General features: G+C 37.0%; 1 protein-coding gene across 3 annotated transcripts; it reads right to left on the bottom strand.

Moving 5' to 3' along the window:
- Positions 1 to 109,510: 109,510 nt before the first annotated feature.
- On the bottom strand, positions 109,511 to 287,612 carry LOC149072912 (dachshund homolog 1-like). 3 transcript variants are annotated; one of them, XM_089246395.1, is made up of 11 exons: positions 286,145 to 287,465; positions 180,684 to 180,811; positions 173,108 to 173,468; positions 150,679 to 150,770; positions 149,474 to 149,692; positions 149,071 to 149,292; positions 142,725 to 142,808; positions 131,166 to 131,207; positions 122,344 to 122,484; positions 118,727 to 118,792; positions 109,965 to 110,278 (listed from the first exon to the last, which is right to left on the bottom strand). In XM_089246395.1, the coding sequence occupies exons 1-11, from the start codon at positions 286,987 to 286,989 to the stop codon at positions 110,259 to 110,261; spliced, it is 2,220 nt and encodes a 739-aa protein (XP_089102521.1). In that variant the 5' UTR covers positions 286,990 to 287,465; the 3' UTR covers positions 109,965 to 110,258. The 3 variants fall into 3 exon arrangements, with proteins under 3 accessions (XP_089102523.1, XP_089102521.1, XP_089102522.1); XM_089246396.1 differs by having other exon boundaries at positions 109,990 to 110,278; positions 149,474 to 149,671; positions 286,145 to 287,109; XM_089246397.1 differs by lacking the exon at positions 131,166 to 131,207 and having other exon boundaries at positions 109,511 to 110,278; positions 286,145 to 287,612.
- Positions 287,613 to 288,358: the final 746 nt, after the last annotated feature.

The following is a 288,358-nucleotide window of genomic DNA, read 5'->3' as shown; positions in this document are numbered from 1 at the left end:
AGCTCTTTATATGCCACTCGTGTCATTCATGTTTCAAGGAGTGGTATAGTTATCAAAATGTAAAAAAATTAAATTTTTATACATTCCCCGTGTGCCCCAAAACCCAATCAGAAAGTTGTTGCTGTGTCTCTATTCACTGAGAATTGTGAACTCTGAATTTATTGAACTCAGTGCAATATTCACCGAGATATTCGAATTCGGAGGAGATTAAAACGAAGAAAACCTTTTACCCGCATTTAATGCTTTTTTCCCAAAATTTCCTCCATTTTTCGAATTCGAATAACTCAGTGAATATTGCACTTAGATACGTGGAATATTTTTTATTAGCATCAGGAGAGACAGGGCAATAACTTTCTAATTGGGTTTTGGGGCACGTGGGAACTGTAGAAATTTTTTTTATTTTAATAACTATACAACCCCTTTGAAACATGAATGACATAGCTGAGCACTACACGTAATTTGGATACTTTTTCTAATTAGAAGTATGCCTCTAGGATCTACGATTCACCAGTAAAAGGTGGCAAGAAAATTTTTTGAAAGACCTGGGGGCACACATTTGCAGATTACTCAAGTGTCCTGGGTGCAAATTGTGCTATTTACAAACCAATTAAGGGATCTGGGGCACTGTTCCAGATCAATTAAGTGGCCCGTTGCACATTCTTACTTCAATTAAGTGGACTGGGGGACATTTCATGATCACTTAAGTAGCCCTTGGTACAAGTATAAAAAAAAACAGCTCTAAATGCGGAAAATAACGGTTTTACCCGCATTTAACGCTGTTTTTTTCCCAAATTTCCTCCGTTTTTCGAATTCAAATATGTCTCAATGAATATTGCACTTAGAAACATGGAATTTTTTTGTTGGCATCAAGAGAGACACAGCAACAACTTTCTAACTGGGTTTTGGGGCATACACGGGGACTGTATAAAAAGTTAATTCTTTGTCTTAATTACTATACCACCCCTTGCAACATGAATGGCATATCTGAGTACTGCACGTTATTTGGATACTTTTTCTAATTGGAAGCACACCTCTAGGATCAACGGTTTGCCAGTAAAATGTCATACCTCCTGTTTGCTATGCACACTCCGTATATGTCTCATTCTCTATGGCGGTGTTTCTCAACCTATGATCCGTGGACGACCACTGGTTCGCAATGATTGCATAGCTGGTCCGCTGGCAGATTAGATTATTTAATTGTAATTATATGGAAAAATATTCAATTATTGTGATTAACATTAGTAATATGCAGATGAGTTCAAATAAAAAAATCACATCTTCATATAATTAGAGTAACCATATCTCATTGAGAAAAAAATACGGAAAATGGCGATCTTAAATTCATTGCATGATATTGCTAATTTTGTTAAAAAGCAATTTTCGACAAATTTGCTGTGAAGGAGACGCTAAAAACCACGGTAAAAATTATGAGTAAAAATATATTCCTCGCAGGGCCCGATTTCCGCATGGGCAAAACAGTGCCGTATTTACAGGGGAGCTTAGCGGACTAGAGCCCAGGGCGGCTAATTTGAGGAGTGAGTGGCCAAGAAAATTAATAGAATGCGGAGAAGGGCGGCGAAATTTTTATATAGCATTCAATAAATCCACCTCTACCAAGACAGCAAGTGACTAGTTAAGTGAGTGACCTATAGAGTTTTCAAAAAAGAACGTGAGTGAACAAAAGAGTGACTTAAAGCACGAGTAATAGTATAAATGACCAAACAAGTGACCTACAGTGCGAGGGACCAGTTCAATGAGTGGCCTAGAGTCAGAGCCGTCTCAAGCACATCCTGGGCCTCCGAGCAAAGTGATTTTTCTCAGGCTCCTTACCTGGCGAGACATAGTTACTTTCGAAAACCAGGTTTCACGAGGTCCATGTCTGTACTTGAGGGGGGGGGGCATAGGTTGAGACGGCATTGCCTGTAACGTGTGCAAATAACCAAACAGTGTCAAACACGTGAGTGACCAAAGCTCTTCCACCATAGTCGAGGGACCCCTCTTTTGCCCAAGGTCCCATCAAGTCAAAGTGGGGGTCCCGCGTATTTCATACGCTTAGTAATTCAAATGTATTTGTGAAAAAAGTTCCGAAATAATTACTCGAGTAGCCTGAGATGAAAAAATAGCCAGTAAATCGGATTAAATGACGTCTCAAAAGTAAAATGAAAACACAGCCCTAAAAAAGTCCAGACTATAAAAGAGCGATCATATTAGAAATATAAACAAGATACTTTCAATACGTTACTTTCGATACTTTATACATATGAAAGATATTTCATGGAGCATTTTACATTAAATTTCTCATTTAAAATCGTGCATAATATCCTTTTTTTATGTGTTTACAAACAACATGTATTGTATTGCTGATGCACCAAATCTCTTCGACCACAGTCGAGGGGGGCCTAAGATACACTTTTGCCCAAGGCGCTCATCAAATCAAAATCCTCGAAAAAAAACAAAACAAACGCTCATCATGACACAGTTACTAAATTTCATTAAGAAAAATACTGAAAACTGAGATGTTAAATATTGCAAAATACGGAACATCCCCCCCCTATTGTCACCAAATACCCTGCCATACGTCGGCAAAATCATCAAATTCTTGCAGAAATAACTAAAAAATTATAAATGAATGGGAGAAATGCGGTACTGAAAACCGCAGTAAACTGAAATGTAGTTCACGGAAAAAACGATGAAATATGCTAAATTCGTATTTTTACAGGCATTATAACTATACTTATCTCATAATATAATTTATTAGTTTTAAGAATTATCTCTATTCACGATATCTGTGAAAATTATAGACTCAAAAGAGCGTAGTTGAATAAACGGGACATTGAAGTTGGGATAAAAAAACGCGAAAAAACAAGAATGAAAATGCAGGACATATAGTCACAATACCCAAGATGTGAACTAGGCTATCCTTTGAATTGTTTCCTTGGGTACAGAAAGGTTGAGAAACGCTACTCTAAAAGGGAATCAGCCCGTCAATTACTGACGTTATAACCGAGTTTGACTGCATATAAATTTCCGTAACGACTTGATACTTTTTTGTTTTTTTCCAGCTCCGTATAACACTTAAATTTGATTCCGCACGAGGTATATGCGTAAATATTTCAGTAGAGATATATTGTATAGAGAAAATATTTTTCGGATATTGATGATTGGAAATTATTGGCAGAGCTGCATGAGAAATAGTCAACAACTTCCCCCTCCGGTTTATGCTTCGTTTAAACCAGGTGTAATTTAACGTTGGGAGTTGCGCGTGCTAACGGCAGAAAGTGCTCTTGTTATTGGCATTTATGATTAAGATGCCGAGCTTCATGCTAATAGATCTTTCCAGAAGACCTCTTTCCTCTCTCTCTCTTTCTCTAGGCCCGATACGAGTTCACGAATTCACAGTTATAAAGGCATAATGAATGAAATTATTGACTGACTCCGGGTCGGGGTTGAAAAGCCTTTTAAAATTCTCCCCCCGTAAGATTATCATTATATTTAAATATCTACATAGAGAAAACGAAACTGAAGATTTCTTAAAAGGATTCTACACCTTCGAGGGTTTCTCGAAACCTTTTAAAACTATCTAAATAATGTGCGTATTCACCTGATATTATTCAGAAGAGAATTTAATATTGATAATATTTGGAAGCATTTTTCTCGTGATTGGGTAATTTAGTGTGTTCGGCATGTTGAAGGCTTTCTATTGATGTTTTGTATTCCGTCTTAGAAGGTAATTGAAGATTCTTTCGTGTATTGTACACGTCATCTTGTGTGTGGTTGGTTCATGGAATTGCATCGGAAAAATTTGAAGTAATTTCAATCTGATTGAGCGAGTCTTATTGACTAGATGGAGTTTCGTACAATAAAATGGTTGGTGGAGCAAGGTTGCCTTTACTATAAGCCGGGCCTCATTGCTAAAAATAATAGCGGGGCCAGAGGTGTCTTGATGATTTCGGAGCCACTTAGCAACGAATTTCATATATTCTGTAGGAGAATCGAAAATTCAGAAGATGAAACTCATGAAAATTCAAAATAAATGAAAAAAATAATTCTAGAGTTGATGAAAATTCAGAATAAATGAAAGAAATGATTTCAGAATGAATGAAAGAAATGATTTCAGAATAAATGAAAGAAATGATTTCAGAATGAATGAAAGAAATGATTTCAGAATGAATGAAAGAAATGATTTCAGAATGAATGAAAGAAATGATTTCAGAATGAATGAAAGAAATGATTTCAGAATGAATGAAAGAAATGATTTCAGAATAAATGAAAGAAATTATTTCAGAAATTGACGAAAAATCAGAATAAATACAGAAATACTTCTAAAACTGATGAAAATTCAGAATAAATGAAAAAAATAATTTCCAGAAATTGATGAAAATTCAGAATTTCCAGAAATTGATGAAAATTCAGAATTTCCAGAAATTGATGAAAATTCAAAATTTCCAGAAATTGATGAAAATTCAGAATTTCCAGAAATTGATGAAAATTCAGAATTTCCAGAAATTGATGAAAATTCAGAATTCCAAAAATGATGAAAGTTCAAAAAATTTTCAGAATTATTTCTTTCTAGATAAAAATCTAGAATTCCCGAATTATTTCTTTCCGGATCAAACCACAGAATTCCAGAATTTATGAAAAGAATTATTATTACTACACATGTGGGGCCTCCCAAAACACGGGACCCGGTGCAACCGCACCTGTCGCATACCCCTCCACCTGGCTCCTAGGTGGAGTGCATACATTTCCCCGCTTTACGCAATTAATTGGTTCATCAAATTACCGCATAACACGAAATCACGTAAACCAAGTTGAATTTAATATGGGCAGGATAGTGATAGGGAGATTTTCTTCAGAAACATAAAAAATAAACCCAAATTCCAACACCAAAATATTTTTTTTTTCCGATGAATTATTGCAACTTTTAAATGAATCTCGTGAATTCAAGCTATATGAAAATTAATTCAATTAATAAAATAAATTTTACTCCGGTCTTCACTATTTCTGATTGATTCTAGTGTGAATGTTTTCTGTCCTGAAGAATCTCGTATGATAATTGTCTGATAACTTATTTTAATGAAACAGTCGAAATTCAGGTGACAAGCAGCATTCTTCGTCTTTTTAATCAAACCTTCAGTACCAAGAGAATTGCAGTCGAATCTCGTTATAACGAACTCCAAGGGACCGGATAAATAGCTTCGTTATAAAGGAATTCTATGTTTTTTTCATTGTTCCTATGTAAACTTATCTGGGGGGATTAGAAAAGTGTTCGTTTTTTTCGCTATTCGACCGTACTAGAGAATTTTGAGTATCCCTAATTTCATGGGGATCTTTTCCTTTGGTTGAAATTCTGATAGCATTGTTAATGTTATCAAAAGATGTTGGTTAGCGAGATCCGTTGAATTGGTTTTGAGCTGGTTATTTGTGGAGATGAAGATTACAAGGAAGAAAATTCATCACTGCCCCCCACGGGGACTCGAACCCCGGTCTCCTGCTTGCCGGACGAGTGCTCTACAATCTAAGCTATGGAAGCAGGTAGAATATTTCAACTTTGGAGCGTATATATATGTTGAAAGGCACCGTACATGGACGGCGTCAACAATCAACTATAGCTTAGATGGTAGAGCAACTCGTCCGGCAAGCGAGAGACCGGGGTTCGAGTCCCCGTGGGGGCAGTGACGAATTTGCTTCCTTGTGTAATCTTCATCTCCACAAATAACCAGTCTTTCGATGAATCTTGTATTGACAAGTGGAGAGGACATTTCTATATGTTGGTTTTAAGCGTTTGATCCACATTTTTCTCATCTAAATCCTGAAATCCAACTAATTTTTTCATTTTAACAACCTCGTATTTTTAATTTGGAAGCCCATTTTTAGGTACAAATACACATACAAATACAGATACAAGGCCAGTAACAAGGCCAATGCTGTAGGATATGAACTTGAACTATGAAAGTACCTGTTGTGTCATAAGAAATGAGACAGAAGCTGATGAAAGACTTTGCACATTTACTAATTAATACGTCAGGCGTCCTGAACTCATCACAGCAATAAGCTCGAAAAACGGAGGAAATCTAGGAAAAAAAACCACACCGTTAAATGCGGGTAAAACGGTTTTTCCGCATTTAATGCTGTTTTTTTTTTTTTTTTTTTGCCAATTTCCTCCATTTTTTGAATTCGAATATCTCAGTGAATATTGCACTTAGAAACATGAATCTTTTTTTGTTGGCATCAGGAAAGACAGCGAAACAACTTTCCTAATTAGATTTCGGTTCACACGGGGTCTGTATAAAAACTTCACACGGGGAAGTACACCTGTAGGATCAACGGCTGCCAGTAAAATGCAATACCCCGTGCTTGCCATGCGCCCTGTATATTCCTAGGGGCCATATATGTAGCGAGATACAAAATTTAATTTTTTTATACCGTCACCCTGTTTTCAAACTTCCAATTAGAGAGTTGCTGTCCCGTTTCTTCTGAGCCAGACACACACACACACACACACACACACACACACACACACACACACACACACAAAACCCACACGATGTTTTAAGTGCAATATTAGCCGAGATACCTGAGTTTAAAAATTACTGAAAATGAGGGAAAAAGAACAACATATTTGAAGAGGGAAACTCTGAAAAAAATTCGGAAACATACTTTTGCAGTTGCAGTTCATGAAAATTTTTCTGAATTCTGATATATACCCTAGACCCTCTATGGTTCACCTCCATAAAAACGTATTGAAAACATTTTTTTTTTTTTACAAAAATGGATCTAAATTGGTTCTTTCAGCATATTTTTAACACAGCAATTTTATTAATTATAGTGAATTTTTTTTAACTAGGGTGAGTTGCTTGCTTTTCTCACTGTGGAGTTTTTCATTTGACCTCGGGATGTTAAGTCCTGACTTAGAGGATTGTGTAAGTTTCGATTTAGAAATATGGAGAATATGAAATTTTGGGTTTTCCATCAGAGGGCAGTATTTAAAGTTGAAATTTCAGGGGGTTTTAAGATGGCTTCGAAGAAAAGAAGCCTCTGAAAAAAAGTGCGATTTATAACAAAATTTAGCAATAAAATTCTAGAAAAAAAATGTATGTGTATATGAATATACCCTTCATCATCTTGGCTGAAAACATTTGAACGGAATGAATTATTTCTTCAAAAAAAGAGAAAAAATTAAAAAAAAAAATCAAGATTTGCTGCCATTTATGTTTTAAATGTATTTTTTCAGTATCAAAACACAAAAATATCCTTGAAAATGCCAAGACAATGAATGCTCTGGTCTAAATAGAGGAGGAGAGGTCTTGAAATAATGTGTATTTTGTGTGTTCTCTGTTGTTCAATCTTGACTATTATAGAGCAGGGACGAAAGATTACATTTGACTTTTGTAAATGTACTATTACGCCAAACTGCCAACACCAACTGCTAACATAAACTATGAAATTTTGTCTTTTTTATTACCATAAGGCAATTATTTAATTTTTTTTGGTTTTCGATCAATCTTAGAGTTCTTCATTTTGAACTCCCTATTTCATATGATCCTCCCGATAACAATTTTTCTAAATACCCTTTTCTCAGACATAATATTTATTTTTAAATACCATAAATTTGCCAATGCAACGACAAGAATCCAAATTTTATAAAAATATAGGCTTCAGGTATATATTATTTTTAAATTGGAACAATCACAAAAACAAAAGTGATATCTATATACATTCCATAACCCCATACTTCCTAAAAGTACAATGAAACTTAATTAAAATACACTGCTCAAAACAAGTAGGGGAGCAAGCAAAAAAGTGAAGAAAACCGTGCGAGACAGCCACGTATTGGCATACAATGGATAGTACACGCGTATCAATGCGCAATACAGAAAAAAGACGTAAAAAAATTTGGAATTAAGCTTTAATTCTTTGAAAATATGGAAAAAACGTGAAAAGATGATTTAGGGCAACAATTTGGTTACATGTAAACGATAAAAAAAAGTACTGTTTAGACATGATGCATGAGTTTTAATAGGGCGTGTGGTCTCCTCGAACAGCTAAGACTGCTGCACACCTGTTTGCCATGGATGCGATGAGGTTATCGATCAGACTTTGGGGAATACTGTTCCACTCCTCAAGAAGTGCAATCTGCAAGTCTCGGACAGTAACAGGCGGCCTTGGTCGCGCAGCAATGCGTCGTCCGAGCATGTCCCAAACATGCTCGATTGGATTCAGGTCAGGATAGAACGCTGGCCATTCTATACGCTGTATTGTTTCAGCTTCAAGCATGTTCTCCACCAGACGAGATCTATGCGGTCGGGCATTATCATCCTGGAAAACAAAGGAATCTCCAATGGCTCCAGCGTAAGGGATGACATGAGGTCGCAGTATCTCGTCTGCATACCTTCGGGCCGTCAAAGTGCCATTCCGAATGATATGCAGGTCCGTACGTCCGTCTATGCTGATTCCACCCCATACCATCCAACCAGCTCGTCTGTATTGTGACCTTTCACGAACGAATGCGGGGTTATTTCGAGTGCCCCTGTCCCTCCATACCAGAACACGTCGGGTGTCACTCTCCAGACTGAATCGGGACTCGTCTGTAAACAGCACTTGGCTCCAATCATGTTGCTCCCAATCTCGATGTTCAGCAGCCCATCCTCTTCGGGCCGCACGGTGGCGTGGGGTCAACGGAATGCAGACCATTGGCCTACGTGCATAGAGCCCTCCCTCATGAAGCCGATTACGTACTGTTTGGCTGGACACCCTTCGTCCAACTCTGTGTCCGACTCTTCGTCCAGTGTCTTTCGTACACTCTGCCAAGAGCAACCGTCTTTGCAGCTGCGTAGAATTCTCTGTTCTGTTTCGACGGGCTGTTAACCGTATATACCGGTCATCAGTTGCTGTAGTGGCGCGTGGCCGACCTTGCTCTGGTCGACGTCTAACATTTCCTGTTTCTTGGAATCGATTCCACAGCCTTGCAATAACACTTCTGGCGACTCCAACAGCGTCCGCGACACTACGTTGTGTTTGCCCGGATTCCAGTCTGCCTATAACACGCCATGCCATGGATTCCGGTAAATCACGTTGTTGAGACATCCTCAAGTCACCTTGTCTCAAAAAAAAAATACTGCGCAATCGAATTTCACAGTTACGGCAGTAAAACAGACGTTTCTGCAACATCCCGATTTCTGCCCTTATCTCCTTTTTCTGGTTTTTGACGTCATGAACTTTGATTTGCATATGTGGTTTTCTTCTTCCGTTTCCTGCTAGGCTTTAAATTATGGATGATTCATTTTATGTTACTTATCGGTATACATCTTTGCGTAATTTTGTTAAAACCATGTGCTCCCCTAATTGTTTTGAGCAGTGTACCTTGACCCCACATACCTAATATTGACTTCAACGCTTGACGAAGCTCTTATGTGACGAAATTCTATCAATTTATAGATTCATCATAAGAAAAATATGAGTCATACTGGGCCAGATATCTTAATGGGCAAGTGGGGGAATTTACTCAGGGCTCCAAAATGTAAAAAAATTCTGACTGCCCAAATATCTTTAGTTATACAGGGCGATTCTAAATTCAAGAGACAAACTTTAAGAAGCGATATAAGACAACTACACAAGCATTTTTGATCATCGAATGTGCAGTCGAATCGCAATAGTAAAGACAGTAGAGGGTGTTTTCAGAGAGTGTACACAGCAGCTCTTCATCAAAAACAAATATCATATTTTCCCGATGAATTTGTTGCGATATGTGCCATCAACCACTCGAGGGTGCATATGCACCTTCCAATTAGATTAGTGTTTGCATTTTATTAATGCCAGGACTATCAAGGTTATGCTGCGCCAAACAATGATCTAGCGGTACAATGTCATGGGGTAGAATTTGCGTTACCCAAGTTTCACCATTAGAAGGCCCACCACATTACAATACCACGCTCCCTCGAATGGTCGATTGCACTTATTGCAGCAAATCCGTCAGAAAAATATGATATTTACTTTTGGTGAAGTGCTGTTGTGCACTCTCTGAAAACACCCTCTACCGCCTTTGCTACTGTGATTCGACCGCATATTTCTATGACCAAAAATGCTTGTTTAGGAGTCTTATACCACCTCTTAAAAGATTGTTCCAAGAACCTAGAATCCCCTGTATTCGTGGAGATTTCCTAAAAGATGCCCCACCTAGAGCCCCACAAGTCAAGATAACAATTTATTAACGAGCACAATCTCATAAATATACAGACAAGTAGACCACGGTTTTTGACAGCCTTTAAATCCAAGATTTTTATCGGGCTTTACAATGTTAAGCCCGATACCTGCGTGCGTGTTTGATATATCGAATTGCATTGGAAAAACGGGAAGCAATTTCATTTCATTTGGCCGAGTCTTATGTAGTAGATATGGATTGCATGCAGCAAAATGGTATTGTTAAGTGATTCAATCCAGTGAACAGTTATGCTTGACCAACAGAAACCATTGCAATATAATTGAAATGACTCAATGAGACAAAACTATGAAATAAATTACTTGGGAAACAGAAGGACTCCCTAATGGCTACTTCAATTTCCCTCAGGCAATTCATTACAACCTGTTCAAGTTGGACATTTACGGTTCCATTACAAAATATCCAAATAAGAGAGGTGTCCAAGATATAAAAGTACAGTATTGTGGGCATTTGTGTTATAGGATTATAGTTGGTTCCATTTAAAACAGTAAAATGTAGGAAGGTGCCCAGTATACAGAGGTTTCCAAGTTGACAGTTTTTACTGTATATCCGTAAAATAAATCAACGGACAGTTCTGTGAACTTTGCTCGAGCGTTTCAATGCTGACCGATCTAATTTGGAACAATGTTTGTAGGTTAGTAGAGAGTTGGCCATCAACTAAAGCTCATATATTCACTTTATTCGTTGTAAATCGGAGATTCAATTGCGTATTATGGAAGCCATCAAATATCATTGAAAAAATGGTGGAATATTCATATTTTGTCATTGCTCGTTTGATTGTCGGGATTTGGTTCAGTACTGTTGAGTGATTGAATACGTGTGTGTAAACGTTGCTTTTAGTTTATTGAATTTATTCTAATAGGTACATCATCAAGTGCGAATTAATGCTTGATTTGACGGAAACCGAAGCAATATGATTGAAATGACCCAGTGAAAGGGAGAATAGGTAATATGACTCTTGGGAGACTTTCAAAGGAAAATTTCGTCTCTCGGAGAAACTTCCAAATGGTAACTTTAATTTTGCTCGACATAAGTCGAGATATTCATAGTAAAATTGAATGATCCTCAACTGATTTTCTTGAAAAAGCTTTATATTCAAATAAGAAATCAACGAACAGTTTTGTGACCCTTGCCCAAGATATCCCATGTCGATCAATCTAATTTGAATCCCTATTTCCTTGGTAAGAAGAGCTGATGGTCATTAACAAAGGCGTGACTTTGATCCATCTCAGTCAAGACACGATAATAATAAAAAAAGGAACGAATCCATTTGCACATGCCATTTAGTTTTCATCCATAATCGAAGACTTATTCCGTCAAGAATCTTTACAGTAGGTCTCGGACGGGAGTTTTACAGTCGATCTAACTCGAGTCAAAGAAGGGTCGAGTTGGTTATGCACCCTTGAATCGATTTTCATCCGAGGGTTTGAAGTCCAATCCACACAGGTGATGTGTGATTGAATCAACGATATTCCATCGGAGATTCTTGGGAAACGAAGAGACTTCGAATTGGCAAATTTAATTCGCCTGCAATTCATAGTAAAAGTGAATGATCCTCATTTGATTTCTTAAAAAAAAGGTAATATATTCAAATAAGAAATCAACGGACAGTTCCGTGAACCTTGCCCAAGATTTCCCATGTCGATCAATCTAATTTGAATCCCTGTTTGCATGGTAAGAAGAGATGATGGTCATTAACAAAGGCGTGTACACTCAATTTGATCCGTCCTAGTCCAGACACGATTATATAAAAAAAAGGGAACGAATCAATTTTGCATGCCATTTAGTTTTCATCCATCATCGAAGACTTATTCCGTCAAGAATCTTTAGAGTAAGTCTCGGACGGGACTTTTACAGTCGATCCAACTCGAATCAAAGAAGGGTCGGCCCTTGCTGAGTGAGACAATGATTATATTACCCAGCTAATGAATCTTTTCGAGAGAAAAGGCCACCTCCACCTATTTCCTTTCTGTTAATGCTAGCTAATTCAACATAACAGCCAACACTATATTTATCGTCACCTTTGTTATGGTGCGTGAATGCTTTTGTGGTGGAGGGGGCCCCAGCACATGCTTTTCTCATTGCAGATTTCAAGAGAGATTAGCGAAGAGCGCTGTTGGTAACATGCTGGAAAACGTCATAGCGGTTTACCTCTCGGAAAGAGAAGATCCCGTCTCCTATTACGCTTATTGTCTTCGAAACTGCGTTATATTGAGCATCTCCAAAAGCCTCTAGAGATGTTGCTGTTGGTGAGGGAGTGAGAGAGAGAGAAGCCGAGTATAAGGCCCCTCCACCCTCATACTACTTGTCATCTGGCCGAGCTCAATTGCATATCCTAATTGCTTTATAAAAGGAGGAAGCTATAGCATTTCATAAGCGCATGAGAATAAACACATTTTTAAAGGGGTTGGATGGTGGAAAAGCAAGAGGAGCGAGAGAGAGAGAGAGAGAGAGAGATCTCTGGCGCAAGAAGACCAAGGTTTGTTGCTGCAAGGGCTTTGGTGGTGTGGTGGTAGTTTGGTGTGGAAGACACGGTAGAGAAAAGAGGTGGGGTGGTCGGCTTACGGGCTTAGCTTGTTCATTATTCATTGTCAACGCCGCGGGCCATCTTGATTGACAGCCGCAGGCCCAGAGCCAGGGAATTTAAAACTATTACATTTACATATTTCTTAAAACCTGTCGGTTGATTAGAATTTTCGCCGTGGTTTTGACTCTCTGTGTATGTATATTCCTTTTCGGGAGCTATTTTCAAGCTTGCAAAAGGGTGATAAGACGGGGGCTGTCTAAGAATTTACGAATAGTCCTTGGAGTTTTGCTCCGCTGCGTAAAATAAGTAAGAGAATCTCATCCGATATGACTCGAAATCCTATAATACCATTATAGTTTTTCATTTCTGAGGCCACGAACACAAACAATGTTACAAGTGTGAAAAAGTTTTTTCTGAGTTATGATCAATATAATCTAAAGATTAATTTAGATAGAGAGTAGAATGACTTGATCTGACATCAATTGTGATAAAAATATCCTAAACTGATTGGTTTTTTCCCAGGAACAGTGCTAATGATAAAACAGAGAATGAGAGAAATAACTGCTCCACCAGAGAAAGCCCCTCTAATGTATTCATTTCTATAGTGGTTAGCTACCAATGAAAATAAAAATGAAAGTGAAGACTTTCAGTTACTCTTTCAACTCAGACTTTTCATATAGATCTCCGGATTCAGACTGTTGAGCTTTTATTTTCGAATTGAAGTCCATGCCTCTCTCTCTCTTATAGTCAATTCTAAATCACCAGAGATCTGTGCGAATATGTCACCTAATATGCCAAGCTTCTCAGCAGATTCAGCAAGGGTTTTAGCGTTCATTAGAATTAGAGATTTTAGTTCTAAAAGAGAGTTATACCACCTGCAGGACTCTTAACCACGTTATTTCTGATATCGCCAAAAAATAAAAAAACTGATTCCGACTGGTTTTGTTTGTGCAAACAAATATGACTCACTCCATGGATTAAATATTCAAAAAATATAAGAATTTCATCTGGTCAATTGCCATATTGTGATAATCTTCTGTGTGTGGAATGTCGACAGCAATTGTGAGAGCTTCTAGCAACGTCCATGTCCTAACCAGAAGAAAAGCATCCAGCTCAAATTATCACAATTTTGACCTACGAGAGTGCCAATCTAAACCTCACTAGTTACAAGCAAAAACATAAACACTCTTTGAGTCTTCAACGAGCACTGCAGTGCCGCTGCTGCTGATAATGCCCATTGTAAAAGAACCTAAATTCATCAGGGAATCATTAAACTGCAGTGAGATAACCTCCTCCTAACCAGATTATGGCTCGCCGCTCTGTCTCAATGAAGAGATATAAGCAACAGTGAGATAACCAGAATCCACACACACACACTTCACACCTTTCAAAGTCATCAGATAACTTCCATCGACATTATTCAAGGATATACGTTATTATAAACCTCAATTGATCGAAAGAACTTAGAATTATAATTCAACTCACACGGCATCGACAACCAACCATCAAAAAAAACATCAGATATCTCCAGAATGGTTCTCACACTCAACTCTCGAGAGATCGATAGCAATTTTTACTCTCTCTTTTTCCACATTTGTAACTCAAATAGTATTTATCTCAAGACATGATAGCTGTTGCGAGAACTTTTATTAGACATCTTTACAGTGATAAGGTACTTGAAGGTGTTCAGAGACCAACACCAATCCATCAATTTTATATATTTCTTACGCTTAGGATCGAAGTTGCGTCCATTTTAGTGTTGTATTTTCACATACAATAATCCGTGAATAAAAACTTTAAACGTTTTACGAAGAATGGCTATTTTTGACATTTTACTTGAGTTTGAAACATGATTTCTTATAATATATTCATTGTATCATTACGAAATTTTAATATGATATTCTGCTATATATTTTTGAAGGTTATGAATCAAAATCTAAAGTCTATTACACATATATTTGTATAATTATAGTGTTTTGTAGACGATATATAGGACGAAATTTATTTCAAAAAATTCACACGTACATTAATAAATTTGAATGTAACTTATGAGCATACCATAAAATCTTTTTAAGTTTTGATTCATAACCTGCACTATTACTACCTGAATATACTGTGGAAATAAAAAAGTTTCATTCATAGAGTTTTTTGCAATCGTGTTTCTAATAATACACGATTTTTTTGCTTAAAATTTGACATAAAATGACTTTTTCATAGCAAATGATACAGGTATATAGTCCAATATTTATTTATTTTTTCGCCATTTTGAGACACTTTCCATCGAAAAATGTTATATAAGTCCACTCGAGTACCATTTTACAGAAAAGCGCTCTCGAACATAGTTTCTTTTAAGACTTTCTTGTCGCTTTTCTTTGAAATGGTACCGGAGTGAACTTCAACAACTTTTTTTGATAGAAATTGTCTCAGCATGATGGAAACAATAATAAATTTTGGACTACCTACGCCATTTTTTATAAAAAAAAGTCATTTTTACGTGAAATTTTAAGCAAAGTTCACACGAATGTAAAAAAAAATTCTACGAATGTAATGTTTCGTTATTTCCACAGTACATTCAGCTAGTAATGGTGCAGGTCATATGAACTAAAATTGTATGATATGCTCATAAGCTACACTCAAATCTATTGATGTACGTGTGAAGTTTAGGAAATTTCATTCTACAATTTTGTCTATAAAACACTGTAATTAGACAAATATATGTGATAGACCTTAGGTTTTAGTTCATAACCTCCGCAATATATACATATAGCCGAACATCGTATTAAAATTTCATAATGATACAATGAATACATTCTTAAAAATCGTGTTTCAAACTCAAGTAAAACGTTAAAAATAGCATTCTTCGTGAAACGTTTAAAATTTTTATTCACGGATTATTGTATGTGAAAATACAACACTAGACGTAACTTCGATTCTAAGCGTCATATAAACAAAACAAGGCCTGTTTCGGAATCACAAAAAAACAAACATCGATATTTTCTTCCGAGAAACGACATCTCAAGACAGCCCGATACCTCAAGGTCCGCCAACCAAACCCTCCAACGCATTTTCATTACTTAAAAAAATAACAATAATGAAAAACAGTAAATATGTATATACATATTTTTTTCCAGTTTTGTTATGGGAATCGCCCCACACACACGGTGGTATCCAGAAGCAGGAGAGGAAAAGCATATCTATCTTATCACTGCAGTTCTCATACCGGCTAATGCCCTGAATATGAAGCAGTTCTGATATCAGAGTTGGTTGAGGAGGCACCATCGAGCTTCATTTTTTTTTTTTTTTTTTTTTAAAGAAATAAAAATCATGGAAAAATATAAAAAAAATGACGACATTCTCGTGTTCTCTAAGGGGCAATCCATCACAGAAGTGTCGCCTTTGCGGCTGTAACCAAAAGACGGCCAAGTGCATAGTTTGATCGATGTAGGATTAGCTAAATGTATGCAACTCGGAAAGAGAGAGAGAGAGAGAGATGGAAACCTTCAAGAGAGTTTCGCTACCCATAATTATCGATTTTTATTTATTTATTATTTTATTTTAGCCCTCCCCGGATTTGCCCTTTTTTTTGTTGCCCCCGCCCGTTTCGTTGCGTTCATTCTTGAATTTGCAATTAAAAATTATTCAATTTTTAGGAACCGGAATCCGATAAGAGTAAAGATATACGAGTACAACAGAGAGACGGAGAAATATTGAATGTGAGTGTATTGGGATTGTGATTTATATGTATACGGGGTGATTCACATCAAGACGTGTGCAGTTTTCTTACCGCTGGGAGCCCCCCCCCCCATCGAGGGGTTAGCGCACCAACCTCTCGATGAGTATAAAAAACAAGCCTGCCGTTCGGAATCGGCAATGAAGTGTAGGTCCCGGTCTAATTAGCCCTCGTGTGCGGAAAGTGACCGTGGTGCGACGAAAATGATCAAAGTATGCAGTTTTCAGATGTGAAATAGTAATAGTTGGAGGCGCTCGTGGGCCCGCCACAAGGGTGGGGCTGACAGGGATCCAGTAGAATTGCTGTTAAGGGTGGGCGGCAGGTGCGGTTGTATCGGGTCCAGTGTTTTAGGAGGACTCGCACTTACGATATACCTATATATATATATCTACTCTATAATATAAAATCACAAACTCGAAAAGTGCCTGTTGCTAAGCAACCGAGTGACGGAAATCTGTTACGTTTTTGTGTTACGGAAGTCGGTTACGATTTTGGGTCAAGTATTCATTAAACTTTAGCACATATTGAGACCCATTTGACCCATCGGGACCATGTTATTTGCATGTACTGAGAGGCTCCCATATCCTACAGCAGGGCCCTTAGGCTGGAATTTAGATGGCGAGCCCCCAAACCAGCTTTTCAGGGCCCTTCTGTGGTTAATTTATAGTGTGAAAAATCAAAAAGTGATAAGAATCGTTCTGGTCCTGCTGTCAGCCCTGCCCTTTTGGGGGGGGGGGTCATGCCGAGAGGTATGTATATGTATAATATACATATATACATATAACAACAGTGCTCCCAACACACAGGGTTGGGGTACCCGGGGAGGATTGTACGTATACCTTCATGGGAAAGTTAAAAGTTTTCATTTCCAGGGGCCCTTGATGGATCTCATTGTTTTCTTGGTGCTTTAACGTTGAAAAATTTGCGATAGCGGAAACACAAGATATATCCAGTCTGGGGGCTTCAAAAAATTTGCGAATTCGGTCACGGGTAGTTGCGTGGGTGGTCCTGGATTTTATTCGTTGGTAAAACGAATACAAATGGAAATTTTTCATGGCATTCGCACCGGGGGATGACCGACAAGCTTCCAAGTCGGGGGCCCCATGTTTACAGGTTTCATTTTGGGGGCTCTGGATGAATCTGATTCTTTCTGTTTTTTAACATTATACAATTTGCAACAGCTGAAGACCGAGATAAATCCAGTCTGGATTCCCCACTAAAAATCTGCGTATTGTGTTCCCGCTACTGAATGTGGGGCCCTGGATTTTATTCGTTGCAAAATTGAAAAAAATGAAAAATTTTCGTGGCCCCCCTTACAGGGGTGTGTCCGACAAGCTTCCAGGTCAGTGCTCCATGGGAATGTTGATAGGTTCTAATTCGGGGCGCCTGGATGTATCTCATTGACTTTTGTTGTTTAACATTGTAAAATTTGCAACACATCGGTAGCCCGAGATATATCCAGTGTGGGCCCCACTAAAATTCAGCGAATTGAATCTGGGGCCCCAGTTTCTGGGGGTGCTTGATGAATCTCATTTGTTTTTTGTTGCTTTATCATTATTTTTATTAAAATTCGTTTCTTCAGTAAGCTGGTGCTTTCACACGTCTCTTTCCATAGCACGCTGATGAAGTGGGACGAAATAAACAAGATATGTTGTGAAGAGAAGTGGGGGGGAGGGGTTTGGTCGCCAAAGGTGGAAGGGGGCAGAGCCCCCCTAGTATATATATATATAATATATATAAAATAATAATAATTTCTTTTATAAATTCTGAATTTTTTCTTCCATTCTGGAATTCTGAATTTTCTTCCATTCTGGAATTCTGAATTTTCTTCCATTCTGGAATTCTGAATTTTCATTCATTCTGGAATTCTAAATTTTCATCTATTCCGAAAATATGCATTTTCATCTAGGAAGAAATATTTCTTTCATTTTTTTCTCAATTTTTGTGGGAACTGAAATCTCACATCCCTGTCAATTATAATTATAATTTTTTTAATTGATGGATTTTGAGTTTTCAATACCTCTCATACACTCTCTTTCAATAGCTTCAAATTCTCAATAGTTCTGGGATTATTTCCTTCATCAATTTAAAATTTTCTTCAGTTGGAAATTTTCTAATTTGCATTTAACTGTACTTATATTTTTTGTATAGATATTTCTCAGCATACCTGTATATTTTGTAATAATGTATACATTTTTTTGGATGCCGATTTCCTCTCTCCCATAGTATAGATATATATGATATAGCTAAGGGCCCCTGAAAATATTAAGACACCTCTGACCCAGTGCCGTTTTAACGCATGGGCCTACCCGGGCACGGCCCGGGGGCCTCAAGAGAAGAGGAGCCTGACAAAAATGAGATTCGGTTGAAATTTTCTACGATTTACCAGGTAGGGCCTCCGAAAAATCACTTGGCCCGGGGGCCCCCTTGGGCTCTGACCCCACTATTATTTTCGCACTGGGCCCAGGGCAGGGAACGATTTTCATCATTTTTTTGCTTTTTCACTTTGTAAATTCATTATGGGGGAGGGGGCCTGCAAAAGATCCCAGCCTAGGGCTCCCCTCCCCCCCTCCAAGATGTGGGGATCATGACGCAGACTACAACTGTGATTGGAGGTAGATGTGTGCTCATAAAGTTTCTCCCCCGCTACCGAGGAAGTGGCGTAGGTGCTGGCACGTGTGTGATGTGACTAGTCAGTCGAAATGCAGCCGAATGGCCTGGCGGTAAGATGCTCGTCTACCACCGTGAAGGTTGCTGTCTCGGTCCCAGGTTCAAACTCGCGGAAAAATACAGATAAGATATTTTCCCCTAACGAGATTGAGGCGTCCACCGATAGATTGTGCCTTCGTACACACCTCGTTAACGGCAGTAAATTGCAATATAGCGATATGGTCAGAGTTGGTGGAGTAGTCAGTGGAAACGGTTACGGCTGCAGTAGAGGAATCATTTTGCTTTCTTGAAGTGAAAATAAACAGAATCCGTAACTGTTGCTATTGAAGTTGCCATATCGTCCTGCAACTGGTGGCATCAACAAAAAACTTAACGTATCCAGCAACAATTTGGAAAACCAAAAATAAGGGAAGTAAACCTTTTTCATGGACACACAGCTCTGGAACAGACTGATCATGTGTGACACACACCTTTCCACCTAAGCCACTTCCCTCAACATCGGGACACAAACTTTATGAGTGCATCCCCCTAATGCAGTGGTTCTTAAACTTTATGAGTGTATCCCCCTAATGCAGTGGTTCTCAAACTTTTGTCACCCGTGGCTCCCTTGCCTAGTTCATGTTTCGGCTGCGGCTCCCCATGATAGTTTACTGGATATGTTTCCATTTATAAAAAAAAACACTTCGAAGCATAAATAGGGACACAAATGAATATCGCGACGCCTCTGACAAAGATTGACGATGCCTCTGGGAGCCGCGACGCAAACTTTGAGAGACATCGACCTAATGTAAGGGTGCTCAACCTTTAGGACAGCGCGGGCCACTTTATTGGTTTCAAAACTCGTCGCGAGCCACTTAATTAAGTGATCTGGAACAGCATCGCAGGTTACTTAAGTGATCTCGAACCGCACTGCGCCACGGGCCGTTTAAGTGCTCTCTACTTTACCGCACATCAACTCTGGTCATGTATCGCCATACGGCAATTTCCAACCAGTGGAGTTGGGTGGGGAACGAAGGCGCCATCCATCGGTGGTCACTCCAGTCTCTAGGAATATGCCGCAGGTCAAACAAGAGATCTGTAAATTTCCACGGGTTATACTTGAGTGCTTTTAAATATACCGCGGGTCACTTAAGTGATCTGAAAATGTGCCACGGTTGACTTAAATACTGTGGAACCATACCGCAGTGATTTGTAAATATTCTGCGAGACAATTGAACTTGGAATGTGTCGCGGGCAACTTTGGTGATATTTGTAATTTTGCTGCGAACCACTTAAACATCTATTAATATGCCAAGGGCCACTCAAGTGATGTGGAATTGCACCGTGGGGGGGGGGGGGCACGGTAGCCCAGGTCGATAATATACTCGCCTAAAGTACCAAAAAATGTTTAAAGTTGACGCGAGTTCGATACCCGGTTCGTCCTTGTCAGAAAACTTTCCTGACACAGGGGTACAACAGAAACGGCGTCATGACGGCAGAAAAAATTGCTGCCGCAGGGAGTCCCACATCGAGGGGGTTAACGCACCAACCTCTCGATGAGTATAAAAAACAAGCCTGCCGTCCGGAATCGGCAATAAATTGTAGGTCCCGGTCTAATTAGCCCTCGTGTGCAGAAAATGACCCTGGTGCGACAAAAATGATCAAATGATTGCACCGTGGGCTATATAAGTGACCTGGAAATGTGACGCTTAGTTCACATTTGTAACAAAATTAGGTTTGAGGTCGCGGGCGAAATCAGGTCACTCTGAGGGCCACATTCGGCCCGCGGGGCCATGGGTTGAGCATGTATGACCTAATGGATCGCAGTTGTGATTCGTGTCTTCAACCGTTACTGTTTTACAGCGCCTGTGGAAACTGTATACTTCTGTATGAATCACCCCGTATTTGGTGTTGTGTCATTTTTATGATTGAACGGATGTTTTAGTACCTTTGTGTGAATAGGGTTAGAGCTTTTAGAGATTTTTTGTTCTCACAAAGGATTCCAAGACGTATTTTCTTGCTAGTTTTATAAAAATGAAGCCAGTAATTTAGTGCCAAGTCCGAATGACTGGATATAGATGTCCATGACTCAGATGGCTTTGAAATTATACTCAAAACTTGGCCCTATATAAATATCGACTGGGTACAAGTCTGGTTGGAGACAGTAACATTTGAGGACTTAACACCAATCGTAGATCAATTTTCACTCGGAGATTTGCAAATATCCTTCTAGTATCAACAATATCCCAACAGAAAGAAGGCGCGGATTCAAGATGATGCACCAGGGAATGACAACGATTTGGCGAGGATTAAAGGCAGTACAGTGCCAGCAAGTCCTGTGTTTTACGGGACAGGAGACGTCGATAATTTTCTCCCGTTATATGTTTTGATACCTTCGTGAATAAGATTCGAGAAGAGGGAATTTGTTTTCTAAACCAAGGGTTTCCAACGTAAAAGCTTTCGCGGAATCCTTGATGGGTATCAGGCTATTCCTCGTAACCCTTGGTGGCAGTTTCTCAAAGTGCGCATCGAGGCTCCTAGGGGCGTAGGCAACCCTTGCCAGGGATGTCACGGTAACCTGGGGACATAGATTTGTGTGCCTATTTATGCTTTGAAGTGGTTCTTTTATATGGGAAAGTATCTATCAAACTATTCTTCTTCCCTTCCACCCCTCCAGTTGTGGCCCTGTCCATGCCTACCCCAAGCATGAGTTGTGCCTACTCTGGGCTAGATTTCAATGAGCTTATTGTGGAGGTTTTATGCATGGCCGCCTCAACACTATGGGTTCCCTGGGCAAAGTGATGTTCTGTGGCCCCATACTTAGTTGGAAGTAACAGCTTACATATTTACATACTTGTACTCGATAATCTACTCGGGTCAGGAGAAAAAACTATTTCAATTACCGTGTTTACTGTTGTGTTTTGTCATCCAAATTGGTCTGAATTTGTTAAAATATGTACCACTTTTCCCTCAAAATAGAAAGTAAAGAAAAAGATCTGTAACAAGAATTTCTTTTTTTTATTTGCAAGCTCTCCGGATTCCAAAATTTTCTGGAGATCCGTGACGTTTGATTCCGTGGAAACCCAAAAAAGCTCTCACGGAACCCCAGGGTTCTGCGGAACACCCGTTGGAAATCTATGGTCTAAAGGATTCTGGAATGTACCTTTTTGGTTGAACGAAGTTCGAATAATATGGTTTTATTGTATCGAGGTAAATCCGGATATGACTACATTAAATACCACAAGATTCTCGGAAGACTGGTTATATCTGGAGATGATGATGATTTAGGAAAAAAATTCATCGCTGCCTCCACGAGACTCGAACCCCAGTCTCTTGTATGCCTGACGAGTGCTCTACTCCTAAGTGGTGGAACCGGATAGAATATTTCTTCCTTGGAGCGTGTATATGGCTCCGTGCAATGGACGGTGGCAGCAATCAACTAACAGCTCGTAAATGACATCAGGGCCACCAGATGGCGACAAGATTTCCGAAAGGCTGGTGATATCCGGAGATGATGATGAATACGAGTCCCCGTGGAGGCAGAGATGAATTTTCGTCCTAAATTATTATCATCTCCAGATATAACTAGTCTTCCGAAAATCTTGCATTAACAAGTGGGGAGGACATCTTTTTCTACATTAAATACTTTTATGATACAGATGGAACCCATCTTAGGTTCAAAAATTCCAAATATATTTACCTCGACTAGGAGCCTAAGACAGCTACAGTTTAAAATCGAACATCACTCATCGGTTGATTTTCACCAGAAGATTTGAAGCCCGATTCTGGGTTACTTTACGGTACAGAAGCATTATTTTATCAAATTATTTTTTGCTCCCTAGCTCCGTCTGGATCTGCACCTGCAATTAATAGGAGCAGCTGACACAGTTTAGACGTAAGGTTTGCCACGTTTCAACTAGCGAAGAACCATTGATGATTACGAGACTTCCACGGAAACCAAGCAAACATGAATATTTTTACGATATTGATATTGTCATTTCGCTACTAATGGAAACTGTTACAGGTGGGACGCCACGACTCCACAAGCCCAGTTGAAAACCTATGGTTTGGATATGGGTCAATTCTTTCACTGTGTGCGAAGTAATGCCCACACTTTGGCACTTAACTAGCCTTTCACAATTTACATTAATTTGTAATTAAAGACTATCCAAGAGGTTCTAAGGCACAATTCATATCTAATCAGTTGCAATCATCACACAAATACTGACCATAAAGTCTTTTCCTTAGGACAGTGGGAAAAAGAAAGGAACTAAATTAAATTTATTTTATTGACAAAAAGAACAACGATAACAAAAGCACTGAAAAGGAATTATGCGCATAAAATAACCACCTCTTCTTTATAACCCAAAAATGCTCAAAACCCAACCTGTTAATCGCGAGATTGAAACGAAAATGAAGGCAATAGCCAGGTGGGAGGTTCCGGGGTCAAGGTAAATATTCAGGTGACCGGTGCAGGGTGAAAGAGGTCAGTAAAGGTCAAGCTTGGTTCATCCTTTAAAAAAAGACGTTCACTCTCGCTCTCTCTAATAAGTAAGAGCAGCCGCTGCTAATTCTTGTTTTTGACGTTGTATAAAGTAGTCGAATGTCACAAAAGAAAGGTAAATAATAATTATCGGTAGCTGCTCTCCATTAAATAGGGTAAATATTGGAAAATAACACTTTTTATTCTTTCTTTTTCGAGGGTTATTCAACATCTATTTGAGTTGATTAGATTTGTGTCATACGCTTAAATTCAAACCATTTTATTTGAATTCTTGAATTTATTTTGTATGTTTGAGTGGTGTGTGATTAATGACTCGCGAGCATCAAATTGGGCCCAATCATCGAACACTCTTGGATGCTTTAGTGAGCACAAACTTGAAGATGCCTTATCTAGTTGTTCGAAATAAAAATTCAAACGGCTCAATTAGTCCATTACCATGAACAATAATGACAGTGGTGGTGCTAACATTAAAAAATGACTTTTGAGCTTCGACAGAGACTGCAGATGACCCTGAATGTCACAATCACGAATGCCACAATCATGAATGGCCACGCCATGCGACATTGCCGTTGTCTTTACTTCCATCTCAATGCAGTTATACTCGACTCATGGCAAAATTCCAACAGCTTCTATCTCTTGCTACTTGAACTTAACTGAAGAGTAGAGGCTTTAATTTAACCATCTACGAAGATCCCTACACTTCCCTGGATGTCATAATCTCTCTTATTCATACACAGAATCACTGTCTAAAGTGACATGTTCAAGTCTTTATGCCAGACTGATGAACGAATTCAAGCAGCTCCTGTCTAGAGCTTCTTGAACTTTACTGAAGAGTAGAGGTTTTAACTTCAACCATCCAAAGAAGAAGACCCAATTCATTTCCCTGGATGTTATAATTTCGCCTAACTACCGCATCTAACCGAATCACTACCTAAACTTCCATCACAAAGCTTTTATTCCAAATTACAGCGGTCCTTGTTTAATGCTACTTGAACTTGACTGAGGAGTTTCATAGCTCATTCGTTTAACCATCCATGATCTAGAGAGGAAGAATCCTTATATTTCCGTGAATGTCATAACTGCCCCAACCATGGCATGTGATAGAATTGCTGAATTAACTTTCACCTCATAGCCATCATCGCAGATTTATGACAAAAAATTTTAGCAGTTTCTGTCTAGAGCGCCTTGAACTTGACTGAAGAGTAGAAGCGTTTAATTCAACCATCTACACAGGAAGACTATTCATTTCCTTGAATGTTACAACTTCTCTTGACCACCGCAAGTAACAGAATTTCGGCCTAAATTTCCTTCTCAAAGCTTTTTACATACACCAATGACCAAATGACAGCAGGTTAAATCTAATGCTACTTCAACTTAACTGGAGAGAGTTTTAGAGTTCTTTTATGCAACCATCCCTTATTCAAGAACAAAGACCCTTATATTTCCCTGGATGTCGCAATCTCTTCTAACCCCGACATGTAACACACATGTAACAGAATCAGTGCCAAAAATTCCATCTCAAAGCCTTTATTTTAAAGTGATGATCAAATTCAGCAACTCGTATCAAGTGCTTTTTGGACTTGTACAAGCTGTACACGGCCCAGGCTTTATCGTCAGTCATCTTGAACTTGACTGAAGAGTAGAGGACTTTAATTTAACCACCATCTACACAAGAAGGCCTCATATATATACAAATTTCTTGAGATATGACAACCCCTAAATATCCCACGTGACGGAATCACTGCATTAACTCTTACCTCGTAGCTGTTATCCAGAGTTTAGACAAAATTTTATAAGCTCCTGACTAGTGCTATTTGAACTTCACTGAAGAATATAACGGCCTTTAAAACAACCATTTACAGACAAAGACACCCCACGGATATCACGATATCTCCTAACCACGGCATGTGACAGAATCACAGCCTAAATTTCCATCTCTGAAGCCTTTATTAGAGTAATGATCAAATTCAGAAAAATTGTATCAAGTGATTCTTGTGAACTTGACTTTCTTTTCTTTCAAACAATACACAGCCAAGGCTCTATCACCAGTTGTCTTGAACTTGACTGAAGAGTAGAGGCCTTTAATTCAACCAACCATCTATAGAGGAAGGCCCCCCATCCACACAACTTCCCTGGATGTCACAACCTCTCCTAACCACGTCATGCGACAGTATCTTCCAGCTCAAAGCCGTTAGACCAGACCGATGACCAAATTCCAGCAGCTGCTATCTAAATGCTACCTGCACATACTCCACACTTGGGTGCGGTCATAAGTACACACTAATCACATCCCGAATACGCTTATCGACGCATGGTATTTTTCACGTCGATGACAAGTTGTCTCGGATATGGTTATGGGTACTCCTCAGCTGTGAATTCATAAAAAAATGAGAGAACCGGATAAATACAAGAAAGATGATGTATATGAAAAGATATCGAATTCACATAAGTGGGTAAGGTAGCGGGTGAACCCGTAGGCCGATGGATGGGATTCTTCTGAAGAACACCAACCACCACACTGTGGAAACCGTCTCACAACAGGTCGGTAGGTCATTTGTTCTGCCCATTTATTTATGACTCGCTCCTCCCCATTAACGCTCACGATCTGACTGTTGTTGACCTGATTACTCGTTTTTTTTCCTCTTCTCTCTTTTACTTTATCAACGGATGGCAACGATGAGATTAAGAATCTCTAATTTCAAGTTCATAACCTGCGCTCTCAACTCCTAGAACAACAACAAGAAGAAGAAGGGCGGTTACAACTTCCAAGGTCGACTATTCCGATTGGTAGTTTGATAGAAAATATTTATAGTTTGATTTATTTATTATCATTATTATTACTTTTTTTTCTTCTTGGTTTTTCTCTCTGATCATATGGACGTTGGCTATTTCTTTTCTTCTTATTATTATTGTATTTATTATTTCTGTCCAGTTAAAAATGATGATTATTATTTTTTTTATGAGAAATAGGTATAAGGATATTATATTTTTCTTCTTGATGTTTTATTGATGTTGTAATGAATAGGATGGGAGATCCAAGTCCATGGCTGATACTCTCTTTTTCTTTGTGCCGGTTTGGATTTTTTCGAATGACGTGTAATTTGTCTTTTGCTTATCGCGTGTTTTTTTGCCATATATAGATATATGGATATGCACGTAGATGGTGCAAACCGACTGATTTATTGCATAAAGAGTAAGATGGATATCTCGTATGCGAACCTAGGGTGAAAGTGTCCAAGGTCTTTTTCCAATGTGGGAACTGTGAGAGACTCGGGACTGAAATAAAATCTCGTGGTTCACCTATTTTCAATATAGTTTGCCTTATTTCTATGTTGAGGAGTGATTTTTCATCGTGACTATTGAGTAGTTAGCTTACCATAAGGCATAGACTCCCCTCTCCCAAGAGCCTGGGATTAAAAATAATGGTTTTGTCAAGTGAATTAAGGGACTTATAGTCACTGTATAATTAATCTTCACTCTCACTGAATCACTCTTCCCTCCCCACAAGATCCACCTGGTTCGGAACTCGCTAAGAATTGTTAGTCCTGATCTAGTTATGATCCTTGTAAGTTGATCGAGTTGCGGTCAATATATTCGCCAATACTTGACGCTATCCAACTATGCTGTTATCATATTTACAGGGTGTTTAAAAAAGAATCACCCGATTTGAAATGCGTAAAAAAATTACGAAAAACTTAAGATTAATTTTATATTACATGGCTAATCCTAAAGTTTTTTACAAACCAAATTAAAGGCGTTCAATATGTCCACCATGCGATGCATGGCATATGTCTATACGGTAGTCAAATTCGTCCCACACTTTTGCGAGCATGTTTGCATCCACTGCGAGTGGATTTCTGTGGACTACGTGCGAAACTCTGTTGGATGCGCTCCACATTTTCGTCTGACATGCGGAAACGGCCAGGGGATTTCCCTTTACACAGACAACCCGTGTCTCCCAATTGTTTTTACCATCGCCTAATGCTCTGAGCGGTAGGAAGTTCAACACCAGGGTATTGTCGACGAAAAGCACGATGAACAGTTGTTACGGACTCACACTTCGCGAAGCTTAGAACGCAAAACGATTTCTGTTGTGCAGCCGCCATTTTGACAAACACCAAAGTGGCGGCCGAAGGAATAGCGTTAGCGATACCTGTCGGCAACTGCGTGAAACTCGAGATTTCCCTCTTTTTACCTATACATTATTCGATCAAAACGGATTAAAAGCTGAATAGTTATGATTTTTTTAAATCGGATGTTTCTTTTTGAAACACCCAGTGTATTTTAAATCTTTTTTGTTAAATAAAAGTTATTAAAGTTTCTCAAAATATTTATACACTATTTAATATTTATTTACCGCTGTAGATACACAAGATACATGAATGGCTCTAAATTCTATAGGCCTTTGATGAAGTCACTAACATTTCATAAAACGTATTACCAAGGAGGCAGAAGTCATCGTATGTCGCTAGCACTCCCTAATCTGTTGAGGTGCAAAAAAGAACGTTGTACAGAGTCTGACTAATGTCTACACCTATTCTGAAGAAAATGCTATAAAGTTGTTCCTGTATTGTATGTCGAAGTTTAAAGAAAGTATTTTGTGAGGCCTTAACGAAGTAAGTGCCTTAGCGAATTCTGGAATTCGCTAAGACAGTGATTCTCTTTTGTCTCCAGTGTCTACTTTCCTCAGTCAACATGTATCTGTGACTTCCCAGAATAATCTAAGAAAGAATCACTCCAAAGATCAGCCAAGCACATATCGATATCACCAGCTTGCCGCGATGCGTACTTTAAGAACTATTGTTCTAAGGGTAAAAGTTTTATAGAGATTTGAATCCGAAGTACGGGAGACAGTAGAATGTTTTCCAATATTAGAGATTGAACAATTCAGCTAAAAATTGGTGCTGCTCGTGCATTCATCAGCGTCTTCTTTCTTCACTCTACTTGTGGGCCACATTTTGCCCAAGATTTATCTTACGGGCTGTATAATAGCTGAAACAGTCCTTCGAGGGCCAAGTATAAATGGAAAACACAGATAAAATAGTTATGATTTTTATGTTATGTTATGATTATTATGACATTTTTTCTATAGCAGAAGTTATCATTAACACTTACAAAATATATCAGCACAACGGCCTTCATCAATGTTTCCCAAAGTGGGCAGTTGGGCGATGGAATGGCCCAGGATGGAGGTAGGGGTGCTACGGTCAAATTCCTATGGGCTGGCTTAACTGGAAGGGGGCGGGTGATGAGACCAAAAGAAATTCCGAAGAAGGGGGGGGGCGGCGATAGTACAAAAATGTTTGTTAAACTCTGTCCCACATTGCATTCTAGAGCAGCGTTTATCAACCCATGGCCCACGAAAGCTAGGCAGATTGCCCGCAAACAGATTTGAAAATTCTAATTAAATGCCAATTATTCAATTTCATGCAACTAATGCAGTATTAATGATATTCAAATAGAATGAAATAAGAATTAGATCCACAAAAAACACCAATAGTTGATGGCCCGTCAAATTGTTTCAGGAATTTCAGTGGTTTTTGGGTTCAGACAGATTAAGAAACACTGTTTTAAAGTAATAGAAGAGAAACTTTTAGAACTAACTTCGAAGGCCTCATAACATTCTCGAAGGTCTAGGTTGTCCATGGACAGTCAAAAACATCGCGATTGTACTGCGTTAGAGTGGTGAATACCCCCTCCGACCACTTTCTGACAATAGTCTTTGTTCTTGGCATCATTACGCACGCTTATGAATTAAAAAAAAATAAATAGAAAAGTCCATTTATACTGAGGCAAGATAAGGTTTATAAATCACACACGTGGTATTAACTGACATACAGTAGACAGGTGTTTCAATAGCAGTCTTACCACTATTTGAAACACAACCGTCGCTTTTACACAACCCTACAAAGCCACAATAACGACGACGCTATAGCGAAGACTCTCCGACTTATCTATCATACAAGGGGGAAAAGAAACAAAAATAAAAACGTAAGTAGACATCATTTTATCTCTAAAATTTCCATTCCAGATAACTGTCCAAAACCCTGGAAAAATTATAACAGCGGAAAATCGCGAAGCAAAAAAAAAAAACAATTAACATTTTTTTTTTAATTAGGTGATTCCGATGGAAAATTTTATTGTCCTCAAGTGAATTCGTTAAAATAGGGTGGTAAAAGAAAACAATATGGAGTCGATTGCAAATGCAAGAAAGGGTTGAGAGAGAAAGAGAAAGAGAGAGCGTGAGAGTTACAGGAGGAGGAGGCTGTTATTATGACTTTACTAAAAACATAAGCCAGTAATTAGTTTCTAAATAATTAAGCGTTATTAACCAGTTCGCAGCTTGTATTCAAATCGACATTTCTGCCTGAGCTATCGCCACGCGTGTAAAGTGAGATGGGAGGGGGGGGGGGGGTTATATCGGAAAAAGAAGATGGAGGAAGGGTTAGAGGTGTCGGAAATGCGTATCAAGCGAATTAATACAAGAAGTATGCGAATATGAGTGAGGTCTTTTCGCAGGAAAAAGCACAGTCACCACACTACTGTGAGTTTTAAGGCCTTTCTGGCAATCATAAAAAGTACATTTGCAACGTTTCGAGCGAGAAAAATATCATTTTTTTTTCTTCGGTTTTGCAACTTCTCGCTCACGTATATATCTCCTCTCTCTCTTTCTCTCTCTCTCTATACTTAATGACGAGGAGAAGAAATCGGGGATATTCCACGACTTTGCCATCCGTTATTTTTAGGTTTTAATCCACTACGCTAAAGCCAATTTAAACTGAAACTCGAGTCTGCTTCTGAAACATCTGGAATCCTACTCTGAATAACGGGTGGGTCCAGGTCGAAAGGCACCTCTCATAAAAGTCTGGGAGCAGAAGATGGCATGAAAAAGCTATGGTTCAGATCAGGGGCGCCGGAAGTTTTTTTGAAGGGGTGTTCGTCTTCAGTTTCATGTAGGAAATTCTGATTTCTGAATCAAATTCTTGGGGAGTTCAGACCCGTTCTGGTGTGGGTAGCACCCCCATGCTCCGACGCCATTGGCTCAGATAGATAGAAAACAGATTACTTTGGATTTCATCTGATTAATTGAACTCATGGTAGAACCGGCCCAATAGATTCGCTAATAATTCCGCAGTTGATGCATATGTAGCCGCTAAGCATTAAGGCATATCACTCTTTCAGCTTTGTAGAGTGAAATAGTCGAATAATTTGTGAATGGCGCAAACAGGTGGCAGCACATACGGTGTCAAGTTCAAAGACCGAGTATACATTGAAAATTGAAGGACCGGAGATACCCTGATTCACATCTCAGAGAGGTATGTATGATGTATATATCAGATGGGTGTATACCAGAATGTACACAAGCCAACCTCACACTCACACATTACAAGTTTTGAAGCACAGGATTCTTGCTGCGATCAGAAAAATCGCCAAAGGAACAACACTCCAACACATCACTGAGAATACGAAATATCGAGTGGCCACGTACGTTCAAGAAAACGGCACCGACCTTCAACACCTGCTCTAATCACAATGAATGGCACTCGAATGTACACTACAGCAATCCAAGGCCAATCACATAATTATATGTATGGTATCTTTTGTGATGTACCTCATTTTGTGGGGCCCGGTTCTATGTGAATCACCTTGTACCACAATAATTGCACAGTGATTCACTAATGGTGTACTCCGGCCCCTCCTAGAGTACCCAAGAATTTCCGGTTTTCCAACGAGACACCGATACGGTATTTAGGGATAAATCTGCACCTCAGTTAAAGGAAAGTGAGTTGAAACATTTGGTTTTTTGCCGGGAGTGCCTTTTTCGGCATTGAGTTCAGTATGAATTACTATTGCTTAACCTTTTCAGTGGCAAGGATTGCTGATATTTAGACTTGGAACTCGGTTGATAAAACACATTAAACAATCTATACTAATACAAAAAGTAAAGAACTCGAAAATTGGAGATACGTTGCTCTTTCTCTGAGATACAGAAATAAACGTGATATTAGAGCTGTGGTTTTCGATCAGTGATTCACGACATTTTAGGGAAGTTGCAGATCCTGAGGAAAACTAGAGGGGGGGGGGGAATCATCCCCCCGAAGAGTCCAAGAAAAAGAATAATGGCTTCGTCCTGTAAAATATGGGACACATTGTCACCGTATGACTTTTACTCCAATTAAGTAACCTTTTCTGACAACTTGCTAAAGATCCTCGCCTGCTTTAGGGTGATATCTAAGTTCCTTGGCAAAGGTGCCGCAAATTCTAATTTCATTGCTAAAGTGCTACAACCGTAAAAAAATTTGCTAACCATGCTCTAACGATTAGTTAATTACTATATTGTTAATTAATAACCTCTTATAATAGTGGACATAGGAAAGCAGGACATATATGCAAACTATCTTCAAGGCGGGGCCGGATATAGACAGGCCGTAAAAAAATAAAATACATTGACTACTTATTTGATTTTGACTTAAACTGCTTGACGAAAGCCCTAGATCCAATCAATTTGTAAGTAAATCATGCGAAAGTTTGAGGATTAAGACTTATTAATCCTGAACTAGGCCAGGCTCTAACTAGGCCAGAGTTTTCACTGCCTTTTTTCCAGCCATAGGCGGAGATAGACTTGGAAGTCTAGGGGGGGGGGCACGGTCATTATTGCTGGGGGCGGGCACGATGATGATGATGTCAATTCATATATACATATATGCATTAGATCAGTCGAATCCACCTTTGACGCTGGGGGGGGGGGCAATGCCCCCCGACGCCCCGCCCATGCTCCCAGCCAGATATTTTATTAGCAACTCAGAATTTTTCCTCTCATCAGAGAAAAAGAACAGCCATATATAAGCAACTCTGATGCTCAGACTGGAATCAGCATGATGCCTATCCTTGAACGCATGTTACCAGCTTCCGGTGTTGCTGGTTAAACCCTGAAGAATCAAATGTTGGTAAGGTAATTGAACAGACTTAGAATCAGTCCAGGCATCTTCAACCTGTTGCTCACGAGCACTACGGTGCTCCCTGATGCACCCACGGTGCTCGATACCCGACTCCGATTTCGTGCTCTCAAACACTTTGCACAAATTGCATTCAGGGATTAAAATAATCCTGATTCCGTGCATTCAGTATGTTAAACTTACCGAAAAGGTGCTCTCTCTCTTTTTCCGATGATGGGTCCAGGCAGTGCTCGCGACTAGAAAAAGGTTGAAGACCTTGCGTTAATCAAATGAAAGGAGAGACCATGGCGACAAACTATTGGACCGATCGAAAGTAATCACCTTGTACCGGAAGTCATTCTACAGTTTCGCAAATAGCTGCATAGCCTTCAATGTTCTTCATGACAGTATCAGTGGCTAACTCTCTTATGTTCTTTCATATATTTTATGAGGCGGGAAAAGGCAACCAACTGGAAGCCATAGAACCACAGGTTCGGAAAGTATGGTGAGTGTTCCCGTAGTTTCTTATTCTAATATTGGATGTTTATGGCCTACATGTGGGTGAGCATCATCTTGCAAAAACACAATACCAGCAGTTAACATTCCAGGACGTTTGTTGTTTATTGTACGATACAGACGTTGTAGATTATTACAGTACGCGTGAATGTCGATGGTGGCCAGAGTCTATAGAGTTCCATCAGCAACGATTCACGGTAAACAGGCCATCCAAAGAAAAAAAAAGACCAAACTGAAGCTTTGAAATTGATACATGTTGGACTTTCAAGAAGTGTTTCGGAATCTCCATCAGCAACGGCTTTGGTCATTTACTTCGCTGACCAAACTGAATCTGTGAGATTGAAAACAAGAGTGATGCATAAGGGACTTTTTAATCATGTTAAAGAATCTCCATCAGCACCGGTAAAGCTAAAGGTGTTAATCGCTTATATCTCTCTCTTGGGACAGAGTGGGAGCCATGTTCTGGTTTGGTGGTGGCGAAGCTAAAGGTGAGAGAATGAAAACAAGAGCGAAATATTACAGAATTCAAGGAATTTTTAAGAAACTCTATCAACAATAGTCCCTGGTCATCTTCTTCCATGACCAAACTGAAGCTGTGAGAGTAAAAACAAGAGTGATATACGTCAGACTTCCAAAGATTGCTTGAGAAACTCCATCAACAACGTCTTTGGTCATCCAGGAAAATGACCACGCTGAAACTGTGAGCGGGAAAAGCAAGAGAGATGCATAAGAGATTTTCAAGGATTTTTTTAGGACACATCAGCAACGGTCAATTGAAGCTGGGAAAATGAAAACAAGAGCGAGATACCACACAGCTTCAATGAGTGTTTAAGAAGCTCTATCGTCAAAAGTCCTTGGTCATCTTCTTTGATGACCAAACTGAAGCTGTGGGACTTAAAACGGGAAAACAAGATATGTGATAATTTTAAAGAGTGTTTATGGAGCTCCATCAGTAACGGCCAACTGAAATACGACAAACTTTTAAGGCAACTGACTATGCGCGCGGGGCACTTTTTTTCATTTTAAAAACACTGATTTTCACAAAAGAAGTTGGGTTTGAATCATAATACTGTATGTAATAAAGAAATCCAGTGTTATTTCTGAAATATCTCTAAAACTTTTTGGAATATTCTAAATTATTATGTCCTCAAAATTGGCTCATTTTCAGTACTTACGCCAGACATTGCACACTAAAAACCACAACATTTATTTGAATATTTTTGACACTTTATATTGCTAGCTATGATTGTTATCTATGCAATGAACTAAAATTTTTAAGATACACAGAATATATTCTCTGAGATATGGCAGTTTTTGTGGAACAGTACGTGATTTTTCACAAAAAATTCAATTTTTTTTTATTTAAACAACTGTAAAATATTAAATACTGAACTTACGGCCAGATCCTAATTCGTTGCACAGCTAACGTTATCTTGACGCAAAATAAAGTGTTCCAGACTCTGCCACGAAGAGATCTCAGCAACGGGATAAGTCCAATGGCAAATTTCTGGCGTTCATTCATTCATTCATTCAGCTAACGTTATCTAGAACACAGTTGAAAAATTTCATGAGAATACCTTGCATAGTTTCTGAGAAATTTGGTTTCGCGTGGAATAAAGAAACGTAAAAATGAATCTTCAAAAAAACGCGTTTGAAAATTTTTTGTTGCCTTTGAAACCATTGCTTCAGGTGATTAAAATCAACCATAACATTGTTTTTGCTTATTGCATGTATAAGAATAAAATAGTTTTTGTGTAAAACATTCTTTTTTCCAAATAAATTTATAAAACCATTTTCGAAAAAAATCATCATAACAGATGCTGAACATGCTGAAGATGCTGAACAACAGATGCTGAACATGCTGAACATGCTGAACAACAGATGCTGAACATGCTGAACAACAGATGCTGAACATGCTGAACAACAGATGCTGAACATGCTGAACAACAGATGCTGAACATGCTGAACAACAGATGCTGAACATGCTGAACAACAGATGCTGAACATGCTGAACAACAGATGCTGAACATGCTGAACAACAGATGCTGAACATGCTGAAGATGCTGAACAACAGATGCTGAACATGCTGAAGATGCTGAACAACAGATGCTGAACATGCTGAAGAGTGCTTGAAGAGCTCCATTAGTAACGGGCAACTTAAATAAGAAAGAACTTTAAGGATTGCTTCAGGAGCTCCATCAGCTCCAAGTCTTTTGTCATCTTCGTTGACCAAACTTAAGCTGTGAGAAAGAAAATAACAATGATATACGACAAGGAGTGAAAGGACAATTAGACTTTTAAATATTGTGCTGGGTCGCCAGCTGGAATTTTTCCCGACACAACCACGTCCTTCGGGATACTGTGCTAAAATAACTTCGGTGGCACAGCCTGGTTGTGTTCGGTTTACCCTGTTTTATATAAAGAGGGTTCAAGAAACTCCATCTGTAACTGTTAGAGATGACCAGGGTTAAGTCGTGCATGGCCCCCACAAGTGTGGGGCTGACAGAGTTCCAGCACCGGGGCTCGGGACGATTCTGATCATTCTTTTCTTTTTTTCACGCTATAAATTCACTATAAAAGGGCGCGTGAAAAGTCTGGTCCGGGGGCACGACAAGTCTTAAGGCATGGGTACACCCGGGCGCGGCCCGGGAGCCTCACAAAAATGGGATCTGGTTGAGATTTTCGAAAATTTGCCTGGTAGGGCCTCAGAAATATCATTTGGCGCGGCGGCCCATGATGCTCTTAAGACGGCCCTGCTCCAGGATGTGAGGGGGGGCCATGAAATCATGTGAGTGAAACAAGAGTGATGCGTGATAGACTTCTAAAGAGTGTTTAAGGAGATCCATCATCAACGGTCACGCCAAAGCTGGGAGAGTGAAAGCAAGAGTGAGATATCATAAACCTTTATAAGGAGTGTTCAAGAAACTCCATCAGCAACGGTCGAAGATGACCAAACTGAAGTCGTGTGAGTGGAAACTTTCAGTCGCGACAGACTTTCAAAAAAGCTACATCACGCAGCGGTCAAGTGGAGGTGTCCGACTAAAAACACAAGAGCGATACACACGATAGACTTTTGTGAACGGTCCCCGCAGACAAAAGAATACCGAGAATGTTCAATACTTGAAAGGGAAGTCGATCGTGAAGAACGACGTTTAATTACTTGTGAGGAAAATATGCAATGTGCACTGAATTTTTATTTTTATCATTTTTTTACCCCCCCCCCCCCGCCCTCCCTCTGACTCCACTCCTGAGAATTCTCCTAAAACAAAAGTATCACTATAAGAAACGAGAGAAGGGTTACAAAAATGGAAAAATATATTCTTAGACAAGTGAATGGCAACAGCCTGGAAGTTGCCCTCACGTCTCTTCCCGCGCCCGCTTTCCTCCCCCGTCATTTCATGAGATGTAGTTTTTTGTTGTTTTTTGCTTTTCTTCCTTTGCCCTTTACCCCGTTTTCACCCCTTTCATCATGGACATTCCTTTGCCAGATTCATAATGCTGTGCAATGATTTGAAAATAATGGACATCGAAATGTCGTTTCTTTCCTTTTCCTCTCTCTCTCTCTCTTTTGCATCTTCTCTTCACCTCCTGGAATTTTTTTGCTGTTGCCCTTTTTGCACCTTAAGTTTTATTGCTTTGATAACTCTAAATGTATATGCTTATTTGAAGTGTGAAGAGAGAGAGAGAGGATGATGTATTGCCACAGGGAAGTGACGCGTGTAATAAGAGAGGGAAGCCTGTGACATTTGTTTGCCCTTATACAACGTTGCCTTCCCATATTATCAGCGGCAGAGAAGCATTGACCTGAGAAACATGGTTAAGTCCTGCATTTTGTCATTATCAGTACGAGAGGGCTGACTTGGCTGAACTGTATAAAATTGGGTAGGGGAAGTTTAAGACCGTGGTTTCGAAAGATAAGTCAGAAATGATGATTCCTTAACGAAGAAAAAAATTTTTTACAGTTTAAAGTTAAACTGCATGAACCATTAGAAGTTCTAAACTTTATAACTATAAACTTCTTAAGAAAAAAAGTTTTGGATATGTATCTGAAAGAGACACGTGGAGCGAGTGGAAAGTGTTTTGGGTATTGTTTTTAACAACATGATAAGGAACCCAGAGAAAGTTCAGTCGCGGGTTCAGGACGATGTGTCGGGAGTGGCGAATTGTGTAGGTTCGTTTGATCGTCTCGTATTTTATGGGGCAGACAAATTTTTCCGTATTATTCGGCTATTGCGAGGGACCGCCATTCCCCCCACCCGGATCCGCACCTGAGTGAAGGCAGAAATTTCCAGATTTGTATGAAGCCGAGGCAGATACCTTCAGCTTCGAATGGAGTAGAGACGGGTATCTTCAGCTTCGAATGGAGTAGAGACAGGTATCTTCAGCTTCGAATGGAGTAGAGACGGGTATCTTCAGCTTCGAATGGAGTAGAGACGGGTATCTTCAGCTTCGAATGGAGTGGAGACGGGTATCTTCAGCTTCGAATGGAGTAGAGACGGGTATCTTCGACGGGTATCGAGCGAAGGCAGGTTTCTTTAGCTGTGAATGAAGCCGAGGCATACATCTTCAGCTGCGAATGAAGCCGAGGCATACATCTTCAGCTGCGAATGAAGCCGAGATAGATATCTTTAGCTTTGAATGGAGCAAAGGCAGGCAGCTTCAGCTGCGAATGGAACGGAGGTAGGCATTTTCATCTACGAATGGAGCGGATGCAGGCGGATTCATGGCAATGTGTTGAAGAAGCGACTTATTGTTAGGTGCATCGGATCATCCCGTACTTTATGGGACAAACAAATTTTCCTCAGATTATTCGGCTCTTGAGAGGGGACCCCATCGCTCTGAATACGCGCTTGAGAAAGTTTTGGATATAGTTCTGAACGGCACGCTAAGAAACCAAGAATAGTTTCTAGTCGCAAGCAACATACAAAAAAGTATTTGATACGTTTCTGAACGTCTTGACAACCAATCCAATGGAAACTTTGGATAATGTTCCCTAAAATTTACAATAAGCAAACTCAATTTTTCCGGTTTTAGATATGGTTCTGAAGCAAGTAACCCAGTTGGGGGGAGGGGGTTAGGAGATGGTGTTGGAACCCATACTATAAACCCAAAAAATACATAACTTGGTAAAAGATATGGTGCTGAAGTGTACACCAAGCCAATCTCACAAAAATTTGGATATTTATTCATTTACACAATACTGATATCCGTGTCTTACACCAGTGTAGGTTTTGGATATGATGGTGAAACCCTTACTAACCACATTGGTGAAAGACATGGTTATGAAGGGTACACGAAAAAACTCAATGAGGGTTTGGATATGGTTCTAAAAGGCCCAATAAGCAACTGAGATTATGGGCATGGTTTCAAAAGCACGAATAATGAGCAACCCTGTGGTAATTTTGGGTATGGTTCTGAATGACCCAACAAGCAACCCAGTGATAACTTATCCAAAAAAGAATAGCATATTATATGTATTTAAAAAAAAAGGTTTGGATAATATTCTGAAGAGCAATGTTAGCAATCAAGAAGAAGTATCTGTTATGGATCTCACAAAGCCATCTTTGAAGCACCATAGGCCCCCCGGGTAAAACAATTTATTCAGAAGAATAGAACGTTATCTAAAATGTTCGGATAATGTTTCTCAAGATCACTCTGAGCAACCAACATAATGTGTTTCTGAGCAACCAAGAAGTAGTTTCTATCATGGCTCTCATAGAGCCACGGCACCATAGGTTCCCGGGCAAATTGATGTTCTAGGGGGGGGGGGGCTCCCACCTAGCTGGAAGTACCTGTCTACTGATTTACATACTTACAATTGAGGCTCCCGGCTGGCAGTGTCCTGGTGGGCCCCTCTGACGGTCCTGGGTACTTGAGCGTTCTCCGAGCAGTCCAGTAAAAATTTAGAACACAGAAATTTTACATAACACAGTTGACATTTCAGATTTTAATACAGCGAATTCAGATATTTTAGAGAAAACACTAGAACGTTTTAGACATAATTTAAATTTAAAAACAAACAAACAAACCGGTATATATGTTACGGTAGATGCGATATTATGCATACTTACCAATCGCCTTGGTAAGTTTGATAAATTTATCACTTTTACCGGCGAATATGCACGATACCCAATCGTCGGTGGTGAATTTGATAAATACTAAAATTATCACTTTTACCAGAGATTATTAATAATAACCAAGTGGTAAATTTGATAAATACTTGAAATTTATCACCTTTATCTGTGATTGCCTACATATAATTTAGTATAATTGTGAATTTGATAGATATGAAAAAAATCCCAAATTAGTCTAATATGTGCGATAAATATAGTCGGATGCCGATATAATGGTAACAAATTTTACGATCGTTCCCCGGTATAATGATAACAAATTTCACGATCATACCCCCGATATAATGATACATGTATAAATTATCATAAATAGTATATTATATAGTACGATTTATCATGTTTACCAACTACGTGACGCTTGGGTATTATTCATAATCACTGGTAAAAGTGATAACTTTTTAGTACATCAATTTACCAACGACGCTTGTGTACTATGCATAATCGCCGGTAAAAGTGGAAGATTTAGGGAAATTTATCAAACTTACCAAAATGTAAGTATGCATAACAACCGGTTAATATGTAAGACAACCACATTTATATCACATTTACCGTGAGATTTATAAACATTAGCTAATAATTTTTCTTCAGAAATTTCCCTGAAATTTCACACGGAAAACAATATAGAATAAATCAAGAAACTACTTTTCCGACTTTATCTTTCCGTCGTTCTCCAATAGATGGCGCTACGACATCAAACGGAAGACAGAAATCCAGAACAGCTGTATTGCCTGTTATAAGACAAACAGAAAGGACTTAGTTCAAATTCCAATCACACTAAATAATTTTCAGAATAATTAATGCATTCAAAAACTCAAAAAATTGAATAAATTTCGAGATGAAAAAATTTCATTCACAAAACATCTCTTTTGAAAACGAGTAAAATGTCTGGAACAATTTGACGGATCACTTGTGTCCCGTATTACGGGACATTTATGTAATTTTAGTTCCGATTTTTTATAAGTCTGTCCTGTTTTTTTTTTTCTAACGATACTAATTTGAATTTTTAATATTTGCTGAAGTCAAATACACAGCGTTTTTATAACATAAATTCATTATGATAAATTTAAAGCAAAATTTATGTTTTATTTTAATTTATTCATCTCACATGTTTGTCAGGTTTAACGTTTCGTCCCACCGCAATTTTAATTATGATTGGTGATTGTGCTTACTTTTGGCAATGTTTTTTGTTGACAATTGGTGGTGTCCCGTATTTTACGGATTATTACCGTAAAACGGGGTAAATGGAAACGAAACTTTGTGAAAGCACAAACATATTCCCGTATTACATTCACAAAAGAATTTCTGTTCCCAATTTACTTTGCAGTTGCCTAACATGATAATCGGAAAAATTTTTGTGAATATAATACGGGAATATGTTTGTACTTTTACAAAGTTTCGTTTCCATTCACCCCGTTTTACGGTATTCAAGATCGAAGTTTACCGTATTTTTATCAATGAAATATGGTCATCAGATCACTAGAATATCTTTTTATCGGGAAATACTGTACAGTTTTGTTAACTGTGATTTGTAGCGGCCCTATATTCCCACACCCTTCAGAAATTTTATCAGTAATTAGCAAATTGCATTTAAGACAATAAATTTCAATTTTGGGCAAAGTTTAGTGATATCCCGTATTTCAGATCTCAAATTTCCAAAGCAAGACTTTCAATGATGTATTTTGAACCTAAGTATGAAGGTACAGTCGAATCTCGTTCTAACGAATACCGTTATAGCGAAAAAAATCTCGTTTTAGCGAACACTCTTCTAATCTCCCAGATAAGTTTACATAGGAACAATGCTAAAATCCGGAATTCCTTTATAACGAAACTTCATTATAACGGAGTGATTTCTCCGGTCTCTTGGAGTTCGTTATAACGGGATTCGACTGTATTACTAATATCAATTACAACGGGGTGAATAATTTTATCGAGTTTGCCTGCGGACCACCAGAGGTCTTACAACCTTTATCTAGTCGCGAGCACTGCCTGTACTGATCATCAAGAGAAGAGAGCACCCTTACAGCAAGTTTGACACACGAATGTGCATGAAATTGGGATGATTTCAATCCTCGAATGTAATGTGCACAATTATAGTTGGAATTGTTGGTCAAGTGCTCGCGAGCACAAAATCGGACACGAGCATCGAGAACCAGTGCCGTCTTAACGCATGGGCCCACCCGGGCACGGCCCGGGAGCCTCAAGGGAAGAGGGGCCTCACAGAAATTAGAATCGGTTGAAATTTTCGAAAATTTGTCAGGTAGGGCCTCAGAAAAAGCATCTGGCCCGGGGGCCCATGATGTCCTTAAGACGGCCTGTCGAGAACTCTGGGTGGTTCGGGGGGCATTGGCGTACGCAAAGGGAAGGGGGTTTGGGGTTCTAACACCCCCCCCCCTCCCCAAGCCGATATTATAGTGTGTTTTTGCCGGGAAAAACGTCAACCCCCCCACCCCCCGAGAAGAAAAAAAATTGAAATCCCCCCCCCCCGAGAAAATTCTCCGTACGCCTATATTCGGGGGTGGGGGGAAAGAGCACCACGGTGCTCGCGAGCAACGGGCTTGAAGATGCCCGACCTATGCATACCGTCACGTCCACCACCTCTGGCCCACGGACCATAGATCGAGAAACACCGAATCCATACCCAAAATCCATTACTCAACAAAACAATTTCCTTAAAGGAAAAGGACATAATGTCACAAACAATCGCCGAATAATAAATAAATAAAATAAATAAATGCACTTAATAATAACTCGAAACTGGTAAAGACAAACAACAATTTATCTTTTGCAAAAAAATGAAACAAAAATTTCCTGTTAGATTCGAATTTAATTTCCAAACGCATTCCAAAGGAAAATGAAATACGAAAAAACGGGAGCAAAAAAACGTCGTTTTCGCGTTTTTTTTGCATAAATAATATCTCGGAGAGAAACCCCATTAAAAAATAAGAAAAAGAGATAGAATTTTACCACGTATATGGAAGTAAAATGAGGAAGAAAATAACACAAAAAAACGTTAAAAGCTGAAGATTAAATTGACCGTAAAATATCCACCAGCATTTTCATTTCCTCTTTTTCTCCGGGAATTTAGTCCCTGAATTATATTTGGAAAGGGCCCTTTTTTAAAAACATTGAGTTAGTTCGTCGGTACCCAAAAATATTTTTCCTCCCCTTTTGCAACCAGAAAGGCAACCCCAGTTGCGGCAGCTACAGTGGAAACCTCGTTTATACGACGTTCGGGAAATCCGAGTCGAAACGTCGTATAAATGAATATAGTCGGACAACTGAGACAGTAGGACCTCTCGATAACGGAAGCTCATTGGATGGACCTAAAATTTAGTTCCGCTAACTGGGAGAGGTGCAATTCATAGTGGAATCTCGTTTATACGACTTTCATACTTATACGATGTTTGGTTTCGGTCGCAATTGGTGTTTCTATACATTAGAGGTCTTCAACCCCTTTTTCTAGTCGCGAGCACTGTCTTTACCCCATCACAAAAAAGAAGAGCACCCGCAAGGAAAATTTGACGTACGAGCGCATGAAATCAGGATGATTTCAATCCTCGAATGCAATTTGTACGAAGTGTTGGATTGGAACGTTGATCAAGTGCTCGCGAGCACCAAATCGGACACGAGCATCCTGCCCTCTGGGTGCTCCGGGGAGCACCACCTCGCGGGTTGAAGATGCCTGCTATACACTTTGATGTTAAAATGTATACGTTGCCGTAAAAGTGATGCATGGGGGGTTATGCATAATCACCGATCGTCTTGTGTGAAGAAAGTTTCATTAAAATCCACTACATTTATCATTTTGACCGGCGATTATGCATAAAGTTGGAAAGAATATTGAAGTACATTCCTTGGTTTTATCCAACCAAATTAATTATTTTTGCCCTTACGTGATACGTGCACTCAGGGCCGGAACTAGAAGGGGGCAGGAAGGGCAACTGCCCCGTGCGGCAAAATTTAGGGGGGGCGGCAATTTTAGGTGAGAACAAAGAAGACCGTTGTAAAATTATCGAATCACAAAGTTGTGGGGGTGGCAAAGTAATGTTTGCCCCGGGTGGCAAAAATCCTAGTTACGACCCTGTGTAATAAAATTAATTAATTAATTGATTTTAATTAAAATATCCAATAAAAATTAAATTTAAATAAATGTGAAAATTAAAAAAAAAACATTCATAATAACAATATCAGTCTTGTAATGTTGGCTTTCCACGCGTACTAACAAACAAAACCAACACATTATCATTCGAATTCACCATCCTGGACCATAGTTATGTTCAGTTAATTAAGTAATTAATTGACGATTTATCATTTATTTTCCAACACGAGCTTGAGATCAAACATAATCTTAGTTGAAAATGATAAATTCTCGGTTTATGACCAAAAATTAATAAATTAGAGTTTGGAGAAAACATTAGAATTTGCTTGATTTTACTGTCCGCTGTTGAGAGTGTCCGGTAATGGGGAGTGAAATACATTAAAAGCCCTATTCCGAGGATCAAAAAAGTGCCCTCTGACGGGAGGTATCCGCAAAATTGAATGTGTCCGTTAAGGGAGGTTCCACTGTACTTCTATCGCCAACAGACGTACGAAATATCATAAAATGCATCTCCAATTCTGTCGTATAAAACATATCATTTCAATCAGACTTGTGGGGAAAAAATTTAATTTGAAATTAAATTAATTAATTAAATGATTTTTATAGATCATTTTTGGCGCACCGGGGTCATTTTCTGCACACGAGGGCTAATTAGATCGGGGCCTACAATTTATTACTGATTCCGAACGGCAGCGTTGATATATTTTGTCACTTTTTTTTCATACACAACGAGAGGTTGGTGCTCTCACCCCTCGGTGTGGTGCTCCCTGCGGTAGCAATCTTTTCCTGTGGCCATGTCGCCGTTTCTATCGTACCCCTGTAGATCTAGAAATGCATCGTCGGTCACTTCAATTATCTGAAAATATACTGCGGGTAACTTGAATGATGTAGAACTACACCGCGGGACACTTAAGTGTTCTGGTACTTTGTCGCTAGTCACTCAAGTGATCTGTAAATGTGCCGCTCAGTACATTTTAACATAAGTTTTAGGTCGCGGGCCATGGGTTGAGCAAATTTTATGACTGAAAGAAATAGAATTTAGCAGAACATTACGTTTGGGATACAAGATCGGGTAAAAAATTGCAACAAAATCCTCTCGACTTGGGAAAATTTCCCATCGCGGACTATCATTTTTTTTTTTTGGCAGTAGATTTTACCAACCAGCAACTTTGATTTTGTTTCTCCGCTTTATAATCGTTAACAAAGTTGACACAGTTCAACTGTTTTTCGTCAAAGATCAACTTTTTCGTCATTAATACGCAAAGCAAGTAAACTCCACAGGAAATGCTCGAAAGTACGTACTGTGTGTGCTGTGTAACGTGTATTTCTCTGATCGGCAGACCTGTATCCTCCAAATGCTTACAATGGATTTTCTCGCCCTTTGAGGATAATACTGAAAACATTGGGAGAAATAACTCTGAAAGTACATATGACCGTCAAAACAATTGAAACCCGTTTCATTGAGGCTCGCCGCATCTGCGTATTCCCCGAAACGAGCGATAAACTAACCACGTAAGTGTCCGCTCTAAATGGCCATCATCCACTTGCTATTTCCGTATACGTCAGTAATCACTTTAAAATTTATTGCTTTTTCGGTGGCAATATGCAAGAAGAACTGTTGCAACGAAGAATTTCCACTGCATGCGAAAATTTTGCGCATTTGATGGATATAAATGACGTTTTTTTACAAAAGATTCGGAGTTCGAATCGAAGTGAAAACGTCGAATAATTGAGGAGTTTATTTTCGAAATTGGGACATTTCTCTAGTTTTTGCTAAATTTACAGTAGAAGTACTCCGAAATGGACTACTTTACAAAAGTAGAAATAGCCCAACAGGGGTAGCATGTTGGAATGGTAGAAAAATATTTAAACACTATGTTTCTCTTGATCAACATTCAAGGGAGTTATCTGCATTTGAATCTTAGAAATGTCTCGGAAAAATATTACGTTTTGAATAAAATTTGAGCTGGTCAAGTCTGAAGGATTGGAAATTTCTACGTCACCTGTTGATTCCAAAATGTTTTGACTAGCCCAGGAATGTACCTTTACACAGCCCTCTCGTCATTAACATAACAAGCACGATCATTCTACAGTGGAACCTCCCATAACGGGCACTCTCGTTAGAGGACACCTCCACTGACGGACACAATTATGAATTCCATCGACGGGACTCGATATATCTTACTATCCATTAACGGATACTTCTCGTTAGTGGACAAAGTCTTCGGTCCCAGGGGGTGTCCGTTATTGAGATATAAGAAATACCGAAGCTGTAGGGAACACCCAAGCTGTTAAATTCATTGAAAAATCCCGACATAAGGGGAGCAGAGTTTGTAAATGTATGCATTTTTTGATAATTTTTGTTGCACCACGGTCATTTTATACACAGGAGGGATAATTGGAACGGGACCTACAATTTATTGCCGATTCCAAACTGCAGCCTTTTTTTATACTCACCGAGAGGTTGGTGCGCTAACCCCTCGATGTGGGACTCCCTTTCGGTAGAAATCTTTTTCCGTGGTCATGTCGCCGTTTCTGTCGTACCCTTGTGTTAGGAAACTTTTTGCCACGGGCGAACCAGGTATCAAACTCGCGACACCACCAAACATCCTTTGGTCATTCAGGCGAGTATATTATCGACTTGGGCTACCTCGTCCTATACACGTGCATGTTAAGGCTATTATATTTTTCTATGGTATCTATAAATACAGTATCTATAAATTTTACGCTTTATGAGCAGTTGAAAATTCCCAAAGATTCATAAATTCGGGAAAAAAATGGAAAAATGTCACCTTTTTCAAAAATAAACTCAACTAAGATTTTTCATGGAATAAATGAATTATACTTTAACATTAAAAATGTATAGGAACCAATTGCGAACGAAGCTAAACGTCGTATAAACCTGAAAGTCGTATAACTGAGCGACGTATAAACGAGGTTCCACTGTACCAAGTTCTCCCCGCTATCCACTTGGCTGTTCTCTCCCCCTCCCCGCCCCCGTTACTCGGTCCCGTCCCTTCAATAATTGGTATTCAGCCCTTAAGTTTTTGGCTCCCTTTACCACACGCGCGCACACACACACACACATATTCCACATTAAAACGAAACTCAACGAATCCGGCCGTGAAATTTTCCATTACATCAAGAGGAGTAAAGAGTAAAAGTATTAGAAGGCAAAGAGAGGGTTGGATGGAAAAACCTCTCTCTTTGCATTTCATTTACTATATATAATCGAAGCGTTTTCAAGAGAAAATTCGCTTTATTACTTTTCGGTAAAATAATTTTGGTGTGTGTTTGGCTCTCTCTTATTTTCCCCGAGAGAGAAAATATTATTTTGTTGTTTTTTTTTTTTTTTCAAATTTTTACTCTTTTTCATTATTTTAAGGCTTCCCGACTATTTCATTAATAGTGACACGCCAGCTGTTCGAACATCTCGTACAAGAGAGAGAGAGAGAGTGAGAGAGTGAATTTTGGTTCGTTTTTAAAACTGGAAATATCAAGAGAGAGAGAGAACAAATCGAACTTTTCGGTTTGTTCAAGTGGCAACATTCTTCCGTCGATCTTAAAATGGTGATTTGGATGGTTGGTTGGATGTGGTGCCTTATAATTCGTATGAAACTGGATTAAGTGCAGCGTGAAAATCTTGGGGGGGTTTTGTTGTTGTTGTTGATTTGTTTTGGAAATGAAAATTAATAACGATTTGACTCGTGTAATCAAATTTCTGTGTCGAGATATTTCCGATATTTTTCTGTTTTTGTTCGTTTTTTAAAAAAAATTTTTTGTTTGGTTTTGATGTCTTCTTGATGTTCGGGAGTTTTCACCCCCCCCCCCCCCCCCCGATGGGTAACATTTGGAGGAATGTTTAGACTGTGTCTTTATTTGTTTTAATAAGTGTCTTTCGGCGGAAGGGAAATCAACAATTTTCTCTTTTCCGTGTTGGTTATTGAATTGGTTGATTTCACTGATATGTCACCGAATGATACGAAAAATTTTACGGTGAATATTATTATTATTATCTCTGAATACACAGCTGTGCTTTAAGTTTATCATTTTTTTTTTTTTAGGGTTTTAGATTTTTGGCATTCTTCGTTGCGTTTATTCTACGTGTTTCTGTGAGATTTGAGAGTGTTAGAAATGAAAATTGGACCCGGGATTTTGAACAGCGAAAATCTTGATACAATAATCACGTATTATGGAGTTATTATTGATTTGAAGAATATGGTGCCGGAATTTTTGTCTGTTTTGAATTACATATATTGCGTATTGTTTATATAATTACATGCTTTAAAACAAATCATCGAGAATAGATTTCATCATCCAAACTGATTTTACTATACTCAATTTGATCTGCGAAATGAATTTATATTTATTGAAGCATGATTAAAAAATTTAATACAAATCCAATTTAAGTCGCTTCGACTTGAGATTGGGTCTACCGTGAAATGTTTTTTGTTTTAAATTGCAAATAATGTCTTTAAATGATCCTTTCTTGGACTTATCTGTGACCACTTACTTCAAGATACATTTCGAGCATACCGCAATTTGCTTGTCACGATAAAATTTTACTTTCTCTCTATGATAACTGAGTCGAACACTCAACCACATTACTGATTTTTACGCTATTTTACAAATATTTATGAAAAGCTTACTTATATTAGGTCATCTCATAATTATTGGTCGACGCTGGCGAGGGTAGTTTGCAAAGCCGCTTTTAATGTACCATTATTATATTAAGAACAACTAAACGCTAATTTTGACGTAAATTAGATTCAGACAACTTGTTTAAAAATTGTTTAAGTCAGATCAAACAGTAGTTTATGACGCAAAGGAAGAACGCAACATGAACATAACGTGTCCCAAACTGATGGAATGCGAATAAAGCTCGGAGTATTATTGTCTTTTACCAGAGTTCGGTACCAGTGATGATAACGATAAGACAGAAGCCAATCGTCCGATCTTTTCCTACCGATCCTGAGTCAAATACCTCAATATGCTCTCGCTGGAATTCCCCTCTGTCCCACACGAGGGCAAAAGTATAGCACGACTTTCAATAGAGCAGTGGTTCTTAAAAATTTGAAGCACTTATTATTAATTAATTAATTAAATAATTAATGAAAATCTCGGGGTCCCAGGGCAGACTTTTAATTGAGGTCCCTGTTGAAAGGCTTATTATTACGCAAAACAAATATAAACTTTTGTGGGGGCCCCCATTCTGGTCCGAACCCAGGGGCAGTACCCTGGTTGCCACAGACTAGGTACGGCCCTGAGGGTGACCCCTTTTGACAAGAAATTCATCGGCGACCCCTTCTACATAAAGTGACCATATGTCCCGGATTTCTGGGATAATCACATTTTTTGCCAAGAAATGTGCTGTTTTCGGGACGCTTGTTTCGGTTTTAACTAGACGACATTTTGTTCTAACGATATTCATTAGTTTTTTAATATTACATAAATATTTCTCTTGCTTTTTGATGTACTTTGTGTTCCTTATGCAAGATGGAAGTGTAGCGAGGTGTATGCTCCTTGATTTTGGTGTACAGAGTGGTTAAGAGCCATCCGATTTCAAAATGATTTTACACTTGAAATAGACCATTAATAATATTGTTCATAAAAGATACACATATTTCTCCCCCCCCCCCCTTATATTCACATAATACTTGCCATTACTGTGTTTAAAATTTTAAAAAAATATATAAAATTTTAAAATTGGGTGAGTTTTAATTTTGAAATTCTCTTTGAGTCACCCGGTATAAGTATTAACTTGATATTATATTGATTATTGCACACAGGTAAAATTTAATAAAATTACACATTGTATGATACATGGTAAGTAGCTCAGATGAGTAAAGGATTTTTTTTAGTTTTTACATACTTTTAAAATAGTATTATTTTGGAGAATCTCTCGCGACCCACACTTTGGGAGCCACTGCTCTAGAGCAGTGTTTCTAAACCCGGTCCGGGGCTCTGCCAGTATTGAAACCGGGCCGAGAGTGATTCAATGTTCCATTTTTTTTTTCCATTTGTTGCTCATTAGTCGTGCGCATGACGGGGCCTTCCACTCGCAAAACAGAAATCCACCGGGCAGCGGGCTTCCAAAGGTTGAGAAGCACTGCTCCAGAGAGAAAGATTTCCGACCCAACTCAATCGGTAGTAAATTTCTGTATGGTGATATATGACCGGAGTTGCTGTGTGGTAAAGCAGTAAGTGCGTGTGCTGATACAATTAAGGTAATAAAGTAGAAGAAACCTCAACGTCCACATCTCGTACCAAACTTGTCGTATCCCCATGGACAGTTTCTAGACACCTGTAATGATGGATGAATTCCATCATTACAGGATGCAGAAATTTCACACAAACTCACCAAACGTAGCAGATATGATGTCTGAATCATTGCCCTCTAAACGCAACCACAAAAAACGGAAATTTAATAAAAGAAAACCACCAAGAAAATATCCAAACCCGACAAATACCGACAAAAATTCAAGATCTCGGTGAAGTGGACTGCAATAATGGTTTTTATCGCACGGTCAAACAATTAAAAATTGTTCGTACTTCCGAATGACATCAGACAAAATTGTCATCATTTAGGCTTATTGGAAGCGTATAAAATAACAATGTGTTCAGGGTACGAAGTCCTCATCACCCTGCATAATTCTCACAAGACTTTCTCTTACTAAACTTTTACACGGTTCGACATCCGTACCACTTCTTAACGGTTAAACGAATCATCAATGAGAATGCCACAATTCATGTCGTTAGTACAGCAGTCTCAAAAATCCGAGGTGTACGGGGCCAAGACTACCCAAAAACTTGGATTAACACGGCGGTCATTGTTCTCAATTCAATGGCTTACTTTGTTACGGATCAGGGCTGCTAAGAACCACGGCCTCTCTTCATAATAGGGGCTAGCTCTGGGTCCTCGATATGAATGTTATTATATGTTTATTTACGTCGATTTACTGCAAACTGTGTGTTTACTGCCTGCGGAAAATTTTGGCCCTGAGGTCCATCGAAGACACCAGTCTCTTGGACCGAAGTTCGGGGCCCTCGCTTTAATGTAATTCGGTACGATGATTTTCAATAGTATACAAAATTAATAGGTAGGTACATTCTGCTAAGTAAGGCCAAAATGTAATTTTTCCTGAGGGGCCCATGGTACTGTTAAGATGGTCTTGGCCAATTGGACAGTTCTGCTGGATTCAGAAATTAAACACGTTATCCAACCTAATTTCATTTCAAAGTTTCATATTTCCACACCGCATTTTTTTCACACTTTTCTGTGGCCCCCTTAACCATCTGTCATGGCTCTCTTTTTACTTTTTTGACCGTGGCCCCCATCAGAATATCCCAAGACCGCAAGGAGGGGCCATATGCATGGCCCCCACATCCTGAAGCAGGGCTCCTAGGCTGGGATCTTTTACGGGCTCCCTGACCAGACTTTCACGGTACCCCCTTTATGATGAATTTATAGCGTGAAAAAAACAAAAAAAAAAAAAATTAAAATCCTCCCGGACACCAGGGCTGGAGCCTTGTCAGCCCACCCCTTGTGGGGGCCATGACCATATGGACCCAGGTTGAAAACAACTGTCTTAGACCACTGTGATGCCAACTCCTACAAACACGACAGTTTCAAACTAAAAACTTATTGGGCACAGAATATATATTTCCACTAAGAGTTCTACTGCTCAATTACCGAATTACCTCGACTTACGCTACCCTGAGTTACACGATTTTCTGGGGAAAAGCACACTCCTCAAATTCAAGCATATTCATAAGATAATTGCAGAGATGTTGGAAATTATTGAGTGATAATCAACTAAGAACTGTTAAGTTGATCTAAATAGTACCATGTGTAATGAAACTTGCCAAAATCTGAGAGACAAATTGGTATTAGCCAGGAGAAGCTAGTGAAGATGCCAAATTTCTCCAAAGCTTTTTAGGTGCTCTGCCGTGATTTAAAAAAACATTCCTGGATAGATGTCTAATTGACATCTACCATTTTTGCAGACGGTAACGTTTCTCGTCTAGAGTTTAACGCTATAGCCAATCTGTAAAAAAATCATTTAATGTGATGCTCATTAATGGCAATTAAACTTTTAATTAGTTTTAACTCACGGGTGAAGTTGTTTTCTGGCTTTCCCACAAGCGACCTATTTTTAACTATGGACCAAGGTGTTATCAAAATATTTGAAGTATATTACAGATTACGTTCGTTTGCACAAATTCTTAAAACAGTCTTTTTTTAAAGACTGGATTGCAGTCACAAGGCAAGTTAGCTTTCATGAAGCCATTGGAAAGTATCAGTAATTAGTGCCAAAGTAAGAAGGGGAAAAAGGAAGAACAAATTATACTGAGAAATTGAATTTTCTGGATGTTATGCCGGAATTGATATTTGGGAAGAAAAGTGATTTGTCTCCTCCGGGAATCGAATCCTGGTCCCCTTGCATACCGGGCAAGTTCGCCAACCAATACACCAGAGACACACTTTTCAATTCCTTATAACACGCATTAGTAACGTGAAGCGCTGAGTGGACTCGTCAGCCTCCCTTAACTACAGCAATTTTCGCCCCAGTTGGCGTTTTTGTATGAAGAGATGGGATTTTTTCGGCCCGAATATACTGAGAAATTGAATTTTTTGTATGAAGAAAATAATTCGATTCAATTTCTCAGTATATTTCGGGCCGAAAAAATGTCATCGCTTCATACGAAGAACAAATTACTTGGTACAAATACGTAAGTCCAGAGAAAACAAGTTAGAACAGTTTCATCAGCTAAGAATAAGTTCCAAAAAGACCGGTGGTCAGGAATGGACCTTGTAGTATTTTTTCTTAATTTTTTATTATATACTATATACGGTATATTCACCGTGAAATAAATATAAAGAGGTTCCCGCGCCCCTCCTGAAAGTTGTTTTCTACTGCTTCTTGGATAATGCGCGTTTTCAGTAATCCCAGATAGCCTAGGCCCCGTTCATCTCGAATTATCCGACTCTTCTGTAAAAACTTAGCGGGCACAGAATGCATATTTCCGCCAGTAGTTCTCCTGCTCAATCTGTATCTAAATTCATCAATATTTAAAAAACAACCCACACATTCGAGACTAAATTGATTAAACCAGAAAGGTCATGAAAATGCAAATAAGCAACAATCGATGAAATCGATATCGTGATTAATATTTTCGCACCCAAAAACCAACCCATTTCTTTATTCAATAATTTGAGGAGTGGTAATTTTTCACTTTGATAAGTCATCGGTGTAGTAAATCTGACAAAATTTACCATGAAAATTTCTGATGAAATCATTAATTTTTCAGAAAAGAAACAAATAAGAAAAGCATGCATATTCACAAGATTTCTACACGTCTTGACATCCGAACCACTTCCTTACGGTCAAACTAATCACCCAACCAGAATGCTAGATTCGTGTCTCGCTCTTCGTCAGAGATTACTTAGATCATAATGATGTCGATTCCGGCTGCACACAACCACGACAGTTTCAAACTAAACATTTTTATTGGGCGCAGAATAAATATTTCCGCCAAAAGTTGCTTTTCCTGTAGAATTTCTTATTTTGTGACTTACATGCTTTTTCATGTCAACGCTTCAGTTATAAAGTAACCCACACTTTCCAGATTAAATTCATTCCACAAAAAGTAATGAAAAATGCAAATGCGCAACAATCGATGAAACTCTGGTTGCAAACACGACAGTTTCAAACTAAAAACTTATTGGGCACAGAATATACGTATTTCCACCAAGAGTTCTACTGCTCAATCTGTATCAAAATTCATCAATAATTATAAAACAACCCCACACGTTCGAGACTGAATTCATTCCACAAGAAAGGTCATAAAAAAATGCAAATACGCAACAATCGATGAAATCGATATCGTGATTAACACTTTCGCACTCAAAAACCAACCCATTTCTTTATTCAATAATTTGACGAGTGGCAATTTTTCACTTTGGTAAGTCATCGTCGGAGGAGGAGGAGTTGGTAGTAAATCTTGACAAGAAGTACCGTGAAAACTTCTGATAAAATCATTAACTTTTCAGACAAGAAACAAATAAGAACCTGTAGGATTTTCTGGAGCAAAAAGCCGCCTACTTTTACGGGAAGTTTTCAAACAGAAAAAAAAAACAACAACACCTTAGTCACTCCCCGTTGTCTGCCCCAATAGATATATTTTTCACTCTTCTCACCTTTAATACCCTTTTTCTTTTGTACGTCTGCAACAGCACCGAGCTGTGTTGCAAGTATTTCGGGGAGAAAGAGAAAGGGAACCCCAAGGATGGAGAGGTGTAATCATAGGTTCCAGAAACCCCCCCCCCCTCCAGGCTTGTTTAATGAATAGCTTCTTCACTATCAGTAATTATCTTAGTGAAGGCGCACTTTAGGATGTTTAGTAAGGTTGTTATTTAGATTGGGTATCAAGCTTTTCGAGGTGAAATAAATGAAAAAAAAAAAGATACCCAGCACACACAAAAAAATAAGAATGTAGGGCAAGAAAAGGATGAAGAGATGGGTATTGGGGAAGAGAAGGGAGAGTTTTTAGCCCCAAGAAAAGATTGATCGCATCTGCCATCGGACGTTTCACTATTTAAGATCCTGTTAATTACCCTATGGATTACAGGTGTTTAATTTTCGTAAATAATCTCGTCACTAGTATTGACGAGTGTGCAACAATGGGAGGTACACTCGTTTTTTGATGTTGGGGTTTCTGAGATGAGTCTTATAGTCGCGATGCTCTTCTACGGCAGTGTTTCCAAAAGTGGATTTTTGCCTCTTTAAGCGGCGATATGGAACGGGTTGGCGTAAAATTTACAGATGGATTTACGTGGGATCTTACGGGTTGACTTAACAGGTGGGGATTGACAAATTTGAATTCTGTGAAGGGTTGATGAGACAACAGGTTTGGAAGACTGTTCTACGGTCATATTGCCAGATTTGTAATGTGTTAGCTGTGAGAAAGAATGGCCACACACCGACACTAGTAGCCATAGATTTCTTGTCCTTTATCTTGACTTAGAGTACGAACACAATGGATGCTGGTTTACGAATATAGGGCACTATCCTATGTTCAACCAATTCCAAACGGTGCCGAATCGCAGAATCGGAAATCAGCGTGCACTATGTTCGTACCATTACGTGATACTGCACACAGATGTTTTAGAAATCTATTCAATCTTATATCAACAGCCCTCCCTCCCCCCTAAAAAAATATGTACATGCTGTCCCATAAAGTTGGACAGATTTTAAAAAATCGTAAAAATCGAAACAATTTGACTTACAAGATGTGGTTTTGCACCCCTTGACTTGTCAAAGAGTCTGATACTTTTGACACAACCAAACATTGATTGTTAAGAACTAAATAGTCTCATTTTCTGTTAATAAGCAAATTTGATCCTTTCAAAAGACGATGGGAATTATAACTCGTAAACATTCCTCTGAGGAACTTGAAGAATCAACAACTATCTTACATAGACAACAACGTGATTATTATTTGAAGATTATGCTAGATTACGTTGTGTGTCGTCTCTACGTAACAGACACTATTACATTTATGAAAGATGGAGCGCTTTCCGAGATAACAATGAGTGTATGGCAATCAGGGCCTCAACTAGATACTTAGTCACCTTGTTCAAAGTTGGATTTCTGCGCCACTTCTGGTCCAACGGCCAGGCACCAGACCCCCCCTCCCTGCTGCCCACTCCCTCGAGATGCGACCCTGATGGCAGTTTCTGCGCAGCATGTTTGGTCAAGAGCGATATAATAATAAGCCGTTTCTTCAATAATACACGACCAGACAATCTCAGGGCTTGACTCCTGCGGATTTTTGGTTATGGTGGAAACTAAAATTTCGGATGTATATTCGACGTCCATCTACCTTATCTGAAAGATAAAATAGAAAATTGCCATTTCCGCGTGTACGTGTAGTGAAACCTGACGTGAAGTTTTTTGTTTCTCTGTAATGCTTGTTATGTGTAGTGCTGCCATCTGCCACCAGTTTTCCCAACTATGAGTGAAGTGTTATGATTGAATGATTTATCGAGGTAGGACTGTTGCTCTCTGTGACGAGACTTTTTAACGGGGAGATCGGCTCGCATTTTCGCCTTGAAGTTGGGAACCACAGAAAACCAACTTCAGCCGAACAACACTGTGGGGTTCGAACCCGGATACGCGCATCGCGAGTCCGTCACTATAACCACTCGACCACCACAGCGGCCGTGTCGATACAATGTCGTTATGCATGGTTATCACTAAGGCCCGGATATTTTTTTGTTGCCCTAAAAAATCTTGAAAAATGCCCTAAAAATTGGAGGGAAAAAATGTCATCAAAATAGTAAAACAAAGTTCTCTTAAAAAACGGTTTATGTCGGAATGTCGAAAGAAAATGATTTGACAGCATAAAAATGACATGTAAATTTTTCTCTCTCTGGTTTAGATTTCATCAAAAATAACACTTTTTCCTTACAAACGAGTTATAATTAATGAATCGGTTAGGAACGCTGGCGTTATGGCCCCAACATGGGTGGGGCTGACAGGGCTCCGACTTGGGGGCCTGAGACGATTCTTATCATGTTTTGTTTTTTCACACACAAGATATTCACTATTGAGAGGCCCGTGAAGAATTTGGCCGGATGGCCCTGTTGCTAGATGTGCGAGCCATGACAGGCATGCAGGGGGGATAGGGTTTTTTTGCAGTAAAAAACAGAAAATGAACCCCCACCCCGAGAAAACCCAATGTATGCCTATGGTTAGAAGCCAAAAAGCATCTTTCATTTTATTTTCCAAGAAATTTAAACATATTTTCATAAGTGCTCGATGCAATCAGCATTTACTTGTCTGCAGCATCTTTTCTGTTGCTAAAAAAATTTTAAAAGTGGAAAAATATCGTGAAGATGCCAAAAAATGCCCCAAAACTAAAGAAAAATGCCCTAACAGTGAAAAAAAGCATAAAAATGCAAAGAAAGCAAAAAAAAAAAGCGAATGTCACCAAAACACCCGGGGTTATAGGGTATGGTTATCAGGGTATGTACCAGAATGCATCATAGGCTACACATGATGGGTGATGCTAAAAGTATTGATGATTGGAAGAGACTAAATTTTAATTTCTGGCCTAAGGAAGAGGCATGGCCCCACAAGGGTGGGGTTCACAGGGCCCGGAACGGTTGTGATAATTTTTTGTTTTTTCACGCTAAAAAAATCAACCATATGGGGGGGGGCCCGTGAAAAGGCTGGGGGGAAAGGGCGCCAAAGAGCCCAGCCTAGGGGCCCTTCTCCAGGATGTGGAGGCCATGGGGAGAGCTAATGCCTGTAACAAGGACGAGACTTTTTCGCAGACTCTCTACGTTGACTTTTTAGTAAATTTTTAGTGAAAAGAATTGAAAAAAAATATATTTAATACCGATTCTTTTATATATATATATAGATGCATTGGAGGCACGTCTGTATGGTAGTGAGTGGTAATCATAGAGGGCGCGCCAAATTTACTTTCGAACCGGTATCGGTATCGTTCGGGAATTTTTGAACAATCACATTCCTAAACGATGGATCGGCCGTACGGGACCTGACGAGATTCAGTTAAACATCACTGGCCTCCAGGATCGCCGCACCTCACAGTGTGCGATTTCTTTTTGTGGCGGTTTATAAAAGATTACGTTTATGTGCCTCCCTTTCCAGCTATATTAGTCGAACTGAAGATACGCATAACAGCAACCGTGAAAGCATAATTTAGCACCTTTAATTTGCATATAGAAATGTCCTTTCCACTTGTTAATACAAGATTCATTGAAAGACTGGTTATTTGTGGAGATGAAGATTACAAGAAAATTCCTCACTGCCCCCACGGGGACTCGAACACCGATCTCTCGCTTGCCGGACGAGAGCTCTACCATCTAAGCTATGGAGGAAGCTATGGAAGCAGATAGAATATGTCAACCTTGGAGCGTCAAGGTTGAAAGATTCTATCTGCTTCCATAGTTTAGATCATAATTTCCCAAAAACTTTTCATTCCATCGCCCCCTTCTTCAGAATTTTTTTTTATCTCATTGCCCCCCTCCCCCAACTCAAGCGAACCCATAGGATTTTATGTTAAATCCGTAGCTTCAATCACCCCCCAGGGGGCGATATTGCCCACTTTGGGAAAGGAGGCCATTCAAGTATTACGTAAGCAAATTTTTAGCCATTCTTGATCCCCCCCCCCCTTGTCAGCAAAAGTCAGCAGAAAGCTGACCCTCTCCCCCCCCCCCCTTGTCAGCAAAATTTCGTCATCAGCTCTGCCCCTCTGAATCCAACTCATATTTTCATAAAGGGTGGTTGATGACGTAAGGATTTTCCGAACCTCCCCTCCCCCCCTTGTCATCAAAAGTCAGCAAATCGGAAACCCCCTCGCCCCCCCCCCCCCCACCGATGATGACGTAATACTTGAACGGCCCCAAACACTGGCTTAGATGGTAGAGCACTCGTCCGGCAAGCGAGAGACCGGGCAGTCCAGTCCCCGTGGGGACAGTGATGAATTTTCTTCCTTGTAATCTTCATCTCCACAACTAACCAGTCTTTCAATGAATCGTGTACCTTTAATGCCACGTACTATACCTGCCATGTACTATAAAATTAATCTTAAGTGTCTATGCGTTCAATATTTTTTGTAATATACTCATTTCAAATCGGGTGATTATTTTTGAAACAGCCTGTATTATTATTTTGAGTACAATCAGTCAAAAACAAAAATTAGAAAAAGTAAATTTTGGTTTTAAAATGCATAGAATTGTAAGAACATAGAAAATGTTGTAATTATGTGTTAAAATGATTTTGAAATTGCCAAATGTGCTATTATTATTCATTCTTAACTTCTCATCGTGTGTGGATCTATATTTTTAATGTGGATCAAGAACAATTTTCAAAATGATATGCGCTAGTTTTTCGGAAAAATATTTTTACAGCTAAATTTGCTATATGGACCACTGTGCGCCGTGTCTGAAAGGTTGGAGACCCCTGCATTAGTGTGGCATTTGCCTTTTTTAGTGGTCAACTTTCTATTCGTGATTTATTTCGGTCAACTGACGGGCCACAGACGATGCTTGTATGCAGATATCACAATAATTTTGACTTGCTATATTTCTTATAATTAAGATTCATCTAATTACTATAAGAGTCATCTAATTACTAGGCATTATTGTGTTAGTATAGGCCTAGGAGATCAAGTTTCGTTTTTTTTTTTAACCTGCGAGTCCTCGTCGAAGGTAGTTAGTATTTTTCCTCTTTCCCGATACCTATTTGTGTGTGTTTTCTCCTTCACCTATGATATTTATCTTTTCTCCTCACCCTCTTAGGAAGAGCGGAAGACCCATCGGGTCAAACTTGTTGACCCCGTGCCAATTTTACGGGGATTAGCGGAGATGAAATAAGGGTGTTTGTGGCCAACCAGTCAAGAGGTTGCTTTTAAATCGCATGTTTTCCTTAACCATGATCGTGGAAGGTTTTTTTTTCTTTGAGGGGGGTTTTTTGTTCTTTGGTCACCGAAGTGAATTTTCTCACATTTTCTAGTAGGTGAATTTTATTTGTAAATTATATATTTTTAGGATAAATGCTTGAAAAAGAAACAGAAGTAAATGCTGATGTAAACATTATTCAGTGAGTAGTTGTTTGTGAGGCTGTTTTTACCAGAAAGAACATTTCTTGCGTTCCAAATACAGTAAAGTATGCCTATGGTCTTGTCAAAAGCCTCCAGTCTAGAAAAAAGTATACATTTAACTGAATATTACTGACGTTCCAAACCGTTCAATATAAGTCTAATTTGGCAGATTTTACTGCATAATATAGAATTTTGCGGCAATTCAGAGAGTGATTATAATTTAGATCACGTTAGAAAATACTGGTCTAAAAGAAAATGGATTTAAATACAGTGAAGGCTTTGTGATGGAATAACTGCTGGAGTCTCACGGAACCGATAGATTAAAAATTCTGAAATTTACCCTTTAAATACAGCGATCTCTCACTTAACGTTTCTTTCAGTTATAAGACGATTTTCTGGAACAGACTTTTGTCGTTGTGTCCTAGCTTGCAGCTGAAATTCCACTTAACACTTAATGTAAGAGTTCTTAATAAGATTTCCATCAGGGCTCTGAGCAGGCCATTTCAATTCTTGAGCATTCATTTCATGAAACCCTCTACACACGGCATGAATATTGAAACGGGCTCTCACCAAATTGTTGCCGGAGTGTGGGCAGAGCAAACTTGTCCAAAATGTTACAATATGACGCCATTGTCAAAAAGTGCCATAGAATTCAAAGGACTACTATTTGCACCAAGAGAATCAACCACATAGGAACTCCTTTCGATTTAAGGAGCGTTGAAATACTCATGATCGGATAGTGTACTAGTGTTTACTAAACTTTCTTCACCCATGTGATCCAATTTTAACCATATTTTCTTCTTATTGTCCCGGTCATAGAGATTCTATGCAGGGTAGTCTCAACAACATGGTCAACATCCCCCGGGCAAAGTTATGTTCTAGGACCCCGTTCTTAGCTGGAAGTAACAGCTTCGAAAATCATAGCACTACATCTGCTCGTGAAGGTCTCCTGTGCGCCCTTAACCACCTGTCACTGCTGCCCCCCCCTTCCAGTCGGTTTTTACATGTGTCTCCCTCGAAATATCCGAGGACCACATGGGAGTCATACTGTCCCAGCAAAAGGTGTACGCCACATCCAAGCTCGGGTCCAGCGGGAGGTCGATCGCCCCTCCTAAGAGCCGAATAATATGGGAAAATTTTGTCCCATAAAAAAAAAAAAAGGCTGGGTACACACTAGATCGATATATATTCGTAGTTGAAGGTATTTACCTCGGCTTCATTTGCAACTGAAGGTATCTGTCTTCGCTTTATTCGCAGTGTTGAAGATATCTGCCCCCCCCCCGCTTTATTCGCAGCTGAAGGTGCCTGCTTTCGCTCCATTCGCAGCTAAAGATGCCTGCTTTCGCGCCATTCGCAGCTGAAGATGCCTTCGCTCCATTCGCAGCTAAAGATGTCTGCCTTCGCTCAGACGTGGATCCAGAAGAGGGGTAATGGGAACGACTGTCCCTCCCACGAGCCGAATAAAATGAGAAAATTTGAAAAGTGTCTTGTAAAATGCGGGACGATCAAACGAACTTACACAATTCGCCCCTCCCGTCACATCCTCCTGGATCCGCGCCTGGCCACATCATGACTATCTTTGGCAGGCAGGATTCATCAGACAGAGACCTAGTTTAGATCCGATAAGAGCTGGATTCACATCCAGACTTGGTGCGCGCGTATCACTCAACATATATGGTTGCCGTTTTTTTCAATACCTTTTTCTCTTTCCCGCTATACTTTTCCGAACACGAAGCAATAAAAATATTTCAAAATTGTCGCTCCACGTGGAACAGGGATCCACGATTTTAAAAACTTCGGTCCCAGAAAATATCTGCGGGAAAAATTTCTAGTTTTTTAAATTTCTCGTCGCTCCTGCCGAGTATCACTATCTAGTTAACTCCAAAGCGGAATTCGAGAATGTTGAACGCGGTTGCACGTGGTTCGATGCGAGATTCGAACCGAACATCACGGTGGGGGGGGGAGGGGGTTTCACACACCACCTCTACCCCCTCCGCCTTCACGTTTCTAAGATAAGAGAACACACAACCACCAACAGTATACCACGCACTACCATCACCACCATCGAGCAAGCATTGGCGAAGTTGAACGCGTCGAACGAATCGAAGAGTAATACTAACACACACACACTCCTGTTGCCCACTAATTATATTGCCATAAATCATCCAAGAACTTAAGTAGGTAGGTAGGTAGGTAGGTAGGGGTGGTAAAAATAAAAATAAAATGAAATAAAGATAGAAAAAAGGAAGGAGAGAGAGAGAGGACTAGGCAAAGACTGATTAATGACTTAGGCCGATGGCTGTGACGTCACCTGGTTGTCATTCCTGGCAGCTCATTGGCTAAGAGCCTGATGTATTTTGTTTGGTTTTTCGAATAATTAGAGATTGTTTTGCATAAGTGAAAACGGAAACGAGGTTTCTCTTTATTGTTTACGGCAAGTTTTGAGCTCGTTCTTTGTTGGGAGAGGAAAAGATTTTACCATTGATTCTTGTGTTTGGAGTTTACATTTGAGACACATGCGTTGTCGTCTCCTTAAACTTTCATGAGTTGTTTCTTCTCTTTGTCTTGACTTCCTGGAAGTGATTTTTAAGCACTTTTTCGGATATTTTTGACGTAGTCTTTAATGTTGAAAAAAAAACATTGTGAAATTTTCTCTTTCACAGAATTTCCATGTTAATATAATGGAGAAATATTAGGGAGCCGTCGCGACTAAAGCGAGAGTGCTCGACCTTTTGGAGAGCGCGGGGCCCACTTCATTCGTTTGAAATGTGCCGTGTTCTGCTTAAGTGATCTGTGAAGGTGAGCACAGCCTGCGACACTTTTTCTGATCACTTCAATGATCCGCGTCACAAACGGATTTGGAAATGTGCCGCTAGTGATTGAAGTAACGTGTAAATGTGCCGCGGGCTGCTTAAGTTATCTAGAACCGTGTTGTCGTCACTTCAGCGAAGTGAGAATGTGCCGCGGGTCACCTAAGTGACCCGGAGAGCTGTTCCAGTTCACTTAACTGATCTGTAAATACGCCTCAAGTCGCTTGAGTGATCTGTAAATGTGCTCCAAGTCATTAGAGTGACATGGGTACAGTAAACATTCAAACGTCTTTTTCGACGTTTTGGAAATTTGCACATTCATGCTTCTGGTACAGGGGAGACGATATTGTAGTTCTTATCTACTAAAGATAATTTAGTGTTATATTTTCAATGTCTTCCTGCAGTCCTTGTCCGTCATAATAACAATAATAATAGATTCAGTCCTTATCCACGGACTATAGGTTGAGAAACACTGCTTTCCAATATCAAAGGTAATAAGAGATGCTATCTAGTATATGCGTAAAGAATCTATTCAAAAAATATCATGAATGTTAGGAAAGTTTCCCAACTTTTAAAGCTTTTGTTTGAAATAAACCAGATGTTGTTCGAAAAACAGCATGCAATTGCAATACAGGGTGGTTCTAAATTCATGGAACAAACTTTAAGAGGTGATATAAGACTCCTAAACAAGCATTTTTGGCCATAGAAATATGCGGTCGAATCGCAATAGCAAAGTCGGTAGAGGGTGTTTTCAGAGTGTGCACAACAGCACTTCACCAAAAGTAAATATCATATTTTTCTGATGGATTTGCTGCAATAAGTGCAATCAACCATTCCAGGGTACAGTGTATTGTAATGTGGTGGGCCTTCTTTCTTGGTGCAACCTGGGTAACGCAAATTCTACCACAAGTCATTATATCGCTTGGCCATTGTTTGGCACAACATAACCTTGATGGTCTTTGCACTAATAAAAAACCAACTCCAATCTGATTCGAAGGTGCATATGTATATGCACCTTCGAATGGTTGATAGCAAATATCGCAGCAAATCCTCGGAAAAGTGTGATATTTGTTTTTGGTGAAGTGATGTTGAAAAATTTCTAAAAACACCCTCTACCACCTTTGCTATTGCGATTCGACCACACATTCTGTGACGAAAAATGCTTGTTTAGGTGTCTTATATCACTTAAAGTTTGCCTCGTGAATTTAGAATCATCCTGTATATTTGTTCCTATCTCTTGCTTAATCAATGGGCCGTAAATGAATATAGCTTGCTTAAAATTCCAATCTACACTGCAACCAATTTTTACAGGTATCGGGGTTATTTAATTGATTTCAATGTGCAGATTGGAAGGTTTTTTTTGCACGTGCGTGTATATGCGCTGTAATGTTCCGCTTATTAGGTTTCGTCTCTGTATTTTGGCGCGGTTACTCCTATCTTCTCACGGAGCTACTTCAATCTCAGAGCCTCGGCGTGCGGCTTCTATTCGCCCCCATCCATTTCCGAGTTATTTTTGAATAAAACCAGTTTAGAGTCGTTTTTCTGCACAATACAAAGATGCTTTATGGCCTATCATTTATATGGGCTTTGGTCCTATCGGTGAAATTTCCCGCCTCGAAGAGGTTTGATGTATATGAAAGCCATCGATTTTGCGGCCAATAAAAGACCTTGATTTATGCCATTGTCGAGGCTACCATATTTTACATGAATCTTATCAGACGTCCCCATTTTCGCTTCCCCCCCTTTTCTATATTATTTATTATATTTGAAAGTTAGATACCTTAGGTTTTTGAAGAAAATATTCCTTTTTTAAAATTTTTATTTTTCATTTTATAAATTTAACGTTCAATATCGAGAAGGAGGATAAATTCTTTTTCCACGAGGGTATCTTCGTTCAAAACATTGCTAAAGAAAAAAAAGGGTACGGTATAATTGTAATATGGAAATTATTTAAAACTTGAATTATCAGTGAGAAATATTTTATTCTCGAGATGACACTCGTGTGGGTAAAAGTCTATTTACGAAGTTATTTATGTATTCATTTTGTAATCGTCTTTGCTGTCATGTGGTGCCGGAACTAGTGGATATTTTCGTATTGTTCAAACGAGAATTTAGCTGGCTGAATTTAGCTGTTTAACGAAATATAGCTGGCTGTATAGACTTTTAGTGATGTTGCTGTTTCATCATTGCTGTAAACCCCAAAAGTTTAGTTTATAGATATAAATATCTACTAAACATTGCCATGTAGTGTAGGGATGTCATCAGTGCCACAACAACGGGATAATTTTGTATACTTCAAACAAGAGTATTGTCTAGATGACTGTATAGACTTCGAGAGATGTTGCGGTTTCACCAGCATGTTATCTCTTGCTGTTAGCTCATAAAGCTTCGCCTACAGCTATTTATGTTTACTAAACATCACACAATGGGTTGCAAAGATGATGCTTCCCTGTCCAGCGTTGTTTGAGTAAAAAACAAATATATCACCGTAAGTAAGCAATCTCAATGGCACCAAGATGTTACTTCTTTGGTACCCCATCAAGTTTGTAATGAAAACGAAAGTTGGGCCATTCTATACAGCCGGCTTGTCGGAGATCCCTACAGTGGAATGGACGTTATTGAATCATGGCTACACATTTCAGGGGTTATCGGTACAATATTTTGTGATTAAAAAATAAAATAAAATACACAGAGTGATTCTAAATTCATGGAAGTGATATAAGACACCTAACAGGCATTTTTGATCATAGAATGTGCGGTCGAATCGCAATAGCAAAGACAGTAGAGGGTGTTTTCACAGAGTGTACACAATACATAGCACTTCACCAAAACTAAATATATTTTTCCCACGGATTTGCTGCGATATGTGCTATCAAATGAACCTTCGGATTGAATTGGAGTTTATTTTTCATTGGTGCAAGGACCATCAAGGTTATATGCTGCGCCAAACAATGATCAAGCGGTATAATGACTTGACCAGGCCTATCATATTACAATGCCCTGCGACCTCGAATAGTTAATTTCAATTATTGTATTTAATCCATCAGAAAAATATGATATTTGCTATTGGTAAAGTGCTATTATGCACTCTCTAAAAACACCCTCTACCACACGTACTATGACGAAAAATGCGAGCCTAAAAGAGACGTCTTAAATTACCCCTTAAAGTTTGTCCTATGAGTGTAGAATCACCCTGTATATCCCTGAATATCACTGGTATTAGGTGGTATTTTATGATTTTTCTCACCATTTCTGAATCGGTAAACATGTTCGCCAATCATCGTTCCAAGAAAGAAAAAGTGGGGGGGGGGGGGAAAATCACTCTTTCCCCCCTGAGAAAGAAGGGCGAAGAAAAGTTCGGTTTGATTTTTTGAGTATTCGATATGCGTGTCCACAGACATGGACACCCGCCCTGTGTCTGTCTGTCTGTCTCTCTGTCGTTAGTTCTTTTTATTTTATTTTTTTATATATTTTTTACACCAGAGGAGATGGAATGGTGGAACAAGCAAGCATCCAGTAGCAACTCTGGGGGGAAATTATCATGGTTCTGATATTAACGCCTTACTGCAGTTGACGTTTGAAGGCCAGCATTCGGGGTGGCCCTGCTGCTGCTCTCTGACATACAGCGTATCAATAGATGACACGCTAGACTAAGCATCGGACCTATTGGAAATTCAGGTCCAAGTAGATTTTTTTTTGCTTTTGATCTTTTTCACTGTTACCATCTGCTTTTTTTACAGTATAACAAGGCTCTTTTTCCCTCCGATATATACTCTCATTTTTTTTTGTTATATATTCATACTTGGTTTTTTTTTTTGAGATAGGAGAAGAAAAGCCATCAGACAGTCAGAAAGAGAGTCTACAGCTGTAGAGAAAAAGATCTGGGATACATATCAAATGTGATATGACATTTCAGCTCTTCTATTCAGGTTTTTTTTTTTGCTTCTACTGAATAAATTAAGATATGGATTTATACATTTTTTTTATGGAAATTTATAATAGCAGTATTTTTTGCATAATACAGTAATGACTGAAGGAGACTTGTCTGATTATATTATGTGTTGTTTTTGAAAATCATTCATTACCTGCTGAACGAAAAGAAAAGGAAAGGAGCGGTGTAACTCGATATACTGTAAGAACTAGCTGAGTTGATAGAAACATGGTTGATGGATTTGAAATGAATTCCATATTTCCTCAACACTATTGCGTGGACCTTATGCTAAGTGGCGTAGTGAAAAAAAATCATGTTAATTGACCATTACATATAGACGTATCCTCTTCGCACCTGAGCCAATACTGAATGCTAGTTTTTTTTATTTGTGTTTATTGCATGTCAAAATGCCCTGTAAAATGGGAAATTTCTTAATTAATTGACTAATTAGTTCATTTTTGTGGATATCTCATACCATTTGAGTTAGGTACACAATGTGTACCAGGTCTTGAAAAAAAAATCATTAAAAAACAACTTAAAACCGTTAAAAATGAGGTACACATAGGTTTTTCTCTGAAGCAAAGAATAAGTTGATTATAAATCTATGGTCCTTTGAGTTCGTGGGAATTATATCTGCAAAGTTTAGTCATGTTTCACCTTAAAGTAAATGCGAGACGTGCATGTTGTTGGTAAAATACACTCATGTCCATAAATTGAGGATAATGCCAGCTCCGGCAAATAAAGGTTCAGAAACAAAACAAACGTTACTTATTCATAAAGCCCATTTATTAAACAAAAGATAAAGAACAAAAACGATGGTGTATGTATGATACCATTCATAAAAACTACGATTTTTGCTCCCTGGAGCAATTGTAAAAAATATCTCCTTTACAAAAACTTACTATTACATGGTTGGTATGATGGTTAATACATTGTATGCCTCCCATGCGATGAAATACAGTCCGTACAACGCCTAGGCATGCCGAGTATCAAATTATCGATCTGATCTTGGGGAAGATCACTCCACTCAGCAAGCAATGCTCTCCGAAGTTCCGGTACACATGTAGGAGGTGGTTGACGGGCTGCAACTCGTCGGCCAAGCATGTCCCACACATGCTCTATCGGATTCAAGTCAGGTGAGAATGCTGACCATTCCATACGGGTTATATCCTCAGATTCAAGGCATTCGTTTACGATGTTTGCTCAGTGAGGACGGGCGTTGTCATCCATAAACACAAATTCTGCGCCCATGGCACCCCTAAACAAACGTACATGTTGTTCCAGAATGATGTCCCGATAAATTTGGGCTTTCATGGTTCCGGTTTGAACATGCAGATCTGTTCTGGAACCCAGTTTAATTCCACCCCAAACGAGCAATGCTGCACCACCGTAACGGTGTCGTTCAATGATGTTGTCTTGGTGGTAACGGGTACCTGGCGTTCTCCATATGAAAGTCCGACGTGAATCAGACTGCAAGCTAAACCTGGACTCGTCGGAAAACATCACACACAAGTCCACTGTGACGATGTCCACATTGCATGTTCTCTACTCCAGGCCAATCGCTGCCGACAGTGAGTTGCCGTGAGCGGAACACATCTGACAGGCCTGCGAGCATATAGACCAATATCTCCCAAACGTCCGTACACGGTTTGCCTTGAAACTGTGGTACTCGTGGCTGCAGATAGCTGACGAGACAGGTCAGATGCTGTGCTTCGTCTGCTTCTTTTGGCAGTTACTGCCAAATACCGGTCAACTCGGGGGCGACCTGTACTGTAACGTCTACTGACATTTGCGTTATCTTGGAATCGTTGCCAAAGCCTAGAGATGACACTTTGGGCAATTCCAAGTTCCTCGGATACTTCCATCTGAGTACGCCCACATTCCAGGCGGCCGATAATTCTACCACGTAAAAAATCATCCACATGCGTCCTCTGTGTCATAACTATTCGCTTATGGCACTGAGCGCCTTACAGAAACTCTTGTGAACAATTTCACTTCTTTGCCACCATTCCTTATATACCCCCCTGTTACACTGTCGTCATTGTGACGTACTATCGGCATCATCTGGTGGCTTCCTGAAATTTGCATATCATTCTTGCAGATGTGTGTGATAATTCTACAGGTGAAATTTTTACTTTAGATTTCGATTTCCGTATGATTCTGAATTATCCTTAATTTATGGACATGAGTGTATAAGGCATGGGTTATATATATAGTTTACAGCTCTTTTTGAAATACCAGACTAACCTAACCGGGTTATGATCCAACCAGGGCCATCTCAAGAGTATCGTGGGCCCTCGGGCAAAGGGATTTTTCTGAGGCCCTACGTGGAAAATTCTCGAAAATTTCAACCAGATATCAAGATATAATTTTTGTAAGGTTCGTCTCCCCCCACTTCTCTTGACGTCCCCAGACCGTGCTAGGGTGGACCCATGCGTTAAGGCGGCACTGGATCTAATAAGGTCCTGTCTAGATGACTGACAATCATCGAGAAGCAAGCTGTATAGAGTGATTGAGATGATTCAAACTTGATAGAGCTCCGGAGAAGCAACATTTCAGTGCCATCGTTTACTTACGGTGATGAAGTGATGTATTTGTCTTCAACGATGACAACTTTGGACAGGGAAGCAAAATCTCTGCACCCATATTGATGTTTTGTAAACATAACACAAAGCTATAGATTAAACTTACCAACTAAGAGCATTAAGGGACAAGATATTGGTGAAACAGCAATATACTATGAACGTCTATAAAGACATCTCTTTGTTCAAACAATACAAAAACATCCAATACTTCTGGCAGCAGTTGACATCTCTATATCCCATAGGTCAGTGTGGTCCCCGTAGTGACATTGATTACTGTGGATTCCCTTCGAATCATCGTTATTATAGTTACAGTATATATATATATTTTTTTTCTAGATATATGCAAAAATTCTTTGCTGATCGGCTCCGAAACGTTTGAAAATGAATTCTGAATGTTCAGATTTTCTGTCGATGAAGAGCAATGCAAGAAACGGAGGACCTACATGGTAAATGCGTACGTCCGCCTTTTTTATAGATGTCTTGGGGGAGTTTCACTGGAAAGTAGACATGATGATCTAGTTCAGAGGTCTTCAATCTTTTTCCAGTCGCGAACGCTGCTTGCACCATCATGAAAGGAAGAGCACTCTTACGGTAAGTTTGACATACAAATGCATGAAAAATCAGGATTATTTTAATCCTTGAATGTAATTTGTATAAGCTGTTTGATCGGGATTTTGATTAAGCGATCGCGAGCACGAAATCCAATACAAGCAACGAGCACTCTGTGTGCTTCGGGGAGCACCGTGGTGCTCGCGAGCAACAGGTTGAAGATGCCTAGTCTAGTTGCACCACTGTTGTCCCGTAGTCAATCTGAGCAGTATTCAGAGGATTCAGATTCAGAGACATCGCGTTTCCATTCGGGAACTTCCATGAAGTCCATTGAGATGCCGGCTTCACTAACATAGGATATTTAGCGCGTCTGTCTTTAGATTAAAAACACTAATGTATTGATATTTACGAGGTGAATAATGATAACAGCAACAAGAATGAAAACGTTTCGCCCACAAATGTAACGATGAGGTAACTGTGACTAATCCGGACATGACCACGTAAAAAAACAAAATAATAACCCCGGAGATTTCTAGATATAAATTTTTCATCCGCCTGTTTGATTCGCGTTATTGATTATTTTGCCTTATGTGGCGTAGGTGTTATTCGCATGACCATTAGAAAAGCGTCATTTGCTATATAAGGGGAAATGAAGTGTTTAAAAAGATAGGAGTGGCTTTCATTTCCGGGTGCGCCGGATCGGCGTCTGCTGGACTGTTTTAATTTTATACTTTTTTGGTGCAATCTTAATTTAACAGCTATGGTGTATTTTTACAGAGATATCATTAATCTAATTCTCCAAGCCGAAAATGCTAAAGATGTAATTATACCTATTAATCGAATTTTTATTCAAAAAGGACCGATAGGGGTGGCAGATTTAAAATAAGTAGAAGCTGCGATTTTTTTTTATGTTTTGTTATTTTGATTTTCTTCGTGTCGATTCACTATTCTATGTTAATGAATATGTTAATTTTTCCGTATGGTTCGTATGTCAAAGTCTGCTGCCGAGACGATGAGTTGTCGAACACTTGAAGGGAAGGGAAAAGAAGAAAGGCTAACGCTCTGGTTTTAAGTTATTTGGTTGATTCCGCAACCATTTTGGGTTGGACCTCTACGACCGCTTCCATATTTCATCGTGTTTACTCGTTTTCGAACACATCATTACGTTTTATAAATGAATATCACATATGTCATATCCATATCGGCCTGCACAAACATATTGAGAAATATTCCTTTTTTTTAGGCCATGCCATGTGCTTGCTAACTACTACGGAATTTCCGTATTTTTTTCTACGGATTTCTAAAATAAAATTCGGAACTACGGCGAATCGTGAAAAGTATGGAAGTCTGGTTTTTTAGAAACTGCTTTTGTTCAAGGACTTCTTTGACTCATTGGGCATTTTTGCCTGTTGTGGCGTTGTATTTGTATTTGTATTATCTTATTGAGTACAAAATGAAGTCACGCAAAGACCGCATCCCCGAAGAATAAATATCAAATTAATAACAAATCAACCAATTGGCATAAAAAGGTGTTGTTTGCACTAAGATAACTTATCATGGGCTAGAGTTCTTTTTGATAAATAAAAGTTCAAATTTTACTCACTGATGGCACTGTAAAACGAAACACTCGATATCTATATATATAAAATTGATTTTCTGTGCATGTGTTACCAACCGCAGCGACCACAATAGGCTACTTTGAAAGTTCATCAGAGTTGGGCGAATTCTCGATATGGTCAAAAAACTTTCCTGCAACAATGACTTTTGGAATGTCTACTTTGGTTACCTTGGTTCCCAAACAATGGTTTGTCACTTTTTTAGTGCTCCTAGAAACGAAGAAAACCCGGGCAGTGTTAGACATTACTGCTAGTTTGATATAGAATGTCAGATTGACAATTTTTTTTCAAGTTGAAGAAAATTTAGATTTGAATTTTAAAAAAATGTCATGAGAAAAAAAGAAATCAGAAATTTTTTCGAGGGGGGTGGGAGGTTCGGGCTCCTTTTCCCTGGAGGTGCACGTTGCCACTACAGAGAGGCTTGGTTCCAAGGTTGTTGGCATGTATGGACCACACACTTACCAATAAAACCCCATGAAATAAAAGCAACCCTACTACGACATAGTTATCTCGAAGAAAAATTTTCGCATCCCATAATTTTTTTGCTGGAATTAAGCATTTATTCAGCTGGAGAAAACGTGAATATTAATGAAGAGGACATAAATATCGCGATTTCAAGATCCTTTGTAATCATTCTCTTTAGGAATTTAGCAAAAAAAAAAAAAATTAGAGAAGGTTTATTAAACGTAAATTATCGAGTTTCTTACGCCTATCACTCGGCAAGAAAAGAAAATTCGGTAAATTTAGTTATCAGAAAACTGTCGGTATATGATGAATAAAAGCAGGCTGGATGGAGATGGTAGCTTTTTTTGTTCCTATCGAATCTCCGTCTTTTAAGGAACGGTATCCGAAAGCGGAGGAGTACGGGTATTTTAATTTAAGCAATTATTTCATGTGCATCTTCATTCGCATTTTTACACGAGCAGACCTGTCTAACCTCCTTGATAAATTATACCATCCTTCCCAAAAATATTTTTTCATGCAGTTCTTCTCTCAAACTTTTCCGAAGAATAACTCAATATCTTAAAACTGCATCAGCAGCAGCAGCAGCAGCAGCAGCGTCTCCAGTTTTGTTCATTTAATATCTTGGTCATTAAGGTGGATGGGTTTCCGTAATTTCTTCATTAATGTTTGGGGTTAATTAGTATGCATTCCAAAAGTGGTGGTATTTAATAACTTAAATAATCTTCCTTACCGACGGTTTTTCCTCTTCAACGGGCTGTGCGTATTAAGAGCATGGTGGACGTAAGCATATGGTATGTGTATGCCCCTTGCCTTTAGCCTTCTTACCCACAACCTCGCTCCTGATCCCAATTTTTTTTTTTTTTTTTAGCTTCTTCATCTTCTCCTATCCTTTTGCTTTTCGGCGTTTTCATCGTCATCTGTGTGTGTGTGTATGTGTGCGTATGCCGCGGAGAGAGCCTTATTATATTTTCATTCATGAAAAATTCTTTGGCTTAGTGGAAAAATGACTAATTTTCACCCTGGCTTTATTGTTATTTGTTTTCGGAAAGGCGAAAATTAAAGTGAAAAGTGTTTTATGAAAGAGTGGTTTTTCCGGCATAATATTTTTGTTGCCTGTAATACACCTTCTGTGTGGTTTGAAATTTTTCACTTTATTGTTCCACGTTTTCTTTTGGAATATTGTTTATTTTTTGTCTCCTATCTCCCTTCGAAACGAATATTCTTGAAAGAAATTTACATCAGGATTTCTCTCTGCACCTAATCCTAAAACAATTACGTTTTTTTTTCTTTACCATGAATTCAACATTGATAGATTCTTCATTTTTTTGGATTATTGGAGAAATCTCCCTATCTTTTTTTTCTAAATCTCAAGCACGCTTCCATAATAATATTATTGGAAATTAATTCATACGTGTAATGTTTAGTTTATAAGAGCGTTTTATCGGAGATCTGTGACAGCATTAGTAAGAGCTGTCGTTGGCTGACGTATTGCGATCGTTAGAATGGCGGAAAAGGAGGTAAGAAAAGGTTCTTTTCTTCGAGATTAAAATCTTAGAAATAGGAGGGGCTATCGATATCGTGACGACAGCCATGCGCCAGGTGATGAAAGCTTCCTTTAAAAAGCTGTGTAAAAAAAAAGGAATCTATCTCTTTAACTTTTACAAGGACGAGTCAAGATTAGTATGCATTGGAATAATTTCGTATGGAACAAGTGTCTGGAGACATCTCTACCGAAAAAAACTGAATAATGATTGATTGGATAGTGAACAATTTTTTTTTTGTCCTTATGTAGGGTGATCACAAAAGTAGTTCTTTAAATAAATCAAAGCTATAATTTGTTATAATATATATGAATGTATACAGGGTGGGCAAAAAGTCCGTGGAAACTTTAAAAATGAATACAAACCGGAAAAATAACCGAAATAAAAAACGATTTGCAGGGTCAGCATCGCTAGGTCACGGGAATTTTTTGAGACAGAAAAAGAACAACTCAAAATCAGCCGATAGGTGGCGCTGACGTACACAAGTCAAAGAAAAGATACTCAAATAACGAACAGAGTGCCTCCAAATCGTTTATTACAGCAGTATGTGTTTCACATGACCACCACTACAGGGGATAACACATTGCAGGCGAGTCACTAATCCAGCAACGGCAGAGTGCAGCAGGTCCACATACACGGTTTACAACGGTGAAGTGGTTGTGGATTAGGAGCTCAAGTTCTTATAACCGTCTCATTTGCATATTTCTACTGAAGTCGCTCGTACCAGCACCACCTATCAGCTATTTTTTGAGTTATTTTTTTTCCTGTTTTAAAAAAATTCCCGTGACCTAGCGATGCTAACCCTGCAAACCGTTTTTTATTTCGGTTATTTTTCCGGTTTTTATTAATTTTTAAAGTTTCTACGGACTTTTTGCCCACCCTGTATAGTGAATAATGAATACTGTGACTGTGCAGATTCATCAACTCCCACCGCCAGAGGAATGGAAAATGATGGTAACTTGCTGTCAGAGGTCATTCAAATAGGAAGATCGACAGGTATAATGTGAAGATATAGAGGAGCATGAATCTTCATGAACTTCGGTAGCTGAATATGACTTGAAAATTAACGAGCTTTGTGCGGTATCAGAGTGGGCTGTGTATGTTCCGTTTATCTTAGGACCAAGCCGTTACCTGAAAACTCAACAAAAATGGTTATTTGCACAGTTGAGTATGGTAGCTACGTTTTTCATCAAGATGGGGAATCATACTTTCGCGTCTCACTGTCCAGAAATTTTTCAACGATACCCTACTAAACAGATAGAATTGACGCGCTGGAATACCAGGTATTTTGTAAATGGTTTCTGAGATTACCTGACCACTTTGTTTATGAACTTTTTCTTCAAAAGTACGTGATTAACTGATTTCAAGTACAGTAGACTCGATAATCCGGCGTTGTTTAGGCGGATTTTCTTCGAGCATAGAAGAGGAAAACATGTATGCACAGAAGTTTATATTATTTAAATGGGCTTTTTCAATTGACTTACAGTAATCCGGTGATCTCGATAATCCGGCTCATCCGAGTCTGAATATGTGCCGGATCAGCGAGAGTCTACTGTATTATCATCACCATACGTGATTCACGTGACTCTGGATGATTTGCAAAAACTCATCACTGAAGCTCTAATCTCAAAACAGTATATTCCGCAGAGAGGGCTTAGTCCTAGCTAGATTATAAACCTCGATGTTTACCGAATAACAGATAGCCTGCACTCCAAATGATTGTGGTACTGACCAATACCACACAAAACTTTTATGCGGTATCAGTAAGTTCATGCAACACACACACACACTTCACTACAGCCATACTTATGTGTAAGAACACTCAAATGAAATTTCATTTTGTTTCAACGGGAGACAATCATAGAAGATCTACGTCCCCCGTTCTTCAAGAATCATAACAAGCTTGACGTCATTTACAAACAGGGCTAGACTTATATAGCCGCAGTAGGTCCCAAAATATTAGAGGTCGTAAAATCGAATTCAGATGGACTAATCCCATTCATTCAGATATTGTAGAAGGGCAACTGTTTTCTCAGCAATCCATAAAATTCGCGTCAGGAGCAAAGTTCTCAAGCCCGAGTTTTCAAATCAAGTACGAACCAGTTAAAATTAAATTATTCTTATTAAATTTTTAATCATGAATTTGGCTAAAAAACACAATTTTTAAATAAAAGACCTACACAAAAAATATCAAATTAAATAAAATTTTCCAGCACATAGTTGATGCAGTCTTTGGTATATAATCTATCATTAATTTGGCTTCTTTTGATGTATATGCTTCCGCCAACAAAATCCAATCCTAAACAATACGAGTTCATTATAAGGCGACTGTCTGCCTTCAAATGACGAATTTCACAAAAATTTCTGAAATCATTTTTGTGTGTTCATTCAAAAGTGCAGTTATTCTAGGAAATCCAAAAACTGTTTTATTTTCATCGCTACAATATCTAGAAGCTTATTGCGAATTAGGTAAAACGAATTTAATGCTCTTAGTGTGAATGAGTTTTTTGAAGATTTGTGTTTTTCACTTCACGACAAACTTGATTTTTCAAGCATTTTTAAAGATATCTCTATGAAACTTTCCCTCTTGTATTTTAAACAGCTCTGGCTTTGCGATCAACTGACAACTAAGTGATACGTTTGAAACTCTTGGATTTGCATGATTTTGGATTGAGAATATAGTTTTTTTTTGCGAAAAATGTGTATAACAATCATAGCAATCATATTTCAAAAAGTTTTCATAGAATTCTAAAACTCATCATTGCACACAACAATGTCATAGCAGTAATTCCATGTGAAAAACATGTTGGTATAAGCAGTATTTATTTGTGTTCAATGTCTAGCAGAAGTGCTGAAAATATGCAAAATTTACATATAAAATTAGCAATAAATATTTGTTTGTGGAAAATATTCACGGAATAACATTTATTTTCTTAATTTTTTGCCATATCCAAACCAAAAACCACATTTTTTTTTAATATCCAAAATGACCTTTCCTAAAAAACAGTACCCCGAACAGTCGTATTAAGAGAATCAAATACTACCAGATCCATATTCAGTAAGATAATCAAAGACTAAAAATGTGAAAATTAGCCTATTATTTGTGTGAGGGCCATCTTAAGAGTCCTCTCGGCAAGTACAACATGTGTTCTATCTTGAGAAAACCAGGTGCCCAGATATTAATATATATAATAGGGCAGTGTATATATTCTACCTGAAAATGACTCGTTCTTATACTCACTCCCCTATAAAAAAAAATCTAATAATGCATATATATATAAAAGATATTTCTCTATTAAAAAAAATGGTGCGAGGCCAGCTAGGTTTTACATCACACTGTGCCGGTAAGAACACGACGAGGTACTGTATATAACGAAATAATAACGAAGTAAAAAAAAAAAAATAAATACCCGAGTGGTATTTTCTTCCTTGCTTCTGTGTGTTCAGGAGAAGACAGCTGCAGATGTAATATACTCATCTCTTAGCCATTTTACTACCAGGAGTAAGAACTATATAGTACAGTAAATCTAATCCTCTTGACAAGAACCAAAAAAGAAAGAAACACTAAACGAGCATATGAACCTGAAGAAAAATAATAATAATAATAAAGAAATACTTAAGAAATGACTGTCATTGAAGAAAAGGAAAGAATTACGTCAGGGTATTTCTTTAAATGGCTAGTAGGTGGGGTCCTCATAAAAACTTCGAAGAATAAACGCCGTTTGTGAAAACGATACCCAACGTCCACCTTTGGCCTCAAGCATCTCATCTTATGATTTTTCTTATGATTTCTCTTTTAAAAATAAGAATATATACTTCTCTCTCGAAAGGTTTTTATTTTTCTTCTAAGAAATAACCACGTCGACATCTTTATGGGAAAGTGGATCTTCTAGTAAAGCTGTAAATTTTAGCGTTGCCTCGGGGGGTGGTGGTGGGGCCCTAAGACCGAGGGAGAGAGAGAGAGACTATGGTATGTAAAAAGCTGTATCACACAGGGAGTGCCCCCGTGTTAATTGACACACAGAATACAAGCTTATATATACCGTTCTGTATATATATATATATTTTTTTTATCCTCATCTCCCAATGAATAACTTAGTTGATATCTCTGTCTCTCAATAATTTTATGATTCAGTTTGTGGGTCTAAATTGGAGGTCTCTTGAATGAGGACATAGGTAATGAAGCCTGAGAAATATTTATTGATATGAGTTACAGGTATGGGTATCTGTAATCCTCTAGAAGCATTCCTGATTTCTCAATCATAATAATGTATCAATTAGTTAAAGACTGGACCGTGGCGTCTTGTATAAGATATATTTTATTTTAGTTTTACCACACGTAACGTTTCTATCTCTTAGCAGCAGTACTTGCAATACTTGGTATCAAGGGAACAGTTTTTTTTTTGGATATTATGTCGAGGTGAACTCGGAAACAAAATTCATCTGGTCTCCGAGACTCGAACCCAGGCCCTCTTGCAAACCGGGCGAGCAAGTTCGAGTCCCGATGGAGACCAAGTGACGTTTCTTTAAGAGTTCACCTGGGCATAAATATCCAGAAAATATCTGTTTCCTTGATATATTGGGCTGAGAAATATGTTCTGGGTATATCTTCCGAGAAACTTAACTTTATGATTCAGTTCGTGGGTCTAAATTGAAGGTCTTGAATGAGGACATCGGTAATGAAGCCTGAGAAATAATTGTAGATATCAGTTACACACGCAATGGTATCTATAATCCTATAGAAACATTCTCGATTTATCAATGATAATGATGTATCAATTACGTAAAGACTAGAAATGGCAACTTATAGAAGATATATTTTATTTTTACCACACACAAAACGTCTCCATCTCTTAGCCAGCTGTACTTGCAATACTTGGTATGTTCTGGGTATCTTCCGAGAAACTTGGACTTTCTCAAAAGTCCAATAAATGTCTCCAGCGTATCATATCATTGGACTTCTCCGTTTCGCTGACAGGGACCGTGTGCTGCCCGGAGTATCTGGATACTTTTACCAAAAGACTCTACCCCGTCGAAAACTCACTTAATTGCTTCCTCCTGTGGGATTTTTCCCTTCTCATTCTCCACACACAGCAACCACCATCTTTATATTTTTACTTTCTTTTTCCTCCCTCCACTCTATTTCCTACGCACTTCTATGGAGTAAGTTCCCTTTGCCTGCAAGCCCCACACACAAAGCACCCTCCACACAAACCTCTCTCTCTGTCTCTCAATACAAAGTATGAGGCTCCTTCTCACGAAATATTGATATAATGCCATAAGGATCTTCCCTTGTTCTGATGACTGCTATATATCACGAGAGGTTTTGTTTTCCTGGTGGCAAAAGTAAGAGAAATAAAACAAGTCTATGAGTCTAGAAGAGGAGCTAACAACAACAAAAAAAATGTCTTTGAAGAATCCCAGGCCTTTTGGAATTAGGCCTAAAAATAAGCACAGACTTTTTTCACATGCAAACAGTATTAGCATCTTTCCCCCCCCCCCCCACTAATATCGAAAAATTTGGTATTTAATGATAGATTTAAAAAAAAAAACCGTTTTAGGGGCCATTCAGTATTACGTCAGCATCGATGGGGGAGGGAGGGGGTTTCCGATTTGCTGACTTTTGATGACAAGGGGGAGGGGGGGGGGGTTTGGATGATGCTTACGTCATCAACCACCCTTTATGAAGATATGAAATATTCTTAACGGCATCTTATTCGGTGCGCCAAAAACAGAAAAAAACCTTTGGATAGTTATTGGGCACCTGAACTGACATTCTCCCTATTGATAAGTCCCCTACAGAGCCACTTTAGTGATCTCTAAATGTTTCGCGGATCCTTCAAGTGCTCTGGAACTGCGCCACGTATCACTCAAGTGATCCATAATTATGCCACGGATCATTTAAGTAATCTGGGAATGTTCCGCGGTTAACTTGAGTAATGTGGAACCGCACTAGGGGCCGCTTTAGTGCTCTAAAACTGTGCCAGGTGTCACTCAAGCGATCTCTAAATATGCCACGGATCGTTTAAGTGTTCTGGAACTGTATCCGGGTTACTTAAGTGATCTTTGAATGTGAAAGTGATCTTTGAGGCCTACTTCAGTGATCTAAAAATGTGCCACGGGCCACTGAAATGCTCTGGAATTGTGCCACGAGTCATTTAAGCTTATTTGTAAAAATGTGCCGCTTAGTTAATTTTTGCAAAATTGGCTTTGGGGGGGGGAAGCCTCATCAGATAACCTTCAGGGCCACATTTGGTCCTCGGGTCGAGGGTTTACCATATATGGCTTAAAGGGTGGGTCGCAATGAATTCATTCCTAAAGAGAAATTTTGAGTTCTTGCCCTTCAAATGGCATTGAAAAAATTACATGTTATTATAATCAATTTCTATTACAGGTATTTTCTTTTGAAATTTTAATATTTTAATTTTTGGCATTAAAAATTTTTTGCATTTTTTTTTTCGTCTGGAGGGAGGCGCATGAGCCCCTATGCTCCCCCCTCTCCCGCGTACGATTTGGATCCCACCAATATGCGTTAGGAGGTAGGTTGTAGTGCTGACGAAATTTTACTGACAAGGAAGAGAGGGCTCAAAAATGGCAAAAAATTTGCTGATGTAATACTTGAACGGCCCCTTATATATAGTCACCCTTTTATAAATGAATTTATACTAATATTCCAGTCCTGTTATGTACAGTGTTGTTATAAATAAACTGAAACTACTCAGACGTATGTAGCGCCCTTTCTAATGGAGGTATTTCGATAAAACTCAATATATATGGAGAAAAGTAAGACGGTAAAAATATAACTGCGATAAAGAGCGCCACTTTTTCACCTGGTGGTCAAAAATCGAACTATTTTTTTTATTGAATCTTTCTTCTCCCCATGTTACACATATCCTATATATACCAAGTTTCATTAAAGCACCTCCATCAGAATAGGTGCTACATACGTCTGAGTAGAGTCGGTTTATTTACAACCACCCAGTAATTTATAATAGCAATTTTTCTCTGGCGGTACAGAATACAAACACACAAATTACCAATAAATAATTTCACCTGGCCCTCCTTCCTTTCAACTTACACGACCCCGTTTATTTTATTTTATTTATTTATTTTTTCGATCATCATATTTCTCTACCCAATTTCCATCAAAACCCTTCTTATTTTTCTTCCAAGATGGCAATTAACCAGTTCAAGCTGCAGAAGAAGCAGAAATTTTCCGAAAGGAAATTATGGCAACAGATGGTAATTTTTCCATCTAAAAGCATTAGCAATACCCTCTTTTTTTTTTTTCATTAAAAATATTGCGGGAATAAATAAATAAGTAAAATAAAATAAAGAATTAAAATTAAAAAAAAAAAAAATTGGGGGAAAAATTTTGAAAACACCACGAAAAGCATTTAAAGCAATTTTTTACCCCAAATTAATTTGCATCAATTCCACCGCGTCTTGTTTAAATATATCAACACACATTGAATGCAGAATAAATTGGGAGAATATATATATATTTTTCCCGGATCCTGGAAAAATGTATGAAAGGTTCTTTTACGGGGAATAAAATGAAAAAAAAACAAAAAATCCTGGAGAAAAAAAGGAAAAAAAAAACTGGCGACAGGGGGCTTTAGTTTATGCTTATTTCGGTACGGTAGTGTATTAATTCTACGGGAGTGTAATGTCAACAGGAGTTCTCCGGTATTTCTCTTCGATATTTTTTGCAGGGATTGCTCGAACGTAATTCGAAAACGATGGTGTGTTAAAAACGATTCCTTTCCTGGGGGAAAAATGAATAATTTAAATATTTTCTGTTTCCAGATTAAATTCCAAAAAAAAAAACGGTTTTTTCGATACGTAAGGAATTTGATTTTTCTATTTGCTCTGGTATCAAGTACATTTTTGTGCCCGATTAGATCAGTGTTTCTGAACCTTTCTGAAAACAAGGGCCAGTATAAATGTTTTGAAACATTTTGACGGACCACTTGTGTCCCGTATTACGGGACATTTCTGTGATTTTCAGATTTCGTTCAGATTTTTTTTTCAACGATGCTTATTTGAATTTTTAATAAAGTCGATACACAGCGTTTCCATAATATAAATTATATTATGATATAATTATGGAAAAAATTATTAATAATCGTTTCACATTTCTGTCAGGCTAAAACGCTTTTGTCCTCAATTTTTTTTTTTTTTGGAATTTTAGTTGTGGTTGGTTATTGTGCCTACTTCTGACAAGGATTTTGATGACAATTGGCGATGTCCCGTATTTTACGGATTATTATTTAAGATCGCAGTTTACCGAATTTTAGTTTTTTAATAAAATATGGTCATGAGATCATTTGAATATCTTATAGTGAAACACATTTTTGTTTACTGCGACTTGCTGCAGCCCTTCAGCAATTTTAGCAGTAATTAACGATTGCATTTAAAGCAATGAATCGCAATTTTTTGTTTTTTGCAAAATTTAGTGATATCCCATATTTAGGATCGCAATTTTCTGCATTGTCCTCGATGATGTATGGTGAATCTAACTAAGTATGAAGGTATAATTTTATTTGAACCCATATGAATATTACCAAAATCAATCACAACGGGTGAATAATTTCTTCAAGTCTGCCTCTGGTCCGCGGACCATATGTTGAGAAACGCTGGGTTAGCTAATGTATATTTTCACTAGATTGTTTTTTTGAACGTCGGGTATAAAATTAGTATAAAAAAATATGATACAGCATACAAATTAGTTAAGTGCAAAATATAGGTACATTTCTCTGCTATTTTTCTACATGCGGTAGCCACTGTTTATAAGAATCAACCGCTTATAAGAATCAAATCAGCAAAACGAAATCCAAACACTGTTTTAACGTAGGAAAATCATCGGTTATAAGAATCAGATTTTCGCTATTAAGAATCAAAAAGAAAATCTCAAAAACTGCCACCGTTCACCAAGTGATGGGACTTGATTATTCACAAGGTTATTTGATAGACTTATTGTCATTTTTACCTTTGCAATGAAATCATCACATATTGACTGTTGCCTCCCTCAACAGTAAGAATTACGGCTTTGTAATAAAGTTAGCTTCTTTCCATGAATGACAAAACTTATCCGCAAGAGATTTATGATTTAAAAAAAAAACTGGCGTTCTTTTGTGAAAGAGGTTACTGATAAGCGAATCTATCTGGAGTAGTGTTTCTCAAAATGGGCAATATCGCTCCCTGGGGGTGATAGAAAGGTCCAGGGGGTACGGGTATAACATAGGATTCTATGGGTTGGCTTGAGTTGGTGGGGGGGGGGGAAACGATTAAAGAAAAAAACCAATATTCTGAAGACATTCACGATGAAACGCGAAAAGTTTGGGAACCTCTGATCTAGAGTTATGCTCTCGGACAATAGTCATGGCCCCCACATCCTGGAGCAGAGCCCCTAGGGTGAAATCTTTGGTGAGTCTCCGGGCCAGACATTTCAAGGGTCTCCTCTGTCGTGAATTAATAGTGTGAAAAAAACAAAATGATGAGAACCAACCGGCTTCTAAGGTAGAAGCCCTGTCAGACCTACCCTTGAGAGAATGTGGGGGGGGGGGGGTGTCAATTGTGCAGTATTAGTACAACTACTGTGTAAAATTTTAGTCTACATTGACAACGAACTATGTCTAAGGACAACGATATAAATGCTATAGAAGTTTAAATTAATTTAAAATTTTAGAAATTAAAAATATTCAATAAGAAATTAAGGATTTTTCTCGGTTTTTACTTTGAAAGCATCATAATTTCTCATGAAGCCCCCCCTGCGTACTCCAGTAGTAACAAGAAGAGAAGATTAACAGCAAAAATTGCCGGATATAAGAATCAAAATGGTTGAACCAAACGTGATTCTTATAAGCGGCGGCTACTGTAACTCTCGCTTCAATCAAATCACTTGTAATATTGTGGTGTAGTTTTTCTACGCCATTCTCAAAGAAGTTTTTGTAGCTAATGAAATACATAATAAAGGGTTGGAGTGTTACTTTTTTCTTGACAATGCTTGTTCTCGCGCTGCAGCACAAACATTGGTACTCCTGCACAACCCTTAACAAAAGCAACTTAAATATCCACTACTTAGCCCAGATTTACTGTAGTTGTCACTGATTTTGATTGCTTCGAATAAATGAAGCTGTGGTTGTAAGGTTACGGCGAGGAACTGAAAGCCGAAGACAATGGTTGGCTCGAGTCATGGACTATATAGCTTACTTCTGTCTTAAGCGGTGAAAATCCGTGGAATTTGGGTTTCATATCAGATGGATGGATGCTCAAATCATGTCTCGGCCACCATTGTCGCGAAAGGCTTCATTGAACACAATGACTATGTGTGTAGAAAAATAACTATTTATTAAACACAAGAAAATTTATGTTCCCCATTTATGGTGGTAGAAGTAGCGCGTGTTCTTCTTTCATTGACAGCACGAGGGAAGTCACGAGATCGGGTTTAACGCCAAACGTTCTGAAACATCGCCAAATGCCAACTATTTGGCTTCTAGTTGGCTGGCATGCTTTACACATTTAACACATCCACCTTGGTCTGGACTATATGGTGGATGTTTCAGCTGCTTTTATTGGATTTTCTGGAGGAGTTCGTATGTCCGTATAGCAGTTTGCTAACGAACTTCGCAGCTTTTTTTTCTATTTTGGATGTCGATCTCTGCGAGGGCTGTTGGAAATGCTGGAATATATGTCTGTCAAACGCTAAATATGGACCTGCTTTAGATCCCAAGGGTTCTGCCGAAACTTGAAATAAAGTAAGGAGGGGGTGGGGTTGAATGATGCTAGCAACTCTGGGTTTCCCATGTGGTCACCTTTCTAAGTTGGTGCTGTCTGATTGAGTACTGCTCTTGGTTCCGATTTTGTTTAATTTCTGTGGGTTGCTGCTCTTCGTGGCATGACCGTTAGCAAAATTAAACCACGCTGAATTATTTTTGGCTAGGTGCAGGAACGTGTTTTTGGCCCGAAAGCACTATTGTTTTAGGGAGAGAGTTCATTTTTTTCAACTTTATATTGTCAAAAGTCAACTTTATGATGTTTATAATGTTTAAAGCGTAAGGGGCAGTTCAAGTATTACGTCAGCAAATTTTTAGAAATTTTTGACCCCTTCCCCCCGTCAGCAAAACTCTAACCTCCCCTCTCCCTCTTGTCAGCAAAATTTCGTCAGCTTTGCCCCTTACCTCCTAACGCATATTGGTGGGATCAGAGACGTACGCGGAGGGCGGAGGGGCATTATGATGACTCCGGACCCTTACTCGTGGCAGCCGGACCCTGGGTAACAGGGTCCGGCTGTCTGTCTCATCCGTAACCGAACTTACCTGGTCTTAAATCAGGAAATATCAAGACAGTATCATATTATGATTTATGGTTCACACTAAACCAGTAAATTTTACGGATCTGGAAATACAAGTTTTTTTTAAATTTTCGCATAGCATGATTATTTCATGAACTAATTCAGCTAATTAGATCAGAAGTTAAAGCCTACCGAACCGTCTAACATGGAGGTTTTCAGATTTTCAATTATTCTGGCCTATCAGAACCTGCGAAATAATCCCTATGTTCTAAATTGTTAACAAACTCTCCAAATCCTTAGCGATGTCTCATGAAACCCCGGTTGAGAATAGCCCACCCGGGATTTGAAATCTTCACTGTCGGAAATCATCGGCTAATCGCGCGAATACCAGTTCTTACTGTAGATATTAGAGCTTAATGAAATTAACATCATGGAATGGGATTGCTTTTAATTATTAGACCATGAATGTTTAATACATCACCTAGATGTTGCACACTCAGTGAATTTAAATATTTATAACGCTGAAAGTTTATATTTGAGAACAGTTTCAGATTTCACAGAGCACGGCTTCAAAAAGGTGGCTTGCGAGAATTTACCAAGGGGTTCACGAGTTGTGATTCGGAATAAAAAAAGACATTAGAACAACAATAAAGATAGGGATTAAGACATAGCGCAAAGAGTCCTTGTTCCTGCAATATTCGACCGAAGTGTTTCTCGGGTGCCAATTGAAATAATGTTCCAAACTATAAATCTCTGTCCGAGGATGATATCAGCCTCTCTGCTATCCATAGAAAGGTTTTTTAACAGCTGGCTGATGCGAAGATATATTCATTTTGGAAAGAGAGAAAATTCAACTGCCCCTGCGGGGAATCGAACCCACCTCCTTTCACTTTCCGGGTGAACGCCCTAGACTACAGAGGCAACAAGTATCGCAATCTTTCCTTGGAGCTCGTGTGCACTGAACGGGACCGTACATGGACGGTCAGACCTAACTCATCCCAAAGCTCACAATTGCTGACAATGCCACCAGATGGTGACTTATGAAAGGATGTTGTCACTCTCTGCTATCCATACAAAGGTTTTTTTTTTAACAGCTTGATGATGCGAAGATGTATTTTGGAAAAAGAGAAAATTCAACTGTCCCTGCGGGGAATTGAACCCACGTCCTTTTACTTTCCGGGTGAACGCCCTAGACCACTAGACTACGAAGGAAAGACTGAGATATTCGTTGCGTCTGTTAAAAAAAAATCTTTGTATAGAAATCTCTGAACTTGCTTGCCAGCCTACTGACTTAAATTGTCCGAAATTCTGTGAATGCTCACTGAAGCACACAAGAATGCTCGATGTTAGTGCTTAATTTTGTGCTTGAGAAGTCTTACTCACAGCATAGGTCGTACTCTGACTTCAGTCCTAACTGAATTACTTCACGATGCATTCAAGTATTCGTATGTTTGTTGACGTATAATATGCTTTTCTTTGTCGATGTTCAACGTAAACGGTGCCCGCCACTCGGAAAAAGACCTAAGACCTCTGTTTCAAAAAAAATTCAGTGTACCCATTCATCAAGAGTATTTGCATGACCATCGTAACTGCAGTCACGAAATAGTTAGGAAAGCCAATTTACAGTATATATAGTGAACTCTGAAGAAGAATTTCAAGAAGCACTGATTCCCATATGAGAATCTATTTGCAATTTTCAATCGCTCCCCTAAGTTTTACAAAGAGATATTTCTTCATCTTCTTACATTATTTTAACTGGAAGTATCTCTTCTTTATCTGGCAAAATATTTTTTTCCGAAAGAGAAATCTCTTGCCAATGTTCTCTCGAAAACAAGAAGATTTGATGAGGAAAATAAAAATTCCATTCATTCGATAATAGAAAAAAATAAGTTCCTCGTGGCGCCTAGTTTTGTTTCCAAAAACTCATACTTTCTTCTTATTATATGCATATATTTCACTTTTTTTTCACATCAAAAGTATGTAATACTCGGAAAATCACTAACATAATCCAAGAGGAGCTCCGAGAGTTACGAAAGGGTACAAAGAAACAGATGAAAGATTTCTTGCGGAAAGTGAAGGAATTTATAATCAGATTCTCACGATATGTAAATGTATAGAGAAAGGAGATGAAAATTCATTTTATTTCATATCGGACTTTGAATACTTTAAAAATTTGACGTGTATCTTCGCATTAGAAGCTGAAAGAATCGTAAATTTATTTGCATGAACAATTGAATGCCTGAAATCCTGTATCGATGCTTGAAAGGAATGTCAAGTTCTAGTTTTCAGAGCAACATATTTACCGCTATTTTAGAGCAGAACGGTAAATATGTTGTATAAAATCTCGTTCGACACAACAATCGAGACCTATATACATTTAATTAATCTATACTATGTCCTCTAATCTGAAAAGTTCTGCGTATCAATATAACAAAGATCAAGTGTGCGAAATCCCTAAAAACGTGAAGGAATTCTATTACATCTTTCCTACATCTTCTTTGGTTCAGAGAGAATAAATACATAAGTTCGATCCTCGTAATCCAGTAAATATTCTTGCAAATAATCTCTGAACCGGTTCAAACTCTGAAAATACCACTTTAAGAACCAACCTCATATTCAGTAATTCATTTTTTTAAACTAGCCAACTAAAGAGTACAAGAAGTAGGTACTCCAGGAATCCTGGTTTGAATTCATTTTAAAATAAAACCGAAATTTTTTTCGATTAGCAGTAAAAGTCAACCAATATCACTGAGTAATGAATTCATTCATTTACTACCACTGAGCAATGATCAGAGACTCGGTCGATTGTCCATCAACTCACCAAATCACTAATCTTCTTCAAGGATATTACGACAATCGAGCGCATATGACATATATCACAGGGCCGTCATTTCAACTTTTTCCTGGGGGGGGGGGGGGCAAAGCATATGTACTCAATGTATGTATGTATATATACATAATAATACATATATATATATATATATATACATAATAATACATATATATATATATATACATAATAATACATATACACACACAGATATATATATATATATATTCATACACATATATACCATTTTTAGTGTATTTTCAAAAGCCGGGGGGGGGGGGCTGATATATCATGTCCAAGTAACCCGCCTACGACATTAAGCAGATTAAGAGTACTCTATACAGTTAGTTTATTTTCATCAAGACTGTTCACAATCCCCATCAACTTCACGTCATCGGCAAATTTCCTGATGATTCCATCAATCCCTAGTTCAGTTTGTCAATAATAAAAAAGAGATCCTTGTAAACCTCTCTTGTAGTAACACCAAAAAAAACCTTGCTCATTTTAGAGAGTTCACCACTCATCATAAAAAGCCTATTTTGTAACACGCAACCAAGCGCACATTAACAAATCTAGGAGATTAAATCCAACATCAATTTCAGTTAACCTACCAACGAGATTGATATGATGGACATGGTCGAAAGCTTTCTGGATGTCTGGGTATACAACGCTAATAGTAGAGCCTGTCGCTTACCATCCCTTGTCCGGAAATTGGATAACATGGTCGTAAAATTGGCAAAATTTTAACTGAGGGTATAAAATACGATATTTCCGCAAGTTGGTTTTCCAAAATGCGCTAAAAATAATTGGAGAGTGTGCAAGTTAAACTCACTATTGTGAAATTCGACACATCATCTTTATTCCTTTCCTACATTGAAAATCTTTCAATCTTACTCAGTAAGATCTTTTTGATTGGTAAGTTAGCACATATTTGGTATCCAGACATTGGAACACATATAGCGTGAGTGATTCAAACCATCAGAAATTACTACCATGAGATTCCTGAAGAGTCAATAACATATAAGAAACAATTGCCTGCAGTAACTGTTGAATATGAATAAGGACCCTTCAGATCTAATCCAGACATTTCCACTCTTAGAAAGCCTTTGAAGCCACGCATTCAATAAAAACTATGCTTATCATGCCAAGTTTTTCCATCACCCCAACAATTCGAGGCTTTGGTGCCCGGTAAAATATGTAATCAATTCATCGCTCATTAATACTATTATATAAGTTAACGATACATTCTCGTGCCCGGAGATATTAATTATTTTTCATCAAATAAACTGCATCGGTATGCGGATAATATATGTGACTTATAACCTTGCGGAAAGCTAAAGGTCGCATTAGGAAGCACATATTTAGGAAAGATGACCAAGAAGAGAAAAAGCGTGTGAGTATGGTATGAATGGACAGTTTAGTTGAGTTATATTATAGAGGAAGGGGGGGGGGGAAAGAGCAGCGTCGTAAAAAAAAAAGGGTCATGCGATAGAAAAGGCCTCTTTTTTTCCTATCTACTGACCTCCGGTAATGACCACGATCGAGATGTTGAATGAATTAATGTGTGTCCGAGCACGAGCTAGATTCGGCAGAGACCAATGATTAAAATATCGGTGAAGATAACTTTAAGGTCGCGCAGAAACCAATTCGTACGAACGAACGACTTTAGCATTCCAGCGCATACCTACAAGCCGTTATAAGCGCCACCGTGCTATTCGTATCACGTCAATTCCATTAATCTTTAAACAACTATAATTACACAGTAAAGTAGTAGTTATATAGCTACAATGAATTAATAAAATAACCACACTCTCTCACTCCTGAATCACAGATTTCGAGCAACGCCTGTGTTTCCCAAGCAGGTAACGCGTTTTCTTTCAATTTGCTGGAGAATCATCGTCTTGAGATGATTAAATTTAATTTAGCTGTTTGAGCGGATGAGAGAAGTTGTGTGGCTAGATGATTTTAGTTTGACAAGAAACCATATGATTTTACATGATGTAATTACTCTGATGATGATGATATAGTTGCGCAAGTTTCGTCATCCGATGCCAAAAGACATTACAGGCTGGACTCTTGAGATTTCATTCCACCCAAATGCGTTTGAGCTATAAGAACACGTTAGACTACTTTGCGAGACCCCGATGTTAGAGCCTTTTTGGGTTTTGGTTTCCACGCATCAATGACAAGGATCTTCGCTAGTATTGAGTCTATCAAAATCGTGCAAAATTTCACACTATTATTGGTCATGACGAGAAGTTTTCATCTTGATTTTACATAAGTCATATTACGTGATATGATGGAATCTTCATCATTCAAAACCTGAATATCCTACCTTTATCTTACCAAAAGCTATCGTAGATTATTATTACTTCGATGACTTTGGAGAAAGTTGTGTAACTTCACTGGAAAATAGCAAGTAATGCTTCGGTGTCTACATCTTATTATGAACATTCCAAGGTACCTTTGGAAGATTGACAAGACACTGACCGATCGCTGAGCAGTTGCTTGCAGACAGGTAATATGCATATACAAACGATATCGAGGAAAATAGAGAAATTACTATACATCAATTGTTAAAGCGCACTAGTTGAGGAGATTAGTCCCCACAGCCAATTTCGAAACGAATAAGACATTTCATTCCCCAATCGTTTATTTTTGAATAAACTGGAATTAAAATTTCAAACCACAGATTTCTATGCATAAAAATTTCTTTCGTAACACACGTTATTGCTGGTCTCACCATCTGTAAAAACATAAAACCTGGGCTTTACGTACTTCCGTCCTTAGACTATTTGATATCTGATAACATGGAAATCTTCAACACCATCATCAGAAAATGGCATAGGATCCTATGGGTTGGATTAAGTTGGGGCCGATGGGAGAAAAAACTTTCTAAAGAAGGGGGCGAGATGAGACAAAAAAGGTTGGGAAACTATGCACTAGAACATAGTCTCCCAAACTTTTTGTTCTATCGCCCCCTTCATCAGAAATTTTTTCCTCTCATCGCCCCCCAAATCAAGTAAACCCATAGGATCCTATGTTAAATCAGTAGCTTCTATCGCCCCCTTGGACCATTCCATCGCCCACTTTGGGAAACACTGCACTAGAACATAGTTTCCCAACCTTTATTGTCCCATAACCCCTTTCTTCAGAAATTTTTTTCTCCCATCGCCCCTCAACGCAATCCAACACATAGGATCCTATGCCATTCCCGTAGCTTCTACCGCCTCCCCCCCCCTAGAACATTCCATCGCCCCCAGGGGGCGTTAACGCCCACGTTGCAAATCACTCTTCTACAGTGGATCTCATAAAATAATTTTCACGAGGGCTTATCAAATCCTAAGGCCACTAAGAGCTGACCTTAGACGATATCCAATATTATATGATGACAATGTTTATAAATATTATTAAATTACAATATTCAATATTTGTAGAACCACTCAAATAAAAAAATTGTTGGTGATATAAACGAGTTTGATAACATATTAGGTTCGGTTAATACCAGTGCGATGGAGCACCGAAGAAGAAAATAAAGTAAAATAATAATAATATATATAAACCGGACCTATAAATAACGTGCTCAGCCATAAACTCGCCCTGCGCATTTAATTTGACATGCAGTCATTCCTCTTTACAGAGTAAAGATAATGATCTTGGAAAAGTGAGCATTCGAATGAATACTCCATTGAGGAAAAGCAAAAAAGAAAGGAGTAGAAAGAGAATGGAATTTTTTCTTTTTATTTCCTTTCTTTGAAATAGCTTGTGTGATGATGATGATGATGAAGGTAGCAAAGAGCATATAAATATCTAAAATCGGTCCTATAACGCTGCGTCTCCAGCAAACCATCAACTCTGGTCCTAATGATACGTTGCGGTCGACTTTCTTTCCATAATAGAACGCATTATAATCATAATTCGACATAACCTATTACAGGAAAAGCCATTCTCATTCCCCCGGACCTTCATTTTTGACTCTCTCTGATTGCGAGCAATGTAGCGGGATCAAACGTGGAACAGACATCGAGCGAATCAAAAACTATAGAATCGTGACGTCATGTCCCTCACGAACCAATGGGGTGTGGGCTTGTTTGTGTGGATTTAATGACATAGGTGAAAGAGGGCCTCCACCTCTTCAGAAACATTCGAAGAACATTCATCATCAGGAAATTACCGGTTTTGTGCGGGCGAGATTCCCATTGGTTTGAAAGATGGATTCACGAAAAGCACATCCCCCGACTTAACCACCACCACCCTTGCACAATTCCCGTAGTTGTATCACTCAGTTTGATTGGGCCGCTAAAAACAAAGATCAAAAACGCTGATGGGACTGAGCGATTACAGGCTCCGTTTTACCATACACCAGTTTTCTTTACCCCCCCAACCCAACTCTTCTCTCCAAAGCACCACATTTCCAACATCACAAAGAAAAATATAATGTCCGCTTGTGGAATAATTGACCACGACTGGGACAATTATGGCTGAGATCCGGCCAATTTGTGCTACTAAATGGGCGAACACCAATCCTCGTAAGAGGTTACGGCTGTAGACTTTTCACAGACGTGATGTATGATGGTTCTGGAGTAGGTGTAATGTGTTCCTAAAAGTTTCAATATCTCATGAGAATGGCCGATTCTTGTTTCAGCGATTTGCTCTCCTTTCTTTCAAGTGCAATTATTATATTTTAGACCACACACTTCTGCTTCTTCTGGAGTCTGAAACCGGCTTTAAAAGGAAAGAGTCTCATCACTTGGTATATATTTCATGTTATGTATTAATATAGACATACTCCAAACGAAAACGTGAAACAAAATGGTTTTATCAGCCACTTCGTTTGGCATTTAGCCTGTATTTGTATTTATACATTTGTGTTACAGCCTGTAAAGGAGCGTATACATTAGAGCTCGAATCATGTAATGTAAGCATTCAAAATTGGTTGTTCCGTAATTTGTACGATGTTGTGAACAGTGCCGTCTTAAGGCATGGGCCCACCCGGGCACCTCAAGCGAAGAGGGGCCTCACAAAAATGAGATCTGGTTGAAATTTTCGAGAATTCGTTCGGTAGGGCCTCAGAAAAATCAATTGGCCCGGGGGCCCATGATACTCTTGAGACGGCCCTGGTTGTGAATGATTCTTGAACTGTTTGAACTAGACCCACCGGGAATCGGATTTTTTTTTAACGAACACAAAGGAAAGAAAAGGATACAAAGGAACGTTACACGTTACAAAATCTGCGCGCTGATGTATACGCTCCTTAACAATCTTATCTAGATAGACAGAGACGAGCTTACTCCAGCCTGCACTAGTCAGCATGAAGAATTATGGTAGAAAAACACCTCAAGAGAGGAATATGAATTTTGCCACAATTCGGATTCCTCAATCCCCATCAGTTTGTACCCATAAAAGACACGACATTAGTCCTCAAGGAACAAGACTCGGAACTTTCCACGAGGATGGGATTTTGAGAAGAAGCCTAACTGTGTAATTGTCCCGTGAACGATATAACCTTAGTTGACAAGAGGCAAGACTCAAAACTTTCCATGAGAAAAGGAGCCTGAAAACAGAGAGGGGAGAGAGAAAGAGAGGAAGCCTTTCCAACACTCTTACTGCCCGAGTAAGACCCGAAGACTGAATGCCAAGATGAAAATGCAAAATAAAAGTGGAATAAATTAGAGAAGATCTTCATCCGAAAGGATTGAAAACAGTTATCTCTTCTTAGTATGTTTCAGGGCAGTCTGGCCACGGCACGAAAATGTTTTGAGCCCCCTGCCCAATTAAAAAAAAAAAATCGTAGGGGTGTTGGTGCCCAAAAAATATCAAAACAAAATGTGAGCCCACTGAACAAAAAGTAGAAAATTAATAAGAATTCAGTTAGATGAAGGAAATAATTTCAGAATTATAACAAGAAGTAATTACAGAATAAATGAAATTTTTCTCAGTGATTGGGGGGGGCTTCCATTTGACTCGGGTCCCATCGGCCCTCAAGACGTGACTGGTGTCTTCATAATACTATATTCAGCATTTTCATTGTGATTCTAACAGACTGAATTATTATCTTGAATTCTTGAATTATTATCTACATCGAGGAAAATGTGTCTAATCTACTCAAAAATTGGTGAAAATTTTGTATTACATATTACCGAGATAATACGGGACATCACCAATTGTCACAATAAAAATCATCAGATGATGGATAAATCCAGTTATCTATATTTCATTCGAATAGTAGAGAGTGACATCATCTCTCGATATGTCGTCATTTGGGCACCATTGTCACCAGAAGCTATTAGCTGAGCTAAAAAGGCTCTCTATTGCCCCCGGACCATTTAATCTCCCCCGGGGGCGATATTGCCCGCTTTGGGAACACTGATCTATACCTTCTTTCAATCAACACGTCTAACTATATCGCTAAGACAAAACATACTATTTCAATGTCTTCTCCATAAGTTACAGCAGTGTTGCAGTGTTTCTCAACCCTTTTCAGCCTATGCCTCCCCCCTTTGGACCATATTTTCTTCTCGTGGCCACCTAATCTTATCCAGGGCCCCCATACCTCATCTTTAGGAGTGAGACATTTCCCAATTATTGAATTGAATTTATTCAAAACTAAATTTACAAAAAAAAAAAAAATTAAAAATACGATCTGGGAACTCTGGGGCAAGCACGGATCCAGAATGATCATTCCACCCAAGAACCGAATTAAATGGGAAAAAAACTGTAAAATATGTGACAATCCAACGAACCTACACAATAAATCTTCCCTCTAGACACGTGGGGTTGGGATGGGTGTTTACCCTTGATCTGTGTGGTGCCTACCCTGGGTTCAGTGAGCTTCCATCTTGTGGGGTTCTTGACCTTTGGTGCATGACCATCTGAACATCATGGATCCTCGGACAAAGTGACGTTCTGGGGACAAATACATATTTACATACACTTGAAAATGATAACCCAAATCTCATCATTTAGCCCCTCCCCCATCTATGGCTACATGAGTTGCCCCTGCTGGATTCTGAAAGTCACATTTTTACTCACAATATTACACTTATAAAAGCTTTATTTCTTCACGGTTTCCGTGGGCCCCTTCACCACTTGCCGTGGCTCCCCGTTTATTTGATTTTCACTAGTGTGACCACCCTTAAAATACCCCAGGACCACAAAGAGACCCATATGGCCCCAGTTTAAGAAACACTGAGCTACAGCATGAAATGTCAGTTGTGACTCTATTGGACACGAGTGATATTCTTGAATCGTTATTTATATTGAAATGTGTAGGCTGGCTTGGGCTATAGTTGCCCCTGTTGGGTGACTGAGATACTTGAAGACTATTCCCCGGCATTACATTCGCGATGGGCTGCAAATCCTCTAATAAAGATCGTCCCAAAGATTGTTGTCAGTCCTCAACTATATAGAGTAAAATTTGGTTATTCTCAACATAGGCTGACTCTCATAGAGAATAATGTTAATGTTGATGAATTCATGAATGAATGAATTTCGTCGACGTCATAATACTTATGACTTCGATGAAAATGCGTCGGTCTTGAATATAACGATACATTTTTCGTCACCTTTGCCTCCGTTTTTATGGTGCTTTCCTAAGGAATTCCTAAAATTAGAGCTCACCACATTAAGTCAATGTTTGTCTGTTGTTCTATTATACCTCGATTATGACTAATGCATGACCGTGAGAGCTAAATCGCATAGTACTTTACAGGCGAAATTGTGAGGATATCACTATGAGTATGTATGTTTGACGCTCTGACATAGTCATTGACATTCGCGTATTTTTTTTGTAAGTCTTATGGTCCCGTTTTTCAACGAAGCTTAATTTAGTTAATAATCTTCACTAGAATCAGGGATGAATGCAATTAACAAAATTTACAATTTCGGTATTATAATGACTATAAATATAAATATCCATGTCAAATATCTGCCACGTTTCAATTTTCTCGTGAAATATATTTTAAATCACTGCAGATTTGCTGCAGCCCTGCATTTCTCGCCAAGGCTTAATTATAAGCAATGTTTGATGATTTCGCCAGTAATTGGCAACGGTTTTGGCGAGAATTGGAGATGCCCCGCATGATCCCGATTTCCCGAATTTTCAAGATGAAGCAACAAAATCAACAATACAATTTTTCGTGAAATATATTTTAAATCACTGCAGATTTGCTGCAGCCCTGTATTTCTCGCCAAGTGCTTTAATTTTAAACAATGTTTGACGATTTCACAAACAATTGGCAACGGTTTTGGCGAGAATTGGCATGTCCCGTGTGATCCCAATTTCCCGGATTTTCAAGTTCAGGCAACAAAAATCATAAAGAAATAATTTCATACACAGTATTTCATTGTATCTGATTATATTTCTCGTTCGAAAAGGTCTTGAGAACAACACCTCGACTATAACGAAACGTTTTACGAAATCTTCGATGGCGTCATAATTGAGTTGGACTTTCACATAACTAACTATCCACGTTGAGGTAATGGTTTGCTCTCTTATCACACCTAAAATAGATTAATGTCTTAATTAATGTCACAATCCATTACAGAGGGAGGAGAAAAGAGAAAACTCTCGAATCGTAGAAATCTCTATATCAGGTACCGATGAAATTACCGAGAAGAAATTTCACCAGAGGAAAGTATCGTGATGATCATGATGAATGCACGTGAGATTCTCATAATCATATCTTAGTATCAAATGCATCCGAGAAAGCAAAACCAAACAACGGAAGAAAGCAGCCTACTAAACACGGTGTATATCGATCGAATAACTTTTAAAATAATGGTTCGGGAACGAGATAGGCGCGCTTGTGCGATGGTGAGAGAAGAAAAAAAAAAAAATTAGCGTCACCGTGAATTAACAAGTTTAATTATAAGAATGTATATGTATACGGAAGAACACCAAGCGGAAAAAAGAACAGGTTCTAACGCCGCAACATATCCAAGGAGAGGAAACTGAGAAGTAAATGGCCGTGATCAAATTTAGGACGTTTATAAAGAGGATTCAGCGATGCTTTCCTGAAAACTGTTCAAGCGATGCTGCCTAATAATCGGTTGCCCGCTTCTTCTTATCCTGCGATAACTAATTCCAGTTTTTTAATTTATTTATTATTATTTTTTTTTTTGAGAAGATTATTGTGTAAGGATATCGATTATATCATATTAATATTGACGTTATCAAAGAAAAAAAAAAGGTGTAAAAAAGCTCTTTTAAAAATTATGATTATTTGTTATTATCTCTCAGGGTTGTGGTAGTTTCAAAGCTTATGTGGGGTTGAAATGTTAGAGAATGTGGGATATCCATTGTATGTGTGTGCGTGTGTGTGTGTGCAGTGCGATAATTTCATCGCCGGCCCATCGTGTACAGGGTGATTAAAGGAAGATGGGCCAAATTTTGTAACGGGAGTGGCCAACCCGCGGTGCGAAGTGCCATGAGTGTCACGCCATGGTATCGGGAGTGGCGCACGAACGCTTTTCGAAAATTAAAGAAATTATATTCCATTTTTCAATCAGACACATTCTCTCCAACTTGTGAACAATCCTTTTCTTGTGAATGATGGTCTTGTACGCTGATAAAATCTATATTCAGTATGGTAGGCATACTTAAAACAATTATGTGATGGTTTTCTATGTAATGCGTTTCTGTTCGGTTTTTCATCTTTGGGTGTAGTTGCTGGACATCTCAAGTGTACGAGATTGAGTATCGTCCGTATAAGTCCTATTCATGTCCCCCATACCATGGGGATATGAATTGTATATTACATTGTATACCTATGAATTTTTTGGGTAGAGGGTCCTAAGCCCTCTTACAAAGTTTATTGGGGGGGAGGGCAAGCACTGTGAGTCCTCAGGTTTCGGTGTCTATGCCCAACATGGTCTACCGATATATGTGCATACACAATCTGCATTGCGATAATACAATTTATGATTCAAAAGTAAAAACAGTTTTGAACTCAAAAGAGTGACAAACTGAACATTTTTATGAAAATAAGAGAACAGAGCCGAACAATATTTTGCAGGAACGGAGAGAATGCTCGTGTCCCATAAAAACAGGGCGTATGGTCTGAGTGTTAAAATTCCTAGAATGGCACGATAACAGTCAAATCATTTGTGGCACGGCTTGGAAAAAGGTTGGCCACCTCTGCTTTATAAGATAGTTGTGCACTGCCAACTAAATATTCATCGTCATAATATTATCAGGTTGGAAATGAAATGTAAAGGAGCTATTGGGTGCTTCATGGTGAAATCGGTTTGGTAAGGTGAAAACACAAGAATGATTTGGAAATTAACAAAATGGCATTTTATAAACAATAATTACAAGAATGGCTTAACAGACTGACTGCCAATCTATGTCTCACAGATGGATGTCTCTATGTTGATGGAGAGATTGGCGAACTCTTTCAAATGAATGAGATATGTTGTGCACTTCTCCAGCAGCAACTAAAATTCTGCCAATGAGTTTCTTTTCAGATTAAAAAAAAATGACAGCGTGGTTGTGTTCATCAATCATAAAATCACGAGCAGAATGGCGCTCTTAAATTTTAAGGAAGTCCAATTCCCAACGAGTATGGGCCCTGTAGCATCTTCACGTTTAATTTTCGACACGGTAAACTATGACGATAGATTTTTGGCTTGCAGAGTACCACCAAAAAGTAGTGCCCATATTTTCGAATTATCCGGTATAAGTGTACTTTAGATACTCCGCTCCGCTAGATTCCTATATTCCTCCAGGCATATTGAACCTGTTGCTCGCAGCACCACGATGCTCGCTGAAGCAACCAGGGGCACTCAGTGCTCCGAGTGCTGACGACAAGACTGTGATCTTGATCAACACAACAATTTAAACGGTTCAATTCCAGTTGCATTTAAGAATTCAAAGTTTATTTTTCAGTTGCCATATTCAAGTACTCTTCTTCGGCTTCTAAGCATAAACGGTGTTCGTGATTCAATAAAGGGTTAATATTGCCCCTGGCGCCAAACTCTAACAAATTTTAGCCATTTGTGTTTTCGTGGGTCATGCCCTTCAAATTTCGATTGCAAGAACGTTTTTTTTGCAAAGTTTTGTTTCATTGCATTTGTGGGGAATCTTCAAACTTTTTTAACGTTAGGAAACCAAGACTGATGCTCAATTTTGTAGATTCTCAAATTTATATAGAATCCTAATAAGCATGATTGAGTGACAGGGTGATTACTTAATTCCTCTTTCCGCATTTTACTGGCGAACCATTGAGCCTAGAGGCATACTTCTAATTAGAAAAAATATCCAAATAACGTGTAGAACTCGATTACGTCATTCATGTTGCAAGGGGTTGTATAGGTATTGAAATAAAAAAAATATCAACTGTTTATACGCGCACCCTGTCCTCAAAAATTCAATTAGAAAGTTGTTGCCCTGTCTCTCATGAGGAGAACAAAAAAACTTCCGCCTTTCGCGTATCTAAGTGCAATATTCGCAGAGATATTAGAATTCAAAAATCGGAGGAAAGTTGGGAAAGAATAGTATGAATAAGCGAAAGAAGTGGGGTGTCCGTTATTTTTTATTGTTCTTTCCCAACTTTCCTCTGCTTTTTGAAACCGAATACCTCAGTAAATATTGCGCTTAGAAATGTGGAAGGTTTTTTTTTTTGTTGACCTCAGGAAAGACGGCAACAACTTTCCAAGTTTTTTTGAGGAGAGGGTGCCCGTATAAAAAGTTAGGTTTTTTATTCTAGTTACTATACAACCACTTGCAACATGAATGACATGTCTGAGTTCTAAACATTATTTGTATAATTTTTCTAATTCGAAGTATGTCTCTAGGATCAATGGTTCACCAGTAAAATGCGGCAAGGGGAATAATTAAGTCACGGGTTCTTAACCTTTTTCGGTCGCGAACCAAAATCAACAGAACGATTAGGCTTCGCGACCCATTGGAGTGTTTGTTTTTCGAAATTAGTGAAACCAGTGACGCAATAAGTGCCTTTATCACAGCTTAACAGGGCTGTGAGTGAATTTGTACGACCCATCTCAAAAGCTCCCGCGAATCAAGTTTGGGTCGTGACCCATAGCTCGAAAATTCCTGACTGTAAGTGAATTTGTACGAGCCACCTCGGAAACCCGTGCGAAACAGGTTTGGGTCGTGACACATAGCTCAAGAATCCCATAGGTATCACAGGGGAATTATGAACGAGGTGCATGTTTGTGGTTCAGTAGCTCATGAATCCCTAGCTGTGAGTGTATTTGTACGACCCATCACGGAAAACCCCCGCAAACCAAGTTTGGGTCGCGACCCATAGGTCAAAAACCCCCGAAATAAGTAATCACCCTCTAATAGTTCCACTCTCTGTAATCTGAGACCAAAAATGATAGTATAATCAGCAGTGAGATTTATCCCAGCTCTTACCATTACCATTCCTTGACTACTATCGGTCACAAAGTATGAGAATCAAAAGGATAATTTTTAGGAAGTAAGTCATCCAGCCAAAAGAAAAGGAATCTGAAAGACTTCGAGAGTCCATCACGCTGACAATAGAAGAAAAAAAAAAGACTATATAAGCTGCAGAATACGTTTATATACACGGTATAATCCCAAAAATATACGACAGAAAGGAAGACGCTGAGGTCAGGGTTATGACCAAAACACGTACCCAAAACAGATATTTCTTATAAGAACATTTCCTCTCTTGCGTTAATATAACAAAAACACATCCGGGGGAATATTTATTTGCTATATACCATCAGTGGAAAAATTATTCAGAGGGAGAAAAGATATTATTTGACCGAGAAACGTTTACTTTTTACGAGATTGAAGAAAAAGAAACCGAAATGTATTCCGTTTTCTTGTCCGTCTATTTATCCAGCCATCTTATTAGAAACATTTTTGCCGTTATTACCGTATATATTCTTTCCTTTTTTTTCATATGTTTGCAATTTCACAAAAGGAACGTAGCTATAAAAATGGAAAATGGACCACGTTTTTTCATAATATCTATATATATTTGTTCTCTTACCGAAGATGGTTGTCAAATTTTTTTCAATGGAAAAGTAAAAGAAGCAAATAAATAAAGACCGCAAAAACATATCCCGAATAACACGGGCAATACTTTTAAAGGCCGTTTCGTGCCCCGTACATGCAAAAAAACGCTGCCAGTTTTCAGCCAACTAAAAATCATTCATTGCTTGGCTCTTAAAAATTCGGTTCCTTTTATTTTGGAGCCGTTTCTATGCGGAATAAACATAAAAATTGTTTTATTAGATTCGTACTGCCTTCATATCCTCAAATGTATGCTGATGTCCTGCAAAAAAAAGGAGAAGAAGCGGCCATATATATATACATATATTTTTGGTTGCAAACCGGAACACTAGATGGAATTAATAAGCAGCGAAGAAAATGTTTTTCTCCTGTTTTATTTTTTCCTTAAAAAGGAAGAATATGTATTTCTGTATTCTCCCATTTTTATGTGTACACGTTTTTTTTTTTTTTTTTTTTTGGTTTTGCTTCATTGTATCATTTTATTATGGGCATCGAATTTTCTATCCGGGACATTTTTCTGCACCTCTATAACGTAAATGGCAGAAAGGTTTCTCGAAAAGTGTTTTTTCCCCTTTGTGAGAATAAATTTATTTTATATCATTAACTACCAGGGCCGTCTTAAGAGGATCATGGGTCCCCCCGGGCCAAGTGTGTTTTCTGAGCCTTTAAGAGGTAAATTCTAGAAAATTTCAACCAAATCTCGTTTTTGTGGGACGCCTCTTGTCTTGAGGCCTCCCGGGAAGTGCCGTCTTAACGCGTGGGCCCACCTGGGCACGGCCCGGGGGCCTCAAGAGAAGAGGGGCCTGAGAAAAATAAGAAGTAGTTGAATTTTTCGAGAATTTACCAGGTAGGGCATCGGAAAAATCACTTGGTCCGGGGGCCCGTGATGATCTTAGAACGGCCCTGCTCCCCGGCCGTGCGTTAAGACGGCACTGTTAACTACTAGTACAGTCGAATTAATACTAGTACTAGTCATTAAATACTAGTACTAGTTATTAAATACTAGTACATCTAATTAATTAAGCCAAAGTCACTGGGAAGAAGTTGAAATTCGAATTATATATATTAACATTCACATATGATAGTAATTATCAATTATTGAAATTTTACCATCAGTTACGGAACTTTTTCCCAAATTAAAATAAAAAAATTGCGTAGATTACCTAGATCAGTGTTTCCTAAAGTGGGCAATATCACCCCCGTGGTGGGCGATGGAATGATCCAGGGAGGCGATAGAAGCTACGAGTATAGCATAGAATCCTATGGGTTCGCTGGAGTTAGGGGGCGATGGGGAACAAAAATTTTGTGAAACTATGACCTAGATAGATGCTTTCATCCTTGGCTTCTTGCCACTGATGCAGGTCGCAAAGCTTCCAACACTCCGAGAGTTGATATTTGCCCTAAATCTAGTCGTATGACTGGTGCGGGATCCCTGCTCCTTAGTCCGGTGGTCACTTGCTCAATAATCAAATCCACTTATCTTCACCTCCACGTTGGGGCTCCCTGGGATCTCATACGCTAACACAGTGAGAGTTGGACGAGGAAAGTGGTAGAGCACTTCAGAACCCTGGTCAGCGAAAATGCTCTCTAAATTGACCAAAGCAAAGAATATATATATATATAGGGCTGGGAATCGATTAAAATTTTTAACTTGTTAACCAAAAATTTTTAATCGATTAATCGAATATTTTTTGTGACCATATAATATTAATAGATTCTATAAAAATATATTTTATTCATTTCATTCATCTATTCGGTAGATGGAAACAAATATAGGAAGAGGTTAAGAAATTAAGGCTGCCCGCTTCAAGGAGTTTAATATGTTGAACATATTTTGTCAAAACCTATAATTTCTTCACTTGGATCTTGTCTTTTTTTTGTTTTTTTTAAAAAATCTGTTATTTTTGGTTATTATTCCCTGATTTCGAAACTACTTCGGATTATACTGTTGCTCGTTTTCCTAGAAACTCCTCTCGAATGGTACTTGTGAGGAGATGAGCTGATGCATCCAAGAATATGAAAAACTATTGTTCATAGCGGAGACAATAAATTTTAATCGTCCTCTCTCTAATACTCCCGTCGAACTCAATTTGAAACTGAAATCATCAATTTTCGTTGAATCTAATTTGATCAAAATATTTATTCAAAATTTTTTTGAATATGGTCACTTATCCAAAATGTTCTGTACAGAACATGATTTATTAAATAGACATCACTAATCGGTTTTAAAAAAAAAATCGTATTTATTCACAAACTTTTGATAAAAGTTTTAATCGAAGTGATCGATTCGATTAGCTCAACTAAAATTTTTAACTGCGATTAACAGTTGATCGATTAACCAATCCGATTAATCGATTAATCGGACCAGCCCTAATATATATAATTGTTCTTAACTGCTACATTATTCCACTGTTCTGGCATCAGCATAACAGCAGGATTTTTTGACCATATTCAAAGCCCGATTTACGGAAACAGTTCACGATCATCAGTTACGAAACTGTTTCCTAATTTTGCTTATCATTCTCATGCTATCAAGGGCAGGGGCGTAGCCAGAAATTTCGTTCTGGGGGGGGGAACCAAAGTGACAGAACAATGGATTTGGCCATCTTTTCCCCTTTTTTCGGTCATTTTCTCACATTTCGGGGGGGGGGGCAGACCCCCCAAGTCCCCCCCTCGCTACGCCCTTGATCAAGGGAATATACTTTCATTAACGTATTACAATATGAACTTTGCTATACTTTCCATACTCGTAATGACGACAAAAAGATATAGATTAAGTGGTACACATTCTCGATGCACTCATTTCAGGTGAACGATATGTCAAAAAAAGTTGACATTAAATTATCAAAGGGAAAGAGTTGAGAAAAACAGATTCTTTAAAATTTTATATTTGTTTTTGAAAATTTGTTCAACAACTTGATCGAAAAAATCAGTCAGACTTCTTTCAGAAATTTTCCAAACTAAACTTGCTTATACAAAATATCATGATTTTTTCCCCCAACTTCGAATTATCCAAAAAATTCGAATTGAACGAGAAATTAAATGAAATAGAAAACTCAAGGAAAGTTCGTAAAAGTTTGAATTAACCAAGTTTTACTGCATAACGTTAACATCTATAGTACTCGTATATATATATATACATTTACGTTAACTCATTATATTATTGTATTTATGTTAACTCATTATATTATTGTATTTATGTTAACTCATTATATTATTGTATTTATGTTAACTCATTATATTATTGTATTTATGTTAACTCATTATATTATTGTATTTATGTTAACTCATTATATTATTGTATTTATGTTAACTCATTATTATTATTATATTATTAGATTAATGGTATAGGACTTATCTGAGGACGATGTCACTCTCCGCTATCAATACGAAGGTTTTCAACATCTGGCTGATGCGAAGATATATTTAGGAAAGAGAGAAAATCCAACTGCCCTTCGGAATCGAACTCATGTTCTCTTACTTTCCGGGTGAGCTCTCTAGAGCTCTCTAGAGCTCACCCGGCAACTACACCCCGCTCTACAGAGGCAACGAATATCTCGATCTTTGATTGGAGCTCGTGTGCAATGAACAGGACCGAACATGGACGGTTGGACCTATATATATAATTTAGGTCAAATCTCACAATTGCTGACTTAATCGAGAATGATGACATCATCCTCGGATTATTCGTCATCTCGTGGTAGTGTCAGTTGTTAACTGGAACCAAGCTGAGTGTAAATATTCAGCGTGCGATACATCGAAAAAGAAACAAAATGTAGGCACTTGTTTTGGTTTGAGCCAATCTAGTGGTACGATTTGTCTAATCAGGTGCCTCTATTTTTGTTTATTCCCGGTTACATCTGATGTCGCATGTAGTGCATACGATAAACTGTCACTCGAAATGCAACAAGGTTGCTACTGCACGTGTTAGTGAAACTTCCCAAGGTATCAACTAATTCTATTTACGTACTTAGAAGAATAACACAAGTTAGTGTTAGTGTGAACAAGGTAAGGACAAAGAATTTATGCAACGCTTTCTGTTTGTTGTCAGACCAACGAAATGAATGTCTTATCTCATTTTCTTTAAATTGGTGCTGAAAGGAAAAAGAAGAAGGCGTTTGAATGCATCACGAAGAGACCATCTCCCCCCCCCCTCCCCGTCTCCTACAAGCAATTAAACTCGCTGCTCCAAACTGAGTCTCATCTCGAGTCTCGATGAAACAAAAGAAAAACAGTCTCATAAAAGAGATGTTTTGTTTGCTTTGTGGGCTGAAATTACTTCCCATTGTTTCGCTACATGCATACGTTCTCACACAAGAAAATGCAAAATATTCTCGTAAAATTGGATCGACCGTTTGCATAAGGCATCTTTTCACACTATGCTCTTCTCCCTATCTCTATACTTCAACGTGTCTGTGGTATTTACATTGCATTTTTACTACGGCTTTAAGAAGTCTATCTTTGCGTTTAGACATCTTCGGATCTTTCTATGTCTAACAACGGGCACGGGATTAACACAATATAGTTAAAAGTTGCTGTTATTGTTATTTTGAGTTTGCTGAAAACAAGACGATATAATTTATTTGAATGCTTCACTTTTAAAAACTAATGTCTTTATTCTAAAATGAGTTTTAGGTTGGTCGAGCTAATTTGTAGATGGTACCACCGCTAACAATTAAGTAATATTTTTTAATCCAACGGGATTTGTTTTCAAAATAAAGAACCATTTTAAAATATGACTAAATTCCAAAAGAAAAATCTTCTTACAATATATTTTGTAACTAAAGATGGCACGAGTCAAAGGATAAAATTCCAACTCGTTTAGTAAAAATTTCTACCTCAATTTTTTTCAATTCTCAATTATTATTAAACCCCCTGCGGATGTAAAATAAATCGTCGGAAAACGTGAAATCGCAAAAAAAAAAAAAAAGTATTCCTTTAGCTTTCGTTAGCGAGTTGGATCTGGTGAAAATGTTGATAATAAGAAACGCGAGTCGACTCTTATGTTGTCGGTTATCAGATTTCATTGTTTCTCGAATGTTTTTATTTCATTCTTATTCCTTTACTTACTTTTTTTTTTTTTGTTAATAAATTAGCGTGGGAGAAAATTTGAAACGAAATCATGCTTCACAAAGGTAAACATACCACTGAAATGGAAACTGAGTAGCAGCAGCAGTACCGCAAGGGAAGAGAGTGAGACGGAAAAAGGCAGAAGATCTCGCTCATTAGAAGTTAAGAATTCATATTACAGATTTAATTGAAGAGCGAACCTTTGCTTTTACTTACTTCCCTTCCGTATCTTTCGTGTTCTCCCCCTCAACATAGGAGAGAGAGTAAGAGTGGGTTCTACCTTTTTATTTCCGTTACCATTTGCTTTCCTCGCGTATCTCCCCACGACTGTAACTTGAGAGTCTTTTAATGCGGCATATTATTAAATATAAATAAATAGAGAATCCTATTCTTTCAGCAAATATTCCAAAGAGAGAGAGAGAGAGAGAGGAAAAGTTAGTACGTTAAAGCGTTAGCGTCTCTTATCTCTTTTTATCTTGACAAGTTGAGGTTAAATTAGATGAAATTAAGATTTTTCTTCATTTGCATAAAAGGTATCAAGTATTTTTATGTAAATAATTAAAATCTTCAAGTGCGTGAAATCAAGTTATGGCGCATTTCTATCCAAGGGATTTTTTTTTCGAAAGAAACTGCAATGGAAAATGTGTTTCATTTTAAGGGTTCCGTTACATGAATACGGTAAATCGATGCCATCAGTGGATATTGGAATAGTCAAAGGTGGGTTTTGTGGATTATGGAGTTATTTCGATATTAGGTAATATGGGGCATTAGATGAAAACGTTCCGTTGTGTGCTTAGGTTGATGGCTCAATTGAATGATTCTTTGAATATAGATAGGTAATTATAAAAGTTTCGCTATATGATGGGGCAATCGAGCCGGCTCTCATGGCTTTTTCCCTTTCTCCCTCACGCGGTAATACTTTTGTTTGGAAAGTGGCAAAAGAATAACATTGTTGAGATGAAATCTAAAGCAGAGGAAGTGAGAGAACGTGAAAATACTAGCTTGTGGGTCGCGTCTCTGGTGAAACTTACGATAATTGGGCTCAGGAGGGAATCATCATTTTACGGCGACGGTTCCTTGTTTCCTGGTGACAAACACTATCTGGTGGAAGGAAACGCTCAATGCAATCGGAACAGACAGTAAAATTTACCCTCAGTTTGTTAAGGGGTAAATGGGAATTTATCGCAAAGTATACGACCGACTCCAGTGCTGGGAATTGAGAATCCCTCTCTTTTACTCCCTCTCCTCCTGTTTCGTGTCGTAAAGTTGTGAACGAATAAAAGACCGTGCGGATGGATTTAAGACAAAAGGCTTAACAGAGTTCTATTTAAGTTTTACGGCACGAATTGAATGTTACCGTTTGCGATACTTTAAACGTCTCATCAAAGACTTGGATGCGAATTCATTTTATTTTAAGGGTTGGTTCAAATACATTGTTGGAAACCAGCATGATCACGATCTCACTAATTTACTGCTTGATAAGTTACAGTTGTTGGGGGTGGTATACATCGTTATTTTCAGAACTTTTGTAGACCTATTTCGATAAAATTTTGTAATCTGTTTTTGGACGACAAATTCATGAATATTTATCTCCTTATTTTCCTCCTGTAACTTTACTGAATGAAACAAACAGATTTTGTTAGAATTATTTTATACTTCAGAAAGTTTTAATTCCGTGGGTTTCAAACACAGTTTTCAAACAAAGTTTTAATTCCGTGGGTTTCCATGAGTTTCTTTGAAAAATCTATTTCGCAACTCTATTGCTATTAATAACAGAATATAGAGGCAGCTGGCATTGTTTTTTTAAATAACAATTCAAGTCGAGTATGTTAATCTCTTTTGCAAGTTTGCGTCATAGTGGTTCTCCTGACGTATAATGGGTCTCTATGCAATATGCCAGATATCTTTTGTGGACAATCCCTCGTCGTGTCTTAAGGTTAGCGTTTTCCCTTCCCTCTTCCGTCGATTTACACCTCTAAAACTTTATATCCCCCGTCTTTCTGCAGCAAACTCACAGCCCAGGTCCTGTAAACGGCCTTTTTCCTGGTGCTGTAATCGCATTCAAAGACAACCGATGACTTTCTCTCTCGTAGGAGAATCCTCCCTTTTCTCTTTGAGCCATTCTCCCACTCACTCATGCTTTCCACTTGTGTAGCTTCCCCCCCCCCCCCCCCGAAATTCGAAAACCCTTTTATTTGATCGCGAGGAATACAAAATTCGAAAACTTGAAATGTGGATTAAAATTTAATCAAATTTTCTCAACGTTTGCTCTGCTTTACAAGAAAACATTGGGACAACGTTTTTTCCTCCCTCTCTTTTTTTTTTCTCCTGTACTTCTTATCAAGAGGAAAAGGCAGTAATTTCTGATATGCTTGACATGAGTCCAAACTTACACACAGATAGGATGTACACTGTTATTACTTTTTTCACTTCTTCAATTATTTACAAGTAAATATTTATGTCGAGAAGAGGTAGAAGTTTCAATTTTTTATTCTTTTTTAACCCTTTTTTTTTTCAATTTGAATGATACATATATCTTGCTTTGTTTTTGAGTAAATAAAGATGAAGAAAGAATCCACACGACAATGATATGCCCATGTACTGGAACAATTTTATTTTGGTTGATTTCAAACAGAAAAAAAAAGAACACATACAAAAATACAGATGCAACAATTAGCTGACAAAAGTGCACACGTATATCAATGGGGGGGAGGAAAAAATCATGAAACTCTTTTGTGTCGCTACATACAAATACGCATGGATTCTGTAACCGAAAAAAATAAAAATAAAATAAAATTCATTTATCCAAGTGATTTTATGACATTGATTTGGCATTTATGAAGCTCAAGTCGTTTAAAGTTTAACGTGGTCTTCTGTAGTTTCATTCTGGTAATCGGTGGGAGTCTAATAGAGAGAGAACTGCAGTAGAGTAATATTTTACTGGTTGTGGAAAGCAATGAGTTTACGCTACATTCTCATACGCGAACTGGCCTTGAAGACTTTCAACACTATAATTTGTATTAGGTAATATGTTTCCTGTCAACGGGAAATATTGATACTGGAGATTGTGTTACTATTAATGTTTTTTCTATCAAGAGATTATTATTTATCTTTAAACCTAGAATTTTTATATAAACATAAAACTCTCGATTTAAGGTAGTTAAATAATTAAACTCTAGATAAAAAGGTTTAATAGGCTACAAGTCCCTACTGTTACCGTTAATATAATTTGTATATGCTTGTTTCAAAGAGGGTTTTGTATATGTATAAACACTCGTTGTACCGAAACATTAAACCACACAAAGGCATTCAATTGGCTGCAATCGATAACGGTATACAGCTAAGCTAATCAAGCCTTTTTATTTGTGATAGATAAGGTATATGTTTATGTTTCGGTGACTTTTAAGAGGGTTTTGTTTATGTATAAACACTTGTTGTACCGAAACATTAAACCACACAAAGGCATTCAGTTGGCTGCAATCGATAACGGTATACAGCTGAGCTAATCAAGCCTTTTTATTTGTGACAGATAAGGTATATGTTTATGTTTCGCGGACTTTTAAGACGGTTTTGTATATGTATACACGCCTAGGTGGTACCGAAACAGCAATAATAATCAAATCACGTATAAGTACGTGTTACTTTCTTTTTGTTTAATATTAATAATAATAATATTGATAATAATTATTTGTTTTCGAAATACGGCTAACAGGGAACAATGTCAGTTCGGATCAAATAGTGCTAGTGGAACTTGGTGTGCACAAGAGTCTGCGTCGAAAACAAAAAGAAAAAAAAAAAAAGAATGAAAAAAAGAATATTCACTTTGATATATGCTGCTGAAGGAATTAACTTTCAATAGCTCGTCGTTAAGTAGTTGATATGTTACACAATGAAATTCTACAATTTTTTTCCTTTTTTTTTTTGCAATACATTGTAGTGGTTTTTTTTTGATGTACACCATGTGAAAGTCTAAAAAATATATATACGTATATTACAAAATAAATTAAATAAATCATAGATCCATAAACGAATCAAATTATGCTCCTTTTTATTCATCATTAATAATATTTTTTTAAAAATTCTATTGTCATCGATGGTAAATAATGCACAATGCAACAAAAAAAAATGCTTTGATTGATAATCTTTGACGCTCACTGGCCGAGGTAACACTTATTTGGCACAGAGTGCACGAAACAAAGCAATTTATTCTGTCATTTAAAACTGTGTAAAATACAATGGAGGGGGGTGGCATCTTATTTCACTCAAAGCATTAATCGAATTACTTCGTATATATATATTACTGCTAGTTTAATTAATATCGCAGAAAAAGCAATAAATGGGGCACGTTACCGGTGGCATTCATAACAGGTCTGTGTGGAGGGCGGGGATTCAATATAAATTAGCGATATATATATATTATATTATATTATAACAACTGCACGTAAAAAAAAAAATTATCATTTTCACATCAGTTATGAAAAGTGAAATAAAATCGAGGAAATAAAAGAGTCCATTAGATTAATAACGACAAACTTCCACTACAATATGAGGTACCCTTATAAATACTGTTCTTAGATATGTGATGGAACACTTGAGCATAATCTACAGTGAAAAAAAAATAAAATAAAATAAACAAATAAACAATGAAAAAAAAAAAATCACACCTACGAAAAAAACACACACACTTACAAGTGCAATTCAGTTTGTTTTGCGCAGTTTCAAAAAATTACACTACCATTTTTCTTTTATTGTTTTCTTTTATAAGCACTACAGTTTTTTTTTTTAAATTTTAGCACTATGACGACAGAACGAAGAGCATATGCGAAAAAACGCCATAAAATTTTTTTTTTTGTTATCTTTTCTCTATTTACTCCTGAATATAATATCAGAGAGAATGTGAGAGAGAGAGAGTTCAGATTCATGTCTGACGACTTTACGCGTCAAACAATTTCAACAATTTTTTTTTTTTCTTTCTTATAACTATATCAGGAGGGCCAAAAAAAAAAGTTGAAAAAAAAGTTTGTGTGATTATGAGTCACACACATGATAAATCATCAGTAAAACGTTCACCAGTATCATCATCACCGTTTCAATCATAATAACAATTATTATTATTATTGAAAAATTATTTTGCTCCAGAGCAATCAAAGTCAGTCAATCACCCGTCATTACGGCACAGTCCATATAATTATTATAAGATACCCAACATAATACACATTGCGATATGTTCATTGACGAGTAATGAGAGTAATCACACACACACAACACTGGTTAACATTAATGTTGTTGTTTTTTTTTTTTCTAATTTTTTTTTTCCTCCTGTAAATTGAACATGTGTATTTTTTTTTTCTCAATATTGTAAATTCAGTGCAATATTTTTGTTACTTTTTGATTAGAACGTAATAATTTTTCTTTTGTCTTCATGTAATATACTTCTTTCAAGCCGAAAAAAAATGTTTTTACATTTTTTTTTTTTCATGTGCTGAGCCGCTACGCAATAGTCCTCTAAATGGCACTGGTGACTGTTTGTGGGTGAAATTGTACAAAACTTAGACGACGTGTTTATCATTATTTATCATCATCATTATTATTTTGTTTTTTACACAGCTTTACACAGACATGGGGCAATCTGAAAAAAGAGAAAAAAATCAATATGAGATGACATATAGAACATGCTTTACATTTCATGTAAGTTTTAATAAAATGTAACGAGAATTCAGGACTTCCCAGAAAGAGAATTATTAGACTAAAATGAATTAGTAATAGGTTTTACCATGGAAGTGAAAATTTTCTTTGGAGTTTGCGTTTAATATTAATGATCACGATCATAAGCTGTTTCCTATCGGCATCAACTACGTTTTACGCATTTGAAAAATCTTAGCATAATATTTCATAGGTCCGGTCCACAGCCTGTAAACCAGGGGGTCTCAACCTTTTGTGTTCTACGAACCCTTTGCACCAGTAAGATTAAGTCCACGTACTCCTTGTACTAGTACATTCGCCACGGACAACTTTACAAAATAATATTCAGTATATAGGAATGTATAAACGATAGTTGTTTCCCCATCTAAGACCCTGAAAATCTCTAAGGACCCCCGGTTAAGAACTTCTGCTGTAGATGGTCAGAACAGTGCTGTATATTCAGAACAACAGCATGAATACAAGGATGCTTATATCCGGGAATTTAACAACTCAGATCATCATGAGTGCATACGCTTACTGATTTCTGTCCTTTTATGCAAATAAAGACAAAGTAGACATGGACTGACACTTCAAAGTGAAATCTGAATTTCTTTTAGAAGGCTTTTTCGTGTTAGAAGAAGATAGCTGCGATCCAGGGGATGTACTACCATCTCTTCATCCTTTGAGAATGATCGTCCGAAGATCTCTTCAGTTCGTAAAGCAAGTAAAATTCCTTTTCGTCTTTAGGTAAGGACTATAAAAGAACTTAAGGATTGGAAATCCAATCGAATCAATGCTCTAACACATTGTTGGACCATAAGTTGATTGTTATTTAAACCCATTATTAAGATGATTCCGTGTCATGATCATTTTATAATTACCTTCCGAGAGGTCCTAAATAAGTCACGCTTGATTATAAACGCTCTAAGAATTATAGTTATATTTAAAAAAATATTTAAAAATATCAATACATCAATAAGTACATGCAATATAAGTTATCCTATTTTCTCTATTACAACCACGGGAAAGAAAACGCTCATGTTATACAGGCATTGACTCCAGCGGAAACATTTATCCTTATGTAAAAGATGCTCACGGTTGTCCAATCTATGAACTTCCCGGCGTTCGTGTTTAACAATAAAAACCCCCGGGAATAAAAACGGGAAAAAAAAATTTCAAACTCTATATATATATATTATAGGGACACCACACGAATTGATACAGCCATTTCAGAGACGACCTTTGTTAAAAAAAAAAGTACATACACACACACACACAAAATGGGGATACAAGGATAAAAAAAATTGATATTTGGTGTCGAAGTCCGTTTTACGCCAGGCAGCTCCTACCGCCGATTAGGCGTGGCGTCGTCCTGGACCACGATAAGCCGAAAGAATAATGGTTTCCCTACAATATACAGAATAAGAAGAAGAGCGAGAGAGTCGTGTGAGGAAGGTATAAAAATGATGGGAAGAAGCAAGGGGGTATATATGTACAGTAAAAAAAAAAAAGAGGAAGAGAGGTACAATGTTAAAGGAAAAATGGTTCCATACCTATGGTTGAGGTGACTAGAAATAAAAATTTACCCTTGGGTATTCTGGATTCGGGGTGGGGCCCTGGTATTATATGCGGGCCGGAAGTGCCGAAAGAGTTGGCGGGAAGTGGGACGCCCGGGCAATCATGGAGGCGACGCCAAAAAATTTGAATACGTTATTTTACTGCTGTCACACAGTGGAAAAGAAAAAAAGCAGTGTGGAAAAATAAAAGTTATCGCCACGGCTCCCGTGTTTTGATATATCATAGCTGCAGGGACCTGCTGGCTTGTTGACAGCATGAATATAACCGTAGCACACTGACAGTATTTTACGATGTATTCTTATGCTTCTATCATTATTATGGAGAGCACCCTTTAAAAGCATGCGAAACTTTATCACTGCCTATATTCATGCTAAAAAAAAAGCATTTTTATATTCCAGTAGGTTGTAGTGTCACATTTTGTGTTGTTAGGTATGGTGATGATGGTAATACTGATCTTATTTTTCCCCCCTAAAAAAAACTGAGCCCTAAAATCTTTTGACTGCGTATGTTAGATAAGCGTGTGACGCGTGAATTTGAAATTAACCCCTGTTTTACAAGTTCATTCAAGGCCGTGATGGGGATCCGGAGGGGCCTCCTTTCCCGAAATATGAGAAAATGAGACATATATGGAGTTACTTAATTGAGTTTATTGCACTATCAGCTTGGTCTTTCCCCAGAATGAAGTTTCTGACTACAGTCCTGAATTGATCTACACTGTGATTCCATAATTCCCCTTGCAGCATTTTACTGGCGAACCGTCGATCCTAGAGGCATATTTCGAGTGAGAAAAGTAGCACCCAATTAGCGTGGTGGTAAGATGCGCGTCAGGTCCCATATTCGAACCGGTGGAAACTACAGATAACAAGATATTTTCCTAACGAGCTTGAGGTGACCACTGGTAGATGGAGCCTTCATTTCTAACTCAACTCGTTAATGGCAGTAAATTGCGTATAGTGATATGGCCGGAGTTAGTGTGTGTTTGTGGCGAAGTTGTTAGAGAAAAAATATCCAAATGGCGTGTAGAACTCAGATACGCCATTCATGTTGCGAAGGGTTGCATAGTTAAAAAATCAACTTTTTATATGGACACCCTGTCCTCAAACGCCCAATTAGAAAGTTGTAGCCCTGTCCCTTCTAAGGTCAACGAAAAACATTCCACGTTTTTAAGTGCAATATTCGCTGAGATATTTGAATTCAAAAATTGAGGAAAAGTTTGGCAGCATAAAAAAACTAGGGAAAGAAGCGTTGTCCATAATGCTGTTCTTTCACAACTGTTCTTTGATTTTTCGAATTCAAATATCTCAGCGAATATTGCTCTTGGAAACGTAGAATTTTTTTGGTTGTTGGCCCCAGAAGAGACAGGGCAACAACCTTCTAATTGGGTTTTTGAAGACATGGTGTCCGTATAAAAAGTTGATTTATTAACTATACAACCCTTTACACCATGAATGGCGTATCTGAGTTCTACACGTCATTTGGATATACTTTCTATTCGGAAGAATACCTCTAGGATCAATGTTTCGTGATTAAAATGCGGCAAAGGGATTTATGGAATCACCCTGTATAATAAGTTGTCATTTTTTCAATATGTTTATAGGTGCAAAAAGCATGAACCAATTCAAGTCATTTTTGACTAATCTATAGCGATCCAGTATGGCATTCCATAGGTTGAAGTTTCGTTTCTTTTGCTTTTCATTTGCCGGACGTTACTTGTGAAGCCTTAAACTAATCGGTCCTCCGCGAAGTTGGAATTTTGTTCAACTCAAATATACATTTTTTATCTGCAGAAGCGTGAATTCCTCCTTCTCTTCTCTCTCTCTCTCGTTACTTATTTCTGTTTCTATAAATTCCGCTCTTTTTGATTGTATGTTCTAGATTAACGTGCCACGTGAGTTCAAAATTAGCATTCGTTCTGCATACAGATGCATATATATTTTCGCTTACCGATATTTTCAACACCTTAAGAAATACAAAAATTTCAATCGATTCAAGTCGTATTATTTAACCAAGCCATGACAATCCTGCAAGAAGTTTTAAATCGTGTTTTAAAGTTTTAAATCCTCTCTATCTGCTGAAGCACTGGAAAATGGTTGTGAAGTCGTAACGTAATCGGGCCTCCTACTTAGTTTGAAAGTTTATTTATTTGCCTCGGATATTCCTTATTATCGGCAGAAGCATCAAACTCATCAAGTAAATCCAACAACCAATCTGTCTCCTACAGAGTTCTAAAGCTTGTAGTGTATGCGTTTAGTTTAATCTATGAAAAGCTTCCTCAAACAATCAACCACACATTAGACGAAAATCGTCCCTCCTTGACATCTATTATTAACCTTGGGAAGAGATATGCCTACCAGAAGTTTCTAAAAAAAGTTTCGGTATAGTGTAGCCACAATCTTATCACAAGCTTCACCCAACCTATGGGCTGAGGTACACAAACGAAACTATCAAACCAATTGTAGAAAAAAACTTCAAACAAGCTTATGAAGCTTTACGGCTTCCGAATATTCTCGAAGCACGAACTGCATAGTCCACGCCCCCGTCTTTTTTTCAAGAAAGGACTGCATTTTTCATGTTTCTTTTTGTATCATATACCGATTTATAATATAAGTCATCTAAAAAAACCAACAAAAAAAAGTATAATTGGACCATTTCGAGTGTTCTGAGGCCATAGCCCACTCCAACGACTAACCTGTCAGCATCTCACGCAAGTGTATGGAATATCTATCGATATAAAGTCATTGTTTCTTTTTTTGTTCGAGTGAAGGAAAGAAAAAAATGGTCCTCAAATGAGAAGGTAATAAAAAATGAGCACCAGATAAAAAAAAATTATATATAAAATAGAGGGAAATAATGTCGAGGAAAAAGCAAGAGTACCCATAAGAGGAAGGGCACACCCAAAAAAGAAAAAGACCACTTCAATGGACAGGAAAAAGTAATCTAGTTGCGGAGTCCAACCTTTTCTCTTTTGCCCCTTTTTTTTTGGTTCTTCCTTTGTCTTCAGGAAACAGCCTCAAAATTACCAATTATTTTGGTCCTCAACTTCGAACGTAGAACCAATCTGTCATTTCATCCTCTTTTTTTTTTCATTGCTCCTCTTTTCACGCTTTGAATATTCAGTCGAATTCGTACTTTTTTCCAGAAAAAAAAAAAACCCCTTCCGTAGAATATACGTATCCTTTAAATAGGAACCAACTGGATACGAACGAACGTTTCCAAACAGGATTTCTTCAGAAAAGACTTCTTCAACATTTTTTTTCGAAGCTGTTACAGATAGCTTTACCTAATGGCTTAATTGTTATAGAAAACTGAAATTGGTAATTAATCAATACTGAAAATATTATAATAAATTATACGGTTTCATTTATATCCAATGGAAATTTAATTAAAAAAATTATTCAAATTTTGAGATGTTTTAAAATAAAAAGTTCATTTAGAAATATTTACATATCAGTTGATTCTTTTTTGGAGGAAAATTTCGACAGCAGTTAGATTAATATTAAAGAGGAATATCAGTTGTGTTTTCCGCAATCAATCGCGCATTAATCAAGTTAAAATCACCAAAAATAATTAGGAGTTTGTATGAAATTAGCATAATATCGAGCACACGGTCTAAAAGCTCTAATTTTGCGATGAGTTTTCTCGGACGTTCTTTTTTCTTGGTTGTGTGTGTTGTTGGATGCTGCGCATCCCTCTCACCCCATTGGGTTGAACGGCGGCATTGGTCTTTGTTGGATAAGCCATATGCCGTAAAGGCTGACTATATAGGCACTGTACTAAGGATAGCCTTCTTCCTTTCCTTCCAAGCCACTTCTCACCACACACACTCACACCTCTGAAACACAGCATTTCTCGCACCTCACAACCCTCCGATCTCTCCAACCTAGTCATTTCTGTCTATTCCTTTGTTTGGTTGTGTGCAAAAGGAGAAGGCGACATAGGAAGTTGTGTTGGGAAGGAAGGTACAGAAAGCTTTGGAAGATGATTAATGATCAGATTAAATGAGAAGGTTGTTGGTGGATTGGTGAAGAAAGGCAGGAGAGGAGTAAGGAGCAGGGAAGGATGAGGGAAGAATCTGAAATGGCTCATGAAAATTTTCAGTTACCAAAATCCAAAGATGTAAAACATATGCATATATATATACACACGTGCGAGAGTCTGGACAAATTTTACTTTGAGCGGTCCAATCAGAGACAACCGATCGCTTACCATTGATGCTTTTCTTGAATATTTGTCATTGAAACTTTTTTTATCTAGTCACTCTTTATAAGAATCTGTCAAAAACGGTTGATGTTTAATCGGTTTTAAGTAAAATAATCTATTGGCGTGTACCACCATTCCATGTTTTACTGAGAATCTTTAGCAATCTTATTGGAAGATATCTATAATTAGACCGATTATCGGTAAAATCAATGTGTAGTTAACAAAGATCTTCTGGTGAATTCAAAATGTTTAGCTTGCTGAACTGAATATCTCTAGTTTCTAAACACGAGATACGAATTGCAATTTTTCGTTATTCTTTGTCGAACAGATGTTTTTTTATCACGCCAGGAAATAACATTGCAAATGTTACAAAAACTTATAATAAGAATTTTCTAAATGATTTGGTTTCTCGAGGAAACAAACGGTGACAAGTAATCATATCTTTAGAGTAAGACATTCAAAATCTTTAAGAAAAAACAAGAACGGGGAAAAAAGCGTCGATTCGTCAAGCAGTTCAAAAACATAGATAAAGATGGAAATCAAGGGGACATCTTGAGAAAAGAATCGTTACGAGACAGCTTGGGAATAGGCAATTTCTGTCGATGATTGCGGACCTTATTGGCGTTTCACTTGCTTGCCACCTGGCGCAAAACAGATTCCGCGAAGAACGAAGATTCGTTGCGAACAAATTATCTCAATTTTCTGAAATCGTTCTTTGCAGTTCAAAATTGTATTTTGCAAAGTAGAAACTGCTGTCATCGTGGTGGTTGTTGGGAAAACAGCGAGTCGTTTCATCTATACCTTATTGCCTGAGCCATTATGTCTTAAATGATGCAATTGGTGGATGCATTCTGACTTGAATTTATTATTATTTTTCTAGCCGATTGTGTGTGTCACACAGCTTCGAGACACAATACATACAAATCGACCGCCATTTCCCCATGCTACACGTAGCTTATTGCTGTTCTTCGGATATGACGAGCTGAGTGGCTGCTGTTGCTGCTGATGATGGTGATGTAAACGATGGGCAGAAAACATATAACTGCGACAATTCAGAATGAATATAAAATCCTCGCCATTTCTTCAAAAATCAGTATAAAACTCTTGCAAGGCACTCTGGCTTCTTGCTCGAATTTTTCGCCGAAAAAATAGCGTAAATAACTGATATCTTAGAACGTCTAAAAGTTGCCAGATTTAATCATTGATTTCACGTTCGCAAAATCGCAAGTATCGCTGACATAACTTTAAGAACCCGTTTTCAATTAATATCAGATGGCAAAGATTTCTCCTTACACAGCGATTTCTCGAAATCTACGCTTCTGGTTTCCCCTTCCAAAGTAATTAATACGGCTAAGATAGAGAATGGTCCACCTTTCGGTAATTTCCTCCGGGTAGGCATAAAGGGAAGATGATAAATTCCAAGAGTGACAAACTCCTCACTTTTGACCGGGCTACCCGGGGTTTTAAGCACCCGTTTGTTAAATTAACATTTGTTCAAATCGGAACCAATTTCTACTCGGCTTTAATTCATTTGTTTTCCATGAGCTTTACGGGGGAGGAGAGGGGGGAAGGTTTGCTCGAAAATAAGGAGAACCAAACACCCTCACACCAACTCACCAACATCAAAACCTTGCAAAGTTCTCTCCCGGCAAAGCAACAGAGTGGTGACGGTGGCAGCAACGATGGGTAGCACCCCCCGTTCTCTTCATGGTCTCCCTCTCTCTCCTCGTATTTTCCTCCGTGTCCCTCTAATATTACTGAAGGAAGTGGAGATTAAAGGGTGGAATTCCAGTTGAATAATGGCTTCCCTTAGCGTGCACCACTCATCTTAAGGGGTGAAGAGAGAGGAGCGAGAAGCAAGGAATGAATATGAGGAGGACCAAAGAGTTAGAGAGAGGTAGCAAAAGGCGAGAGAGAAGGTTTCTCAGAAATTTGTTGAGTCTCAAACGAAATGTAAACCTGTCGAACTTCCGCCTGTTTTAATCGTTCAGTGTTACATATTCGTTTCCTTCAGTCTTCTCTATGCTCCCCCGTCCCCGCATTAAGCGATTAAGAATACTCGAGAAATTTGCTCGGCCGGAAGTGAGCTATGAGCTAATTGTCGAGGCTACGCGGCCTGCCTCATTTGTAACCCCTAGGAAATTCTTTATTAATAATGCTCCCCACGCACCGCATCATGCCTTTCCTCTTTTCCCGACCTTAACTGCTGCTGCTGCTGGAGGTACATCAGTTTTGCAAAAGGATGGGAAGAGAAGGTTGTGCAGCAAAAGGCGAGTGGCTCTTCGTATTGGACGAGAAATTTCTCGAAACCTGTTAAATCAACTGTTACTAATCACACGGAAAAGCCTTCTTATCGAGTTTTCGCGAAGACGTGTCGCCGGTGAATGGGAATAAGAGAGAGAATCGCGGAAAGTTTGGTGCAAGTTTATAGTACGGCGAAGAGCTTTTACTACCGCACCTGCATCGAGCAACCAAGTTTGTGAGCAAACATTCGCTTTGTTTAACTTTGCTATTATTATCAGATAATTCACACGCCATTATGCATTTGTGTTTTTTTCTTTTGCTTTTTTAGCTTCTTTCCCAAGCATAACGAATTTATAGGAAAGAGTTATCTCACCTTGCATCTTATGCTCAGCCTCAGCTCTGGCGTTGCGCTCTCTTTCAAGTTCTTGCGCCAAGGACTCTGCAAGGATGAAATTCAACTTGAAATCATTGAAAGACATATCTTCATTTTTAAAATACTTCAGTTTCATCTCAAAAATGGTTATAGGTGGAAATATATCTCAAGGATGTACTCACGGAGACTAAACACATGAACCATCTTAATGGCTTTGAGCTTTTCGAATTGAATTCTTAATATTACTCGTATCTTCTCTAAGAGCGTATTTCCGCTCGTATAAATAAGAAGTAATATTAAACAAATCTGATAATCTGCCATGCTAACTCGCAATAATAAAAAGAAAAGCAGAAAGAGGAGAATATTTCCAACAAATCTCATTTATCTAGTTCTTCCCGATGTGAGAACATTAGACTGAATAACGGATGGTCGTAGGGAGAGATTGGGAAGCGAGAGTCCCATCTTTTTCTTTTTTTTTTTTTGCTTTTCAATTTTTCACTTACGAATATACATCGGAATAAAGAAAGAAACCACTGGAATTCCCCTACAAATGATATTAAACCATTCTGGAAAGCGAATCATATAAGGAAACGGCTGTGAAATACAGTAAATGCAGCCGGGCCATTTCTCTGAGATCTCATTATGCTCAAGTCTTCAGCAATCATATTTCCCGTTTCGACTATATCCCCCTCGTTTCTTTCTTTCTTTCTTTCGTTTTTTGCCTCAATCTTTCCCTGAAAGTTGAAAGTAGAGATCGTGTTCATCATTAACTTTTCTTATTCTGTTCCACGTACAGGGACAGTCCACATACTGCACTTTATTTTTTCATGGGATTCCAAGAGAGATTTAATACAATTTTCTCGAAAGTCAGTCGAAGAATGAATCCACCAAAGGGCACCAGAGGACATTTACTACTCGGTATAGACAAAATTTTCATGGAAAGTTGTCAACCTCCCATCCCATTTACGGAGACGTCATGTGCTCTCTCTCTTCTCCAAAGTAAGAGTTGCATTTTAAAAACCTGTTGTGTGCGTTGTTCGAGAATGGCAGCAGTGAGAGTCTATTTTGGAAGAAACGTAAAAAGAGGAAGGGCATCAAACTTATTCAAGAGTAGCATCAAGCCGATGGTGAGTGGGGTTGGTAGGATAAAAGTGAGGGTTGTGGGGTTGGCGGCGGAAGGGTCAAAACAATGAACGGAAACGAACCGAGCATCAGCAAAAATCGCGAAACACACTTAAACTCTCATAAAAATTTCAAAACCAGCTTTCGAATAAAGAGAAAGAGAGAGAGAGAGAGAAGTGCAGCAATAATAAAAGTGGTGGATTTTGCATAAGCTTCGCGCCGCGTCCCGACAGCACCCATGCACGCCGCTTCGCCATTCAAAACTATTTCTTGAAGTTCAACGTTGTTGTTGTTGGGTAAAGGAGAAGAACGTAGAAGAGACGAGGGAACAAATATCTGTATAAGAGAGAGAATATGCAATAGATAGACATACACACACAGTGAAGAGCGAAGCTTAAGTAAGGGGGGGGCAGCAGAGGCAAGCAGACTAGGAGTTTTTAGAGTTGGCACTTTTTGCTCCAAAACTCCATTAAAGAGTTACCCAGCGGGAAAAACACACCATAAAAAAGATGTAAAAACTCTTTTGGCGAGGTCTGAATTGTTAATGCCCCTACCGTGCAGAGAAATTGAAGAGGTAGGGGACTGATGTTAGGCACCTGAAGGCGGACGGATAAGATGAAGAGGACAACGCGCTCGCGCGCGCGCGAGCAGGGCAATGCAATGCATGTATATGCAAGCATGCTCACTGGCTGGCTCCTTCCTTCGTGGTTCTTCAACTTTTCTTTTCTTATTCCTATGCAAGAAGTAAAAAATAAATAAACTGCGGTTCTCTTAGTCTAGGGAGGAGCTTTTAGGGAATCGCAAGGGAAAGTGAAGTGAGAGAGAGAGAGAGGTAATGATGGAACAGTTATTGTTCTTCGAAAAAACAAGCGTGAAAAATGCAAAAAAGCAACCGCCTGTTTCAAGCCAGATACGATAGCAAAGAAAGAGAAGATGAGAAAAAAAATGCAGATCGCTTGACTTCTCTGGTCAGCAGGGTTACAACATTTCTTAGAACGCTCGCCAATACGAATCGCCAAACTGTTTTTATGGCTGAAATTAGCAGGATTAGTTTTATTGTGAAGCAAAGTGATCCTCTATCAACCCGATTTCGAGATCCAATGGACTTATATGCACTCATAGAAATGCTAATGACACACATATATTTATCTCGAAGACGGGATGCAAACTTCACCAACATGGACTAAGAGAGAAAGATTCTCAGAAGACGAAGTGTAGCTTATTTAATCGTTTTGATAGCATCCCTGTGCAATTTAACGCTATCTTTGGCTGACACTAATTTATAAGACTGTCGATATAAGTGCAGTTTTAATTTTCACTCTTGGAATTAACATCTTGAAAAAGGTAGGAAAGATAGAAGAACTATGAGAGAGAGAGAGAGAGAGGGACAGAGATCAAGTTGAGCGAAAAGATACCTATCGGATACGTTATAAGATAAATCGCCAAATCTTGTACTTCAGCTAAAGAAATGGTTTTTCAAGTTCACCAAAAAAGCGAGGAGCATTGGCGTGGCTCTTCCTTTTCTTTTCTATTTTTTATACTTATATCGTTCAATTTTTTTTTTTCCTTTTATTATTTTTATACTCTCCTCTTTATAGGGTAAAAGTGCTTGTTTGTACCGGTAGGGAAAGCCCAAGGGAGCTGGAACCATCATCTGAGGAACGTTTCACAAATGCATGAATTTAGGCTGGCTGCATTTCCATAATGTTTGGTTCTCGGTATCTGCCTATTACAAAACCCGCCGCTTACCACTCCCTACGTGTTCTTCTTCTTACCTTGGCTCACTTGATAGATGGAGGAGCGAAAGAGCTGCAGCAAGCAAGACACAGAAAGAAAAGTGCAAGCTAGAACGTCACCAATGTACCAACGCCACCGCCACTGCCGCTTCCAACCAATCTCCTGCCTCTCTTTTTGTGAACTTTTTTATATACTTTTCGGACGGGCCTAAAACTAGCGCGTTTGAATTCGGCTGCTGTACAAGTGTAATATGAAGGAGAGGATTGAATATTCCATGAGAACGCATTTTTTGAATGCCCATTTTCAGCTGCTCTTGCTTTTATTGACGGAGCCATGCTATAACTGCCAAGGGCGAGCGAAAGAAGTAGACAGACATGTTTAAGTGCAATTTTACATAGAAAGCCTTTACTTCGAGCATAATATATACGGAATAGAGAGAAATGGGGCTTCTCTAATACTACTCTTTGATATTCTCCTCTGGAAAATTTAAGGAAACGTAACTTTAAATGCGCTTCTAAGATCTAAAGTAGTGGAAGATTAGATAAAGAGCTACTTGTCAGGATCTTAGGTTGTGTGGTTTTAAATTTTAGGCTGCTTTGAGGAATTCTAACACGTTCTTTTCTACTAACCACGAGGATAAATACATATGTGATTGGCATTCCAGACTCCAGAGAGTCTTTTCCCAATACCCGATTCTTAAGAAATTAAAATATACTACAATAGGATCTCAGTGAGCGGAATCGATAAAGGTTAATTACCGTTGAGTAGGCGCAGCGTTTCTGCGGAGCTGTTTCGCAGTGCTTCTTCGTATTGTGCACGTTTCTTGACTTCAGCCTCGAGTTGTTCTTGAACACGTCTTCGATTCCTTTTTTCTTTCTTTAACCGTTTTTGGTATAGAACTGAAAATAATACACACACATATATATACACACATAAAAACAGATATTTTACATAATATTCGATTTCAAAAATTTGCATTAAAAATACGAAAATAATCAGGTTTTTACAGCAATTATTGTTTGAATCGTCAAATAATTTAAGTGGTTGCGGAGTTCTTTCACGATTTCATTATATTTGAGAAGAAAATATGATGGAAAAAATCCATTTCGATAAATCATGGAATCGTTAGCATCGGAATATACTTACCAGAATACCAGAAAAATTCACAGGTCTTTTTCTATATATTTTTACACTCTTTTCCTCTCTATCTGCAAACCTTCTGAGAAGATCACAATCACTATAGCCAGACTTCTTACATTTTTTTGTTATTTCCCTCTACTGTCAGCTGAATATCTCCAGCAAATGCCAAAGACTACGCTTGTGGAAGAAACGCTACCAATCACAACTGAACACCTTCAAAAATCACATCACCAGAACGTTCGTTTTGCCTCTCCTTCATCTCAACAAATCATTACTACCATAGGAATCACATCGGTCGTGTTTTGTGTGTTTATTTTTACACGCCTCATCTCCACATCTGCGTATATTAGAAAGATGTGTGTCAACCACTATAGTTGACATGTACTGCATCTGTAAATCTTCAGCAAGTGGCACACAATGAACACGACGCTTATAAATAAAACACTACCAATCCAAGTGCAGCTGGACGCCTTCAAATATTGCGTCGCAAAGAGAAAGGTTATTTTTTGCCTTCTCTGAACAAACTAGACATGGCATTAGTAGTGTTTTGTTTGTTTATTTTAACACAACACGTGTGATTTTCACATCTGCACGCATTCGAAAACTGTTAACCTGGCAGGTGCAATAATTAATAATTTTACGGAAGAAACACTACCGGGCAATGTTGAACACCTTCAAAAATCCCATTGCCACGAAAGTTTATTTTGTCTCCCCCCTTTTTTAGCAAAGCAAACTACCAGATAGGTAGGGTTGTACCATAGTCGACGTGTATTACAGCTGTACAGCTATAGCAGTAGCGAAGAAACCAATTATTATCGAAAACCCTCATCCAATAACGACTGCTGAACATCTCCAGAAAACGCCAACTATAATCGTTCCTTTAACTAATAATCACAACAGCTGTACTAAGTCAAATAAACTAAGTCATATCCAAACAACAACCAAAGGAATCTCTCAAAAAACAATACATATCAATCATAATAATTGGTGAGATTGCAATTTTGACAGAGTCCATAAACCCAAACAACACAACCCTCATAAAAAAAAACCCCCACGATGCAAATTACCACGTCGTTACAGACACATAATCTGCCATTCCATTTTTAAATGAAAATATCACGTTTTTCCCGATCCCGATTCTCACCATTTCCGGTACCATTTCACCATTAAATCTCGGAAGAATACCAAAAAAATAAAATAATACTGAAAATGAAAAGCCCTTTATTCAAATGACATTTAAATTGGATTAGATTTTACAACGGTGCTTCATTTTTTTTCCTTCAAAAAACAACACAAAAAATCAAAAACAATTGTTTAATAATACAGAGAATAAAAAAAAAAAATTATTCAACAATGAACAATAATATCCGAAAAACGGATAAAAAAGCGGTGAAAGCCACAGAAAAATGAAATTCCTTTCTTTTCATCCCATTTTTATTCATTTTTTGTATTTGTTTTTTTCCCACTTCATGAAATATTATTTTTTTATTATCTTTCCGTTTCCGGATTCCGGAATGGAGGGGGGGGGGAACCCTTCAAAAAAAAAGGAAATCCACCCAGAAATAAAACCCATCAAATGTATACATTTTTTTGTTACATATCATGCTATTTCTCTCGAACCCTCCCAACTATAACATTTCAACTTGTTGTTTCCATTTCATTTTCACGAAAATGCCAATGCAAAATGACAGTTTTTCCGGATAATTCAATCCGGATATATATATAACGGGAAAATGAATAAAAAAAAACCAACTTTTTCGAATATATATATCTTTGAACTGGAAGTGGCAATGCGTGTTATAGGTTTTGGTTTTTATTTCAAATATAAGAGTTTTTCTGCTCTGTTTTTTGTTTGTTTTTTTTTTCGCCCTTCCCTTTTATATCTTCTATTTGATGGATTGTTTTGGGAATTTCTGGTTGTTTTCCTCCCGAGAAGCTTCTACCTTTTGTTTAGGAATAACGGAGAATGTTCTGGATCACTCGAAGAAGGTGAAATATGCGTGTAGATATATATATATGTGTATGCGGATATATACTCACATGCGTTGTATTAAAAATGCATTCAGGGGTGATTTCTCTTCAGTGAGGCATAAACTATGCGAATTGATCCGCCATTTTGGGAGTTCGTAAGGCTGAATTTTCTATGTGGTATTTTGTTTTAGATGATCGAATACGGTTCTATGAGTGGGATTATTAGGTTCATAGATTCTTGGCTTATCTTTGTTTTATCTGAAAATCTATGGACGTCATATAGGGTTCTTTTACGAAAACAGATAGCGGCACCTGGACTTAATTTCAAGGGGAATCTAGCACTGCTGGAAATCCAAAAAAAAAGAAATTCTGTGGTATATAGAGACCCTTTTGAAAAAAAAAAAACCATTCAGCAAAGATCTGTTTGGAATGTCTTGAAGCTCCCGGGGTTCAATCAAATCACGACCTAAATGTCCAGAACTTACTGCAGGGCACATTTTACGTTCACAAAGGAAGTAAATGGCTGTTTCTTTCTTATAAAACAAGCTCTGCAGGTTTGATCACTGCTAATTCCTATAAAAATCAACGTATTAAGATGATTTTTAGTGTAGTGATCAGTGAGGAAAAATAACACTTTTAGCACCATTATAAGTCATTATAATTTTTTTTTGATAACGTGATCCTCACGTATATTCCCAAGAGATCTGTATGATCTGTCCAGGAAATGTGTTAGTGTTAGTAGACGTCAAGATCCAAACTGGGATTCGAACCAGGACCTGCACAGTCTGAAGCTATCTCCCTAACTACTCGACTGCCAAGGCAGCGATTTTTACAGAATGAATTTCAAATTTTTTGTTCCAAATTTCCATGAACCTTTAGGTTGTGCAACATCTAGGGGTTTCCATGAAATGGATCCGATTCAAAATTATATTGGAAGTGATTATCAGGGCACCATCGATTGGATTGGTGATTATACCAATCCAATCGATGTCCTAACACTTTGGTATCTCTTTAAAGTTTTTCAAAATCAGATAAAGAGTGTGATTCGATAAAATATTTCGATTGTAATCCATCTTTACAAGGTTGGCCGTGTAAAATTTTGATATATACACCATGGATCTTTCGCTCCGGAACTGGCTCTGGAATCGACTTGCAGCTCTAAAAAACTCAGGATTGTTGAATAGTGTTGAGGATTGGCAAAATTTCGTGATTTTAAGGAACTGTTAAGAAAACTTTCTGGTAGGTAGTGTTTTCACCATTTGGTGGTGGGAACGCTCATTAAGGTTTCCACGGATTTCGTCAAGGATTTGAGTTAACGATAAGTCGAAAGCTTCCTCTCTTTTTCCCTGCTACTGCTGTTTTTCTCTTGAGTCTTTTTTTCTCTTCGCATTCAGTACCTAACGATGGCGTAATTTCAAGCCCAAAGATTCATCGTTTCCCAAGTCTCTCACTCTCCGTCTCCTTGAGCCAAGCTGACGAAACATAGGCATAGATAGCATCCTTACAAAAGAATCAACACAGAGGACATAAGAAGAAAGAAGAAGGTACACGATCGAGCAAAAAAAAAAGAGTATATAATAATAAATAAAATAGGAGGATAAAAAAAAACGGAATGGGAAAAAAAGGAACGAGGAAAGGTTACAAGCGCGTCAGTGTGTTCTCGGCGTATTTGGATCACATTCATCACTGTCACGTCGAGTCGGAGGGGGTCGCTTCACAACACAGCTGAGAGCCCTCCTTATACATACAGTATATGTATGTGCATGTATATATATATATATAACTGGAACGTTATTCCTCGTTGCATTGCCTCTATCCTTCTCACCGATCCTCAATCTCTTGCCACCATCTAGTGCCTTCATCTCTGGCTCGTATACACTGCACATGGCAGTGAGAGAGAGAGATAGAGCGCGGGTGCGTACGCGCACGCACACACACACACACACGCTGCCAGCGATGACATCTGTCGGCCATGGAACAACAAGCTGCATCAGACCTGCCTGATCTGCTTGAGTTGAGCAAGAGAGGAGACATGTGGTTAGTTCCCATGAGCTTTTCATCTCTTAGTGTGTCGATCTCTATATGTAGTGTCAGTATTATTACTTACTTGCTGGTTTTGCTCTCTTTCTTTCGTCTTTTATACTCAAGACACACGAGAAATAACAAAAAAAAAAAAGGAGATATACGTATATATTTCTATCTCTTTGTTCATTTTTGATTCTTCTCCATCAAAGAATTAGAATGATGTGCGTAGATGTCAATAAGATGGTACGTACCGCGAAAAATATAAAGAGATTAATTATAAAATCTTGAATTTTCTGTATTGTGGAGGTATTGGATAATTTTCGTCTGAATACGGTTATTTCATGATTTTTAATGAGCTGACGAGAATGGAGATCGGCTTGCTGAAAGCCGAGTGGGTTGGACAGGTCTAAATGAAACTAGAGAATGGTTATCTTTGCCCAGTCTATTCGGAATCTAAGTTGAAAGACCCTTTATAACTCTTACATGTATTGTTAAGATGACAGTGGCATGGCTGGTTTCATGTCGCAAAACACTACATGTATCATCTCTCTGGTAGTGAACATTGTTAGAAAAAAGGGAAGGAGCAAAATATAACTTTTCTAGACGATGAGATTTTTGAGGGTGTTCAGCTGTGCTTGGATTGGTAGTGTTTCCTCTATATGCGTAGTATTTATCGGCACCTGCTGAATTTACGGATGTAGTGCGCATTGATAAGGTAGTTGTTATCTTTGGATGTGCAGATGTGGAGGTCAGAGGTGTAAAAATTATCAAACAAAACACCACCGATGTCATTTCTCTAGTATGTTTTGTTTAGAGAAGGGAAGGCACAAAATATAACCTTGCAACGATGCGATTTTCGAAGGTGTCCAGCTGCACTTGGATTGGTAGTGTTTATTGGCACCCTCTGGAGATTTACAGATGTAGTTGACATCTTACGAAAATGTGCAGATGTACAGATCGGGCTTGTAAAAGTCAAAGTCAAAAAGACAAAGGCTCCAAACAAAACCCCATGCTCTAAACCAGAACTATAACAAAAAAAAGTTGGTGCCGTGCAAAGACGTCACTTTTAGGACACCCAGCTATTTCAACGATCCACAAAAAGTCTACCGTTTACACTACGCAGGGAGTTACTACGCATACGATAATATTCCCTTTTTTAAATATAACTTTGATTGAAGTATTTTCAACAAATATCAAAGGGTTACACTTACCCTTCATTCATATGAAATTCCAAAATAATCAAATACAATCCACAATGAATCATAATCAACCAAAAAGAGAACAAAATAAATGAAAAAAGTTCAAGGTGAATGTATGATAAACGAGCTTTTTCATGTAGGCTCTAAACCACAAAAGGAAAGAAATCCAGAAATACCATGGGATTAGAAATCAAAGGGGCCACCCTTCTAACGAAATTATTAGAGCTCATTTTTGAGTTTCCAACCACATTATGATCAAGAGGCACCAAAAAAGGGTTGAACACAAAGAAAAAAGGAAAGGGGTCGGTTGGTTGGTCCCTAAAGGGGACAAAATGCAAATCCTGTAAAGTATAACAATGATGGATTCAAAATTCAATTTGTAAACGCCTATTTGAAAAAAAAAAATCCGTATAGGACAAATTTCGTACATTCATCAAAGGGTTGTCATAGTACGGAAAGGCTTGAATCATGTACGTCCCAGCTCCAAATCAAATCACATATCCATTAATCATATATATTTTAGTTATAGACGTGACACATACGCGTGCGCCGTGACAAAAAAAAAGGACACGTCGGTTCAATATGTCACACAAATATTGCTGAATATATAACTATTATATATGTTATTGCCAAAGCCCGAAATTAGTCAGCTCGCGGCTAATTTCGTTGAATATTGACCAGACCAATGTCAGAATTTTGGGCTTTGGAAAACTAGTTCACGAAGTGGCCGGAGATCCCTGGCCAAAATCCGAAAAGAAAACGCATGATTAGGGGTCATCGCAATTTGGCATATTTTTTCGTGATAATTATGTCCACGTTATCTATGGCAACCCATCAAACCGCAGTCACGGTGCGGTAATGGTTTTTTTCTTCAAAAAAATTCACAGAAACAACTACAGAACATGTACAGTGAAACCTGTACGAGACGGAACGTCAAGGGACTGAAATAATATTCCGTTTTAGACAGATTTCCGTTTTATGAAGGTGCAAATCAAAGCACTAATCATTGAACGGACTATTTTGATTCCGCTTAAGACAGGTTTCCGTCTCATGCAGTGTCCGTCTTAGACAGGTTTCAATGTTATATATGTCTATTAATATTATTATATAAATATAGTTTTTCTTTCAAATTTCTATTTTTTTTTCTCTCGTCACATTGATCTAATGTAGCTACTATACAGGGTGTTCTATACAAGACTCTTATCGTTGACCAATGGCTATTGCCCGAAACATTGGTTTTAGAGAAAACTTTCAATCAGATGAAATGTTTCAAATGATGTCGCACATCATCTTAAATGCCATGCAAATGAAAAAAATATATATATTAATAAAAAAGTTACAAAATTTAAAATTTTATTCGCTCCCTCTGTTCTTTAAATTCTAATTAAAAAGTTGTTGCCCTGCTTTCCTGAGGTCAACAAAAAATTAGTGCAATACTCGCTGAGATATTTGAATTCAAAACCGGAGAAAAAAAGGAAAGAACAGCATGAATGAGAGAAAGGAAAAGTGTCCGACACCTTGTATATGTCACTGCCAAAGCTCGAAGTTGGACATCAGAAATTCGGTCTTTAGCCAGTTCTTATATATCCATCCCTTTACATCCCCACGATACGGGGTCATCGTCATGTCTTTGCGATAATTATGGCCATTTATAATTTATAACCATAATTATGGTTAGCTATGGCAAGCCTAACGATCAAACGAATCTGAATCATATACAAGGATGTGTAAGGATCGACCTATAGGGACCGGCTAAAGCCCAACGAACGACCGAATTTCGGACATTCGCCGTGTCAACTTGGCTGGCCACTTTCGCGAAGTGTCCAACTACGGGCTTTGATAGTAACACACATATACAAATACAACGCCACAACAGGCAAATTGCCCAACGAGGTGGCTGACTTAAGAACATCATGGATCCCCCGAGCCATTTTTTGGAGGCCCTACCTACTACTGCTACCCCGCCCAACCCCAACCCCCCGCGGAACCCCCAACGAATCGGTACATGCGGGAATGTGCGTGTACGTGTAGTGAAACCTGACGTGAAGTTTTTTTTGTTTTGTTTCTCTGTAATGCTTGTTATGTGTAGTGCTGCCATCTGCCACCAGTTTTTCTAACTATGAGTGAAGTGTTATGATTGAATGATTTATCGTTGTAGGACTGTTGCTCTCTGTGGCGAGACTTTTTAACGGGGAGATCGGCTCGCATTTGCGCCTTGAAGTTGGGAACCACAGAGAAACCAACTTCAGCCGATCACCACTGTGGGGTTCGAACCCGGATCCTCGCATCGCGAGTCCGTCACTATAACCACTCGACCACCACAGCGGCCATGCCATATCCATGCATCACACGTTGGCGATGAAAAAATATTATTTGGCGCCTACCGGACCGTCTTACATCAGCACATCGAACTTCTGTCGGGAAACCTTCGGCCTCCGGCTAAAGCCGGAACCATTTCTGGAAATCTGACTTTAACAAAACCTCTAGGCAAATTCGCCGCACATTGGGCTTTGGCAGTAACATATACGTAATTGTAGCATGTTCTTTACTCGTTGATTAGAGGGGGGGGGGGTATCCTCCTTAAGGGGCAATGCCAAAAAAAAACAACAACGATGGCGTATGTCAGTGTTTATGTTAGATTGCACGTATAAGAAAGAAAGACGTTTTTCTCTCTTTTAAAAAGACGAGGAGCATCTTCTCAAGTACATTATGAGTGTGTGTGTGTGTGTGTGTATAGATACAATCTTTTACAACCATCAGCAAGAAAAAGAAGCAAGAAGGCAAGTCTTATTATAAAGGATAAAAAGCCTTCTCGTGCCACTCGTGGCCCGAAAGGCCTTCCATTCCACAAAAAGCCTTATCAACGGCCTTTTTTTTTTTCCGTTTGCGTATCCCCTTTAAGAAACGTCGATCCATCTCTCTTCGTCTAATTTTCGACACAAAAACCCTCTTTGTCAAAAGAATTCTTGCTCCGTTTCCAAGTTTATATATAAAATAACGCTGGAAAAAAGAAAATTGAAAAAAATTGGCTAGGTCTTCGGGCCAGCTACTTATTTGAAACCCGTTCGTTAAAGCGGAAAATTATCGCATTTTTCGGAATTTATTTATTTTATTTATTATTATTATTATTTTTTTGGAAAACGAAACTAAAATTTATAATGTGTTGTTGTGTTTTTATGTTATGATGGAATATGTTTGAAATTTGGAATTTTTTAGTTTTTAATAATGAAAAAAAAAATGCCTACTTTTCATGCCGATTTTCATTTTAAGCTGGTTTTCGAGGTTGTCTGAAATGAAAGGGTGAAAATTTACATTTATTATATTATTATGTAAGAGAAGAAAATATACGTAAATAAATAAATATATAAATTTATAAATTTTTTTTAAATGTTTTTTTATTCGGTTCGAAAGAGAGATTTTTTTTTAGTGAGATGTTTAAAAAATTTTTTTTACAGAAATTTGAGGCGTGAGAAAATTTTGAAATTTGGTATTTTTGAAAAGAATTAACTATAGGAGTAAAATTTTGAAGAATGAAATAATAATTGGGAATGGTTTACATATAATATTTTTAAAACTTGGAATTTTTTGAAATTTTCTCCCGAGTATTGAAAATGTTTCACTTTTTAATAATATGTCACTGCATTTTATTTAAATTTGAATTTAGAAAAAGTACGTGTGAAAGAATTAGAGTAATGTGATTTTTTTGAGAAAATAGAGAAAAATTTATTTTTAATAGGAAAAAAAAATTGGAATTTATTTTCATGTGATTCTTGATGTGAGAAATACTGAAGTGGTTCTGAATTTTTTGGAATTGAAATTTTTCAAAGAATGCTTTTTTTTCAAAGTTTAATAATTAATGTTTTGCAGTTTGTTTTTTTTAATTTTTTTACATAAAATTTTGTATACTCTCACAATTTTTTCAACTTCCTTTTTCTAATTTTCTGTACAAAATTTCTGTCTGTAAAAAAACTATTTGGATAAAAAAAAATTTAATAAAATGAATGTGATGATATACATAATATTGAAATACGTATTTTATAAGAACATTTTATGGTATTTAAAAAATTGTAAGAACCAAAAGAATTTTATACAATTTCTACTCATTTTCCACTGATTAAAAATATTTGGAGATTTCATAACAATTTTAAAAAGAACCATCAAATTATACAATCAAAAATACCAGCATAAATATAATAATAGATTTGCTGAGAAACTTTTAAAACTCGCATAATAAAATTTTTTTGAAATCATTAAATTAAAAATTAAATTTTTTCTCATTTTTATAAATTGCAGATAATAATGTAAATAATCATTTTATTTTTACGCAATGAAAAATTGAAAATAGTTTCATTTATTTGAAAATTCATAGAAAACTCTTTTATAAATAACTTATACACATAAGAGTTATTCAACAATTTGACTAAAGTTAAATTTTTATCTCATCTGTTGTTTTGAAGGAATTCAACAAAATTTCAACTCAACCAACTTTAGAAAAATCAAGGATTTAATGAATTAAAAAAAATTAACAAATGATTATGCTACATAAAAGATCAAAATAAATTTGAAAATATTAAGTTAGAATAAGTTTTAAAATTTCAAGATTGAATTTCAAAATTAAATAAGTTTTAAAATTTCAAGATTGAATTTCAAAATTAAATAAGTTTTAAAATTTCAAGATTGAATTTCAAAATTAAATAAGTTTTAAAATTTCAAGATTAAATTTCAAAATTAAATAAGTTTTAAAATTTCAAGATTAAATTTCAAAATTAAATAAGTTTTAAAATTTCAAGATTAAATAGGCTTTAAAATTTCAAGATTAAATAGGCTTTAAAATTTCAAGATTAAATAGGCTTTAGAATTTCAAGATTAAATAGGCTTTAAAATTTCAAGATTCAATAAAAAAAATAAAAAATATTAAATTTAAAAAAATTAAAAACACTTCATTTTTATCAATTCATTTTCATTCCCAAACCAACCAAAATTAAATTTTCTATAAACGCACCCGAAAAACATCCTTCCCACCAACAAAAATAAAATCCAATTCTTGCCATATTGTTATCATAATATAATATTTCAAACTATAAAAGAACAATTTCCACCTTCAAAAAATAAATAAATAAAATAAAATTTAAAATTTAAAAATACTCCTTTATGAAAACAAATTTCAAAACAACACTTCCGTATGCTCAAAATAGAACCAAAAAAAAGAAAAAAAAGAAAGAAAATTGGTTTCAATTTTTTGGAACCGTTTTGGTGCGAATGCGAAAATCTCGGAGGCGTATTGTATTGTATGGATGGATAGATAGATGTGTATGCGTTATAGCATTATATTATACATCTCTTGGAAGTCATCTATCAAACGTTGCGAAATGAAACACTCAAAAAACGGGAATTTTTTTTCCCCGGTTTTTCCCTTTTCCGTATATATGGAAATATTTCTTTTTCCAGGACAAAAAAAAAAAAATATCTCCAGAGTAAATAGAATCCTCATGAAGAGAGTAAAAGTCCCAAAGAGAGGATGAAATTTTTCCGACGTGTTTTCAAGTCAACATTTACATAAAAAGGACGCGTACTGCAAAAAAAAAAAAAAAAAATTATACATATATTTATACATACATTCTGTATTTCGTTTTTATACATTAGAGAGAGAACTTGAACTCCCGAACCGTATAAAAAAAATACTAAAAAATGGAGGAAAAAATAAAAAATCTTAGGAAATATGTGTTCGCAATGCCAAGATAAACTGTCAAACAGTATTTGAGTAAAAATTCCTGTAAAATAAATCGACCGATGGATTGCGGAAAAGAGCATCTGTCAGTGTTTTCCTATTTTTTTTATGTATTTTTGGTGATTTTTTATTTTTGTATTTTTCTTGGAATTCTATGGATGTGTATTTTAGTGAGTTTTTTTTTCCCATGTCATATGTGTTTATTATCCGATTTTTTTTTCCTGTTAGAAACATTTAGGATCGAAATATAAATCCCGGAGATGTCGTTTGTTTTGGCTTTTTTTACTCGAAATTTTATATATAACTACTCATTCATTCGATTTTTTAATGTTTGAATACTAAATAAATTGACGAAAATTTCAAAATGACATATATAGTATAACAAAAATGAATAAAATATATACTCTCATTTTTAGTATTTAATTTCGATTATTATTTGGTATTGTTGTTGATAATAATTTATTAATGAGTAATTTTTTTCGATAGTTTTTTGAGAAAAAATTGTATATTTCGGAAATTTTACACTGGATTTTCATAAGATTAGTGGAAAAATAAACTGAAGAAATTATTTACTTCATAACATAAAATAAGTAAGTCTTTTTATAAAATAAAAGTTTATAAATTTTTTGTTATAAAGTTTTTTTAGCAGTTGGCCAATGATTTCATTATCGGAACAAAAAAAAATTCGTCCGTAAGAGGGGGTGACCGTTAATCAGGGGTTCGAAATTCATACTTTTATTATACAAGGTGAAATTGCTATTTGGCCGTAAAAGAGGGTAGACCACATCTGAGGGGTGTCCGTTAAGAGGGCTTTTACTGTATCCAGGTTTTAGCAGTTGACTAATGGAAAGTGTATTCTATATAAAAATGGTAAATTAAACTTTTTAATTACAGAATTTTTTTTTCAAGTTTTCAAATTCATAAATAAAATTAAATAAATAAATAAATTTTTAATAAATAATCGAATGGAAATTAAGTTTTTACTAATACTTATTTTTACAATATTTTAGTAATATCAGTGCCGTAAATATTTCAAATTTCAACAATGTTAGTGCCGTGGATTTTTTTGAATTTCAGAAATTTTTAACCTCATAAAATATCAATAAATTGCCAAACGAAAACTAATAAAGCTTATCATTCCCGCAAAATTTCAATTTTTTTTTTAGATTTCAGAAAATTTGTCTTCCTTTTTAAAAATGGAAATTAATTAGTATCAAATTCTTACAAAATTTTAACAATATTAGTGCCAAAAAGTTCCCCAATTTTCCAATTTTTCTTGACTTTTTAAGTTCACAAATTTACAATAAATAATCGTAAGGAAATTAGTTTTACTAACATCTATCACACCTACAAAATTTCAGCAGTATTAGTGTCGTACCATAGATTTTTTGAATTTCAGAAAAATTTTATTACCGAAATATTAATATTACAACTTATCATTCCTACAAAATTTCAGCAATATTGGCATAACGTAAATTTTTTGAATTTCAGAAATTTTCTCGCTTTTTTAATTCAGAAAATTTTAATAATTAGCCAAACGAAAGCTAATTCTACTGATACTATCATTCCCACAAAATTTCAGCAATATTATATGTGCAGATTTTTCAAATTTTAGAAATTTTCTTGACTTAAATTCACAAATTTATAATAATTAATAATAACGCAGAAATTATTGTAACTGATACCTATATATATAACACCAACAAAATTCCAGCAGTATTAGTGCCGTACCTAAGATATTTTGAATTTCAGAAAAATTTTCTCAACCCTTTAAAACCATAAAGCTTTTAAAAACTATCAAATTGAAATATTAATATTACAAAAACTCTAATCATTTCTACAGAATTTCATCAATATCAGTGCCGCATCATAGATATTCCGAATTTCAGAAATTTTCGTAACTTTCTAAATTCATAAAATTTCAATAAATAATCGCAAGAAAATTAATTTTATCAATACTTATTATACTTACAAAATTTCAGCAGTATCAGTTCCGTAGTTTTTTTTTTTTTAATTTTACGGACTAAAAACTGCAAATTTAGGGAAAAAAATTGCATGTTGAATATTTATACACCTTTGTTTAGTTTTCCATCAATTTCAGCAGAAAAATCCAGTTTTCCCACAATTTTTTGTCCTAAAATCATCATAATACAGGAAATATTTTTTGTAAATTTTTTCGGACCTTATGTGAATTCGGAGACCTCCTTAAAACCGAATATGCAAATTTGAATCACTAAATTGGAAATTTTAAGGAAAAAATTATATAAAACAGTATTTTTCCGGAATGAATTTTCTCTCTGTAGACATTTTTTTTTCCTTCAAATTTCTGAATTAAATTTATTTCCGGGAAAAAAAAATTTTTCAACGAATAATTATTCGCATTTCCTTATAACGGGGCATCAAGCAATAAATTTCAAAAGAATGATCATACCTGCCAAGCAGTTAAAAGATTGTAGGAAAAAATTTTTTTTTTTTTAAAAATGAAAGAATCGGCATTTCTCTCTCGACAAGATGGGAAAACGCCCGTTTTTTCCCCATTTTTTCCCGATTTTTTTTCCTATTTTCCTAACGAAGATTTTTTTTTTTCCCCCTTTACTCCTCAAAGTCTTCTTACCTCGTCTTTCTACCCAAAAACTTCTACGAAATATTTTTTTTTGTTTTTTTTTTTTCACCTCTTCCCTATCCCAAAAAGTCCTTTTTTTCCAGTTTTCTACGTGTGTGTGTATATGTATGCATCCAGAGACGAGAGATATCTGGACTATAACGGGAATGATCCAGGAGCAAAAAAAGTAAAAAAAAAAAAAAAAATTGAAAAAAAATCTAGGAATGGGAGGGAAATGAAGGAAAAGATTAATCGTCTTTTTCCTTCTAAAAACTGGAAAAAAAGGACTTCTAGACAGGTTTTTCGGGAGAAAACAGGAAAAAAAAATTCTATATATATATATATTCTTCATTTCCCTTCTTTGCCTTTTTACTTCTCTCTCTCGTCTAATATCCGAGCGTCAAGATGGATCGAAGTTTAAGTGATTCGCAAATATCTACCAAAGCTCTGCTGACTGTTCGACTCCTCGCTTCTCAGATAAATGATGAATCACGTGAGTTTTAGATGGTGTCTGTCTGTATGTGATACCGTACGCATTATACGAAGAAAGAGAGTACCAGCACCATCTACTGGATGTACAGGGAATTACATAAATTGCAATTGAGAGATATACCTTCTTTATACTCCCTTGTGCGTCCGTATGTCGGGGGATATACGTACTAAAGTTCACCCGTTTGATAAGAAGTATAAGGATTATAGTAGTGAATTCGCTAAGGATTCATCTATCTCTCCTTAAACGCTGTAATGGAGTCGTACGTTTCTCTTCATTACTTTTGACTGTGAATTCTTGTGTGATGTGGTTTTTATGATTGATCCTTGGAGTTTTGTCAGTGATGGGGGTGGAATGATTGGTTTCGGTTTTTCAAAGTTTTTTGATAAATTAGTCAAGATGGTTTTCCTTTTGACAGGTTTCTTATGGTTTGTTCCATAACGTAGGCTTGATGAGTATTAACATGTTGAAATCAAGTTAGGTCTTGACAACTTACGTTTTAGTTTGCGTGGATGCTTTCAAGACTTTTGAACGCATTCCCCTCCCAAGAAAAAATAATTTTCGTAAATATATGAATTTGCAATATTAATGAAAAATTTTGTAGCTTTTAGATACCGAAGAACTCGAATGTTATATGAGTTACCTGAAGGTATAAATTTTCTTTTCGTGATGTTCTCGTATACCCTGAGAGGAGTTTCACACAAATGAGCGAAAAGAGCATTATAATAGTGAATTCGCTAAGAATTCATCTATCTCTCCTTAAACACAGTAATGGAGTCGTACTTTTTTTTTCATTATTTTAGACTGACGTTTAACTCTGTATATGTGACGTTTAACTGACCGTGAATTCTTATGTGATGTGGTTTTTATGATTGATCTTTGAAGTTTTGTCAGTAATGGTGGAATGATTAGTTTCGATTTGTCGAGTTTTTGATAGATCAGTGGTGATAAGTTTCTAATAGTTTGTCTTACAACGTTATGTCTTGATGAGTATTATCGTTTCGAAGTTGAGCTAAGTCTTTAAGTGATTCGTAAATATCTACCAAAGCTCTGCTGACTTTCAACTCTTCACTTCTCCGATAAATGATGAATCACGTGAATTTTAAATGGTGTCTATTTGTATGTGATATACGTATATACGAAGAAAGAGAGTACAGCACCATCTACTGGACGTACAGGGAATTACATAAATTTAAATAGAGATACCTTCTTTATACTCCCTTGTGTGTCTGTATGTCGGGGATATACGTAATGAAGTTCACCCGTTTGATAAGAAGTACAAGGATTCTAGTAGTGAATTCACTAAGGATTCATCTATCTCTCCTTAAACTCAGTAATATGAACTCGTAGGCTTCCCTTCATTATTCTAGACTGAAGTTTGACTGCAGGAATTCTTATGTGATGTGGTTTTATGATTGATCTTTGAAGTTTTGTTCATAATAATGGCATGATTAGTTTCGGTTTGTCGAATTTTTGATGGATTACTGGTGATAGGTCTCGAATGGTCTGTATTATGATGTAGAATTAGTCTTAATGAGTATTATTGTGTTGAAATTGAGTTCAGTCTTGATGGGTATTTTGATCCAAGTTTGCTTGGATGTTCGAAGGCTTTCAAACGGATTCCAGAAAAAAAAACACGAATTAATTCGTGAATTAATTATGTGAATTAAATTCTTTTCGTGTTTTTAATGCCAATGAAAAATACTGCAGCTTTTGGATATTGTGGAACTTGAAGGTTTCGTGAAAAATTATGAGGTGTCTTACGACAAAGATTTCGAACTGGTATTTCACGAGAGCTTTTTTAGGGGTTCCGCAACATCAAACGTCGCTAAACCCTTAAAAATTTCGGAACCCTAAGGCATTTAAAAATAAAGAACTTTCTTGTTACTGATACTCGTAAAACTGTTGGGAATTTTTAGGAAACATTTGAAAAAACTTGGACCATTAAAATAACAACTTCTGAGAAAAATAATTCCAGTCGTTTTTGTTTATTTCAACTTCGCAGTCAGTGACTGAGCCAGTGATGAACCATGGAAAGAATTTAAACAAATGCAGTGCACTGCAATTATAGATTTCCTTCAAATTATTCGCCACGTTAATTAAAAACAAAGCATATGAGAAATTTCAAACGTGTGATATCACTGTAGGTGAGTGAACGCACTGAAAGTTTTGAGACCCCGCAGCCTCATAACCATCAAGGGTTCCGCCAGAGCTTTTATGTTGGAAACTTGTCTTATGTGACGTTTTCGGATACCCCGAGAGAAGTTTCGCGCAAATGAGAGATAAAGGATTGTGGCAGCCAGTTTCTACTTCAAAAGGGAGCAAAGACAATATTCGATGGAAAATTTTGTGGTTTTCTTCGTGAAGTTCTTTGTAAGAAAAAGCAGTATTTAAAAATATATAAAAATTTTCAATGGGTTTTTAATGATGCCGATAACATCCCGTCACAAACGCCGCATAACTCGCGGAACGTCACCGTCAAAAGACATCCAACCAATCGTGACCCAACTAGATCTCGAAGCAAAAACGCCCAACAGACGGCATTCGGAGAGGAACGAACATCACGAGAAAACGCCCTAAAAACGTTTTTCCCACCAGAAAATGCGGCCGAGAAAGACATTCCGGCAAAACTCTCGGGAGCTTTCTTATCCAATGACAGTCGGTTTCGGAATCAAAGAAATTCCGCCCACAGATCATTTTTTGGAGGGCCACGCATCCGAAATGGAGAAAGAGTAAACCAATAGGATTCCGAAAAACGAAAATGTTCGAATTGTGCGGCGCCGCAAAGTCATTTTAACGATTTTTTGGTTTGGGAATGGTAGAAACAGTCCGACTGCGCATTCGGAAGACACTCCTTTATTTTTTTGTACTTCTCAACCCGATTGGAAGGAGGAGTTGAAATGGAGAAGATTGCTGTGGCCGCGGCCGCCAGAGACAGGACTCCATCTCTCTCTCTCTTGCTTCTCCCTTGGTTCAGCAACTAAATATACAACAGAAACAGTAAGAAAAAGATTGCGAGAAAAGAGGCCGACCGACCATCTCACGAAATGATGACCTCCTCTACTACTACAACCACTACCACCACCAACATCACCATCAGTATCTTCATATAGTTGGTGACGCCTGAAGAAAGAGCAATTTAACTGGGTGTTGCCCGTAGAAAGCGTACACGCAAAAAGGGAGTTAAGGTGCGTTTTACGGAATAAGTACTTAGCATAGCATTGCGGCGTAATTACAGGGAGCATTTTTTTCTTTTCTTTTCTCCATCTCTCTCTCTCTCTCTCTCTCTCTTTTCTCATTTCTTACCATATCCTAATAGGATATCGAGATAAGTACCGCACTACGAGTCACGTTAGAAGCCACGGTTGCCAAAAAGGTATGGACTCTTAAGAAATGGAAAAGCAAAAAAAATAGATTTAAATTTGGCGGGAGTGTCGTAAAACTGAGTAATGTTTCTGTTTCTGCCATCGTCTGATGCTATCGGACTCTCCGCTGAATGTACAGAATTCGATCTAACACTATAGTAATCAGCTAATGACATGGTTTTGCGTACAAACGTGATCGATATTTGCGTATCTTGACCCCTTTCCGCGGCGTAGTACTACCCTCACAATCACTAAAATGCCGTAAAATGCCATATCTTTTTTTTTTAATGAAGTAGGCTTTTCAGTAGGTGCAGAGAAAGGCAGAGAGAGAGAGCACACTGGACCGATACAATAAGCATATCGGTCGGGTTGTACAACGTGCAACTCGGCAGGAATCAGTTTAAAAGCCTATAAAATTCAAGTTTTTAACCAATCCGTGGAGAAGCTGCAGGTTGTATTGCTGATCGTAGGGGTACACAATTTTTCCAGTCCGCGGATCGGATAAACGGTATTTTTGCGGCTCTCGGGCAGAAACTTGAATATATATACAGCGATGACCACATGACCCGTATTTTACGGGACATTCGTTATCTGTTGCCGTCCCAACATTTTTCTTTTGTAAAATTTTCTGCTTTTTATACGTATTTTCAACGAGGCTTGCTTGAATTTTTATTATTTACTGAGAAATCAAGAAATAAGATTATTTTAATGACTTAGATTATATTATGATAATTATAACTCTATATATACATCATAATCAATTATAGTCAAATAAACACTTTCATGTCACACATATGTGAAACATGGGGAGTTTTTTTGGTTAATTATTTTTATTCATTGCGACTTGGAATCGCCCATCCTTTCCCGTCATCGGCGATTTTTCATCAATTTTAGCGATAGTTGGCAACTTTACAAAGTTTTGACGATTTCTTTGGTTATAATTGACAACTTAACTTGCCTTTGACAATGTTTTTGTGCGGTAATTGACAATAACACGCATGGATCCCGATTTACCGTATTTCTTGTGAGGGAAATATGGTCAGCCAAGGTATTTAACATTATACGCATTGATACTTTCCTTACGGCAACCTTACGCGGGGCGGAGGTTGTACACCGCTGACTCCGGTTGTATCTGTTGAGTACGTGAACAGCCATACAGATATAGGAAAAAGTGTTTCATTGAGAAACATCAACTTAACAAAAAAACTGAGCTAAAATGAGAGGCTTTTAAGGAGGCGAGATATCTCGTCAATGAGCTGAGAGGGTTCATGAAAAATTCGCGCACATTCAGGCGCGTCTTTTAGTTTCGGAATCGATTTTGTGTGATTACGGGTCTTCATATTGTCGATTCATTATAATTTTCAACTGTATGATGTTTTCAAAATCATCATGAAGAATATCAAAAAGTTTGTGTTTTTGGTTTACCTAAATTGTGTATGACTTTGGCCTTTGATATTGAACAATTCGGTACATAAGTATGTGTGCAGTAATTGATTGTTACACTTTTTTATATTATTGTTTTCTAATCTGATGAATTTTTACTGCATTGACTTACAGCATACAGTAAAACTCCTCTTAACGGACACCCTTGTTTTACGGCCAAATAATAATTTCCAGATGTATAATAAAAGTATGTATTCAAACCCCTGATTAATGTGTCACCCCTCTTTTACGGACAAATTTTTTTTGTCCCGTCCGTGTCCGCAGAAGAGTAGCTTTACTGTATATAAAATTGAATTACATAATTTTTTTTGTTCCGTTTAAATATAAATTCTCTTAAAGAGAGCTAATTTTTTTTTCAACCGTTCGATATAGCGACCTACTAATGCAACGTCTGTTTTCCTGTGGAACGAGGGAAGTCGTTATAATGAACTTCGAATCAATTAGAAAAAAATGAATGAGGTAAAAAATGAATTAATTCAATTTACTTGGATGCTATAACCGTTACAATTTTAGAATTTCTCCGATGTTTTTTCCCACCAGACTTTCTCTACGATGGCTTTCAGAGCTTTATATCGCAGGCAACTCTCCTTTAATTTGTTATAAATGTTTTTGCTTTATCATTGAATCTTTCTTTTCCACATGGTTCATATATCCTATACACCAAGTTTCATCAAAATACCTCCATCAGAATGGGTGCTACATAAATCTGAGTAGCGTCAGTTTATTTATAACTACCCTTGTATAAACAGAGGTACACGGCAGCAAAACCTCTATTGATATATGTATCAGGCAATGTCAATTATAAGAAATGAATTTACAACATTACCACATAGAAAACAGTCCAAAAGAATCAGAATTTGTATACTTCCCCCCGAAAGAAGACATGCATTTTACATTAAAGATGGGGAAACGCTATGAATTCCGCCTCCAACTATCATACTGTGCCCATCCCTAGTTAAAAATTATTGGTCATTTCCTACCCCGGTTTCATATATATATATATAAATGATATATTCTTTAACGGGTGCGGCGCATAAATTGCATTGAAGTTTATCCACAGAATAGCCCCCAGAAGCTTTTATTTTTTCTGCGTTCCAAGTCAGAATTTAGGCATTAATTTATTTTTCTTTTCTATTCATTTCGTAGAGAAGAAATAAGTCTAAATAAGACACTTACTTCGAGTTCTTTGCTCATCAAGCAGTTGTTTCTCGATCCCCTCACGAACTTCTCGTTCTCGTAACAACTCCATTTTCAGCTCAGCTGTAACATAGTAATAGTAATACACTTCAAAATACAGAAGGTCACAACTCACTGTCTTTATAAGAGATATAAAAAATAAAATCGCCATGATCCGTATATATATATAATAGAGACATTAAAAATTCACTGTTTTTTTTTTCTTTATCTCGCCTTTCTTTTATATCAAAAGTCGTAACGCCCTGTTATTAAACTATAAACAAGTAGATACCTTTAAATAATAATCATAATAATAATGTCCAACGTGGCTTCAATGTACAGCAATTTAATAGTCCATTGAAGATACGAGAGAGAGAGAGAGAGTAAAAGAGTTTAAAAAAAAATTGAGATGCAGATTGTTGTTACAAGTATCAAATTTATGTTTTATGCATGGTCTTTTATGTTTTGTGCGAAAGAAGAGATTTTATTTGTTGGTCTTTTACCAGCATACGAGCCACAAAATGATTCGGGTGTTTTTGTTGTTATTTTCGTCCATTTTTTTCACCCGCGTAATTTTTTTTCTCATATGTTAGGCTAATTTTATTCATAATCCCCTTTGGAAAGACTAGGTAAAATAGCTCTTTTTTTAGAATTTTATAAGCTTTATTCTTTACCACTGAATTTCATTATAAAAGTGGATATAAATTGTTATTATAATTAAAGGATGTAAAAGGATGAATAAACGTGAAATTCTGATCCTTATGCCGTTATTTATGACCGGTAATCTACGGCCATCTTTCGCTGTCAAAGTTTTGTTAAACGGGGGCGTACCGTAACAGTTTCGAGCACGAAGAAAATCGTACGATGTTCGAAGAAAAATCGGAAAATTTTGGCCTATTGAAAGCTTTTCTATGATCTCAGTGAATCGTGTGATACGTGATGCGATTTTCGGATTTTTATGTCCAGCGCTGACGATCTCTGTCGCGCGTGACGATATCTCCGGCCAATCGTGTTCGAGTAGAGATCAGTTTTGTCGCGTGATAACAGAATAACCGTCATCTGTGTTCCGATATGATTGGCTAGTCAATTTGTTTGACGTCATTGAACTCCTGTAGTGAGGGACAAAATAATGGGTTCTACGGTTTTTTGTTGTGTTAAATCAGATTTTCTAATCAGGGGATAGCCCTGGCAGCTAAATCTTTGGCTAATGTTGAAGTTGAAATCAGATTTTCATCGTTTTTGACAGTGTATATATTCATTTATCTACAGAAAACTTCCATTATTCTATTAATCGTATATGGGATATTTACTGCACATGCAATCTTTGTCTGTACAAATTTTGATTTGAATTCCTGCGTGAGCTATTATTTTTCTTATATATTCTTATCGTCTTCAGGTGCATTTCTTGTTAAAAGAAAAGCAATTTCACTTCTACGCAAATGGTTCATTTTCGAATGCTTTTCTTTATTGGAGTCATTTGCCCAACCCTGAACCATTTATTTCTGCGTTTGGTGAGAAAAGAAAGAAAAGGTTCAGCTACAGAAATTTCTCTTGCTGTAGCTAGCAAAATAATGTAATTCAACTGGGTGTGTAATAAGAGACGCCAATGTTTAGTCATTTAAAGTAAAAGTGGGTGCATGTGCGGGGGAAAAAGAAAGTAAAAAAGAAGGTGGATTCTCATGAAGATCGTTGTTGAACGTGTGCGGATACCTGGAGATCCACACCTACCAGAATGAAAACGATTCATCAATTGGTGCAACTCTGAGGTTCCGCTCACTCTAAGTGAAGAAAATACGATAAATAACGTTGTTTCTGTTCAGAAGTTGATGGTGATTATAACCGAGATCCGGGTGGATACATTGCTATAATCTTGTGAAAATTCAATTTATAGACTGCTATGCTTTGTTTACGCGAATTCTTATAAAGTTATATCCTGTATATAGGTCTTTTCATATTCAAACTTTCCAAAGCTGGGGTTCTCTCAAATAGCAATGATAAAGGGAATGTGTATTATGCTAATCCCGCTATACGAGTGATGCCTATAATCTAGCCCGGGTGACACATTTTCTCTTCTTTACAAAATTTAGTAATAATATCCTACCGCTGTTTATACGGAATAATGATCTTATTTTAAAAGCAGCAGCTCTCCATGGGGATGCGTAGTTTGAACCCATTGTCAACTTCGCGCCTCAAATCAACGTCCGAAAAGCTAATTCTTCACCCACTCCCGTCCGCGTTAAAAGCATACATTAAAATATTAAATGACTCATTTTCAGGTATCGCACAATTCCCGGAGAAACCAGCTTGTGTATCATAAAGTGACATAATACATGCAATGTATCTCCTCGCCGTTTAGAAATCGACGGCCTTCGATCAGGTGAGTCCGTTAGTGATGAATCGGTCTTAAGTAGTAACCTAGACCCCAAAGCCATTCGTCTACTAGCCACCCCCCCCCCCACACACCCATCTCTCTTTACCATCTCCTACCGTCTCTTGCTAGATCTATTGTGAAGGGGTATACGCGAAGATCTCTTTTGATCGGTGTGGACCACTACTGACAGCTCGGAAGATCGTCAGAGGGTGCGTGTGTGAGAGAGAGCTCCTGTCTATGTCTGAGATCAAGGGAACAATACTGGCTCTTGGATATTGGCCAATGCAGCTGCGACAGTTTTGATGAGTAAACTGATGAGAAAATTGCCTAAGATAGCAAATATAGAGCACATCCATTGCCTCTTCATATTCTCGTTCAAATAACCTATGGTATTCTAAACTGAAATTACAAATGGATAGAGTTCCTCGTGGGATTCTCCTGTGTTATCTTTCATTTTGGTTAATATGATTCTCCCTCTTTCCAGGTAGTTTATTAGCTCATTATAAAAAGCCATATCTGTTCGCAAAATTTTATCAAAACGTATATCAGAGAGTTATGAGTGCGTGTGCTTCCTTATTTAAAAATTTGATGTCGCTTTTACGATATCGGCACCTTAAAAGATTCAGACACTCTTTCAGAATGCCTTTAAAAAGAAAGGATAAGAAAAAAAAACCGCATCAAGAAAGCAAAGAAACTGGCTATTGTAAAATGCACTCTAGTTCATCAGAAGAGGAATGCATTGAAGTTAAGGAAGTTGCGAGATGGCTGAAAAGATGCCTTAGAGATGATATGAGCAAAGAACAAGAAAAATGGTGATATAAAAAAAAGGAAAAGGAGAGGGACAAGGATGTAAAAGGTGGTGAAGAAGAAGAGAGTCAAGTTGTATTTTCTTGAAGTGGATGGAGGGTGTGTTGTCCCAGATGAAGTAAGAAGGTTTGAAAATATCCGTTCCATGCGAGTGCTCTCGTTGCGAACACAAAAGGCGATAACAGCCCGAGGGAATGAAAATCAAGCTTTTCTTACGGGCACATCCCGAAGCTGCTCAAACAGCTCCAGGAACCTAGAAAAGTATCATCCTCAGAAACATGGTGATTAGGGCTACCTTATCAGTTTCTCTCAGGGTGCAGTGGAACGCATTTGTTAATGATTTACTGAGCACCGTAAGAACTCGATGTTGGTATGGAAAGTCAAAAAGGGAGCGTAGAGTTTTGTGCGAAAAGAGAGGAAACCCCACACCTTCCCCGACGGTGTATTCAACGACTTTTCCCGATTCCCGACCCCACCAGCTCCAACATGCATTCTATTTTACTCCTTTTGTTAACTCGAGTCCATTATATCGCTGGAAAAGGCTCCATAATGGTCAGATAACACTGGATGCATCAGTTCTTCTGAAGCGGTGGCAAAAGACGGCATAAAATCCACCCTTTACCGTGAGGGCTACCTTCTCGACAGTGCTCCGCTTCGGATCGTAAAACCACGAGATGTCGTAATTTAATCATCTATCTCGAACTCTTCGTTCAGTTTGCTTCTGTAGAAAGCATATTCGCGGAAGAGAGTGAGAGAGAGCACCAACCAAAGAGAGTGAGAGTAAGAGAGAGGCTTGTTGTTCTCCGACTCCTGTTCTTAATTAAACCTCCACCTCCATTGTAAGTCGCCACTTTATCTATATAGTTTGAAGCATATTTCAAAATGACGTTTTTATTAGGTTCTACTCTAGCTCTAGTACTTTCTGGAAACCGTTGGAAAACGAAAGTGGCAGTTTCTCTTGAAGCAGCAGCAGCAGCAAGATCTTCTCTGTAAGATATCTAGCTTCTGGCTGCTCGAATCTACCTCTTGCTTTCCCTTTTACGCCATGGCGCACTTTAATGCCTCAAGTCGTAATCTGCACCTGTTTGTCATGGTTCCGAAAAAGAAGGGTTGGTGGGTGCACAAGGGGTGCCACAGGCTACTCGTGCTAATTTCTATCATACTTTTCACAATCTCGGCACCAGTTGTATTCGAAAAGTCGTTATGGGCCCTGGAGCTGCAAATGTACCGTTAATTTATCAAACATAACTGGATATTTACGGTCCCTGGTTCATTATTGTTACCCGTTTTAGGATCTTTTTCTTTAATGAGAGCCTCAACCTTACGGAAGCATTACTACGTCAAAGATATATCCTTTCCCAAATTGCTGAAAGTGCTCTCAACCCTCTTCCTTTCTTTTTGTTCCATTTTGCGCATTAGTCTTCCCCTTATTGCTTTTAGGACTGTAAATTATTTTTGCTCTGTATTTCTCCAGATAACTGCGTTCCGGAAGTTTTGCCGCTATTGAATAGTCATTTCGAGGAATTCCCTTTTCTCCTGCTGTAACCCTCAACTTACTAAATCATTTCACTCCTGCAGTAATGGCAAACTCTCGCTGGGAACATCGGTGAACGCTGGTGCTTTATCCCTTTTGTGACTACCTTTTTTTTTTATCCGCGAAAACTTAAGTCCGCCATTAGAGGGCAAAAGAAATATATAACTGATCCAAGAAATATCACTCTGAGATATTAATGTAAAAAATATATTTTTAATAAGAGAAATAGGAATAGGTAACCGAATCCCTTCACACAAAGAGTATCTAATTATTATGAGTTTGTTATTGAGAATACATTGGTACCTTGACTAACGAAGAAAATTCGTTCCAGAATCACGTTTGCCAGCCGAAATCTTCGTTAACTGAAACGTGACATCCCATAAGTTTTCATGGATAATTGCTTAGTTCGTTCCAGGTACTGCCAGAAATTTGAAGATAATTTTTCAGAACACCAAGGAGCGCTTTAAAAAAGACAAGAACTGACCGAAGGCTAAAATGAACAGCTTGAAAAGTGTGTGAATGAGAACTTACAGGAAGATGATATCGAAGATCTTTTTATTTTATACTATGTACACACACACACACAGCTTTAGTATACTCAAAGTCGTGTTGACACAACCCAGTCAAGTTCGTAGGTGTCCTCATCTATCTGTGATTTAGTCAGCTCATTTTTGTGTCTGATACATGCAGATGGAAAAATAATCTCCTAGAATGTTGAGACTGTATCAATGGCACTGGAGCTAGGGGTGCCGTGAGTACTCGAACACCCACAGAATTTGGAACAAGTTTGAGAACCCACAGAATTTGGAACAAGTTTGAGAACCCACAGAATTTGGAACAAGTTTGAGAACCCACAGAATTTGGAACAAGTTTGAGAACCCACAGAATTTGGAACAAGTTTGAGAACCCACAGAATTTGGAACAAGTTTGAGAACCCCCAGAATTCAATCGCAAATGACAATTTCCTGCATAAAGCTCAGTCTGAGCACCCACAAGTCTAAAACACTTCCGATGCCTATTGACTATAGTTTGATGCTAAGACCTAAGAGCCTTGCCCAGAAAGAACACGTTCTCTGAAAACATAAGCTCCTTTTTTTTAATGCATTTTTTTCATTAGCTGAATCTTTCATTTCACATGAAATGATTCAAAAACTTTCAGAAAGAGAAGTGGAGGTATATCCGGAAAAAGATCCCGATGTGGACGTGAGTAAATCGGGCTTAAGCGCAGTAATGCTGATCATGATTGGAGTGAAAATACAGCCCATAACGTTTCTGTGTTGGGTTAGCTAGTATGCGCATCCATATCGACAAAAATGTTCGTTAACCGAATCCGTTTTCATTATCCAAGACAGAAAAATTACGAAGAAAATCTTTTTCAGCCGAAAAACTCGTAAGCCGAGGTATCACTACAGTCGAATCCCGTTATAACGAACTCCAAGAGACCGGAGAAATCACTTCGTTATAACAAAATTTCGTTACAAAAGAATTCCAGGTTTTATCCTTGTTGCTATGTGAATTTCTCTGGGGGATTAGAAAAGTATTCGCTAAAAAGAGATTTTCGCTGTAACGGTATTCGTTGAAACGGGATTCGACTGTATATATTTTTATTATTAAGGCTCGGAATTTATTCTGACCTTTTTCCAAGTTGATTTGCCTCTCCTGCTGTCGTGCATTGTCAGCAGCTACTTTAAGAAGTCCCTGTATGTTTCGGAGTAATGTCTCCATCGACGAAGCTGTCTGAGCAGCGAGTGCTCCAGATTCTCCAGGGCCAACGTTTGGATAAGCCAGTGCCTGCTGGCTAGAAATTAGTCGATCAGTATTGGCTGTGCTGCTGACATCTGGATTGTCACTCAAATCTGTTGATGAAAAAAAATCAACATCATTATAACACGCGCGTATGTGTTATCTGTTATCACACTTCTCAAGGTGCGCTGATGAGTTTCCCGAAAGCACACAAAAATAGTGATCTGGGATGGCGCGTATTCTGCTGAGTGACCAGACAGATTGCAGACTTGTACAGAAGAGCGGAAATCTCACCTTGATCCCTCTCATCGTCATCGTCATCTTCGCTGTCATTGTCATCGTCGTCGGCGGCATCGTTGTAAGCGTTCTCACTGCCACTGTGATCGCCACCCGTGACTACGGCACTAGTCGGGCCATTTGTTCCATTACCAGATGGTCGGCTCGAGTGCTGTGACAGGTTGAGAACCGGGCTGTGTCCATTAGCAGAAGCTCCTGCAAGAAGCCAGAAGTAGCCTAAGAGAGGCCACCAGGGTCGGAATAAAAAATAAAATCATAAGGTCAGCATATTTGCTCATACCTAAAGACTGCTTTTTAAATTTTGTTGTTTGTAAGTGGCAAAGAGCTAGGCTAGGCACCTCACAGATTACCTACTCATAAATAATTTCCTTATTTTAAAGTAACAAATAATTAATTTCAATTAATAATTTCGTGCATACAGGTAATTTCAGGGCATTCTGGATGATATTTAAATCATGAGATTTAACCGAAATACAGTAATAATGATGAGTAATTGTGTTTTGGTTACTGTAATATTTTTACTAATTAATTCGAGGGATTATATTTTTAGGGGAATTTAGCAATATTTCATGCAATTATTTAAATTTGTGATAATATAATTAATAGTGAAATAAAATTAAATCTAAATAGTAATTAATGAATATTAAATATAATTCCCTAAACAATAACCATACTTAATGATGTTTTTATAACAGCTGAAGATTTTTTTTTTACAATTTATATCAACTAAAATTTGTGGAATCAATAAATTATGGATTTTGTTTCTTGCTTTTGAATTGCATCTCTATTTAAGTGAATTAATTAATTAGAAAAAAATGCTGAACAAATTCATATAACAATGGGGGGGGGGATATCTTTGACATTATACTTCAATGTCGGTCATCGTGAGCATTGGTAAAAGCTCAGCACTGCCACGTACAAATTATAAACATAGAAAAATCACGAATTTTGTAAATTTTGTAACACTTAAGTAATGAAGAAGTATTAGTAAAAGTTTTTTTTGTTAATTAATTAATTCCCCGAAGCAACTCGAGCGAAAAAGAAAGCAGCAGTCAGAAGGTGTAGAGAAAAAAGGCTTAGTTCAAAGAGAAGAAAACTCAAAGATCTATAATAGATATGACTACATGTCGTCATGTACACACAGCCAAACATTCACCAGCAAAATAAAAGAAGCACGGTACGATAATACGGTCAGTACTCACCGTTCAGGAATGCCTGGTCTTTCATTCTATGACTGTCGAAACCGTAAAGCCTGTCTTTAGAATCAGGAGCATCCGGCCTGTCATCCCTCGCCCTATTTAAATTTAGAAAACACATCAATCAAGTTCACCAGTGGCAAAAAATTGAAAAATATTTTCAACTATAAATACTTTGCGATATACACGGGCATTTTTGCGGACAGTGTCCGAAAAAGAATAAAAACTCTGCGGTCGACTTTGAGATTTGAATAAATATGAAAGATGAACAACAGAAATAGTAAATTCAGTTCTTTAAAATTATAACTAAAAGAAATATAAAAATTAGAGTACTTGTATGGTTTGGCTAATGAAAAGAATGACAATTATTTAAATTTGCGTCTCTCTTTATTATTCTGAAAATGATTTACTCTTCACGACATTCGTATGAAAACTCACCGAGATATCGCAATTGAAGTGTTTGATTTTTGCTATTTTTTACGGGCTAAAATAACTCGGTCACTCTGACACTTAAGTGTCATCTTTTAACATAAAGCCTCAAAAATGTTTTTTGAAGGAATTCAAAAGTAGTAAAAATCAAAAATTTCAATCATTGATATCTCGATGAACTTTTATCAAGTAATGCAAATTTTCTTTCATTGGAGGCACATATAAAAAAGCAGCACCTCCATAAAATAGTAATTCCTCCACATTTTTATTTTATGGAGTAGCCACAATCACATTGGAATTTTTTCTTATTTTGCTGATATATTTCCATATTTAATTCAATTTTATAATTAGCCTTGGAATATTTATTCCCTGCGTCGAGAATTTTCAACGCCATTCATAATACATTGATTAATTAAAGGTAACCATAACCATCTAGTTTAGGGCCGTAAGCCACGTGTTGGCTGTATTTGGCAGTATTATTCAGCTTAATTTGGCAGTATTTGGTACTCAGTGTATCACTAACTCTTACTAACGATTGAATTAAAATTCACTCTCATCCAACTACTCAACACTGATTCGTCACAAAACGTAAGAAATATAATTTATTTAGTAATGAACCTAAGCGTATATATAAACATTTTTGAAATTTATTCTCCACAATACTCAAAGTATTCTGTGGTTCTCAATACTGAACTTCTATTAACTAAATTCGTAAAAAGAGAATAAGATATTGGATTATATTATCAATTTTAATTTGCCCTGATGTTTTTCCCGCTATAGTGCCAGTGATATGTTTACTGCGCATGCGTGAGTATCTAATTTTTTTGTCAGAAATTTCATGTGACCAGGTAGGTCTCTGGGACCCCTTTCCCCAATTTCTTTTCACTAAGAAGGGGTAAAAATGGATTCATCTGTTCCTGTGGACGACGGTTTTTTGTTGTTTTGTGTATTTAATTTTTAATAGAAAGTTTGCTTAGTTGAATAACTTTTTTAAATAAATAAACTCGCGTGATTGCCTGTTCATTTATTGAGATATGTGCGTTGTGTGAGGACTTTTCGCTGGCCATATTACCTTCATCTGTTGGGAATATAACCAAAAGGTAGACTCTGAAAACTATTTTGTCATGTTTTCCGTTGAGACATACCGTGGATCATTATTTTTTTCTTTTAACAACTCTTCAAAGTATTTTTTAACATCAACTATTTTTCATAATTTATAATAAAGGTCTCTGAAAAAATCACAGAGACTTAGCATGATCATATTACCCTCACTTAACACTGCTTCATCGTAAGACAAAAAATATTCACAATTATTCTCATAATATATCCAAGCACATAAAAATTTTTGAAGTTATTTTCCATAATACTCTCATTGAAGTTACTCAATATTGAACTACTTTCAACTAAATTCGTAAAAAGGGAATACGATATTGGATTTTTTTTCATGTTTAACCTGGCCTGGTGTTTTTCCCAAGAGACTACAAAACCCTATACTATTTGTACTGTGCGTACAAAAAATTTTATGTGCACGCTGTACACTCACATACAAAGAGAAAAAGAGAGATCAATTGAAATCATTTATTGCCTTGTCGAATGCACAAACTAGAAAGGTACGTATATGCTAATGACATAGTCTTTGTGAAAATCTTATTTTGATAAGACGTAATAGTCATTGACAACACTGGCGATTAATTAAAAATAACCATATTAATTTAGTTTTGGGCAGTGAGCCTAATGCCCGCTATAGTGGTCGAGTGGTCATAGTGACGGACTTTCATCGCGAGGACCCGGGTTCGAACCCCACCGTCGCCGTTGTGGTGGTCGACTGAAGTTGGTTTTCTGTGGTTCCCAACTGCAAGGCGCGAATGCGAGCCGATCTCCTCATTAAAAAGTCTCACCACAGAGAGCAACAGACCTACAAACAGCACAAATGTAATTCAATCACAACACATCACTCACTTCCCTTCTGAAATATAGATGGCAGCACTGAAAAAAAATCAAACAAACACTACATATGCATTGAGACTGTTAGGTTCACAAACAGTTACACTTCCGGCACAACTCACTTGGTAGTAAATCACCCATAAATGGTGATAGACCTGAGTTGTGCTCGGTTTGAAAAAAAAAAAAAGTCAACCTCATGTTGGCTGTATTTGGCAGTAATATTCAGCTTAATTTGGCGGTATTTGGTACTAAATATCAGTAAGTCTTACTAAAAATTGAGTTAATTCACTCTCAACCAACTACTTAACACTGACTCATCACAAAACGTAAGAAATATAATTAATGCGGTACAGCGGTGATGTGAGAACCTAAGCATATATAATTTTTTTTTAAATTTATTCTCCATAATACTGAAAGTATTCTGATGTACTCAATACTGAACTTCTCTCAACTAAATTCGTAAAAAGCGAATAAGATATTGGACTAATATATCATGTTTAATCTGCCCTGGTGTTTTTCCCAAGAGACTTCAAAACCCTATACCCCAAAAAGTTTTCTGTGTACACTGTACACTCACATATGAAGAGCGAGAGAGAGAGAGAGAGAGATCAATTCAAAGCATTCATTGCCTCGACGAATACACAAACTAGAAAGGCACGTATATGCTAATGACATAGTCTCTGGGAAAATCTTATTTCGTTAAAAAAATCAATGGGTATATATACAAGTTCGAACTCTAAAATTTATTTTTAAAAATTTTTCCCACAGAACAAGACTCCTTTTTCGCACCCCTTAACATAAAAACAAGCGCCCCCCCCCCCTCGAATTTTCTCATTAACAGCATCTTCCCAAGAATCCTATTTTTTGTTTTTTTCCCCAGCCTTATATATTTTGTTATCATTATAAAATCTGTGAAAGTAATTCTAAGGCAGGAAAAAACTTCTCTCGTCTCCTGATTTGTGTTTTCCAGAATGAAAATGGGAAAGAAGGGGGTTGGGGGAGGGGGTTCATTTCATCCGGGTATTTCCCCTTCCATCTTCGCCCATTGAATATGGAAATACGTATATTTCCGAGCTTTGTTAAAATGCGTGTTAGTATACTAAAGGCATGAATTTACATTTTACGGTAGGAGGTTTATTCTACTGTTTTTATAATCTTTTTTCCTTTTTTTTTTTCCTGTTTTGGGATGAGACTAAGGAAACGTTCCAGGATAGGATGGGAAAAAAAATAGTGTTATGCGGATATATACACCCAATGACTTGTGATGAGAGGCAGCAAAAAAAAAAACTGTAAAAAAATGGGAAAGAATACATAGAAGGGTTCTTCTCGCCTACATTTTTTTTAATGCCAATAACTAAAAAAAATAGGAAAAATCCCGAATCCCGTGGATGTAAAGGAAATAAAGAGAGAGAGAAAAAAAAATTGGGTTTTCAGTGGAAAAAGGCAATTAATGCAGATGGGTTTTTTACACCTCCATTTTTTTTTTTCCTGGCGCCTCTTACGACATTAGATGCCTATGATGCATAAGAGGATAACCCCATCGAGAGAAAAGCCGAACCCTTGTTAAATATATACTGTATATATACATACGGGGTGGTTTACAAAGTTAGGATTATATTTCTCTGGAACGTTTTCCCTCTCAAGGGTATATCTCTGGTGTAAGAGATTTTTTTCGCGCTTGTTTGAATCAAGTCCGAGATGTCATTCATGTTTTGGATGAGATTTGTAATGCAAAATAATTAATTCTGAGGGGACTAACGTATTGTAAGAATATCGTGAAAGACCTGATGCTTTTTTAGCTGTGAAGCTCATATCAGGCGTGGTAAGAATTTAGCATAGTTGTGATACCATGAATCATTCTTTGATAATATGAAAGATTTTGATATAATATATGCATAGTAAGGAAAGTCACTAAGCCACATATTACTGGCGAACCGTCGATCCTAGAGGCATACTTCGAATTGGAAAAAGTATCCAATTAACTGCGGAACTCAGATGCGTCATTGATGTTGCAAAGGAATGTATAGTTATTGAAATACATAAACTAACTTTTTATACGCGCACCCTGGCTCAAAACCCCAATAATAGAGTTGTTGCCCTGTCACTTATGAGCCCAACCGAAAATTCCACGTTTGCAAGTGTAATATTCACTGAGATAATTGAATTCAAATTTGGAGAAAAATTTGCAAAGGATAGCATAAAAAACGGAAAGAAGTGTTAGTCGTTAGTTGTTGCTGTTGTTTCCCAATTTTTCTCCAATATTTTAATTCTAATATCTCTGCGAATCTAATATCTCCACTTAGAAACGTGGAGGTTTTTCTTTATTGGCCTCCAGGAAAAACAGGGCAACAACGTTCTAGTTTAGGTTTTGAGGACAGGGTGTCCCTATAAAAAGTTAATTTTTGTATTTTAATAACTATACAGTCTTTTGCAACATGAATGACGAATCTGATTTCTCCACGTTATTTGGATAATTTTTATAGTTAGAAGTATGCTTCTAGGATCAACGGTTCGCCAGTAAAATGTGGCAAGTGGAATAAAGTTCATATGGTTCGTGATAAGAGATTAGCATTGTTGTGATAACATGGATCATTCTTTGACAATACATATAAAAGGTTTTAATGTTACAGGCCATGAGGTTTTGATGAAATCTGCACGATGAATCTCAGACGTAACCCTTAAGAAAAGGAAAAAACTAACTGACAAATTACAGACCGCCTGTTTGCCAAAGTTACTGGAAATACTTCCAAAAGGTTTCCGTCAGGAAATATATCTGGCTCCGGTGTATATCTGAATACTATCACAATGAGGAGATTTCCGTGCTTGTATGAATCAAGTCCACGGTGTCATTCACAATTTCAAATGAGATTTGGCTGTGAAAACAAATCAGTTTTGAAGAGATTAACCTATCATTAGATCATCGAAATATTCTGAAGGACCAGATGTTTATTTGACTGCGAAGCTCATATTAAAAGCAATACGAGTTTAACATCAAATGCAATACCGTGACTCATTCTTGGATAATATTAATCATAAAAGGATTTTTTAAAGGCTAATCGAAATGCTGTTTAAACATACACTATGAGTCTCAGACGTAACATATAAAAAGAATGAAAAAACTCATTAAATAAATGAGAAATTTATAATTCCCCGACACTGGGGTGATTGACAGATGTTACTGAATATGTTTGGTAAGTTTTCTGCTTCCTGCAGGGCATATGCTTGGCTGTGGTGCATATTTGGATACCATTACAATGTGGAGATATTTGTTCTTGTATGAATCAAGTCATCGATGTTATTCATGATTTCGAATGAGATTTGACTGCGCAAACAAATTTTGAAGAGATTGACCTATCATTAGATCATTAAAATATTTTGAAAGAGCAGATGCTTCTGTGAGTGGGAAGTACAGTAAGAGTTTTGCATCGATGTGATACTAATGAATCATTCTTGGATAATATTCCTGATAATAATGTTTTTTCACGCGACGTCTAAGTCAGGATGTTGATGAAATCTGCACGATGACTCTCAGACATGATCATAAAAAAGAGAGAAACTAACCGCCAAATTACAGACCGTCACTGGAAGGGATTTTTACACGCCTACATGATATGTCTGTCATTGTCCCTCGCTGACAGTCGTCATTTTGTCGGCCGGCCACAAATAAGACATCAAAGATCGGGGACTGGCGTAACAATGCAGTTTGTGATGCCGATATCGGAAACTGTTGGTGATGTTGACTTCCTCTTTGGATGATGATTCTCTATATCTTTATGATGATTGTTTATTACGAGCGCAACAAGCATGGAAAATCCTTTATTTTATCGAATGCCGAATCTTAACCCTAGACAACATGTCCGGTTTCAGTGATACGATTAATATCTCATGTATATCAGTGACTTCTTAGTCTTGAGTGATTGTCAACTTAAGAGAAGGCGTGATTTCTCCAGTCTTATTTCATGTCGAGTTCCGGTTGTCATACTGTCTGGATTTACTGCTAAGATTCAGAGGATGAACACGATCTACAGAAATGAGTCGGTGAAATTTTGTACTGAATCCCTAGGTGGTGCCTAAATAGATAGATTTTGGTTGCCTTTGCGTGTAAGGTTCGTCAATAAGAAAGGAAAAAAAAAAGGCATCGAGATCACACGCCTGTCAATAAAGACAACGGTGGCACGAGTCACAAGGCCTCTCTGCCTGTCACAAAAGAAAAAGTCATTTTTCCAACCTCCTTCTCCCCCTTTCTCTCTGTGTATGAGAGTGAGTGCGTCGCTTACACACATTTTTGGCACTGATAAATGGCCACACAGATCAGTGGAACACGAACCTACTACTCTCAGTAAGTTTCTTAATAAATGTCAAACACAATGAGGAGTGATTGACGCTCCTCCGGCGAGGTAAACGCTCTAAATTCCGCTCCGGATAAGCTTTTGAGGTTTTCCCGTGTTTTCCAATTCGAGTCTTTAACAATACTCCTGCCAGGGAAGGACCTTATTTTTCTTCTTTTAAGGCCACAATTTCACCGAGAAATATATATATTGACAATAAGACATTAATCACATTAATCACATTATTAACTGCATCGACAACCAATCAAAGCCATAGCATTCCAGTCACCTGTGGAGCTAATAACCGCTCAAAAATGAGTTATTCGGAATATAAATATCCGAAAAAATCTTTAAAATCGAAACGAAAGAAGCATAGAGATATATATATATAAAGGTAAGAAAAAACTCTTCCAGAAACCGACATATTCGTTATAATAAGAGATTCCTCACATCTCGGTCGTCAACAGCTCCTCTCTCCTATTGCTGCTGCAAAAACTTTAATAATTAGCACAAAAATGACTTAATTTCAACAAGCGTAAAGAAAGAAAAGGAATGAAAATGAGAAGGAATAAGAAAAGAGGAAAGGTAAAGTAAGAAAAAATGAAACTGAAAATCATTTTCGAAGCGTTGCCACTCAAAACGCTTCTCAGTACAGCACGAATAGAAAAAATAATAATAAAGAAATACTCGTTTCGCTTACAGTATAATTAGGAGCCGCAGCAGCAGCAGCAGCGAAAAACTTAGGGACACCCCCCCCCCCCCCACAATCTCTCTCACTCTTCTTTTGAATCTCAGTGTATGTATCGGCGGGTGTGGGTATACATATATATACACATCTCTATCTTAAAAAGCGAAAACAGTTCTAATGAAAAAGTCTTCAAAAATTATCGAGTAAAAATATATTTTAATTAAATCTTTTCGTAATTAAAGATGCAAATGAAGCGGCGATGTGCTTTTCAACGCTGTCAAATAAGGGGAACAGGAATGAAGAAGTAAAAGTTGGGAAGGGGGGGGGGTACTGTGGGGGTGAATAAAAAAAAAAACAAAAACCTTCGTATATATATGTATGGAGAAACAACCTTTAGCCAAAAAGCGTTGAATATGTGAAGGAGCTGCTGGATGAAGACGACGAAGGAGCATGGATGGGCGCAAGGAAGGGTCTAAAATCCAATTTCTGTGAAAACCCCACATTCAAACACCACCGTCACCTTCTTTCCTTCATTGCATTCATTTTTTTTTTTTTACATATATATATATATATATATATATTCATTCATTCATCTCCACCCTTCGGCTAGATATCTGATTTCTTTCCTGCTCTTTGTCTTTTTGTGACAGTGTGGAAAAGTGGTGCCGTTATCAAAACAATGGTGAAACTGAATAAAGAGTCTCTCTCTTTGAAATCTCGTTCTTTCCCTTTATTTATTTATTTTTTCTTTTAAGACTTTTTTTGCGGTTTTTTTTCGTAAGTCTATATATACTTATGGTTTTTTTTTGTTTTAATTTTTATTATTTATTTTATTATACCCATAAAACTGCCATTTCTTGGCTCGATGATATTTCCGCGCTAATAAACAAATGATTCTCCTGTGACATCTTTTGAAATGTTTCCAATTGGACTGACTCTCGTTGTCTTGAGATATTGAAATACATGAAACAAAAACTAATATTTTTATCTGTTACGTTATCCCCCGACTGTTTCTTGTCTGATGATAATTTTTTCGTTTTTCTTTGTGTGTCTTATACTAATTTGATATTTTCGTGGATTTTTTTTTTTTTTTGTTTAGTTAAATAATGAAATTAAGAGGAATCGGGAAATGTTTGATGGTTGGATGGAGTTTTCGTTTTAGATATTTTGTACGTATATTGGGCTGTGATTGTGACTTTTATTTTTTTCTTTCTGATTTGATGGCTGAATTATTTTGAATATTAACTTGTTTTTATTTAACCATAGTTTAGGCTGCAGGCACGCGTGTTTAAATAACGAGTGTCTAAGTGTAGTGCATCCAATATTTTAGTCCCATTTGAAATACAAATGGTGATACCCTGTCGTCTATTAGAAATAAGTGAAATATAGCAATAATTATTTATGTTAAATCCATCACTTTTTCTGCATCGAACATATCGACGCCTCACTTTGAACACAAAACATATACTTATATGTAATGACACCTCAATCTATTTATCAAACACATGATGTGATACAGTATCTCTCTTTATATCGAACTTGTAAATAAATATGTGGATAGATAAGAACCAAACGGCGCACCTAAGCCGATATGTGTTTGAAGATTTACAGCTTCTTACAGGCCATGCCAAATAATAGACTAAACAAGTGTCATAATCTCCCAAGAATATACATATCCACAATTATTCAAGATATACACAAATGTGCTGGAATTATTTGTAACGTATTACCAAACATACACAATGACACTTCACTTTCTATGAGGAACAGATACAATAACACCCAACACTGTATATGAACCATATGTGGTGATACCTCATTCTTCTATACTTATAACGATTAAATAGCGACCCCTCGCTCCACACAGTGATAACTCACTTTATATATCAAACATATGCTGTGATACCTCATTTTCCACTTACAAATACAAGGACACAACAGGCAAAATGCCCAACGAGGTGGCTGGAAAAAATATTTCAAGCTATCGATGTCATTCTAGAATTCCCATTAAAAAAATATTTTGAACCGTCCACTAGTAAAAAAAAATTTACGCTTTGCATTCCATTTCAGTTAAAAATAGAAGGAAAAACTCTTTCCCATTATTTGTATAAACCTAAGCCTCTTTTTCCTGTGATTTTTCTCCACTATCTAGTCCCATCGGGAGGAAAACTGAATAGAAAAAAACATGGCAGTAATTGCACACCCAGCGACGAGAAACATTTATCCATCTTGGCTCTATCGCAATCGCAGCCAGGCCAGTCACAGCATATGCAAATCGGTAGAACCTTGCGACACGTCAGCATCAGTGCTAGGATTTTTTTTTTCTCTTCAAATTTATAAGTATGCATGCAGGTACGAGGGGATGGGTGAGATTGTACGAATTTCCACCGCGAATTCAATCCCTTATTTTTCTATTCCTCCCGCCCGTTCTCAGTTTAGTCGAGTACGTAATGCGTGAGCGATATGTTGCTGAAGGCATGGTCGCTTTACGGGAAAGAGAGAGTTTATCGGGGTTTGGGGGGGGGGGCTTTCAGTTGAAATGAACTGGGAGCTGTCTGGTTCGAGCTTCGGAAATTAAAGCCCTATGAAATAAATTCTACGAAATAATTTATCATGTTTCTCTCTAAAAAAGAATACGGCCAATGCCGTGCTATCTCTTTTTTGGCTCTTTCCCCTCCGTTAACACAGAAAAAAAAATCCTACTAAAAAGAAGATTAAGTCTCTCTCTTCTGACGAAAACCCCTCAGGTGAATCTTCCCCGCGACGAAAATTGGCTCCGTTTTACATAACTTTTGGCGGTTATTGGACGCATACTCGCCAATTTGCAAACCTATAAAAGTCAGTTCAGTAATCATAGGGTAAAAAAAAGCCTAATTTAAAAAAAAAAAATAGTACTAATTTATGGTTATATCATGGAAAAATATCCAAGTTAGACATTTTCTACATAGATACATAAATCCTCAAAAAAAAAATTTACATTCAAAGAAAATTTACATACAACAGCGGAACCAAAAGTATTAGTAGAATCACATCTAAGAATAATAAGTGGATCCGAATGGAAATCTCTAGATACTTAAGAAAGACGACAATTCTTGGCGATTTCAGTTTTTCTGGAAAAGGTTCCTTTTTTTTTTGCCAACCCTACGCTTCCAGGAGAGATCCGGAAGCCTGGCAGGGAAATGATTGATGCAGCCTGTGGGCCGGTAAAAAGAATGAGAAAGAAAATGAAAAAATAAAATAAAATAAAATAAGATGGCAAAAAGAAATACAGAGAATAAAAAAATAAGGTTGGGAAAAAAAATGCAAGGCTCTGTGAGAGCTATTCTCCTATTTTATTTTTTGGATATTTTATTCTTTCTCATCTGGAAAGGGACAGCCAGGTAATCTATCATAGTGTCGGCTTAAATTAACTCCCAGAAAGAGGGAAGATAAAATTTTAAGAGAGAGAGAGTGAGACTCGCGCTGGACAAAAACCTACCTTATATTATACATTTGGAGAGGGATGGGTACGTATGCATTTTACCCAATTCAAGCAAAAGAAACTTAGAAGGAGTTCTCTGTTTTATATCCTTATCTGCTTCTTACTGTGATTTCTCAATTTTTCATGATTCTTAATTAAAATGGGAAGTGCCTAGACACGCTTTGCTGTTTGTTTTTTGTTTGTTTCTCTTCGCCTTGTTAAGTTTTGTTTTTTTTAAATTTTTAATAAAAAATATACAAACTATACCTGAAAGAAAAAAAGTGTATATTTTTATATACGAGATTTAAATACTTAAAATATAGAACTGAAGTTCGTTTAATGTCTGGTGTCTTGATGTCGATTATTAGTTATCCATGGATGTCATGTTTGATATTATGTTAAGTGCAGTCTCCACGCAACGAAGTCGCTTTGCTTTGGAAAATGCGTTATAGAAGGGGCGAATTTCCGAAGATGTGAGAGATTCCGGTGAAAATTCCGTTATGTAAAGACTCTACTGCAAGTGGGTTCAACCTGTTGCTCGCGAGAGCCTGGGTTTTTACTCGAGGGAATAACCTCAGTTAAAAACCCCATTCAAGGATTAGCTTTATGCTGATTTGCGTATGAGCAAAAGGTGCTCTTCTTCTGAGAATGAATCATAGACGACTTGAAGGGTGTTGAATAACTCTCCCCTTCCTTCCTGATCTACTGTATATTATGATTGAATCACTTAAAATTGAGGTGATATTGAAAAGAATCTGGAAAATTGTAATTCTACATCTGTATGCCGGAGATAAAAGGTATCATATCACGAAAGGGAAATGTTACAGCTGTTTATAGGGTTTTTTGTGTCTTTTTATGCAGCTTGCTTGTTTTATAAAGTGCATATATCTCTGCTATTTATTAAAATAGAACTTGGTGTCCTATACCTGTGAGTGTAACGAAAGTACAGCAAATTATTTGCATTATTCCAATATTTACAAAAACGAACAATAGTGCCCTTTACGTCCGGCATATAGATATAGTTTTACATTGTAACTTGAGCATTTGGCTGTTGCAAATTTGTGATAGGTCAATATCTTTAGTTTTGGTATTGCCTTGACTCTTCACCAGTTTGATGTGAGTGCAAAATATTGCCACAAGGTGGCGGTGGTGTTGCGGATATACAATGATGCAACTCTAGAAGTCAAAGATATGCGTGTATCAAAAGTCATGTAATAGAGTTTGCCCATTTATTTTCTGTTGAGTATGAGGATGTATTTTTCCAAGACGGCCGTACTATATGACCCTAGATCCTATGGATAACTTTTTTTCTCCCAACCTTTAGAATTCCAGTAAGTGGTTTAGTTCTGTGAACTTTGATGAATGAAGACTAAACGAATGAATTCCGAGACCCCCCCCCCCTTTGTAGTAGCAGTTCTCTGTCGCACTTTGGATGCAATTGATCAAAAGGTAAAATTAGAAGGCAACGGAGGAAATTAAAAAAAATAATAATAAAAATAAAATCAAAAAAAGAAGAATAAGAAATGAACGGATAATAGAGGCTATTAAATGAATGCGCCGGTGCACGCGAATTAGCGAAGTTGTAACAAATTGTTTAAGAAGAAATCTTTTAAAAGTTCCTTTTACCCGGCTCTTCCCCCTTTCGCTCTGAAGCTTTATTTTTCCCCCGTACCTTTCACGTAGAAAGACCGAAATCCTATATATTTTTAAACCAGCAACAGTCTAAATTAAAATGGTGGGACTTGAAGGGAAAAGTCCGTTCAAAGAATGCTTAAAATTACATTTAGCTCGGTTCGATTAATCATAGACGCAGAAGTACCAAAGTTCTATGCTACCAGCAGGGAAACAACAAGAAGAAGAATCGAAAGGGTGGAAGACACCCAGTGGTGGGGAGAGAGATCTACTCTTGGGTCTTATCAAAGAACTCTACTTTTGACTTCACATGGTTGCCAAAGTCGAGTTTTCGAATGCCGCCAAGTTTTGCGGCCTTTTTTCCTTATGTACGAAACTTCTATAGCTGGGTACAGGAAAATAATAATTGTCAAAAAAATTCTGAGACCTAAATCCATAGACTTTCTGAGGAAATAAATAAAAGCGATAATTATTTACGCCATGACTGAAATCATAATATGGATGATATAAAAAAAACCCCATGGAAATGATTGTTTTCAAAAGCTTCCATTTGATGAATCTTTATTTTAAAACTCTTTTATTCCCGAAATGAACGGTACTATTTATTAGAGCGCAAGGAAAATAAATGGTCATGGCAAAACCAATTTGAAGTTCACAGTATGCGCCAGATCGGGGAGAATCAGCCAGATAAAGTAACCTCAAAAATTCCAAAAAAGAAATGGTTTCGTGTCCTGTAACGGAAAGGAAGGTTTTAGTTGGCCCCGCGTGGATGCCGTTTCATTAGTCTGCGATGCAAATTAGCAAAAGATGCTCGATTCACGAAGTCGGCGGAGCGTTGGTAAAAAGAAGGGTGAGGAGGAGCAGCAGCAAAGGCAACAACTGAGTGAGCCTATTAAATGAATTCAGGAGTTACCAGCAATCCTTTGCGTTTCTATTGCTACTGCGTTAATTTGACCTCATTTGTCTCGACGGACTTGTCAGGTACAGAAACAGTCAGACGAATGGGAAACGGAACTTGGGAGCTAAAGCAAAAGGAAATGCCGCGTTTTAAAAGATTTACACAGAAACATATGTGATTTATAAAAATTCTATTTTCGCTTTTACTCCCCACTCAAATTACGCCCCCAACCAACCATTTTCTGGGAGATAATTTCTATGACTTTTTTTTTCTGCGGCTTCTTTTTCCCCCTTCGATTAATGCTACTGTTATTTGAGTTGGTCAGATTAAATTTGAATTTTGGAAAGTTTTGAGTTGAAAACTTTTTCTCTTTTATATCGTAAAACTTATCATTTTTTAAAAGTTAAAACTGTACAGAAGCAATACAATATATAGCATGCATTGAATGGTGAATTGAGAAAATTAATTTAGATGATTTTGTCGCTCCACGATCATTCTAAACAACTAGAAACGCTCTTTGGAACCTGTCACTTATTTATGTTATGACCTATCGGCTACTACGCACCAGGATGATTTTGAATTCGTTATATTTCTCAGCCACCTCGTTGGACATTTTGCCTGTTGTGGCTTTGTATTTGTATATATATAGAGACAATAAAAGATACTAGATGGACATCAACATTGATGGAAGCTAGATCGATAGATTTGTTTCGAAGATAAATCGACTGACCGAACTTCTCCTTCGGAACCCAGTCTTGTATTTCCATCTAGTGTCTCAGTTGAGCAACACAAACAGTGAAACAAGAAACATATTATCTAAGTAAGTACTAAGTTGACGCTTTGCTTATTAAGTCCTGTTTATGTTTTCTTTTAGGTCTCCTTTGAGAAAAAGAACCCAATGAAAAAAGTTTTACTCAGTTCCGAAGGGTAGTTTGAATCTATCGATATATCTTTGTTTAGATACAGATAGCGCTCTTATCAGTGGGGGGGTTTCTCACACAAGTAACTCTTTATCCAACAATACCAAATTTATTTTTATTCGTCGTTTCCTATTTATACTTCTGGTACTGACGAAGAAGTTTCATTATTATTTATATCGATAGAATGATCTCATTTTCAGATACACAAGGGGGGAAAAAAACAATAATGGAAAACATAAACCCGTTAGATATATGGCTGAAATGACAAATGCATGTAATTCAAGAAAACTGAGAAAAGCTTGAGAGAGTTGAAAGAACATAGAAATATGTATATATGTGTATGTATAGTCTCAGAGAATAAGGGATTACAATAACAAAGAAGGTAGATGATTAGTAATGAAAAAAAAAAAAGTGTTTTTTTGTTTCCAGAAAAGGCGATGATGGAGGGAAGAACCGGAAAATCTGTGGTATTTGATCATAACTTGACCCCACCCCCTAGCTGAGGTATTCATTTTTGGAAAAACTTTCCTTTTCACCGTTACTATCTTTCTTTTTGCTTTCCTTTTTTTTTTTAGCCCCCGGACCATCGTTACCCTTCCCTCTAGCATTTTATAATTGTTCTTTCACCGAAAGGCGCAAAATCAATAGAAAAATTTTTCTTTTCCTTCCCCCTTACACGCCATGTCCCTTATACCTCCGTCTTTTTCTTTTGTTTTGCCCGTCACTTAAATTAACAGGTTTGGTAGACAAATACAAAAGCGTTCTCCTTTTCACCATTGAAAAGGGGTCCCTTTTTCTTCTCTCCCAGGCTCTCTTATTCCCTTCCACCAACTACCAAAAAATTGAAGAACTAACGCAACCCCTTTTGTTTTATAAGAAACAGGTGTCAGGCGCAGATGCTTCTAGAACAAAGGAAAGAAAGCGCGGTGATAATTAAAATGAACTGAAATTATCGCCTTCCATGTAAAAAAATATAAGTATATTTTAATAAAAATAATAAAAAAAGAATTTAAAAAAAAAAACAAATTATCTGTACCACCGTCTTTTTACCTTCCCAGCACCCCTGAACAACCTCTGTCTGTATCACCATCCCATTTTTGTGATCAAATGATAAAATAGACCAAGTCTAATATAGTTATGAATCTTTGGAGTCTATACACGCAAATTCATTCTCGTTCTTTCCCCTCTTTCAAAAAGCTTCTCTCTTACCCTTCCTTCATTCATTGAATGAAGTCCCTTCTTATTTTTTTTTTTTAATAGTGATCTCCTTCTCCTACCTTCTTTAGGATTGGAAGGAATGCTAAAAAGGTACTTGCCATGTCACATCACACCCACTTCCTATTCCTCCCTTCAATTGTCGTTTTTAGTAGAAAAAGTGCTCCTTCGTTCTCCCGTTTTTGAAAGAAAAGTAGTAGGAAAATGAGGGGTTTTTTTAAAAAAAAACCCTATGAAATCGGAAGTTTGTCGACAACTTTTTGGGAAAAAGCTGAGCCCTTTTTTATTCTTTATGTCGCCAATCCATATATGAAGTATTAAGGATGTGGGAAGGTGACTTCGGACTTGTTATCATTTGATCTATGGGGCTAACACTCGTTTTTTTTTATACATGTATACACATGTACATATATCTGAATTGATTGTAGAAACAACGAAAATAGCAAACATGTTCAAAGCTTCTTCCGTTGTGCCTTTTGTGTCGAAAATGGATAAAAAAGGGAAAAGAAATTGCAGTAGAAATTTGAAAAGATTATAAAAAGGACAAAAAATTGATGATGATACTAAAGAGGTGCCAAGAGCCCCTTTTGTTTCAAGAAAGTTCTTGACTAATCAAGTATTTTTAAAAAAAGAATGAAGTATGTGTTGGCTTGTGTGTTATGTGCGAGTTTTAGTCTCGTATAATTATTCTTTTCCCCTGAAAACTTTACTGAGAACGTGTGACCAGATTTGGGAAGTGTTTTTCAAGTACGCCCAGATAACAATAAAAAAATGGGAAAAAAATAATAACAATCGTTTTTCTTTAAAAAAAAAAATGTCTATATCTGCTTCCGCATCGTTTTTAATTAAAAACGTTCCCGTTAATAAAGTTTCAAATGAATAAGCCTTAGAGACAGATACTGAAAAGAACCAACCCGTTGCTTTGATTAGCTTTAGTATTGTTTTCGAAAGGAAAAGTCTTTTCATATTTTTTTTCCAAGGGAAAAATTCTGAGGTTTCTCTTCTCCCCTTCGTTATATGAAACATTGAGTTTTTGGGTAGAAAAGTCAATATCAAAACATAATTTCTCCGAGAAAAAAAAACTCCAGAGAATAGCGATGTATATAAACCTCTACGTAAGAAACTTGGGTAAGTGACAACGGGTTTGTTTGATTTTAATTATCAAAGCATTGATGATTTCGGGGTATTTTGGAGAGATATAAATGACAAGTAAAAATATTTGATGGGAAAAATGAGAATTTCAGAAACAAAGAAGGATTAATACTTAATTTTTTTCCCCCGTTCCAAGAAAATCTCAAGAAAAAACACACGGAAGAGATCTCGTTATAAAGTGAGAAATCTTAAAATTTTGAGAATAATATTCATTGCATTTTCCAGTTTCGAAAAAATTTAGAATTTATTAATTAATTTTCTTTCCGGGATGGTTCTCCCGTGGAAAAATCCTTACATTTATCTACCTATATGAATGTCAGGCCAATTTTTGGATTCTATTTAGCGATAGGTATCGTTACATTAATCGTTGATCATGTTCGGACGCCATATTTTGATATACGTACTCTATACGTTTCACATTAAAATAAAAACACAATGCCTATAGAGATCATTAATGAAGATTATCGTTAAGAAAAAGGTAATAAATGATGCAAATATTTATTACCTACTGATTTTAATCTAAAAACAATCAGCAGTTTTGTTTTCTTATAACTCTGCATGCACAGTTTTTCCGATTGAAATTTTCGAACAGGAAATTGATTCAACCGTGCCTTGAGATTGTTGATACCTTTTTATCATTTAAATTGTAGTAATTGATTACTATTTTGTGAATTATTAGTCACGACTGCAATTACTTTGTAAGATCCAGGTAAAGAAATAAAAGTATCGTTTTTTTTCCGGGAACATCCGCAAAACAAAAAATAATAATAATAACTAATAATAATTCGAAATGTCACATTAAATATGAGTGATTGTTGCAGTACGCGGAAAGTATATCCATACTCGTTGTTAGTATCGGATTCTCACATGGATGTTACGCCATACTGGCGATTTTTCTTACATCATAAAAGCGTTAGCTATACGTATCTTCTCACCAAAACGTGATTTTTCAAAGTAACTAATGTACGGACCCCAGTAGGAACCGTCACACAACTCTATTAGTATTCCTGCATCACACCCACTTTTCACATTATCTAATCTCAATGACTTCGAGAATCATTTCTATGTGTATGTGTTTTTCTCCCCTAACAGCACGAAAATCGGTTGCATGTCAAACAATAGTAGGTAGCCATTTTTTTCTCCTTCACAATTTGTCATCTTATCTTACGTTGTGACTTTTCAGACATTTCGAGGGGAAAAAAACGCGAGATGGAAATCTCTCTCTCAAAAAAAATTATATTTCTTTTTCTACGTAGCTTATATACAATATAATGTGAGTAAAGAGAAAGGTAAGCTTACAAGAGGGTGAAAGATAATGTCTTCCTAAGGTTCTCTTGCCGATTTATTAACGCTTTAAACGTGATTCACTATTTCGATTTCACGTAGTCACGATAGAAACTGCTGTTTTTTTTTTTTTTGTTTCTTTTTAGGACATAAGCACAGAAGTAGAAGAAAAACACTAGAATATATTATTAAAATTGTTATCAGGGTTTGCGAGAAAGACATACCGAATGCCGCAACAGGAAGAGATATTGCTTTTAAAGAAGTTTTTTTTTTACTGACTAGAGATATATTCTAGAATGTAATGTATAATTTACAGAGTGATTATGATGATAAGGACGATTTCAAAACGGTCTTAGAAATACGAATGAAAAGAATGTGTTGAAATTTTGCGCGAATACCATGAAGTAATGGGATTTCGTTTGATGTAGTTCAGAATTTTGCCTCTAGGGGGGCTCATCTACAGTTGCCTTGAAATAAACACCGTTTCTCCGCTACTGTCCTGCATAGTCTAGAACAGTGGTTCTCTAACTTCTGCCACCCACGCTCTTTTGCCCAATTTATGGTTTATCTGAGCTCTCCAGAATAGTTAGATACTTTGCTATATAAAGGAACCATTTCCCCACAAATCAATATACCCAGCTCGCCGCGATGCCCCGGCAAAGGTTGGCGGCACCCTACGAGCCGCGATGCACACTTTGAGAAACACTGGTCTGGAACACAGTTTCCTAAACTTTTTTGTTTCATCGCCCCCTTCTCCTAAAAATTGTTCTTCTCATCGCCCTCAACTCAAGCCAACCCATACGATCCTATGTTATATCCGTAGCTTCTATCACCCCCTGAACCTGGTGATTCCCAACTTGGAGCCCATGCCCCCTAATGGGGCAATTCGATTTTTTAGGGGGGCAATTTGAATTTTTCTATGAAAGCTGGAACCTTCCGAACTCCCTTCGTTTTTATATCAGTTCAAATTTCTAATTTTTATACAGTTTCTTGATGACTTTTTATTTTTCTCTTCAAGTGTAAGGGGTTCGACCAAGGATTTTTAATACTTTGTGTTCCATGAGAAATTTGTGTATAAAGATCTTTTATCAAACTTTTATAGTGTAATCCCGGCCTAAGTAAAAGTAGACAGAAATAAGGAGGGGGGGGGGGACAAAGACTCCTCGTTTTAAAATTTAAGGACGCCAAAGCAAAAAACAACGTTTATTAATTGAAAAAAAATAGAAATACATGAAGGGGTGGGGGACCCCCCCGACAAGAAGAAACATCAGAATTTCAGAGATGCTTTGGTGGAGCGCGGCCTAAAAAAGGTTGGGAACCATTGGGTTTAAGGGGTCTCGTACCATTTAACATGGTGAAAAACTATGCTCTATAGTGTAATATCATTAAAAATACTATATTTAACCATTGACGTACTTAAAACGTTTTTCACATATTTAAGATTGTATAAGCTATCCTATGCCGGTATAAAATAGTACATATCTCTAATACAAGTCACCAAAAAAACAGCTTGCGCCCATGATGAAATAGCATGACATCAATGTAATTGAATAAATACTGATTCAAAATGAAGGAAACTGTTCAGTTCATGGAATGAAGAAAAAGATTGAGAGATTTCATTGAGTCAATTATTACATTGTTTAAAATTAAATTTCAAATTTTAAATATTAAAATTTAAAAAATGTAAAATTTCATTTTAAATACGATCGAGTCAATGAAATCTCTTAATCTTTTGCTTCATTTCATGAACTGAACAGTTTCCTTTATAATATTTTCAATCAATTTTTATTCAGTTAACATTGATGTCATTCTATTTTATCATGCGTGCAAGCTGTTTTTGGTGCGTTTTTTGAAAATTTCCAAAAAGTAAGTATCAGGCCGGGATTACACTACAAAAGTTTAATAAAAGTACTTTTATAAAAGTTGAAAAATGCAACCAATAAGAGCATTGGTAACATTCTAGCAAATGCAATCGATCACCTTATTAGCTGCATTTTGCAAGTTTTATAAAATGACTTTTATCAAACTTTTATAGTGTAATCCCGACCTTAGTTAGAGATATGTACTATTTTATACCGGCATAGGATAGCAAATACAGAATCAAAAATTCGTGTAAAAAAAAGTGAAATAAATCAATGGTTAAATATAGTATTTTTAATGATATTTTACTGCTAGAGATAATACTTTTCCACCATGTTACATGGTATGAGACCCCCTTAAACTTATATCGTTGCCAGTTCTCATCGACGAAACTTTAGACTTCTCTCCATGAGCATCAGGTCACGAAGAATAAAATAAAAGCTTTTTTTTTTGTACTTCTTCAACTCGCATTTTCTTCCTGTCTACTGTTTTCTAAAGAAAATGCAGATCTAAGGAAATGAAATGTTTATAGGATAAGTAAGAGAGTATATATAAGAAGGAGCTGGGACTGGCTCCGTCTGTTGAGATCGTATCACGATTCAAATTGTCTAAAAGAGAAAAGAATACCTTTTGTGTGTGTTGTTCGGGGAAAACAGCCTGTCTGTTAAAACATTATGGTAGCATTCACCGTGCAGTGGGAAAAAATCCATCTGTTTCTCGGCAATATTTTTCTTCACTGTGTTTCTGGTGATGTGAGGGGATTGGTAGGGTTCCAATTTAGAACTGGAACTTGGTCGAAATGCGAGCGTGATGACCCATTTAACCTTTCATATATGAGTATTTTAAAAGAATTTCTCTTCTGTTTTGTTTTTTGGTTTTTTTTTTAATATTATTATTATTATCTCGGACTAAAATGTAATTTGCGAGGGCAACCCACTTATAAGTAGGAGGAGGGTTTTCTATATTTCCGTTTCGTTTTTGTTTTTCTTCCAGGATATATGCCTTCATCCATCTTGTTTTTCACCTTTTGCATCTCTCAGTCGTTTTTCCATCTGCAACATCCATTTTTCTAATCAACGTGAATTGGTGTATACGGATTTTCTTTTAGAATACATTTCTGATGTTATACAGGGCGATTGGTCATGGATATACCGTTTCCGAATTCTGTAAAATAGTAAAAGTTGAAGACCGGAGCACCCCACAACTGTGATCCGTTAGGTAGATGCATTAAGTTTGTGTCCCGTTTCTGAGGAACGTAGGTGATAGCGCGTGTCACGTGACTACTCTGTTCTGGTACTGTGTCAATGAAGGTAAATAGGGCACTTCTTATCTCGAGGAAACCGTCGTAAGAGTCTCCTTTCCGGATAAGTCTTTGGCTGATGTCATTGCTGCAGAAACTTTGTTCCCCAATTACAACAGTTACGGATACCGTTTTGCTTGATTCGAGAACGCAAAACGCTCTTCTTCACGATAGAAACAGTCATTTTGACTGACTTGTCACGTGGCACGCTATTGCTTACACCAATTCCATCAGTAGCTTAACACAAACTTTATGCACAACTTCTATACGTCTACCCAACGGACCGCAGTCCTGGTCCATGTCTCCAATTGTTACGGGGTAAAGTGATCTCTCGCTTATACACCCTCTCGCATACGTTTCTCTCAGTTATAAGACGATTTTCTGCACTCCCGGTTAAACATGTAGGTAAATAATGCTATTCACTTATATGTCCCTTTCTCATATACGTCTTTTTTTTCCTTATTTCCTTGCACCGACGCGTAAGCGAGAGATCACTGTATATACTTCTTTATGAATCACCTGGTATTTTGATTGAAATAACAATACAGATTGTTACCAAAAGTACCATAAAAAGGTACGCCTACATATGCTTACTCGCTTTGACCGTGAAGTAATAAAATAAATGAACTTTTGTTTTGCTTTTCTTCTTTTTTCCGCCCACGCACAAACCGGTTGCCATCGCAGTGCCTCACCAGCCGTCCACCAAACTAATTCCGAAAGGAGCAACGCAAGTGTCTTCGATGTATAGATTCGATCCACCCAAGTTGTACGTTCGCATAGTGCGCGTTGTTTGACTTGTAATAAAATATTTCATGACAGCCGCACTCATTAGTGGACATTTTCAGAAAACCACCCGAGGATAACGCATAGCAACGCAGATGTAGACGAACCTTAAAAGAAAAAACACATATTTCATCAATCTATAATAACCTACCTGATAATAGTTACGGGCTGGTTGTCAGAAGCCATTGTGTGGTGTTGCTATATACGTAAAAAGAATTATGTATTGTGAAACCTACCTGTTGGTCCAACTTAAAATCTAAAACGGTGTCTCATTTAAGCTTTGTGGTTATGTATTGGACTCAAACTTGTACGTACCAGAGTGAAGACATTGATATTTGAAATGTCGTATAAGGACTTATTATCTTATGCCCCGAGTCCTGTTGCTTTCTAGCAGATTTTGACTGGTAGATTGTGGGAATCCTTCTTGCAATTTAAAAAATGTTTGATTGATCTTTAGTGTTTACGTTACTGCATGGCTATGATTGATTCTGCGTAACTGGGAAAAAAAAACCATGTTAAAACGAGGAAGGGTGGTTGGTTACCTTGTGGAGTTGACTTCATTCCCAAGAGAGGGTCTTTCTTTGATGACTGTTGATGATGATTCGGCATTTCGACCAGACGATGTAGACGACGATGAATTGAGTCCACCGTGAGACGAATTGAGAGCGGCGTTAGCGTGAGGTCCAGTCGCAGCCAAGGGCAAGGTCACGGCAGCACCACTTGCTGCTGAAAGCATCGAGTTGTGATGGGCCGCGGCCGCGGCAGCATGGTTCAAAGCCATGAATGGCAATGGGTTCATGTGGGGAGGTGCTGCACCAGTGGCTGCTGCGACGGCAGCTTGTGCTGCGGCGACGTGGTGGCTATAGCCATTTGCGAGTAGATGCGACTTGTCAACTCGATCACCTGGAAATACAGACGTATAGAAGTACCATCAATTACACGGATCGAAATTCCACCGTCTCCATATATTATTTTTCACATCTCTCTATTCACACAAAAAAGTATATATTTAATCATAATGCGGGTTTTTAAAACTATATCATCAAAGGCTATATCAGCATCCAAATAATCTACATTATTCCTATTTAATCTACGTTGTATTATCAACGTAGAAAAAGAAAATAATTTATCACATATTTCATAACTGATTCGAAAGAGATTAGTCGGTTGGAAAAACAGCCACACGTAACAAGTCGGTTTATTGGGAAATAAATAAATAAAAAAAGACCATTAAGTATTCATGAATCAGGATTTCATTGAGGCATTAATTAAATGATACAAATACATCCGAAAAAAAAACCATTTCTCAGAGTGAAATCCATTTTCTTGAATCGAAACAATGCCACGGTAATGTAAATTGCCTTTGTTCCCTCTCTCTTTTTTGGGTACTTCAATTATCTACGCAAATTTGCCTTTTTTTTTTGTATATATAGTTTATTTTGTAGGCTAGCTAGCACCAAGTCAGCCGTCATCACAAGCAATTTATTAAGTGAAAATATGGGGAAGAGAATAATAATATTTAAAAAAAAAACATCGCGTCGTTTTCCGCGTATAATCGCCCGCTGGCACCACCATGCACCTCTAAATGGGGCATGGCTGTCAGAAAGGCAATGAGTATTAAAGTAAAGTATAAATAATAATAAAAAAAACCAATAATAACACACCTTTTATTTCCTATCGCGTAAAAATTAATTACTATTGTGCTACCAGCAGCTGCAAATGTATTGGAGCGAAAATTACGGCTGTCACTAGCGTGCTTTATTGTGTCTCATAATTACACCACTTGATGAAGGTGATGTGTCATTATCACTCGCTGTAAAACGTTGCATTTATGTTATTCACGCACATACGAATCTTTGTGACTTTTCCTAACCCCCTTCTACCTAATTTTCCGTCCCACACATGCTAATATCAAACCGGGGCCGGTCGGGTGCTGCGTGCTGTCGTAATATCGGACGATATGCCACGTAATTACGGAGTATGTGGACTATAACCATGCACTTAAATACAGAGAGTGAACTCCATGATCGGACTCGTTGAAACAAGGGTAAGTGGGGAGATTCGTGTGGTCACTTAACCGATAGGCGGGAGAGAGACAATCAACCAATTAATTACGTACTAGCGTGTGAATAGAGCTACTTTGGTAATATCCCACTCGTGGTTGAGAATGACCAAATGTCTACTGCATTTGCACCGGCAGGAAATATGCTCGGCAAACTTCGGAACAAAAAAGAGCACTTGTGTATCATTTCTTGTGTCAAACAGCATCTGGAATTATTCATCGAAGTAATCAGTATTTTAGAAAAAATAATGACTGCCTAACGGAACGTTTTCGTGTGAGACATATCCAATATTTTAGCAATTTTATGGTTATTAGAGTCAGGGAATTTTGAAGTTGATAGTAAGTCTCAAAGTTTAATTTCGTTTTCGTTTAACAGCGAGAATGCTGTTACGCTTAACGGAACAAACATATGTGGACATATTGGTAAATTGACTCATGTCGAAGTTGGATGGATTTAATCTACCAACAGGATGGAGCTCCGTTCAATTCCCATTGAATTATCCGTGAATTCTTGAACTGTGGAGGCGATAGATCAGTTGTTTTGGCCTCCACGTTCTCCAGATTCAACCACTGTAGTGCACCAAAGAAACTTCGATTTTTTTTTTTAATTAATAAAATTGGCGATCATATGCCAAATGATTATGCTTACAGTAAAATCTAGAAACCGCTCCAATTAATTGTATACACCCTATAGAATGAGACGGCTCGTGACAAAGACGCATTATTGCCTTTGTTGGGTGACATCGATTTCGGCTTACAAATGACGCTAGTGAGCCAGTTGGGGTGGATCACTCCACTCTGCTCTGAGCATGAATCAGTGTATGATGGTTAATATGTGTCTTTAGAGATTTACCGCATGTTTCTCCCGAGATACCTTGTTTGTGTTTTTCCGCTTGATGAAGCAAACTACTAGAAGAACCGAAGAAAAAAGGTGTTTCAACAACTTTTTAGGTGACTGAACGTTCTTTAGTTTGTTAAGTTTTGTTTTTGGACTAATACAAAAAGGAAATGTAACTAGTTTGGATGCATAACAAAGTAAGAACGCGCCCGAATCATTGCTTTCCACCTTTTTTTTCTTGTTTCATTTCCGAACAGCAGTAACGAGATGAAGGGGAAGCAAAGAACTTTACTTTTTTATTAATTGAATTTAGTCACGACATCTCACGTGCTCCAGGAATCGCAGCTCAGTTACACACTCACATACATATTCTCTTGAGCTCTTTACTCAGATCCTTGCAAAAATATTGATTAGAACATACAAATAGCCATTTTCAGTTATTCTACCATTTTCATTAACGATGTTCGAGAACAAAGGAAAAAAAGCTATCCGTCCTATTCAAACCACCGCAACCGCGAACCGTATCTGCAGGTGTGGTTGAACCACATCATATGTGACTAACAGACTATGACTTCGTATTCACTATCTCCAAAAAACACATTCTTTTTATTATTGGCCTACACAGCATCGTGAGTTTAATCGCAGTTTTTAATTGCTTTATTGATCGTGCAATACAGAGGACGAATTTTGAAATAAACGTGATAATTTATATCTCAAATGGGATTTGAACATGTGCGGATATAATGCGAAATATGGATTGAATTTTTAGTATTTAATACCGTAGCCTAACTGGAGGTCCACACTACTCGTGCTTAGACTTGCACTCACGGGATTTGCAGTTAGATTGTGGGTAATGTGGACAAGTTGTGAGAATAGAAACACTTTGATGATTGATGGTTGACTGAGATCCTTCCAATATAAAGCCGGACGAGCGCCTGAAGTAGCGTGGATGTAAACCAAACGAGTATAAGCAAAAGCCTGGTGAGCACGAATCTTCATAGTTTGAACTAACCTTGACTTCTCAACCTCCACGGTGATTCTCGAACGCTTGAAAACTTCCAAGTCGCGTTCGGGACGAGTTTTTGATCAATTTTCACATCTGCAGTTAGCAGAAGCTCCCTATAATACCTTAATTCAATTAATGAATAAAACCGATGACGAAAGGGTTTAAAGAGCCGAAGAGAATAGAATACCGAAGAAAATGAAAAAAAAAAGATCTTTTGGAAATAGAAACAACACACTTTGAGGAGGAGGAAACGAATGTCCGTCCACCAAGAGATGTCACACGCTGTCAGTCGAACACCTCCTTTTGTTTGCTTTAGAAACTCCCTTTGCTTTTCTTCTCTGTGTCTGTCTCTCATTAAGTGAAGCAAATTTTTGCTCTTTTTTTTCCAGTCACCTCCGAATTGCAGCCCGGCCATCCTCACCTCTCATAATACACATCTAAAGCTTCTTTTTATTTTTCCTATGTGTTATGTATGTATATATACACACTCACACACACACTACTTCTCTCTCTCTCTCTCTCTTTCATAGTGAGAAAAGAATTCTTCGGGAAAACCAATCAGGTCTTATCCGGCTCTCAAAGAGTTCGGTTTCAAAGATCCATTCGTCACTGTCATCGAAGATTCAGTGCCTCCGATATATACTGTATATACACATACACATATATATATGTATGTCTATTTTTTGGTTCTTTTATTTTTTGTTATTTCATGCAGGGGAGCAAAAAAAAACAGCGTGTACGGTGGATCAAAGAAGGAGCGAAAAACGTTGTCTGTGTGAGCTGAGTGAATAATAGCGAATTAATGAGGAAAAAAGTTTTTTTATTCCGTAGATAAAAACACTGGTGTAAGTAAGTGTGTTTCGTTTTGTCTTTATCATTTTTTTTGTCCACTAGCATCTAGCATAAAAACGCAAAAAAAACAACAAGGAATCGATCGATCAAGGAAGAAAACACATCGAGGAAGAAATTACTCGATGATTAATAATATTATATTACATAGTAGATGTGTACCAAAATAATTAGCACCATTCTGTCAATGCATTGTTGTCCCTGCATTCATCTCCACAATACCCCATATCGATATTTAAGGATAAAAGTGAGAGAGTGAAAAATTGAAAGAAAAAAAAAAAGTACTGCTGTTGAATGTTAAGGACTTTGGTCAAAGTATCGTGTCCGCGGAAGAGAAAAGCATGAAAATTTGTGTGTCAACCCCCGCTAATACTCTTTTCTAAAAATCATCGTTCATCCATGAGTTGAATTGGTGAGTCATAGACTATTGCTATCTCCCTTGAATTCCCCTCCATCATACAAATCCATACCCGTATACATAGTCCCGGATCACTCTCTCTCTCCGTTTTTGCTTCCCCTCACTGAATATATATATGCAGCTTTTTTGCGCTCCCAGACTCTGGAAAATCAAATGCATTTATTTTATAGCCATTTCCACGGCTGTTCCTTTTTTCAACAGTATTCTTCTCATTTTCATATCCATAACTGATCCTTCACGCATATGAATGTTGAGGGAAGGCTCTTCGGTTGATGTTAAACTGCCCTACCGTGAACAGTTGGATGTCTTTTGCATATCCTTCGCCGTTTGACGTTGTTTTTTTTTTGAACATGCGTATTAGCGTGAATCCATGACCCTAGTTATGACAGTTTTTGAATAACTTGGCTAGTGATGTTCACGAAGAGCAATAACGATCTATAAAAATTTCGTTTTGAAGAAAGATATATAGCACATATATTATCGTGAAATGCTTGATTGGCTGGAAAAAACTATCAAGTTGGTTCTCATTTAGATGATGTTTTTAAAAAGAAACAATTTGAGATACACAAAAATATAAACAATATAACTACAGTAATTCATTGTCAGAATGAACTCGACCACATGCCGGTTTTGGTTTACATGCAAGAAATAATTCGTGTATTAGTTTATATATCATCGTTATCTGTTTATATCACCGTTCATCCCGCTGTTTATGTTTCAAAATGTAAACAAAAAGAGATGTGGTGATTGGCTAGATATGATCACCTGTTTTTCTAAAATTTATTTTGAAAGAATCCACCAGTGTGAACCAAGTAGGAAAAATAGAGCCCACGTTTGGCTGTATCTAATCATGTGATTAATGTGTGTGTTTGAATCAGGCACCAAATTTTGGTTCTATATGATACGCATGTGCGAAGAACTAGCTCTCGATATAACTTTTTAATGCATGTGTAATGATGTTTTTATTTATTTTTTTTGCTCGTAAAATTAAATAAAGATTTCAAACACGTTATGTCACAACATTAACGAATAATTTAAAGATATTTAAATTTATAGTTTCTGATAAAAACTACTGAAACAGATGGGGGAAAAAAATGAGTAAATTAATCATTTTCAACGTACGCAATTATTAGAATTTAATCTATAGTTGGCCACGGATAAAACACAGTAATCAATTAGGCAATCAAGTTGTCACGGTAGACTCACACAGCAATACATTATTTCCAATTTTTGAATTTAATTTTTGTTTTTTTTTAAGTTTAATAGTAAACTAAATCAAGGAAAGGAGGAAAGAATAATAATAAAAAAAAAACGTTGATTAAGACGTGAAAGTTACATGTTGTTGTCTAAATGTTGCCGAGCAAAAACAGTCTTTTACGAGATGAGATATTGAGGAGGAAGAAAACGAAACAAAACTAAGGTCATCAATAAAATTCCGGTAATAACAGCAAAGGACGACGCATCTATTAAGAAAAATGCGAGTTGCGAGGGGGAAGTGAAAGACTTTAAAAGTGGTGGTAAGTACACAAGAGAGCAGGTACGATGCGTATATGAGTATGCATGTATGGATATATAAGAGAGAGAACATTTCAATCTTCATCCGCTAAAATTCTCTCTCTTTTACGCGATATACACAATTTTTTTTTCTCATCGTTATTCTCTCTCTCTCTCTCTCTCTCTCACTCTTCGTTCATTGCTTCATTTCCCAGAAACAAGATTCATAATTAAGTTTCTGGAAATTTGCTCCCACCATGGTTGGATACTACCTTCCATCGCGTGATGAAGTGATCAATTGTTTCCCTTGAGGACCGTCAAAATTAATGCCCCCTTCACGCATCTTTTGCAAGTCGTCTTCGGAAAACGTCGCGTTAATTGAACACTTATTATTAGCTAGTCATCCAAACAAATCGTACTCATACACGCATCACCATTTTTTTTTTCGGTACTGTTTCTGAAACAATAAAAATAATAAGAAAGCAACAATGTAAAACAATGAGCAGTGAATGAATGGATGGATTTTGTGTGATAAACAGAATATTTTTGCATCTATTCAATGTTAGTGAAAATAAAATATTTGTTCTTTTCCTTGAAATTTTTATTTTAAAATTTATAAAAATTGTGTGTGTTGGAATGAGATTGATATTATCGATAATGGCTAGAAAATTTGGCTAATTACGCGATTACGAGATATCATAATACGTTACGTATACTTACCTTTGACTTGAATGAAGTTATTGTTGTTGTTTGTCTGAATTATCAATCTAAAAATATCATTGTCTTTATAGACTATTTTTTAAACGATGGAGTTCATTGAGGTTTTTAAGAAAACCTTCTGATCACATCATATGTTAATGATATAATGGAATACTGTAAAAATTAAATTTCAAAATTGGTGGGATATCACCATGGTTCAACTAGTGTTGGCAGTGACCAAAAACAAGTTTTTTTTTAAAGAGATGAAGCTCCATACTTTATGTTAAGGTGTTGGAGAAGAGTATATGTTTTACTTTTATTTCTCCATGTAATATGGGGCCATTCAAGTATTACGTCAGCAGATTTTTAGCCATTTTTTTACCCTTCCCCCCCGTCAACAAAATTTCGTCAGCAGCTTAGAATATTTCATATCTTCAAAATGGGTGGTTGATGACGTAAGCAACCTTAAATCCCTCCCCCCGTCATCAAAAGTTCGCAAATCCGAACCCCCCCCCCCCCTCGATGCTGACGCAATACTTGAATGGCCCCTATAAATAGTGTTGAAATAAATTCAGTTTTTATCAGGCGATGCATTTACCGTATCATTCTTTAAATCTCTGGTGGTTTTCCTCGTTAAAACATAGTATGTGATGTGCTTTCTATATGAACTATAGTGCTAAGGTTTTGTTGATGAACTCTAAAAGTCTAATAGAAGTAGCAAAAAAATAAAAAGCTCTAGAACGAAATCTTACCTGAAATGTACCCATTTTCGTACACAGGATAGTCGCCTTCAATTTTCGTCTTCTTCAAAAGGATGCTGTGATTCGCTCCATTAGGGCTCATACCGACCATGGTAGCACGCTTTGGCGGCCGCCCAGGCCTGCAAGGATAACAAGAAAAGATTGGGACCTTGATTCCTCAACACAATTCTATCAGAGAACATCTTCAAGGAACGGAATTAGGTAGATTATATAAATGTGTTTTTTATGTGGCTTGCACGTGTGTGTACGTTATGGCAGGTGCACAATCAGCTTCAATATATGCATGAATCTATATATTTTGAATCTACGGGAAGTGTGTCGTTCTTACTCGACAATGTTAAGAGGCTCATGTTACCACACGAAAGAATAATAACTACTAATGTTACTTAGCTCAAAGACATTAGTCATCGTAATATGTGGAATCGTCTTACAGTGTACTTGCTATCCATCTATCGGATAATTCCAAAATTCCATCAGTCAACCCCTAACACGAAACTTGAGCAATATGAATTTATTCAGACTCGCAACAAAACGTCACGCTTCTTACCGTTGATTCATTATTCTTCGAATCAGCTTTTATATCCACGACTCGGCAACAAAATGAGTTTTGATTAATAGGCGAACGTTTCATCGAGTGAAGAAAAGCAAAACCCCGAATTTAATTTCCCACCACCTTCTCATCAACCACTACCCGACCGACCTCAAGTCTCTCGTTCATAATACAGTAGAGTGTGTGAGAAAGAGAGAGAAAGAGGCGTAGTAGGCCGTTAACGGGGTATTCCCTTGTCTTAAGACTTTCTCGCTGTAAATTCCGAAAGCTCCTTCGCGACATCTCGAAGCAGTAAAGCTATTAACAACCTGTTTAAATTTAGTTCGTAACACGATCATCATGTAGTACACTAGACATGTAATGAGCTCGAAATTGTTCAGGAACGTATATTCATCATCCCCCTGTTAATCTAAACCCGTCCGTTATACTTTTTCCTCCCCACTTTCTCCCACACACACGCGCGCGCTCCAGCTAATTGTCCCATAACTTAGTCCTGGAAGCAAGCAGTGCAACAGTTGAACATAATGAGCAAGACAGGCCGAGTAATAGCCTCCGTAATTCACGGAGGATGAGTCCTTGTCGACAAGCAAAGCCTGTTTTCTCTCGTCTCTCTCTCTCTCTCTTTCTCAATCCACCCTTGGCTCTCATACCCAAAAGAACGCATATTCCCCACACACACACACCAAAACTCCATCGGCCCTTCACGAGTAACACGAGAACACGAGACCGCGTGAATTCGTCCAGCTGACAAGATGGCGACTCGTCTTGTTCATTATAATCCAGCAAACAAAGTTTGTCCCGAAGAATCGCTAAAGACGAACGGCAGAACATTAGAAGCCTTTTCCGCGCTAATAGTTTACCTCCTTCCCCGCACCATCGCGAAGACTACAAGACACCTCCGTGTTACCAGAAACATTATTAACTTAATTTTCTTGTCAAGTTTCCGAACGGGAGGGGGGGGGGAGAGGGCTCTCTCTCTCTCTCTCTCACCCATTCCCCAATTTCCCATTTTACGCAGAGTCGTTTGGCAATGCTTTATTATCGTTTGGTCTTTCCTGGTTCGTGAACTGATTGCGAAACGAATTTTTATTGGCCAAGGAAAAGAGCGGCATGGTGGTTATACCCAGTTGAAGAGTATGTGTATATATGTATACCTCGCGCACACAACACAACATACCACACAAGGAGAAGCGAGTGGTGGTGTATATAGCCGGTCGAAGTTATGCAGATAGATAGAGCGAGAGCTCCATGGAAAATTTGTTTCCACACCATACACTCCTTTCCACTCCTGCTACGCGACATAAATCTTTCATGGTGAGGACCAAATTGCATTTCAAAAATCCGAAACTTGTTGCCGAGAAGCAACGGTATTTTGTTGTCCTTTTTTTTTTCTTGCTTCTATCCTTTCTTATTTGGTCGCACCTTATATATATATATATACAGACACATTTTTTTTTTCTCACACGAGAGTTGGAGAGAGAGAGACGCGCTTGTTTTGCGGTCTAATGCAAGATGCACAGCTACCGGGGTAATTGGCAATATCTTCTGTTTCAAGCGGTTTCTTATAACCTCATCTGCATAGCTAGTAATTTCAAAAAAAAAACTCTCACTTCACTACCACTTTCCTCTCCTATTCATATTTCTCCAAACGAAAGCGAAAGGAGAGAGGTAAAGCGAGATTTTTATACGTACGATACTTTTTTTTTACTTGGCTATGGAAGTCGATGCATTTTTGAGAAGAAGCAGCAGCAAAAAAAAAAACTTATTTCTTCATGAACAACGAGGATAACTAAAACAGCGATACACACAGTTATTACTTTCGGTTATGGCTGTCAAATATCCAACAGGCCTTCAGATATAGAGCCTTACACTTCTAGAGTCTTCTATGTTCAGGAAGTATCCAGTTTTCTCGGACATTTTTTTTAGAAACAGTATATTCTTTTATAAATACTCGCGAAAATGATGTGTGTGTATAATTTTTTTTTTTTCCCTTTTAGTCGATAAGTTTTACATAAAATGTATTCCGTTTTTTTTTTTTTTTTTTGGGAACGGGATAGACTGTTTTTTTTTCGAAATTTTTCATTTTTTCCCCTTTGGTTTTGATCAGCACTGGCTTTATTTTTCAATAGGATTTACAAGGGCGTTGGTGGAGATTTTTCTGACTGTTAGAAGAAGAGGAAACTAAAATCACTATTTGACAGTCATAAAACCCTCCGAGTTACTTGAAAATTTATGAGCGGTTTCCACCGTTACACCATTTCCTAGAAGAAAAAAAAAGAACAAGATTTTTTGGAAATTTTTTTTTGATTTTCCGAACCATTTCCTAACGCATTCAGTGAATTTTCATGATCACTTTCAAACTGTTTTTATAAAGCTATAATTTTAACGTTTAAAGCCGGTTTACTTTTCCCTATGACTCTATAAGAAATATATTTTCGGAATATGTTATATATAGAATAACCATCGTATACATACATTCAATTTGTAGCATAAAGCGTGTCTGATTTGAACCATGTCCATCAATCAAGTATACGGTTCTAATGATAGTCACTGTGTAGGGATAATTGGCATCTAGGCACCGCAATGAGAATTCATTGTGTATTATCTGGTGCTTCAATTATGATATGGAGCCAGGAAACAGTTGTTTGAAGGACTAGAGGTTGGTGAGTTCATTATTACTTGATGATAACGAATGATACGACAACAATGAACTACGACAGGCCAGCCTTAGTTGCTCTTTGAAATTTTTGGGGAATACTTCTCAGAAATGAATTTTCTAATGTCAAAAATTATCTAAAATGCCCTAAGATAAGTATATTTTTCAGAGGATCTAAAATGCAAGTGAAGTGGCTTCTAAAAATAGCCCGGCAGTGACCATTCTTCCATCCCACGATGGGACAAATAGAAAGTCTACTAGACGAAAAAACGAACCACTAATGTGTTCAAAATAGGCTTGAGTTAAGATATTCAGTATTGTACAGCACCTAGCATCCGGATCGGGAACCACGTGGTCTTCACTTAGCATAGATGGAGCTAGAAGATATGTTGCTCCTCTTTGTTCTTGAGCGTTAAACCTTTTGGTTCATCAATGTCAGTTGCATATTCAGAAATACCATTTGAGATTGAGTTGAGGCACTTACAAATTTTAGGAGAAATGGCAAACTCTTTTGAGTCAGATTAAACCATCAAGAACAATAGCGATCTTTGGTTTGGTATCTTCGTGAAAGATGAGAATTTTCAGTGAAAAACTCAAGAATATTCTTCGCTAAACAATCAAGTCAAAATATAAACGAAAAGAACGGAGGAAAGCTTTCAGTTCATTGAAATCATTTTGATTTCCAGCAGAGTAACAAGCTTCAAGATTATGTATAATGGCAAAAACATGTTCATAAAGTTATTACGGTTTATATATTTCTCGTTATTTTTTTCCGGATTCAAAGACAAGAAACATCAGTAGAATTTTATATAATACAGTATATGTATATACCCCAATATATCCGATATTGTACGATTTCTCAAATGATCCCGTTGCTAACCCATCAGAGGAGAAAGAGAGAGAGAGAGTATAAGTATATATTTTCTTTGAAAAATTCCCGCTTGTTTCAAGTATAGAGGCTGTTATTCAGTATTATTTTTTCAGGGGGTTTTATTTCACTTATATTTTTACTTCTTTTTCTTTTTATGGGTATCGTGTAAACCATAAAAATGGAAACAGGGGCCCGAGCTCCGCTTTGGAATGATGGCAATAAAACCGAATAGGGAGGGGTTAAAAACGCTGCACACACACACGTGGAAGCTAGAAAAAGAGCAACCAAATTGGGGTGTTAATCCAAAAAAATCTCCCGGTGCTCTTCCTATTCCAGCATTTTAATATATCTGCGGCTTTTCTCCTTTCTTAACATAAATGAGGACATAGAAGAGGAGCTGGGTAAATAATATAAGGGAAATGGAGCTTTTTTGATGCTTTATTTGGTTTTTAGATCCAACTTGAATAGAAAATAGCTTGTTTTCTTCTCGTTTTATTTCTTTTTTATCCAGGGATGTTGAACAACAATGGATCTGTATTTTCTACGATAGGTTCGTTGGATATTTTTATAGATTATGTCGAAAGAACGAGTTCGATTTAGGGGTATTTCGAGATAATCCAATAAACTAAGAGAATTTTTCGAAATAATTGTAACATTCTCAACCCTTTCCATGGCATAGTAGAAATACTAAACTCCCTCTGCAAAATACCATATTTTTTTCAATGCAGTAGGCTTTTTTTTTTTCGATTTTCAGCAGGTGCAAAGTAAAGGGTATAGATCAGTGTTTCTCAAAGTGGGCGATGTAATAGTCCAGGGGGGCGATATAAGCTACGGATTTAACATAGGATCCTATGGGTTCACTTGAGTTGGGCGCGATGAGAGAAAACAATTTCTGAAGAAGAGGGCGATGGAATGAAAAGTTTGGGAAACTATAGTATAGGGCAATGGTTCTCAATTGGAGCGATGAATTGGACAAGGAAGTCCAATTAATTTTTTTAAGTTAAAATATATACTTACCTATGCTTGGGGAGCCGCACATGAGCGATGAATTGGACAAGGAAGTCCAATTCATCGCTCATGTGCGGCTCCCCAAGCATAGGTAAGTATATATTTTAACTTACAAAAAAACCACTTCAAAGCATAAATTGGCACACGAATCAATATATCCAGCTCACCGCGATAACCCCAGAAACCGTGACGCACACTTTGAGAAATACTGTTATAAGGGAAGAGTATTCCATTGAGAAATCCACTTAAAAAATGGTAAATTGGCTTGTCAATGCTAAAATAAGAGCCCTTTAAGGAGGCGAGATATCTCGTCAATAGCTCCGAGAGGGTTAATACATGATAATAGCCTTATTTCTGCATTGGGAAAATGGGTATTTGTTCAAGATTCTCTAAATAGAGATAACAGTTATCCGCTGAATAAACATTTTGACCGCAGTCGTTGAAGCCTTACCTAATGCCTGCTTTACCCTGGGTAAAGCAGTATTTCAAGTTAAAATCGGGTAATGCAGTAGTGATTTACGGGATGGACACGAGTTACCAAATCAACCGGTTTTCGTTTCTCCCCCCCCCCCATAATACCCCCTGTGTATTTCGATATCAGTCATCAATCAAAATATTTCAATTTTGTTTTCTTCATGATCAAATTAGCGCGCGTGGACAAAGCATCGGAACGAGAAAACACGTTCATTCAAAAGGTCGAACACGTGGTTACTGGCTGTGATCGAGAGTATCCGTAACACGACGAAAGAACCGTTGACGTTTTCCGTTAACGCGCCTTTCTTTTTTTTTCCGTTGTTGTGTGTTGTTGATATCGCGTTAGCCGTTGGGCGTGCTTCCGTTGCTGTTTCTCCAACGGCAGTCGGAAAGGAAAGAAAGGCTGCTGCAGCAGCAAAAAGGAGTAGAAACCAGTTCCGTTTCGTCTGCGAGTCCAATCGTAACTGAACAACAATTCGTCGACGACAGTCTGGAAAACGATTCCGTTCCGATTGCTCTGAGCGCCATCTCGCGGGATGCTTAGAGGCTGAGCTTTTGCAGTAGTAGCAGCAGCAGTGGGGGGTTGGAAGCGAAGAGCAAGGCCGAAACGTAGGTACCACCACACCATCACCACACATACATACATGTAAGTAAATGATGTTCTTGGGGTTGCGAGTGTTTCGCTAAGATGGTGCCGGGGAGAAATTGAGAGAGGAGAATTGCTTTGGTCGTAGTACATCCATACATACGTAACACGGGGACTTTTCCTCTGCTTGGCTCTCTTTTCTCACCCACCTACACAATCTCCTTGAAAATTCTCCCTTTCCGAATGGCATAATTCAATATCAAGGATTCAACAGGTGGTCGGCTCAACTCGTGGTTTTTAAAAGGCGATGCCGTGTTTCAGGGGTTCTCCACAAAATGCCATTAGGAACCTCGCTGATAACAGAACGTCATGCCGTAACGGAGTGCGTTGGTAATGCCGTAACCTGGGGTCATATGGCCTCTTTGCTGTCCTGGGATATTTGGGGGGGGGGGAGACTACACGGGAAAATCAGGTGAAAGGGGAGCCACGACAAGTGGTGAAGGAGGCCTCAGAGAGATGTGAAGAAATTATAGAGAAAAATAATGAATTATGTATTCTGTCTATGGAGTAAATCACTTTCTGGTGAAATATCGTGGGGGGGGGGGGGAATATTGCAACTTTCAGAATCCAGCAACGATGTTCATTAAAGCAGGACCATCTTAACCTATGGTCTACTGTGCGCATGGCCCAGAGCAGGGCCATAACTGGAATTTTTTGTTCCCCCCCCCCCACAACTTTAAAATTCAATAACTTACTAATGGTGTTCTTTGTTCCCACGTAAAACTGCCGCCCGGGGCAGTTGGCTCTCTTCTCTTTTCTAGTTCCGACCCTATCCAGCAGGGCCTCATATACAAAGGGGCCCCTACACGATGAGATCTGGTACTATGATTTTCAATTGTAAATATGTAAGCTGTTACTTGCAGCTATGAATGAGGCCCCAAAACATCACTTTTCCCGGGGCCCCATGACATGCATATAACCCGCCGCCCCTCCAAGAAGGAAGCTCACTGAACTATAGCTCAGTATGATGTGTCGGGAGCAGGGCCGCAACTAGAGGAGGAGGGCGGGGGGGGGGCAACTGCAAAATTTAAGAGGCAGCAGTTGTAAACTTTGAGAAACACTGCCGTATATAATTCTTCCAGACATTTGACCAAGATGTTTCATATCTTCGATCTTCATGCGGATAAACTCAATTTAGTAACCTAGTCATCAAGCGTAATGATTGAATGTTTGTAAGCCTGTTGCTCTCTGTGGCGAGATTTTTCGTGGTCGGGGGGCATTCGCGCCTCGAAGTTGGAAAATCACAGAAAACCGACTTCAGCCAACCACCATTGTGGCGGCGATGGGGTTCGGACTTGGATCTTGACGATGCGAGTCCGTCACTACGACCACTCGACCACCACAGCGGGTCCCTGAACTCATGGGCCAAACTTTAAGGGAATGTAAAATCACATAAACATTGTTGGTATAGCAATTAGGGGGGCGGAAAAGTGTTGTCGGAAAAACCCGAAATATGCAAAGTAAATGAAAAAAAAAAACTTTTTATGTAGGCCTATTATCATTGTGTGAAAGTCTTGCTATGAATGGTTTGGTACAATTAAATACTGAAACGCACGTATCGGTGTTGGTGACGGCACATTTGAGCACTTTCTGCAACTATTAATGTAAATTAAAATCTTTTTTTCATTTCCTCAGTATCTCGTGTTTTCCGCCAACACTTTTCATTTTCGACCCCACATTGCTATGTGGAAAAATTTTACCTTCCTTTAAAATTGGCCCAAGAGTTCAGGGACAACCTGTATACGTCATTTGGACCAGTGGGAAAAGGTAACCGCGATAAAAACGCGCCACGTTTTTCACGTGGTGGTCATAATGTTAACTATATTTTTTTTATTGAATCTTTCTTTTTCCCATGGTCCATATATCCTATATACCAAGTTTCATCAAAATACCTCCACCACAGAATGGGTGCTACATACGTTTAAGTAATGTCAGATTATTTATAACCACCCTGTATATTAAGAATATCTTCGAGAATATCAAGAATGTCTACAAGAACGTCAAGAATAACTAGAATGTTTTGACGAATAATCAAGTAAGAATATCTTCGAGAATGCCACGAATATCTCCGCGAATGCCAAGAATATCTTCGCGAGTGCCACGAATATCCCCGCGAATCCCAAGAATATCTTCGCGAGTGCCAAGAATATCTTCAATACCTTCAGGAATTCTTTACTACTTGTTTTTAAAATTTTAGATTCTCAAACTTTGCAGGCACCATGTGAATATGACCAGGGCCGTCTTAAGAGTACCATGGGCCCCCGGGCCAATCGATTTTTCTGAGGCCCTACTAAACAACCTCTCGAAAATTTCAACCACATCTCATTTTTGTAAGGCCCCTCTCCGCTTGAGGTCCCCGGGCCGTGCCCGGGTGAGCCCATGCCTTAAGACGGCACCGAATATGACTGCAGTTTAAAATTTCTCGCATCGCATCCGTCCAATCCAGTGCCGTCTTAACAAGCTCGGATGCACGGAGAACGAAAAACTTTTGAGTTTTCTCTTCAATTTCTCTAAATATATCTTTGTATCATAATTTTATGGGCATCTTTTTTTCAACCCCAAACCTCGTTGGGCAATTTAGTGGCCTTTGTGTTTTTGTATTTATATTTCAGCAGAGTTAAATTTCGTGGCGCTCTTAAGTGTCACAACGACTCACAATTTAGGGGAACGGGGAAGAATTCGCTGACCAACATAAAGCAATTCAGTATTCTTTCGAACGGCTTCACTTCGGAACTTTACCCGCGGGGTTTTAAGCTTAAAAGCTGATCAATAGACGCCATTGAACACACACACAAAAAAAATGAAATTCTTATGAAACTTGTCAATTAATATTTAACTCTTGCTAACACATAATGAGTTTTTTTTCACTCTTCTTCTCAGTAACTTTGCGTTTTTTTTTCCTTTCATTATTTCTTAATAATCCCCTCTGTTCTTTATTATTATTATAAAAAAAAATAATTTCGGATACATTTTTTTCACTAATTTTTCATTATCAAGTTTTTTTTTCCTTCACCTCTTCATGTTGATGTATCCTGGTTTGAGAAAATGAAAAATAAATGATCGCAGTGATTAAGCATTACAACCCCATGGGGGTTCATGTCCGTGATCAGTTTCTACCTTGAAAGAAACTTTAATGTAGCTTCATTATGGTACTTTTTTGCTCCTCCATTAAGGGAAAAAAAATACTTATGAAGCTTATACTGTGTATACCTAAGTTATCAGACCCAATAATCAGTGAAAAAAATGTAGATTCTTTTTGTTTTTAGCGTACCGCACTGTGCTGTTTTAAAGAGTGAAATAATAGCTGTTTGGTAATGAAAATCTCAGGTGTTTTTTTTCCTGTACCTTAGATGTTTAGAGTGTTTTCTTTTCCTTTGATTGGTCCCTTGACACTGTTTAGAGTTTTTATTTAAAAAAATTTTTAATGAGTGACACACGCGAAGTGCGAATATGGTGCTTGATAAGTTCGAGCATTATATTCAGTTCCGCGTAAGTTACGGTTAACCTGTTTTTGATTGATTGTATACAGATGTTTAATGTTTATTAAGACATTGTGTACAAGTACGACCCCCCGAAATCCGGACACTTCTCCCGAATTTTTTTTTTTTTTTTCTCCTCGACCCTTACTTAGATGGGTTTTTTCTTCATCCAAATCCCGTTTCGGCTTCTACTATTAATATCGAGTATTTTCCTTAGTTTTATCTGTACCATTTTATTGGTGGTGTTTGCCGTGGTTTTAGGGCTTTTGGAAAAGTGGAAGCAATGATGGCTTTTTATCACTTTTCTTTAGTAATGAAAGGATTAAAACCTACAAAGAAAGCAAGACCGACAATCAGTGGCGTAGACATAAAAAAAAAAACCCCTAAAATTCTTTGGATACCAAGCTCGCAACAAAATCCTTTTCAATTGCGTGTCTTAATGAATTTGATTAGTCAGAAATTTCAACTTCGCTTTCAAAAGAACTTCTTTCTTCGGTCAATTATATTCTGTGATTATCTAAGTTTAAAAATTTCCATGAATACCAAAATTGTCATGTCATATGGCAGGTATAAGCTGCAAATTGAAACGTAGTTCTTCAAATATATGTAAGAAAATTGAACTTTAGAAAGTGGTAGAACGCAGAACATCAGTAGAAAGAATATGGGAACTGGAAAATCTATTTTTTTACGATTTTCAGGTTAAAAAATTTCCAGGTTTTTTTTTATATTTGAGCAATGACTATACAAAATATGTTTAGGGAATGAATGAAGGGATGTTTTCACTAGTAACGTTATGTAATTTAGAAATTGTGGTTCGAAATTAAAGTATCTATAATTATATGCATATATATTACTTTATTAATCTTCTTTTTAAGGAAAATATAAATAAAAATGCTCAAAGAGGGAATATTTGCTGCTTTAAATATGAAAGCTTGGGGAAATAAACATAACCGGATTCATAATCCTGAAGAATCCCTAATCCGGAATCACCTAATTCCCGAGGAGTCCCGATTTGAAAGGTCCAACTGTATATTTTTGTTTGTCGTTTTACTGACTTGATGGAGAAAACATAGCCTTGGTTTGCCTGCTATAAAAAAATAGGTCTTAATTGTTTAGCCATGGCATGATTGCTGCAAAACTTGTTTTCAAAATGGCGGCAATTCCGGCTGATTTCTCGTAAGACGAAACCTGCAAGAAGACATTTAACTTGAGATGTTAATGTAGTATCTATTCCCTTTTAAATCATTATTTGGTAATTATTCCTATCTAATTAACTGATATAACCACATTCCACGAACCCTTAAATTCCCAAAATTCTCAAAAATCGACCAGGAAAATTCAGTGAAAAGCCTCGTTATTAGAATTGAGATATCTAATGACTTTCTCCCTTTCCACGAGAAAATATTTTTCAACAGAGGAATTTCAACAAAGCAATTCATCGCTGGTGTTTTAAATGAAATTATTTCAAATTTTGTTCACACATATATATATAATCTCTCAACTTAAAACGAAACGGAGTTTATGGAGGTTAATTTAACCCGAACCTGCTGTTGTCGCTTATTATTGTTATTCCATTCCACGAGTAAATAACAATTAATCCTATCCTCGTTTTAAAATTCCCCTTAAGATGAGAAAGAGACTCTTTAAGAAAATTTACGAGATTTCAAATGATAAAGTTACAGCTGCCATCACCGAAACAAAAATTTCTCAGTTTTCCAGAGGAATTTATTCGTTGGAAAACGGGGAAATTTCTATTTCCGACTCTTTATAGATCATTATATCGAACAAATAATCACACGTTGGAGGATAACATCTTACACATAATATGATAAGCAAGGAAAAAATAGCAAAATACTCCTTAATGTGTTAGAATACGACGCGAAATCTTTCTTGGAAGTTGCTTATGCGATTCAATGTTTCGAAATACGCACTCTTTTAAATAACTATACGTATTTCGAACATATGGCGCATTTCACAAACGTGTTTTGATTTTAGAAGTTTTTTGTTTCTTTATTATTTGTTTCGTAAGGATTCTGTTTATGATAGGAAAAGGAATTCTCAAGATTATTCTGATGTTATTGGATAGAAAAGATGAAGCCGTGGGAATGTGATTCGAATGGAGGTTTTATCGAACGAAAGATATATTTCAAAGTTAATTCCCTCTTGGAAACATTTTTCGGATAAGATGTTTTTATTGTATTTGTATTATATAAACTGAACTGTTTAAATGTTTTGGAATAGTTTTAAAATCATTGTTAATATGTTTGAGATGCTTTTCCTTTTAACGGATGCAGTAACATGCGCATCGGTAATTGTATTTTTCGGCTAAAAAACTGTCCCTTTTTTTTCCGGCAGAAAATTTGTTTTTACGATGTTTTTGCACGAATTGTCGGTGTTTTTTCTCTCTGTTCTTATTGGTGGTACATAACCTGAAGCTCACTTACTTGGAAATAATAATAATAAGATATAAGAAAAGAGAGTGAGTGAGAGAGCTCATTTTTACGAGCCGTAGCTCTCGTTTCGAGAAATCAGTTTGTTTAAAACAGCTACACGCCCGTTTGAATAGAAACTTGGTAGTTTTTATAGCCGCTGGGGCGTCTGCCAGCTGAAGCAGTAATGTCCCAAAGCGGCCATTGCTTTGGCAATCCAATCGTCCAAACTGCATACGCATAATATGCGGATGACCGTATTTGATGCTTCGAACACACACAAGACCAAAAGTGCCTTTTTTTTTTTTTTTTTGTCTTCTTTCAGTTCTATGAAGTGGGCATATTACGGGATAAGCGGCGATAGTTTTACGACACTTTTTTGCTATTGAGAGAGTGAAAAAAAGAAAGCACAAAACTGTGGGATCGTTCACACGATCGACGTTAAACAGTTTTTATTGTCCTTTCCCTGATGCCAATATATATCTGTAAGAAGCCGAAGAGAAGAGAGAAATGTTAAAAGTTACATCCTACTTCACTTCTTAGTCTAAATGTCTTTGGGGGGTAGGGTATCGATTCTCAACATGAAGACTTCCCTTAATCTAAACTCATCGCTTAAGTGAAACTGTCACTCGAAAAGTTATGTGATCCGGAGCATGATCATTTATGCAGGGATTGTCCAAGACTCATTTCGTGTGTATTGAAAATCTTGCCTGTTGATGCACTGAAGATGCTTTCTTGCATCAATATTATTGATATTTTTAGATTTACATAATCTCTAAAGAACTTATAGATTCCATAATAATCTTCAAGAATTTCCACTGTTTTTTTTTTTAGGATATATCATGGTATTCGAAATAACTGGAGGTGAACGAATTTTTATTTATTTATTTATACTTTTTTTTTTAGAAATTTTTATGTTTATCTCCCTGGGTGTAAATCTTCGCGAAGACAGAGGAATAAAAATTCAGCCAGGCGTTAACGTAGTTCTTGGAGGTTATGTCCAAAGAAAACGTAGAAATTAGTTTCGCAGTGTGGGCCTCTGTTTTCTCTCCTAAATAAACGGTGACCGTCTCGGATATTCCCCTAGGGTTATACACCAACGATGGAATACAACTACAGAACTAAACCATAAAACGTTACGACTTCTTCCCCCCCCCCCCCTCGGTTCCAAAACATTTTTATTCCGTGGAAAACGAGAAAAGGCCGAAAAGAAAGTTGTAACTGTCTTTTCTCGTCTCTGGCGGAGGATTTGCTGCGTAAAATTCCTAGCATTTGTTAGGAGGAGACACTGAAAGGCAATGAGCCTGCATTAGTGCGTGTAATTCAACATTTAATACCCACCGGGGACTGAATTGTCGTTTAATCCAGGATACTTCTCCCTTCTACCCTCATAGCTGATGCATGGGGACTATTGTCAATAGCTGCAAACGACAAGTTGCATTCTACCACCGAGTCAGAGAGGCATTACACCAAAAGACTAAGGTTCTTGGAACAGTCACCGAAGCAATTAAAATAATTTGATAATAACATCAGAGAGAATCTTAATATTTTTTACAGGAAAAGTAATTCCATACAAATTCAATTTCTTAAGAGACAATCGTCAATCTGAAGTAATGAGTCGCTTAATAATGCTTTATGTATGGGGCCATTCAAGTATTACGTCAGCAGATTTTCAGCCATTTTTGACACCCTTGCCCCGTCAGCAAAACACTGACCCCCCTTCCCCCTTGTCAGCAAAATTTTGTCAGCGCAGCTTAGAATATTTCATATATTCAAAAAGAATGGTTGATGACGTAAGCAACCTTCAAACCCCCCCCCCCCGATGCTGACGTAATACTTGAATGACCCGTATGATGTCATTGATGTTTCATATTGTTGTTTAATATTGTGTTATTTTGCTGTTCTGATGTAGTTGATAGTGTTTCATTTAACTGTTTGATCTCATTTACATATATATATATATATATATATATATATATATATATAATGTTTCGTTTTGCTGTCTGATGTCATTGACACGCTTTCCACTGTTTGATGTGGTTCTCTGTTTGGTTTGATATTATTTAATTGTTTTTGTTTTTTGTTTCTTATTATTGTTCATGGTTTCAGTTGTTTGACATCAATGTCTCCAGTGATGCCACTGTATTTATTGATATGACTTTATCCTCCTCCATGCTGTTTACACCACAGTCTGATGTGGTTGTTTGATATATCATGGCCTAAGCCGTCATGATACACACGTCATACAATACTAAACGACAACTCAAGCTATGACAAATAAACAGCATACGCTTCAAACTAGTTACAGTTATTGAAGATCAATTGTAAAAAGAAGAATCAGAAGAAGCATAAAAACTACTATTTTTTGGAAATATTGGAAAGAAAATATTCGTTTTCCACGGAATGATCTAATATTTTTTTATAAAGACTCATTTTTACATGTTTATATATAAAAAAAAACCCGAATAATGTAAATATTTCGATTGTTACGTTTCTAAGCATCACGCTTGTATGCGTGACAGCCGCAAAGTTTGTGATTGGGAATCGGTGTCGAAACATATTACAGCTGAAAAAGACTTCGAGGTCATAAATGACTTTTATTATTATTTTTTCATCCGGGTCAATAAAGACATAAATGTTAGTTAGCTCAATGGGGCTCCCATGATCTCCTTACTATTGGAGATAGACAAATACTCGATCAAACTGCGCATTACATGTATATTCGTTGCATATTAAAGGTCGGGGAAACACTGCCTACTGCGTGTAAGCCGGTAATTGCAATGGCTTCAGTTTCGAGGGGTTCGTCGGCAATTGAGAGAACGAACATATCAACCAGTGGTTCTAAATTGACATATACGAACATTGGCATAAGAACTCAAGGTTTATAAGAGACATTGTGAAGCACATGCGTGTAATTCGTAAAAGATTATCACTGCTTATGCACTTATCTAAACGAGGCATCATTTAGGAAATAGTGTTTTTATATTTATATATATATGGATGCTATAGTCTTCGAATATCATGGTAGATCATGTAAACCTGGCATTTGGTGATTGATAAAAACATGCAGATGAAAAAACATAGTGAATGGATAATTTTTTTTCTGGCATTACACGGCATAGTATCATTTCCTGGGAATGGTATCTACAAAAGCGTACGTTTGGAAAAGATGAATTTCCCCTCGAAAGATCCTCCTCGAAACCCAATCATTAATGCTCTCCCTATTTATTGTTTCAGAATAGCGGATTCAATCATTTCGCTTTCCCGTGGTCTTTCTGCACGCATATTTGTGTATTTACAAAGGCAACAGTGAGATCTTTTATTTATTCTCCATCAACTATTTTTTTTTTTCATTATTATTCGATGAAGAGCCATTATTGCACGAAAAGGGGAATAAAAACATAATGAAAATTGTGTGTTTTGGAGTGAATCGGGGGAAATAATGAAAGAGGAAAAGTAATAATAACATAAAAAGAAAGTAGTAGTAATAATAATAGTGTGAATTAATCAAGTCGTATATCGTGTGTGTGTTATTTTATTGAGGTCATTCGCTGATCATTTAGGAGGGCATTTCCAATGATCATAGCGTGAACAATGAAAATGATCTTGTGCGTGTGCTTTTTCTTCTTTTGTTGCTCCTTTTCCGTTCATGTATTTGATCATTTCCAGTGAAGTCTGCTAATCACGATGGCGTTATCGTGTATACGGTAACTTGGCATTTAGTGCTAATTAGACTGAACCCAATCACCATAAAGAGTGAAAGGGTTTTTCCTCGCGTTTTGCATAATGAGAGTTCGAGAGTGTGAATTTCATAAAGTATCGTGATTGAATTTTTTCAACGAAGAATGAAACCCTAACATTAAAACATATGCAGTTCTATTCATATACAGCCTACTTCTCTCCCGTTATCTATTATAGGCATCTCTATAATCTGCACAATATATATACGTTTAATTTTACTTTATTTATTCCCTCACTTGAGATAAGCTATGGGATAAGGGTTTGGAGTACAAATACAGCAAGGAGAGAATTGTTCTAAAATATCTGTTGTACTTTTGTTTGTTGAAACTTATTGAGTTACATGGTTTGTATATACATGTTGTTGGTATACAGCGTGCCCGGAAAACCCTTGCCTAGGCCTTTTCCTTCTCAACCGTTGGCTATAGAAAAATACTTTCAATTACCACATCGTTGGGCAATTTGTCTGTTGTGGCCTTTGTGTTTGTATTTATATTTATATAAAATGTATCTCAATAGCCAGCCAATTTTAGATACGCCATTTCTTTTAGTAGGGGTTGTATATGTATTGAGATACAAAACTAAATTTTTATATGGTCCTCCTTCATCTAACTTCCAAATAAAAAACTAGAAAGCTGTTGGTCTGTCTCTCCTGAGCCCAAAAACATCCATGTTCTTAATAGCAATATTCGCTGAGATATTGCTGATTGGAAATTAAGGGGATATATCAGAATTTAGAGTATTTTTAATGAATTGCAAGTAACGTTTAGAACTTTTTCTCGAGTTCGTTTTGTAATATATTCTGTGCTTCCCCTCATTTTCAGTGATTTTTGAACTCAAATATCTCGGATAATGTAGACACAAGACAACAGTTTTCCAATTGTAAATTACGGGACAGAGATAGAAAAATAAATTTATATCTCGGCACACGTATACTGCCTGTAGTAAAAACAAAGACATATCTAAAATGAGCACGTTATTTTCATACATTTTCCAGTGGTAGTAACATTTTACAGTAAGTATGTTTTTACAGCCAATGATTGAGAAGAAAAAAACCTGGGTAAAGACTTTCTCTGGGCTCATATTTGAATTTATTAATGTTAACAAGTTTTGAGATGAAATGAATCACGTGTGTCACACGACTTTGCAGTTACTGTCATTTCAGACAATTGAATACCTCGATGATTAGAGGAGCGAAACAGAACCTAAATGATGATTAGAAAGAAGCAGCGTGAAATACTTGATGGAAGAAGAGGTATCAGCATGAAAGAATTACTTTATCGGGTACGTGTTAGGGAGGAATCACTGATCTCGGCTGCTGATTGAGGACTCCACAGACGCAAGGCTATATATACGACGGTGGCGAGGGACGTAGTGACGGCACTGGGAGGGGAGAAGGGGGGGGGAAAGACAGCCTTTGCCACATTACACACCCACACCCCCTTCCAAACAAGTCCCTTGTGGTCACTTTGTCAAACTGTCAGCCTCAGCGGAGAACTCCGATCGGCCATTATCTGACCATGATGCTAGGGAACTGACCAGGGAATATTGACCTCTTTTGCAGTCATCCAGAAAAGCGCCAGGATATTATGGGAGTAAAATATCGGGAGAACACGACATAACGTAGGAGGAAATATTCACTAAATAGAGCAGCTGTGCTTTATGACGTGGAATGTCATATGCAGGGCCATCGGTGAGTGGTAATAAAATGCAACGGGAAGCAATAAAAGCAATAGATTAACCACTTAAAACCTCCGATGCTCATTTCACCATATTTATCGGTCTATACGCTTCCAGACTAACACATATAACATTTCCATATGGTTAGGCGTACAACTATACTATCAGGACGTTATGACAGGATTCATAATATTCCTTGAAATATAAGGATCCTCATATTGAATCATCAGTTCACAATAAACGTTATCAAGAGAGTAAGGGTGGGGGGCATGTTTCCCGGGTATTTATTCGAGCACTAAAAACTGGGAGTAAAAAATTGTTGAAAAGATGCCCTAATCAATTATTTATTTTGTACAGCTCCTCGCACGCCGGTCATCCATCTATAAGGTTACCATCAAGGATAGCAGAAAAATAAACACATCTCTCTCTCGTACAGACTTTTTTTCTTTAATATCCAAAGACTGAGAAAATGATCCAAAAGAACTGGAGATTGATTTGAAGAAAGCCCAATAAATTTCGCCATATGGTGTATGGATTGACAGGTGTTTAGTGGATGTCTCTAACAAGACTGTTAATAAGGAACGCCCAACTCGTTCGACTTTTGACCTCCCTCGAGAGATTCTAAAACACGATAACCTCTCAAGAGGGTCATAAAAAAAAAAAAAAAAAATCTTGGATTGGTTAAATCATCGGGATACAAAAATCTCCTTTTGAGAGAGATTCTTGTCTTTTTTAGAACACGTACTTCCTTTTTTTATTTCTGTCCTGGTATCGTTTTATATGAAAGGTTATTTCTTTTCATTCTAGAGAGATCGATACTTTGTCGAACCAAAGTTTCATTTCGTGACATTCATAACCAATACGAAATGCAATATTTTTCATGACGTTTCATTTCATAGAGCGTTAACCTTCTTTTTTTTTCCCCGTATTATTATATTTTATCTTTGTACACCCGTGTTTTCAGCGACATTGTACTCGATCACTCATCTTTTCAAATCAATGAGGGAAGAGATCAGAATACACGGCACACGAAGGTAACGATTTATATATATATATAAAAGAAAAAAAAAACGAAACCTTCTCTCGACGACTTCCCTCACAAACTGACAGGTTCCTTTTGAAATCCAACTTTGTACATGTGTTTTTGCTATATTTATTATTTTTTTCGTATTTCCTCCGTAATAATTTCCATTTTTCTGGCAGTCTACAATGAATAAAAACGTAGAGGTCATCTATCAACTCGTACTTTAATATTGGAGTCGCAGCAACAATCCCCCCGCAACGTCTGCCCGTCCCCCCCCCCGTCCCTTTTTCTTCCCCCGTTTCTCGTCCATTCGAGTTAGGACGTTGGTCAGATCTCCATTTAATCAAGATCTGAAAAACTTGGTGAAAATACCTCACAAAAGCGGAATAGAAATATACGAAACACAAATATACATATATGTTATTCTCATACATATCTCTTCGCCTGCAACTCCGTATGATCGATGACGAATCCGAACTATTTTTCTTTTGTCCCTCAGAACAGCGTTCCGTTCGTGGGTTTTGGGACCGTACAAAAATTTTCAAATAACCTTCGAGAATGAAAAAAAAACAACTCAATGTAATTTGAAAGACGGAAAAAGGATGTTCCGTAATCATCAAAACGTACAGCCCCACTTGATTAGTCTAATTTTTTCACGTTACTGGTCAAAACTATCAAGTTTTTTGTTTATGTTTGGGAATGTTTACTTACCATTTTCACATGTTTTCAAACATAAACACAATTCGGAAGAATGTTTATCATAAATCAAACAAGTTAATCGTTACAGTACACCTAACGACGTCTGTTATGTGATTACGTTTCAATGGCTCATTCGTAGAATAATCGTACACTATTCTCTGGTTATAGATAATGTCATCGAAACAATATGAAGTCTAGTTGATTCGCTGTTATCAATGAGATGATCGTTGTTTGGCAAATCAAACACGACTGTTTTAATAACCTTTCGGCACATTTTCAAACACACCGAATACAGAGGAGAGTGTTTAATGGTTTTATTTTGGCTGATTACAAAAAACTTAGTTAGATGAACAATTCAGTTAGATGCAACAAAATATTTTTATCTAATACCGTGAATACTGGTTAAAATCAAAATGATTCATATATTCTGTAAACTTTCGTTCAAGTACAGAGCGATAGACTTCTGGTCACGATGCTGGGTTCTATGGAACCACCCACTACTTAATAAGTCACCCTTTTTGTTTCCTGCTCCTTACAGAGCAGGTATAAATGTCAAAATTTTTGCTTTATCATTAAATTATATCATTATAGAATCTTGAAATTTAAATAGAAAATGTTGTAATCCCCTCCCCTCCCAAAAAAAATTTATATTATTTTACATAAATTCTCTTGGTTTCGCTTCTCACAGAAGTTGAATCGTTAGCAAAGGATTACCATATCCAATCATTTAAAACATGCACTACGAATCGCGACCTACAAACAACATAAAGTATAACTAATAAGTCATCAGTCGTGTCCCTTTTACTTTTCATTAATTCTTTTGATTTGAATGCAGGGCGGTCAGTTGGACTTCGCTAGTGCGACCGACGACTGCTTCGGGAAGGAACTTCTAATGGGTGTGGCCTTCTGTTGAAGTGGGTTCCAGAGCAACCACAAATCGAAGATAGATAAAAAAGCAGAGATCTGACAAGACTCACTTCCTATAACGACGCATTCATTCCAACCCCAGAGCTATTCCATTATAAGAATGTTTATGGCACTCTCTGCAGCACGAAATGGTAGATGAATATCAATGTTCTCCCTCCTCGTATATCCAATGAATCTTATTCTTACCTATTTATCATCATATTTTCTCTCAGTTGCGATATTTCTTCGTAAACACGAGATAAATCTACCGATATTCAAATAACCGCTGATTAATACTTCGATTTAGTCCAATAACATTCAATAAAAATGGATTAAAATGTAAGTTTCTCCCCGTAAAATGACTTAACGAGAATAGAAACCAATTCTTTAAACGCGATCTTTTCCATTATATGACGGGATCAGACATTTTCCAGAAGTTTTCTGCGATGCATAGATGATCTTAATTTCAGTCTAATGGAACTCAACGGAACAAATAAAACAAATAAGGAATAATTTTCTTTATATTTATATTTTTTCTCCACCCCATAAATATAAAATTCCCCTATAATAAGTCTTTTTAACATTTTTCAGATAATAAATTGGAAATTTTCACGAAGAGAATAGGACATCTTTTTTTTTCTCATTCTTTGTTTCTTTACGAAGACATATCCTATTAGAATATCAGCACCACATGAAAACATTTAATAAAAAATAAAGAAAGAAAGAATTAACTTGGTAAATAGAAAACGATGTCCTAATCCTCTTAGGAAAAGCATTCTGGCACCCAATCGGAAGCATAAACATCAAATCCTACATACAATATTGAAGGTTTTATTCGGTTCAAGGTGTTTCACGGGTGGAAAAGGGATAGGAGCAAATAATAATAAGAAGAAAAAAACTGGAAAAAAAAATAAATTCAAAAGAAGAAAGAAACACTTCTAATCCGGAATTAGTGATTAGTGAATATTTCTGAGAACGGTCTTGATCCGTTTATCTTTGAAAATACAAAACTGTCATCCGATCGATTCCGTTTGTGCTGACTTTGGCCTCTTCTAGATTAAAAAGGCATTGAATACAATGAAAGAGGGCATTGGAATAAAAAATGAAAATAAAACTAAAATAAATCCTGGAAGCTTTTCGAAGACTCCAATCAAGGATTTAATAGCATTTTTCCCTTTTTGTTTTTCCCCCCAGTATTACCATGTGTTCGTTGTTTGATACGAATTCGGCTTGTGTAAGAAGAGATCAACAGATAAAAGAGAGAATTTTTCTAAATTAATCCATCTATTTATTCGTTGATTGTTGAATCTCCGCGTTATATTCTCTCGCAACAATTTATTGAAATCATTCAAAGGTTTAAAGGGATGTGTTCATGCGACCAATATTTGGCAAGTTCCGACTCCGATTAGCCAATCACGTTAGTTGTCTGGCTCTGCTGGCGACATTGTTGGCTTTTTTTTACACTGAATGTCATCCATTCTATAATGTACTAACTATTGCTGTCTAAGATGAATTTGTACAAAAATTTCCACTATTATCGATGGATCTTGTGTCTTCTTCTAAAAGGTATATGAAAACTTTTTACCTGCAAAAAATTTATTTTTTTCTTATCTGTATAGATACGTTTTTAATTCGATCACTTCTTAATGCAGATTTTTGTTTAATTACAGCAACCTGTTCCTATACGATAAGTTAATGGGACGTTTAATGCTTAAATCGAGTTAATTAAAAAAAAAAGACCTGAGAGATTTACTTGAGCGATTATTAATATATCACATCATAGTAAAAACCTTCCAGCCAATTTGAAGAGCTGAATGCCCCAGTTTAATGACCATATCAGCGTTAATGAATCAATTAGGCTTTTTGCAGACAATCTCGCGAATGGAATTGATAATAATTTAGCAATTAACCTCGAGCTCGGCCACGATTCAATGATTAAGAAACGATTGAAAAATCGTAAAAATATAAGTAAAGCATCGGTGAAATTGTTCTTTGATTGATTCTGGATTTTTTTTTTTTTTTTTTTTTTTGCTCCTGCCCGGCAGCTATTTTCAGATTCAGAATGAATTCACAATCATCCTCTCAAGTAAACAAGCCATTCTTGTAACGTTTCCGAAATTCCAAGCATGGTAATTTAGTCACCCCTTAGAATTCGATAGCTTCTACCAAGAAAAGACCCATAAGGTATTCGAAAGAATTATTCGACCATCATTTGGTAAATGCTGTGAAGAATTTTCAGTATTTCCATAAATAAATATATCTAAACACAGAGCACACAACAGCGCGAAAAATTTCCAATTGAAAAGAAATAATAATAACAATAATAATAAAAAAAAAAAAATACAGTGAGTTTCACAATTTTCGGAATGCCATTCAACAACAACGACTTGGCCCAGGGTCGTTGTACAAAAGAGAGACATTTGAATAAAAATTTACGACAAAGTACAAAAGAAGTAAGTCACATACTTTTGATATATATTTTTTATATTCTTTTCTAACCTAAAATGTATAAGGGAATGAGAAGAAAAAACATCACTCGTGTGATCGGCAGGGTGACAATCACAGTGACTGAAATTTCAGTTTTGGCCATTGCTGCGCCAGACAGACACACTATCCTGTCACTTTTTACCTATTCTTTCTAAGGTGTTTAAAAAAAGAACTGGAGAAGTAAAAAAAAAATCACACACCACCGCTATTATTTTTTTTACATATATATACACACACTATAATGCCTATCTTATACCTATGGAAAGGCAGGCATATCTATATGTTAGGACCGACAAAAGGCGCAGCTGTATTCCGTTTCATATTGCTTCAAGTTTTTTTTTCATTCCACCCCGAGAGAAAAACCTTAACAATCGCTAACTTCCAATATTTTTATATATATGTATGCCCCCTCCCCTTTCTGCCTCACCTCACTTTGCCACTATATATGTATATATAGGCAGTAGTACTGTAGTTATATATTTGAATCACTATAAAGACGGAGCCAGTGGGGAACCAAGACCCAATAGAGAAAGAAAGACTTAGTTGAAAAGAATTTTCGAGTGACAAATATGAAAGAGATTGTAGCAGTTATATATATATATATACACACACCAAGTCAGGGGGGTTGGGTAGATGGAATAAACCACTGGCATACAGAGCCTTTTAATATATATGAGGGAACTCGGAAGTACACGAGACTACTTACATTGGCATGTGACGTGTGTGAAACCGACACCAGGTGGCAGTGCGTGGCGTCGCCCCTAATCAGAATGTCTTAACTTTATGAATACACTTGGTGTTTATAATTGAAGCTCATTTGTTGCTAGCTGTCAGCAGTCGGAACTATTCATCAGAAAGCTATAAAAATTTTAGAACGTTCAAATGAAGAAATGTCAATCATTTTTCAAGCTTCTTTACTGGTCAAAAATCTCTAAAGAAATAATTTCATCGACAGCTACAAAACTTTTTAAACGTCTTTATGAAGAAATAAGAATATTTGGGACCACTTCATGCACCGAAAATTTCTGCAAAGTGTCTGGTGTGGAATCACCGTATTTATAGATGAATTTAGCCAGTGAACATGTTCTTGTAAACTCATTGATGAAGAAATGGAAACGGTTTAGAGTTGTATACGTTTAGATGCATGAAGCATCGAACAGATGGCTGTGAAAATTAGCACGTGCACTACTATTTGCATAAAAACGTCATCTATGAATTTTTCACTCTATAAATTTCTTTTCATCTCTTACTTAAGACATTCCCATACCTTTCTGATGAATAGTTACGGCTGAAGTCAACTTATAATAAGAGAATCTTTTATTATAGGCAACCATTGTATGAAGAAAATATATAAAAAAAATTTTCTCCCATTTTATTTACTATACAGCAATAAAAGATTTAGATATCCTAAATCTATTTAATAACCTTAAAACTTAAAGATTACGTTATTAATTTACATCTGTTATGAACAATGAAGTTCTACCCGGCATCATCAATGAACTCAAATTTGTATGTTTGAAACCATCAAAGCTATATTGACGAGATATCTCGCCTCCTTAAAAACTTCTCATCTTAGGATTGACAAGCCCAATTGTTTTGTAAAGTTGATTTCTCAATGGAACATATTTCCCTATACTCCTTACTTTGCACTTGCTGAAATACGAAAGAATGCCTACTCCATTAAAAAAGATATGACATTTTACATGATACTTAGCGATTTTTACTAGGCCACGGAAAGAATTAATTGGAATCGTCTATGTAATGGTGAGAAATACCGGGATGACTGCAAGCAATATAGAGCCAATAAAGATCAAGTATTATTGGTTTGGTGAAATAATTTATAGCACCAAATGCACGAGAGACTTATTTTTCTAGCAGATATTGGAGAATCTCTCTCTCTCTCTCTCTCTCATCCAAGACCTATTCCAGGAGGGTGGCTTTCTTCTTTTTCCGTTGGTAAGGTCAGTTTATACCTCAAGGAAGACCACTAATGGTTGTTGGTTCTTAGGTTAGAGGTGACAGAGGGGAGATCCCCTTACTTGTCCAAAAGAAAAAAAAAAATATGAAAGAATCGTAGACACTTTATTTCATTTGTGTGTCCCCCTAGTTCTCTTTCAATACGTAACAAATGCTGTCGGAATAGCCAGCCACTTACCTTAAACGGAAACTAGGCTGTTTTTTAAAAACCTCTCGGCTCTCTCTTTTCCTTGTTTGTTCCTGCCTCAAAAGTTCAACTTGACGTGTCGCCCCTCGAAATAATAATAATATATATATAAAAAAGTTCACTTTCACTTTTATCGTTTTCCTGCCAATTGTGAAGTGTTTTTCAGTTTCGTTTTTTTTTTTTTTATTTGCCCGCTTTTATAGTGTGTTATTAGGACTCTCGAGATCTGAATATTTCTTGTGCGAACTTAGTTTGGGGGTTCTTCATTGCCTTTTCTTTACTTCTTTCTTACAATGGGAACTAGTAAGTGTTACGGAAATGGTGGGAGGTAGGAGCAGGAAAAAAATGGTAACCGTGACATATCAATGGTAGTGATACGTGAATGTGCCGTGATTATGAACGTATTTATGAACACGAGAAAAAAAAAACTGGATCACAAAAGTTATTGATAAGTTCCGAAATGTTCCAGAGACATGAATGGTAGTGCCAATTATTATTCACTCTACTGTAAGTTGATACTTGAAGAGAATAAAACTGAAGAACTTGATTGGCTGGTTCTTATCGAGCAGTTTTTTTATAGTACCACAATTGTTTTCTTCTACTAGATTAAGAACCTGGAGTTAAGATGAATTTCAGCTACCGGGGATATATGGTTTCGAACCAGCTGAACTAGAACTTTCAAAATTCTACCGGATTCGACTGAACTTCTTAAGAAATTCAAAAAAGTTCCAGACATACATGGCAATCTGTTGCAAGTTGACGCTTGACAAGAACATAACTGAAGCTTGTGATTGACTGATCTTATCACGTGATTTCTATTTTTTTTTAACACCGCGATTATTTAATATACTAGACCGGAACCCAAAATTCGTGTTAGCTAAGAGTAAATTCTAAAAAGCTACCAGGGATCCACATTCCTGAACCTTTTAAACTGCAACTTTGGAAATCTTAACGGCTGCCAGGCTTATAATGTGGCAGAGATCTCGAAAAGTTGTCTATATAATATCTGGCATCATGTAAGTTGAGAAACTGGTAAATTCTCTTAAAACTTACACAAACGAAAAATATCATTTAATTTAAAAAAATTCCTGTCTCATTCAATTGTTTCTACTACTTGATAGAAAAATATGAAATTCAAAAATTTCAATTTCTGCACAACGGGAAGAAAGGGAATGATTTTTTAAAAGATACAATTAATTTTAAGAAAACATAAATGTTTTTTCCGAAATCGCACTTTTTTCCCCGTTGTCTGATAACGACAAGTTGCCGAATGCTTATGGCAAGCACAATAAATCAGACTAGAATTCCCAGTCGACTTGTATGCGTTGGACCATAATTTCAGTTATTTCTCAAGCAACTATTTTTTTTTTCTTTTCTTTTGTTTGTAATTTTTGCTTTTGTCTCCTCCCAGTAACTAGAACAATTTCTCAAAAGAAACTGAATAAATATGAAAGAACAGATTCCTCCACCAAAGAGGAGCGAGAAAACAAATCGGTAAAACACAATGCATGTAAGAGGGAGAGGGAGACATACCATTTTTCTTAAGATGCTCCAGGACTTTAAACAGTGGTTTTGCGGGAGAAAGTAAAAACTGTCAAAACAAATAAACAACTCTTTTCCCGGAATGGAAACCAACCAACTTTTTCCCAGTTTTTAAAAGACCCGTTTCGGAATCCTTCGCAAATTACTGCCTGTCAGATTGTCTTTCGCTTTCAGCTGTGGCTGCAAAGATACGTGTTAAATCATATGCATCATGCTAATTAAGAGCCCCTTTTTACATGATCAATAACTTCCGTTTACTCCCATTTCCTCTATTTTGGCTTTTCCCCCCGTGAACTAAATACCACGACATGCAATTTTTTTTATTTCTTCTGTTCCTCTTCTCTAACAAAATACTGTTACTCAAAAGTCACTTCGGAAATAATTAATGAAACAAAAGCATTATATTTAGTTGCCTTTGATGAACTCTCGTGAAAAATTTCGAAAAAGATAATAAAATTATACACCGAGAGAGAGAGAGAGAGAGAGAGAGAGAGAGAGAGAGAGAATCTATTTCTGGAATAAGGAAGTGAAAAACAATTTTATAAAAATTTATGGTATTCTTGAAAGGATTTGGCGATTGAAATATATTTATTACTTGTCTGAAATAACGAAATTATAGAAAATTGCCTTTTTATATTCATCTCGACAGTCGGAAATGGTAATTTGGAACACATAAAAATAAGTGATGTTATATTGAAGTGTGATAAGTTAAGGTTAATGAAAACAGGGATATCAGAAAAATAAATGGAACTGATAAAGAGCCTCCTGCTTGTTGAACCAACAAAGTTTATTAGCTGGTAGTGTTTTGGCAACAAGTAGCTTGTAAACTTTGAACGTCAATGAAGTAGCACCACCTGTCGATCCTGTCAATGCACTTGTTTAGTCTATCATGCGCTTTTGTATTGTTATCAGGGAAGAATTGTTTGTAAGTTTGTCAGAACTTAGTGTTATCAGCCAAACCGTGAACGAAGCTTGTAATACTTGATAATCCACTGACTTACAAGCAAGTGCTTTTTGTTCGCTGCGTGTTTTTAAGCCAAAGAATCAGTCGAGAGCATTAGAGATTGCGTTCCATGAATCGCTAAAAATTTTTAACTAAAAATTCACATTCATGTAGTCTTAGATCAGTCTGAGTGGAGAAATGTTCATATTTCTACGTTATTAGGTTATTGAGATTTCTTTAAAAGAATTATATAGAGACGTACTTTGGTGTAGTTGATTTTTCGTCTGCGATAATTATGATGTCGTCGGTCGTTCTCTGACATGATGTGACCACAGATGATAACACTCGACCTTATGCTCACCTATTCTTCAAGTTTCACCAAAAAGAGAAAAGAAAGCCACTTCACAGTAGCGTAATTTCAATCACACCACATCAACTCCTTGGTAACCCACAAGATCCACTGAATGCTAAGCAGGTTCCTCAAAAACGGATGCTTTTTTTTATTATTGCCGAAGACGTGGTCCAAACCGGCTCGTTCAATGTTGGGGCCATTGGTGGAGGAGTAGGTGAATAGTCGATTGTCAAGGCGAATGATAGAAGGGGAGGCCATCGAATCGTGCAATGTAATCGTTTCATACCGTGGGTATGAAGAGAGAGAGGAGCAATGATGTACGAACCCAGCAGGACGTTTTCGCTCATGGCGTACAGCTGCCGCGTTAAAAAAAAGATAGGTAGATACTACTTACTACCAGAGCCTGATTTATATGAGTACAGCACGTGAGGCCGAAAATAAACCACTAATTATTATTATTTTTTCTTTGTTTCCAATACGTAGTATATATATTTGATAAACAAGTTAGGAAAGGGGGGGGGCAATGGAGAAATAGGGTAAAAAACACAGCAATTGCACCTTTATATGCTCTGAGCAAGGTTTTTTTACGACAGGTGAATTGATTGCAATTGGCAATATCTGATAACTTAATGGCAGTAGAATTACAGATGAAACATTGTCAAGGATGTTGTTCATTTCTTCACTAGAATAAAGCATCCATAGAACGTGTCAGGCTTGCTTTTAGTAGTTATTTTTCCTTTCTTTTATCCAGTGTCGTCAACAGAGAAGGACAACGGGTCATGTGAACGATGTTCTTCCTAGAAAATAGTATTTAGTTATCCGTGATTCCATAGCTTGAACTTAGTTCTATATAACCCAAGGTATTACCTTAAGTATTTGGTATCCAAAAATACAAGAGTAGCCTACTATTATCTGAGTAAGAGTATGTTTGTACAATAAAACTAGAGCAAAATTTACAATTCAGAGCGCTGATGTCTCGCATTAACGTATTCCGCCCGGCATATTAGCTTTTCTGATGCGATCATGTGAAATAGATGTTCCCTAATCTCCCGGGTGTACCTTAAACGAGATAAATCTTTCCTGTCATCCATCTATCAACTTTTTCTTGATATATTCTCAACGTAAAAGGAAGAAATCGCGTTTAAGCGTCATTGAAAAACTTATTCTCGCATGAGGGCGTGAATGCACACTATAACAATGTCTAATGGGATGACTTCTAGGGGTGCATTTCTTTCAATAAAGCGGTATATCAAGCTATCAATGACAAATTTTACTCTTAGGAACATGCGGACGTCGGGGTCATATATATATAGTGGCAGGTGTGCCGCATCTTTCTGGTATTGTCTAATAGGCAGCCTACCTAACCAAGCTTAAAATTTTTGCCGATAGCTATCAAAAGAGGACAGACTTGCCTATTGCGATTACGCACGTACCTATATGGAATATAAAAAAATACAACGGAGATCCTACAAAAGAGGCAAAAAAAAACCCTAGCCCCTAGCAATCGAGCGAGAGCAATTTAATATCTCCCTATCCTGAAGAATAGGACAACATAAGGGCGTATAACGTTACGGAAACTATAGGGGGTACAGGCCTGATAGAGGAAAGATTCAGGGAGGGAGTACGCACGCCCCAACTGCATTCTTTGTTCAACTGTCAAAGTTTTGCATTTGCCAGAAAAACGAGATGGTAAAAAAGTGCGCACACACATATATATACATATATTATATATCTATATATATCCATATATGTGTATGTATATATGTGTGCGTTAGGCTTCATTCCATTTTACCAATGCTCAACCAGAGTAGAGCAGGTGGCTAGGGTTGAATTTCGAGATGAAAAGATTAAAAATCTCGAACAAATGGCACAATATATGGGAATAATAATGAATAATACTTGGGAATGAACTGTTTGTAGAATAGAATCAAGTTACGTTTGTATAAGAGATTTTATACTTCTGAGATTTCACTCTTTTTTAGTTTAAAAACAATAATTTTTACTGATGTATCAAGTCTTGAGCATCTTCATAATATTAATAAGTTTCGAGTAGCCAATGTATATAATATATATGTAAAAAGTTCTTTGATGGTTAATCTCTACTCAAGGCTGTCATTAAATCACGTCCAGTCCTGAAAAAAAGTTTAAAGACTTTGAGAGTCTCGACTCTTAATCGTACAGCCCATGAAGTCTCAAATGAAGGGTGAGAATAAAATAAGTTATCCTATTCAGAGCATTCTGAAGCTTCAACCAACCGTCTATTGGTACGAAAATTTTCACACACACACTATTAAAAAAAAAAAACGCGCAAAGCGGTTTTGCAATTTAAGAAAAATTTGTTTGTTAAAAATCATCTGATAGATGGTGCTTTTACAGTTACACGCACAGAAAACAGAAAGATAAAAATATTATTCGAGGATCACATATTTAAACAAGTCATGTGATGTTGCTCAATATATTATCCGCTATAAATTTGTGCCATTTGAGCATTCAAATATACGCTCAACCACTGTGTGTAAGTGACCACACGGAATGTTTCGCACATATCTTCACGATACCTTCTTTTAGTAGCCTACAGCTAATTTTACAGTTGTTCCGCGATGCATCACATCATTGAGATAGCCCCACAACCAAAAATAAAATGGTTATAGGACTGGAAAATGCAACTAATTACTAGATCATTGGTCAGATTTCGATATTTAAAAATTTTCGGCCACCCGGCATCCACCACAGGTGGAATCAAGCAGTTCAAAAGCATGTCATGACATAAACTTGCAGTCACAGAACAAATTTGAAAACCACTGCCAGTAATTTCTTCGACAAAATAAGGTCCAAGTATAGAGATATAGATGTGAAGCTGAAGAATTTACTGAATTAGCCAACTTATTTTACGCTCATCCTGTACACCTAGTAAGGTATAGAATAGAAAGGATGGTCACTCATAAAGGACTCGTCATAACCATTTATCCAAAACGAAACGACGTTACCATGATCAATAGCCCCAAACAGAGTATTTCGTGACAAAGTTCGTTTCAGCGAAACAAAGAATAAGATTTGCATAATCAATCGTGAGATGATTCGACACGTTGCATAAAGAACGTAAAGTGATCAACACGTGATCTTTCCAAATGACTAATTTTGTTCTTTTCATGTGCACATCCATACGTTTCCCCCCTATGTTAAATAACCCGTCAGCGCAAAGTTCTGTCAGGTGCCATTGAAAATTCCCTCATCAATTTTAGTTTTCCGTATTGTAATGTCCAATACGGGACTAAGAGCCGTATGGTTTAAGAAATTAATTCTAAAAGAGAAAACAAAAAAAAAAGCGTTTAGGAATCGCATTAAAACTGGATTTTCTCTTTTGAAAACGTACAGAAAGAGAGAGAGAGCCAATACCTATTTTAAAAATCGATTTCTACGCTTTAAGAACAAAGCCGTTTGAATCAATTCTTTACGCATTGAATTCCTAAAATAATGACGTCCGCTAAAAGATGATTTATCATTAATAGGAAAAAGGAGCTTCTAAGCTATCTCTCTAAGGTGCTTTAGGAGTTGCAATGGATCGGGTGTCCGGGGATGATGATGCAGTGCCCGTCATCTTCCAACAAGACCTCGAATAGCTTTCCCTCGTCAACCACGAGAGATTCATCTATCTTCTTCCATTTTTCATTTCACCATATATTATAGGAATCAATTAAGTGCAATCCGTAGGAAATGAAAAAGTTTTAAGCGCTGCCTTAAAATTCTTCTTTCCTCCAAAGAATTTTACCCATCCGGTCAAAGGCATCAGTCTAGACTTTCATTAAGAATCCATTGAGTAGGAAGCGTGGTATTCGCACCACGAGGACATATGGAACAAGTGAATCCATGTTGATTGAAATTTCATTAAAATTATTTCGATCTCCTTTCAACGAAATCTGCCAGTGATTGCAGTCTGGTTCGACTTAGAAATGTAAATATGGAGCCAGGCATTCATTTGTGCAAGTTGATGAACACCAGAGTATGGAGACGGTGGATGATGTGTATTAAAGGGCCTGACGGGGTTTTGAACTGAAATTTTACATCTTCACTTAAAAGTTTCATAAATGAAGACTCCACGAAGTATTACTTTTATAAGGATTACTCCAAGGTTATACGGTTTGAGAGAGCTGAGGATCTCCAAATCCTGGACAAACCCGGACAAAAGGCGCTTCTGCGAGTGAGTGTCTTTCATTGGGTCTGGCGTGTATGTGTTGTAACTCCCCCCCCCCCTTCCCACCTTATCTCACAGCTTTCCTTGGTTCTCCTGTCTTATGATAAGGAAAGGCGTTTCTGCTGCCGACTCGTTTCAAATTTAAACAGTCGACTATCCTCGCACTATCACCCCGTGAGCAAACACCGGTACCGAGCACTCTCATGCTACGCTGCAAAGGTGGTGTCTTTACAATTGCGCCAACCAACTGTAAGCGCTGAAGTGTTTTCATTCGCTTCTGATTCTAATTAAACGTAAGGGGGTTATAATTAATTTAAAGAGAAAATGGAGTTTTGCGGAAGCGGGAAAATTTCGAGTGTGGGAAAACTAATCAACTTTGGAAAAGGTAAACTGGGGGGTGGGGTGGGAAGACCCCGAGACAAGCATATAGATATTTGCTGTATTGTCACAATCATTCAACGTTAGACTTCTCTTAGATTTTCGCTACCGAATCATCTTGTGGTCTGGTGTTTATATTTCGTTACTGGCGATGATTACACCGGAAGATGATTGCTCCGCTAGCAAAGGCGATAAGATAAACTTGATATAGCGTTTTGACTAATGGAACATTACGCGTACGCCGATAGACTAAACACTACCCCTACCGGGAAGACCAGCATATTACACAAATATCAATCCTCGATCGGAGGGAATATTTCACACAAAAATAATCAATTAAAATGTGGATATTTCATATTTAAAATGAATTGTAACTTGTAAGAAGTATCAATGACCATGTACGAGTTCGAAAGAATAACTTTTCAAGAGATAAAGTCTCTTCTAGTGCATCTATTTACGCTTTCGGAACAATAAAAATGAACTTTAAAATTTACCAATCCGATCTCCAAATTAATGATCGGAAAAATAGGGGGACGTTGCCTGGTGGTGTCTCTGCTGTAGTGTTTTGTCTAATAGAACTTGGCGCATACGCCGATAGACTAAAAACTACCCCTACCGGGGAAACCATCATTTTACAGGAATATCAATCTTCGATCTGAATATCTATTAAGACGTAGGCATGCATTCTTCATTTAAAATAGTATTGCAACTTGTAAGTAATATCTGTGACTGCGTTCTCAAAAGAATAAATTCTCAAAACGAGGTCTTTTATATTGTCTCCACGCTTTTCAAATAATTAGAACGTTCCGTGAAATTCACTAATATGGTCTCCAAGATACGCAAAAAAGCAGATATTGTCTCACGAAGTCTCTTGCTGTAGTGTTTTGACTAATGGAACTGTACAAAGATAGACTAAAAGCTGCCTCTACCAGAAAACCAGCATATTAAATTAATATCAATTTTTGTTTCGAATATCTATTAAGACGTGGGTATTCCTTACATTTAAAAAGTATTAAACGCGTAAGAAATATATCTGTGTGACCATGCATGCTTTCAAAAGAATACATTTTCAAGATAAGGTCTTTTATATCGCAAATATTTACACTTTAGAGACAATCATAATGACCTTAAAATCCGCTCTAATACGATCTCCAAATTAATGATCCGCAAAAAACAACAAAAAAACAACAGCAAACATAGCTCCATGGAGTCTGGAGAGTCTTCCACGTTTCTAGAAAGAAAAGCTTCCATAAAAACGTATTTAATGTTGAAGTAGCAAATATAAAATCGATTTTCAGTACTTTCTATAGCAATAATCTTCAGCATTTTCGAGAAGTCGAGGGTCTTTTTTTCCCCCCGTCTCGGCAATATTTTATACGAATCTCTTTTAGACATAATGAGAGTTGACACCAGCCAATTGTGAATCTTTTAAGGTGTTTTTCCCGAGGTTCCTTTTAACAGGGAGAAAGAATAGTTAACTTCCTGAAGGAGAAGATTTTTTCCAAAATAATAATAAAAAAAAAAAATCCTCAGCAAAATTCGTGCAACTTTAAAGGATCATTAATTTATAACACAGTACTTCATCACACAGACTAGAAGACACGTTTTTGAATAGGAAGACTGCAAGCGGGAGGTCTGCTAAAGAAATGTACTGAGGGGGGTAAAGCACAGCAGAAAAGTTCTGAATGAAGTAAAAAGTTCAGTGAAAAGATTGGGATCACAAAACGATATAAAAGAGAGAGAGAGAGAGAAAAAATGGCATTGCGTATAAGTTTGAATAGGACTTGCACACATAATTTAGAGATTCACCAACTCACTGTGTACTATTGACAATGTAGAAGGAGAATGTGTTGAGCACCATCTGCTTCTCTCTGAGGACCAAAAACGATGGCTGCTGATAAACCATAACCAAAAAAGGAAAAAAAAAAATTACATATTTCAGTGGATCATCTTACAATTGCAATCTGTACGAACCACATACTTGTTGCGTATGAAATTTTAAGACCATTCGTCTCATTTCCCATTCACCGTATTATGAATGTGGTTCTTCTTGGAGGCGGTTTTGTTCTGGAATATATATAATCTCGGGCAAGTTAATAAACTGAAACAACTACGGATGATAATACCAACCGGTATGTAGATACTCTCTTTCGTCGAGAAGACGTCCCCTTAGAAACGAGGAGATTCCTACCTTTTTGACGTGAACAGGAAGAACACCCTAAAAAAGAGAATGGAGAGAAGGAAGGAATACACACAACCTCCACAGAGCTAACAAGTTAGGTAACTCTCCTGGTATATATAGGGATGGACCTGGTCTGTGTGTGTGAATGGGGTAGACGACGACTAAAAACTCAGGTCGAATAAAAGAGAGTGAGTATAACGTGGGGATAGAATGCAATAGGAAAATAAAAGAACGAGACGAGACAGATACTACAGAATATAGGGAGGCAACAGAAAGGTGTATTGTGTATCACGTAATAGGAAGTGGAAGGAGATGGGAATATCTACAGCAAAAAAAATGACTAGGGTTGGTTGAGGAGTAAATAAACATGAGATGAGCGGAAACATGGACGATTGGATTAGCAACACATTTAAGCAAATAAGAATAATGACGATATGACAGACCATTTATCACGAAACGAATCCAAAAGAGCTACACTCACGCCTATATTTCTCTCCAACAATCGTTTTGTTTGCATATACTTCTTGTATGTTATCTGTATATTCCATATGTTATTTGTTATTGTTGCGTAACGCCATTTTTTTTTTTTTTTTTTAGGAGACGACTGATGTGATGATGATTTCCAAGTTGTGAGAACATGTTGACTTTGGTGTTTTGTTTGGGTACAAATATTGGAAATGTATGGCCTTTTTATTGTGTGTGAGATTCGTGTCTTTTACTGTCGGTGGAATGTTCTTTCAATGACCGAGCATGGATTTTGATGCCTTAAGAGAAAATATCTTGTTCAATGGGGCTCGAACCTTAGTGTGGATTTAAACCTACTCCACAGACGTTTGTTCCACCCTGATCTAGTTTGAGAATTCAAGTCCTACGGAATCGAGTCCCTTTAATCTAAATTTTTCTCTGGATCACTTTTCAGTGGATTGACTAAAAATATATTTTTTAGTGTTTTTATTATCAAGTATATTTTTGTGAATATATTATTAGCTGTATATCTTAATTTACTTGGCTGCGTAAGGTTCTGCAAATCCTCCAGAGTTCTTGATTAAATGTAGATAAAATGACTAGGTTCTTTTCTCTGTTTTATCCTGATTGTTTTTGTAGAGATACTGATGAAATTTCTCGCGACCTATAACGGTAGTTATTATCTGTACAGGGTGTCCTGTAAGTGCTAACGCGGCCTTTATCTCATCGATCGTGTGTCGTAGAGGTATGAAAAATTGTCAAGAGGCGTTCAACAATTACCCTGTACCAGTTTTGAGAGCGAAAATACTGTGTGTCACAAAATAGAAAATCTAAATTCTTATACGGTCCCCCTGTCCTATAATTTCAAATTAGAAAATTGTTGCCCTGTATCTCTTGAGGCCAACAAAAAAAATTCCATGTTTCTAATATTCGCTGAGATATTCAAATTCAAAAATCGGAGACAGGTTCGGAAAGGACAACATGAATGAGGGAAAGAAAATATCCGTTAGTTTTTGCTGTTCTTTCATAACTTTTATCCGATTTTTGAATTAAATTATCTTAGCGAATATTGCACTTAGAAACGTGGAATTTTTTCTGTTGGTCTCAGGAGATACAGAGCAACAACTTTCTAATCGGAACTTAGACAACAAGACGACCGTATAAGAATTTAGATTTTTCATTTTGTGACACATTGTATTTTCGCTCTCAAAACTGGTACAGGGTAATTTTTGAACGCCTTTTAAGCAGGGCCGTAACTGGGGGGGGGGGGCAGAGGGGACGCTGTCCCGAGCGGAAAAATTTTGGGGGCGACAATTTTAGGTGGGAACAAAGAACACCGTTACAAAATTATCGCATTTTAAAGTTGTAGGGGTGGCAAAAATCCTAGTCACGGCCCTACTTTTAAGCATTTTTCAAATGGAAACTATACCTCTACGACGGACGATTGATGAGATAAAGACCGTATTAGCACTTGCAGAACAACCTGTATAATCTCCAACTGATTCTGGGATGCCTTCTTACAAGATGAAGTTTTATAGGCGAGTCTGATCTTTGGTAGAGTCTGACGGCTTTCATATCCCGCATGTTAAAAAAAACCTTCTTCTATAACGCGCCACTTGGTTCTAAGGAATTGAAAAAAATGTGGAAATCCGTCTTTTTCAATAGCGTCACTCACGGCACTGGGAAACATTTTGTTTTTTTTTTTGGTATATCTGTAAGGTATGGGGGGAAAACGTTAAGGTTTCTGTATCATTTCCTTAATTTGTGTCTCAATCGAATTGTGAAGAAGACAGGGAAAAAAATGGATAAGGAACGGAGTGAAGCGACAAACCAAGCAGAAATTTCGAGCACGGATTTGGCAATCCGAAACCATTTATACAATGAGATAGAAGGCGTGAGGAGGCAAAGAGAGAGAGAGAGAGAGAGAGCTTCTTGCTTTTCTCAGAATGATGTTTTCTCGCTGCTACACATGATGTTCCCTCTGAGATTTCTAATTTACATACGACCTAAAACGCTTTTAATTACCCGAGGCGGCGGCGCTAGGTTCCGATTAAGGAATTCAAACAAAATTTGTTTGTTTTGCAGCCGTTTGGGCTGCAACGATAAGAAACGACTTTTCTTTCCCAAGACTCTGTGATTTATTGCGAGTGATTAAAATTCTCTGTTTTAGAATAATTGATGATTGTAAGTATGGATCGTTAAAACAGGAGAGAGAGAGAGAAAAAAAAAACATGAAGTGTGGGGGGGGGAGGGGGGCATACGGTGCTCCCGATTTTTTTTTTTCTACTCCTCATCCTTCTGTGCTCCTACTTTTCGTAATCACATTAACTTCTCTTAAATGATACGAGGGAAAGGCTCAAATCTCTTAGTATCGTTCGCAAGAACCAATTTTCCTGCTTGAAGTATTGAATGCGAGTATTAAATTGGAAAGTAATTATTATCATTATTCAGAAAATTATTTTATTTTATCCTGTCGTAAGTATCTGTTCTTCAATTTATAGCTTTTTTTTTCTTTGTTGTTTTCGACCAAACCTGTCTTGTTTTTGGATAGCTTCTTCGCAAAACTCATTATATCGCTTGTAATATATTGTAATTGGACAATGCTTTTCCTTTTTTTTTTTTTCCCTCCGGTTAGCTTTAACATTGTAAAAAATATATATATATGAAGGTATCGATTCGTGGAATATTAATGATATTTTATACTTACATAATTCAAGCTTATATATATATTTATAATTAGAAACTTCAAAACTGATTTGTATGATCGCGAACGTCGAGGTCATTTCGATATGGAGCGCGATATATTGTTACATCACTCGGTCGCATACCATACATCATACGGCGAGCGTTCGGTTCGAGATAAAAGTACAAAAGACTCGTTAATGAAGAATTTGGTGTCGGTGCCGTTGCGAGCTAAAACTGGATATCACCGCACTGGGTACCTTAATTGTGTGAAACTTGTTCGTAGCTATAACGGTTCGAGAAAACAACTTCAATCATATCGCCGAGGGCGCAACAGTCGGTACACCAGGCTGTCAGCGATTGGGTTTACAGCGAAAATTAAGTTGCCGCAATTCGTCACGCAAAGCTGAAAGGTTAAGGTGTGCACATACATCTAGGAATGTGTCTGGACCTATTAATTCGATGTATTGAATAATGGGCTTTTCCATAATTGACACACTGTTTCGCTTCAAGTTCATTTGTACAACCGCGACCCTGAAAGTAGAAGGACTCGAGAATTTTGCCGGGAGAAGCCATGTCCAGCTCCGTTAAGCCCCGCGCAACAGCTGCGATTTAGGAATTAATCTTACAACTCATCACTGCATGCTGCAGTTTAAGCGACCCAACACCCTTCTCTTTTCCACATCTAGCTCAATCCTGCTAAACCACACGAATATGGAGGAAAAGGGTGAAGAAGGGTTTGGTGATGTTGGCAATACCATTTCCTTTGCACCTCCCGTCCCCTCTTCATCACCCGATTTCAACCCAAGAGCGTTTCCAGAATTTCAAAATTTCGCTTTCAAATGCCCGCAATCTCTTGCGTATTCTACACACGCCTTTTGATATGTAAAAGCGGTTCAAATGAATTTCTCGCTCTCTCACTTCCAAGATGTATCATTAATTTCATTAGCCACCCGTAGAATTCCTATGAACATTACGATACCGAATTTCTCTTCCTCCTACATCACTCACGCCAATGTATTTTACGAAGTACCGTGCCATCCTGCAATTATAGCTTTGCTCTAATTCCCCTCACCCCCCAACCCCATCTACTCTAATACTACGCAACCTGTATTAAAGTATCTAGACTTCAAATACCTTCGACGAGTGTACTAAGGTACACACATCTCCTACTGAATAGCCAGAGCGAAACCGAACAGCTGGATAACATTTCGAGAAAGTAATGGTGGAAACTGGAATGAGAGGTGTGTCTCGCTCGTACATGGATGCACAGACGGTATTATGAATCCGAAATTTCCGTACCGAGATTCAGCATAATTCTTGTCGAAATGATTCAGATCAAAAACATGCAACAACTATCGATGATTCATTCCTATTACATCCAAGAGAAATGTTCGATGAATAAGATTTTCTTACAAAAATTCTTAAGGACCATTCGAATCTAGTTTTTGGGTGGAAACCTTCTGACTTTGCAAAGAGGTTCTACTTTTATCATGCAAAAACTATTAACTACTTTCTACTCAAACACTACTCAACATGCAGAAGATGTACATGCGTGGTGGTTAAAAAGAAAGATCACAACGCAGAAATTACCTTGCTAAGAAATAAGTAAGAACTACTTGTATTTAGAATGAAACCAGTGACAACGAGATATTGCGATTATTTTCTTTAAGAAAAAGAAGAACCATTAATTTTTGTAACAAAAGAGAGGATCATAACGGTAGTAAAAGAGAGTATGAGATACAGTGACATCAAAATTTCAATATGCGACGAGTCCCCAAGACATGCTGCGGTAAAAGTGTGAATAAGCGTTTTCAGAAATGTGTTGGAGCGCAGGCAGTCAAGAAAACGTTTTCGTTCTTTCTCACAAAAGGCAAGAAGAATTTCAAAAGAGCAAGCAAGGAATGGCCCAGAATAAAAAAGTACTGCTTAATACCTTTTATGACTAGTGTCTTTGATTATTTCACTTTCATCCCATTCGCGCGGAGAGAACTGTTCACATTTTCGGTCCTTTTCGGCAGCTTCGCTCGGAAGAATGAACCCGTGGAGTAGTATGCAAATACGGCAAGATAGGGTTCATTGTGTACCTAAGCCATCGATTCAAAACTTCTTTCAGGAGCAGGAGGAGAAACCTTTTCCAACTTCCCAGCAGCAGAAAGCTTCTTTAAGTGGTTATTGTTTACACCCAGATGCGTATTTCGGAGCAAGGCGCTTCCATGAATTCAAATTACGTTTTCACAGTTTTCTGTGAAAAGGGACAGTCGTTGTAAAGGCGAGAAAAAGCAGCTACTATTGCTGCTGTTGTAGTAAGTATTCTTTGGTGGTAGTATGATCTGCAAAAGATTGCTCCTGCTCCTTTTGCTGGTCTCTCCCTTTTTTCTGCGTACTTCTAGCAGTGTGTAAGGAAAGAGTGTTACTTGTGTATGTATGAAGCGGAAGACTGAAAATTAATGGTACTAATGGTTCTTAATGTGTGCGCCCAAAGGTTTTTTTTTTTTTTTCTTATTTCTTTTTACGGTTTCGTCTTGTCACGTTCGTTCTTAGAAATTCAGCTCAGCTTCTTCTTACTCTTTTTTTATTATAACTTTATGCAATCACTCTCTACCATTGAAATTCTTTTGTGGAAATAATTCTATCTCCACACGTGTACAATAACGGCAAAGTTCTAAAGAGTGACATACAGACTGCAAGATCATTTTTTTTTAAGAGTTAAATTTGGAGACTTCCTTAAAAGACATTCCAAGTGGATTTCTTTTTTCCTGAGAAATACATACTAAGTCGTTTCCATGTCTAACGCTTTTTTTATCAGTAGATATAAGTATCTGAGAAGAAAAACATCCAGATGTACAATTTATAATATGTTAGTAAGGGCTTCCTTCTTGTTATCGTCTTAGTTTACCACAATGCTCTTCACGAAGAGTAAACATTGTCTGGAAAAAAAAAGGGCTGTTTCTCTCTCTCTTTTCTTTTTATCTAATATAGGCTTCGGTTGCGTTGAGAAAAAACTTTAAACGGAACCGCAAATCTAGACTCCTCCTGGTTCTTAAAGTTTAACCAATAACAGACGAAGTTTATGCTCATAAATAGTAGTGAGTTTACACTGCGTTTTATCTACGAGCTTCAGAAAGAGACAAGTCGAACCTTATCTGAGTGTCTGGTAACGTAAAACGCGTATATCCCAATTCCCCTTTCACTTCCATTGCAGATACGTCTAAAACAACTATGTTTTGCACAACATCAGTATTGATTGCGAAATGACGATAATATATTTATAAACCACGTTTTTTTTTTCTTTCTCGCAGATAAAACTCAATACCATCGTTATTATTTCCATAAAGAATAGTATATAAAACGGAGTTCTTGGAACGTATCTGCAATGATAATAATAACAAGCCTAAAAGGAAAAGATTCTTTCTTTTCCATAATAATAGAATCATCTGGAGTTACGTGCACTAGTACGAGTTTCGACTTGTCTCTTTCTGAAGCTCGTAGATGAAACGCAGTGCAAATGCAGCAAACATTTCACAAAATGAACATCAATGACTGAAGTGGAGGGGGAAGAGCAAATTACAATGAGAAAAATCTGTCGTATAAAAATTCTATTGACCTTCACGACAAAGCACAGTGCCTATTAATAGGAACCACTGATGCCTTGGCTTAACAATACCGAAATCGGTAGCTAATCTTTTCTCACAAAAAAAGGTAAGTGAAAAGGAAAGATAATGCTTCCGTTTTCTTCTTTTTCGTTTGCTAATAAAAGCCCCTTTTGAATAAAAAGTTTCCGAAATTCATACTTATCAGGCTTAACTTCCTAAAACCTTACTGTATGCGTGAGTAATACTTATACGCACCTCGAAAACTAGCAAAGGTATACACATATACATATATCTATACATATACATACATACAACACAAGCCAGCACATAGGTATACCCGTATATAAATGCTGGCACACGTGGGCTACGAAGGCCAAAGGCACAGAAGCAGAAGCATAGATCATTTGTGGACTAGCACAATAGTTATAATAATATACCCTAAATCGTACACCACATTGACATAACGCGAGGCCTATCCCCTATACCTAGCTGTTTAAAGCTTTTTTAGAACACCATTTATATTCTTAGAGATCCGGCAAAAATCGTTTTGTAAATTTTTTCTTTATATTCCATTGTCAGAAGAAGAAAAAATTTTTTTTTCTCCCGAATTCTCCCAGTTTCCAGTGTTTTTTTTTTTTTTTACTTGCGCACGTTTTTTAAGGCATCGCCCTCTGTATACAAAGTTAGCTCCCTACCGAACAGAATAGATCGGGAAAAAAAAACACAATAGTTTTTTTAGACATATATTCTTTAATACACGGTTTGGGTTGGTTTATAATAGTTAGTCGGGAAGGTTGGTTTCTCCCTTGGATGAATATGGTTTCCATTTTTTTTTTTAAAACATATACATATTTTTTTTTCCACCGTCTCCATTCCGTCGTTACTCATTCCGTGGCTGGTGACATATCAGCTTGAAGCCCATTGGTTGGTGGTTAAAAAAAAACTGATCTGATATAATGGCTGGATAGCTCATTATTCTGTTTTTATCTCGATGTTTCGTTAACCATCATCATGGTTTGAAAACAATCTTTATCACCTAATATCACCACCCCCCATTAGGTAGCGTCTATATATTCCGTCTTCTCTTAGATGTATCAAGATTCTCCCCGTGAATTGTTTATATTTTGATATATCTCAGAGAAGACGGAGTATATCAACCCCGTTATTTAGTGTCTATATTCTGTCTCTTCTGAGATGTATCAAAATATAAACAATTAAGAGGGGATCTTGATTGGCTGGAACTACTGACGTGATCGAATCTAGCCAATCAAATGTCATTTTCCTGAGTAAATTATCCCACGGAAATACAGTTATGAGATGAACATACAGTTATGAGATGAACATACAGTTATGAGATGAACATACAGTTATGAGATGAACATACAGTTATGAGATGAACATACAGTTATGAGATGAACATACAGTTATGAGATGAACATTGATAACATTAACAGCACTAATTTTTGTGATGAGGAAATTATTTGTAATACAGTGCCAACGCTCGTTATAACTACTATGCATGCATTATAGTGGCCGGTACGATAAGACCCAATTTTTTTCCTATTCGTGCCGTATTATTTTCAATCCAATATATCCAAAATCTGTCCTTAAGTGCGTATGATCTATTGTACTTGGACTTCAAGTAAATTTAAAATTTATGATTATTTTTTAATCCTATACATTTCATTGTAAAGCTCACATTATAGCCAAATGAGTGTGGTAATGCATACTGTTTTTATTGCGTCCGAAAGTTTTTGAATTAAGAAGCTAAATGTTATTCGTTTTTAGAACTTCGTATACCCCCCCCCTATACGCCCCCCATGAGGGGGCGAGTGTGAACCGTATATTGTTTTTCACCCCCGGGAGTCTTTATTTAACCTGTTTCGTGTCGAAAGCAACGTTTATTGAAGAGTTTTCCAACGATATAATTCACGTGGGTTAAAAGTTGATTCCATGGGAGAAATTGGCATGAATGTTTCTTAAATATTGATATTTTCATTTCAACATCAATGAAGCATTTTACAACTTTGATACCGCTGTATTCCAGAGAAGTTCTCGTGAAACCCTGTGTTGAAGTATGTCATGCCCGTCATTAGAAAAAGAGCACCCTAATGGTAATTTTGAGGTACGCTCAAAATCAAATCAGCTCAATTTTAACGTTTTAATTAGTTGTTTTATTGAGAAAATCGGTTACTAGAATCGAGAACTCTTCAGATCTGCAACAGGATTGTAATACCTGTTTTACACTGTATCTTAGATTGAGAATTTTAAAATCGTCGCTTAACGCAAATTACGGAAAATAACCAAATAATCTGAACAAAAACAATTCTAATTCTAAATATCTCTACTTATAATGTGTTTCGCTTTCCTTACTCCATAAACTTACTTCCTTTTTTTTTCCTGTCCCTTTTTTGTATCCTATTCAGGAAACATAACTGGGGTGGCAATTTGTAGTGTACTGTAAGTCTCACAGGTGGGGAAATGATACAGCCGGGAGGGACGAAGTTCGTGTGGGGTATAGTAATATGGGTATATATGGTACCTATTGCCATTCGGAAAAGTTCTCGGCGAATGCCCCATTAAATAATGTTCGCTCATATGTTGAACCACTCCACTGATTTTCGGTTTTTGTACTCTTCTCGCTTTTTCTGTACTTGAATGCGTCTTTAGTTCGAACTTAGAAATTACGACTTCGTAATACATATATTTTGTCCCCTCTCCTCATATTCAACTTTTTTTTTTCGCATTCATTCATTCATTCTTCTACTTCTTTCGCTGTCTATTCTTTCTGGGAAGTATTGTAAAAACGGGAGACTGAGAGAGAGAGAGAGAGAGAGGAAAAAAGTTTTCTTCGGGTCCATCCGCTGGGAAAAATAGAAAAACTTTTCTGGGGTCCGAGAAGTTACGAGTTTTTAAATTCCATGTGGGTTGTGTTTTCCGTCGAAGAAGCCCTTGTATATGCTTTCCCTATTATAGCAACAGCTTCTTCTACTTCCATTCGTCCATAACCGACAATACACCTAAGAAATTTATACCCAGTTTCCCATATAAATCCCATGATGTACGTGCCATCCCATATCGCAATTCCCTCAGCTACCTGGTGTATCTAATCATTATATTTCGACTTTTTCAAGTAGATGTCACATTTTACCTCGAACATCCGGTATTACATCAAGCGATATCCTTGGAAAAGATCATGGGAGACATTTTTTTTCGGTACTCATTCACGGTATTTCATAAACTTATAGGTGTTGCGTGTACCCCGCAGATGTTATTCTAATTGAAGTTTCTGAAAGTACCAAAAAAGAAGAAGATATCGTGCATTTATACGCGCCCGAAAATGTATTCTACGTGGAAACTTCTTGAAAGATCTCATGAATACTTTAGAAAAGGTACAGAGTAAAAATACTCTCATCTTATTAAATTATGATGCCATAAATTTCATAGGTTATCTATCAGGTGGCTATCAGACAATAGAACAATAATGATGAAAGTATTAGAAAGTTAAGGTTAAAAAAAAAAAAACACAACACACAATTTCCATCTCTTTCCATACGTATCATAAGTACGCATGGAAAATGGTAATGTGTTAATAAATTTGAAAGTCTTTTGCATAAATGCGTACTAGATGTAAAAGTATTCTCTTTTTTTCTCACGCTCTTTTCATACTAAAAACCCATTATTTTTCATGGAAGAAAGACGGAATGAATACTTAAACTTTTGTATAAAATTCTATTTTAAAATGCAAACGCCTGGGTATCCATGGGTAAATTCGAATAAAATGCAAAAGCCAGATACTGTATTTAAAAGTTTAGTTTTTTATATCTATATCCCAACACGTAAGTATTCATCGAATATACTCACGAGTTAAGAACCAAGTTTCTTCGAGGTACTTTTCTACACAGATTTATCTTCGAAACTTTTTTCTTATAAAAAGTAACCAAAAGAAACTAAAGCTAAATCTTCTTTTTTTTATGAAAAAATCAAAAATATGACATTTAACTATATTGGTTATAAAAATCTTCGGGATATAGAAGTAAAGATAGTTTTTATTCTACCAAATCGGAACACCTTTGATAGTAAAAGAGCACTTTTACCACCAGAGGTATTATCCGATTATCCAGAGTAGTCGAAATGAGCTGGTGTTGTTTAATTTGGCTTTAAAGGGCCATTTACAGTCGGCCCCGCTTAATCGAATAACAGATAAACTGATACTTGCTTATACGGATAAAATCCTTCGGAATCAAAATTTCTCCCATGGAGAAAGACAATGTTAAAGAACTTTCTCCTTGTAATCCAATATTACGATTCACACAAACAACTGTTAATACACATCAACCGCTATGTAACAGAACAAATCAAATGTCCAGGTCGTTATGGCGACTAAAAAATTGGCATTGGTGCATCAAATTTCCTTTGTGTAGTTATACTAAATTTCAGGCTATAAGAGCAGCACAAAATGTTTGGAATTTATAGAAGCATATCTGTCGACATGAAAGAGGGTCACCATGACCTTAAAAAATCAAGAGAAGCATTATTCTGAACCTTTTTATTCAGGTAAAATTTATTTTTGGGGCCTAGATTTCTTTTTGCGATTTGTCCAGCCCTTGTATATAACATTTTTATTGGATGAAACATTAGGAATTAATGGCAAATATGTTGTGAAGTCAGGATTTAGATTTGGAAGTGGACACTGACCTCGAAGTATCTAAGTTGTCTCAAGTAGTAAGTTCATTTAATTATTTTATTTTTATTCTCTGTTGCCCCCATAGAGGGCGCACGTTTTGCAATTAGTGTATGAGAGAGTCAAATGCGGTACAGATGAGTTCTTTTCCTCCTGAAAATTGCACTCCAATAATTATTTTTCTTATAATGCAATCCAAAATCGTTTTTTTTTTCATTGTGACCAGGACCGTTTTAAGAGCATCATGAGCCCCCGGGCCAAGTGATTTTTCTGAGGCCGTACCTAGAAATTCTCGAAAATTTCACCCGGTTCTAAATTTTGTGCGGCCCCCTCTTCTCTTGAGGCCTTGGACCGTGCCCGGGTGAGCCCATGTATAAAGACGACACTGATTGTAGCCCAAAAAACTGCAAAAGTTGGACATCAGGGTCTAAGTCCAGATCAGTCTTCTAATCTGACTTCTTCGCAGGAAACAATTCCTCTCAGATATTTCATCTTATAACATATCGTATAGCTTCTAGCCCCCCTCTGGTTCATTCTAGCCCCCCCCCCCTCCCTCTAGTCCCCAGAGACGATATCGTCCACTTTGGGAGACGCTGATCTAGATCACTTCTTGAAGTGTGGGCGTCAATGAATCCAGCAGACTAGCAGCACAGGCAGCAACACGGCACCATTGAACAATAAGTTAGCGACCAAGTCACGGCCCAAGAGACCCCCGGGACAAACTGTGATCAGGGCTATGAATGGTTGTGCATAAAAAAAAAAAAAAAAAATGAAAAATGTCGGTTTACATAGCGGCGTGAAATCTTTATGTATATAATGTATATATCATGTAAATATTTTTCTTTTGTCTTGCTTTGTAAATATTTTTTTCATAAACAATAAAAAACCCGCATTAGCCCCCCCGAAAGGGATTCGGCAGTAAATTGTCCCTAGACGATTTGCCGGGGCTATTGTCGGCGAATTGAATTGAATTGGGCGTCAATGAAGATTTGAGCAGTGAAAATCCCATCTGAGGATGTAGATGTTTAAGAGTGCAATGCATTCAACCTGAATTTTTCCGTCAAAATTGTCAAATTATCAAGTCTTAAAAACGTCAATTGTCTTGCAACAACAAAATTTCGTAGAATCTTCGATGCCGCTATAACCGAGTTTGACAGTCAGATATATTACGGATATATCTGTTACGCGGTAAATGTGATAATTCCGGTAATAACTGGTTGTCATGCATAATTGCCAAGCATTTTGGTAAATTTGATAAATTTCCCTAAATTAATCACTTTTATTGGTGATTATGCATAGTACCCAAGTGTCGTTGATAAATTTAATAATTATTTGAAAAAATCATCACTTTCACCAGTGATTATGCATAATAAATTAAATCATTTAACATGATAAATCGTACTATACGATATGTTATACATGATAATAATATATCGATACGTCGATATATTACGTGGATATATCAATATTGATGTATAATATAACGTTATTCATACATTTATTGTATCATTATATTGGGGTACGATCGTAAAATTTGTTATTACATCGGGGTCCGACTGTATTCATATCAGACATACTAGACTAATCAGAAATGTTTTTCATATTCACCAAATTCACCAATCATACCAGGGTATTATGCGTAATCTTCACTAAAAGCTTATTTTTTTTAGCATTTATCAAATTTACCAACGACGCTTGGGTATTATGCATATTCACTGGTAACAGTAATAAATTTTTCAAACTTCCCGAGACGATTGGTAAGCAGTGGCATTGGGCCGGGGGTGCTGTGAGCACCCACAGAAATTTGTAGAACAGGTCCAAACAGCCCCGAAATTGAGTCAAAACTCAAAATTTCCTACATGAAACTGAAAAGGAGCACTCACGGGAACGAAGCACTTCCGACGCCCATGTCGGTAAGTATGCATAGTAACCGATTTATCACATTCATCGCAATACTTTTCAAGTACGAATTCCATTCGCGATGTTTCTAAAGAAAAACAATAAATACTTTGTACCCGGCCCCTTCCACTTCGGATAGCAAAGCTGTAGAAACAAGCGATAAAATAACAGAATCGGAAGACTTTTCCGCGGTTTTTCAAGAAAACATTTTTCCACATCTCCTGTGTATGTATAGGAATAAGTAAGAGAGAGGGAGAAGAAGAGAGGATAAAACCCTCTCTAACACACACACACACACACACACACTCCCTCCCATTCACACACAGAAAAGACGGGCGCTACCGCTCTGGAAACGAAAACAAAACCTAGGCACGAGTGCTCTTTAAATGACACTTAAGAAGTGCAAGCTTTAAGGTGACTTGTGGGTGGGAACTGCAAAAGCTCCCTGACATTCATCTTTGCACTTAGATTTTTTGGTGTCATCAGTGTCAGAAAGGTAAGAAGATGGCAACCGAAGGGGGCTTTCCTCAAAAGCAAAATGAGAATCGACGATGACTGCTATTTAAAAAAAAAAAAAATTACGGTGATAAAAATTAACGATCAGGCGTTATAATGAATCAGTAATATTGATGGCCAATGAACATTCGATACTATAAAAAAATATATTTCCAGAGCACTTTCCGAGCCGTCATCATCATCATTAACGAAATTATTAATTTATGCACGGAGAATGGACACGATGGGACGGGAAAATCATTGCCTAACCCTGAAAAAAAATTCACTAATAATTATTAGAATTTTTTTTTACGGTTAAGTACTTTATTAGAAGCCGATAAGACGACATAGACGTCTTCTCTACCCACGAAACAAGTGTTTAAAAAAAAAAGAAATTTCCAATTTTTTTCCCAATTTAAAGTACTTTGAAATAAAAACTTTTTGAAAACTTTCCCAGAATTAGTAAGATATCTCAATAGCGTTTCCTCTCGTAAAGTTTCAGTTTTTCTAAGGCTCTAACGGTGACGAAAATTTTTTTTTTTGAAATTTTTTTAATACATAACACACACACAAAATACATAAAAATTACACCACGGGTACAAAAAAAAATACAGTTTATCATTTCACCACTTGGCGCAATGCCTTGAGGGAAGTTACAGGAATATAATGATAACAAAAAATATTCCATAACCTAAAAAATTTTCACCCTAATGGAACATCGAAAAAAACTTAATTTTTTTTTTCATTTCTCCTCCCCACAGTATGGTAAAAAAAAATACCACAATTCCGGAATACAGTACTTAGAAACCGGAACGAGGGTGAGAGAGAGAATGTAGTAAGTACTTCGTTTAAATATTGATTTCTCAGGAAAAACTGAGTATTATGTCATCAGGTAGGCGTGGATACATCGAGGAAGCTATCGTTTTAAACTCGATATGTGTATTGAGGTATATATGCATATGTATATAAGCTACATTATACCCCCTCTCAGTTTTTTTTTTGGGGGGGGGATTTTTTTCGGATCGTGTCTTCTCTCTCATTCTAATTTTTTTTTTCTGCTATATATTTAAAATAACCTTAAAAGTGAGAGGGAATGTGTTCCGTCATTAGGCAAAAAAACAAAAATTTGCCAAAAAAAAATGGCTTTTACGGTGAAAACCCCTGCGCATATAGCAAAAGCAAATTTACGCTCTCATGGGAAAAAATGAAAAACACATTAATGATCACGAACTGTTTGCAAATTCCGCGGTTTCTTGAGTAATTGAATTCCACCTTCATTACGGGAGCGTTAGGATTCAGATTTGATTTAATTTGATTTTTTTTTATTTTTTTTTATGGTACGGATGATCTCTCGTTCTCAAGAAAATTGTAGATGAAATTAGTGACATTTAAATAATTTTTTTGACTTTTATTATTTATGTGATTAATGTATTTAGATACTGATCTTCATTGTAATTATGCAGCGCGCACGTAGGTAACGGGGCGTATGGTATTTTACTGGAGAACCGCTGATCCTAGAGGAATACTTCCAGTTAGAAAAAGTATCCAAATAACGTGTAGTACTCGAATGTGTCATTCATGTTGCAAGGAGTTGTTTAGCTCTCTTGAAATAAAATGTTAATTTTTTTATACTGACACCGTACTCAAAAAGCCATCGGGAGAGACAGGGCAACAACTTTGGAACTGGGTTCTTGAACACAGAGTGTTCGTATAAAAGGTTAATATTTTTATTTTAATAACTTAACAACCCCTTGCAACATGAATGGCATATTTGAGTACTACACGTTGAGTACACACTATAACTCTAGAATCAACTGTGCGCCAGTAGAATACCATACGCCCTGTTACCTACACACTCTGTATATAAGGCCTGGATTACACTATAAAAGTTTTGTAATAGTGCTTTGATAAAAGTTGAAAAATACAACCAATGAGCTGATGGGTTACATTCGAGCAAATGCAACCTGTCAGTTTATTAGTTGTATTTTTCAAGTTTTATAAAAGCACTTTTAAAAAACTTTTATAATGTAATCCCGGCCTTAGATAGACTTGTATAGTTATATCAGGGAATATAATTTATTCTACGTATTTCTGATACTGGTAAGATCAGGGTAAAATCATTTAGGAGATTGTTATTTCTAATTCTTTAGAAATTTTACTAGTTATACTGAAAATCAGATTTTAAAAACCTAATAAAACAGCGATTGTGCTTTCAGTTCCTAAATGCTCAAATTTTTATGTATATTTTATGTTGATTATTTTTTCAGTTTAAGACTTAAAAGAGAAGCTTGTCATTGGTAAAGTAAGTAATTTATATAAAATCCAGAACTGTTTGCAAATTCCTCGATTTCTTGAGTAATTGAATTGCAAATTCATTACAGGAACGTTCGGATTCAGATTTTATGGTATGGATGAGCTCTCCCTCTAAGAAAATTGCAGATGAAATATTAGTGATATTTAAATTATTTTTGACTTTTATTAATATGTGATTTATTTATTTTTTAGATGCGATCTTTATTTGTAATTATATTACAGAGACCATAGTAATTATATCAGGAGATATAATTTATGCTACGTACCCCTAACGCTGGTAAGATCAAACTTTTTCAGCGAAAATACTATTTAAAATTATTTAAAAATTAGAAATTACACCAGTTATGCTGAATAACAGTTTTAAAAAAATCTGATAAACCTGGTGCCGAACAGAGACACCTATCGGCGAGAATTTTAATTTTTTGTATTTTTGTATCGATCTATTGTATCGATAAAAATCTGACGCCGACAAATGTTAGGGCGTAAACCGTACCATGGTAAGTCAATTCGTCGATTTTTTTAAAAATATAGTCGAATCCCGTTGTAACGAACTCCAAGAGACCGCTATGACGAAAAAAAAATTCCGTTATAAAGGAATTCCAGGTATTTGCATTGTTCCTATGTAAACTTATCTGGGGGATTAGGAAAGTGTTCGTTAAAACAAAATTTTTTGGCTATTCGTTAAAACCAGATTCGACTGTAATGCAAAATTTATGGGACACCCTGTACATCGGATATCATTCTCAAGTAGTTCTGATGTTTGTATTTACCCCGTTTATGTTACGGTAAATGTGATAAATAGGTTGTTATATAAAACCGATTGTTTTTTATGCATAATAACCAATTGTCATTGGTAAGTTTGATAAATACTTGAAATTTTTACTGCTTTTATCTGTGATTATGCATAATGCCTAGTGTAATTGGTTAATTTGATAAATACAGTATGAGATAAAAACCTAAATGAGTCTAGTACGTGTGATGAATACAGTCGGACCCCGATATAATGATAGCAAATTTTACGATCGTACTCCAATATAATGATACAATACATATATATTATATGTATTATTATGTATATTATATCATATAGTTTAGTACGATTTATATCATGTTTACCAACCACGCGAAGCTTGAATATTAGACATAATCGCAAGTAAAAGTGATATTTTTCAGTACTAATTAAATTTATATACCAACGACGCTTGGGTAGCTATGTATGCATAATCGCCGGCAGAAGTGATAAATTTAGGGAAATCCATCAAACATACCGGAATTCTCGGCGATTATGCATAATAACCGGATTTACCACATTCACCCCCATAACATTCACATCGTATTAATTACGACAAAGCACATCAAAACCTCATTCAATCACGAAGCACTCACCTCGTCCCGTTCCGTATTAAAAATCGAAACGGTAAAACGAACGAACGTACAAACACGTTCCGGGACAAGTCTATAATTTCTTCTTCCACGGAAAAGGAAAAAAAAATAATAATAATAAAAACCACCAAAAATTAGCATATTAAAGAAGAAACTTAACGCTCGGGGAGAATAGAATTCCCAAATAGCAGAGAGAAAATAAATTCCACAAAAACTTTTAGGAAGTTAACACATAGTAAGAAAAGTGAAGCGAGAGAGAGAGAGAGAGAGAGAGGGAGATTGTGGGAAAATATATATATTCCCGGAGAAGGAATCGAACTTGCATTATAAATAAATAAATAAGCAAATAAAATTTTTTGGCAAGAAGCAAAAAAAAAAAAAAAAACTGCTGAAAAGACTGTTTTTGAAACAAACGGTTCTCTCTCTTCTCCCTAAAAATAACTTTAAAAAATAATTTTATTTTGCTATTCGACGCTGTTCTTCAAAATTAAAATAAACGCATTAGTGCTTTTCCACCCCCAGTTTTTAAAAAAAAAATAAATAAAAATTTATTTAATAATAATAAAAAAAATAAACTTATTGAATTATTTTCGCAATTTTTATTACATTACTCAATAATCCCGACGGGAGTTAAAATCGCATTTCTCTTTTATTAAAAAAAATTTTTTTTTTTTTTTTTTTCTGTTTGGAGGGTAAACTGAGCAAAAAAATTATGTTTCGAGCAAAATTTGAGTATGTTTAAAGGGAGGGCTTCGTAATGAAACAAAAATTAAACACTTAAGTGTTGCTTAGAAAATAAAACTTTATATATATTTTTTTAATAAAATAAGGAAAAAATTGAATAACAGTTTGAGAGAGAGAGAGGGTAGATATATATATATGTAAGAAAATTTTGTTGTTTTTTTTTGGCCCTTTCTCCCCCAGAAGAATATTGCCTTGAGGGAGAAACGGGCCATAAAGTCTTACAAGAAGCTTCTTATTCTTGTACTTTCTTAAAATTGTCACCGTTTTATTTTTAAAAAAAGAATTAAATATGTAAAAGAAATTTTTTATTTTTCGGGAAACAAAAAAATGTATAGAAATGTATTTAATTGTGTGAAAGTTTTTTGTGGGAATTGTTATATCCCTTGAGGTTTTTTACCTCTTTTTTGAAGGAAAATTCAAAATAGTCTGGATATGAGATTTGTTTTTTGTTTTTTTTTTATCGAATTCATACATCTCAATTATTTTGAAAATATTCGGAGAAATTGAATTTGTACATCAAATATTTTTGAAGATATATGATATTGAATTTTATAGTGCAGAAATTTTTACATTTAGAATAGAAAGTACGTAGTTTTTTTGAACTCTGAATTTGTCCTAAAAATTTATATAAGTTTTAGATTTTTCAAAAAACAAAAACTTACTTAAGAAAATTTATGCGTTCAACTCAAAATAAAATTATTTTAACCGAACTAATTGAAACCATTTGGAACAACAGCGAAAAAGTTTTCACTGTCCTGAAATGAAATTTTTCATGTGAAGCAGTAGGTTAAATAACTAGTCATTGACAGAGTCTGAACGAAAAGTTGCCAAAACGGGACCAAAATTGGAAAATATTTAGCGCCAAAAACTTTTTTTTTTTTGCTTTGCGTCATACAATGTTTTAACTCGCATTACAATTTAAATTGGTTGTCATTTGAAATCGATAAATTTATTCCGGGAAAGAAAAATGTATTTAATTGTGCGGAAAAGTTTTTTGTGGGAATATTCCTTGAGGTTTTTATCTCTTTTTTTAAAGAAAAATTCAAAATAGTTCGGAAATAAGATTCAATTATTTTTTATTCAATTCATACTATTTAATTATTTTAAAAATATTGAAATAAATTTAATTTCATATCTCAAGTATTTTTCAGATTTATAATGTTGATTTTAATTGAAGTTTCTTTGTAAGTTTTTATTAATTCTAATAATTCGAAATTACACGAAAGGGGGACCAACCTTAAGTATTTTTCAGATTTATAATGTTGATTTTAATTGAAGTTTCTTTGTAAGTTTTTATTAATTCTAATAATTCGAAATTACACGAAAGGGGGACCAACCTTCAGTCACTCGTCGACAATTGACACTGTGCAGTTGACTTGAATTACTCGTCATTGTCCTAACCTAAGAAAAATGTCTCCAATACGGGACCAAAAATGGGACATATAGCCAGGAATGATATTATTTGGCATCAAAGACTCTTATCTTGCTTTGTGTCATACACAAAATGTTTCAATTCATATTACAACTGAAGTTTTTTCTCATTTGAAATCGGTAAGAAGTCATAAAGTCTTTCAAGAAGCTTCTTATTCTTATACTTTCTTAAAATTGTCACCGTTTTATTTGAAAAACAAAATTTTAAATATGTGAAAGAAAATTTTTTTAGGGAAGAAAAATGTATAGAAATGCATTTAATTGTGTGAAAGTTTGTTGCGGGAATTGTTATCCCCTTGAGGTTTTTATAACCACTTTTTCTTTAAGAAAAATTCAAAATAGTTTGGAAATGATATTTATTTTTTTATTGAATTTATACAACACAATGACTTTGAAAATATTCAAATATAAAATTACATTCATATCTTAAGTATTTTTGAAGATATAGAATGTATTTTTTGTAAGTTTATAGTAATTCTGATAATTGGAATTAAACGAAAAAGGAACCAATCTCGTGCCTATTGATACCTAGCAGTAGGTTAAATTACTCGTCATTGCCACAATCTCAGACAAAAGTCACCAACACGGACCGAAAATGGGACAAAAGTGGGTATATTTGGAGTTAAGGCGTGTTTTTTTTTTTTTTTGCTTTGTGTGTCATATATGAAATGCTTTAACCCTTTGCAGGACGCTTTGTTTCTGCAATATTTCACTATTTCACGAAATAACTTGATAAATGTAATTTCTGGGCCTTATAAATGTGAAATATGGTGAGAAATTTTTTTTTTTGCATCCCTGAGAGGAAAGGTGAGTGGTGGTTTAGCGCGTTTGTGCGTGTATATCATGGTATTGATGAATTTTCAAGTTGTTAGTTTTATATCAAAAGGATAACTATAATAATAATTAATCATTTCATTGGTAAGTATTTATATAAAATGAAAATTTTCAAAAAATTTCAAGTTATTAAGAAACACAATGACAAACTAGATAGTTATTCTTATTCTGTTCCGTACGATTTCGTATCAGTACTGAACATGAAAAAATGTGTGAAATAAAATCATAAATTACAGAAAGCTATCTAGAATAATTCGATTAAAATTTGTATATAAAATTAATTCAAACTATTCATTTCTTCTAACTTGCTTTTACAATGCATCAAATTTCTGAAAACATGCGACACCCTTCTGATAAGAACACAATGGCACTTGCGCACACATAGTAATTTTTCAATGGGCATCTGTTTTGTAGTACAAAAGGTACATATCTATGATGTACACTTTACTGGTACTGGGTGATACGTAAGAAGTTTCAGTTTTGAAAAAAAAATTTACGTGAAAATTGTTCTGTGTTATGATAATATAGTATTCAATTGTGTGAAAGTTTTTTGGGGGAATTGTTATATCCATTGTAGTTTCATCTCTTTTTTTAAAGGAAAATTCAAAATAGTTTGTAAAGAAGTTTAAATTTTTTTAGTTAAAAATAGTTAAATTCCTCAACTCAATTATTAGAAAAACATTCAAATAAAATTAAACTAAAATAACAATATACCTCAAATATTTTTGAAAATATTAATTTAAGTTTCTCCAAATTTTCAACTAGTCCTAAAAATTTATATAATTTTTAGATTTTTCAAAAAAATAAAAAACTAGCCACTTTTCGGGAAATTTATGTGTTCAGCTCATAATAAAATTATTAACCGAACTAATTAAAACCATTCGAAAACAACAGCGAAGAAGTTCTCACAATCTTCAAAAAAAAAAAAAATTCACGTGAAATATTATTCTGTGTTGTTATTTGTATATGTGTGTGTGATGGTAGGTGTAAAGATGAGGTGCTTTACGGGAGCACCACGTGCAAAATTTGCTTAAAAGTTCCGTGTGAAAACTAGTGGCTTATGTTAAGAAGGGTTCACCCTATCCTCTGAGTGATGGTAGTCAAGTCGTTTTCTGTGGATAAAGATGGAGTTTTATTTAAAAACTTATTTTTGGTACGCTGCTTCGAGGGAATCATTCTTTCCTGCGCCTCCTCCTGTGTACGCTAATTCACAATTAGTGTTATCCAAGTTCACCTTAACGCAATAAAAAGAAAACGAAGCCCCCCTTTTATAACGTGCTTCCACCCCCCCCCCCCTTTCCTACGAAAATTCGTTCTTTAAAAGGGAAAGAGAAAATCATCTTTCCTCTTTTATAAAGTAGTAGTAACATGGCAGCTCTCAATCATTTCAAAACTCTTTGAAGGCGCAGCAAAAGCATTTCTTTGAAGAAAATTCCACCTGGATATACATACGCCTACCGAAATATATATATATATTAGCTTTTAGACGTGTTTTCTTTTGAGGAAAAATTTTAATTGATTTAGACGAATTTTGTTTCGTAAGTTTCGCCTTGATTTTAATTGCATCAGCTGTGTCTGATGAAGATTGAAAAGAAGCCATTTGAATTTATTTTGTGGGTTTTCGTTGGCTTTTCACTCGTTTCGATCTTTTTTTTTTTTTGGTGATTTTCGTTGTCTTACACTTGTGTATTGCAGAAATGCCAACTTTCCGGGATGGTGTATTCCATGAGAGCAAACTGTAGACAGGAATGTGCAGTAAGGAAACCCTAAGAAAGAGCAAATATTTGGCTTCTATGTTTTTCATAAAAAACGGAAATTATGGGTTCTGGTAAAAACCCAAAAGATAAACATTGATTTCTTGTACATAGTCGAGATCAAGTTTTAGTCTTTCGTGTACAGAAAAACGATAGTATACTGCAAAAGAGATAATTTCAAGTTTAAATGTGCAGTAAGGAAACCCCCCCAAATATTATGTTGTACTTTTCTTAGAAAAACGTAAATTATATATATATAGTGATTTTTGAGATAAAACAAAAAAAATTAAAATGGTAAAAAAGTTGATAAATAAATAAATACGCTCTCGTGTATAGTCAAAACCAAATGTTGGACTTTCACGAATGTTGTATTGCAAAAGAGCAAATTTTAGGCTCCAATTCTCAGCAAGGAAACTCCAAAAGGGGAATTTTTGGGTTCTATGTAATATTTCAGGAAAATGGAAATTATTATAGCTTCTCATGTATTACCGAAGAATAAAAATCAATTAAAAAAGTTCTCGTGTATATTTAAGAATCAAGACTCAATTTCAACAAAAAAGCCAACTTTCAGGGTTTATATATCGCAAAAGAGCAAATTTTAGGATCAAACTTGCGAAAAAAAGCAAATATTTGGTTCTATGTTTTTCAGAAAAGCGGAAATTATATTCTCTCGTGTGTTACAAAAAATAGATAATTGAATAAAAAGTAAAATTAAGCTTTCATATATAATCTAATAGTCTAAATCCACTTTTAGACTTTCATGTGTAGCAAAAAGCCAACATTCAGAAGTGTTGTATTGTAAAATAGCAAATTTTTTAAGCTCAAATCTGCAAATGTGTAGCAAGGAAACCCGAAAAAAAACAAATATTTAGCTTCTGTGTTTTTCAGAAAAACGGGAATCATAACTTCTCGTGTATTACCAAAAAAAAAAAAAAAAATTAAACACTGAGATGTAGCCGAAAAGACATTTTAGACTTTCATGTATAGTCTACTTTCAGGGATGGTGTATTGCTACGATCAGAATTTTAGTCTCAAATGTGCAGCAAAGAAACCTGAAAAGAAGCAAATACTTTATTTGGCATCCGTGTTTCTCAGAAAAACGAAAATTATGCTCTTGCGTATAGTCAAAATCAATTTCTTAGATTTCCACGCATAGCAAAATGGCCAACTTTCAGGAGTAGTTTCTACCAAAACAAAACGGAATTTTCAGGTGTGGTGTCATATTGCAAAAGAGCAAATTATAAGCTCAAATGTACAGCAAGTAAACCCCAAAAATAGCAAATATCTAGCTTATACGTTTTTTCAGAAAAATGTAAATTATAGTTTCTCGTGTAATATCAAAATGAAAAAATAAGCTCTCTGATATATTCAAAATCAACAAATGTAACACACTTTTGTGTGTAGCAAAAAAGCTAACTTTCATCCAAAAAAAAAAAGCAGACTGTATAGGAATAAAATCAAAATATAATTTAAAAAAATAATAACAAAATTATCTATAGAAATTATTTTATTATTATTATTATTATTATTAATCCCTAGAGTAAGAGAGAGAGAGAGAGAGAAATACTAAAATCGTACATTACATTTAATAGCAAGCAGTCAGAGTTCTTGAATTTTAACATAATCAAAACTAATGAGATAATAAAAGTGGGGGAAAAACATTTGCTTTCGAATCCGGTGACCCTCCCTCTCTTTCCTTTATAAATGAATTTTAATTATTGAGAATTTATTTTTAAGAACAAACACACATACATCAAATACGCAATTAGTGCAGGCGCCGTTGAAATTAAATATTTTTAAATGCTTCAAAACGGCAAACGATAAAATCATTATCACTTTGATGGGTTCGGCCATCGTTCTTGTCTTTAAACACTCAACCCTGGAGGCAGAAAATTGCCAACTTTTGCCACTGTTTTCACTCTTCCCTCCCTCCCTCCCAAAAACTTCTTAGATTAATATGCAGTTAAGTCCTGATTAGAATCAATTTTTCTGTGGTTCATTTTCCGTCTTCAAAACATTTTCCGAAATTCATTAAATTAATTTCAGCTTCTTCTTTCTTGTTCTTTTCCTCCTCTTTATCCACTTTTCCTTTCCATATGTATGTGTTGTTTTAGAATACAAATCTTTTCTATTGTTTTAAGAGGGTAAAGAAGGGGAGGGAGGGCTTAAGAAAAATTTTTATCCGAGAAAATTTTGCAAAACTTCGAAGGTTTTCGAAGGGAAAAGGAGGGTTTAAATAGGATTCAGACGCACTTTTAATGAGAAGTAATTGTTTAAAATATACTTTGAGATCAATAATTAAACTTGCTTCTCTTTGCCGTGTGGGGAGGGGCGGGGGCGTTAGTATTGGGATCATTAGTAAAGATTTTTTTAATATTCTTCCCATTCTAATATGTCGGTGTTTTGTTTGTTTGCTTATTCAACTTTTCAAAACCTCTCGTTAAAATGCCATTTGCCACGGTGATTATTTGCACTTTAAATCGATTACTATTGGAATTATTCTTAATATGATTGTTGAATTTATTCCCGATAAACAACGTTATTACCATTTTTTACTTATTTTATTTATTTTTTTTTTTTAATTCCTTGTTGACTTCGGTTCATTTTGAAGGCGTTTTCAATTATTCAGGGCCATTAGCACTTGTTGAAAATTCCTTTTCGAGAGGAATATCGAAAAAAAGATTACGGGAACGGGACTAAATATTAAAATTTTTTGAATATTTGAAAATGATGATTAGAAAGAAGGAAGAGATAGATCGATATCTATGCATGTTAGACATGTTTCTGGAAGCTGCTTATGGTAAAAATAGGTTTGAAGAGTGTAACTCGGTGTTTTATATGACCTCCTTGTGGTCCTGAGATATTTTAACGGGGCCCACGGGTGAAAATGAAGTTGAAGGGGGGAGACGTGACAGTAGGCTAATGGGAGAAAGTGTGAAAGCTTCTATTGTTTTGAAAGATGTCAAAAAAAGGGAGAAAGGGCTTTAAAAAATTTTTATCCGAGAAAATTTTCAAAACTTCGGAGGTTTTCGAAGAGCGAAAGCGTATTTAAATAGGGATGAAAATGAAGTTGAAGGGGGTGACATGACAGTCGGCTAAGGGGGCCCGCAAACAGCTGTGGGAAAAAATTCTCATGTGAAGAAATAAAGCTTCTAAGTGGGATATATGGAGGAAAAAGTGTGACTAGTTCCAGAATTCAGCCAAACTACCCATAGAAGCAGTGCCGTTGCAAAACACACAGCCCACAACGGCCCGGCTGGCTCCCTCGAGTGTATAGGGGGCCTCGTGATAATACGATCTTTTTCTTTCGAAAATAAGTACGGTATGTATATTGGTAGGCAGGTACTTCCAGCCAGGTAAAGGATCCCGATGCTATTAAAATGGTCATGCAAAAGCAGAAGGGCCGTCCGAATGCATGGGCGGCTCATATGCACTGGTACCCATAGGGGCTCTACCATAGACCCCCACGCTCAGTAAAAAAATTACATTATTGGAGGAGCTGGACATTCGCCACCCCTCCCTGTATCCGCTTATGGAGCCCAACACTATAAAATCTGATATACCATGATTATCGAGAGTATGTAAATATACAGGGTGTCCTATAAGTGCTAATTCTGCCTTCATCTCTTCAACAGTTCGTCGTAGAGAGGTATGGTTCTAGTTAAAAAATGCTCAAAATGCGGTCAGAAATCACTCTGTACCAGTTTCGAAAGTGAAAATACAGTATGTCATGAAATAAAATATCTCAATTTTTAAACGGTCCCCCGTCCTCCAACTTTCAATTAGGAAGTTGTTGCCCTGTATCTTCTGAGCAAAACAAAAAAAAATCCATTGTTTTTAATTGCAACATTCGCTGAGACATTTAAATTGGAAAATCCGGAAAACATTGGGAAAGTGCAGCGTAAATGAGGAAGAGAAGCGTTAGTTATGTCGTTCTTTCCCAAATTTTTTTTAACATTTGAATTCAAATATCTCAGTGATTATTTCAGTTGAAAACACAATTTTTTTTTTGTTGGGCTCAGGAGAGACAGGGCAACAACTGCCTAATTGAAAGTTAGAGGAGGGGGGACCGTATAAAAATTTAGATTTTTTTTTATTCTGTGACACATTATTTTCACTCTCAAAACTAGTACATGATGATTTTTAAACATATTTCAGCATTTTTAAAATTGGAACCATACCCAGGGTCATCTTAAGAGCATAATGGGCTTCCGGGCCAAGTGATTTCATTGAGGCCCTATCTGGCAAATTCTCGAAAGGTTCAACTATTTCTCATTTTTCTCGCGCCCCTCTTCTCTTGAGGCCCCCGGGTCGTGCACGGGTAGGCCCATGTGTTAAGACGGCACTAACCATATCTCTACGACGAACAGCTGATGACATAAAGGCCGAATTAGAACTTGCAGGACACAAACCCTGTGTAAGATGTTGCTTCTAGCTAACTACGAGGCCCCAGAACAAATTTTTCTTCCATGGGGCTCCTGATATTAAAACAGCCCTGCATTTGAATCTCCAATGAATCAGGGATCAGGAGATCGACTTCATTTAAGAAATTATTGTTCGCTGCAAATTCTCTCAAAAAATCACTTTAACATGTAAGAAGGGTTTCGAATGCGGGTGGAAGAACCCCTGGCGGAGACAATGGGGCCCAGAGAAGAAAAAATTGTCAAAGAGGGCCACGGGCGAATAAAGGTTAAGAAACATTTGTGTAACTCAGTGTTTCTCAATCTATGGTTCGTGGTCCGCGACGATGGCATAAGTGGTCCGCTGGCAGACCTGATAAAATTATTCACCCGTTGTAATTAATATCAGTAATATGCATATGGGTTTAAAATAAAATTATAACTTCATACTTATGTTCACCATCATGGACGGAGATACGGGGGAGGGGGGGACAGCGTCAAAGATGGAGCCTACTGATCTAATGTATATGCGTATATATGAATTGACATCATCATTATCATGGCCCCCCAGCAATCATCATCGCGCCCCCCACACTCTCACGTCTATCCCCGCTATGTTCACCACACGCCATCGAGCAGAGTGCCGGAATTGCGATCCTAAATACGAGAGATCACCGAATTTTGCCAAAAATTGCAATTTATTGCCTTAAATGCAATTTGCTAATTACTGCTAGAATTGCCAAAGAATGTGGAAATAAAAAGCTGCTACAAATCGGGCGAAACAAAAAACTATTCCACGAAAAAAAATATTCAAATATGATCTGACGACCCTATTTCATTGAGAAAAATAAATTTCTGTGAACGTGATCGTAAATAATACTCCGCAAAATACGGGACATCCCAATTGTCATCAAAAACATTGCCAGACGTAAGCAAAATCACCAATAGCTATTAAAATTCTGAAGAAAAAAAAATTGAGAACGAAACGTTGAACCTGACAAATATGTAAGGTGAATGTTTATAAATTTGCCATAATTATCATAATGATATTATGAAAACGCTGTGTATTCACGATTTTATTAAAGATCACAAATTCAAATGAGTGCCGTTGAAAAAACGAGGCAAATCTATTTTAAAAAAAATCAGAACAACGAAAATTACAGGCGTGTGTCCCGTAATACGGGACAAAAATGGTCCGGACTGGTTTGTTTCACTGGTTCTTGTTTTCCGAAAAGGTTGAGGAACACTGGTGTAACTAACACTTCACGGAAGAGATAGGAGGTAAGAAAAGGCTCCAGTTAGTCGACTCGACAGAATGAAGTAGCGTATGGTTTTCTCAAGCTCCAGAAAACTGTACGTTGATCATCAGTACATCACTCTCAGTAACGGAACACCCAGCAACATATTTCACCTTGTTATCGCTTCCTTTTTGACTGTCCACCATCTCCATTACCCGTCCCTTCTCTTCAAGCTTATTATTCCCGTGGCTTCTTCAGAAACTAAATGTTGCAAAGGATAAAAATCTCGAAAAAAGCTCTTCTTCTTCCGTTTTTTTTTTCAAGAGAAAGAGAATCTATTTCGGAAATGAGCATCTGCTGTTTTTTTGGAAACTGGATAAATATTGAGCTGTTTTGTACTGGCCTCAAAAAAAAAAATTGAGAGGGTATGTGAGCTTTCGAAAAGAACACGTAAGAAAAAAACGACTAACGGGTTTCATGAAAAACATTATTAGGCTTGAAATGCCTTCGCGCGATCTTGACTAGACTCGTGACGTTTGATTACAGTGGAACTTCGGTTAATGGGGGGGATTCGGTTAACGAGCAAAAGATTTCAACAAATGTTGACTCGGTTAACGAGCGATGATTCGCATTACGAACAAAAATCTCGTGCTTCGTTTATTTATTTTCACGTTATCACAACTGAGCTGATGGTTTTTCGCTTCAGTCCACGCGCGTATCGTGGAATTGTGGGTAATATTTTCCCCTATAGTCTCCGGTCAGCGTGCCTCGCTCGGAAAATGAACGCACGTGCGAGAGCGTGACTGTTTTCGAAGTAGATGTAGCATTTTAGCCACGCGTATGGTGCGCTGGAATTTTTTTTTTTTTAAATCCTGCTCGGAGAAAACTGTAGGCTGATTGTATTATTGACTTGACTTTGAGGGACTAGAATAGGAGGAAATTGTTGAAGAGATTGTGTTCCTCGGGGAAGACTATGGGACTGGAGGCGCACATGTGTGAGAGGATTACATTCAAGAACTAGTGGTAGAACATGGATAGGAGTTAACCGTGGATGAACTGATAGATCTCTTTTGCATGCAACAGCTAGAGTTTATGGACGGTATCCCGTCTGAGGAAGAGAGAAATGAAGAGAAGTCCCTCACTTCAAGTGAGAGATGTATAGAATGTGGAAATCTGTGCAAAATTTTGTAGAAGAAAACCAATCAGATAAAGCTGTAGCAAAGTGAGCAATGAATTTGTCCAACGACAATGTAATTTCCCAATTCCGAAAAATACTAAAAAAAAAAAGCGGAAGCAAGTGTCACACTAGATAGATTTTTTTTCAAAGTCACACAAAAAGAATAAGTTTTCAAACTACAGATAGTATTTAATACATTATTATTGTGTTGTATTATATTGATTGAATGCTGTTTTTTTCATTTGTCATTTTTATGTGAATGAATAACTGCAGAACAAATTTTTCGTGTTTCTATTATTCGTTATGGGAAAGTTTGATTCGATAAAATATGAGCGATTCGGATAACGGACACGTTGCGGAATAAATTAAGCTCGTTAACCGAAGTTCCACAGTATTTCATATTAGATCGAAAATAGTTGTTTAAAGCTAGTCTTCATGATGGCCCCAAAAAAGCATTCGACATGCTTAACCATAAGCACGTAAAAATCTTTGTCTATCAGAGAATTTCATTTCATCCGACTCGTGAAGCAATTCAAAAAAGTTTCATAATTTTCAAACAAGGAAATAAGTTGAAATATTTACAAGTTTGAAATTTTTAAGCATTGTACGTTTGCGTTGATTTCATCGATTTAAATTTAGTCCTTAATGAAGTAATTTAGCTCTTTTTTTAAAGCCGATTTTCATGATGCCTATGCCAAACTATGAAATAAAATTATAAAAATATTTCATAATTTTCAAACGATAAGAAGTAATTTGAAGCATTTATAACCATGATATTTTCAAATTCTGTCTGTTTATAAATTTTATTATATTAATTAATTTATTCATATTTAGTCCTTAATGAAGTTATTTAGCTTTTTTAAAGCCAGTTATCATGATCGTGATATGCTAATGCATGAAAATCGGCCAATAAGCGAATTTTATCTGGCTCGTGAACCAATCTAAAAGTATTTCACAATTTTTAAACTGTTGGAGAATTAAGGTTAAATATTTATATAAGTATGAAATTTTTGAGTATTGAGTAATTTATTTCATCAATTTTATCCATGTTTGGTTCTCATTGAAACGATGCCTATGAAAAGGATTTCATATGCTAATTTATAAATGCATGAAAATGCATAATTCTCTAAATGCATCGGCCTATTAGAGAATTTTTTCCGACTCATGAAAATATCTAAAAATATTTCGTAACTTTCAACTGATATGAAGCAAGGTGAAATATTTTTAAGAATGAATTTTTTAGTATTGTACGTTGAAGTTGATTTCATCAATTTTTTTATTCATATTCAATCCATTCATCAAGTTATTTAACTCTTTTAAAGCCGGTTATCAGGATGCGCATGCTAAACCATGAATGCACAAGAACTGATCTATTAGAGAATTTTATCCAGCTCTCGAAGCAAATCTAAAGAATATTTGATGATTTTCAAACGGTAGGAAGGAAGTTAAAATATTTATATAAGCATGGAATTTTCTGGTACTGTACGTAAAAATTGATTTTTTCAATCATTTTACTCGTATTTAGTCCTAAACGTTATACAGCTTTTAAAAGTAACCCTGGGTGAAATTAGGTAAAATTCTGATACATACCTGATATGTTGCATAAATTTTGGCAAAAAAATTAATAACTAATATTATCTGAACGATAAAGTTCAGTAGTGTTGTAATGTGTGACAAAGAATGTTATCACAATAGATGGCGCTGAAAATCAGAGCTGGACATACCCCAGGTGCCAGGTCAGCATGGCGACTAAAAAATTGATATTGGTGCCTAAAATTTTATTTTTGCAGTTACTAAATTCGAGGCTGAGAGCAACACAGAATGTTTGGAATTTATAGTAGCATATCTGCCAACATGAAAGGTCACCATGCCCTGAAAAAATCAAAATTTCTTTAATATTTGTCCAACCCTGCTGAAAGTAAATCCTGGGTATTTTTTTGTTTGTGGATGAATGTGATTTTCATCACCGCAAGATGCCGTCCCATGAAATAGAAACTAGTGGTGACACTTGTCACACGTTAACACATCTTAAACACCATTGTTTCAAACACGAACAGAGTAAAAAATTCCAATCATTCTTGAATTTCGGTTGAAATCGCATAATGTTGACAATTGAAAAACTACAGATGAACCAAATTTTCCAAATAATAGCGTTAACTCTTAAACATTGAATTCGACGAAATGATTCTCACAACATATCACGAAACTAACGCTAACGTATGGTTTCATTTAAGATTGTACTAAAGGTGAATAACCCATATAGTGTTCCGGGATCCCATTCACAGAAATGGCTCAGACAAATCCAGGGAGAGAGCGAACTTGAAAAGATGCACAAATATATTCACTTATAAGAATGTGATTCTAAAGAGCAAGAAAGGCAGAAAAAAAGGCGTCCAAAGAATAGGGAAGTCTTAGAATTAAATAAAGAATACTAAAAGATAAAAAATCTTGTGCAAACATAGATTTGCAGGTGTGAAGATTTTGTTATTTTTTCCCGTTATCTGTACAGGCACCACACATACACACAAAAAGGGCAATCTCTTGTATTTCTGGTGAAGCCCCCCTCAAACTATTGTGACTCTGGTTATACTTCCATAACGGAAATATACTCGGATATATATATAAAAAAGAAACTCAGTGTTTTTCCTTCTCGAAGCTTAAGAAGATTCACAAATGGGGTGTATGGTTCCGAAGAAGAGAGAGAAAAAGCTTTAAAGCATACATTGGGATCAAATTCAAATGTTTAACTTTGCCACGCTGATTTCCGGTAGGTGATATCAATCCAATGACGTCCCATGTCGTTTCTAAGTGGCATTTCTCCTAGATCTGTTTCATTGGTGAATATTGAGGGGGGGGGGGGGAAAGTACGTGGGATGCTTGCTCCAAAAGATTTTAGCAGCAAATTCATTTTGATAAGAATAAATCTCTACGTTTTTTCCGTGTTCGCTCCTAGCGTGAGTCAGACGCGGATCCAGAGCTGGGTAATATGGGGGGAAAAAAAACTAGTCAACCCTCGGTTTACGAACTTGATTCGTTCCGATAGTCCGTTCGTAAACCGATTTGTTCGTAAGTCGAAACAATTTTACCCGTAGGAATCAATGTAAAATGAATGAATCCGTTCTTGGGACTTTGAAGATTTCTGGAATATGGAACATTAAATTTCGTTTCTTTCAAGAAATGAAATGTAAACGATGCTAGGGTAATGTCTGGATTCGTGAATAGCACTTTTAATCTCAGTGTCAAAGTCCTCAAAATCGCCACCCGCAACACAATTTGGCCGGTATCTTCCAAACGAAATTCATGATCTGTAAAACAATTGTTGACAAGCTCTGTAAATAAGAACTATGCAATTTATGATGAAACAACTATGTTTCTAGAAGTCACTGACCGTTAATTCTATAAAAGATATATTATCGAAAACATCTTTTCTTCTCTCAAAGGTTTATAAAGTTTGAAATGACCTGCTAATCTATGGGCTGGATAAGAACAGCATAAACGAGGGAAAGAAGAGCGTGTTAATTTAAGCTGTTTTTCCCCAACTTTTCTCCGATTTTTAAATTCAAATACCTCATCGAACACTGCACTTATAAACGTGGAACTGTTCTTGTTGGCCTCGGCAGAGACAGGGCAACCACTTCCTAATTGGGTTTTTGAGGACAGGGTGTTCGTATAGTATAAGTTAATTCTAATATTTTGATAACTATACAATCCCTTGTAACATGAATGACGTATCTGAGTTCTACACGCCATTTGGATAATTTGTCTTAATCGGAAGTATGCCTCTAGGATCAACGGTTCGCCAGTAAAATGCGGCAAAGGAAATAATGAATAAGGGGAATTGGGAAATTACGGACTCCCCCTGTATATAACTTAGAAAGACAAAATCTTCTATGTCTTTGCAGAACATATTTTCGCACGCACAATGACCGTAATAGTCTTAATTAGGGCTGCTAGGAACTTCCAGACTGACCCACGTACACGCAACTCCTAAGAAATTTTACTCGCCTCTCTATAGAGGACTTTAACCCTAAGAAGTGAAACTCCGAATGCTCTTTTCTTATTATTATGATCATCATTCCCACTTCTTCCTCCTCTGCCATGTGACTTATACTTCAATGAATCCGCAACGTTTTTCCGGTCACTGCAGATCTATGTATTGAAACCGGGTCATCAACATCATTCCTTCACCAGAAAAGGACGCTCCGTTAATGACCATGAAGTAAATGGTTACCAAAGAAAAGACCAATGCTTCCGTCTATTTTACTTTGTCGTTTTTTACTCTGCTCCTTCCGGAAAGTGGGAAAATATCAGGAGCGGGAATATAGGGAGATATATATATATATATATAAAAGAGTCATGCTTCTGAAGCTCGACGGGCTAGAAGACAACCATCTGATGGAGTAGCTATGACGGCTGGTAGCAGCTAAAAAAGCGGGTAACTCTCCGAATGCTCCATGATCCATCATATACACCCCACGGTCTGTCACAAGTCGCGCCCATAGTAGGCGTGAACCTAAAGAAACCATGGACAGAGAAAAAGTTTCTAATAAGAAACACACAGCTATTATCCAAAAAATCACAAACAACTACTTTTGTGAAATTTTTCTTTTCTCCCGTCATTTTTTTGTGGAAAAAAAAAGTATTGTAATTTTTTGGTTACTATAGAGAGAGAGAGGAGTTGGTTCCCATGTCACTGTTGCTCCATGTCTCCTAATTTTTTTTTATGTACCGTTTTTTTTTCTCATCCGTCCAATCACACAACATGAATGTGTACATGCATGGTATGGTTATAGTAATAAAAATAACATTCAAAACTTTTCTCTACAGCAGGAAGATATGTGTCATTGACGCGTTACTTTTGTATTTAATAGATGAAGTAGCGAAAAAGAACGCGGCGTTTTTATGCGTTAGCTTAGAGGAGGAGCTGTATGTTGATGGATGAGAAGTCTTTGCAGAATATGACCGATTTAACGGCCATCATCCAGCCGTGATTTGGGAAAACATCCGCTTTATGATGATACTTAACGTTTGCCGTCTTCTAATCGTTGGAAATCTACAGCCACGTTGAGGATTCATTGAGGAATTTCCAAAAATACTTCTACTACCGGGGATTTCCCCGATCATTTTTGAGTCACAAGTTCATCAGCAGAAGGGCATCAACATCAGGACTGTTTTTACCAGACGCGGGGCCCAACGGAGTGCCTTCGAGAAATAAATAACTTTCACGAATTCATTATAAATATTATTTAGAATATTCATAAGCATAGCCGACTTGTTTTATTAAATACTATATTTATAATAATTAACCTCTTCAAGAGCGGGTCAGATGCGGCCGCACCTCTTCCGAACCCTTAATGTTAGCTTTGACTCATACGGCCACTCTCTGACATATTCCAAAGCTGAAATCAGCTGAATGCTAATCCTCGAATACAACTGAATCGCTTCCATCCAAAAAGGGCATTAGTCAGAAAAACTATTTTTTTTAGAAAACAGCAAAAACTGTTCAAGACTGTATATATAACCTTTTTTGAATAAATTTTCTATCTTTAGCAATGGGTATCTTTCACAAAGGCACCACGAAATGATGCCCTTCCGACAAATAACGCATAAAAGCATGTACTGAAGTGGGAAGAAGTAAATTTTTGGAAAAAAGGACTAATATTCCCCTTTTTTTGCATAAAGTGATTCCTTCAATAAGATGTTTAAATTAATTAAAGTGTCGATCAATGTCTCACAGATACAATTTCGGGCTTAACATCAAGCTCTCCAAGGTGCTTCTGTGAGCACCGAGGTGATTACGAGCAACAGGTTAAAGATTCCTTTTTACTCTATCTCACTGTTACTCGAATATTTACAAATGCAGTGTTTATATTCCGTCTTCTCGGAGATATACCATATACAAAAATATAAACAGTAGAGGGGTGGGTTGATTGGGTGGAACGAGTCACGTGATAAAACACAGCCAATCATTATTTCCTGTATACGTTTCGATTTCGCGGTGAACGGATTATAGTTATGAGATAAACAGTGGTAACCATAACAGCTGTAATCAATGTTATAGTTGCTGTTAAGCAAAGAGAATTGTTATAATATGATATTTATACTACGAGACTTGAAACTTTTTCGTGTTACTAACACTTTCAATGCCCGTTATTCAAAAAAAGAGCACCAATATGAGTAACGCTCAGGTATTTTCAAATCCATATCAGCACATGCTGAGGACTTTAAAATAGGGTGTTTAAATTAATTGAGGAGTGTATAAAATCAAACAAAATCACCAAGCATTCTTGAGTGCTTCGGTGTGCATTCGTAGTGCTCGTAAGCAACAGGTTGAATATGCCTATTCAAGATAGATGCTGGTAAAAATATGCATACTAATAAATAAAACCTAATGGCAAAATGTTAATTTTTTCCGAGAAATCCATTCAGTATTTATCATGTTGTTTTCTTAATTTATTAGCAACCTTGTCCCCGTTGTTCTTTATTTCCTTACAGTCTACCCCCGTCCCCGTCTCATTGAACATGAATGTCTGGAATTTCCTTGGCTAATGATAAATCACTAAGTTGCACGCGCCGCGTCAAAGTCAGCAACATTCCGTCTACGGGGCCAGTGTTAGAAAAAGTATTTTTGGTGGCTGTTTTTATGGTCCTTTTTTTCTCACATAAAAGCAACGCTACCACATCGTTATGGTTGTCAAAATGATATTTTCAAGTGGTGCGAGTTGTCAGAAGAGAAGATAGCATCGAGTCAAACGTGTGTAACTCAGATGGAAAGAAACTCGCCAACGGAATGGGCCTCAGTCACAAAAAAAGTACCACAAAAACGTAACTCAAAGATATTTACGAACCAGGACCAGATTACAAGATACTGGTTCATGACATTTGAAATGACTTTCACGATTACCCTGGCTGATGTTTTCAGTATGGATATGTGTGTGAGTGAGCGTCAACCTAATTCATCAAGGTGATACTCACCTTGTTGCATGTAAGTTTATTCTCTCTTTCCATTGTGAAGGTCACATAAAAATTCCTGGGCTTTCGTGAAAATTTATACATCGGGACACAATCTGATATACTTTATCACTACAAAATATAGTCAGATGGAAAAAAACTTTTTCCTCTACAGACATATCCTTGCTGATTTTGGATATTCTGTAATTACTACAAAATTTGGATCTCCGAAGAAATCAATTTAAACACGGCATTATTTTGGAAATGCATTATTATGCCTCCCCGATAACTCAATTGTTTCAATTGTCACTACTTTAGTAACTAGGGAATATCGAATACCTTATTTTGAGAATTCGAAGAAATCAATCAGGAGTAGGATGCAATTCGCACTTTTTTGGCGGCACTTACAATCAATAATAATGTCCGTGAATGTGACGTGGATTGGTTTCCTTTAGCCCACACTGGCCGTGGAGGATAATTGCAGAAAACCTTCCAAAAAGCAAAAGAGTCAGATAGAAAGATGTATACTAGGCATTATAATAGATAACCAGAAGATACAGAAAACAAATCCAGACATTTCAAATGGAAATGGGTTGTACACATCCATAGGAGACAAAAAGCACAGCAAATAGATTGAAAATGTTTTAAATCAGTATCCTTGAAATGTGAACATCCGAGAAAAAGTCCCTAAGAGATCAGATAGCTGACTGGAAGACAAAAGAATCAGACAAAGGAAAATGGAAAAATTTTGAAGATATCTATGACAGGACAAAAATGGTTGATGATAATCCCATAACTTAGTTTTAACCATCGTATAAACAACAAAAACCTACAACAGATAATTTCAGAAGCAGCCTGTAGTTCCTTGAGTTCCTTGCAAAAGTTCTGTCCACTGTGCATTATGCTAAGACTGTCCGAAGTGACGAGAAAATGGAATTTATGCTATGAATGTGAAGTAAGTTGCCCTCTATAACCTTAAGAATCAAAGTTTGATGCAATAATTTTGACACCAGGTGGACCAATCCTCGGAAACAAATCCAACCAGACACATATTACGAATTAAAGTTCGAAATCGGAAATTAACGCAATTCATGCCAAAGCTTTTTCAAAGTACGTAAGTTGCTCGCCGTTCAGCTCCCACAACTCTGCAAGTACTCACGTGTAGAGAATGGATTCCATTCAGCGAGATGTTGTCGATAAGACTAGTTGCTCATGTTTTCACTGAAGCGCCCAAAGAGTGCTCAATACTTGTGACGAATTTCGTGCTCACGACTTTTTCATCGCACCCCATCTGACACCCATTTAAGAACAAACGTTATGCTGATTTGAATTTGAGCATACACCAGCTGTGCAATACTCTTGTGCTCTATTTTTCTCTTGCTGGGAATAAATAGTGCTCGTGACTCAATAGTTGCATACCATAGCCTGTGTGATTGAATGTCTTCTCACTTTCCAGTCTTATTCGACTTTACGAGATCACGCAATGCAAAATTAAAGCTTTTTTTTACAAGTGTTGTGGCTTTTTCTGCATTAGATAAATTGGTCATTCGGAAAGTATTGAAAGTTTTCATCACTGTAATTCTGAATTTTCAATAAATCTCAAATTAGTTGTTCGTTAATTCTGGATTTTCAATAAATCTGTAATAATTCTGATTTCAATAAATCTGTAATAGTTCTGATTTCAATAAATCTGTAATAATTATGATTTCAATAAATCTGTAATAATTCTGATTTCAATAAATCTGTAATAATTATGATTTCAATAAATCTGTAATAATTCTGATTTCAATAAATCTGTAATAATTATGATTTCAATAAATCTTTAATAATTCTGATTTCAATAAATTTGTAATAATTCTGATTTAAATAAATCTGAAATAATTCTGAATTTTCAATAAATCTCTGAAATAATTCTGAATTTTCAATAAATCTCTGAAATAATTCTGAATATTCAATAAATCTCTGAAATTCTTCTGAATGTTCATTAGTTATGAATTTCCATTCATTTTTGTTTTGGTATTTCACAGCATTTCGAAACATACGTTAATTACGTATATCTTTCTTTAGATGATGTGATTTTCCTCCCAGTTACTTTTTTTTCCGGGCTCAGAGGGGTCTAGAAAATGTTACGGCTCCAAGCACCCGAGCTCGTTAAGACAGTCCCAGCCCTTCTTGTGGTACCTCTACATATACAAATATTGAACATTTTCTTCATTTAGGTCAGAATCAATCGCTGCCGTCTCATTGAGAGCAAAATATTCAAAAACACTCCATTTCTATTGTCCGAAATACCATTCGGACCAGTTTGTAGATGAATAAATTCAAAAAATACGAAATAAAAATTACATAAAAACATGCTAAAACATGTATGAATTTATATTTATTCAAAAGATATACACGGAGAGACGAAAGAAAAGTGATTTCGAGGGGGTCTTACAAGATGGCATCGGGGAAAAAAATAAATAAAATCGGGATGCCGTGAAAAACTAAATTTAAAGACCATCACATGCACGTGTCGAACTTTCCAATAGGGATGACCTAAAAAAAAATGGTAAAGAGCACCGGTAAGAGCACAAGCGAGGTGAATGAAAGGACTATGGTGTCACGAAGTGAAGCATTTACACGAAATCCCTCAATAGCGTGAAGTTAAACGTTTGAAAAGATTGGGGGGGGGGGGAAAGGTGCCTGGTGGCACCAAAATGGTTGGTTCTCTCTCTACCAGATTTAAAATTCACGAAGATGAAGATGCTTCTTCTTCACCTTTTTAAGGACCCTGTTCCGCTGTTAAAACACGCGATTCGTTACTCTTTTCATGTATTCCATTCACCACCGCCACCTATTAAATGCTAATGGGCGAGAGAACGCCTGGTCAATCCGAAAGTCCATTTTTAAAATAACGTTTTCCATAAATATTTAAAGCTAATGCGAATTTTCCGTTCAAGAGAACGCCGATGGGGGCTGGTAATAACCTCTCTCTCCACAACCCCTCTAAAAATACATGGGAATCATCGGCGGTTGAGTGTTATCGTGACAGAGTGACCCCGCGAGCTTTAAATCGGGAACCTGATGGTTTGTTGGGGTCGTCATAAACATGACGGAGAGAGAGAGTGTATGTGTGCCATGTTAAAAAAATTTCTATCATTCCCGGTTCTTAATGTTGACCTCAAGAGATGATTGATGTCAAGACCATTAAAATACTGGTCCGATGACATCAAGAATGTCTTCATTTTTCCCTGATGATGGTGATCTTTCCGCGACGTAAGTTTAAAATAATAATAATTGAGCAATTACATTATTCGGATACTTTCAGGCAGAATGATTTCAATATTTATTCAATGCTTCACTTAGGAAAATTGTTCGGTACGGCTTTTTCTCTGTGATTTTGAACGAGGAACCTGATTATATGCCAAAATTGGTTATGGAATCATTTTTCCTTGAATCAATTATGGCTTTCCTGCATTCGTCGATTTCTATATAGTGAAACCTAGCTGCAATGATATAACGATAATCCCAGTACAACGATATTTTTTCTTGGTCTGCAGAATATCGTTATATCGAGGTTTCACTCTATTGTTTTAATAAGCTGGTGGTCGGAACAACTATAGTACAATCCCTTTTTTGGCGATTTTTTTTTCTTTGGCGAGAAAAACGTCTGAAAACATGATGAGAAGTCACCAAGAGTGAAACGGAGTCATGCTTTCGGACGTCTTTCTTGTCAAAGAAAAAAAAAAAATCACCCAAAAAAGGGATAATATAGTCGAACCCAGATATAACGAAGTCGCAAGGGAACTTGAAAAAGCATTCGCAATATCCGATATTCGTTATAACGATACACGATAAATGCTCAAGTTAGATGAGACGAATCGACGGATTGCAGGTGATCCGGTGGTGGTGAAGATGGGGTAGGTGCTCTCGGACAGACATAAATTTAATTGCAATTAAAATGAAAATTAATCATCACATGTACGTTTTAATGAAATATTAGGCCCATACTCTGCAAGTCGGTGATTATCCGAGTGTGTGTTCGTAACGACTCCTAGGGGCGTTGCCAACATTCGTTAGGGATGAGCTGTCCATATTGATGTGTGTGTTCAGTGCTTTGAAGTGAAGTGGTTCTTTGTTAGACTATTTTCTGGGAAACCACGGGTAAAAGAGACCCCTTGAGCTTTAAATCGGGACCCCGATCGTTTGTTGGGTCGTCACATACATGACGAGAGAAAGGCCACGTTAAAAAAATTTCTATCATTCCCGGTTCTTAATGTTGACCTTACGAGATAATTAATGTCAAGACCATTTAGATACTGGTCCTATGACATCGAGAATGTCTTCATTTTTCCTGATGATAGTGATCTTTCTGCGACGTAAGTTTGAAATAATAATAATTGAGCAATCAGAGTCTCAGCCACCTCGTTGGGCGTTTCGCCTGTTGTGGCGTTGTTTTTGTATTTGTATTTGTATTATTCAGATACTTTCAGGCAGAATGATTTCAATGCTTCATTTATGAAAACTGCTCGGTATGGCTATTTTTCCGCGATTTTGAGCAAGGAACCTAATTATGTGCCAAAATTGGTTATAAAATCATTGTTTCCTTCAATTAATCATGGCTTTCCTTCATTCGTTGATTTTTATACAGTAAACCTAGCACAACGATACTCGATATAACGATAAATCCCTCTTCAACGATATTTTTTCGAGCCTTGTTTGGAATTGCCCAAAGTCTAAAATGTTAAACTCCTCTCGATACAACGATATCCTTTACTACGATAAATCCCTCTATAACAAAAGGGTGCGAGCCACTTTATTGGTTTGGGAACGCGTCACGAGCCAGTCGAGTATATGGCATTTTATGGAGGGAAGGGTTTAGTGATTTCTGCTGCGCCGCTCAAAAAAAAGGTTAAGATGACCCTAGTTCTGTGTGATCCTATGAAAGTAGTAACTTTTTCTACCATATTTGACTTCTTTATTTCTTCCGTCTATAATTTTTGACAGCTCTGTATGGGCCCCCCTTATAATCCTGTCATGGTGTATACCTTCACTTGATTTTCTCTTACTCGTGTCCCCCTAGAATATTACAGGATCTCAAAGGTAGAGAATCACTGCTCCAGGCAAGTGCTAAAGTAATTAATAGCTGAAAACACAACCAGAATATAGTTGTCTCTAGAGAACAAACGCTTCCATTCTGCCTACAACAATCTGGGACAATTCATCGGGGGGGGGGGGGGAGGAGACAAATTTTAGTTGGGCCCAAGTACCCCATTATAAAAAAATGTTTAAATGTTAAATGTGACAATTGTCGTGACTTTACTCGGTTTAAAAAAATTCACTTTTCCAAAATTTAAAAAAATATCTTTAGATATAAACAGTGACATATTTACAGGGGGGCTTAGCAGGCGATAGCCCAGGGCGGAAAGTTCAGAGGGGAAGCGAGTTTGAGGAATGTTTGGCCAAGAAAATTAGTAGAATGGGAGGAGGGTGACAAAATTTTTATATCCCTGAATAAATCCACCTCTGCCCAGACAGCTAGGGGCTACAGCCAGTGAGTGACTGAGAAAGTGACCTAGAGAGTTTGCAAGCACGTAAGCGAGCAAAAGAGTGACTCAGATACATAAATGTACTTGCAGGAGTGGAGGGAGGTCAAGCGGATTATATCACAAGATGGCGAATCCGAGGAAAGAGCAGTCAAGAAAATTAGACTAGAATGGGAAAAGAGCGGTAAAATTCGTGTAGCCCGCCGGCAGCAAAACCATAAATGCGCCTCTGGGTTTAAATATCAAAGCGGTTTTTAAACCTTGAATGCGTTGCTCTGCAAAGGTTTCTCTCTTTAAAGTTTAAAGGAAACCTTTGCATAGCTACGCATTCAAGGGTTATATATAAAACCACTATGATATTTAAATCCAAAGGTGCATTTATGGTTTCGCCGCCGGCGGGCGCTAAACGAATTTTGCCGTCCTTCTCCCATTCTAGTCTAATTTGGCCCGCGGAGACATCTGATATGGCCCGTGACCTCAATCCTAATTTTGTGAAAATGAACTGAGCGGCACATTTACAAATCACTTAAGTGACACCCGGCGCATACCCAGACCACTCAAGTGACCTACGGTATATTTACAGATCACTAATAATTCGAGGTGCAGCTCCATATCATTCAACCCTCAATGGTTTACCCCAAGAAAAACGCATTAAATTCTTCTTTTACAAAAACTGATGTAAATTCGTGCTGCTAGCATAGTTTTAATTGAAGCAGTACATATATCAGCACCAGGGTCGTAACTAGGCTGGGGCAACCGGGGCACTGCCCTTCGCCCCGAGCCAAAAATGGGGGGCTCACGAAAGTTTACATTTGTTTTGCATATTAATAACCTGTTCAAGAGGGACCCCAAGGAAAAGTCTGCCAGGAGGCCCTGATCAGCACATTAATTTAATCAAGTACAGTGGATTTTTTAACTAGATAAAAAATGAGAAATAGGTAAAATGGTGGGGTTTTTTTTTGGCCGTGCATTTACTATGTACAGTCAATTCGTGATAAGTCGAATATCTGTTTAAGTCGAAGTTTTCACTCAGCCCCAGAACTTTTTCCATATTTTAGTGTTAAAATTTTCCTCCTTAAGTCGAAGTTTTCAGGAGTGAGAGAAATTTTAGAAATAGTATTTTTGCAATAGAATTTTTTTTTTTTAGCATTTAGCAACAGAATTTAGCATTTGGGAATAGAATTTAGTACAGTATTTAATAATATATATACAATTTATAGTACAATATTCAAAAATAGAATTTAATACAATAGATTTAGCACACAATAGAATAGTATTTAGTAATAGAATAGTATTTAGCAATAGAATAGTATTTAGCAATAGAATAGTATTTAGCAATAGAATAGTATTTAGCAATAGAATAGTATTTAGCAATAGAATTTAGCATTTAGCAGTAGAATTCAGCCGATTCATTCATCTGCTTGCAAAAAAGTGGATGACTCTCACGAAAAGACAAAAAATAAAGAGGCAGTCAAAAATCATTGCATTTTTTGACATAAATAATCTTTTATACTCTTTACTTAATTCGTTTCATTTATACGAATATCGCCGCTTTCATATTACACAGTATGAACGACTAGAGTTTATTTCTAAATCTTTTCTCATTCGATAATTAAATATGATTAAATTGAATAACTTATCTGTTTTGGGATTTTTTCATCTTAACGATAACTCGAATTTTCCTGTCGGCCGCTGAGATTTGACTGTATATTCCAATACATACGGGATATGGAGGGTTAAGTTACCCGCGTTGCAGTTCCACGCCATTTAAGTTACTCACGGCACATTAACAGATCACTTAAATGGCCCGCAACACATTTGCGAGTAAATGAAGTGGCCCGCACTCTCCTAAAAGTTGAGCACCCTTGCTTCAAGCGTTCATTACTGCAGCAAGTTTGAAGATAAAAATTCAGAATCACACCTTCGTACGGAGTGAAGTCATATTTTCAATTTTAAATTTTGAATTTGCTAGGAGAAGTCCCAATTAACGACAATAACTTTTTGTATGTTAAAGAGCATGTGTGGCTATGATTTCAATATAATTTGTTAAAATGGTCCGTTCGCATTTTTTTTTTTATCTTGAATTTTTCAATCTGAATTCTCTTACTATAGCTGGCATCACCAAAACAGGTAGTTATACATTTGGAAAGTAATATTAGGCCGGGATTACACTATAAAAGTTTTGTGAAAGTGCTTGTGTATAAAACTTGAAAAATACAACCAATAAACTGATCGGTTGCATTTGCTCGAATGTAACCGATCAGTTTATTGGTTGTATTTTTCAAGTTCTTTAAAAGCACTTTTACAAAACTTTTATAGTGTATATCCCGGCCTAATTTCAATACATATATTTTATGTGCCACTTTTGAGGCTTTGCACGTCTTCAATAAGGCACTGTATAATATATAAGCAGTACAATTCGGAATAGATTTTTTAATGGCTTTTCCGGCTTTCAATACGTGTCATTAACTATGAAAAAATATATCAGTTTAAAAAACAATGAGCGTTTACGGATTTAAGTGTTTAATGCTTATACGAATACAAATACAAAAGTCACAACAGGGAAATTGCCCATCGAGGTGGCTGAAAAAAGATGCCCATAAAAAATATAAATGTCAAATATAACCAAAATACAGTAAACCCAATATAAAAGCACATATCAGGGAAGGAAAAACTAATCAATAAATATATCATACATTGCCCATAAAAAAGAGATTACGGTTGTCTTATCTAAGTATGGATAACTTCTCGATGTATCCCACCAAGTTACTCGTACTTATTTTTACGTATCAATTGTGTTAGAATTCGCGACTCCAGGAGGTGAGCTATTCCATTTACTGACAACCCTATCAGAGAAAAACTCCCTGCGACATCAAAACCTGGAATTGTCACTTACTAAACGGTACTGGTGTTTCCTTGTCAAAGCAGTCGATTGAAGGTGTAGTAATAACTCGTGGTCCATCCTATCCATTGGCGTACTCAAAGGGGAGAATTTGTGTTCCCAAGCTCTCTGAGATTATAGTGTTATTTTGCAGGAAAAAACTAAACCCTCCCCCCCATCATGAGAAGAAAAAAAAAATTGAAAACCTCCACCTTGAGAAAATTCTGCGTACGCCTATGATCCTATCCATCCCGTTGAAAATTTCAAACACTTCGATCATATCCCCCCCACCCCCCGACAACCGCGTTCCTCCAATATAAACATATTCAAGAAATCAAGTCTTTCTTCATGTCCCCGCAAGAGCACGCGTATACCTTCTCTGCACCCCCCTTAACCAAGTCTATGTCTCTATGTCTGTCATGGTCTCCAAAGCCTTACAGCATGCCCCCCCACATCCTGAAGCAGGGCCCCTAGGCTGGGATCTTTTACGGGCCCCCGACCAGACTTTCACGGGGCCCCCTTTATGATGAATTTATAGCGTGAAAAAACAAAAAAAAAGATTAAAATCCTCCCGGGGCCCCGGGGCCGAAGCCTTGTCAGCCCACCCCTTGTGGGGGGCATGCCTTACAGTATACTCCAGTCCAGGACGAACTAAGCCTCGGAAAAGCGGAAGAATGACTTTAGGAGCCTACGCGAAGAGACCGTAATTGCATCAAGATAATCTCGGACTAAATGGAAAACTTCCCCCCAATGATTTAAGCCAAGTTTAACTGAGGGGACAGGAGGGGGGGGGCTGAAATTATTATTTTCTGATGAGGAGTAAAGTTAAGAAAATTTCAGTTAAGGAGAAGATTTAAAATTTAAATCAACCCTATAGGAAATAATTTCTCATTTTTCCCCATTAGCTATCTTTGGAACAGTTTGATTTGCTACCCAATACGGTTGCAACGTCCAAAGATGGTTTGATCTCGCAACCATGTCAGCAAAATAGCTCTGACTCCCCAATAAAAGTTCAGCAGTAGCTTTTCAACAAGAAAACGAGAAGTATTCGAGAAAATGCTGTAAAAATAACTATTAAATATCCCTCAAGATTCAAAAATTAATTTCCAAAAATTTTTTTAAAAGATACGGAATTATTATACGAATTTTACAATATTCTGTGAATTGAAATTTAATTTTTGTTTCCTTCCAAATGTAAATGAAATTATTAGTTTTCGGGAAGAGGAGGCTCACACAAGTGGAATACATAAAAAAAAAAAGCGATCGAAATAAAGCGGTGCCTCAAACTTTGAGGAGGAGGACGGAGGGTCGAAAGTGGGTATTTGGTCTCTCTCTCTCACTCTGTTCACTCTCTCTTATTCTGTACAGGAAACTTGTATTAAATTCACTCAAGTACCGTGAAATAGGCTTAGTTGGTATCAACTGCTACCGATAGCGACTTGCAATTCCGAGCCGACAACGAACGCGTGTTCAGCCGCCGTGAAAAACCGAACTGTGGCCGAATCAATTGTTCAGTGAAAATCCCACGGAAAAGAAATGAAATTTTCTATTTTACTTGTTACAATAGTAAAACCGGTGGATACAAATGAACTAGAGATTAGGTAACGTTTTCAACAGAGAAATATACTCTTTTTTTTTTATATTATTATTTCTGAAGGTGGGCAGTAGCGAAGGACGCCATATACTCTGTATCTACAGAACACAGTGTATGTTACTTACTCTCTTGATACTTACTCCTCAACTTTTACAGAGTGGAAAAGAATTTTTTTTTTTTTATCCTCTCTCTCTCTCGCTTCTTTGTTAACAATGTAGTCTGATCATTGTTATCTGTTTTCCATGGGAAACTTTGTCATATTGTTGAGAGTGAAAAGAAGCAAATCCTACCGCACCCAAAAAGCGGTACAACATCAAACTATAAAGTGAAATCTATCAATTCGGGAGAGGTTTTTTTTTTTTATGTACATGCAATACATGACTATTTGGGATTTGGTACTTCATCATTAACTCTGATGGTACTTTCAAGGTGATGTAATTGACGTGAATCCCTGTAAATCACAAATCTATTACTGCTGTGATATACATACGGAAATTCGTACTTTTTTTTAATTATGTGTTATAGTTGATCAGCGTTTCTCAACCTATGGTCCGCGACGATGGCGTAGGTGGTCCGCTGACAGACTTGTTAAAATTATTCACCGTTGTAATTGATAATAGCAATATGTATGTGGGTTCAAATGAAATTATCCCTTCATACTTAGATTCGCCATGCATCGTCGAGGAGAATGCAGGAAATTACCGATCTTAAATTCCGGATATCACTAAATTTTGACAAAACTTGTGCAATTTGCTAATTGCTGCTAAAAATGACTGAAGGATAAGAAATCAAAGGACTGCTACAAATCGCAGTTAACGAAAATGTGTTTCACGGAAACAAAAATATTCAAATGATTCTATGACCATACTTCTTAGAGAACAATCCGGTAAACTGAGATCTTAAATATGAATCCGTAAAATACCGGACATCACTGATTGTCATCAAGAAACATTGACAAAAGTAGGCACACGATCACTGATCGCAATTAAAATTGCTGAAGAATTGCGGAAAAAACGTTAAACTTGACAAATATGTGGGATGAATATTTATAATTTTTGCCATAATTATCACAAGTGTGTGTGTGTATTCACGACTTTGGTAAATATTACAAATTCAAATAAGTATCGTTCAAAAAACGGGACAAAAGTATAAAAAAATCGGAACAACGAAAATTACAAGTACTGTATGTCCCGTAATACGGAACACAAATGGCACATCAAATTCTGTTCTTTTCAGAAAGGTTGAGAAACACTGATTTAGATAATTTTGATTCGTATTATACCGAGTAGTGAGTTAACAGCCCGGTGAGTAACTTCAAACTGATTTTTTAATTTATGGTCATCCGCTTACAACAATCGATAATTGTTGCTGATTTAACCCTTCTTTATGTAGTGTAGCTGATAAACTAGGATCGATAATTAGTTATTCTTCTTATGTGGATGGTGAAAAAGAAAAAAGATTGAAATTACCATAGAATTCAAAAATATGTTTAAAAACACGGTAAATTTTGAATTTTAATGTAGAAATTTATGCGTTGAAGATCAGAAAATGACGTGAAAAATGGCACTGATTGAAATGTCAAAATCTTCATAAGGGATTTTGAAGCCATAACAGCTTGAGGGTAAAGAAAAAAAAAGTTTTACAAATTTATACTGAGAGCTAAACCGTACAAAACGGCTTACATATGTAAAAACTTAGTCACTTTCCGAATGCTACTTATAGTCAAAAAAGATTGTAACTTTTTGAAAAAGAAAAGCTTGAATAGTTATAAAAAGGCTTGTATATATAGGTGAAGAATTTTGTCGCACTTTTTAGAAAAAAATTGAAATTTTCAATAATTTACTATTTAGGACCTCAGAAAAACCCCCTTGGCCCGGGGACCCATGGTGCTCTTAAGACGGCCTGCCGACAGGTGAGAAGGTTCGCCCACTTTTTTCAAAAAGAGAAGCCCGAAAGGTGGAAATGGCTTACAGGTGAAAACTTTGTCACAAGTTTTTAAAAACAGAAAGCGCTAAATGGTATAAAACGGCTTACACACAATTGGAAATTTTGTTACACTTTTTTACGAGCAAAAGATTTAATGGAGTTGAACGGCTGACAGGTCAAAAACGTTGTCACACTTTTCTACAAGCAAAAAAAAAACTTTATAACGCTTTTCAAAAACAGAAAGATAAATGGCAAAAAACTATTTGTACGTAAAAAAAAATAGCCATATCTGATAGTAGGTAAAGGCATTAACTTTGAAAAATATATGATATTCTAAATAAAATGATCATTTGACAATTTTGCGACACCTCGGTCACATTTTTCATCCATGGGCAACGTTTAGAGTTGAATCCTAATGACTATACTCCATAAGCGGATACGTGGGGGGAGGGGGTTGAATCCCCGAAAGTGTGAATTGTGAATGAAGTTGGGGGGCAAATGTCCGCCTATGCCAATAATACAATTTCACCACTGAACGGAAGAAGGTATGGGCCCTACCCTCTCCCCGTATCCGTCTATGCCAAATTCACATGAAACTCTAAAAGGTGATTCTAAATTCATAGGACAGACTTTAAGAGGTGGTATAAGACACTAAACAAGCATTTTTGATCATAGAATGTCGCAATAGAAAAGGCAGTAGAGAGTGCACAATAGCACTTCACCAAAAATAAAATAACATCATATTTTCCCGATTGATTTCCCGCGATATGTGTTATCAACCATTCGAGGTGCATGTGCTTCTTCGGATTGGATTTTAGTTTGTTTTTCATTGGTACAAGGACCATCAAGGTTATGCACGCCAAACAATCATCAAGCGGTATAACGACTTGTGGCAGAATTTGCGATACCCAGGTTGCACCATGAGAAGGCCTACCACATTACAATACCCTGCACCCTCGAATAGTTGATTGCACTTATTGCAGCAAATCCGTCAGAAAAAAAAGTGATGTTTGCTTTTGGTGAAGTGCTGTCATGCGCCCTCTACCACCTTTGCTATTGCAATTCGACCGCACATTCCATGACCAAAAATGCTTGTTTTCGAGTCTTATATCACCTCTTGAAGTTTGTCCCATGAATTTAGAATCACCCCGTAGATTAAAATTCAGGTTTGATATCCCTGTAGATTAAAATTCCAAATTACAGGTTGGAACGTTCATTATTTGGCTGCACACAAGCTACTATTCCCGTATAAACTGAGAAGTTAATTTATCTGTAAGTTATCAGCTAATAGTCTATGGTCCATTTTGTGCCTTCTATATGGAATCAAAAAACAGTTATGGTTTTATGGAAAACGGTTATTTCCAGAGATAAATATAAAAAAAAATCGCAGTTTTATCTTTTATTATCTCCAGAGATAAAGCAAGTTGCAATTATCCCCAGCATGCGCGCTCGTTTTTATAATGAAATAGCATCTCCTCAGTTAGTGTACGTATATACATGTGGAGCCATCTCTCAAGAGTTCCAGAGATATAAGTGCTTGGTGGAGGTTGGTTTCGTAAAAGAAAAATACAAACCACTTTAGGTATAGTGGTTGTTTTTTGCCACTTCCTTTCTTTTATGTCCAGCACTAAAGAAGACACTGAACTTGTTGGAAATAAAACTGATGGCACAAAAAAAGGAGGAGGTGGTGGGACAAGAAGAACAAGATGGTTGAAGTAGCTACAGTGCAACCTCGTTTATACGTCGCTCGGTTATACGACTTTAACGTTTATACGATGTTTGGCTTCGGTCACGATTGATTCCAATTGAGTCGGTCAATCGATCAATTGTTAATCGCAGTTAAAAATTTTAGTCGAGTTAATTACCTCGATCAATCCAATCGAAATTCGATTAAAATGTTTGTAATTTAACTAAGTGATCGTATTTAAAAATATCTTGATCTAATTTTTCGGCATGAGGAAACACAAGTCGATTCAATGAAAACTAGTGATGATTTCTAAAATTACTGATAAAAAGAACGACAAGATCCAAGTTAAGAAATTCCAGGATATGAAGGGTATGCTCAGCATATCGTCCCTCTTATACCAGAGACATGTATATGATAATTTTAACTTTTGGGTTTATCAGGTGATTAGATCACTTATTTTGCCAAGTTTTTATAGAAACGCGAATGTGAATCGCCTATTAAGACACATTTTACAAAACATTTTAGGAGAACAACTTCCATAGAGTGAACATTCAAAAGTCGTTTTCCAAATTCTAGAAATTGGCAAATTTCTATTTTCTGGCAAAGAGGAAAGGATATTAAAAATAGCTTCAAGCGAGCGCTGTCTTCATTTCTTAATCTATTTCTACATTTATTTACAGCCGTTCAGTGGATAGATGCGCGAAATGAATAGAATATGTTTTTACAGCATCAATTAATATTACATGGTTTCCAACACCACCTTTACTACGAATGAATAGCATTTGAAAATATTCGGTTAAAATTCAATTAATCGATTTAAATTTTGTGATTAACCAAATAAAAATTTTAATCGATTTCCAGCCCTAGTTCTTATACGTTTTAACGTTAAACTAATTCATTTATTCGACAAAAAACCTCAATTTACTCATTACGCAAAATCTCGTTTATAGCTTCGGTCGCCATTGATATTATGACGTTTTCATTTCTACTCGAACTCCGAATCTCTTTCGAAGAAACATCATTTATATCTGTTACGCTAGATGTGATAAATCGGTTATTATGCATACTTGTCAATCTTCTTTGCAAGTTTTATAAATTTATCACTTTTATCGGTGATTATGCATAATAACCAAGCGGCGTTGGTAAATTTTATTAATACTTGAAATTTATCGAATTTGTCTGTGATTATCCATAATACGCTAGTGTAATTTATGAATTTGATAAATATGAAAAAAATTCAAATGAGTGTCCAGCATGTGTGATGAATATAGTCAGACTCCGATATAATGATAACAAATTTTACGATCGTATTCCGATGTAATGATAACAAATTTTACGATCGTATTCCGATGTAATGATAACAAATTTTACGATCATATTCCGATATAATGATAACAAATTTTACGATCGTATTCCGATGTAATGATAACAAATTTTACGATCGTATTCCGATGTAATGATAACAAATTTTACGATCGTATTCCGATGTAATGATAACAAATTTTACGATCCAAATTCCGATAAAATGATACAATTTACATGTATGAATTATATGCAATTCAGACGTCAATTCTCGCAGACTTAGTAATCTCGAGCAATCTGGTAAAAAAAAATGTGCCTATGTGTCTGAGCGGGAAAGGCCAACATTTTCCACATTTATTGTAAATTCTACGTTTTTTAAAACTTTTATCGACGGTAAGGTTACAATCCATAAGTTTGGTCTGTTATTTTCTGTTAAAAATACATAGTTTGAAATACATTTGAAAAAAACGTTCGTGAAGCATTCGTTCGTGAAGATTCCCGGACGTTCACAGGCGCAAATTTTGAATCACCCTGTATTAAGACGCCTCTGACCCCGCTATCATTTTCACATCGGGCCCCGCGTCTGGAAAGGGCGGCAGTGCCTGCGGGAAAGAGAAGTCATCTAAAAAAAACCGTCTCAGTTATTCGACTTACACACTTTATACGACGTTTCGACCGGGCTTCTCGAACGTCGTATAAACGAGGTTCCACTGTAGCTAGAAGAAAATTGTGCTTGTGGGATAGACAGATGGTACGCACATTCGTAATCAGCAACGTTGTGTCAAAGCCATTTCTCTTCTCTCTCAATTGAGGTAATTCTGAAACCTAGATGAATGGACTAATATAAATTATCGGGACAATTTTGGTTTCTGTCTAAGGCTATATATATATATATATATTTATACGATCATCATGACCACTACTACCATCCGTGATAAAATTCCCGAGCCATTCCGTCATAAGACGCATTTCCAAGTTCCTGCTTCTTGTTCGGGGTCGCAAAAGTTGGCGGTGTAATACATTACCGAATAGAAAAAAAAAAAAATCCTCTCTAGGTTTCTTCTCTCTCTGTAGTTAAAGAAGGGGTCGGTAGGGGTCGCATGATTGCCCGACGTTCATCTGGGCAAATGATTTGCGGACCTATTCCCGCTTAAGCCATCTATGGAAAAGAAGCAACAACGCTATTTATATTACGGTGTATATGTTCATTTCTTTTCTCGGTGTATGTATCCCATATTTTTGTTCGTTTTAATACGACACTTAAAGGTCACGAGACATCAATGTGTCACATTTTAACTGGCTGCTAAAGTTATAAAACGCTCGGCGGGATGTCGCTCTGTGGGAAACATGTTGAATGTATCGGTAAAAAAGCTTTGAATTTTTCTCAACAACTAGATTTTGTGCCCTTTTTCTTGTTGTTTTTTAATGCTTACTGTGGTGAAAAATAGAAGGTAAAAATAAATTGCTGTTATATGTCCATGATTGTATCGAGTTGGATCTAAGTTGTATATAAGCGGCTTTATACACACGAGATATTCGACGAGATTTTCATTTATAGTATCGGTTATGTATTACAGTAAAACCTCCCCATATCCGCAACGACAAAATTACTTTTCACGTGTTCGTATTGAGCCATGTGGACCGGGTGAGAGGTGGTGACCTCGGGTAGGGTAAAGTTAGGCAAATGTACCAGTGCGTTATAAAATTGCTTTGGTATTGTGGGAAATATTTGTGGAATGGTTTCACGCGTGAATTCGTATACCAGCGGTGAAATTATTAGAAAATAAAACAAGAAAATTACTTTGTTATTTTAGATGCACGGCTGAGTCACGTTGCTGTGACCACCTCCAATTTTTGACATCAACTCCATGGGGTTGGGGAAATAAGGTTAGAGCCACACAAGCTGGCTTGGTACGAATATAAAGCTAGGGCCACAGTCGTGCCCAGCCTGGCGAAATGCGTTCCAAGATTGGTCATGGGTGCTGTGGGTGCGTGCTCGAGCACCCACGGAAATTTGTAGAATGGGTCTGAGCACCCTCAGAATTGATTCAGAAATCAAAATTTCCTACATGATATTCAAGACGAGCACCCACAAGTTCGAAAGACTTCCGACGCCTCTGTGAGTAGTGTGGCCACTCCACCACTGGCAACGATCGTCAAATGTTGAAGGCTGGAAGGTATTGGAAGGCTAGTCGAAGAGAACGACCAAGACTTTCCAGCCTAAGTCAAAGCCGCCTTCCTTTCCGATCTCGCAATCAGTCTGGCCACGCATTGTTCAAAGGACACTAACAGTCACAACACTCGTTGGTGTATTAAATTGTTCTGGAAGCAAATATTCGCAAGGAAACATTGAGCCAAGCCTGGCCAGTATTTAGCCAGGCTATGCCACTGGTGCTTAATTGCAGAAAGGGGCAGCAAACATTGGAAGCAAATATTTGCAAATGACTATTGTGCTAGGCTGGACACGAATGTGTTGCCCTAGCTTTAGATGAAATGTAAGAATCCGAAAAATGTACCAGCCGTTACTGCCACAGGTTAAACAAGCTATTTATGTGATATGAAAAAGATCTATTATCGAGTTTTCAGTTAAACATCACAGTACGTCTGAAACTAGGAAGTTTATGAAACAATCGGATCCACCTCAATCCTTATTTGTTTCCACCCGCACCTTGCAGCAGTTATTGAATAATGTATCTCAGCGTTTCTGAATTCAAGGGCCAGTAAAATATATGAAACAATTCGACAGGCCTCTAACTTACAGCACGAGTACCATGACCATGCGTCCTATATTTTACGGGACATTCCTGTGCTTTTGTCCATTCCGATTTGATAAAATTGTCAGTTTTTTTTCAACGAAGCTTATTTGAATTTGTAATCTTTACTTAAAATGATGAATGAAGATAACTCTCATAACATATAAATTATACCATGATAATTATGGCTATAAAAATAAATAATCATTACTAATATCAATATTACAACTAACATTACTATAATAATAAATAATAATAAATAAAAACATTTTTCATTCAGTTAGAATTAAAATAATCAAGTCTGCCTGCGGACCTCCTTTGGTCCGTAGACCATAGGTTGAGAAACGTTGATTTATTTCTATTCATATAAATGTAATATCCTTCCAGCATCCTATGTCAATTCCAGACCATCTATACCCGCGCCCCAGACAGCACAAAACCGTTTCTTCTAGGTAAAAGTTGGTAGTTCCATCACAACAATGCAACTCCACTGAGTATTCACTTATATCCGAAACGGATACAGCTACTTATTTCAGATATGATACTCTACTGCAGTGTTTCTTAATCTTTTTTGCCCATGGGCCCCTTTGATCCCTATATTCCTCTCGTAGCCTCCCTTGTCTTATTCAAGACCTCCATCCACCCTCATCCGGGAGTAGAGGTGGATTTATGATTTCATCACCCTCCTTCTGTTCTAGTCGAATTTTCCTGACTTCTTACATATTCCCCGAGCTTGCCTCCCAAAACTATAGCCCACTAAGCCCCCCCCCCGTCCCCTTGTAAATGCTCCTGTGTCCAGGGGCGGGGCATTTTCTAATTATTGGATTGGTTTTTGTGTAAATTTATAGATAAAAATAAATAAGATCGGATCATCGCTTCATTTCCAGACCTTGGGTTTCAGTAAGCTTCTATCTTGTTGAAGTTCTATGCAAGGGCCGTCTGATCATCATGGGGGCCCCCAACGGTAACAATGTTATAGGGCCTCATACTTAGCTGGAAGTTGCGTCTTACATATTTACATAATTACTCTCGAAAAAAATCATAGTACCAGATCTCATCATGTAGGCCCTCCATGCACACAAGTTCTTCGGACCATACCCTAATGAGCCCATGTATTCAGATATCCCTGATTTTATGGACAGTTTTTCCTGCTGGATTCTGATAGAAGTTACACTTTTTCAGCACCATACTGCACTTGAAAGCTTAATTTTTGCGAAATTATTATTTTTTTTCAGAGTTCTCTGCGGCCCCCTCTTAACCACCCGTCATGGCTCCTCTTACATTTGATTTTCACCCGCGGCCCCTTAAGAATATCCCAGGACTACGAGGGGAGCCATATGGTACCCGGTTGAGGATCACTGCTCCATCGTACAGCCATAATACAAAAAAAAAAATCAATTGTTATCTCAATATAAACATTTGTTGTTCCTGTTCCGATATCATTACGAAAATCGCTACTATATCCGTGGAAAAAAAAAGAGAAAGTACCAAAACTATACAGAAATCAATTTAGGTACCTAGATACTATCGAATCTTTCAATCAAACACCGCTTATTAGCCATCGTGGTCAGTCAAGGCAGTTGGAAAAAAATAGGCACAGCACACAAAGAACCCATAACACAGAAAGGGGGAATCATCATCAACCACCGGCCAAGTTACGACAAGAGGAAAATAGAATTCTCACGTACGTGACGAGCATAATAACGCCATGCGGAACATTTTATGTGACGGACTTATTTCTTCAAGAAAAAGTCCGAAGATAAAACCCTGTATTTTTTTTTTTTTTTGTTCGTATCTCGGATGGTGGATGGATATCGAATCACGAGATTAAAGTGATCTAAGTTCATAATTAATGCTCAATTAATTAGAAGACAATAACCTGTTTGTTCTGTGGAGAAACCACTGCATACGGAATCAAAAAAACAAACAAATCTGAAGTATAGTAAAACTCGGTTATAACGACATCGAAGATTTCAAAAATTCTGTCGTTATGACCGAGGCTGATGTTTTCAAAAACTTTTTCGATGAAAAATATAATCAAATACTTTGCATGAAGTTTTAATTTCTTTGTGACAAATTTGTTTTCATTATATACTTTTATAAAACGAGGGAGATTATTATTTGGCCGTGAAAGGCCAAACTGGTGACTGTTAAAAGGGGTTTTACTGTAATTTATTAATTGCGTTATAATGAATATGACTATAAAAATTTGTCCAATATATCCGAGTTGGTTGCTTTTTATCGGCTTTATAAGCAACGTTCATTAATATTATTATCTATGGAAATAAGTCCGCCAGTTACGCTATAGTGTCGGTCGGCTGAAGTTGGTTTTCTGTGGTTCCCAACTTCAAGGCGCAAATGCGAACCGATCTCTCCGTTAAAAAATCTCGCCACAGAGAGCAACAGGCCTACAACAATACAATTATTCAATCATTACACTTCACTCATAATTAGAAAAATAGACGGCAGATGGCAGTAGCACATTACACAGAAACAAACGTCGCATCAGATTCACTACATGTACGCTCACACTGCCAAAGCCCGAGGTTGGCCGCTTCGCCAAGTGGCCAGCCCAGTTGACCCGGCCAATGTCCGAAACTCAAGCTTTAGCCGGTCCCTATATATCGATCCCTATGATTCAGGGTCATCTCCAAGGTGGCGTATTCTTTTTTATGGTTAGCTATGGCAACCCTATCAATCAAAGGTATCTGAATATCGATATCTTAGTGATACATATAAGGAATGTATAGGGATCGACATATAAGGGCCGGCGAAAGCCCGAATTTCAGGCATTGGCCGGTGGGGCAACTGCGCTGGCCACTTCGCGAAGTGACCAACTTCGGGCTTTTCGCCGTAACATATACAGTATGTATAAAAATAACAGACCACACTATAGATATTCCCGAAATAGAAGCAACCTTCGTTGGAAAGTTGACGGTAAGTTGGTAAATGAGAGTAATTACTGTTAAAGGGTGGCGGTGAGTGCAAGTGAGAACATCCAAGTATGTAACAGAGTTTGACTTCATTAGTGATGATCGCGTGGAAAATGGCGGAAAGGAAAAAAAAATCAACGACCATATTCTCTGGGAGAAAACTTAAACCCCTGGAAAAAAATAAAATAAAATAAAATTTCCCTTCCCTCTTCTACGGGGTTTGTATTTCTGTAAAGAAGGACTCTGTAAAAGAAAAGACCTTCCCCTGTAAAAGCTTATAATGATGATGAGCTAAGAGCTTCAATGTGAAATAAATTCGCGTTCATACTTCGACCTGCATTCATTAGCGAATATATACATTCCAGGGGTTGTGTGGTTTCGGTGTATACAGGTATAATGCAGTCGAGTCTGATGTGTCTCTACCAGTTTATTTGCAGAAAAAAACGGTTTTGTGCGGTCTAGATATAGGGCCGCACTAAGGGGCCATTCAAGTATTACTTCAGCATCGATGGGGGACGGGGTTCAGATTCGCTGACGTTTGATGATGGCGGAGGGGATGGTTGACTGATGCTTACGTCATCAACGGCCCTTTATAAAAATATGAAGTATTCTTAATGACGTCTTTACAGTGGAATCTTCCCTAAAGCTGGGTTTTCATAGGAGCAGGTTATGTACACCGTGTGCAGCGTGAAAACGGTGATTGGTTAAAAAAAACTCGTTAATTTCAGGTTTTTTAACCAATCAGTGATCTCACGTTGCACGCACCATAGAAAATCTTTTCCCGGCTTAACAGACACTCCCCGTTAACGGACACCTCCCGTTGACGGACACTTTTCTGATCCCCGGTCCCGTGGCGCTTTAATGTATTTAACTCCCCGTTAGCGGACACTCTCGATAGCGGACAGTAAAATCAGGCAAACTCAAACTTTTTCCCAAATTCTGATTTATTAATTCTTGGTCATAAACCGAGGATTTATCATAGTCGACTAAAATTATGTTTAATCCCAAGATCGTGTTGGAAAAATAAATGATATAAATCGTTAATTAATTACTCAATTAACTGAACATAACCATGATGGAGGATGGTAAATTCGAATGGTAATGTTGGTTTTATTTGTTGATACGTGTCAAGAAAGCCAACATTACAAGACTGATAATGTTGTTATGAATGTTTTTATCTTTTTCATTTTTTCACATTTATTTTAATTTTTATTGCAAAATATATGTGTAGTGGGGGCGTATCATGTACGGGTAAAAATACTTAATTGGTTTAATGAAGAGAAGAAAGATTTTAAAAAATTCCATATTTATCAGACTTTCCAACTTTATTTTGGAATTATGCCTAATCTTGCCTAATTATGCCTAATCTAGCCTAATTATGCCTAATCTAGCCTAATTATGCCTAATCTTGCCTAATTATGCCTATTCGTGCCCCCCCTTCTTGCGTACGTCTCTGATCCCAATATGCGGTAGGAGGTAGGGGCAGAGCTGACGAAATTTCGCTGACGGGGAATGCTAAAAATCTGCTGACGTAATACTTGAATGGCCCCCTTACCAAACACCGTGCCCTGTGCGAAAAAAGCGCGGTGTCATAGAAGTCTTGATAATTTCTCGTCCCCCTTAGCCCCAATTTCATATATTTTGTGGGAGAAGGGAATCGATCCAAAAATCCATACATCATTACAAAATATACAGGAATGCTGAAAAATATCCATATAAAAAAAATCTGGACAAAATTAAAATTTAAAAAATTTTAACAGAAAAATTTTTAAGATAATGAAAGAAATAATTCAAAAAGCAATAATAAAATTAGGACCTAATGAAAGAAATTGTCTGAGAACTCATGAAAACTCAGAATCCATGATCTTGCCTAGTGGTCAGGGAGCTAGCCTCTCGCTGTACAGGTCTGTCAGACCAGACACGACCCGGGCTCTGTCCCTTCCGGGATGTAAGACTTTCACCCGTGTGGGTTGATCATGGACACAGTACAGGTCTGGGTTCGAATCCCGGTTCAGACATGGATGTTTGCTAATACCAACAAATTCCCTGGACGGATCATGCTGATCCTTTGGGAATACGTGATGATGACGTTATCATTATCAAAAAAAAATAAGAAGAAAAATTATTGATATATATATATATATATATATATATACATACACAGCACCCACGAAAATTCAGAATGTATGAGCGAAATAATTCCAGCACATGAAAATTCGCAGAGTAAATGAAAAAATTTAATTCAGAATTGACGAAAATTCAGAATTTATTATAGAAACAGCTTCATAACTGGTGGAAATTCAGAAGTAGAAATAAAATAATTCCAGCACTATTTCTTTCTAAATGAAAATTAAGTATTCCAGAATTTATGAAAATTCAGCATAAATGAAAGAAGTTATTACCGTAAGTGCGGGCATCCCCTAGAAACGCAGGGTCCGGTGAGACCGCACTTGTCGCACACCTCTAAGGGTGGCTCTACCTAGATCAGCAGCAACCTGGGGACACGTGCCCCCCCCCTTGTGGTCCCGGAATATTCTAGGGGGCAAGGGTGGAAATTAAATAGAAGGAGAGTTCTGACAAGTGATTAAGGGGCCACAGAGAGCCACGAAGAAAACTTCAGATGTGAACAAATGAATGTTTTATGTGAATGAAATACGATAAAAAATATTCGAGTAATTTCAGAATCCAGCAAAACTGCATATAAAACAAGGATCATCTTTAACACATGAGCCCATCTAGGCATGACCCTGGAGCACCTCATGTCCATAGGAAGCCTACATGACGAATTCTTGCACTGTGATTTCCGAGAGTAAGTATGTAAATATGTTAAGTTTTTACTTCCCCAGCCCAGTAGGGGCTCCAGAACATTAATTTGCGACGGACTAATGATTTTGAAACAGCCTTATTCGGACGCAGAATCCTTTCTCCAAGAGCGAAGCTCAAAGAACTTTCTAGCCAAGGGGCAAAGAGGTCATCTTATTTACAAAATTTTAGCTCGCTATATATTTGTTCAAAAAGCATATTCAATTAGTAGAAAAGGTTTCGCTCTTGGGTGAAGAAGTGGGCCCTGGATAAGACCAGAAGGCCATGGAAAAAAATTATGGTCCAAAGGGGGGTGCCATGGGCAGAAAAAGGTTAAGAAACACTGGTCTAGATCACAACTAGATGGTCTGGAAGTGACATAATGAGATGCTGGGAGGTTGATACATTTATTTACATCTAAATAGGCTGCAGTCTATTCAATAGCTGGTGGAAACGAGTGGTGGAGGATTTATAAATAGAATGTTATGATCGAGTTGGTCCAAATAAGTTGGATTCGGTTCAAGTTTGCAGAACGGGAGGACCAGAAAAGTTTTGGTCGTGCTCTTTCTGTAATTTGCAGACATTTTAAGGTCACATGCTCTGTCTAATTATCAGTCTTCAAAATCTCATACGACCTAGAAAAAGTAAACATTTATTGATGTACGGGATTTGTAACAATGAATTCAAAATTATAATTAATGAAAGTGGCTTCTTGACAGACAGAAGCGGATTTAAGGCTTTGTCGCCTGTTGGGATATTGAAATTTTTCCACCCTTCGTCAGAAGGAGAAATAAGCAAAGAATAAACCCGTTCTAATTTCACGTTCCTGACCACTAATTACTAAAATTTGCCGCCATGGGTATATCCCTTCCCCCCCCCCCCCCGGTAAATACGCTTCTGCTTCTAGGAGCATCAGTGAAAACCTAAAGCTTCTCAACCTTTGGAAGACCGCAGCCCGGATGATTTCTTTTTTTGTGAGTGGAAGGCCCAGTCATACACGCGACTAATGAGTAGCAAGTGGAGATAAATGAAACCGTGAATCACTCGGGACCCGGTTTAACCGATGTTCGTGCCGGATATATATATGGCAGCGGCCCGGTGTTTGAGAAGCACTGACCAAAAAATTGCCATAATAACATTTCTCAGAAAATAATACTGCTATTACCACCTCACCAGATTATGTTCTTCCAAAAATTAGAGTTTTGTTCTCTCAAGATCCTTTCCTGGTACGACAACTGCAGGATGAAGAACATTATCTAAAGAAACAATCCTTTGCCAATCTGAAGAGGTCCAGTTTCGATACCAACTTGCAAATTGAAGTCATTCGCACCTAAGCTAATTAACTATCCATCTATTTTGAAGGAATATACACAACAGCGTTAAATACGGTGACATTTCAGACAAAGTGTGTGACTCACTTGGACTCTACATCGTTCAACTGTAGTGAGTCAGTCAGCCATTTTGGACAAATAATATCCGTAATAAAGGAATTATAATCCTCATTAGTAATCTTTTATCCCCTATGAACTACAATCTAACAATTTTACACGTATTAGGATCCCTAGTCAACATTTTAAGCCTTTGTATATTCTCAAATATCCAAGTTAGTCTTTGCACTAATTGCTTTACATTTAATCTTCAATTGAAGCAGTCCAAAAAAAAGATAAGTCCGTAAAAACACCATATACTAGTAATATAAATAACACGCAAACATCGATCTCTCTTTGTCCGTTGCAATGTTGAAAGTTCTAACCGAGATTAAACTCTGTTGTTAAGCCTACAAGAAAAGAATTAAATGGAATTGAATAGCAACTCAGAGAAAGGAGTATAAACGCGTTTTTCATTAGTTTTTTTCCCTTTCTAATAACCTAACAATACCAGGAGACAATTACATCTATGATTTGTAGTCGTAGCAGCGCATGATTTTCAACACTAGATAAGCCGCACCATACGCTATAGTTACGCAAAGGCAACCAAGCATGCTACTTATAGTGTGTTGTAAGTTTATTTGTAGCGAACTTGCTAGCTTTCTTGGCGCATTTGCAGCTTTGTACCAACAACTTCCACCCTTTTTTTAAAAAAAAAAAACGTGTACTATATTCTTTGTACCTTATTAGGAAAAACACTGTAAAAAACAGCTAATATTCAGAGCGGGGGGGTGTACTTTTTTTCGATATTTTTGCACGGATATAAAGGATCATGTATACCGGAGACAAAATGGACGCGTGCAATTTATTACATTATTTATTGAGGGAGAAATCCAACCTATTTTAATATGGTAACTCGGAAGCGGTCTATTCTAATTATGACGTCAACGAACGACCGCAAACAATAATCAAAATATCCACGTTGTTAGTTATAATAATAATGCAATTTCTTTTCCTCTCTTCAATCAGCTTAATAACGAATCCTTTTCCTATTTCGGCAATGGATTATTTTAATTAGCAACTTTACTGGCGCAAAACATAATTGCTTTATTGCGGACGGACAATAAAGCATTAAGAGAATGATTGTATATATTGTATAGATGTCTTTTCAAACATCTTTGGGACGTTGTTTGTTTGTTTGCTCACTAACCACTAAGCTTGTCAACCTCGTTATAGAATGGAAAAACGAGTTTATTTGTTTGTTTAGTTATTTGTTAGGTTGGTTCTGTGCACCCAAAGTTTTTATTTTTATATAACCAAATCACGTACTTAACTGGAAATGAAGCAGTGTATGTCCAACAAAAAAAAAAACAAAATGGCGGGAGATGATTGAGTTCCTTTGTTTTATGGAGTTTACTTTATGAATATCAATCGGTTTCGAGCGTATTTATTTCATATTGTAGCCTTTTTTTTATTTTTTTATTGCAGTTTTCATTTTTTTTTGTGCCGTTTATTCTAGTATGTGTGTGTATGTCACAACCTATTGATAATAAAAGATGATGCGGCGGATAAAACGCAATAATAAAATCATAGACAATAACGATTCGGATGCGTATAGCGAGAAATTGGAGTTGATGGCCAATTAAGGACTGCTGTTGTTAGATGGTAAATAATTTACATATATATTTATATATATCTATGTAATTATTATTACGACTTTTCAATGAATGTATAGTGAATAGGGGAGGAAATTGATACTGTAGTATTTCGTAATAATGATTTTTTCGATACTCTTGAGTCTTATATCACCGTAATTTAAACTAGAAGCTGTTTTTTATTTTACGGATGTAATAAAATATATTGCAATAAACCAAAGTCGGAATTGAGATGTGTGTGTGTGTGTTACTTCATTTTCTTAAGATTTTTGCCCACCAGCAAGGAGCATACATCAGGCGCCACCTAGCGCCCGAAATCAGAAGCATCGGAATTATGAGTCTCCGTATTCGAAGTCGTAAGATTTATGATACGCCGTATAGTAGGAATTACTTTTTTTTTCCCAGAATTTTTTTTTTTAACTCTACGTTTTGAGATGGTAATTACTGGAGAAAAAAAGTAGTTTTTTGGATAAAAATGAGTGAAAATACTACTGTATGAGGGAATCCTCACGACTGCAATCATCAGCCGGATGGATATTAGAGGAATACTTTGCAGTGATAGAAATACTCTCGAGAACTTGCTGTGTGTGCGTGACTTTATTTAAATTATGTACATCGCCATTCAATGTATTAATTTGCAGAGTTAAAAGCGAGTTTTTTCACCTTATCGGCTTCAATAAATAATTTTGATTTCAAATAATCCATCGAAATATATTAATAGCTTCTCATATGGTATACCGTTAATTTTGGCTTCTACAGTATTAGCCGATATCGTTTGTAGTCGACAACCTAAAATTAATACACCTTTAAACAACTGGAATATAATAATATGCAATCATGGAAACATTTTCGGATCTTGAAAACTTGACGTCACTAATGACTCAAGAAATATATTTTGAAGATGCAGACATAGAAATGATTATTTCTATTTGTCAGATTATTATAGACAAACACACTCAACAAAAATAGTCATAGGATATAAAGAGCCCAAACGACCCTCGCAAACTTCACCAATATTTATTTGTAGTAGACTGCCTGGTAATTAATTAATATTTAAAAACAACTGGTATATTTCTTTGATAACGCAGAATTTAAAACCAATAACGATATCGGAAATCGTAAAAACATTTGCAAATCGTGAAAACTCGATGTCGCCAATGACTCAAGAAATACATTTTAAAGATGCAGATGCAGACGCAAAAAATGATTATTTCTATTTGTCAGATTATTATAGACAAATAAACTCAACAAAAATAATCATCGGATATATAGAGACCAAACGACCCTCTCAAACTGCACCGGTGCGGAAAACGCTGATAATTTCGCCGCGTTTTGCAACGTCAATTCAGCTAATGACTTATAAAACGCTGCACAACCTTTTATATATTTTTTCTCCAACATTATTTCCCGACTAAATGCAATTATTACCACCGACTGATTTCCCCTTTTGTCACATTCGAACGAAAATCATCAAATATAAAGATCCGGTCCTAAATCTCCATCACCACCTGTACGGACGTCAGAAATTATTATTATTATTATCATCATCATTGAATTCAATTCAAGAAATTATATAATCTTATTGCACGGCAGGGGGTTTAGTCTTATGCATGAGTGATTATTTTAAATTTCTGAAGGAAAAACCAAAGTTAAGAGGCGAAAGTGACCAACGACCCCTGAATTTAGCAGGAAAAAACGCCGTACAGGAAATACTGCCGTGATATATATATATATATATATTTTTCACGAAACGTTTATTTTCCGATATTTTCTAGAATTTTCTCCCACGCTTCTAAAGGTTAAAAAGGAAAACTTTCTTGTTTATTTCTTTCCTTTTTATTCATTTCAAGTGGGGGTGTTTAAACGAAAGAATGGGAAAAACAAATCTCTCAAAAAAAGTGTACACAGTATATAGTATAGGTACTTCCATAAGCCCCGTCTCCCCCTTCAAAAAAGGGTCATTCGAAGAAGGTACGAATGTTTATATATATACAAAAAAAAAAGGTATACTAGCTGAAAGCTTCGTCATTCTCTATCTGCCGCCCCCAATATGACCTTTGGCTATTGTACCTCTCGGGAGACCTCAATATAATAGTGGGCAGTTTGAATATAAAGTGTAGAGGGTGGTCGCGGCCGTAGAGAGCAGTTTGTGTGTATTCAAGTATTTTTTATATACATATATATATCTGTTGTTGTTATATAGACCTGCGGGGCTGTTAAATGACTCGAAACCATTGAGCCAATTGACTGCCGCGGGAGAAGCGTTATTCGTCCGTGTGGCACCGCAAACAAATCGTTTGTGGTGAAAAAACATGATTTGAAAGGGGCGTGATTCTAAGCACAAAAAAAAGACTCTTGACGTTTATTGAAAAGTCTATAATATTTTTTAACTTAGCTCTATAACATAAGCGGACCAAATGTGGCGTCAGTCAATCTGTTGTGACCTCGCGACTTGATAATTTGATTATTAATTGATGCGATGTGCGCCGCTGAATTTAAATCTGGAATAGGTGCTTAGAGCATAAAGTCACTGTTAAATGTAGTTGTTTGTGGATAAACAGTGTGTGTATCATAATTTAGACCGCCCATCGTATTTCCATTTTAGACGATGAGGGGCCTCTCGTGGATAAATACTGCATCAAAGTCACGGAACGGGCCACACTTCCAAAAAAAAAGGTATTTTATGCGTGGACAAGCATTCATTTTGGCTCTCTCATTCTGAGCCAACATTTTTATTCTGCACTCTCAGGTCTGGCACCCAAAGCACTATAGACCCAACTACCTCACCCCCTAGTTACAGTCTTCCCCACGGAGACGAGTTCAACGGAATAGGTTTCTGTTTTAAAAATTCTATTTAAAATTGGAAAAAAAAAAACTCAAAATTATGAATTGGTTTATTTCATTGTTGCTTGCGACAGGTTATTAAATCACTCAAGTGGCCCATGCTCTCAAAAACATTCAGCACCCCAGCTTCAAACAATAAATTGCAAAAATCCCAAGTTCAATCGGACATCAAAACAAAATTCAAAGCTCCAAAAGCACCTCGTAGCCACCCACCCAGAAAGAAAGCTAATAAAAATTCCCGCCGAGGGTATAATTTTTCGATTATCATCTGTTTACTCGAACATTCGAACCAGCGGCCAATAAGAACTTGGTAAATTAGATAGTTAAATCTCATTGTATATACACTATAAATACGGAAGATATATAATTTTCGGCTATCGACCGTGCAACGGCAAACATAAATTACATTTTTTATCCCTTTTATATAGCCTTGCCTCTTGTTTCGAGATGAAGACACACTAAAAGAAACAGTGTTTATCTCAATAGTCTGACTGGAACAAACAATGTGAGTGAAGTCTCAATGTTCATAAAACTCAATAGGCCGAAACTAAAACGCGTGAAATATCCACATACTTGAGACGTAACTTTTTTACATATATGTATATACCGGTTTTTCTTTAAATACCGTATTAGCAAAAAATGGCAGAGAGAAGGAACCTCCATAAATCACATAGGTGTCACAAAAATGAACAACTTCCCTCGGGAAAAAATACAATAAAATAATAAAAGAATCAAAAACAGGGAGTCAAATCCGTGAAAATCATTTCGACGTTTCCCTATAACCTCTCGATACACTTCCCGCCTATCCATCTAAAATCTATCCATCTATCCATCTATCTGTGTACATCCATCTATCTATCCCGGTTTTTTTTTAGAATTTTATTTAACTTTTTTACAGGAAAAAAAGGGTTTTTTATATATACACATTCAGAGAGAGAGAGAGAGAGTTTGCTGCTGCTGCTGCCGCGGCTTGCTTGCTTCCTTGCCTTGCTTGCTAACCCTATTAGACCTAGCCCTTCTTGGCTTTAAGGGGGATAAAAAAAAAAGGGGGAAGATAGTGTTATATAGTGGGGAGAATACGAGAAAAATGCGACACTTGCCGATTATTCCCCTCCCCCCTTTTTTTCGTGGAAGCCTTTTCTCTGTGTGTGTGTGTGTATATATGGAGGACACTGACATCCGAACCCAGTTCTGTGACTCAACGTGGGTCCCCTGGTTGCCGCAGTACCGCCGCGACTACTCGTTCAGGCGCGTAAAAACCATTGTGTCACCACCCTCCTTTCCCTCTAGATTTTTCTTTTATCTCAGATGCAATTTTTCTTCGACTCTTGCGTCCACATGATGTCTGCTTAAAAAAATCAAAAAAGCTAGTCTCTCTTCCCCTCCCCTTATAACTGCAAACCATTGAGAAAAAAAAAACCCTTTTCGGTCGAGAACTTGTCAATACTGGTGTATAACAGTTCTTCTCTTTCCCCCCCCCCCCCCTCCACGTCCCAAATCTCTTAACCCTTTCGTGTAATTTCTGGTATTGGGTTTGTAGGGGAGACACAAGACGAGTACCAGACTCTGGAGAGGCAGCGAATTGTCAAACCTGTCATTGTTCTATTTATACGGTATTTTGCAATTAGTGAGGGCATTTGTACGCGTTTTCAAGTACGGATCGATTTATATTTTTCGGTTATTTATGGCTGATGTATACGAGTAATAAAAGGACGCTGCTATGATTTTGCGTCTGTGCAACTCTTGCGTCCACATGATGTCTGCAAGAAAGTTTTCCCTCCTTTTATAACTGAGAACCATAGGACAGTGTTTCTCAACCACCGGGCCGCGGCCCGGTACTGGGCTGTGACATCATTCATACCGGGACACGACTAATCTGCCGTTTCATTTTTCCCCCATTCATTTTCCATTAGTCGGGTATTTGACCGGGCCTTCCACTTACAAAAATAAATGAAGGCTTCCAAAGGTTGAAAACCACTGCCATAGGAAAACCCCTTTACATTTTCGGTCGAGGACTTGTCTGTACTGGTGTGTATAACAGTTCTTAACCCCTCCCTTCCTTCACGTACCAAATCTCTTTACCCTTTCCATGTAGTTTCTCGTATTGGGTTTGTATAGGGGGAACAGACACACAAATACAAGTAGAGACACAAGGCTCTGGAGAAGGCAATGGATTGTCAAACCTGTCATGATTCTACTAACACGGTATTCAGCAATTACTAATAACTTTCACATGTATTTTGAGGTACGTATCGATTGATTTTTTCGGTTATTTATGGCGGATAAATACTTATGTATTCTAATAATAAAATGCAGAGGCAATGATTTATTAATTTATCATCTGTCTAAATGATGATGGCAAAAAAGTACAAGAGAGTCTTCTTTTAAACTGCAAACCATACGAAAACCTATCTGCTTTTTTGGTAAAAAGCTTGTCAAAAGTGATGTATAACAGTTCATCTCCCCCCCCCCCCCCCATCCCAAATCCAAATCTCTTAGCCCTTTTCTGTAATTTCTGGCATTGGGTTTGTAGGAGAACAAAATACAAGATAAGTACCACACTCAGGAGAGGCAGCGAATTGTCAGACAGCTCATTCCTCTCTATTCACACGGTATTCAGCAATTACTGATAATATTTGTATCATTTTTTGGTTATTTATAGTTGGTAAATACTTATGTATGTTAGTTCGAAAAGGACGTGGTAATGATTATAATCTGTGCAACTCTTGCGTCCACATGATGTCTGAGCAAAAAAGCAGATAGCCGAACAACCATAAGAAAACCCCTTTACTTTTTTAGTCTAGGACTAGGTCTATACTAGTGTATAACAGTACTCCCCTCCCCCCCCCCCCCCGTTTACGTCTCAAGTCTCTGAACCCTTTCATGTGATTTCTGGTATTGAGTTTTGTAGGGGAGCAAGACACAAGATGAGTACCAGAGAGGCAGCAAATTTTCGTACACGCGGTATTCTGCAATTACTGATAACATTTGTATGAGTTTTTGAGTACGGATCGATTCATTTTTCGGTTATTTGTGGCTGGTAAATACTTATGTATACAAGTATCAAAAAGAACGCGGCGATGATTATCATCTGTACAAATAATTTGAGCTTCAAATACCAGAAAATAAAATTATACGCACCAAGTACTAAAAATCGTCACGTTTTGCATAAGTAAATAGAGGTTATATATGAGGGAGGCGGAGGTGGGGGGGGGGGGGGGGTAATTCGTGGCTTTTACGAGATGGTAATTAAAAATTGTGGTTATGAAGGGGGGCTATGAGTTATTGGTAACAGGCGGCTCTGCTCCGTTTTTATTACCACGAAGGTTACTGTAATTAGCGAAGGTCTATACGTTGGAGTAAAAATATCATTTTCCTACGTTTTTATTTGCCTAGCTTTATGCTGTATTTACTTATTAACGTTATTATTAATTATTTCATTTTTCGGTGTGTTCTGTTCTTTATGAATTAATTTTCATTTCATTTCATTCATTCCTATTTTATATGTTTCATTTATAAAAAAATTCTCGAAAATGTTTTCTCTGTGAATGAATATAAATTTAAATATGAGAATCAAATGGTATTTTATGGTATTTCCGAAATGTGATAAAATTGTAACTAAACGATATAATTTCGAAAAAAATAGTTTTTTTTTTAATATGTAAATTTGAAATGTTCGATAACGGAAATCTGGATGGAGAATTTCGGTATTAAAACTCAGTTTTGATATGAAATTGTATCCCGAAGATGTCCAGTTGGGTGATAATTTTAAAATTTGTCGCATATCATGGTCTATAAGCATTAGAAAGATTTTATTATTTTGATTGATTTCTGAGCACCACCTATTACTGCCCTTACCGGGATTCAAACCTAAACTTGCCGGACCAAACTTTTGTCCGGCAAAAAATTTGGTGCAATATGAATTTCTTTCTTATACTACAAAAATCTTTAGTTCGATTTTAATATTAACTGGTGCTTGATTAGCCTATGCATCGTAACCTGCGGTTTAATGCTGATTTCACAGCCGCATGCCTCCACGTCTCTCGTCGGTATTTGAACGGAGATCTTTCGAATCGAAGATATGATGTCCCGGTTCATGGAAATATATTTCAAGAATAATTTTTTGATAGACCTTAAATTTCAAAAAATTCCAATTTGATAGAATGTATTAGCGTTATCAAGTCTTTATTATATCCATAAAAACATTTTTCTTTTTTGAATCGCGTCTTTAGTTTCGCGCTATTTTGCTTTGGAAGTGACCGGTTGGACGAATTTTATCTTTGGGGTCCATTTTGATACTAATAAATGTCAAAAATGTCCAGTTTCACAGACTTTTACGTCAAATCTTTTAGGTTTCACGCATTTGAATAACAACATTTCCAGTTCAGTTTCATTCTGGTATATAATGCGTTAAATCAGTCCGTTTTTTCTGGTAAAAAAATTGCTGGGACTATCCGTGAGATTTTTAATAGTATCTTAAATCACTTTAATACTCAAAAGAGCACTGCTGTTAGAGAAAAAGCACAAAAGCGCTGCATCGAAGACCCTACCATCGATCATTTACTACGCGGATGTAACACTCACTATCTTTCGCTAATATCGAATCAAAATACGTTTCAGTGACATTCATTGCTTTTATTAAAAAATATATAAATAGCTTCTAATTAACACCACCTCATATGAAAATATCGTCAGTATAAAACCACAAATTAATAAAATAATTACGCAACCAAACACCCGGAAACTCCCAAAAATCAAAACGCACTCCAATAATCACCCATATCAATCTCTCCTCCCAGAAAAATCATTTCAATCAGTACATCCGAGAGACTATTTTAAATATTTATAATTATTATTATATTTATTTTTCATACCCCATAATCACCGGTTATAACAAATCATCCGAAAACAAATCCCCTTCGAAATAATTATTTTTCTACACGGGAGTACGTACAAAAACTTACCAATATCCTAGAATAAATTCGTACAAAAGGATAGAAAATATTATTTATATTGGAGAATATATGTATGTGTAATATATATATGTGTATATATATATATTATAAACCTACCTTTATATATATGTATAGATATTTTTCAAATGTAAAAATTCTACGACTCTCTCAAGCTATTTAGTAATAATAATAATATCAAAATTTTCATGCTTACCTCTTTTTTTTGGATTGGACCAATAAAGGCCAAAGTAGAGAAATTTTATGTATTTTAATGAATTTTTATTGTTTATAATTAATTGGTTAATTTCTTTCTTTTTTTACAGAAAAATTTGGTAAATTTCGAACTCGAAGAATATGCTTTCATTCAGCTGCGGGAAGTTGAGCAAGCAGCTGGTGCTGTGGCAGCGGCGAAACGAAACCCACTTTTCGGAGTCGGCACAAAATCAATAGCATTAACGGAAACAAACGGAAAACTTTTCGATTGGTGGTTGCCTTGATTCGGGTAGAAACGGAAACTTTTCTGGAAGATTCCATGGATTCCGGTCCGATTATTTCGGATTATATATGAGATATACACGGTTTTGAAATTAATATATAATATTCAATGTTCCCTAGTCTTCGATTATTCGTCGCCTGTCGGTGTTTTAAGATTGGTCAAGATTTCGCGATATTAACGAGACGTTTTAGCTTGAATTTTTTTGATGTTAATTTCGTTTTTTTATGGATTTTAAAAGGGATTATATTGATTGATGTTATGATAGAAATATAATGGTCCTTACCTGGCAGTGGTGCAGTCTTTGTAGAGAGTGTCGAAGTCTTTACACGACAACAGTTTGCATCGATTGACACCGGGTTGAATGGCCCCGAGTCCTCGGAGTATTCTTACTTGCTCAACGTTGCAGACAATCGGTGTTATGTCCAGTCTCTTCAGTTTCGTGTAAACTGTGTGCAGTCCGCCGACGAGGTGTTTCAGGAAAAGTTCGAAAGCTTGAGGTAGACAGAGGAGATAGTCCCCGTTGACTAAGAAAGCGGCCACTTTCGCACCCCTGTAGTCGATGAGCCGGCAGTCGTTCGCAGTCGCGTCCGTGGTGATCCCCGGGGGCGACAGGGGCTGCATGGGCCGTTCCAGCCTCGGAGCACTCAGATAACCGTGGTGGTGGACACCGTTCCTCATGCTCAGCATACCCATCGCCGTAGCGTGGTGAGATGGTATGTGAGTAGGTGGAGTGTCGTGCTTGTGCAGGCCCGCGCTAGCACTCGCCAGTGCGGACATGACTCCGGCCGTGGACATCGGTGGGGTGTAAGGTTTCGACGAGACAGCGTGGGACATCACAGATATCTGGGGGCTATTGGGCGAAGTCCTCGCACTCGGGTGCTGCTGCTGATGTCTCATCTCACCCGTCGAGTTCGGCGAAGACACGAGATTCTGCATCGACGCCGATTGTCCATTAGTCTTTGGGCTCAGAGATACCATCGGAGGGCACATCATACCGACTTGGGCCGAAGATGTAGCGCAGTCATTCACCATCCCACTAGAGTCCGGATTCGGAGAGTTTTGTATCGACGGTGGAGATCCCATATCTCCAGAGGGTGAAGTACTTCCTTCCGCACTGCTTCCTTCCATCGTCAATGTTCACCTCGACTTACACACACAAAACCGAAAAAAAAACAACAACAACTTCTTTTCCAATTTCAGTCAACTCAGTCACTGGTGAGTAAGTAGTAAATCAGTCATCGAAGACATAATCACACCACAAACATCAACGGACTAGAAAAACAAAAAAAAAATCACATGTCCTCCGAGTCACACACATTTACATGTCGAAGAGTGATTATCTCTCGAAAAGTGGGGGAACAATCAGAACATTTTTTTTTTTACTTTTCCCCCCACGGTCGGTGGAGAGAACAATTCGAAGGTCCGGGCAAAGCAAACAATAACAAAACAAGGTATAAAGTGAGTCGGGGAAGTGTTGTGTTTGTTGCAGCGGCTCGTGGGGTTATGCGTTGCCGCTGGCTGGAACGCTTTTGGTTGTTGGCAAGTTCCTGCCCCCTTTACACGGCTTTTTGCTGAAGGACTCGAGCGGATACTTGAGGCAAAACTCTGGAAAAGGGGAGGATCTGACTACGTCACCGACTGCGTAATCGTTTCTCTGTCTCTGGTGGCGGTGGCGGCAGTAGTAGTTGGTTGGTTGGGTTGGTTGGTTTGGAATGGAGGATTCTCTCTCTCTCTCTCTCTCCTTTTGATTTTTCAGTTTTACTGAGTTTCTCTTTTAGCTCCATCTCTCTCTGGAACTATTTTTTTTTCTTCTTATTATTATTATTATTATTATCTTTATTTTTTTTATTTAGGTATGATTTTTTGGTAAAAAAGAGAGGGAAGCGGATCAAGTAACACACGGTTTCTGATTCGATGGTCGCTCTCGCGATGGCCTGCCCACTTTTTCTCTTTTTCCCTTCGATTCTATGCGACGTTTTCGTATGAGCGGGCGTGTAAAATGCCGATTTGTGTTTGTGTTTGTGTTTCTTTATTATTATTTATTTATTTAACTTTTAGGCTGGTTACCCCTTTTTTCTTCTTCTTCTTCTCCGCTATTGTTCCAAGATATGTCTCCGAACACGTCAATGGCCCTTTTTTCTCTCTCGCTCTCTTTCTCTGCAAGGTTTTGTCCTACCGACAGTAGTCTATTTTGTTTGGTTTTTTTGTGTTTTGATTGCGTTGCCGGTCGTTTAATGTTATTGATTATTATAATTTGAAAATTTGGTACTTTTTCTTTATTTTTCTCTCTTTTTTTTTTTTTCAAAAATTTTAAATACAACGAAGTTTCGATTATTCAGACGTTTGGCTTTGTTTTAATTTATTTCCCTTCGATTCTATGCTACGTTTACGTCTGAGCGGGCTGATTTGTGCATATTTCGTTTTTGTTTTTTGTATTATTATTACTTATTTATTTACTTAACTTTAAGGCTGGGATTACACTATAAAAGTTTGATAA

This window comes from Pholcus phalangioides, unplaced genomic scaffold (assembly GCF_987345545.1).
Source record: "Pholcus phalangioides strain wild (caught in Gottingen) unplaced genomic scaffold, Ppha-v1.0 ptg000017l_1, whole genome shotgun sequence".
Taxonomy (NCBI): Eukaryota; Metazoa; Arthropoda; class Arachnida; order Araneae; family Pholcidae; genus Pholcus; species Pholcus phalangioides.
This window is presented reverse-complemented; position numbering and strand designations above follow the sequence as displayed.

Bases quoted from the DNA above. Each gene is read 5' to 3' on its own strand.
- LOC149072912 (XM_089246395.1), bottom strand. From the start codon at position 286,989: ATGGAAGGAAGCAGTGCGGAAGGAAGTACTTCACCCTCTGGAGATATG. The intron at 142,809-149,070 runs GTCAGAATAAAT...ACTATGTTACAG, and splicing joins GCAAATCAACTTGGAAAAAG to CTGAGCTGAAAATGGAGTTG. The intron at 110,279-118,726 runs GTGAGATAACTC...CTCTTTTTTCAG, and splicing joins GGCTGAGCATAAGATGCAAG to ATTGCCCCATGTCTGTGTAA.